Source organism: Oncorhynchus keta, chromosome 35 (genome assembly GCF_023373465.1).
Source record: "Oncorhynchus keta strain PuntledgeMale-10-30-2019 chromosome 35, Oket_V2, whole genome shotgun sequence".
In the NCBI taxonomy this organism is placed as follows: Eukaryota; Metazoa; Chordata; class Actinopteri; order Salmoniformes; family Salmonidae; genus Oncorhynchus; species Oncorhynchus keta.
In genome coordinates, this window is record NC_068455.1 from 70,400,960 (window position 1) to 70,645,871 (window position 244,912).

Genomic DNA, 244,912 nt, shown 5'->3' on the forward strand with positions numbered 1-244,912 from the left:
TACCTTGACAGCTCAGGGGTTCGATCTAGCAACCTTTCGGTTACTGGCCCAATGCTCTGACCACTAGGCTACCTTCTGCCTGTTTACCAGAAATTGTCATCTGAAGAACAACATAACCGGCACCAAAATCAGATTAGGATATAGTCCAAGGAACAGATAAAGTGTATTTTTGCTACTACTTTCACCATGTTTAGTCTTGAAATCTTTGGTAGTTTACTACACTGTGAATCCTTAAAGAGATAGAGATATGTGGGGCTAAGGCTTAAGAGTGTGTGAACAATACTGAATGGGAGTAGACAAAGAAGAGCTCTCCAGTAGGTGTACTGTACCAAAATATTCACAGACCATTTTCTCAAAGGTGGGGTTACAAGTTCATCAACTTTCAAAGCATAATTAATTTCCCATTGCTCATCAGCTGTGCAGTGCAGGATATAACATATTATAGCTCTGAGTCTCTACTAATGTAAAAAAATAATGTAATTTCAAATTTGCTGCATAGGACCAGATACTAACCTGAAAAAATGATGATGAGAAACACTCCAAGTTCCATAGTTGTATTGGTATTCCCTCTATCTAATACATGGGAGAAAAAAACATGAATCAAATTCTAAATACATTTTAAACTATTATTAATTTAAATTATACATTTAAATACTATCAAAAATACAAATTGAAATACTGAAGGTAGCCTAAACAGTAAGCAGTTAAAAATCTCATTATGTTTTTTTAAGTGAGATTTTTCTATCAATACAGTAGGCCTACCTGTAAGTGACAATGTTCACTGTTCCGCACATTTACATTCTGATAAGTGCAGGTACTTTTAATGTATAATATTTTATAGAATAATAGAAAATGTCTTACCAAAATGGTTGCTGGTGTCTTCCTCAGTGTTCAGGCTTCTGTGAGCTCCTCAACTGATCTGCATAAGCTTCTGTTCTGTAATTTGTTCTCTGTCAGCTGGCATCCCAAATGGCACCCTATTCGCTATAAAGTGCACTCCTTTGACTAGGAAATAGGGTGCCATTTGTAATGTACACTCAGGCTCTGGCAGTTACAGTAACTACACAGTTCAACATGAAGAATAAACTACATTACAACACTATCAGGCCAATAAGCAACATCTGAATATATTTTTAAAAGTACAGACTCATAGATTCAAAATGGTATATCATACACTGTAGTTGGAGGAAACAGGAAAGATACCGCTTTTAAAGTTGATAAACATGTTATCCCACTTACGAAATAATAGGTGAAAATACCCTTGAAAGTGTTCACACTTGCTCAGGAGCTCTTCTATGAGTATGCCCATTCAGCATTGATCACACCATCTTATGCCTTAGCTCCACCCATCTATTTAAGGACTCACATGTGAGGACATGTACTAAAAACAGAGTGAGTAAGGTGGTGTAGTAAACCAGTATTGAAAGTAGTAGTCTACAATAAGGAAAAACTCCAGGTAAAAATACACTTCATCTCGTCTATGGCTTCTATCAAATCAAACCAACATTTATTTGTCATGTACACAGGATACAGAAGGTGTAAACGGTACAGTGAAATGTTTCCTTGCCAGTTCCTCCTCAACAGCACAGTATCAATATCAATAAATAGAAAACTTGTGAACAGAAAAGTATCAATATCAATAAATAGAAGGGGAAAAGTCGCAATGCCAGTAGAGAAAGAACAAAAGAATATACACTAAGTAGAAAAACAATATCAACAACGGCGGCGGTGATAGAAGAAGTTATATGTATACAATCGGGGTAAAGAGGCTGAGCAGCTGGATTCATGTAAAACGTAGCAGCAGCGTATGGTGGTTGAGTGTGTGAGTGTGTGTGTTGTGTGCGTGAGTGTTAAGAGAGAGGCATGTGAATGTGCATAGAGGCCGTGCAGATCGTCCAAGGGGGCAGGCAGACAGCTAGAAGAACATTGGTGGAGGGCTTGTGATGTCCATGGCCTCTCCCTGATCTAAAAGATAGGTTTTGTTGTGTCCAATCCAGGTGGTGATTGTACAGGCAGACCATCTCTGGGAAGAAGGACGTCAGCGTCCTAAAACCTGGTCCCAGCTGAGTCCAAACACTCCTTTATCACCAGGATCCAGAGCATCAGAGCTGTTAACGGTCATAAACAGTCAAAATGGTTTTAATGAAATGGGATGATATTTGGATGAAACCAAAACACCACTACCATCTATCTACAACACAATTTTCCTTACTCCCTTTTTGTGGCACCTGACCAAACTAAACAGTAGTCCGGGTGTGACAAAACTAGAGCCTGTAGAACCTGCCTTGTTAATAGCGCGGTTAAGAAGGTAGAGCAGCGCTTTATTATGGACAGACTTCTTCCCATCTTAGCTACTGTTGTATCAATATGTTTGGACCATGACAGTTTACAATCCAGGGTTACTACAAGCAGTTTAGTCACCTCAACCTGCTTCATTTCCACATTATTTATTACAAGATGTAGTTGAGGTTTAGGGTTAAGTGAATGATTTGTCCCAGATACAATGCTTTTAGTTTTAGAAAACATATTCCTTGCCACCTATTCTGAAACTACCTGCAGCTCTTTGTTAAGTGTTGCAGTCATTTCAGTTTCTGTAGTAGCTGACGTGTATAGTGTTGAGTCATCTTCATATACATAGGCACACTGGCTTTAATCAAAGCGGCATGTCGCTTTGAGTAAAGATTGAACAAATCAAAGGGTCTAGACAGCTGCCATGGGGAATTATGTCAGAGAGGCTTCAATTAAAGACCCTCCAGAGCGTTCAGGACCTCCGACTGGGGCAAAGGTTTACCTTCCAACAGGACAACGACCCTAAGCACACAGCCATGACAATGCAGGAGTCTATGAATGTCCATGAGTGGCCCATCCAGATCCCGGATTGAACCCGATCGAACATCTCTGGAAAGACCTGAAAATAGCTGTGCAGCGACTCTCCCCATCCAACTTGACAGAGCTTGAGAGGATCTGCAGAGAAGAATGGGAGAAACTCCCCAAATATAGGTGTGCCAAGCTTGTAGCGTCCTGTAATCGCTGCCAAAGGTGCTTCAACAAAGTACTGATTAAAGGGTCTGAATACTTTCGTAAATGTGATTTTCCTTTTTAATTGTTTTATTTTATACATTTGCAAACATTTTTGGGTGTATTGTGTGTGGATTGATGAGGATTTAAAAAAAATACATTTTAGAATAAGGCTAATGTAACAAAATGTGGAAAAAGTAATGGGGTCTGAATACTTTCCAAATGCACTGTATATTTTTTTATACCTAAAGGGGTCCTAAAATTTCAAAACAAATAGATAAAAGTTTCTTGATGGTATGATGGTTTCTTGATGGTATGATGACTAGAACATTGACAGTAGAAAGCAATGGGTTAGAAGATGTACATAACCAACCCATCAAATAAAATGCAACATCTATTTATGGCCAGCTATGTAAACTCTAACATTGATTTATCCTGCAATAGATGTCATTCAATTGGTAGTATTAATTTTTGTATTATTCTAATGCCTGTTAAGCATGTTGACATTTATTGGGATGAGTCTTGTCCTGAATGCAGAACTGATCTATTATCACTACATTGGTTGCAAATGTCAAAATGGGCTGTATTGTAAAAAAAAATGTATTTCACAAAAATGTGCATTTTGGTCTTAATGTAAGTTTCTGGTTAGGCATTAGGGATAGCAGTGTGGTTAAGATTATGGTTAAAGTCAGGTTTAATGACTGTGTGGCTGTGCCAGACTTTATGACTTTGTGGCGATGGCAGTTACTAACTTGCACCTCTTAAGGGGAAAGTAATCAAATCAAATGAAATTGTTTTGATCACATACACATGTTTAGCCAATGTTATTGCGGGTGTTGCGAAATGCTTGTGTAAGGGGTGCGTAACTGGTGGCAGGGACGTCAGTCGCAGGAGAGCAGAACTAGGTAATAGCCGGAGCAGTTTAATAGTAAAACCAACGGCATAAGAAATACAAAACCTGACGCGCACCAGTCAAACAAATATGCACAAGCACTTATACAACAAACAATACCACACAAAGACATGGCGGGAACAGAGGGTTAAATACACAACACATAATGATGGAAATGAAAACCAGGTGTGCTGAAAAACAAGACAAAACAAATGGAAAATGAAAAATAGATTGACGATGGCTAGAAGACCGGCGACATCGACCGCCGAACACCGCCCGAACAAGGAGAGGCACCGACTTTGGCAGAAGTCGTGACAGCTTGTGCTAATCAGATTACATTATTGAGTTTGGGTAATTCAAAAGTTACGTTACTGATTTAAAAAAGTGGACAGGTAACTACAGTAGTAACTGAAAGTAACCTACCCGACCGTGGTGGCATAGCAGGAAGATCAAAATGCCGTCAAATCCCAGATGAGGACATATTGAATAAAAATGACTCTATAAATAAACATACACAATGTAATCATTTATGTTAGTGTGTCAAGTTGAAAACACTGCAGCTATTTCGTGACTTTCCGGGGACAGCGCCTCATTTTTGTTTGCAGGGCATCATGTGAACATTTTAATCCACATGTGAAAGGTTATGTGACCACGTGAAAATCTGGTAACACTGTAATTGACACATAGCATTTTATAATTTAACATAAACTCTCTTTACGGGAAAAACACATGATTTCACGTGAAATGATGTGAAACAGTGCGGTTTTGGAACACTTTACATGTGATGATATTTCACATGAAGTTTCACATGTGGATTTCCGGTAACACTTCACTTGACACCCAGAATTACAACATGTCATGACAGGGTCATAATATATCAAAACAGTAACATGGTCATTACACTTTCATGATGCACATACATATTTCGACCTGTTATTATTTAATGGCTGGTTATGACATAAGAGTGTCAAAACTCACAAAACATACCACTCAAGGCAAAACATTCCATTACACCATAGCCTGCTTGTCAACATTATGTTTATATTATATTTATCTGTATATATTAAGGAACACCTAACTTTCCCAGACATACATTACTCCTTTCGACAACAGCAGCAATGACTAATTCCAAGGGTATTTCATGAGGTTGTACTTCAAAAAATAATGTATTATTATTATTTAATTGCTATTATTATTAGTTGTCATATTATTATTGTTACTAGGTATTGGTTTTTTTCGTTTTTTATTTCATTTGGACAATCTTGAAAACGAGATACTACATCTCAAGAGATTTCATACTGCAAAATATTTTCTGAAATTGAACATGTTAAATTTTCACTGTTCACACGTTGAAGTCAGACATACACCTACCTCAAGGCTCTGTTTCTGATGACTGGGATGAATGCAGGAGTGTCAAGGCAAACGACAGGTCAAGGGCAGGCAGAGGTCAATTAACCAGAGCACAGTCCGAAAGGTACAGAACGGCAGGCAGGCTCAGGGTCAGGGCAAGCAGAGGTCAGTAATCCAGGGTGGTGTGACAAGGTACAGAATGGATGGCAGGCTCCTTGTCAGGGCAGGCAGAATTGGTCAAAACCCGGGAAAACTAGAAATCAGGAACTAGAGAAACAGACGATCCAAGATGGAGTAGCAGTCAGACGTCTTTGTCCATCGTCTTGTCGTGTCCCATTTATATATATATTTTTATATACTTTTCTTCGCATATCTTTTATATATTTTTCTAAACCTCAACTTCAAAATATTCTCCTGCAACCCGCCTCACCCAATGTGATCTGTTTTTTCTAAAGTATTTTTATTTACCTCGGAACCGGAATCCCCCAACAGAAGCTAGCCAACAGAAGCTAACAGAAGCTATCCAGCTCACTAGCTAGCGGTCATCAACTAACCTTTAGCTCGGAAAGCTCTCGCCAGTTTGTACAACGCGACTCAAACCAGAGCATACCGGACCTATTTTCTCTCCATATCCCCGGATTCCTACCGCAAGCCCGATCCTTTTCACCTGGATCATCGCAGCTAGCTAGATGCTATCCGAGTGACTACTGGCTAGTGGCTAATGTCTGTCCCAAAGCAAGCACCAATTAGCTTGGAGCTAGCCCATGCTAGGCTCATTCTCCCGGCTAGCTGAAGAGGCCCATCAGCCACTCCTGGGCTACAATAACTGGACCCCTTCTACTGCAGGTACGGGGCACGGAACCCCGCCAATCCTTCACAACTGGACTACGATGTAATCTGCTCGAGGGGGTACTCAACTGGCATCGTGACGACACCCTGAATGCCCATCTGCTAGCCTGCTAGCTGCGGCCCGCTAGCTGTTTAGAGCATATAGTACTGTTAGCCAATTTCATGGGCCACTATACCTATTTTGCCAATTGGACCCCTCTGCTACTCGGAACCCTAGTAAACCATCACGTCTGGTCTATCGACGTCAGGCTAAAACAGACTTTCCTCCATTGAGACGTCCCTCTAAGGCCCTTCTGCTAGCTTGCTAGCCCCGGCTTGCTAGCTGTCTGAATCGCCATGTCTCCAGCCAGCCCAACCATTAACTGGACCCCTATGATCACCCGGCTACGCATGCCTTTCCCCAATATCAATATGCCTTGTCCATTACTGTCCTGGTTAGGGATCATTGTCTTATTTCACTGTAGAGCCTCTAGCCCTGCTCAATATGCCTTAATGCTTAACCAATCATTTATGCAGTGACATCCATCACCTTGTTTTAATAAACATCTCTAGAGACAATATCTCTCTCATCATTACTCAATGCCTAGGTTTACCTTCAATGTACTCACATCCTACCATACCTTTGACTGTACATTATGCCTTGAATCTATTCTTAACCTGTTCCTTTTACTTTCTGTTCCGAACGTACTAGACGACCAGTTCTGATATCCTTTAGCCGTACCCTTATCCTACCCCTACCTCTGGAGACATAGAGGTTAATCCAGGCCTAGCTCCACTCCTACTCCCCAGGTGCTCTCATTTGTTGACTTCTGTAACCGTAAAAACCTTGGTTTCTTGCATGTTAACATCAGAAGCCTCCTCCTAAGTTTGTTTTATTCACTGCTTTAGCACAGTCTGCCAACCCTAATGTCCTAGCTGTGTCTGAATCCTGGCATAGGAAGACCACTAAAAGTCCTGACATTTCCATTCCTTACTGTAACATTTTCCGAAAAGATAGAACTGCCAAAGGGGGAAGTTTTGCAATCTACTGCAGAGATAGCCTGCAGAGTCCTGTCTTACTATCCAGGTCTGTACCCAAATAATTTGAGCTTCTACTTAGAAAAATCCACCTTTCCAGAAACAAGTCTCTCACTGTTGCCGCTTGCTATAGACCACCCTCTTCCCCCAGCTGTGCCCTGGACACCATTTGTGAAGTGATTGCCCCCATCTATCTTCAAAGCTCGTGCTGCTAGGTGACCTAAACTGGGACATGCTTAACACCCCGGCCATCCTACAATCTAAGCTTGATGCCCTCAATCTCACAAATTATCAATGAAACCACCAGGTACAACCCCAAATCCGTAAACACGGGCACCCTCATAGATATCATCCTAACCAACTTGCCCTCCAAATACACCTCTGCTGTTTCCAACCAAGATCTCAGCGATCACTGCCTCATTGCCTGCGTCCCTATGTCACAGCCGTCGAAAGAAGCGGACCAAGGTGCAGCGTGGTCAACGTACATTTTCCTCTTTATTTTGGAATGACGCTAACAAAACAAGAAACAAAACGAACAAACAACCGTGACGCTTACAGGGCTTTAGTGCTACAAACAAAGTTAACTACCCACAATCACAGGTGGGAAAAAGGGCTGCCTAAGTATGGTTCTCAATCAGAGACAACGATAGACAGCTGTCCCTGATTGAGAACCATACCCGGCCAAAACAAAGAAATACAAAAACATAGGAAATAAAACATAGAATGCCCACCCAAATCACACACTGACAAACCAAAATAGAGACATAAAAAGCTCTCTAAGGTTAGGGCGTGACACTGTAATGGGTCTATGGTCAAACAACCACCCCTCATCACTGTCAAACGCTCCCTAAAACACTTCAGCGAGCAGGCCTTTCTAATCGACCTGGCACAGGTATCCTGGAAGGAAATTGACCTCATCCCGTCAGTAGAGGATGCCTGGTTATTCTTTAAAAGTGCCTTCCTCACCATCTTAAATAAGCATGCCCCATTAAAAAAAATGAACCCGGAACAGATATAGCCCTTGGTTCTCTCCAGACCTGACTGCCCCTGACCAGCACAAAACATCCTGTGGTGTTCTGCATTAGCATCGAATAGCCCCCGTAATATGCACCTTTTCAGAGAAGTTAGGAACCAATGTATACAGGCAGTTAGGAAAGCAAAGGCTAGCTTTTTCAAGCATTTACAGGAAATTTGCATCCTGTATCACAAACTCAAAAAAATGGGACACTGTAAAGTCCATGGAGAATAAGACCACCTCCTCCCAGCTGCCCATTGCACTGAGACTAGGAAACACTGTCACCACTGATAAATCCACTATAATTGAAAATTGCGATAAGCATTTTTCTACGGCTGGCCATGCTTTCCACATGGCTACCCCTACCCCAATCAACAGCCCTCCACCCCCCACAGCAACTCACCCAAGTCTACCCATTTCACCTTGCACCTTGTAATCAAGGCTGATGAGTCTGCCGATAAGGATGTGGTGATTGACAGAGCCGAAAGCCTTGGCCAGGTCGATGAATATGGCTGCACAGTAATGTCTCTTATTGATGATGGTTATGATATTGTCTAGGACCTTGAGCGTGGCTGAGGTGCACCCATGACCAGCTCTGAAACCAGATTGCATAGTGGAGAAGGTACGGTGGGATTTGAAATGGTCGGTAATCTGTTTGTTAACTTGACTTTCATTATATATATGCCATTTAGCAGACGCTTTTATCCAAAGCGACTTACAGTCATGTGTGCATACATTCTACGTATGGGTGGTCCCGGGGATCAAACCCACTACCCTGGCGTTACAAGCGCCATGCTCTACCAACTGAGCTACAGAAGGACCACATGCTTGCTCTTCAACCGATCCCTGCCCGCACCTGCCTGTCCGTCCAGTATCACTACTCTGGACGGTTCTGACTTAGAATATGTGGACAACTACAAATACCTAGGTGTGTGGTTAGACTGTAAACTCTCCTTCAGACTCACATTAAGCATCTCCAATCCAAAATGTAATCTCGAATCGGCTTCCTATTTCGCAACAAAGCATCCTTCACTCATGCTGTCAAACATACCCTCGTAAAACTGACCATCCTACCAATCCTCGACTTCGGCAATGTAATTTATAAATTAGCCTCCAATACTCTACTCAACAAATTGGATGCAGTCTATCACAGTGCCATCCGTTTTGTCACCAAAGCCCCATATACTACCGACCACTGCGACCTGTACATTCTCGTTGGCTGGCCCTCGCTTCAAACTCATTGCCAAACCCACTGGCTCCAGGTCATCTACAAGTCTCTGCTAGGTAAAGCCCCACCTTATCTCAGCTCACTGGTCACCATAGCAGCACACACCCGAAAGCACACGCTCCAGCACGTATATTTCACTGGTCACCCCCAAAGCCAATTCCTCCTTTGGCCACCTTTCCTTCCAGTTCTCTGCTGCCAATGACTGGAACGAACTGCAGAAATCACTGAAGCTGGAGACTCTTATCTCCCTTACTAACTTTAAGCACCAGCTGTCAGAGCAGCTCACAGATCACTGCACCTGTACGTAGCCCATCCAACTACCTCATCCCCATACTGTTATTTATTTTTGCTCCTTTGCACCCCAGTATCTCTACTTGCACACTCATCTTATGCACATCTATCACTCCAGTGTTTATTTGCTATATTGTAACATTTGAATAAATGTGGGTTTTGACACTCTTATGGAGTAACTCAATTTATGTCTCAACATGTGTAAATATTTGGTACAGACAGTGTTATGACCATATTATGACAGGTTATGACAAGTTGTGTCAGCTGTTATGACATATAATGACATACTTATGGTCGTGTCATAATGTGTTACGATGCTGGGTTTCAAGTAAAGTTTTACCTGAAATCCTCATGTGATACTTCATGTGAAATATCATCACATGTAAGTGTTCCAAAACTACCCAGTTTCACATGATCTCACGTGAAATCATGTGATTTTCCACATGTGAAATCATCTGTTATTTCCTTAAGGGGAGCTTATGTTAACCCCCTAGAGTCGATTGAGGCACCGGTGCATCAATCCAAGATACTTGGCAAAACATTTAAAGTTGAGATACTGTATTGAAGGAACTTCAATCCACCGCATTCGCCAGTGTCACACTTCCGCATCTGCGGTGAAAGCTGGCAGAGCTAAAGCGTTGTTTATTTGACCATGAGACGTCCCAGAAATCTGTCTTCTCACGAAAACGTCTGTAGCATCCAAACGGATTGACCTACATGTTATGTATGGGAAAATGTGCCATACGTTGTACTTTACCATGTTATGTTTTACGACAGTCTGCTGCGTTACGCATGAATTTGTCGTCAGAATGAGTAGCACATGTCATTAAACGTCAGAGTGATGTACAGGGTGAAAACGTGCAAATGAGTGATGGATGAATTCAGCTTACCACCGCCAGCACCATTCATCACCGTGGAATAACTGGCTTGAAAGTTTTAACACTTATCTCAAAGCTATGGACTTTTCTACAATCTCCGACAAGCGTAGGACAGCACTGCTCGTCACTACCTCGGTACAGAGGGACATAGGATTTTCAGAGCGCTTGGATCGGCTCCTACATTCAACGCTGCAGTCAGCCTCCTACAGAACCACTTCGCCGGGAAAGAGTGAGTTTGATGGGCTGCCTCACAGCCTTTACTCACAGGCCCCTAGTGAACCCGGGAAGTGACCCCAGTCATGCAGCCCTTGGGTTGCATCCCCTATGCACTGCGCGATGACGTCACAAACGATCTCCAGTCACAGTTGGAAGCAGACATCATTGAGCCAGTCAACGCTGGCCCCTGGATTTCAAACTTGGTCATTAAAACCTTAAAGTTAGGTGGAATCCAGACCTGTGTGAATCTCCACACTGTGAACAAGGTTGTTATCTCGGATAAGTACCCCTTCCCTACAGCTGAGGAGCTGACCGCACAATTCACGGCTCCAGGGTCTTCACGAAGCTCGACCTGCGTCAGGATTATCTTCAGGTGCCCCTCCTCCCAACCAGCTGAAACGCTACGGCCTTCGTCACACACGCTGACATGTTCAGATACACATGCATTGTCACACGCTAATCTGTTTCACCTGTCTTTGTGCTTGTCTCCACCCCCCACCAGGTGAATCCCATCTCCCCATTATGCCCTGTGTATTTATACCTGTGTTTTCTGTTTGCCTGTTGCCAGCTCGGCTTGTCCAGTCAAGTCCTACCAGCGTTTTCCTATGCTCTACTTTTTGTCTTTCTTAGTCTTCCCAGTTCTGACCTTTCTGCCTGTCCTGGCCCTGATCCTGCCTGCTGTCCTGTACCTGCCTGATTCTGATTTGGATTAATACTCTTTGCCTGCATTGACTTAACTTTTGCCTGACCCATCGTACTATCCTCCTCCTGTGTCTGCATCTGGGTCTTAGCCAGAGTCGTGATAGTACGATCTGGCCATGACTGACCCAGCAGACTCGGACCAGCTCCGTAACACTGTCTCTTCCCAAGGAGCCACCATTGGAAGACGCGAGGAGTTACGGCAAAGCCTTATGGAGGGACTCCAGACCCTGGCAGAACGCCATGACCAGGCATGAAATACATTGCTGGAGCAATTCCACAGATTCCCAACTAGGCAGCAAGCCACAACAGTAATCCCCCAGACTCTCAGTTACCCCACCACCAGTGGGCTCACTTCCCAGCCTTCCTCGGTGTCTCAAGAACCTTGCTTAACTCCTCCAGAGCGCTACGCTGGAGATTCTGTAACCTGCCGGGCTTTTCTCTCCCAATACCCCCTCATCTTCGAGCTGCAGCCTTCTTCGTTCCCCTCGGACTGCTCGACAGTAGCATTCCTCATAACGCGGATGTCTGGGGGGGCACTCGGGAGGGGCCTTCGCCTTGGCTACGACGATGTGGAAGCAACAGTTCACCGTTTGCCTCCGTCTGGAGGAGTTTGTGGCGGAGGTACAAAGAGTGTTTGAACCACGTGAAAAGAGTCTTCCATTTGCTATTTAAGAGCAGAGATGACATGTATGTTTTCCCACTGCCCCTGTTTCGAGACAGGTGCATGATAATGGTCCATTCTAAATAAAAACACATTTCAAAATATATGATTTAGTATATGCAAAGTCAAGATTAAATATGTGTGAAGTCAAGAATAGTGTGATGGGTGGCAATATTAGCCGATCTCTTGTGAATGACCTTATGACCTTATGACCTTATGGCAAACAGCACCTTATTTTTTGGAAACATTTTTGAATCATAGTTGCACACCTCATGTAGCCTAGTCCATAGGCCTTTATGTTTCGATTAGGTTTGTATTTCAACTAGTGGCCAAATAACATCTTAAAATAAAGTACATTAATCCGCTTTACAATGGGTGTGTAGAGCCTAAATGGAATACATTTTTTTTTTTTATATTTGACCTTTATTTAACCAGGCAAGTCAGTTAAGAACAAATTCTTATTTTCAATGACTGCTAGGAACAGTGGGTTAACTGCCTATTCAGGGGCAGAACGACAGCTCAGGGGTTTGAACTTGCAACCTTCCGGTTCCTAGTCCAATGCTCTAACCACTAGACTACCCTGCCGCCCCATATGCAACGACTGATTTTGTTTTGTTTGGGGAAGATCATTTTCACCATAAAAATGCACATTTATATTAAAAGCAATATATGCATAATTGTATTTGTGGTCACTTTTGAGAATGGTGTTTTCCTGCTAAAGGAACATTCAAGCTTATAGCCTACTGCCGTACTTATAATGTGAAGAAGTACCCTAATAGTTTATCAACATTTCAAACTAAACATTCTCATCTGTTGCGTCAGGCTCATTTCTTAAAGGACAGTGGTGTATAGTTCTTAGATAAAAAATACTTTAATGTACTACTTAAGTTGTTTTCTGGGGTATCTGCACTTTACTATTTGTGTTTTGACACCTTTTACTTTTATTTCACTACATTCATTAAGAAAATAATTTACTTTTTACTCCATACTGGCGGACTCACTAAACACACATGCTTCGTTTGTAAATAATGTGTTGGAGTGAATGTCACTTTTAATTTAGTCATTTTTTCTTTATTTTTACTCAAGTATGACAATTGGGTACATTTGCCATCACTGTTAAAGGGGAATGGAAACACTTTAGGAAGTAAATCTAAGAAAAGAGATGTATTCAATCCACTAATACTAAACATGTGCATTTAACATAAAAACATCTTCATATTTAGTATTTAGATCGTCAGCACCATAAATTGCCATAGTAACGACTGACGCTAGTGCGTCACTGGCATTAATCAGCTTGTCTGTGGTATTGAGTTTTTGCGCGGAAAGTGAATTGATGAGAGTGATGTTAGGTGCGGACAACAAAGATGGCAACAGCAAGTAGTAATTCAAACATGAACTGTATAGTGCCAGGCTGTATGAATTGGCTCCCAGTAAGCTCCCTCAGTAAGCTACCATCTGCTGCCCAACAACCCACAACTTTTGAAGCTCCATATCCTGAAGAAGGACGTGCCAGGTCGAGCTAGTAAATTCTGTGCCAGGTCGAGCTAGTAAAATCTGTGCCAGGTCGAGCTAGTAAATTCTGTGCCAGGTCGAGCTAGTAAATTCTGTGCCAGGTCGAGCTAGTAAAATCTGTGCCAGGTCGAGCTAGTAAATTCTGTGCCAGGTCGAGCTAGTAAAATCTGTGCCAGGTCGAGCTGGTAGGATCTGCAGCAGGCACTTGGCGGAGGAAAACTTCATGATGAAGGGCACTTTCAATGCTGCAACCAAGAGTTTCCGAATGGAAAGGAGTCATACGACTACGTTGAAGTGCTCTGCTTGCCGATCCATGTTCAAGGGTTATGGTGTAGCAGTTACCGACCGACCATCAACATCACTGACTTCTGAGTCTCGCAAAAGCCAATGGAGCCTGTGGTAAGGTTAACCAGTCATGAGTCAAGACTGTTGTTGGACTAGGCTAGCGTTAGACACTGGACAACTTTGTTGCAACTGTAGTTGAAGGTAACTAGCTAATTGCGTCTGAAGAGTTTTGTGCAACACTCCCCCAGCAACTAATGTTAGCAAGCAACTCTACTGCAACTAAAATTGCAACACAGTTTCTCTGTGTAGACCTGCTATTAGGTAGTTACTGTAACAGCTTCCACCTCAGATAGTCAAGTGTTGTAATACATTTTGTTGACAGATTTGTTTTTGGAATGTGTTGTTGCTCCACCTCATTTAGCTTGACTGAAGTTGACACAGCTAATGTTTGCTGAAAAATAAGTGTTTGTGTGTGTGTGTTGAAATAGCATACAAGACAGGTATCTTATTAACGCCAACTGATATATTTGGGTTCAGTTTTCTCAACAAAACGTTTGTTTGTTTTCAGGATGACATCTTCCTCCCTGAAAAGGTTTTCATCCTGGAGGAGACAGAGGAGGCAGATGAAAATCCATGTTATTTCTAAGGCTACTGTTATTTCAAGTCACAATCTGTCATCCGTGAGGCCATTTTGCATATAAAATGGACAATATACATGATATGCAATGATTCTTGACTATAACTATAGGTTAATAGATGCCTTAATTGTTTTCTACCAACAGGAAAGAAAGGTTAGTACAGCATGCCAAACTGACCACTGGGTGTTCCTGTGCTGCGGTGGAGAAGAGGTTCACCGGGACCAGCACTAAAGAGCTCCAGGCCCAGCTAGATTGCACTCACAACCATCAGTATAGAACCGAGTCCTGCCCCTATACACCACAGATGGAGCTAAGAGTGAGATCAGTGAAGAACAGGACTCGCTGTATGAACCTGAGAGTTCAGAATCACAATCATCACAGTGTGAGCCAAGAGATACTATCGAAGAGTGTGTGCAAAATCCAAAATACATGGTCTTTGATAGCATCACAAAGGAGTTGTTCAATGTCTGCCATGAGCCAGGATGTCGAGCAGGTGCCATCAGTTCATCCCTGAAAATGAATTGTTTTGTTTGCCATCACCATGGAGACAGTGTGCTGTGGGTCCCAGGAGGAAGTGGGAGTCCTAGACCAGAGTGGGAAAGTTGTTTGCAGGGCATGTGACCGAAGTGAAGAACAAATACTGGTTGAAGAGGGAGGGATTAGAGAGATGCCTGCAACACATTGAGGTAAGCTGTAGCCTAACCTATATTTTGTATCTAGTCTAAGGGTTGTATGTGGATGTAGATACCTTATAGAATAATACAACAAAAAAACGTTATTACTAACAGGCCCATGGATGCTGTATTGAAACCCTGGCCACTGACAGGCATCCAAGTGTGAGGGTGCACTTGAGGGACTCATATGCTGATATCTGGCATGAGTATGACCTTTGACACATTGCCAAAGGTGTGAGGAAACAGCTGGTGGCCATCGAAAGTCAGAGGTACTGTAATATATTTTATAGTAAAATCAGAACTATGATTTGTGTAACATATATGGCACGTGGACCATCCCAGTGGACTCTGCTGTGTGCCTAAAGAGAGATTGGCAGACACTTTGGGGAGTGGGCTGGTGTTCAGAAAATTGAGAATGAGCAGGACATTCAACAGCGAACTCAAAAAGACATACATCCATAAAGAGAATCGGAGTGGAATTGTTTTTCCACATATTTTTTTTAAAACCGGTTTCACCGGACCTGCTACCTTGTCCCAGGCCTGCTGTTTCGACTCACTCTCTCTCTCCCGGACCTGCTGTCTTGCCCTATGAATTCACAGTTATGAAAAGACAACTGACATTTGCTTTTGAGGTGCTGAACTGTTTCCGCCTCCGTAACCACTGTGGTTATTATTTTATGTTAAAAGGGCTTTTGTAAAATACATTTGATTGATTGATTGCTGTGCTACACGCAGTGTATTCATCAACTGTTTGGGTATTTTTATAGTATCTGTAACATATTCTGTGTGTATTTAATCTGCAACTTAACTTCTTAAAGTGGCAATCAGCAGTAGAAACAATATCAAAGGGTCCTCCCTGCTCCTCTTTTGGTAAAAAGCTAAGGGATGGGTCTGGAGAAATGTAACCACTCTCAAATTCATGAAGCTATAGATGCAAGGACTGACCATCTATGATATCAAAATTATAGTTTTAACCATGTTTTCAGGCTGCATTGTGTTTGTTGACATTTTCTTTTGTTTACAAACGTTGGAGTAAAACAAGCTTATATTTGGGGTATGACAGTTGAACTTAGCTCATGAGGCATTGACAAGTTCGATTAATCAAGAATCAATGGTTAGATATCATCAATTCCTAAGTGCAAAAAAGGATGTAGCAACCTCTGATTGCCCTTTTAAGGTATGCTACTGTTTGTCTTTTGATCTTGAGCATGAGGCAAAGACTTGCAATCACAAGCCTTTCATGAGAATCCTCCTTAACCCTGTAATTGACTATATCTTTTTGTAATCCTGTTTCTATGATCTGTTTCCACTACCATGTAGCCAGGTCGCTGTGGATAAAGGCGTTTGCTTAATGGTATTCAAGTCTCCTTTGGCTCCTTTGACAAGCTGCCCAGTGTAGTTACCATTCCTTTCCAACAGATGGCAGCCAAAGCTTGTTGAAGTCACTACTCCAGCAACAGGGACACAGGGTTAGTGTGCATTGAAAGTAGTTTTTATCTTCAATGCTGGTTCATCTAGTTGCGCTTGAACCTCTTGTTTAAGTGGACAAGCTAACTAATACAATATTTACATAAGGTGCAGCATTAGGCCTATTTCTTGAAAAAAATTACAGCAGGCTAGATTTACTAAATTAACTGGTTTAATTCAAACTCAAACCCTACGTAAATGCTGCTTGCTTCTGGGTATGCACACCTTATGGAAGAGACGAGATAAGCAGGGATGACACGCCGTACACCTCGTCCAATTCTCCCTTGTGCGCATCGGGTGAACTGGGGATAAGCTGCCTGCCTGTATGCTCTGCAAACAAAATCACAAGAAAAGTTAGTCTCATACCAAAACTAAATCACAGTGTATTTATAATGAGGACAGCCCATTATTGGTTAGAATGAGATGTCACAAATCATGATGCTGTCTGCGATTCCATCTAATTAAAAGGGGGATACGTTACCATCACGCCAAACAGCATTTGTGATACACATCGTATAAGGGTACTTTTATATATCTTGTGCACCTACCCACTACTGATGTTAACTTTAAACCATTTACAATGAAGCCACATTTCAGCAATTATTTACCATACTGGCTGCTGAGGTGTTTCAGGCAGCATATCTGTGTTGTTACTGTTCCGAAAACAAACTCTTTTATCTGGGGCAACGGTCGGCTCAAACATGAATGGCTTCAGTACGTTTCTTGGCTCCCCAACTAACATTATTTCATCCTCTGCCGTAAACTCAGACTCTGAGCTACTCAGGTAAATTCAGCCATTTTGAGGGGTTCCAAAATGTTCTCTCCTGCCAGTGACACAACAATGCTAATATGCCGATTTACAGTTACAGTTAGCAGGAGGTCTAAATCCTAGTGTTCCCATTGAACTTTTCTTTGTAACATGTACTTTGATCAAGTGAAGAAGACTCAGCAGGTGGTGAGAGTGAGGCCCTGTCTCTGTATCAGTTAGTGCAGGTGAAGAAGACTCAGCAGGTGGTGAGAGTGAGGCCCTGTCTCTGTATCAGTTAGTGCAGGTGAAGAAGACTCAGCAGGTGGTGAGAGTGAGGCCCTGTCTCTGTATCAGTTAGTCCAGGTGAAGAAGACTCAGCAGGTGGTGAGAGTGAGGCCCTGTCTCTGTATCAGTTAGTGCAGGTGAAGAAGACTCAGCAGGTGGTGAGAGTGAGGCCCTGTCTCTGTATCAGTTAGTCCAGGTGAAGAAGACTCAGCAGGTGGTTAGAGTGAGGCCTGGTCTCTGTATTAGTTAGTCCAGGTGAAGAAGACTCAGCAGGTGGTGAGAGTGAGGCCCTGTCTCTGTATCAGTTAGTCCAGGTGAAGAAGACTTAGCAGGTGGTGAGAGTGAGGCCCTGTCTCTGTATCAGTTAGTCCAGGTGAAGAAGACTTAGCAGGTGGTGAGAGTGAGGCCCTGTCTCTGTATCAGTTAGTCCAGGTGAAAAAGACTCAGCAGGTAGTGAGAGTGAGGCCCTGTCTCTGTATCAGTTAGTCCAGGTGAAGAAGACTCAGCAGGTGGTTAGAGTGAGGCCTGGTCTCTGTATTAGTTAGTCCAGGTGAAGAAGACTCAGCAGGTGGTGAGAGTGAGGCCCTGTCTCTGTATCAGTTAGTCCAGGTGAAGAAGACTCAGCAGGTAGTGAGAGTGAGGCCCTGTCTCTGTATCAGTTAGTCCAGGTGAAGAAGACTCAGCAGGTGGTTAGAGTGAGGCCTGGTCTCTGTATTAGTTAGTCCAGGTGAAGAAGACTCAGCAGGTGGTGAGAGTGAGGCCCTGTCTCTGTATCAGTTAGTCCAGGTGAAGAAGACTTAGCAGGTGGTGAGAGTGAGGCCCTGTCTCTGTATCAGTTAGTCCAGGTGAAGAAGACTTAGCAGGTGGTGAGAGTGAGGCCCTGTCTCTGTATCAGTTAGTCCAGGTGAAGAAGACTCAGCAGGTGGTGAGAGTGAGGCCCTGTCTCTGTATCAGTTAGTGCAGGTGAAGAAGACTCAGCAGGTGGTGAGAGTGAGGCCCTGTCTCTGTATCAGTTAGTCCAGGTGAAGAAGACTCAGCAGGTGGTTAGAGTGAGGCCTGGTCTCTGTATTAGTTAGTCCAGGTGAAGAAGACTCAGCAGGTGGTGAGAGTGAGGCCCTGTCTCTGTATCAGTTAGTCCAGGTGAAGAAGACTTAGCAGGTGGTGAGAGTGAGGCCCTGTCTCTGTATCAGTTATTCCAGGTGAAGAAGACTTAGCAGGTGGTGAGAGTGAGGCCCTGTCTCTGTATCAGTTAGTCCAGGTGAAGAAGACTCAGCAGGTGGTGAGAGTGAGGCCCTGTCTCTGTATCAGTTAGTCCAGGTGAAGAAGACTTAGCAGGTGGTGAGAGTGAGGCCCTGTCTCTGTATCAGATAGTCCAGGTGAAGAAGACTCAGCAGGTGGTGAGAGTGAGGCCCTGTCTCTGTATCAGTTAGTCCAGGTGAAGAAGACTCAGCAGGTGGTGAGAGTGAGGCCCTGTCTCTGTATCAGTTAGTCCAGGTGAAGAAGACTTAGCAGGTGGTGAGAGTGAGGCCCTGTCTCTGTATCAGTTAGTCCAGGTGAAGAAGACTCATAGGTGGTGAGAGTGAGGCCCTGTCTCTATGTCAGTTAGTCCATGTGAAGAAGACTTAGCAGGTGGTGAGAGTGAGGCCCTGTCTCTGTATCAGTTAGTCCAGGTGAAGAAGACTTAGCAGGTGGTGAGAGTGAGGCCCTGTCTCTGTATCAGTTAGTCCAGGTGAAGAAGACTCAGCAGGTAGTGAGAGTGAGGCCCTGTCTCTGTGTCAGTTAGTCCAGGTGAAGAAGACTTAGCAGGTGGTGAGAGTGAGGCCCTGTCTCTGTATCAGTTAGTCCAGGTGAAGAAGACTTAGCAGGTGGTGAGAGTGAGGCCCTGTCTCTGTATCAGTTAGTCCAGGTGAAGAAGACTCAGCAGGTAGTGAGAGTGAGGCCCTGTCTCTGTATCAGTTAGTCCCGGTGAAGAAGACTCATAGGTGGTGAGAGTGAGGCCCTGTCTCTATGTCAGTTAGTCCAGGTGAAGAAGACTTAGCAGGTGGTGAGAGTGAGGCCCTGTCTCTGTATCAGTTAGTCCAGGTGAAGAAGACTCAGCAGGTGGTGAGAGTGAGGCCCTGTCTCTGTATCAGTTAGTCCAGGTGAAGAAGACTCAGCAGGTGGTGAGAGTGTGGCCCTGTCTCTGTATCAGTTAGTCCAGGTGAAGAAGACTTAGCAGGTGGTGAGAGTGAGGCTCTGTCTCTGTATCAGTTAGTCCAGGTGAAGAAGACTTAGCAGGTGGTGAGAGTGAGGCCCTGTCTCTGTGTCAGTTAGTCCAGGTGAAGAAAACTTAGCAGGTGGTGAGAGTGAGGCCCTGTCTCTGTATCAGTTAGTCCAGGTGAAGAAGACTCAGCAGGTGGTGAGAGTGAGGCCCTGTCTCTGTATCAGTTAGTCCAGGTGAAGAAGACTCAGCGGGTAGTGAGAGTGAGGCCCTGTCTCTGTATCAGTTAGTCCAGGTGAAGAAGACTTAGCAGGTGGTGAGAGTGAGGCCCTGTCTCTGTATCAGTTAGTCCAGGTGAAGAAGACTCAGCAGGTGGGGAGAGTGAGGCCCTGTCTCTGTATCAGTTATTCCAGGTGAAGAAGACTCAGCAGGTGGTGAGAGTGAGGCCCTGTCTCTGTGTCAGTTAGCCCAGGTGAAGAAGACTTAGCAGGTGGTGAGAGTGAGGCCCTGTCTCTGTATCAGTTAGTCCAGGTGAAGAAGACTCAGCAGGTAGTGAGAGTGAGGCCCTGTCTCTGTATCAGTTAGTCCCGGTGAAGAAGACTCATAGGTGGTGAGAGTGAGGCCCTGTCTCTATGTCAGTTAGTCCAGGTGAAGAAGACTTAGCAGGTGGTGAGAGTGAGGCCCTGTCTCTGTATCCGTTAGTCCAGGTGAAGAAGACTCAACAGGTGGTGAGAGTGAGGCCCTGTCTCTGTGTCAGTTAGTCCAGGTGAAGAAGACTTAGCAGGTGGTGAGAGTGAGGCCCTGTCTCTATATCAGTTAGTCCAGGTGAAGAAGACTTAGCAGGTGGTGAGAGTGAGGCCCTTTCTCTGTATCAGTTAGTCCAGGTGAAGAAGACTCAGCAGGTGGTGAGAGTGAGGCCCTGTCTCTGTATCAGTTAGTCCAGGTGAAGAAGACTCAGCAGGTAGTGAGAGTGAGGCCCTGTCTCTGTGTCAGTTAGTCCAGGTGAAGAAGACTCAGCAGGTGGTGAGAGTGAGGCCCTGTCTCTGTGTCAGTTCGTCCAGGTGAAGAAGACTCAGCAGGTGGTGAGAGTGAGGCCCTGTCTCTGTATCAGTTCGTCCAGGTGAAGAAGACTTCACACTCAACGTCTACAAAACTAAGGAGATGATTGTGGACTTCAGGAAACAGCAGAGGGAACACCCCCCTATCCACATTGATGGAACAGTAGTACAACCGTAAGGCTCTCCAGAGGGTAGTGTGGTCTGCACAACGCATCACCGGGGGCAAACTACCTGCCCTCCAGGACACCTACACCACCCGATGTCACAGGAAGGCCATAAAGATCATCAAGGACAACAACCACCCGAGCCATTGCCTGTTCACCCCGCTATCATCCAGAAGGCGAGGTCATTACAGGCGCATCAAAGCTGGGACCGAGAGACTGAAAAACAGCTTCTATCTCAAGGCCATCAGACTGTTAAACAGCCACCACTAACATTGAGTGGCTGCTGCCAACACACTGACTCAACTCCAGCCACTTTAATAATGGGAATTGATGGGAAATTATGTAAAATATATCACTAGCCACTTTAAACAATGCTACCTAATATAATGTTTACATACCCTACATTATTCATCTCATATGTATACGTATATACTGTACTCTATATCATCTACTGCATCCTTATGTAATACATGTATCACTAGCCACTTTAACTATGCCACTTTGTTTACATACTCATCTCATATGTATATACTGTCCTCTATACCATCTACTGTATCTTGCCTATGCTGCTCTGTACCATCACTCATTCATATATCTTTATGTACATATTCTTTATCCCCTTACACTGTGTATAAGACAGTAGTTTTGGAATTGTTAGTTAGATTACTTGTTGGATATCACTGCATTGTCGGAACTAGAAGCACAAGCATTTCGCTACACTCGCATTAACATCTGCTAACCATGTGTATGTGACAAATAACATTTGATTTGATTTGATTTGCTAACCATGTGTATGTGACAAATAACATTGGATTTGATTTGATTTGATTTGCCCGACATCATATTGAAAATGTATGGCAAGACTTAAAATGGCTTGAAGATTTATTTTAAGAATAATGTGCAAATATTTTAGAAAGACTCAAGAGCAGTGATATTACAGTTTTTCTCAGTCGCTTGGCATATATCAATTTCAACAGTACTATTTACTGTATGTGGGTTATTGATTGAAAGAGACTGGACAACCCAAGGGGGACAAAGGAAAAAAAACTAAATTAGAAATAAACACAGGAAACCACCCCTAAGGCACAACTTTGCCCGCAGCACTGTTGTGCTGTCTCCACACATCCAGACGTTCCTGTCTGTCGGCCCACATATTCTCATCCACATCACACCGGATATTTTCCCTTCCAATGCAACGTGGAAAGAATCTTTTGGAATGCCTTATCCATCCTCTGCAGGCGTCTACTGTGATGTCCTCACATGCTGCATCCATTGCAGCCAGCAGGGTCATCTGTGTGTGTGGCTGACGATCGTACACCTTCCACCTCCATGCTGAAAATAACTACTGAATTGGATTAAGGAATGGTGAATAAGGTGGGAGGAATTCTATGAGCATCCTCGGGTGGGTCACAAACCATTGCCTTATGATGTTTAATCGATGGAAACTCACATTATCACAAATGACCACATACTTTGGCAAATCCTCTCTAAGCAGACCCCTCTCATCATCAGGGATGAGAGCCCTGTAGAGAGTCTCTAAAAAGTTGAGTAGATGCTGGGTGTTGTATCGCCCTGTAAGGTGGATATGGGTTAGGACACCATGCTCCGAAATAGCAGCACACATGGTGATATTTCCTCCCCGTTGGCCTGGCAAATCCACAGTAGCTCTGATTTGGTCAGGTTGAAGCCAGCCTCATCCACGTATACAAAGTTGTGAGAGGGTTCACTTGATTTCAACTCCATTATACGCTACAGTATATCCCAGAACACACAGTTGAATTTGTTTTGGTAAGGAAGAGTGACATAAAATGTACATATATTGCGTGTTCCTTCCACAGCAATGGACATGTGTGCAGTTTATGCTTACTGTACTATGTATCACTATAAAATGTTGCTGTAAAGTAGTTACATAGATATATGTTTTACCTGTACATACTGGTACCGTAGCTCCTTAACTCTGTCCTCATTCCTTTGGAATGGTACACGGTACAGCTGTTTCATACTCACCTGGTTTCTATGCAGCATCCTGTCGATGGTTGAGATGCTAACCGTATGGATGTTTTCAAAGACATCGTTGTCTTCTATAATGGTCCTTTGTATTTCCCTGAGTCTCATGGCATTGTTTAATCGGACCATGGTGCAAATAGCCTCCTCCTGTTGAGGTGTGAAAAAGCGTCCTCTGGCACCGGTTTGAGGTAATCTTGCAGTCAGTCCTATGTGGGGAAATGCAGTGATGCATCGCATACTTTCACATAGACAAAAACTATGCGAACACACATTTTACTGTAAAACATACAGGTGGGTGCATGTAAGGTGCAGTATGTATCTGTATAGAGTATACTTCTGTATGCTGTGAAATTCAAGTGGACTACTGTAATATGAAGCATTGTAGGAAGTATACAGTATACTGCTTATATACAGTAACAGTGCACTGTACATTGGTGGACATACCTGTTCTCTCTTCGAAACGTTTGAACTATTGAGGACACGGTTGATCTCCCAATATTCGGCTGCACCCTTCGACTCGTCTCAGCCATTGTAAGGCCATGATTGACAACATGGTCTACAATAGTGGCCCCTATGTCCTCTTCTGCCTCTTCCTCTGTTTTGCCTTCCACCACGCATCCTACTCCTCTTCTTCCTCCTCTTGGCTGTTGACCCTGTTCGTTTCCTGGTCCATCCATTATTGGAAAATTGCAACTCTGTGTTGTGGTCTGTCTATATATGCTTGCCAATTGATTCTTCATGAGATGCAACTTTGAGCAATTTAGACAACTGGTTGATCGTTGGTTGAACTAACACTTTACATTCCTTCATGAGTGAGGGTCAATTTCACCTGCACGATTCATCAATTCACGTTTTTGTACAAAAGGTCTAATAGAAATGTGTAAAACTATGCTTGACAGTTTGTGACAAATAGTTCAACAATTTTGCATGTAATGGCTTATGCAAGGAACTAATGCCTAGATGTTTTGAGGGGTAAGACTATTCAACAGAGAACCATCTACTATATTTTGATCAACATGACATGAGCAATTGATAATGTGGAAAAAAGCTGACACTTGTACATTATCAATTGAAATTTGTTCAAAAGGAATAAGAAAATGCTTTAATGATGTGAAGTGACTAGATGATTTGGAATTTGTACAAGTCGTATCAAGAATTGCACTTTTGATCTAAGAAATGCAGCAAAGCGACTGAGAAAAACTGTAACTCATGTTAACTCAGGAGGATGAAAACTTATCTAATCAAGATATATTAGTGTTTCATTGATCATGTATATATTTTCTACAAATGTTAGATTTTTTCTTCTCACTTTGTAACACAACAAAATGAGGGAAAAGTCAAGGGAACTTTCTGAAGGTACGGTAGGTATTTAGTTACTAGTACATTAGGTCCAGTTACCGTAGGTCATGGTGTAAGAGTGTAATCTGTAAAATAATCCATTGTAATTTATGTGTGTAAAATATCTCAGTGATCAGTTTTATATTCTGTTCTGTCTGTGTTTTCTCTCCGGTGTCCTCCTCTTCACCCCGTCAACCTGCTCTGAATGAATGTCAATCGCAGTGTAGAGTCCAATGGCAGCCCTTGTCTGATCAGATACTCACGAAGCTGGAATAAACACAGGGTTTACATCATTTAGGACATTTGATAATGCCACATTCCTATCCTCTTCACGCTCCTTCCCCCTCATTCACTTTCCATCTGTATTCAATATACTTATTTGTTAAAGCAACCTTACATCCCTTTGATGAATGAGATTTTTCCTCATTCTATTATCACCTTTGGAGATGAATTAATAATAATTCATCATAAAATGATATGTTTCATAGGGACTCTTACCTGATTCAAGATCTCAGATTCGGTTTGGACTGTCGTCATGGAAAATGTCACCCTCAGTACAAACCTATAACCTGTAGAGACACAATGATTCAATAATAAGAACAGACAGACAGACAGACAGACAGACAGACAGACAGACAGACAGACAGACAGACAGACAGACAGACAGACAGACAGACAGACAGACAGACAGACACGTACCGTACTATAAGAAAAAAAGAAGACTTGACAGGGTTGACCACTATTGCCAATTTCATTAGCTATTAAGTAAAGAAAATCACACTTACTAAGCCCACTATTCGTGGTTGACTGTCCGGCAGATGTAGTTGTAGTGCTCATTTGTGTAGTTTTTGGTAGCTTAGTAGTGGTTGTGAAATTAGCTAAAGTTATTGTTGTTGTATTAGGAGCTGTAGTTGTTTTATTAGGAGCTGTAGTTGTTGTATTAGGAGCTGTAGTTGTTGTATTAGGAGCTGTACTAGTTGTACTAGGAGCTACAGTTGTTGTCGTAGTAGGAGCTGAGGTTGTTGTCGTAGTAGGAGCTGCAGTGGTTGTTGTACTAGGAGCTGCAGTTGTTGTTATACTAGGAGCTGCAGTTATTGTTGTACTAGGAGCTGCAGTTGTTGTACTAGGAGCTGCAGTTGTTGTCGTAGTAGGAGCTGCAGTTGTTGTCGTAGTAGGAGCTGCAGTGGTTGTTGTACTAGGAGCTGCAGTGGTTGTTGTACTAGGAGCTGCAGTTGTTGTCGTACTAGGAGATGTAGTAGTTGTACTAGGAGCTACAGTTGTTGTCGTAGTAGGAGCTGCGGTTGTTGTCGTAGTAGGAGCTGCAGTTATTGTTGTACTAGGAGCTGCAGTTGTTGTCGTACTAGGAGATGTAGTAGTTGTACTAGGAGCTACAGTTGTTGTCGTAGTAGGAGCTGCGGTTGTTGTCGTAGTAGGAGCTGCAGTTATTGTTGTACTAGGAGCTGCAGTTGTTGTCGTAGTAGGAGCTGCAGTTGTTGTCGTAGTAGGAGCTGCAGTGGTTGTTGTACTAGGAGCTGCAGTGGTTGTTGTACTAGGAGCTGTAGTAGTTGTACTAGGAGCTACAGTTGTTGTCGTAGTAGGAGCTGCGGTTGTTGTCGTAGTAGGAGCTGCAGTTGTTGTCGTAGTAGGAGCTGCAGTGGTTGTTGTACTAGGAGCTGCAGTGGTTGTTGTACTAGGAGCTGTAGTAGTTGTACTAGGAGCTACAGTTGTTGTCGTAGTAGGAGCTGCGGTTGTTGTCGTAGTAGGAGCTGCAGTGGTTGTTGTACTAGGAGCTGCAGTTGTTGTTATACTAGGAGCTGCAGTTATTGTTGTACTAGGAGCTGTAGTAGTTGTACTAGGAGCTACAGTTGTTGTCGTAGTAGGAGCTGCGGTTGTTGTCGTAGTAGGAGCTGCAGTTATTGTTGTACTAGGAGCTGCAGTTGTTGTCGTACTAGGAGCTGTAGTAGTTGTACTAGGAGCTACAGTTGTTGTCGTAGTAGGAGCTGCGGTTGTTGTCGTAGTAGGAGCTGCAGTTATTGTTGTACTAGGAGCTGCAGTTGTTGTCGTAGTAGGAGCTGCAGTTGTTGTCGTAGTAGAAGCTGCAGTGGTTGTTGTACTAGGAGCTGCAGTGGTTGTTGTACTAGGAGCTGTAGTAGTTGTACTAGGAGCTACAGTCATTGTCGTAGTAGGAGCTACAGTTGTTGTTGTACTAGGAGCTGCAGTTGTTGTACTAGGAGCTGCAGTTGTTGTCGTAGTAGGAGCTGCGGTTGTTGTCGTAGTAGGAGCTGCAGTGGTTGTTGTACTAGGAGCTGCAGTGGTTGTTGTACTAGGAGCTGCAGTTGTTGTTATACTAGGAGCTGCAGTTATTGTTGTACTAGGAGCTGCAGTTGTTGTACTAGGAGCTGCAGTTGTTGTCGTAGTAGGAGCTGCAGTTGTTGTAGTAGGAGCTGCAGTGGTTGTTGTACTAGGAGCTGCAGTGGTTGTTGTACTAGGAGCTGTAGTAGTTGTACTAGGAGCTACAGTTGTTGTTGTAGTAGGAGCTGCGGTTGTTGTCGTAGTAGGAGCTGCAGTTATTGTTGTACTAGGAGCTGCAGTTGTTGTTATACTAGGAGCTGCAGTTATTGTCGTAGTAGGAGCTACAGTTGTTGTTGTACTAGGAGCTGCAGTTGTTGTACTAGGAGCTGCAGTTGTTGTCGTAGTAGGAGCTGCGGTTGTTGTCGTAGTAGGAGCTGCAGTTATTGTTGTACTAGGAGCTGCAGTTGTTGTCGTAGTAGGAGCTGCAGTTGTTGTCATAGTAGGAGCTGCAGTGGTTGTTGTACTAGGAGCTGCAGTGGTTGTTGTACTAGGAGCTGTAGTAGTTGTACTAGGAGCTACAGTTGTTGTCGTAGTAGGAGCTGCGGTTGTTGTCGTAGTAGGAGCTGCAGTGGTTGTTGTACTAGGAGCTGCAGTTGTTGTTGTACTAGGAGCTGCAGTTGTTGTTGTACTAGGAACTGCGGTTGTTGTCGTAGTAGGAGCTGCGGTTGTTGTCGTAGTAGGAGCTGCAGTTGTTGTTGTACTAGGAGCTGCAGTGGTTGTTGTACTAGGAGCTGCAGTTGTTGTTGTACTAGGAGCTGCAGTTGTTGTTGTACTAGGAACTGCGGTTGTTGTCGTAATAGGAGCTGCGGTTGTTGTCGTAGTAGGAGCTACAGTTGTTGTTGTACTAGGAGCTGCAGTGGTTGTTGTACTAGGGGCTGCAGTTGTTGTTGTACTAGGAACTGCGGTTGTTGTCGTAATAGGAGCTGCGGTTGTTGTCGTAGTAGGAGCTACAGTTGTTGTTGTACTAGGAGCTGCAGCGGTTGTTGTACTAGGAGCTGCAGTGGTTGTTGTACTAGGAGCTGCAGTTGTTGTTGTACTAGGAGCTGTAGTTGTTGTCGTAGTAGGAGCTGCGGTTGTTGTCGTAGTAGGAGCTGCAGTGGTTGTTGTACTAGGAGCTGCAGTTGTTGTTGTACTAGGAGCTGTAGTTGTTGTCGTAGTAGGAGCTGCGGTTGTTGTCGTAGTAGGAGCTGCAGTGGTTGTTGTACTAGGAGCTGCAGTTGTTGTTGTACTAGGAGCTGTAGTTGTTGTCGTAGTAGGAGCTGCGGTTGTTGTCGTAGTAGGAGCTGCAGTGGTTGTTGTACTAGGAGCTGCAGTTGTTGTTATACTAGGAGCTGCAGTTATTGTCGTAGTAGGAGCTACAGTTGTTGTTGTACTAGGAGCTGCAGTTGTTGTGCTAGGAGCTGCAGTTGTTGTCGTAGTAGGAGCTGCAGTTGTTGTCGTAGTAGGAGCTGCAGTGGTTGTTGTACTAGGAGCTGCAGTGGTTGTTGTACTAGGGGCTGCAGTTGTTGTTGTACTAGGAACTGCGGTTGTTGTCGTAATAGGAGCTGCGGTTGTTGTCGTAGTAGGAGCTACAGTTGTTGTTGTACTAGGAGCTGCAGCGGTTGTTGTACTAGGAGCTGCAGTGGTTGTTGTACTAGGAGCTGCAGTGGTTGTTGTACTAGGGGCTGCAGTTGTTGTTGTACTAGGAACTGCGGTTGTTGTCGTAATAGGAGCTGCGGTTGTTGTCGTAGTAGGAGCTACAGTTGTTGTTGTACTAGGAGCTGCAGCGGTTGTTGTACTAGGAGCTGCAGTGGTTGTTGTACTAGGAGCTGCAGTTGTTGATGTACTAGGAGCTGTAGTTGTTGTCGTAGTAGGAGCTGCAGTTGTTGTCGTAGTAGGAGCTGCAGTTGTTGTTGTACTAGGAGCTGCAGTTGTTGTCGTACTAGGAGCTGCAGTTGTTGTTGTACTAGGATCTGCAGTTGTTGTCGTAGTAGGAGCTGCAGTTGTTGTACTAGGAGTTGCAGTTGTTGTTGTACTAGGAGCTGCAGTTGTTGTCGTAGTAGGAGCTGCAGTTGTTGTCGTACTAGGAGCTGCAGTGGTTGTTGTACTAGGAGCTGCAGTGGTTGTTGTACTAGGAGCTGCAGTTGTTGTCGTAGAAGGAGCTGCAGTTGTTGTTGTACTAGGAGCTGCAGTGGTTGTTGTACTAGGAGCTGTGGTGGTTGTTGTACTAGGAGCTGCAGTTGTTGTACTAGGAGCTGCAGTTGTTGTCGTAGTAGGAGCTGCAGTTGTTGTTGTACTAGGAGCTGCAGTTGTTGTTGTACTAGGAGCTGAAGTTGTTGTACTAGGAGCTGCAGTTGTTGTTGTTGTAGGAGCTGCAGTTGTTGTCGTAGTAGGAGCTGCAGTTGTTGTCGTAGTAGGAGCTGCAGTGGTTATCGTACTAGGAGCTGCAGTTGTTGTTGTACTAGGTGCTGCAGTTGTTGTCGTAGTAGGAGCTGCAGTTGTTGTCGTAGTAGGAGCTGCAGTGGTTGTCGTACTAGGAGCTGCAGTTGTTGTTGTACTAGGAGCTGCAGTTGTTGTCGTACTAGGAGCTGCAGTTGTTGTTGTACTAGGAAATGCAGTTGTTATAGTAGGAGATGAGGTTGTGGTTGTTATAGCAGGAAGTGTGGTTGTTGGAGTAGGAGCTGCAGTTGTGGTTATTGTAGCAGGAGCTGTTGTTGTAGTTGTAGAAGGAACTGTGGTTGTTGTAGTAGGAGCTGCAGTTGTCGTTGTAGAAGGAACTGTGGTTGTTGTAGAAGGAACTGTCGTTGTTGTAGTAGGAGCTGCAGTCGTTGCTGTAGTAGGAGCTGCAGGTGTGGTTGTCGTGATCAGAGCTGCAGTTGTTGTACTAGGAGCTGCAGTTGTGGTACTAGGAGGTGCAGTTGTTGTACTAGGAGGTGCAGTTGTTGTCGTAGTAGGAGCTGCAGTTGTTGTTGTACTAGGAGCTGCAGTTGTTGTACTAGGAGGTGCAGTTGTTGTTGTAGTAGGAGCTGCAGTTGTTGTCGTAGTAGGAGCTGCAGTGCTTGTCGTAGTAGGAGCTGCAGTGGTTGTTGTACTAGGAGCTGCAGTGGTTGTTGTACTAGGAGCTGCAGTTGTTGTTGTACTAGGAGCTGCATTTGTTGTCGTAGTAGGAGCTGCAGTTGTTGTACTAGGAGCTGCAGTTGTTGTTGTACTAGGAGCTGCAGTTGTTGTCGTAGTAGGAGCTGCAGTGGTTGTCGTAGTAGGAACAGCAGTGGTTGTTGTACTAGGAGCTGCATTGGTTGTTGTACTAGGATCTGCAGTTGTTGTCGTAGTAGGAACTGCAGATGTTGTTGTACTAGGAGCTGCAGTGGTTGTTGTACTAGGAGCTGCAGTGCTTGTCGTAGTAGGAGCTGCAGTGGTTGTTGTACTAGGAGCTGCAGTGGTTGTTGTACTAGAATCTGCAGTTGTTGTCGTAGTAGGAGCTGCAGTTGTTGTTGTACTAGGAGCTGCAGTTGTTGTACTAGGAGCTGCAGTTGTTGTCGTAGTAGGAGCTGCAGTTGTTGTCGTAGTAGGAGCTGCAGTGGTTGTCGTAGTAGGAGTTGCAATGGTTGTTGTACTAGGAGCTTCAGTTGTTGTTGTACTAGGAGTTGCAGTGGTTGTTGTACTAGGAGCTTCAGTTGTTGTTGTACTAGGAGCTACAGTTGTTGTTGTACTAGGATCTGCAGTTGTTGTCGTAGTAGGATCTGCAGTTGTTGTACTAGGAGCTGCAGTTGTCGTAGTAGGAGCTGCATTTGTTGTCGTAGTAGGAGCTGCAGTGGTTGTTGTACTAGGAGCTGCAAATGTTGTCGTAGTAGGAGCTGCAGTTGTTGTCGTAGTAGGAGCTGCAGTTGTTGTCGTAGTAGGAGCTGCAGTTGTTGAAGTACTAGGAGCTGCACTGGTTGTTGTACTAGGAGCTGCAGTTGTTGTTGTACTAGGAGCTGCAGTTGTTGTCGTAGTAGGAGCTGCAGTTGTTGTTGTACTCGGAGCTGCAGTCGTACTTGGAGCTGCAGTTGTTGTCGTAGTAGGAGCTGCAGTGGTTGTCGTAGTAGGAGCAGTAGTGGTTGTTGTACTAGGAGTTGCATTGGTTGTTGTACTAGGAGCTGCAGTTGTTGTCGTACTAGGATCTGCAGTTGTTGTCGTAGTAGGAACTGCAGATGTTGTTGTACTAGGAGCTGCAGTGGTTGTTGTACTAGGAACTGTGGTGGTTGTTGTACTAGGAGCTGTGGAGGTTGTTGTACTAGGAGCTGCATATGTTGTTGTACTAGGAGCTGCAGTTGTTGTCGTAGTAGGAGCTGCAGTTGTTGTTGTACTAGGAGCTGCAGTTGTTGTTGTACTAGGATCTGCAGTTGTTGTCGTAGTAGGATCTGCAGTTGTTGTACTAGGAGCTGCAGTTGTTGTCGTACTAGGAGCTGCAGTGGTTGTTGTACTAGGAGCTACAGTTGTTGTTGTACTAGGATCTGCAGTTGTTGTCGTAGTAGGATCTGCAGTTGTTGTACTAGGAGCTGCAGTTGTTGTCGTACTAGGAGCTGCAGTGGTTGTTGTACTAGGAGCTGCAGTGGTTGTTGTACTAGGAGCTGCAGTTGTTGTCGTAATAGGATCTGCAGTTGTTGTACTAGGAGCTGCAGTTGTCGTAGTAGGAGCTGCATTTGTTGTCGTAGTAGGAGCTGCAGTGGTTGTTGTACTAGGAGCTGCAAATGTTGTCGTAGTAGGAGCTGCAGTTGTTGTCGTAGTAGGAGCTGCATTTGTTGATGTACTAGGAGCTGCACTGGTTGTTGTACTAGGAGCTGCAGTTGTTGTCGTAGTAGGAACTGCAGATGTTGTTGTACTAGGAGCTGCAGTTGTTGTCGTAGTAGGAGCTGCAGTTGTTGTTGTACTAGGAGCTGCAGTTGTTGTTGTACTAGGATCTGCAGTTGTTGTCGTAGTAGGATCTGCAGTTGTTGTCGTAGTAGGATCTGCAGTGGTTGTTGTACTAGGAGCTGCAAATGTTGTCATAGTAGGAGCTGCAGTTGTTGATGTACTAGGAGCTGCACTGGTTGTTGTACTAGGAGCTGCAGTTGTTGTTGTACTAGGAGCTGCAGTTGTTGTCGTAGTAGGAGCTGCAGTTGTTGTTGTACTCGGAGCTGCAGTCGTAGTAGGAGCTGCAGTTGTTGTTGTACTCGGAGCTGCAGTCGTACTTGGAGCTGCAGTTGTTGTCGTAGTAGGAGCTGCAGTTGTTGTCGTAGTAGGTGCTGCAGTGGTTGTTGTACTCAGAGCTGCAGTTGTTGTTGTACTAGGAGCTGCAGTTGTTGTTGTACTAGGAGCTGCAGTTGTTGTCGTAGTAAGAGCCGCAGTGGTTGGTGTACTAGGAGCTGCAGTTGTTGTACTAGGAGCTGCAGTTGTTGTCGTAGTAGGAGCTGCAGTTGTTGTCGTAGTAGGAGCTGCAGTGGTTGTCGTAGTAGGAGTTGCAGTGGTTGTTGTACTAGGAGCTTCAGTTGTTGTTGTACTAGGAGTTGCAGTGGTTGTTGTACTAGGAGCTTCAGTTGTTGTTGTACTAGGAGCTGCAGTTGTTGTTGTACTAGGATCTGCAGTTGTTGTTGTACTGGGAGCTGTAGTTGTTGTAGTAGGAGCTGTGGTTGTAGTTGTCATAGCAGGAAGTGTGGTTGTTGGAGTAGGAGCTACAGTTGTGGTTGTAGAAGGATCTGTGGTTGTTGTAGTAGGACCTGCAGTTGTAGTTGGAGAAGGATCTGTAGTTGTTGTAGTAGGAGCGGCATTTGTTGCTGTAGTAGGAGTTGTGGTTGTCATATTAGGATCTGTGGTTGTGCTTGTTACAGAGCACAGGCTGCCTATTACTGGGACAAATATTACAATTATTAGGTAGCTTAACAATACCTTAAGACCAGAGACCAGAAATTGGCCCTGGCTTTTCCAAAACATCTGCCCTTTTTTTCCCTCAACGTCACCACACAAAAAAAATGACAGGCCCATTGGTCTTAAGATAGACCAGCACATCTGGCATTTGCTGGAAATTCCATATAACTAGTCTATTTGTGACCTGTTTCAAGAAGCTAGGCCTAATATCGCATGTCACTACTTCACAGGAGAGGCATTTCAACGTTTTTTTTATTGTTATCAAAATGCGTTTTTTGGCATAAAAGCCTTCTGGAATCTATGAACGTTAATGTGCCTTAATTTCAAACTTTTATGCCATCTGTATATACGAATACAATTATTACAATACGAGCCTAGTTGGTTTAGCCACAGAAAATACAGGAACCTTCCTTTCAGCCATGATTGGTTGAGATAATGGATGGACTGGACATGCCGAGAGATGAGTTTGGGTTTGTATTCCATGAAGCACGATTCTATTTATAACATGACCTGCTCAGTGTGTGTGGATCATTCTTTCTACAGCAGCTTTTTTTCCAAAGATACCATAAAGAACTGAAAATGCTTTGCTGGACTACTTTCTGGAGGATGACCATGCCATGCTGAATCTCTCTGATTCTGAAAATGAATCAGACAATGAGGAAATTCCTGACTTTCTTCAAAACATTTTAATTGAACCAGACATTGTAGAGTCCTCTAATGACAGTGGTGGGGAAGAAACAGTGTCGTTGTCACGGAAGAATATGACCGAGTTTTGAAATCAGTGGAAGCAGGGAGTTGATTGCCAAATAAGGAGAGAGTCCAAAAGAGAACACAAAAGGCTGTTGTATAAAACTTGTTTCTGGATGACATCTTCTAACTAAGGGCTCCCATAGAGGGAGAAGCATTCATCCATGCATACAAGTAATAGACTAGCTACATTTACAGATATTATACGTTTCTAATTTTGTAAGAAAGTTTTTTTTCATTGCAAGTTAAAGTGTACTGTTAGCTAGCTGTCTAGCTAACGTTAGCTGGCTGGCTCTCTAGCTAACGTTACTTATATGATTTGTGTAGTAATGTTATTCGTATCTCTGAAAATGTGTCAATTTGCATTGACAGTTATAGCCTAATGTTAGCTAGCTAAAATTTAACCTATTTGGTTGGCTTTAGCTAGTTGCAGATTCATGCATGGTTGTATTGCCACGTTCAAAACAACTGGGAACTCATGACATCAGTGATCTTCAGATCGGAAAGTCGGCGCTCTAGAAAGAGGCCCAAGTTCCCGAGTTGGAATTCCCAATTGACTGTTTAAATCGATTTATCACAGCTGGAGGTATTTTTTTCCCGAGTTTCCATTTGTTTTGAACTGTTACAGTTTTGTTCCTGGGAAGGAGAGGCGGACCAAAATGCAGCGTGGTTATGGTTGAACATCTTTAATAAAGATGATACCGTGAACAATATACATATACAAAACAAGAAACCGTGGAAAAACCAAAACAGTCCTAACTGGTGCAAAACACAGAAACAGGAAACAATCACCCACGAAATACTAAAAGAAATATGGCTGCCTAAATATGGTTCCCAAACAGAGACAACGATAAACACCTGCCTCTGATTGAGAACCACTCTAGGCAACCATAGCCTTACCTAGAATACTACACTGAACACAACCCCGTCAATCTACAAAACCCCTAGACAAGACAAACACATAATCACCCATGTCACACCCTGGCCTAACCACAATAATAAAGAAAACACAAAATACTAAGGCCAGGGCGTGACATGAACGCTCGAATGTCAGAGATTTTGGCCTATTTATTGGCATATCTCCTCATGCCATTTGCACACACTGTATATATATATTTTTTTCTATTGTGTTGACTGTACGCTTGTTTATTCCATGTAACTCTGTGTTGTTGTTTCATGTCGCACTGCTTTGCTTTATCTTGGCTATGTCGCAGTTGTAAATGAGAACTTCTTCTCAACTAGCTTACCTGGTTAAATAAAGGTGAAATCAAATTTTAAAAAATAATTTACAAAAATTTGAGTTCCCAATTGATTTGAATGTGGCATTAGTTGGGATTATGGTTCATTGTTTAGCTAGCTAGCTACATGTCTAAACAAAAGACTCTACTATGCAAGTGACCATTTCACGGGACCGTTTAGACCTTCTGTGTCCTGTGCATGTGACAAATAACCTTTGATTTTATTTTATATAGTGTATGTTAACCAGAGATGGTAATCTGAAGAACAACTTGACCTGCACCAAAGTCAAATGAGGATATTGGTCAAGTCAAACATTATTTATCACTTACGCCGAATACAGCAAGTGTAGACCTTATCGTGAAATGCTTACTTACAAGCCCTTAACCAACAGTGCAGTTCAAGAAAAGTTTTTTTTAAAGTTACAAAATAAAATAAAAAATATATAAAAAGTAACACAAAAACATAACAATAACTAAGCTATATACAGGGGGTACCTGTATAGTCAGTGTGCGGGGGTACAGATTAGTTGAGGTAATTTGTACATGTAGGTAGGGGTGAAGTGACTATGCATAGATAATAAACAGCGAGTAGCAGCAGTGTACAAAACAAATGGAGGGGGGTGTCAATGTAAATAGTCCGGTGGCAATTTTATTAATTGTTCAGCAGTCTTATGGCTTGGGGGGTAGAAGTTGTTAAGGAGCCTTTTGGACCTAGACTTGGTGCTCCGGTACCGCTGGCCATGAGGAAGCAGAGAAAACAGTCTATGACTTAGGTGACTGGAGTCTCTGAAAATTTTATGGGCATTCCTCTGACACCGCCTATTATAAATGTCCTGGATGGCAGTAAGCTTGGCCCCAGTGATGTACTGGGGCGTACACATTACCCTCTGTAGCGCCTTACGGTCAGATGCCGAGCAGTTTCCATACCAGGCGTAGCTGTAGAACTTTTTGAGGATCTGGGCACCCATGCCAAATCTTTTCAGTCTCTTGAGGGGGAAAAGGTTTTGTCGTGCTCTCTTCATGACTGTCTTGGTTTGTTTGGACCATGATAGTTTGTTGGTGATGTGGACACCAAGGAACTTAGAACTCTCAACCTGCTCCACTACAGCCCCGTTGATGTTAATGGGGGCCTATTCAGCCCGCCTTTTTCTGTAGTCCACGATCAGCTCCTTTGTCTTGCTCACATTGAGGGAGAGGTTGTTGTCCTGGCAGTTCTCTGACCCCTTCCCGATAGGCTGTCTCATCGTTGTCTGTGATCAGGCCTACCACTGTTGTGTCGTCAGGAGTCTTAATGATGGTGTTGGAGTCGTGTTTGGCCACACAGTCGTGGGTGAACAGGGAGTACAGGAGGGGACTAAGTACACATCCCTGAGGGGCCCCAGAGAATCAGCGTGGCAAACGTGTTGTTGACTTCCTTTACCACCTGGGAGCGACCCATCAGGAAGTCCAGGATCCAATTGCAGAGGGAGGTGTTTAGTCCCAGGGTCCTTAGCTTAGTGATGAGCTTTGTGGGCACTATGGTGTTGAACGCTGAGCTGTAGTCAATGAACAGCATTCTCACGTAGGTGTTCCTTTTGTCCAGGTGGGAAAGGGCAGTGTGGAGTGCGATTGAGATTGCATCATCTGTGGATCTGTTGGGGTGGTAATGCGAATTGGAGTGGGTCTAGGATATCCAGGACGATGCTGTTGATGTGAGCCATGACCAGCCTTTCAAAGCACATCATGGCTACCGACATGAGTGCTACGGGGCGGTAGTCATTTAGGCAGGTTAGCTTCGCTTCCTTGGGCACAAGGACTATGATGGTCTGCTTGAAACATGTAGGTATTAAAGACTTGGTCAGGGAGAGGTTGAAAATGTCAGTGAATACACTTGCCAGTTGGTCCGCGCATGCTTTGAGTACACGTCCTGGTAATCCATCTGGCCCCGCGGCTTTGTGAATGCTGACCTGTTTAAAGGATTTGCTCACATCGGCTACCGAGAGCATTTTCACACAGTCATCTAGAAAAGCTGGTGCTCTGGTGCATGCTTCAGTTTTGCTTTCCTCGAAGCGAGCATAAAAGACATTTAGCTTGTCTGGGAGGCTCACGTCACTGGGCAGCTCGCATCTGGGTTTCCCTTTGTAGTCCGTAATAGTTTTCAAGTCCTGCCACATCTGACGAGCATCAAATCCGGTGTAGTAGGATTCAATCTTAATCCTGTATTGACGCTTTGCTTGTTCAATGGTTCGTCTGAGGTCATTGCGGGATTTCTTATAAGAGTCCGGATTAGTGTTCTGCTCTTTGAAAGCAGCAGCTCTAGCCTTTAGCACAATGCAGATGTTGCCTGTAATCCATGGCTTCTGGTTGGGATATGGTCACTGTGGGGATGATGTCACTATTACACTTATTGATGAAGATGATCACCGAGTTGGTATTCTCTTCAATGCCATTGGATGAATCCTGGGACATATTCCAGTCCTGTAGAGTAGCATCTGCGTCATCTGACCACTTCCTGCTTTAGTTTTTGCTTGTAAGCAGGAATCAGATGAGAACTCTCTTGGTAGATAGTGTGGTCTATAGGTACTCTACCTCAGACGAGCAATATCTTGAGACTTCTTTAATATTAGACATCGCGCACAAGCTGTTATTGACAAATAGACACACACACCCCCCACCCCCACCCCTCGTCTTGCCAGACCTAGCAACTTTGTTATGCCGGTGCATGCAAAATCCCACCAGCTCTATATTATCCGTGTCGTTGTTAAGCCACGACTCTGTGAAACATAATATATTACAGTTCTTAATGTCCCGTTAGTGATAATCGTATAATCGTAGATCATTAATTTTATTTTCCAATGATTGCATGTTAGCAAGTAGAACGAAGGCAGTGTGAGTTTATCCGCTCGCCTACGGATTCTCAGAAGGAAGCCCGATCTGCGTCTTCTTTTCCTCCATCTTTTCTTCACGGATTTGGGCCTGTTCCCGGGAGAGCAGTATATTCTTCTTGTCGGACTCCTTAAAGGAAAAAGCTTTTTCCAGTTTGTGGTGAGTAATTGCTGTTCTGATGTCCAGACGTTATTTAAGAGACTGTAGCAACAATATTATGTACAAAATAAGTCAACAAAAAGTTAAAAACAATGCAACAAAACAAACAAAATAGCACAATTGGTCAGGAGCATGTAAAACGTCAGCCATCGGCGCCATCTTAACAATCACGAGATAAAGTGTAATTTTCACTTTTAGTTTTGAAATCTTTGGTTGTTTACTACACTGTGAATCCTTAAAGAGATGGGTGGGTCTAAGGCGTAAGAGTGTGTGAACGATGCTGAATGGGTGTAGAGTTCTCCAGTTGGTGTACCAAAACATTCTCGGACCATTTTCTCAAAAGTGGGATTACAAGTTTATCACATTTCAAAGGAGAATTACTCTCCTATTGTTCCTCCACTGCACTGTATGATATAACATTTTCTAGCTCTGAGTCTCTACTTCTTTCCAATGTAAAAAACACCATTTCAGATTTGCTACATACGACCTGAATCCAGGTGGTGGGTCACATTTCTGATTATTTCTTCACAAAATGTAGACAGGCCCATTGGGCTAAAGATGGACTATCTGATCTGGCATTTGTCTGGACATCCCTATAACCAGTCCGTTTCTACTTAAGCTTAAGCTTGAATAGCTTTTTAAAACAATAACAATAACTTAACAGGAGATAGATACTAACCTGAGAAAATTATGATGAGAAACACCCCAAGTTCCATTGCTGTTTTGGTATTCCCTCTAATGCATGGATGAACAAAAATATTAATCAAATTCAAAATAACTTAGAAACAATTATTATTTTCAATTATACATTTAAATACTAATCAATAATACAAATTGAAATATGTTGTCTCAACACAAAAGGTATACTAAACAGTAAGCAGTTAAAAATCTGAGTTTTTCTAAGTGAGATTTTTCTGTCAATATGGTAAGCCTACCTGTAAGTAAGAGTGTTCACTATTCCATACATTTACATTTTGATAATAGTGCATGTACTTTCAATGTATAATAATTGATAGATTAATAGAAAGCGTCTCACAAAAATGGTTGCTGCTTGTCTTCCTCGGTATTCAGGCTTCTGTGAGCTCCTCATCAACTGAGTTTCTCTTTAATAATGTTTTCTCTGTCAGCTGGCATCCCAAATGGCATCCTATTCCCTATATAGTGCACTGCTTTGAATAGGGCCCATAGGGAATAGGGTGCCATTCGGGGTGTACACTCAGCCTCTGGTAGTTACAGTAACTATGCAGTTAAACAAGGAAGAAAAAACTATCAGTAAGCAACTTCTGGTAATACTTGAAAATCAAGCAAGAATTTATCAGCATTTGTGACTGCATTTCTTTATGTGAACTTATGTCAAATGTTGAAGATTGTCTTTTTTGTACACATAAAAGTACAGACTCATAGCTTAAATATGGTATATCATACACTGTAGTTGGAGGAAACATAACAAAGTTATGTTGCTTTTGAAGTTGATAAACGTGTTATCCCACTTACGAGACAATAGGAAGTGTTCACACTTGCTCATGAGCTCTTCTATGAAGGTGCTTATTCAGCATTGATCACACCATCTTACGCCTTAGCCCCAACCATCTATTTAAGGAATCACATGTGAAGACATGCTAAAAACTGATTGCGTAAGATAGCATAGTAAACAAGTGTTGAAAGTAATAGCCTACAGTCAGGAAAAACTCCAGGTAAAAATACACTTCATCGAGTCCATGGCCTATATCTTAACATGCTGTTCTTCAAATTATGGTCTCTTGTAAGCACACTCTATATCAAATCAAACCAACGTTTATTTGTCATGTACACAGGATACAGAAGTTGTAAACAGTACAGTGAAATGCTTCCTTGCCAGTTCTTCCTAATTCCACGACTGGTCTATCGACGTCACCGCACGAAGAGGCAAAAACAGACTTACCCCCATCGCGACGTCCTCCCCCCACAAAGGCTAACTTTCTAGCCCCTGCTATCTGCTTGCTTGCTAACCCAGTCTGCTAACTGCTAAACTCCCGGGACCTGGTCTGCTAACTGCTAGCTTGCCTGACCGGTCTGCTAACTGCTAAACTCCCGGGACCTGGTCTGCTAACTGCTAGCTTGCCTGCCCGGTCTGCTAACTGCTAAACTCCCGGGACCTGGTCTGCTAACTGCTAGCTTGCCTGCCCGGTCTGCTAACTGCTAGCCCTTGCTAACTGCTTGCTTGCTAACCCGGTCTGCTAACTGCTAGCTTGCACTGGTCTACTAACTGCTAGCCCATGCTAAATGCTAGCTTGCCCTGGTCTACTAGCTGCTAGCTTATTTAGCTCCAGCCTACTAACTGTTAGCTTTGCCTGAATCGGCGTGTGTCCCCAGTCAGCCCAACCACTCACTGGTCCCATATGTTCACTTGGCTACGCATGCCTCTCTCTAATATCAATATGCCTTGTCCATCCTTGTCTTATTTCACTGTAGAGCCTCTAGCCCTGCTCAATATGCCTTAACCAACCATGTTGTTCCACCATATGCGATGACATCACCTGGTTTAAACATCTCTAGAGACTATATCTCTCTCTTCATTACTCAATGCCTAGGTTTACCTCCAATATACTCACATCCTACCTTACCTTTGTCTGTACACTATGCCTTGAATCTATGCTATCGTGCCCAGAAACCTGCTCCTTTTACTCTCTGTTCTGAACGTGTTAGACGGCCAGTTCGTATAGCCTTTAGCCATACCCTTATCCTACTTCTCCTCTGTTCCTCTGGTGATGTAGAGGTTAATCCAGGTCCTGCAGTGCCTAGCTCCACTCCCACCCCACAGGTGTTCTCATTTGTTGACTTCTGTAAACGTAAAAGCCTTGGTTTCATGCATGTTAACATTAGAAGCCTACTCCCTAAGTTTGTTTTACTCACTGCTTTAGCACACTCTGCCAACCCAGATGTCTTAGCCGTGTCTGAATCCTGGCTTAGGAAAACCACCAAAAACCCTGAAATCTCCATTGTTAACTATAACGTTTTCCGCCAAGATAGAACTGCCAAAGGGGGCGGTGTTGCAATCTACTGCAAAGATAGCCTGCAGAGTTCTGTATTACTTTCTAAGTCTGTACCCAAATAATTTGGGCTTCTACTTCTAAAGATTCACCTTTCCAGAAACAAGTCTCTCACTGTTGCCGCTTGCTATAGACCTCCCTCTGCCCCCAGCTGTGCCCTCGATACTATATGTGAACTGATTGCCCCCCATCTATCTTCTGAGCTCTTGATACTAGGTGACCTAAACTGGGACATGCTTAACTTGATTATTTATTGTCTTGTCATGGCTAAGATGCAATCAGAAACATGTCAAACAAGTGTGTGTGTGTGTGTGTGTGTGTGTGTGTGTGTGTGGGTGGGTGGGTGCTCGCGTGTGTGTAGACGATTATGTGGGACTGCCAAGCTTTGATTCAAATCGGAGGAATATCACATCCTCTATCGGAAAGTGAAATCAAGCCGGTAAGCCATGGTTAGTTATTTTGTGATTTACTTTCACTACTCAATATTTCACATGCCTATGTTTTTAAAACTTACAAATTGTTGTCCTCAACACCTACAGCCCCTAATACAACAACAACAGCTCCTAATACAACAACTACAGCTCCTAATACAACACCTACAGCTCCTAATACAACAACTACAGCTCCTAATACAACAACTACAGCTCCTAATACAACACCTACAGCTCCTAATACAACTATTGCTCCTAATACAACACCTACATCTCCTAATACAACAACTACAGCTCCTAATACAACACCTACAGCTCCTAATACAACTATTGCTCCTAATACAACACCTACATCTCCTACTACAACAACTACAGCTCCTAATACAACAACTACAGCTCCTAATACAATAACTACAGCTTCTAATACAACAACTACAGCTCCTAATACAACACCTACAGCTCCTAATACAACAACTACAGCTCCTAATACAACAACTACAGCTCCTAATACAACACCTACAGCTCCTAATACAACACCTACAGCTCCTAATACAACTACTGCTCCTAATACAACACCTACATCTCCTAATACAACAACTACAGCTCCTAATACAACAACTACAGCTCCTAATACAACTATTGCTCCTAATACAACACCTACATCTCCTACTACAACAACTACAGCTCCTAATACAACAACTACAGCTCCTAATACAACAACTACAGCTCCTAATACAACACCTACATATCCTAATACAACAACTACAGCTCCTAATACAACAAGTACAGCTCCTAATACAACAACTACAGCTCCTAATACAACACCTACAGCTCCTAATACAACACCTACAGCTCCTAATACAACTATTGCTCCTAATACAACACCTACATCTCCTAATACAACAACTACAGCTCCTAATACAACACCTACAGCTCCTAATACAACTACAGCTCCTAATACAACACCTACAGCTCCTAATACAACTACAGCTCCTAATACAATAACTACAGCTCCTAATACAACAACTACAGCTCCTAATACAACACCTACAGCTCCTAATACAACAACTACAGCCCCTAATACAACACCTACAGCTCCTAATACAACAACTACAGCTCCTATTGCAACAACTACAGCTCCTAATACAACAACTACAGCTCCTAATACAACTACAGCTCCTAATACAACAACTACAGCTCCTAATACAACACCTACAGCTCCTAATACAACACCTACAGCTCCTAATATAACACCTACAGCTCCTAATACAACTATTGCTCCTAATACAACACCTACATCTCCTAATACAACAACTACAGCTCCTAATACAACACCTACAGCTCCTAATACAACACCTACAGCTCCTAATATAACACCTACAGCTCCTAATACAACTATTGCTCCTAATACAACACCTACATCTCCTAATACAACAACTACAGCTCCTAATACAACAACTACAGCTCCTAATACAACAACTACAGCTCCTAATACAACACCTACAGCTCCTAATACAACACCTACAGCTCCTAATACAACTATTGCTCCTAATACAACACCTACATCTCCTACTACAACAACTACAGCTCCTAATACAACAACTACAGCTCCTAATACAATAACTACAGCTCCTAATACAACAACTACAGCTCCTAATACAACACCTACAGCTCCTAATACAACAACTACAGCTCCTAATACAACAACTACAGCTCCTAATACAACACCTACAGCTCCTAATACAACACCTACATCTCCTAATACAACTATTGCTCCTAATACAACACCTACATCTCCTAATACAACAACTACAGCTCCTAATACAACAACTACAGCTCCTAATACAACTATTGCTCCTAATACAACACCTACATCTCCTACTACAACAACTACAGCTCCTAATACAACAACTACAGCTCCTAATACAACAACTACAGCTCCTAATACAACACCTACATATCCTAATACAACAACTACAGCTCCTAATACAACAAGTACAGCTCCTAATACAACAACTACAGCTCCTAATACAACAACTACAGCTCCTAATACAACAACTACAGCTCCTAATACAACACCTACAGCTCCTAATACAACACCTACAGCTCCTAATACAACTATTGCTCCTAATACAACACCTACATCTCCTAATACAACAACTACAGCTCCTAATACAACACATACAGCTCCTAATACAACTACAGCTCCTAATACAACACCTACAGCTCCTAATACAACTACAGCTCATAATACAATAACTACAGCTCCTAATACAACAACTACAGCTCCTAATACAACACCTACAGCTCCTAATACAACAACTACAGCCCCTAATACAACACCTACAGCTCCTAATACAACAACTACAGCTCCTAATACAACAACTACAGCTCCTAATACAACACCTACAGCTCCTAATACAACAACTACAGCCCCTAATACAACACCTACAGCTCCTAATACAACAACTACAGCTCCTATTGCAACAACTACAGCTCCTAATACAACAACTACAGCTCCTAATACAACTACAGCTCCTAATACAACAACTACAGCTCCTAATACAACACCTACAGCTCCTAATACAACACCTACAGCTCCTAATATAACACCTACAGCTCCTAATACAACTATTGCTCCTAATACAACACCTACATCTCCTAATACAACAACTACAGCTCCTAATACAACACCTACAGCTCCTAATACAACACCTACAGCTCCTAATATAACACCTACAGCTCCTAATACAACTATTGCTCCTAATACAACACCTACATCTCCTAATACAATAACTACAGCTCCTAATACAACAACTACAGCTCCTAATACAACTATTGCTCCTAATACAACAACTACAGCTCCTAATACAACAACTACAGCTCCTAATACAACTACAGCTCCTAATATAACACCTACAGCTCCCAATACAACTACAGCTCCTAATACAACACCTACAGCTCCTAATACAACTATTGCTCCTAATACAAAACCTACATATCCTAATACAACAACTACAGCTCCTAATACAAAAAAAAGTTAATGTCACACATACAGTACCCAGTCATGAGTATGGACACACCTACTCATTTAAGGGTTTTTCTTTATTTTGTCATATTTTCTACATTGTAGAATAATAGTGAAGACATAAACTATGAAATAACACATATGGAATCATGTGGTAACCAAACAAGTGTTAAACAAATCCAAATACATATTATATTTGTGATTCTTCAAAGTAGCCACCCATTGCTTTGATGACAGCTTTGTACAGTCTTGGCAAAGGTATGTCCAGGATGAGGGAAAATCTCACTCATCAAAGGTATTTAAATGTATTGGTTGCTTTAACAAATGTATAAAGATGGAAAGTGAAGTGAATGAGTAGGAAGGAGCGTGAGGAAAGTAGCATTAACAAATGTGTTAAATGATGTATTAAATGATGTATTAAATGATAACCCCTGTGTTAATTCCAGCTACGTGAGGAACCGGTCAGACGAGGGCTGCCAGGGGACTTTACACTGTGATTGAGAATCGTTCAGAGCTGGTTGACAGGGGGAAGAGGAGGAGGAGAGAAAACACAGACAGAACACAATGCAAACCTGATCACAAAAACAGCTTACACAAATAAGATAAATTGATTATCTTGCAGATTACATTCTTACCACATGACCTACAGTGCTGTAAACTATAAGGAATTAAATATCTATCTACGTTTAGTTGTTTGAATTGGCATTAAACATTATAAATATCCTGTACTACCTTTGAAATGAAATTATTTAGGTTAATGACCTAAAAGTGTTTATTATAGATCGGAATAAGATTTTGACAAATCAAACTTATGTTTCATCTTCTGAATATCTGTGTGTCAGACCTTTCTGGAGTGGAGAGGGTTAAAAGATGGGGAGGCAGACACAATATCATACATACAGCACTGTGGAAAGGGGAGGGGCTAAACTTTACCTCAGCATTTGATTGACACACAGCGGAACCTGATTAACTCTACACTGCCACCTGAGAGGTCAACCTCCTGTCAGCCAAGGTATGTGACATAACACAGGGATGCAGGAGATATAATTTCTGCTATTCAGTTATGTGTTATCAGCTTTAATCTAAAACATTGAGTTGTCTGTCACTGGATTCTGGTTTCCCATAGTTCACAGTATGATTCATGATGTCACTGGACCGCTGGGTGTCTGTGATTCGCTCACAGGCAGCTGATAAGGCACTAGGGTCTGTATTCACTCGGAAACAAATGGAAGCTGTCATGGAAAAATTGCAAGATTATGTTATGATGCTTTTATTGCATCAAATGGTTGTTTCATTCGACAGAATAGAGTATTCTGTTAACTATTGTGCATGTGTTCTACTGAGGATGGGCCTCTATGAGATACCACTGACAGATTAGATTGACAATGTCTTTGGGTGATAAAACCTAAAGAGCATTCCAGAGTACATGAGTTAATTGTTTCTGCTCTATACCGTACCAGGAAGAGATGGTTCCAGTTTGGAGTCTTAACCTTGTGACACATTCTATGTATCTGTTGTTCGTCATGTAGGTTGAAAGGGGTGTATCTTGGCTATAAAAGACCTTTGTACTTTTGTCATGCCACTTTCAACGGATCATTAGAAATGGTGAATCGTTGACAAGTCATTGCTATTGCAAAGCTCTTATTATTAAAGGTTTAGTTTAAGTATAACTCTGACTTGATAGTAAAGAAATGAACCACCACAAAGCAAACGGGGAGGGACTAACGTCCCAACTAATGTCCCAACTAATGTCCCAACTAACGTCCCAACTAATGTCCCAACTAATGTCCCAACTAATGTCCCAACTAATGTCCCAACTAACGTCCCAACTAATGTCCCAACTAATGTCCCAACTAATGTCCCAACTAATGTCCCAACTAATGTCCCAACTAACGTCCCAACTAATGTCCCAACTAATGTCCCAACTAATGTCCCAACTAACGTCCCAACTAACGTCCCAACTAATGTCCCAACTAACGTCCCAACTAACGTCCCAACTAATGTCCCAACTAATGTCCCAACTAACGTCCCAACTAATGTCCCAACTAATGTCCCAACTAATGTCCCAACTAACGTCCCAACTAACGTCCCAACTAATGTCCCAACTAACGTCCCAACTAATGTCCCAACTAATGTCCCAACTAATGTCCCAACTAATGTCCCAACTAATGTCTCAACTAATGTCCCAACTAACGTCCCAACTAATGTCCCAACTAATGTCCCAACTAATGTCCCAACTAATGTCTCAACTAATGTCCCAACTAACGTCCCAACTAATGTCCCAACTAATGTCTCAACTAATGTCCCAACTAACATCCCAACTAATGTCCCAACTAATGTCCCAACTAATGTCCCAACTAATGTCCCAACTAACGTCCCAACTAATGTCCCAACTAATGTCCCAACTAATGTCCCAACTAACGTCCCAACTAATGTCCCAACTAACGTCCCAACTAACGTCCCAACTAATGTCCCAACTAATGTCCCAACTAATGTCCCAACTAATGTCCCAACTAATGTCCCAACTAACGTCCCAACTAACCTCCCAACTAACGTCCCAACTAATGTCCCAACTAATGTCCCAACTAATGTCCCAACTAATGTCCCAACTAACGTCCCAACTAACGTCCCAACTAATGTCCCAACTAATGTCCCAACTAATGTCTCAACTAATGTCCCAACTAATGTCCCAACTAATGTCCCAACTAACGTCCCAACTAATGTCCCAACTAATGTCCCAACTAACGTCCCAACTAATGTCCCAACTAATGTCCCAACTAACGTCCCAACTAACGTCCCAACTAATGTCCCAACTAATGTCCCAACTAATGTCTCAACTAATGTCCCAACTAATGTCCCAACTAATGTCCCAACTAATGTCTCAACTAATGTCCCAACTAATGTCCCAACTAATGTCCCAACTAATGTCCCAACTAATGTCCCAACTAATGTCTCAACTAACGTCCCAACTAATGTCTCAACTAATGTCCCAACTAATGTCCCAACTAATGTCTGAACTAATGTCCCAACTAATGTCCCAACTAATGTCCCAACTAACGTCCCAACTAATGTCCCAACTAATGTCCCAACTAATGTCCCAACTAATGTCCCAACTAACGTCCCAACTAACGTCCCAACTAATGTCCCAACTAACGTCCCAACTAATGTCCCAACTAATGTCCCAACTAATGTCCCAACTAACGTCCCAACTAACGTCCCAACTAATGTCCCAACTAACGTCCCAACTAATGTCCCAACTAATGTCCCAACTAACGTCCCAACTAATGTCCCAACTAATGTCCCAACTAATGTCCCAACTAACGTCCCAACTAATGTCCCAACTAACGTCCCAACTAATGTCCCAACTAATGTCCCAACTAACGTCCCAACTAATGTCCCAACTAATGTCCCAACTAATGTCCCAACTAATGTCCCAACTAACGTCCCAACTAATGTCCCAACTAATGTCCCAACTAATGTCCCAACTAATGTCCCAACTAACGTCCCAACTAATGTCCCAACTAATGTCCCAACTAACGTCCCAACTAATGTCCCAACTAATGTCCCAACTAATGTCCCAACTAACGTCCCAACTAATGTCCCAACTAATGTCCCAACTAATGTCCCAACTAACGTCCCAACTAATGTCCCAACTAATGTCCCAACTAATGTCCCAACTAATGTCCCAACTAACTAACGTGACCAATAAGAAACATTAGTTTCAAAAAACGTCTTCCGTGTGCACTAATGAATAGAGTTTTCAAACCTTGTGTTGTCTTTAGGGGCAAAAATGACCCGTCACTTTGTTTAACAGCAGAGAAAACCCCCAAAACAATATTTTTCTACTTGAAATTTGATGTATTTTCCTAGAGTGACCCTAATATTAGAAAAAGTGAAACATTGCCTTTATTCATAATTCCAAGGAAGCTGTACACCACCAGTGTACAAAGATTGTCTTGGGGTCATGTTTTGACCCGGCAGTTATAAAATAATTTACACACCACAAAAAACACAAAGAAACACACACAATGAGAAATTGAAATTATGTGTGCTACTGATTGAACTCACCCAGCAGCTCCTGAAGAGGTAGATCACCATGGTTGGCACAGTTAGAAAGAACAAGCCTGAGCCCCATGCACTCCTCACAACAAGGGGGAGAGAGAGACCTTCTCATGGAATTTTGCCTACACCCCCACCACCACTTTAGTTTCTTACCTCCCAAAGAGGAACAAGAATTTGGTCCTCCTGAGCACACTGCACAAAACGTCTGAGATCAGTGATCATGAGGACAGGAAGCCAGCCATCATCCTGGACTACAACCACAACAAAGGAGGTGTGGACAACCTGGACAAGGTGATTGGAACTTACAGCTGCAGGAGGATGACTGCTCGCTGGCTCCTGGTCATTTTCCATAACATCATTGATGTGTCCTCATAAAATGCTTTCGTGATATGCAACAACATCAACCCTACCTGGATGCCTGATAAGCGGAACAAGAGGAGGGTGTTCCTGGAGCAGCTGGAAAGGCACTTGTAACCCCACACATTCAAAGGAGGGAGCACCTTCCCCGCACAGCAGCCTCTGCAGAGCTTGTGAAAGCTGTTCAAGGGGCTGAATTGTTTCCTGACCCACCTGAGGCTGCAGCTGGGGCAGGCAAGAGGAGGAGATGCCAATTCGGCCCCCAATGAAGGATCCACCTTTCATTTTCCATTTGTTTTGTCTTTGTTTTCTGCACACCTGGTTTCATGCCCCAATTACATGTTCATGTATTTAACCCTCTGTTTCCCCCATGTTGTTGTGCGTGATTGTTTCCATGTTCATTCGGTACGTTATGGCTGTTTTCGACGGGTGCTGTTTTCATCCGTGCGTAATTGATTATCGTTTATTGTTGGTCAAGTGTATTGTTACCATGTGCCTTTATTTTGAGTAAAGTATGTTGCTCACTCATTCTGCTCTCCTGCACCTGACTTCATGCACCAGCTACACCCACCTTCTGACAGCAATAAATTCAGCAATAATAATAATAATAATAAACCTCTACTTTAGTAAAGAAGACAATTATGACAGGTGTGTTGAAATAAAGATGAGTGGTGTCCACTGATTAAATGTAGTCTTTCTGCATTGTGAAGAAGGGAAAACCCAGATATTCACAAAGTTTGTGATGAATGACAGGTTGTTTCTTCATGACTTGGGGTTTAAAATTCAATTAATCTGCTGCAATATAGGGGTTTAGTGAAGGCGGGGCGTTTTTGACCCTTAGGACAAGAGGAGTATTCAATTAGAAAACGTTTTAGATATTTGTCAATAGGGTTTTATATTAGATTAGATGACCTTTAAGATATTTGTCCATAGTATTTTATATTAGATTAGAAAATATTTGTCCAGTGTTCAAATTAGGACGTTTTTCATTTAATTTACAGTGGAAATGCCTTTCAAAGACTCTGCTTTAGCAGTCACTCTGAAACAGTGTTTCATTCTTTACATTTTTCAACTTGAAGACATGGCTTCTCCCAGTGGCCTATATTGTGAGCTCTGTGGTTCTTATTACAAGAATATTGTATCTTGTTGATCTATGGTTACTGGTTCAGTTCCATTGGCACAACGGAATGTGACTATTCTTCTACAGTATTTCCTTGATGGCATCAGACAAGTTCCAAGAAAGAGATAAAGGATAGTGTGCAAGTCTACAATGTGATTTTTCTAGGTTTGGTTACACAAGGTGCATTTTTTTTTTATGTATTTAATTTCATCAGATTAGATAGAAAGAGAGGATGGAGGATGAAGTGGGGGGTCATCGCTGCTCTGGTGTGCTCCATCGAGAGACGTCAGGCTGAGCTCATTAAGGTGATTGAGGAGAAGCAGAAAGCAGCAGAGAGGCAACCTGAAGAGTTCATCAAGGAACCGGAGCAGGAAATCACTGAGCTACAGATGAGAAGCACTGAGCTGGAGCGGCTGCCACACACAGAGGAACACCTCCACCTCCTACAGGTCAGTGTCAAACAAACAAACCCTGGTCACACCTTATATAGGCCCCCCCAGATCAGACCTTCTGCCACCTTTGCTGCGTTTAGACAGGCAGCCCAAATGTGTTTTTCACTAATTGGTCTTTTGACCAATCAGATAAACTCTGAAAAAGATCAGTTGCAAACAGATCAGAAATGGAACTACCACTCTTGTCGAAGGACTCGACAGGGGAGAAATCGACACAGACATATTCCTTACAAATATTCCACTAGCAATCAGCCTACCCACCAAATTCACTCTTTTCGTGATCACAACCACAGCTTTCTTCATTTTAGATGAAAAGAAAACAGCAAGAAAATGTTCAAGAATACGGCCTCTCAACTACACATGGCCTATCAACTACACATGCACGGCCTCTCAACTACACATGGCCTCTCAACTACACATGGCCTCTCAACTACACATGGCCTCTCAACTACACATGGCCTATCAACTACCAAACACTCCCAGCCTACACTCAGAGAGAGAAAAGGTGAAAGAGTAGGAGAGAGAGAGAGACAGAGAGAGAGAGAGCAAAAGAGTGTGAGAGAGAGAGAGAGAGAGAGAGAGAGAGAGAGAGAGAGAGAGAGAGAGAGAGAGAGAGAGAAAGAGAGTGAAAGAGCTAGAGAAAGTGAAAGACAGAGAGCGAGAGAGAGAGGAGAGGGAGAGAGAGAGAGAGAGGGAGGAAGAAGGAAAGGGAGAGACAGAGAGAAAGAGCGAGAGAGAGAGAGAGAGAGAGAGAAAGTGAAGGAACAAGAGAGGGCAAGATAGACAGACAGAGAGACGGATAGAAAGAAAGAGAGAGCTGAGCCCAAACAAACCCTGGCCACACCCTATATAGGCCCCCCAGATCAGACCTTGTGCCACCTTGGCTGCATTTAGACAAGCAGCCCAATTCTGTGTTTTTTTTCTCACTAATTGGTCTTTCGACCAATCAGATAAGCTCTGAAAAAAGATCAGCAGCAAAAAGATGAGAAATTGTCTGCCTGTCTAAACTCAGACCATGTGACTTCATCTATGGCCCACTTGGCACACACTGGTTGAATCAACCATCCCTGCCTGTCCTTGACCTGTCGTTTGCCCGCACCCCCTGTTTTTGTAATAAACTGTTGTTACTTCAAAACTGTCTACATCTGGGTCTTCTCCTGAGCCTTGCCAGTACAATATTACTAGTAGTCCCGCAAAAAAAGGCAAGTCTTTGTGTGAAGCTGGTGTAGACATTCGGCTGGGGACAACTTCGCTCTGCTTAGTTGCATCGGCTCAGGAAGAGGTAAATCAGCAGACTTCGGAGACACTCGGGGGACACTCGGGGGAACTCAGGTAGCCTCGAGTCCTCTCGGCCACGGAGACGTTGGGGACTTCCGGGATGACTCAGAGGCGAGGTGGAATTGGACCTTCTCTACTTTATACGTTCCCGTAGCCACCCATCGATCTGGATGGTCAAGGCAATGAGCGAGTTGAGATCCATCAGTTGTTCCTGGGCTCCTAGCTCGTCCTTCACTTTGATCATTTGTGCAGGTATGTGTCGAACAGCGCTTCCGGGTTCCAGGTACTCAGCTGTCAACGTGTGGAAATCCACCATATAGGCTGCCACACTGTGGGAGTCTTGCCAAATAATTTTCCACCATAATTTGCAAATAAATTCATAAAAAATCCTACAATGTGATTTTCTGGATTTCTTTTTCTCATTTTGTCTGTCATAGTTGAAGTGTACCTATGATGAAAATTACAGGCCTCTCTCATCTTTTTAATTGTGAGAACTTGCACAATTGGTGGCTGACTAAATACTTTTTTGCCCCACTGTAAGTGCGTAGATGACATGTGCTTTTCCACAACCCCTGTTTTTAGACAGGTGCATGATAATGGTCCATTCTAAATCAAAACTAATTTCATCATATATTATTTAGTATATGTTAAGTCAAGATTAAATATGTGTAAAGTCAAGAATAGTGTGATGGGTGGCAAAATTAGCCTATCTCTTGTGAATGACGCCCTTCTCAAGGCAAACAGCATTATTATTAATTTTTTACTTTTTCAAATCATAGTCGCACACCTCATGTAGCCTAGCCCATAGGCCTATATGTTTTGATAAGGTTTGTATTCCAACTAAAGTGGCCAAAAAACATCTTAAAATAAAGCACATTATTCCGCTTTAATTGGGTGTGTGCAATGAATACGATGGGAGACAGAGTGATGGTTTCAAACGCAAGGCGCAGAAGGTGTTTATTAGCAAAGGACCACAAGAGGAGGCAGGTAGCTGGGTCCAGGGGCAGGCAGAAGGTCATACAGAGGGACTCCAAAAATGTAACCGTACAGGAAGGGAAAGGCTAATAACGTAGTCCAGGAGATCAGGCAAGAGGTTGATGACAGGAAGGGAACAGGCAAAAAGGTGTCATTAGTGAGGATGGCCAAAAACTACAATACACGGGAGGACTAATACGGAAATAAACAGAGCTCCAAATAGAACATGTAACAAAACAATACCTCACAGTGATGGGGTGCAAAGAGCTGAACAAAATAATGTGTGTAAACGACATCCAGGTGATTGGGATCTGGAGAGAAAGCTGCGTTCGGTCCCCCACCTAATCTCAGCAAAAAAAGAAACGTCCTCTCACTGTCAACTGCGTTTATTTTCAGCAAACTTAACATGTGTAAAAATTTGTATGAACATAACAAGATTCAAAAACTGAGACATAAACTGAACATGTTTACTCTTCCACCAAGGCACCTGCAAGTTCCCTGACATTTCTGGGGGGAATGGCCCTAGCCCTCACCCTCCGATCCAACAGGTCCCTGACATTTCTGTGGGGAATGGCCCTAGCCCTCACCCTCCGATCCAACAGGTCCCTGACATTTCTGTGGGGAATGGCCCTAGCCCTCACCCTCCGATCCAACAGGTCCCAGACATTTCTGTGGGGAATGGCCCTAGCCCTCACCCTCCGATCCAACAGGTCCCAGACATTTCTGTGGGGAATGGCCCTAGCCCTCACCCTCCGATCCAACAGGTCCCAGACATTTCTGGGGGGAATGGCCCTAGCCCTCACCCTCCGATCCAACAGGTCCCAGACATTTCTGGGGGGAATGGCCCTAGCCCTCACCCTCTGATCCAACAGGTCCCTGACATTTCTGGGGGGGAATGGCCCTAGCCCTCACCCTCTGATCCGACAGGTCCCAGACATTTCTGGAGGGAATGGTCCTAGCCCTCACCCTCTGATCCAACAGGTCCCAGACATTTCTGGAGGGAATGGCCCTAGCCCTCACCCTCCGATCCAACAGGTCCCAGACATTTCTGGAGGGAATGGCCCTAGCCCTCACCCTCTGATCCAACAGGTCCCTGACATTTCTGGGGGGGAATGGCCCTAGCCCTCACCCTCTGATCCGACAGGTCCCAGACATTTCTGGAGGGAATGGTCCTAGCCCTCACCCTCTGATCCAACAGGTCCCAGACATTTCTGGAGGGAATGGCCCTAGCCCTCACCCTCCGATCCAACAGGTCCCAGACATTTCTGGAGGGAATGGCCCTAGCCCTCACCCTCCGATCCAACAGGTCCCAGACATTTCTGTGGGGAATGGCCCTAGCCCTCACCCTCCGATCCAACAGGTCCCAGACATTTCTGTGGGGAATGGCCCTAGCCCTCACCCTCTGATCCAACAGGTCCCTGACATTTCTGGGGGGGAATGGCCCTAGCCCTCACCCTCTGATCCGACAGGTCCCAGACATTTCTGGAGGGAATGGTCCTAGCCCTCACCCTCTGATCCAACAGGTCCCAGACATTTCTGGAGGGAATGGCCCTAGCCCTCACCCTCTGATCCAACAGGTCCCAGACATTTCTGGAGGGAATGGCCCTAGCCCTCACCCTCCGATCCAACAGGTCCCAGACATTTCTGGGGGGAATTGCCCTAGCCCTCACCCTCTGATCCAACAGGTCCCAGACGTGCTCAATGGGATTGAGATCCGGGCTCTTCGCTGGCCAGAATACTGACATTCCTGTCTTGCAGAAAATCCCACACAGAACTAGCAGTATGCCTGGTGGCATTGTCATGCTGGAGGGTCATGTCAGGATGAGCCTGCAGGAAGGGTACCACATGAGGGAGGAGTCTTCCCTGTAACACACAGCATTGAGATTGTCTCCAATGACAACAAGTTCAGTCAGATGATGCTGTGACACTCCACCCCAGACCATGATGGACCCTCCGCCTCCAAATTGATCCCACTCCAGAGTACAGGCCTCAGTCTAACGCTCATTCCTTTGACGATAAACGCGATTCCGACCATCACCCCTGGTGAGACAAATCCGTGACTCATCAGTGGAGAGCAATATTTCCCAGTCCTGTCTGGTCCAGCGACAGTGGGTTTGTGCCCGCAGGCGACGTTGTTGCCGGTGATGTATGGTGAGGACCTGCCTTACAACAGGCTGTTTTCAACTCTCTAGAGACAGCAGGAGTGGTAGAGATACTCTTAATGATCAGCTATGAACAGCCAACTGACATTTACTCCTGAGGTGCTGACTTGCTGCACCCTCGACAACTACTGTGATTATTATTATTTGACCATGCTCGTCATTTATGAACATTTGAACATCTTGGCCATGTTCTGTTATAATCTCCACCCGGCACAGCCAGAAGAGGACTGGACACCCCTCATAGCCTGGTTCCTCTCTAGGTTTCTTCCTAGGTTTTGGCCTTTCTAGGGAGGTTTTTCCTAGCCACCGTGCTTCTACACCTGCATAACAAAGTTATGCTGCTTTTAAAGTTGATAAACGTGTTATCCCACTTACGAGACAATAGGAGAAAATGCCCTTGAAAGTGTTCACACTTGCTCAGGAGCTCTTCTATGAGTATGCCCATTCAGCATTGATCACATCATCTTATGCCTTAGCTCCACCCATCTATTTAAGGACTCACATGTGAGGACATGTACTAAAAACAGAGTGAGTATGGTGGTGTAGTAAACCAGTGTTGAAAGTAGTAGTCTACAATAAGGAAAAACTCCAGGTAAAAATACACTTCATCTCGTCTTTGGCTTCTATCAAATCAAACCAACGTTTATTTGTCATGTACACAGGATACAGAAGGTGTAAACGGTACAGTGAAATGCTTCCTTGCCAGTTCCTCCTCAACAGAAAAGTATCAATATCAATAAACAGAAGGGGAAAAGTCTCAATGCCAGTAGAGAAAGAACAAAATAATATACACTAAGTAAAAAAACAATATCAATAAAGACAGCAGCAATACGGGAGACAGACAAGGTAGTTAGTTACATGTGAACAATCAGGGGTAAAGTGGCTGAGCAGCAGGATTAATATAAAAAGTAGCAGCAACATATGGTGGTTGAGTATATGATTGTGTGATTGTGTGTGCAGATAGTCCAAGGGCGCAGGTAGACAGCCATTGACAGTAGCAAGAAAAACAGTCTATGACTGAGGTGGTTGGATACCTTGATGATGTTGCGGGCCTTCCTCATACACAGCCTTGTATAAATGTTCTAGATACCTATGAACTCGCCCCCAGTGATGGACTGGGCCGTCTGTACCACACATGAACAAGGGGTTCTATATTCGGAGATTCTGTTTCTGTCCTACTCTTGGCTTTGTTGGAGGGCTTGTGATGTCCATGGCTTCGCCCTGATCTAAAATATAGGTTTGTCATGTTGTGTCCAGTCCAGGTGGTGCTGGTACAGGCAGACCATCTCTGGGAAGAAGGACTTCAGCGTTGAGCAGCAGCTCACACCTGGTCTCAACTGAATCGAAACACTGCTTTATGACATCACCAGACCCCAGAGCATCAAAGCTGTTAACGGTCACGAACAGTTCAAGTGTTTTTAATGATGAGATGATATTTGGATGAAACCAGATTAAAGTATGAAGAATGACTGTTTCTCCTACTTTTATCAAGTTTGATCATAAAGTTACTGGTCCCCTCTCCCATGTCAAACACTTTGATTATTAAGGGATATGGTGACATCACCCTAGCTCTCTCATTTTAATACACCAACGGTGACATGATATTCTCTTACCTAATTTAGATAAGTACTGTCTTGTAACCAACATTGGATAAGGTGTGTTTGCAGAGGGGTGTGATTTATATAGCTAAATAGTTACTCTAAATTTGACTCAGTGTCAGAAAATATCATGAAAAGTTTACACTATTCATCTACGGCAAAGATTATTTTTTGTTTCCCCTTTTATCTGTGTCTGTTGTTAGCTAGTTACTGGCTAGCTGTGTCTTCAGCAAGCATGGAACAAAAGGGGGGGAAGGGTCGTTAAAAACTCTCACATATTTGTCATGCCAACACATCCTTTAGTGCTTCTGAGAACCGCACCAAAAGAATCATACCAAAAAGGGAGAAGTATATATTTTTTTTACATCATTGATACAATTTCAATGTTGCTTGATATAATTTTACTGCAACACTGCTTACTGAATCCAAGTTTGACAAAGGCGTTTCAAAGAGCTGTCAGTCAAGGCGAGCTCATGAATATAAGCTCCCTGCCCATTCAGCCTGTCTTTTCAAACTTCCTGGTAGTTAGCAATGAGAGAGAGTACTTTTTTATAGAATGTCTTTGATGTGGATATTGGTATTACCTTTGCTATGAGACTCGAATTTGAGATCAGGTGCATCATGTTTTAATTGATCATCCTTGAGATGTTTCTCCAACTTCATCGGAGTCCACCTGTGGTAAATTCAATTGATTGGACATGATTTGGAAAGGCACACACCTGTCTATATAAAGTCCCACAGTTGACAGTGCATGTCAGAGGAAAAACCAAGCCATAAGGTCAAAGGAACTGTCCGTAGAGCTCAGAGACAGGATTGTGTTGAGGCACAGATCTGGGGAAGGGTACTAAAACATTTCTACTGCATTGAAGGTCCCCAAGTACACTGTGGCTTCCATCATTCATACATGGAAGAAGTTTGAAAGCACCAAGATTGTCCTTAGAGCTAGGAGCCCGGCCAAACTGAGCAATCGGGGGAGAAGGGCCTTGGTCAGGGAGGTGACCAAGAACCAGATGGTCACACTGACAGAGCCCCAGAGGTCCTCTGTGGAGATGGGAGAACTTTCCAGGAAGATAACCATCTCTGCAGCACTCTACCAATCAGGCCTTTACAAAGATTGAATTATTTGGCCTGAATTCCAAGTGTCACGTCTGGAGGAAACCAGGCACAGCTCATCACCTGGCCAAAACATCCCTACAGTGAAGCATGGTGGTGGCAGCATCGTGCTGTGGGGATGTTTTTCAGTGGCAGGGAATGGGAGACTAGTCAGGAACGAGGGAAAGATGAATGGCGCAAAGTACAGAGAGATCCTGATGAAATCCTGCTCCAGAGCACTCAGGACCTCAGACTGGGGCGAAGGTTCACCTTCCAACAGGATAACAACCCTAAGCACACAGCCAATACAACGCAGGTGTGGCTTTGGGACAAGTCTCTGAATGTCCTTGAATGGCCCAGCCAGAGCCCGGATTGAGCCCAATCAGACATCTCTGGAGAGACCATAAAATAGCTGTGCAGTGACGCTCCCCATCACACCTGACAGAGCTTGAGAGGATCTGCAGAGAATAATGGGAGAAACTCCCCAAATACAGGTGTGCCAAGGTTGTAAGATCATACCCAAGAAGACTCGAGGCTGTAATAGCTGCCAAAGGTGTTTCAACAAAGTACTCATTAAAGGTTCTTAATACTTTTGTAAATGTGATATTTCACTTTTTAATTTTTATTAATTTGCTAAAGTTGCTAAAAACCTGTTTTTGCTTTGTCATCATGAGGTATTGTGTGTAGATTGATGAGGTATTTAAAAATCAATTTTAGAATAAGACTAACATTACAAAATATGTAGAAAGTCAAGCGGTCTGAATACTTTCCAAATGCATTGTATATATATTTAGTCGTTTATAATAGATGTATTAGTAGTTATAGCAGTAGTTTTTATTAATTTTATTAGTAGTTGTAGCAGTAGTTTATATCAGATGTATTTGTAATTGTAGTTTATATTAGCTGTATTAATAAATGTAGCAGTTGTTTTGATTAGATTTAGACCTATTAGTAGTTGTAGTAGTAGTTTATATTAGATGTAGACTTATTAGTAGTTGTAGCAGTAGTTTATATTTGATGTATTAGTACTTGTAGCAGTAGTTTATATTAGATGTATCAGTACTTGTAGCAGTAGTTTATATTAGATGTATTAGTAGTTGTAGCAGTAATTTATATTAGATGTATTAGTAGTTGTAGCAGTAGTTTATATTAGATATATTAGTAGTTGTAGCAGTAGTTTATATTAGATGTATCAGTAGTTGTAGCAGTAGTTTATATTTGATGTATTAGTACTTGTAGCAGTAGTTTATATTAGATGTATCAGTACTTGTAGCAGTAGTTTATATTAGATGTATTAGTAGTTGTAGCAGTAGTTTATATTAGATGTATTAGTAGTTGTAGCAGTAATTTATATTAGATGTATTAGTAGTTGTAGCAGTAGTTTATATTATATGTATCAGTACTTGTAGCAGTAGTTTATATTAGATGTATTAGTAGTTGTAGCAGTAGTTTATATTAGATCTATTAGTAGTTGTAGCAGTAGTTTATATTAGATGTATTAGTAGTTGTAGCAGTAGTTTATATTAGATATATTAGTAGTTGTAGCAGTAGTTTATATTAGATGTATTAGTAGTTGTAGCAGTAGTTTATATTATATGTATCAGTAGTTGTAGCAGTAGTTTATATTAGATGTATTAGTAGTTGTAGCAGTAGTTTATATTAGATATATTAGTAGTTGTAGCAGTAGTTTATATTAGATGTATTAGTAGTTGTAGCAGTAGTTTATATTAGATCTATTAGTAGTTGTAGCAGTAGTTTATATTAGATGTATTAGTAGTTGTAGCAGTAGTTTATATTATATGTATCAGTAGTTGTAGCAATAGTTGATATTAGATCTATTAGTAGTTGTAGCAGTAGTTTATATTATATGTATCAGTAGTTGTAGCAGTAGTTTATATTAGATGTATTAGTAGTTGTAGCAGTAGTTTATATTAGATCTATTAGTAGTTGTAGCAGTAGTTTATATTAGATGTATTAGTAGTTGTAGCAGTAGTTTATATTATATGTATCAGTAGTTGTAGCAGTAGTTTATATTAGATGTATCAGTAGTTGTAGCAGTAGTTTATATTAGATGTATCAGTAGTTGTAGCAATAGTTGATATTAGATCTATTAGTAGTTGTAGCAGTAGTTTATATTATATGTATCAGTAGTTGTAGCAGTAGTTTATATTAGATGTATTAGTAGTTGTAGCAGTAGTTTATATTAGATCTATTAGTAGTTGTAGTAGTAGTTTATATTAGATGTATTAGTAGTTGTAGCAGTAGTTTATATTATATGTATCAGTAGTTGTAGCAGTAGTTTATATTAGATGTATCAGTAGTTGTAGCAGTAGTTTATATTAGATGTATCAGTAGTTGTAGCAGTAGTTTATATTAGATCTATTAGTAGTTGTAGCAGTAGTTTATATTAGATCTATTAGTAGTTGTAGCAGTAGTTTATATTTGATGTATTAGTTGTTGTACCACAACTATTCTATGCCGTTAATGTACGTTTTTATTTGTATTTATTATTATTTCATTGTTATTATTAGACAGTAGTATTATTCTTGTCATTATTCCCGTGCCAGAACGAATCAGTTGGACGGGCCTTTGATTTTCTATAGGCGGGCATGTTTTTACACAGGACCTCCTATGTGTGCGCACGTGCTTGCGTGTAATAAGGTATTGTAGTAAAGACCATAGGCAACTGGTGAGTTTCAAGTTTGGGGATGCTTATAATTTATCTTACCATTTCTACCGATCTGTGCGCAAGTTATGATTATTTTTATATTCGTATTTTCATGGAACAGTTTCAATTTGATAATTAAAATGTTGTTTCTCAAAATTATTGTCACTTAGTTTATCATAAAATGATACAAATCTAAAAGTTAAAATTCAACTATGGCGAGAGCACCAGCCTCTGAACTCAGAGATAGCCTATAGGCCAATGCAGTAGTAGGCCTATAACTTCCATCATCAACTAAGTAAAATACATAGGCCTAATGCCGACAAATAAAAACAGTAGAAAATATCATGATGAAAATGCAGTTTCTTTCAATCATATTAATCTATCTACTTCGCTTGTCTACCTCCGTTTCTATCTGTCTTTAGTTGAGATAGTGAAGTGCAACATTGCATCAAATCATCACTGGGTCCAGCAGAAGCTGTTGCTTGAAAACTTGCAACGTTGTATCAACTAGTCAATTCCTCAGTGTTTCCTGCCAGTAAACTTGTGACAGAAAGCTGGTTTTATAAGACGTTTCCACTGGATATATGGGATCATCAGATCATGATATTTGCTCTTTCACACCGAGGCTTTTTGATTATTGAGGCCGAGAGAGTTGGAAAGATTTTTAAAATCTTTCGCCCCTCAAATGCTGAGGGGCGGCAGGGTAGCCTAGTGGTTAGAGCGTTGGACTAGTAACCGGAAGGTTGCAAGTTCAAATCCATGAGCTGACAAGGTACAAATCTGTCGTTCTGCCACTGAACAGGCAGTTAACCCACTGTTATTTTTTCATTGAAAATAAGAATTTGTTCTTAACTGACTTGCCTAGTTAAATAAAGGTAAAATAAATTAGCAATGGATGTTAAAAAAATGGACTTCATTGACTTGTGTGAAGTGAAGAAAAAAATGACTGAGAAGCTCATCTTATTATTGGTGTACTTGACAATCAGAAATCAGACATTGCCAAATGGGCACTTTCCTACATATGACTATATTCTGGAGAGAGACACACCATATACTGTATTTGCCACACACCCCTCCTCTTCTTCTTGATGCAACATTTTAAATGATCAAATTCACACATATTTTAGATGTTTTTCACTGACAGCTGCAACTCAGTCAGCTAGACCCATTGCTTCACCCACTATCCAAAATGCAGTCTTCCCAAATAGGCATAAGCCTATACACTTGTGATGTGTCAAACAATCCACAACTACTTCTTTTAAAAGAAGCTAATGATCCTCTGTGACTAAGTCATGCTCCCTGATGAAGTATTTTGAATGACTTTATTTAAAATTCAATAAGCACTCTTTCGAGCTTTTTCTGTGAAGAAGGCCGTGAGGCCAATACGTATAGCTTATTAAAGAGCAATGATTTTATTTAGACAGGAGTAATTATATGCTGAACAAAAATATAAACACAACATGCAACAATTTCAAAGATTTACTGATTTACAGTTCATATAATGAAATCAGTCAATTGAAATAAATTAATTAGGCCTAATCTATGGATTTCACATGACTTGGAATACAGATATGCATATGTTGGTCACAGAGACCTTAAAAAAGGTAATAAGGGGCGTGGATCAGAAAACCAATCAGTATCTGGTGTGACCACCATTTGCTTCATGCAGCGCGACACATCTCATTCACATAGAGTTGATCAGGCTGTTGATTGTGGCCTGTGGAATGTTGTCCCACTCCTCTTCAATGGATGTGCAAAGTTACTGGATATTGGCGGGAACTGGAACACGCTGTCGTATACGTCAATACAGAGCATCCCAAACATGCTCAATTGGTGATATGTCTCGTGAGTATGCAGGACATGGAAGTACTGGCACATTTTCAGCTTCCGGGAATTGTGTACAGATCCTTGCGACATGGGGTCTTGCATTATCATGCTGAAACATGAGGTGATGGCAAAAGATTTCATCTGCCAGGTACAATTGGAACCAGGATTCATCCATGAAGAGCACATTTCTCCAGCGTGCCAAAGGCCATAAAAGGTGAGCATTTGCCCACTGAAGTTGGTTACCACTCCAAACTGTATTCATGTTAAGACCCTGGTGAGGAAGACAAGCACGCAAATGAGCGTCCCTGAGACGGTTTCTGACAGATAATGCAGAAAGTCAGAAAGTATTCGGTTGTGCAAGCCCACAGGTGGATGGATTATTTTGGCAAAACTGGGATGTAAAAAATTTGTGAACAAAATTTGAAAGAAATAAACTTTATGTATGGAAAATGTCTGCTATCTTTTATTTCAGCTCATGAAACATGGGACCAGCACTTTACACGTTGGGTGTATATGTTTTGTTATTAGCTAAGTATTGTTTGTTTGTAGTTTGTTGTTTTTGTCATGACTTCCGCCGAGGTCGGGTCCTCTCCCTGTTCGGGTTGCGGTTGGCGTCGCCGGTCTTCTAGCCATCATCAATTCACTTTTCATTTTCCATTTGTTTTGTCTTGTTTTCCTCACACCTGGTTTCAATCCCCTCAATCACTTGTTGTGTATTTAACCCACTGTTCCCCCCCATGTCTTTGTGTGGGATTGTTTATTGTTTCATGTATGCACACGTTAGACTGGTTGCGCTGGGTTATGTCAACCCGTATTGTATTTCCTGTTCGCTGTGCCGTGTGTTTTTGGTTCGCCAAAATAAAAGGCTCCGTTTGCTACCCAATATCTGCTCTCCTGCGCCTGACTCTCTTACAGCCATTTAAGAGGGCTTGGGGTTCAAAACCCCAAGCCAACTAGGTGAAAAATCTGTCAATGTGCACTTGAGCAAGGCACCTAACCCTAATTAGGCCTGTAATTACGCCTGTAAGTCACTCTGGACTAAAATGTAAATGCCAGTTTTACTTCTACCCCACTAATGGTTGAGGTTAGGAATGTAAAACCACCCAGACTTGATTCAGAGTCAGACTGGAATTCTTCCTGCGTAAGGCATGTCCAATGTAAACAAATAGCTACATAGCCAAAGAGATGTGGGAAAAATGTAGCTTTTAATGCTTCAAAATTCATGACTTATGCTCCATGTACAATACTTTACTTTAGCCCCCCGATATTACCTATAAGTCTTAAAACAACTGAATTAAACTTATGTTAGACAAACAACATCCTAATGCAACAGTTTAAAATTGAAGTTTCTGAAGTCAATCTACTGTAACAGTTTAACTTGATTATTTATTGTCTTGTCATGGCTAAGATGCAATCAGCAACATGTCAAACAAGTGTGTGTGTGTGTGTGTGTGTGTGTGTGTGTGTGTGTGTGTGTGTGTGTGTGTGTGTGTGTGTGTGTGTGTGTGTGTGTGTGTGTGTGTGTGTGTGTGTGTGTGTGTGTGTGTGTGTGTGTTTTTTTGAGGTCGATCGATTATGATTTTTCAACGCCGATACCGATTATTTATGGACCAAAAAAGGCCGGTACCGATTAATCGGCCAATTTTTTGTTTGTTTGTAATAATGACAATTACAACAATACTGAATAAACAGTTATTTTAACTTAATATACTACATCAATAAAAATCTATTTAGCCTCAAATAAATAATGAAACATGTTCAATTTGGTTTAAATAATGCAAAAACAAAGTGTTGGAGAAGAAAGTAAAAGTGCTGTAAAAAAGCTAACGTTTAAGTTCCTTGCTCAGAACATGAGAACATATGAATGCTGGTGGTTCCTTTTAACATGAGACTTTAATATTCCAAGGTAAGAGGTTTTAGGTTGTAGTTAATATAGTATTTATAGGACTATTTCTCTCTATACCATTTGTATTTCATATACCTTTGACTATTGGATGTTCTTATAGGCACTTTAGTATTGCCAGTGTAACAATATCGCTTCCGTCCCTCTCCTTGCCCCTACCTGGGCTCGAACCAGGAACACATCAACAACAGCCACACTCAAAGCAGTGTTACCCATGCAGAGCAAGGGGAATAACTACTCCAAGTCTCAGAACGGGTGACGTTTGAAACGCTATTAGTGCGCACCCCGCTAACTAGCTAGCCATTTCACATCGGTTACACCAGCCATTAGGCTGATAGGCTTGAAGTCATAAACAGCACTGTGCTTGCGAAGAGCTACTGCCAAAACACACTAAAGTGCTGTTTGAATGAATGAATGCTTACGAGCCTGCTTCTGCCTACCATCGCTCAGTCGGACTGCTCTATCAAATATCAAATCATAGACTTAATTCTAACATAATAACACACAGAAATACGAGCCTTTGGTCATTAATATGGTCGAATCCGGAAACTATCATGTTTATTATTTCAGTGAAATACGGAACCGTTCGGTATTTTATTTAACGGGTGGCATCCCTAAGTCTAAATATTCCTGTTACATTGTACAACCTTCAATGTTATGTCATAATTACGTAACATTCTGGCAAATTAGTTCGCAATGAGCCAGGCGACCCAAACTGTTGCATATACCCTGACTCTACGTGCCATGAACGCAAGAGAAGTGACACAATTTCACCTGGTTAATATTGCCTGCTAACCTGGATTTATTTTAGCTAAATATGCAGGTTTAAAAATATATACTTCTGTGTATTGATTTTAAGAAAGGCATTGGTGTTTATGGTTAGGTACAGTCGTGTAAACGATTGTGCTTTTTTTGCAAATGCGCTTTTGTTAAATCATCCCCCAGCACTGCATCGATTATATGCAACGCAGGACACGCTAGATAAACTAGTAATATCATCAACCATGTGTCGTTCACTAGTGATTGTGATTGATTGATTGTTTTTTATAAGATAAGTTCAATGCTAGCTAGCAACTTACCTTGGCTTACTGCATTCACATAACAGGCAGGCTCCTCGTGGAGTGCAATGAGAGGCAGGTGGTTAGAGCGTTGGACTAGTTAACCGTAAGGTTGCAAGATTAAATCCCAGAGCTGACAAGGTAAAAATGTGTCATTCTGCTCCTGAACAAGGCAGTTAACCCACTGTTCCTAGGCCGTCATTGAAAATAATGTGTTCTTAACTGACTTGCCTAGTTAAATAAAGATTAAATAAAGGTGTAAAAAACTATATTTTTAAATCGGCAAAATCGGCGTCCAAAAATACCAATTTCCGATTGTTATGAAAACTTGAAATCAGCCCTAATTAATCGGCCATTCCCGATTAATTCTGTCGACCTCTAGTGTGTGTGTGTGTGTGTGTGTGTGTGTGTGTGTGTGTGTGTGTGTGTGTGTGTGTGTGTGTGTAGGCGATGATGTGGGACTGCCAAGCTTTGAAAAGTGAAATCAACCCGGTAAGCCATGGTTAGTTATTTTATGATTTACTTTCACTCGATATTTCACATGCCTATGTTTTTAAAACTTACAAATCGTTGTCCTCAGTAAGGTCTGAACTAAGGTTTAAGATGTCATGTTGGAGATGGGTTACCCCCAACCTTTATATGTGTCACTCTCCTTCACACACAATATAGACCTGCTATACAGAGAGATGGTGGGTTTTCTCTGTGTTCTTCTATCTCCAGGAGACAGGAGACACCATCATAGGTGAGTCACCAAGATGGTTGAAACACACTATTGGATTACCCGATCAGTACTGTATTGGCTGAGATGCAGGGATGGACTGGGGCCAGTAATCTGCCTGTGCATTTCTAATACACAACCCATTTTATTCCTATTCCTAATGTTCATTTTGCGAGAAAACTAAATAAAAAATATGACAGAGCTAAAGATGGACCATTTACCAGAATTGCCCTTTGGCACTCCTTTCCTTACCTGGCAGAGCATGAAAAGATACAGCAATATATTGTTAAAAGTTTTATTTGGCCTTGATTCAAATCCTTTCAATGAATCGTTTTTATCTCCTTAATTTTCCAGCTATTGCTTCTATGATGGTGACTACCTAGAAAAATGGCCATACAGAACAAATATAACAGAATCAGTATACAGTTTCTCAATGCACCTGGTGATACTGTTGGTATAGGTAAGTCTATAGGCACCTTATCTATAGGTATTGGAAATGCAACTATTAGACTATAGGTGTGTGAATTATACTTTTCAATTGGTCCAGGTCGGAGATGGGACGGCTTGGGAGCTGGGCATGGCCAGGGAGTCCATCAACAGGAAGAGCCTTGCCACACCGAGCCCAGTGGAGGGCTATTGGACAATATGTTTGAGGAGAGGAAGTGAGTGTGAGGGGTGTTTGTGGATTACGATGAGGAGATTTTTTATGTAACGGGCAGGTCACCTATTTATTTGTTTATGTGAAACCAGTTCACTGAGAGTGTTACCTTGTTCAACCCCAATTTGATTGACAGCGGAAACAACAAATTGCCACTCATAATTGTTGCTGTTGGTTTTGTCAGTGGAGGCAGGACTTTGGATGATGACATCACAATATGAAACGTACTTTGCCATGGACAATCCATTTGCTTTTGAAAGTGCCCTAAAAAGGACAATGGAAAACAAAATAGGTTTTCCTTAAATGTAGAAAAGCAGAGCCTCTTTATTGATACATAGTTAATCATAGTTACCTAATCTGGTTTATAGAAATGAATTATATGTAAGAATCACATGTCCTTTTGTTGAATTAAATTAAATGATGGATGCTCTTCCGGTGAAACTGGAGAGCGTGCAATTCAAAAAAGAATCATAAAAATTATGGATATTATACATTTAGGTACATACTTCTTATATCTTATATTGGTCTTATATCGTTGAAAGCTTAAATTAGTGTTAATCCAACTGTCTGATTTACAGTAGCCATTACAGCGAAAGCATGCCATGCGATTGTGTGAGGACGGCGCCCCACATCAAAATATTTTTCCACCTGCACAGGTTTCATAAATTCACAAATAGCGATAAAATATTCACTTTTTAAAAATCTTCCTCTTATTTGTCATCCAAAGGGTCCCAGCTATAACATGTAATGTCGTTTTGTTAGATAAAATCCTTCTTTATATCCCAAAAAGTCTGTTTAGTTTGCTCCATCGATTTGAGTAATCTATTCGTTCAACATGCAGAGACATACACGTTTCTATTGACTCCTCAGATACCCTAAAATGTAATCAAACTATAATATTGTCTTGTCTTCATCTTGTGCCCAAACACGAATTTCCAAGAGTGTGTCCTCTACTGAAACTCGATGTCTTACTTGTTTTGGAATCTACAAGCCTGAAACCTTGAACATAGACTGCTGAAACCCTGTGGAAGTCATAAGAATTGCATCCTGGGAGCTAAAATTCAAAACGCCCCTATACTTTCCATTGTAAGAGCATAGGCTCTCAAAACAAATTTAATCAGTTTGGTTTTTCTTTGGATTTTCTCCTACCATATGTATTGTGTTACAGTCTCCTACATTATTTTAACATTTCTACAACCATCAAAGTGTTTGCTTTCCAATGGTACCAATTATATGTATATCCTGGCTTCAGGGCCTGAGCAACAGGCAGTTTACTTTGGGCACGTCGTTCAGGCGGAAAGTGAGAAAAAAGGACCCTATCCCTAAGAAGTTTTAAATGTAGCTATGTTGTGTTTTATTTTTGCCTCAGAAACCACTCTGTCTATCCATGTTTTTGGAGCAGAAGAGAAAGGATAATGCAGGGTTTCCCAAGGGGTCTGCCTGGGTGCACGTTTTGGTTTCTGCACTAGCACTACACAGCTGATTTAACTGATCAACTAGTCTTGGCAAAAACCAAAATGTGCACCCCTTGGAGTCCGGAGGACAGAGTTTGGGAAACAGTGGGGTAATGCGACTATACAAACCAATCATATCATTATCTCACGTCCTGTATCCCTCAGTGACGTGTGGTGAGGTCTGAGGCTGGCTAGGGTTAGTACAGGAATAGGTGGGACACTGAGACCAGGCCCAAATGGCTCCCTATATAGGGGCCTGGTCAAAAGGAGTGCACTAAGTAGGGAATAGGGTGCCATTTGGGACAAAACTTAGACAAGCTGGAGGCTGTACACCAAGGAGGAGAAGGAGAGAGAGGGAGAAAGATAAAGAGCGAGAGAAAGTGAAAGAGTTAGAGAGAGAGCTGAGACCGACCCAAACAAACCCTGGCCACACCTTATATAGGCCCCCCCAGATCAGACCTATGCCCCCATGCTCCCCGTCCCTGCAGCAAAGATCTCAACATGACAGCTGCACATACACCCAGGCCGTGAGCAGGGCAACAGACCCAACCCCCCTCTAATACACCGGCCCAAGCCCCATCCTGAGACCTAAGAGGTATGTATCAGATACTCAACATGCTCTGCTCACATCTACTGTAATAGTCCCGAGCCTAAACCACACAAAAGCAAGACGCTATAGTCGGCTCAGGGAATAGAACCAGCAACTTTTCAGTTACCGTCCCAACACTCTTAACCACTAAGCTACCTGTTGCCCTAGCTGAGCCTGTGTCAGGTATTGAGTCTATATTACAGTATGTTAAATGTTCTCATTTTTGCATCAATACATAATAAATATATATACCCATGAAAGATAGTCAAACATACATTTATTGTAAATAACAGTTTTTATTTTAAAAATGGTCTGATAAAATATTTCCATGATTGAATATACTTTAAAAAGGTAATCAGGAAGGTTCACCATCCAGTGGCTTCATCATTATGCACGCCTTCACACACACACACACAGTATATACACACAGTATTAACCCACAAATTCCCATTTCTGCCACCTTTGCTGCATTTAGACAGGCAGCACAATTCTGTGGTTATTTTCCACTCATTTGTCTTTTGCCCAATCAGATAAACTCTGAAAAAAGATCAGATAAAAAGAGATCAGAAATAGTCTGCCTGTCTAAACGTAGCCCTTGTGACTTCATCTATGGCCCACTGGGCACACACTGGTTGAATCAACGTTCCCACGTCATTTCAATGAAATGAAATGATGTTGAACCAAAGTGGAATTGACGTCTGTGCCCAGTGGGGGGTAAGTGTGCGAACACAAACATTTATACACATACACTCACACTCACAAACATCCACCAAGAAACACAGACAAACATAAATCTTCCTTCATAACGTGAGATAAAATAGCATAAACATTTGCACAAATACCTGTGTTACATAAAGGGGATGACATGGTGGTATACGAATATGGAGGATGTGTTGTTTTCAGATAGAAGGTAAGTGGTGATGTTGGACTGATGCTGGAGATGATGAATATGAGGTTGAATGTTTTTATATTTTTAAGCCATTGTCTATCAACACAATATGTTAGTGCTTGGCCTTGTATCACCATTGTCTATCAACACAATATGTTAGTACTTGGCCTTGTATCACCATTGTCTATCAACACAATATGTTAGTACTTGGCTTTGTATCACCATTGTCTATCAACACAATATGTTAGTACTTGGCCTTGTATCACCATTGTCTATCAACACAATATGTTAGTACTTGGCCTTGTATCACCATTGTCTATCAACACAATATGTTAGTACTTGGCCTTGTATCACCATTGTCTATCAACACAATATGTTAGTACTTGGCTTTGTATCACCATTGTCTATCAACACAATATGTTAGTACTTGGCCTTGTATCACCATTGTCTATCAACACAATATTTTAGTACTTGGCCTTGTATCACCATTGTCTATCAACACAATATGTTAGTACTTGGCCTTGTATCACTATTGTCTATCAACACAATATGTTAGTACTTGGCCTTGTATCACCATTGTCTATCAACACAATATGTTAGTACTTGGCCTTGTATCACCATTGTCTATCAACACAATATTTTAGTACTTGGCCTTGTATCACTATTGTCTATCAACACAATATGTTAGTACTTGGCCTTGTATCACCATTGTCTATCAACACAATATGTTAGTACTTGGCCTTGTATCACCATTGTATCAATGGGTCCATTCTGTTGGTTAATGTCTTACTACCCTCAACTAGAAGGGGTTTCATTAAGTATGTGGAAAAACATGATTGGATCTATATGCATATAACTTCAGATCTGACATAGTCCTTTGTGCAGGTACCAGAGTGACTCCAAAATGGCACCCTATTCCCTACATAGTGAAAATAGACCTCTATTTAAGGAGAGGGTGTCATTTAGGGACGCAGCCTGGCCAAGTTGAGTAAAGAGAAGGAGACAGGATTCCTGACTGCATGGTGCTTCTCCTTCAGACCTGCATTACAGCATCATCATACCTAGTACACCTATCAGGATCAGAAGAGCTATGGAGGAAAAACAAAGAGAGTAGAGACAGAGAGAAGTAGTAGAGAGAGAGAAGTAGAGAGAGAGAAGTAGTAGTAGAGAGAGGGAGAAGTAGTAGAGAGAGAGAAGTAGTAGAGAGAAAGAGAAGTAGTAGAGAGAGAAGAAGTAGAGAGAGAGAAGTAGTAGTTGAGAGAGAGAAGTAGTAGAGAGAGAGAAGTAGTAGAGCGAGAGAGAGAGAAGTAGTGGTAGAGAGAAGTAGTAGAGAGAGAGTAGTAGAGAGAGAGAAGTAGTGGTAGAGAGAAGTAGTAGAGAGAGAGTAGTAGAGAGAGAGAAGTAGTAGAGAGAGAGAAGTAGTAGAGAGAGAGAAGAAGTAGAGAGAAGTAGTAGAAGAGAGAGAAGTAGTAGTAGAGAGAGAAGAAGTAGAGAGAGAGAGAGAAGTAGTAGTTGAGAGAGAGGAGTAGTAGAGAGAGAGAGAAGTAGTAGAGAGAGATAAGTAGTAGAGAGAGAGAGAAGTAGTAGAGAGAGAGAAGTAGTAGAGAGAGAGAAGTAGTAGAGAGAGAGAGTAGTAGAGAGAGAGAAGTAGTAGAGAGGGAGAAGTAGTAGAGAGAGAGAAGTAGTAGAAGAGAGAGAAGTAGTAGTAGAGAGAGAAGTAGTAGTAGAGAGAGAGAAGTAGTAGAGAGAGAGAGAAGTAGTAGAGGGAAGTAGTAGTAGAGAGAGAGAGGAGAAGTAGTAGAGAGGGAAGTAGTAGTAGAGAGAGAGAAGTAGTAGAGAGAGAAGTAGTAGAGAGAGAGTAGTAGAGAGAGAGAGAGAGCGAGAGAGAAGTAGTAGAGAGGGAAGTAGTAGTAGAGAGAGAGAGAAGTAGTAGAGAGAGAAGTAGTAGAAAGAGAGTAGTAGAGAGAGAGAGAGCGAGAGAGAAGTAGTAGAGAGGGGGGATTATATTAGATTAGGTACTACGGCAACACTTTATAATAGCTTCCATGAATTACAACGTTATAAATGGTCATACATGTTTATAAATGATTTGTAAATTATTTATTTCTAAATGTTAACAATTTATAAATGATAAAAGTGCTCATGCCTTGAAGTGCTTTTAATGCTAATGGTTTAATAATGAAATTGTTTGTTATAGTTTAATGTTTAATCATGTTATCAGTTATTATTATGAAGTGTTTGTGGTGCTTCTTATGTGGTTATTACCTTGAGACAGGCAGAAGGCGGAGGGAGCAGAGTTTAAAGAGTTTAACACAGTAGTGTTGGGGTCGGCCAGGTCCACAGCTTTATCACTGTTCAGAATAGCCTGAGGAGAACCTAGGGTATCTGTTACTGAGGGAGAAGAAAATGACAAGAGGGAGAGAGAAAGAGAGAGAGAGTAGAGACAAACCAGAAAGAAGAGATGCAGGGTCCACAGGGTGTTTGGAGGTGTAGGGTGAAGTTGAAGCTGATCCTAGATCTGTACCTAGGAGAAACATCACCAGGAGCGTGTTTGGATGAGTGACTCACCACTATTAAAAGTTCCGTTGGAGATGGAGAGGTAGTAGCTGGTGTCGATGCTCCGGGTGGCCGTAGCGTTGGGGACAGTAGCAGAGAAGGTGCACTGGATGATCTGATCGTTGACTGAGCCCTTCACAGACTCCACAGGCAACTACCCAACACAAAGGTTTTACCACAATTAACATTAGTCAAATGTCAGTAGGCCTACACTGTAGTATTAGTCAGGTACCCTGTTGCTCTCCCAGGCACTGTCCCAAATGGCACCCAGGTGTATATGCAGGGAATAAGAGTCAGAATTGGGATCAAATTCAACTTCAATGACCACAAAAGTATGTAACTCTAAATCATGAATCGTCTATCAGTATATTGCTCAATTCATAAAACTCATTGATTACATATCAGTTCACTTCCGGAATTTGCCTGAAATCAATCCGTCAAACTAAAATCTGTTCCAGGAAGTCCAAAATGAAACACTGTGTTCTGATTGGTCCAACTCACCTTGTTGTTGACGGTCAGAACTCCTTTGTCGAGGAGAGCTGTGAAGAACTTTACTTTTCTGTTGCTGTTTGCGCACACATAAGTAGTGTCATTCTGACCCTGTAGAGGAGAGAGATGATGAATTTGAATCAATAAAAATAAATCGTAATTTTAACCGTATTAATTTAGGCTATTTTTTCCCAATTCATTAATCAAATGTAAATACTGAATTTCCTCAAGTTAAAATGACTTCTCCCACCAACCCCAACTCTCTTGTCCTGGGTATTGTAACATCTATGCTAATTCTAAAGGCAGGTTTCCATACCTGTGTGGAAGTTTTGGACAAGCCTACTGCGATGTAGCCACTGGACACTCCTCGTAGCTGGAAGGAGAAAATCTGTCCCAAGGACTTCTTGATGGAGACGAAGAAACAGGAACCAGCCACGGCCGGATCACAGTCTGGCGGCTTAGCAGCACAGAGCTGGGACTTTTTACATTCCGCCATTGAGATATTTACCTGTTGAAGAGTTCATCATTAGTTGCTGTCTTTTTTACATTAAAGGTGCAATCTGCGATTTGTACATACAGTACAGTTTTGAACTTAAAAGGGGAAATCTGCAATTGCTATATATGTTTTTTAACTTTTAAATTATTAATATATACCCATTGATTCTTGAAGAACATAACTTACCTCACAAGCTTAGTTTAACTACATCAGAACACAACATAACTTCTTTAAATGATGATTTCTACATTGTTTACTGCGTGTGTAATAAAGCACTTTTGGGGACTTTAAAAAAGCCCAATATAAATCCTATGTGAGAACTCCAAAACATGCCTTGGGTGCATCAAGAAGTTAATCTACTTTCTGTTTCTCTATATCTATCTCTAGTTTGTTAATTAACCTAGTTATGTGTGTTTTATGAAATACTAGATTTTCCACACTGTCATGGATTATATTTATGGGTGAACTGCAGGGTAATGTAACAGACACACTTTTTCAATGGCAGTGTGTGCAGTTTTTTGTCCTACAAGTGCCCTTAAAATAATATTTAATTTTGAAGAGAGAGAGAGGAGGGGGGTCAGAAAAGGAGGGAGGGAGAGAGAGAGATCGTGTGTTTCCTTTTTCTAGTCAGAGACTCTGGGAGACGTGGAGCCTAGGTACTCACCGTGAGAGCTGTGACAGGTGCCATTGTTACGTTGGGTGCCATTGTTACGTTGGGTGCCATTGTTACGTTGGGTGCCATTGTTACGTTGGGTGCCATTGTTACGTTGGGTGCCATTGTTACGTTGGGTGCCATTGTTACGTTGGGTGCCATTGTTATGTTGGATGTCATTGTTACGTTGGGTGCCATTGTTACGTTGGGTGCCATTGTTACGTTGGGTGCCATTGTTACGTTGGGTGCCATTGTTACGTTGGGTGCCATTGTTATGTTGGGTGCCATTGTTATGTTGGATGTCATTGTTACGTTGGGTGCCATTGTTACGTTGGGTGCCATTGTTACGTTGGGTGCCATTGTTATGTTGGCCATAGTAGCATTGGAGTTCGGAGCCATTGTGGTGTTCTGTGCCTCGGCTCCCATCGCCATGTACGCCATTGCCATGACAACTGCGAACATCAGTCTGCTGATATTGTCCATTCCTGATAGAGTAACAGAGATCCACGTAGTAAGCAGGGGTGGAAAAACTACCCAAACGTCATACTTGTGTCAAAGTAAAGATACATTAATTAATAGAGAATTACTCTAGTAAAAGTGAAAGTCGCAGGGTAAAATACTACTTGAGTAAAAGTCTAAAAGTATGTGGCTTTAAATATACTTAGGTATCAAAAGTAAATGTAATTGCTAAAATATACTTATTAAAAGTAGAAGTACAATTATAAATCATTTCACATTCCTTATATTATGCAATCCAGACGGGAACGCGATTTTCTTGTTTTGTAAATTTACAGATAGCCAGGGACACACTGCAACACTTAGACATAATTTACAGATAGCCAGGGACACACTGCAACACTTAGACATAATTTACAGATAGCCAGGGACACACTGCAACACTTAGACATCATTTACAGATAGCCAGGGACACACTGCAACACTTAGACATCATTTACAGATAGCCAGGGACACACTGCAACACTTAGACATCATTTACAGATAGCCAGGGACACACTGCAACACTTAGACATCATTTACAGATAGCCAGGGACACACTGCAACACTTAGACATCATTTACAGATAGCCAGGGACACACTGCAACACTTAGACATCATTTACAGATAGCCAGGGACACACTGCAACACTTAGACATCATTTACAGATAGCCAGGGACACACTGCAACACTTAGACATCATTTACAGATAGCCAGGGACACACTGCAACACTTAGACATAATTTACAGATAGCCAGGGACACACTGCAACACTTAGACATCATTTACAGATAGCCAGGGACACACTGCAACACTTAGACATCATTTACAGATAGCCAGGGACACACTGCAACACTTAGACATCATTTACAAACGAAGCATTTGTGTTTAGTGAGTCCGCCAGATCAGAGGCAATAGAGATTACTAGGAATGTTCTCCTGATAAGTGTATGAATTGGACTGTTTTCCTGTCCTGCTGAGCATTTAAAATGTAATAAGTACTTTTTTAGATATCGTAATTAAATGAAATCATGTGACAAAAGCAATGAAAAAAGTCTGTATTCCAAGGAGAAAAAGTTCATAATGTCTGATGTGATAGTGGAGGCTAACCAGCTGCAAAATACAAAAAACAACCCTATCACAGGCTTGAAAATGCCCTTCACCAGAGAAACGTACAACATAAATAAATAAATCGTTCAAATAGATGGAAATGTTACCTGTACTTTTGTGACTTGGAAGATTTCTGTGGTTCTCTTTGAACAAGCTGTTCCAGAAGCTAATGCTGCGCTGAGAAGTAGATGTTCTCAACAGGTGTCCTTGAAGCGATGTCGCCACCTGAGCTCACTCTCCCGCTATTTAAAACAGCACTCGCAATGGGAGGAAGGACAAAGGATTGAGAAACCTACCTCTCTCCTCCGTCTTTTTGGGGATGGTTTCACAATGGCATGCTGGTTGGCGTGACATAGGCTTCCTGGAGGAAGGGTGAACCGGAGACAACACTCAATGGACACAATTATGTTGTTAAACCTAACCCTCCGACAATAGCTTGGTCAAGTCACCCTTTTTTTAAAGACCCATCTTCCTGAACCCAATTTATTCTACTCACTTCCTTGTGTATAAAATATGCTTGGAAACTATATACAAGACTATTTGTAAAGAAATAAGAATAATATAATTAAATATATAATATAATTAAATTAATTACCAATAGATACAATTTAGGTCTAAATATAATCCACATCCAACGCCAAATGACATTTAATCATTTTTTAAACCTATTCTATGATTCATTCCAGGCCAATAACACGTGTCATTCACACCTGTCTAACTCAAATAACACATTATTCTTGCTTTGTTTTTTTGGACTGAGCTGAGTTGAGCCTCACACAGTGGATGGAGAGCAGGCAGTCTTTTGAATTCAATCTGGATTGTGTCAAGTTACCCAAAGGGTTAGATACAGTTTTGGTGAATCAAGACATTTTGTTTCAAGAGATGAAATTGAAAACATTACATTTGTCTGGAGATGACAAAAGTTTAAGATATGGATGTCCTATTTTCATTAACAAGCCAGATAAATAAAGTGCAATATTTTGAACCTAGTTATGTGTGTATTATGAAATACTATATATATTTTTTAAATGTTCACATACACTGTCATGGATTTTACTGTCCCACCCTAGTGTTGCCAGGGAATCATGAGGAACATGCCTGTCTGATATCACTTTTTGACAACGCTATCAGAGACATCGATTCACAAACCCAGTATCATACTGTAACAGGTTCAGCTGGCAAGATTGTATCATGGTGACTTTTAATCTGCTATTGTTATGTACACACACCCACATACTGAACAGTAGCCTAGTCGTTTACACACACACATAAACACAAACACAAACACACATGCACATGTGCACGTACACACAGAAACTCCTTGGTTTTGATCCACAGGGACGACAGTGCTGGTGGTTCATCATGCCACACTAGGCCTCTTGAACCGATAAGGAAACATTTAATTCGTTCTTTTTTGTTGTGTGCTTTTAAAATGTGTTGCATGACACATGCAGACATGCGTTGCCATGTCAAATTGCATCATACTGTGGCACTTTATGAATTTTGAAAATTCTATAACTTGAAAACTTGATTGCTGACATGCTAATCATTTTGTGGACTGTATCAACAGTGGACTAATGAAACAAACACCAAAAGTATAGTTTTTGAGTGGAATATTCCTTTATGGAGAGGAATTGGGGCTAAGGTCATGTGATAGACTGGCATCCTGTAAAGGAGGGTATATTGTACATCAAGCTGCCTCACACCACAGAAACAGGAGACAGGCTCCTGTCCTATGGAACCCAACACTGGCTTACAGTCATCACTAGCAAATACAAACAGATCACTAGCAAATACAAGAGAAATAATGAAGGAATACTTTATAAATTACAATTTTGGACAAATCATGTTTTATTTGTTAGCTGGTTATTTCGCAACGTCAAAAATCTCCTGGTTAGCATTTTTGGAGAATGTAGCAATGCTAGTGGCAATTGATAGTGCCATTTAGCGGTGCATTCAAAATAAACCACAATCCAATGACATTAGAAATAGGGAGATACACATACAGGCGAAAAATAAAAATAAGGTAATTATTTTGAGTTATTACAGTACAAAGTATCACTCACCTGTCACTCAATAGTAGGATATCTCAGTCACTCTTGTTTGAGTGAAATGTCTTCCTCTCTCCAAGGTCTGTCTTGCGTGTGTCTCTTCAGTCTCTTCATCACTATACTTTATGGATGTAGTCTGTTAATCTATCACGCCAGCTTAAGTTGCCTTAGCAACACGTAAATCATAGCTTCTCGACTTGTAGTTTGTTTAGTCAATGTCAATATAGGATTTTCCATAAAGGCATGGAACAGCACAGATTAATTTCAATGTTCAAAGTACAGTTGTCCTGTAGCTCAGTTGGTAGAGCATGGCGCTTGTAACGCCAGGGTAGTGGGTTCGATTCCCGGGACCACCCATACGTAAGTCGCGTAGTATGTATGCACACATGACTGTAAGTCGCTTTGGATAAAAGCGTCCACTAAATGGCATATATATTATTATTATTATATTACAAGATAATAATGTTGTCGTCCATGAAACTCTCTGACACCATATTCTAATCTTTAAGTAATTATATTGAATCTTATTTTTATTTGGTCATTCCTGCTACAAATTGTTTATAAACTAACTATCAAGAAATTGTTCAACTGACTATTCACTAACTGTAACCATAACCTTGGCCCTAACCTTACCATAACATGTCCCTGTACCCCCAACCATAACTAACATTAACCTTGACCTTAAACCTCCAGACCAGGACCTAACCCTAACAAGTTGTTGCATATCAACAGCGTTGCAGTTGTTAGTTTATTGATATATAATATTACATCATAAATAACTAGCTTGAGATGAAATATTTGTATATACTAAGGATTATTACATATGTATATAACAAAAAGTCAATAATTCAAATTGAAGTAATTTTCAGTAAATGTGCACATTTTCAGGCAAAATGTGTGTTTGAGTCCTTTTTTAAATTATTTTTTATTTCACCTTTATTTAACCAGGTAAGCTAGTTGAGAACAAGTTCTCATTTACAACTGCAACCTGGCCAAGATAAAGCAAAGCAGTGCGACTGTGACGAGAATTATGTTCTCAAGGTTCAAAACCCAATTTAATTAAACTACTCAGTCTGCAACCCAGTATTTGTAAGATACTGGTTGAAATGAAATAGACGGAGGTCCAGCTAAAATAGTCAAAAAGGTTTATTCACGAGAGCACTCGTTAGTTGTACAAAACCATTCATTTTATACTGGCTTCTTACGCACATACTTTCACACACAAACATTAGGTATCCTACGCACATACATACACACACAACAGTAGGTATCCTACGCACACACTGTCCTGCTACCCAGCCGACAAAGATTAGGGGAGGCCGTGAGAATCACTCACCGTCCTCCCTCAAGATAGGGAGACCCTGGGAAGTACCCGTCCTTTCTCCAATCTCTCCCACTTGCCAGGTTGGCACCGAATTCTGCTAAGACAGTCTGTGTTTAAGATACTATAAAGACATATTGTACAGATGTATTGTTTTACCCAAATTCTGACTAAAACAACACATTTATTATAATTTCATTCACTAAAAATACACACATCATTAATAATAATTTTAGGATTCTAATCAATTTCAACAATTATATGATTTCAGGGTGGAATATTCTAATCATTCCTTTAACTTGTTCAGTGTAGGGGGCAGTATTTTGATGTTTGGATGAAAAACGTACCCACATTAAACTGCATATTTCTCAGGCCCAGAATCTAGAATATGCATAAAACTGTCAGATTAGGATAGAAAAAAACTCAAAAGTTTCCAAAACTGTCAAAATATTGTCTGTGAGTATAACAGAACTGATATTGCAGGCAAAAACCTGAGGAAAATCCAACCAGGAAGTGGCTTCTATTTTGAAAGCTCCCTTTTCCATTGCATGCCTTCCCTCCATTTAAAGGGTTATCAACCAGATTCATTTTCCTATGGCTTCCACATGGTGAACAGTCTTTAGACATAGTTTCAGGCTTTTATTCTAAAAAATGAGCGAGAAAGGTCAGATTGCGTCAGTGTATGTATGACTGGGTGCCAGCAGCGTTTTGCATGCGCCAACAGAGTGGAGCAGATATTTTCTCTATTGAAGAAGCTACTGTCCGGTTGAAATATATATATATCTTTTTCACCTTTATTTAACCAGGTAGGATAGTTGAGAACAAGTTCTCATTTACAACTGCGACATGGCCAAGATAAAGCATAGCAGTGTGAACAGACAACACAGAGTTACACATGGAGTAAACAATTAACAGGTCAATAACACAGTAGAAAAAAAGAGAGTCTGCATACATTGTGTGCAAAAGGCATGAGGAGGTAGGCGAATAATTACAATTTTGCAGATTAACACTGGAGTGATAAATGATCAGATGGTCATGTACAGGTAGAGATACTGGTGTGCAAAAGAGCAGAAAAGTAAATAAATATAAACAGTATGGGGATGAGGTAGGTAAAATTGGGTGTGCTATTTACCGATAGACTATGTATAGCTGCAGCGATCGGTTAGCTGCTCAGATAGCAGATGTTTGAAGTTGGTGAAGGAGATAAAAGTCTCCAACTTCAGCGATTTTTGCAATTCGTTCCAGTCACAGGCAGCAGAGAACTGGAACGAAAGGCGGCCAAATTAGGTGTTGGCTTTAGGGATAATCAGTGAGATACACCAGCTGGAGCGCGTGCTACGGGTGGGTGTTGCCATCGTGACCAGTGAACTGAGATAAGGCGGAGCTTTACCTAGCATGGACTTGTAGATTACCTGGAGCCAGTGGGTCTGGCGACGAATATGTAGCGAGGGCCAGCCGACTAGAGCATACAGGTCGCAGTGGTGGGTGGTATAAGGTCCTTTGGTAACAAAACGGATGGCTCGGTGGAAACTGCATCCAGTTTGCTTAGTAGAGTATTGGAAGCGAAATAAAAGCTGAAATAAGCCATTCTCTCTACTATTATTCTGACATTTCACATCCTTAAAATAAAGTGGTGATCCAAACTGACCTAAGACAGGGAATTTTTACTCTGATTAAATGTCAGGAGTTGTGAAAAACTGAGTTTAAAACATCTCTGGGATATTCGGGACGCAAGCGTCCCACCTCAACAAGAGCCGGTGAAATTGCGGGTGCCAAATTCAAAACAACAGAAATCCCATAATTAAAATTCCTCAAACATACAAGTATTTTACACCATTTTAAACATAAACTTGTTGTAAATCCAGCCACCATGTCCGATTTCAAAAAGGCTTTACGACGAAAGCACACCAAACGATTATGTTAGGTCAGTACCTAGTCACAGAAAAACACAGCCATTTTTCCAGCCAAAGAGAGGAGTCACAAAAAGCAGAAATAGAGATAAAATGAATCACTAACCTTTGATGATCTTCATCAGATGACACTCATAGGACTTCATGTTACACAATACATGTATGTTTTGTTCGATAAAGTTCATATTTATATCCAAAAATCTCAGTTTACATTGGCACGTTTAACATAAATGTTCAATAATGTTTCAACCGGAGAATTCCTTTGTCTGTAGAAATATGCAGCTAACTCTCACGTGATCAGCTCATGGCACTCTGCCAGACCCCTGACTCAATTATTGAAACAGCTCTCATTCCCCCCTCCTTCACAGTAGAAGCATCAAACAAGGTTCTAAAGACTGTTGGCATGTAGTGGAAGCATTAGGAAGCAATATGACCCCAAAGACACTGTATATTCGATAGGCAATGACTTGAAAAACTACAAAACTCAGATTTCCCACTTGCTGGTGGATTTTTTTCTCAGGTTTTTGCCTGCCATATGAGTTCTGTTATACTCACAGACATCATTCAAACAGTTTTAGAAACTTCAAAGTGTTTTCTATCCAAATCTACTAATTATATGCATATTCTATTGCCCCCCAGTCCCAAAGAAGTTAAATGTATTTGGCTAAGGTGTACAGTGCCTTGTGAAAGAATTCGGCCCCCTTGAACTTTGCGACCTTTTGCCACATTTCAGGCTTCAAACATAAAGATATAAAACGGTATTTTTTTGTGAAGAATCAACAACAAGTGGGACACAATCATGAAGTGGAACAACATTTATTGGATATTTTAAAAAAATTTAACAAATCAAAAACTGAAAAATTGGGCGTGCAAAATTATTCAGCCCCCTTAAGTTAATACTTTGTAGCGCCACCTTTTGCTGCGTTTACAGTCACTTGGGGTATGTCTCTATCAGTTTTGCACATCGAGAGACTGAACATTTTTCCCATTCCTCCTTGCAAAACAGCTCAAGCTCAGTGAGGTTGGATGGAGAGCATTTGTGAACAGCAGTTTTCAGTTCTTTCCACAGATTCTCGATTGGATTCAGGTCTGGACTTTGACTTGGCCATTCTAACACCTGGATATGTTTATTTTTTAACCATTCCATTGTAGATTTTGCTTTATGTTTTGGATCATTGTCTTGTTGGAAGATAAATCTCCGTCCCAGTCTCAGGTCTTTTGCAGACTCCATCAGGTTTTATTCCAGAATGGTCCTGTATTTGGCTCCATCCATCTTCCCATCAATTTTAACCATCTTCCCTGTCCCTGCTGAAGAAAAGCAGGCCCAAACCATGATGCTGCCACCACCATGTTTGACAGTGGAGATGGTGTGTTCAGGGTGATACGCTGTGTTGCTTTTACGCCAAACATAACATTTTGCATTGTTGCCAAAAAGTTCAATTTTGGTTTCATCTGACCAGAGCACCTTCTTCCACATGTTTGGTGTGTCTCCCATGTGGCTTGTGGCAAACTTTAAACAACACTTTTTATGGATATCTTTAAGAAATGGCTTTCTTCTTGCCACTCTTCCATAAAGGCCAGATTTGTGCAATATACGACTGATTGTTGTCCTATGGACAGAGTCTCCCACCTCAGCTGTAGATCTCTGCAGTTCATCCAGAGTGATCATGGGCCTCTTGGCTGCATCTCTGATCAGTCTTCTCCTTGTATGAGCTGAAAGTTTAGAGGGACGGCCAGGTCTTGGTAGATTTGCAGTGGTCTGATACTCCTTCCATTTCAATATTATCGCCTGCACAGTGCTCCTTGGGATGTTTAAAGCTTGGGAAATATTTTTGAATCCAAATCCGGCTTTAAACTTCTTCACAATAGTATCTCGGACCTGCCTGGTGTGTTCCTTGTTCTTCATGATGCTCTCTGCGCTTTTAACGGACCTCTGAGACTATCACAGTGCAGGTGCATTTATACGGAGACTTGATTACACACAGGTGGATTGTATTTATCATCATTAGTCATTTAGGTCAACATTGGATCATTCAGAGATCCTCACTGAACTTCTGGAGAGAGTTTGCTGCACTGAAAGTAAAGGGGCTGAATAATTTTGCACGCCCAATTTTTCAGTTTTTGATTTGTTAAAAAAGTTTGAAATATCCAATAAATGTTGTTCCACTTCATGATTGTGTCCCACTTGTTGTTGATTCTTCACAAAAGAATACAGTTTTATATCTTTATGTTTGAAGCCTGAAATGTGGCAAAAGGTCGCAAAGTTCAAGGGGGCCGAATACTTTCGCAAGGCACTGTATGTAAAGTTCGGACTTCAACTGTATATGTGGAAACAATGTAGCTTTTAATGCTTCATAGTTCATGACCTACTTAAAAAATTCACAATGCGGAAATCGCTACGCCATTTCCTGGTTGCTAAAATTTGAATATTTCACCTCATTTCAGTTTATGTGGCAAAACAAGCAAGTATAGTGTATAGCTTTCAAACTCAACTCTGTACCTCGAAGCCAGTTCCACTAAATGTTTTAATTGTTACGCTCTAATCAGGGACTGATTTATATCTGGGACACCAGGTTTGTGCAATTAATTAATACAGATATGCATCTGCTGGTCACAGATACTGTACCTTAAAAAAAAGGAGGGGTGTGGATCAGATAACCAATCTGGTATGACCACCATTTGCCACATGCAGCGCAACACGTCTCCTTTGCTTGGAGTTGATCAGGGTGTTGATTGTGGCCTGTGGAATGTTGTCCTACTCCTCTTCAATGACTATGCAAAGTTGCTGGATTTTGCCGGGAACTGGAACACGGTGTCGTACAAGTCGATCCAGAGCATCCCAAACATGGATGACATGTCTGATGATATGCAGACCATGGAAGAAATAGGACGTTTTCAGCGTCCAGGAATTGTGTACAGATCCTTGCGACACATTTGCTGAAACATGAGGTGATGGCTGCGAATGAATGGCACAACAATGGTCCTTCACTTCTCAATCATGCCAGTGGCCATCGAAGGTGAGCATTTGCCGAACGGCAGTCAGATCAATGATGATGAGCACACAACTCAGCTTCCCTGAGACGGTTTCTAACAGTTTGTGCAGAAAGTCTTCAGTTGTCCCAGAGATGGATGGATTATCTTGGCAAAGAAGAAATGCTCAAAACAGGGATGTAAACAAATGTGTGCACAAAATTTAAGAGAAAAAGCTAAATATCATCAACAAGCCTTGTTCGCTGGCAAGCTAACATCAAGCTATTTTAGCTAGCTAATGTTGTTCTACTAGCTAAATATTGTTTGTTTTGTTGTTTTTTTGGAAAATTATAGAATTATTGTGAAAATAGGATTTCATCCTGCAAATTTTCAAATAAATAAGTGAACTATAAGAAATTAAATATCGATTTGCTTTTACTTGATTGAAATTGCATTAACCACAAGAAAAGTTCTATAATACTTTTGAAATGAAACTAACTATCAAGAAATTGTTAAACTGACTATCCACTAACCTTAACCCTAACCCTCACCCCTAACCTAACCCTGGCCCCTAACCATAACTCTAACCTATCCCTGGCCCCTAACCATAACTCTAACCCTAACCGCAAACCTTTGCCCTAACCCAAACAAGTTGTTGTATATAAGCATAGTTAGTTAGTTTATTGATATTGAATATTACACCCTAACTAGTATTATTATTATATTTTTTTTTACATAATAATGATTATTACATATTTATTTATTGAACAAAAACATATTCATTTAAATTGAAGTCATTTTCAATAAATATGTTTGAGTCCTTAAAACACAGCAATGTTTAATGTTTCAGCCTATTCTACACCCTCCAACATAATCTGTCAATGGGGAGCAGGATGAAGTTGCACCTAGCCACTGATCTTGGGTCAGTTCTGCCTCTACCCCACTAATGGTTAAGGTTAGGAATGTAAAACCAACCAGACTTGATTCAGAGTCAGACTGGACTCTGCTTTTTCATGTACCATCTCCCCTTTGATGTTCAGTCCAATACTGTTTAGTTTGTTTTTACTACTACAGCCTAGTTCCTTAAATGATTTCCAAAGCTTTTTAGGGTCATTTTTGTTCTCAATGATGTTCTCAGCAAAGTAAGCCCTCTTAGCTTCATCCATCCTCCTCTGTGCTTCATTTCTGTGACGTTTATATAGGACAAAATCAAGCTGCTCTTGAGAGTTCTTACATTTTTTAAAGGCCTTCTTCCTTACTTGGATAGATTCAAGAATCTCATGATTAAACCAATGGCTAGATCTCTGCTTTACCCTGACCAGTCTAATGGGAGCCATCACATTCACCACATCAAGGAATCTACATTTAAAGGCTTCCCAGGCACTGTCTACCCCGACACTATCTAGCACAGGTGACCAGTCAATTTTACCCACTTCCTCCCTAAACCTTTCTACACAGTATTTTTTGAGTTCTCTGATCCTAAAGGTTTAGGATCCCTCCTGTTCTCCACTCATTACCTGTATTAACTGCACCTGTATAAAAGACACCTGTCCACACACTCAATCAAACAGACTCCAACCTCTCCACAATGGCCAAGACCAGAGACCTGTGTAAGGATAGGGATATCAGGGATAAAATTGTAGACCTGCACAAGGCTGGGATGGGCTACAGGACAATAGGCAAGCAGCTTGGTGAGAAGGCAAAAACTGTTGGCGCAATTATTAGAAAATGGAAGAAGTTCAAGATGACGGTCAATCACCCTCGGTCTGGGGCTCCATGCAAGATCTCACCTCGTGGGGCATCAATGATCATGAGGAAGGTGAGGGATCAGCCCAGAACTACACGGCAGGACCTGGTCAATGACCTGAAGAGAGCTGGGACCACAGTCTCAAAGAAAACCATTAGTAACACATTACGCCGTCATGGATTAAAATCCTGCAGTGCATGCAAGGTTCCCCTGCTCAAGCCAGCGCATGTCCAGGCCCGTCTGAAGTTTGACCATCTGGATGATCCAGAGGAGGAATGGGAGAAGGTCATGTGGTCTGAGACAAAAATAGAGCTTTTTGGTCTGAACTCCACTCGCCGTGTTTGGAGGAAGAAGAAGAATGAGTACAACCCCAAGAACACCATCCCAACTGTGAAGCATGGAGGTGGAAACATCATTCTTTGGGGATGCTTTTCTGCAAAGGGGACAGGACGACTGCTCCGTATTGAGGGGAGGATGGATGGGGCCATGTATCGCGAGATCTTGGCCAACAACCTCCTTCCCTCAGTAAGAGCATTGAAGATGGGTCGTGGCTGGGTCTTCCAGCATGACAACGACCCGAAACACACAGCCAGGGCAACTAAGGAGTGGCTCCGTACGAAGCATCTCAAGGTCTTGGAGTGGCCTAGCCAGTCTCCAGACCTGAACCCAATATAAAATCCTTGGAGGGAGCTGAAAGTCCGTATTGCCCAGCGACAACCCCGAAACCTGAAGGATCTGGAGAAGGTCTGTATGGAGGAGTGGGCCAAAATCCCTGCTGCAGTGTGTGCAAACCTGGTTAAGAACTACAAGAAACGTATGATCTCTGTAATTGCAAACAAAGGTTTCTGTACCAAATATTAAGTTCTGCTTTTCTGATGTATCAAATACCTATGTCATGCAATAAAATGCAAATTAATTACTTAAAAATCATACACAATATAAATTCTCCCCACTGTATAAAGGGTTTCTCCTGGAGGCCCATGAGGAAGGACAGAACAAGGCTGTGGGAACATTCTCTCTGGGCAGTGGGACTGGGGTCGTTCTTGTGCCGTGCAACGGGATCGCAGTGAGTTACGGTTAGGGTTGTAAAATTCCTGAAACTTTCCCAGTTGGAGGATTCAATCCCTGCTCATAATGTACCTTCCTGATTCTGGAGATCCTCCAACCGTGATTTCTGGAAAAACTGGGTATTTTGGGCAAATTACTGTAATTTTCCAGTCCTAGACAAGAGTTTGTTACCCTTACGTACTATAGCTAGAACCACCAATAAGAAATGATCAGTGCCTTACCTTACATGATTGTGTAGCAATGTCATTGTTCTCTATTGATTGACTTTACCTGTTGTTTTACTTTTAGGTCTCTGGGGTGAGTCAAAGTAACAATCATCCTAAATAATCAGTAACAGTCACCTGGACAGCACCATCCTCAGCCTCCTTGGGCAAAATCATAGTCAAGTGAGTCTGCTAGAGTTGAAAAATAATGGTAACTTTCCCAAATTACCAGGTTTTCCAGAAATCCTGTTTGGAAGATTCTAGATTTCCTGCTTCTTTCCTCCTGAATTCATAAACCCGGAAACCTTACAAACAGGTTTCCTGGAAAATGTGGGAATTTGGGGAAAATTACATTACACAGAACACAATTCTTTTTTACGAAATTTTTCTGTTGGAATTTTTTACAAAATGTTTGCCAAAGTGTCATGGGATATTGAAACAATTACAGTACTGTATATCCATTTGCAGGATGTTTTTTACAGACGAGATTTACATCAATTAGTTGCATGATGCCTCTAAATATTTTCTCTGGGTAACACATTTCCAGGAGAGTTTTTCCAGAAATCCCAGTTGGAGAATCTCCAGAATCAGGAGGGAATGAGCACAATCCTACAACCATGGGAACGTTTCAGGAATTTTGCAACCATATTTTGTAGGATAGTTGTGCAGTCTAATATTGGTACGATTATCTGTCTTCCTCTTCAAGGACAACATTTATGCAGACCTCTAGCGTATTTTGGATTGCAGTGCCTACCATGACAGTAAACCGACTGTCCTCAGTGTCAACACTACAAGTGCTCCAACCACAGCTCCTACTCCAACAACCACAACCACAGCTCCTACTCCAACAACCACAACTACAGCTCCTACTACGACAACCACAACTACAGCTCCTATTCCAACAACCACAACTGCAGCTCCTACTCCAACAACCACAACTACAGCTCCTACTACAAACACCACAACTACAGCTCCTACTCCAACAACCACAGCTTCTACTCCAACAACCACAGCTTCTAATGCGACAACCACAACTACAACTTCTACTCCAACAACCACAGCTTCTAATGCGACAACCACAACTACAACTTCTACTATGACAACCACAGCTTCTCATGCGACAACCACAACTACAGCTTCTACTATGACAACCACAGCTTCTCATGCGACAACCACAACTACAACTTCTACTCCAACAACCACAGCTTCTAATGCGACAACCACAACTACAACTTCTACTATGACAACCACAGCTTCTAATGCGACAACCACAACTACAGCTTCTACTCCAACAACCACAGCTTCTCATGCGACAACCACAACTACAACTTCTACTACGACAACCACAGCTTCTCATGCGACAACCACAACTACAGCTTCTACTACGACAACCACAGCTTCTCATGCGACAACCACAACTACAGCTTCTACTACGACAACCACAGCTTCTCATGCGACAACCACAACTACAGCTTCTACTACGACAACCACAGCTTCTCATGCGACAACCACAACTACAACTTCTACTATGACAACCACAGCTTCTCATGCGACAACCACAACTACAGCTTCTACTATGACAACCACAGCTTCTCATGCGACAACCACAACTACAGCTTCTACTACGACAACCACAGCTTCTCATGCGACAACCACAACTACAACTTCTACTATGACAACCACAGCTTCTAATGCGACAACCACAACTACAGCTTCTACTCCAACAACCACAGCTTCTAATGCGACAACCACAACTACAACTTCTACTATGACAACCACAGCTTCTCATGCAACAACCACAACTACAACTTCTACTATGACAACCACAGCTTCTACTACGACAACCACAGCTTCTAATGCGACAACCACAACTACAGCTTCTACTACGACAACCACAGCTTCTCATGCGACAACCACAACTACAACTTCTACTATGACAACCACAGCTTCTCATGCGACAACCACAACTACAACTTCTACTATGACAACCACAGCTTCTCATGCGACAACCACAACTACAGCTTCTACTACGACAACCACAGCTTCTCATGCGACAACCACAACTACAGCTTCTACTATGACAACCACAGCTTCTAATGCGACAACCACAACTACAGCTTCTACTACAACAACCACAGCTTCTAATGCGACAACCACAACCACAGCTTCTACTCCAACAACCACAGCTTCTAATGCGACAACCACAACTACAGCTTCTACTACGACAACCACAGCTTCTCATGCGACAACCACAACTACAGCTTCTACTACGACAACCACAGCTTCTAATGCGACAACCACAACCACAGCTTCTACTCCAACAACCACAGCTTCTCATGCGACAACCACAACTACAGCTTCTACTACGACAACCACAGCTTCTAATGCGACAACCACAACCACAGCTTCTACTCCAACAACCACAGCTTCTCATGCGACAACCACAACTACAGCTTCTACTACGACAACCACAGCTTCTCATGCGACAACCACAACTACAACTTCTACTCCAACAACCACAGCTTCTCATGCGACAACCACAACTACAACTTCTACTATGACAACCACAGCTTCTCATGCGACAACCACAACTACAGCTTCTACTACGACAACCACAGCTTCTCATGCGACAACCACAACTACAGCTTCTACTACGACAACCACAGCTTCTCATGCGACAACCACAACTACAGCTTCTACTATGACAACCACAGCTTCTCATGCGACAACCACAACTACAGCTTCTACTACGACAACCACAGCTTCTCATGCGACAACCACAACTACAGCTTCTACTACGACAACCAAAGCCTCTAATTTGACATCAACGACACAACTAATAACTCAACAGATGAGCACTACACCTCAAACCGCTGTACAGTCAACAACTAATAACTCAACAGATGAGCACTACACCTCAAACCGCTGTACAGTCAACAACTAATAGTGGACCTGGTAAGTGTGATTTATTGTGCTTAATATCTAATCAAACTGGTAATAGAGGTCAACCCACGTCCTTCCGTCCGTCCGTCTGTTTCATGCTTAATATTATTGACTCATTGGGTCTCTACAGGACATAAGTTTGTACTCAGGATGAAATTCACCTCGACGACAAAGCTAACCAAATCGGAGATCTTCAAGCAGGTGAGAGTCACAGTAAAACATATAATTTTATAATAAATTATGAATAATTAATGTCCCAAAATGATTATAGGATGAGGAAAACCCTCACTCAACGGGATTTAAGTGTAAGATTGTTAAACAAATAAGGATATTGAATAAAGATGGAAAGTAAAGTGAAGGAGCGTGAAGAGGAGAGAGAAAGTAGCAATAACAAATTAACTAAATGATGTAACCCCTGTGTTAATTCCGTGAAGAACCGATCAGACGAGGGCTGCCAGGGGACATTACTCTGTGATTGAGAATCATTCAGAGCTAGTTGACAGGGGGAAGAGGAGGAGGACACCTGAGAGAAAACAAAGACAGAACAGAATGCAAACCTGATCACAAAGATATCTTACACAAATACTTTACAATAGATTATCTTCCAGATTACGGTCTTTAGTTGTTGGAAAATGCATTAACCATAATTAATGTTCTGTAATAACTTTGAAATGAAACCATATAGGTTGATGACTACATTTTACCTAGAATTGTGTGTTTGTTATAGATAGAAATTAGATTTTGACAAATCATGGAAAACGATGTTGCATCTTTTGAAAATAAAAGGTTTTGTTCTTCTGAATGTCTGTGTGTCAGACCTTTCTGGCGTGGAGAGGGTTAAAAGATGGGGAGGCAGACACAATATCATACATACAGCACTGTAGAAAGGGGAGGGGGCTAAACTACCTCAGCATTTGATTGACACACAGCGGAACCTGATTAACTCTACTCTGCCACCTGAGAGGTCAACCTCCTGTCAGCCAAGGTATGTGACATAACACAGGGATGCAGGAGATATAATTTCTGCTATTCAGTTATGTGTTATCAGCTTTAATCTAAAACATTGGGTTGTCTCTCACTGGACTCTGGTTTCCCATAGTTCAGAGTATGATCCATGATGTCACTGGACGCTGGTTTCCCATAGTTCAGAGTATGATCCATGATGTCACTGGACGCTGGTTTCCCATAGTTCAGAGTATGATTCATGATGTCACTGGACGCTGGTTTCCCATAGTTCAGAGTATGATCCATGATGTCACTGGACGCTGGTTTCCCATAGTTCAGAGTATGATTCATGATGACACTGGACGCTGGTTTCCCATAGTTCAGAGTATGATCCATGATGTCACTGGACGCTGGTTTCCCATAGTTCAGAGTATGATTCATGATGTCACTGGACGCTGGTTTCCCATAGTTCAGAGTATGATCCATGATGTCACTGGACGCTGGTTTCCCATAGTTCAGAGTATGATTCATGATGTCACTGGACGCTGGTTTCCCATAGTTCAGAGTATGATCCATGATGTCACTGGACGCTGGTTTCCCATAGTTCAGAGTATGATTCATGATGACACTGGACGCTGGTTTCCCATAGTTCAGAGTATGATTCATGATGACACTGGACGCTGGTTTCCCATAGTTCAGAGTATGATTCATGATGTCACTGGACGCTGGTTTCCCATAGTTCAGAGTATGATTCATGATGTCACTGGACGCTGGTTTCCCATAGTTCAGAGTATGATCCATGATGACACTGGACGCTGGTTTCCCATAGTTCAGAGTATGATTCATGATGTCACTGGACGCTGGTTTCCCATAGTTCAGAGTATGATCCATGATGACACTGGACGCTGGTTTCCCATAGTTCAGAGTATGATTCATGATGACTCTTTGGACTTTGACCGATGCTTTCACAGGCAGCTGATAAGACACTATGGCTGTATTCACTAGGAAGCAAACAGAAGAAAACAGGGATGGACTAAGGTCAACTTGTCGAATAAGAAACGTTAGTTTTCTTGCAAAAGGTTTTGCTATTGTGTGCACTAATTAACAGAATTTTAAGGTCATGGCTTGTTGTAAAAGTAGCCACATGCATGTGAGCTATGACTGAGTTTGAGTTAACTCTTTGATTTACTTTCTCTGCTTTATTTAGGATTAGAAGTTTTAGATATTTTGTCCATAGTGTTTAATGTAGGAGTAGAAGACATTTTTTATATTTGTCTATATTGTTTCATATAGAATTCTAAGACACTTTACTTATTTGTCCATAGTGTTTTATTAATTAAGCAATCAGGTCTGAGGGGGTGTGGGAAATGGCCAATATTCCATAGCTAAGGGCTGTTCTTAGTCACCCTGCAACACGAAGTGTCTGGATACAGCCCTTAGCCGTGGTATATTGGATATATTACACAAACCCTGAGGTGCTTTATAGCTATTATAAACTGGTTACCAACGTAATTAGAGCAGTAAAAATACATGTCTTGTCATACCCGTGGTGTACGGTTGCATTCAGGGCTCGACCCACACAGTTTATAAATAGGATTAGAAGACGTTTCAGATATTTATCCATAGTGTTTTATATAGAATTAGAAGACATTTTAGATATTTGTCCAGTGTTAAAATTCAATTCAATTTCATTTACAGTGGAAATTCATTTCAAAAACATTGCCTTGTTTTAGCAGTCACTCTGAAACGGTGTTCCATTCGTTACATGTTTCAACCTGAAGACATGGCTTCTCCCAGTGGTCTATTATCTGAAGAGCAGTTCCAGTGCTCTGTCTGTCTGGATGTCTTCACGGAGCCCGTCTCCATCCCATCTGGCCACAGTTTCTGTCTGGCCTGTATTAAGAGACATTAGGGAAAGCAGTGAGAGGGTGATTGAAGATGCCCTGATATCCTAGAGAACTAATTCACTAAAGAAATGAAAAGACTGAACATGTTTGATCTAGTGCCAAATCTGGAGGTGTGCCCTAGGATGTCTGCATGGGGAAGAAGCTCAAGGCCCTGATGTCCTGCCTGGTGTGTCTGACCTTTTCCTGTGAGATTCCCCTGCAGCCTCATCAGAGAGTTGCTATGCTGAAGGTCCACAAGCTGATCGACCATGTGGAGGACAGGATGTGTAAGAAGCACGAGAGACTCCTGGAGCTGTTCTGTTGGAGCGACCAGGCGCGTGTGTGCGCTGTGGATGGACACGGACCACAGAACTGACAACATTGTTCTAGTAGAGAGAGAGAGTAAAGCCATGTCAGTAATGTTCTCAAGATCAAACACATCGTAAAACTTAACAGAGTGAGTTCTTATGATAAGCATCTTGTAACTTGTTGATCTATTGTTACCGGTTCAGTTCCATTGGCACAACAGAATGTGACTATTCTTCTACAGTATTTCCTTGGTGTCATCAGACCAGTTCCAAGAAAGAGATAAAGGAAAGCGTGCACGTCTTCAATGTGATTTTCTAGGTGGGGTTACACAAGGTTCAAATTTTCAGATTCAGATTTCAGATTTGTGTTTTATTTTTGCCTCAGAAACCACTCTGTCAATCCATGTTTTTGGAGCAGAAGAGAAAGGATAATGCAGGGTTTCCCAAGGGGTCTGCCTGGGTGCACGTTTTGGTTTCTGCACTAGCACTACACAGCTCACTACACTGATCAACTAGTCTTGGCAAAAACCAAAACGTGCACCCCTTGGGGTCCTGAGGACTGAGTTTGGGAAACAGTGGGGTAATGCGACTATACAAACCAATCATATCATTATCTCACGTCCTGTATCCCTCAGTGATGTGTGGTGAGGTCTGAGGCTGGCCAGGGTTAGTACAGGTGGGAGAGGGGGAAGGATAGGGGAAAGTAGAAGAGGAAGGAGAGGAGGAGGGGAGGAGGAAGGCGAGGAGTGAGGAGAGGGGGAAGGAGAGGAAGAAGGAGAGGGCGATGGAAAGGGGGAAGGAGAGGAGAAGGGAGAGGAGGAGGAGAGGGGGAAGGAGAGGGGAAAGAAGATGGGGAGGAGAGGAGGAAGGAGAGGGGGAAGGAGAGGGGAAAGAAGATGGGGAGGAGAGGAGGAAGGAGAGGGGAAAGAAGATGGGGAGGAGAGGAGGAAGGAGAGGGGGAATGAGAGGGAGGAGAGGAGGAAGGACAGGGGGGGGGCAGGAGAGGAGGAGGAGAGGGGGAACGAGAGGGGGAGGAGAAGAGGTCACCCAGGAGAAGTTCAATGTGCTGCAAGAGGTGGGGGACTCTACCTCGTTCACCTTTCTTTCACATCATCATGATAAACTCACCTACTCTACCATGTCCCTATTTCCCTCCCACTCTCTTGTTTCCCTATCTCTCTCTTGCTCTTTCTCCCATCTCTCTCTCTTTCTATTTTTCCCTCCCCCATCTCTTTCATCATCTCTAGGCTTATGATGCTCAATTGGAAGCAACATCTCAAGGCATCAGTCAGGGAGTTAAAGCTTGGTCGCAAATAGGTCTTCCAAATGGACAATGACCCCAAGCATATTTCCAAAGTTGTGGCAAAATAGCTTAAGGACAACAAAGTCAAGGTATTGGAGTGGCCATCACAAAGCCCTGACCTCAATCCTATAGAACATCTGTGGAAGAATTGAAAAAGAGTGTTCGAGCAAGGAGGCCTACAAACCTGACTCAGTTACACCAGCTCTGTCAGCTCTGTCAGGAGCAACTTATTGTGGGAAGCTTGTGAAAGGCTACCCAAAACGTTTGACCAAAGTTAAACAATTTAAAGGCAATGCTACAAAATACTAATTGAGTGTATGTAAACTTCTGACCCACTGGGAATATGATGAAAGATATCAAATCTGAAATAAATCATTCTCTCTCCTATTATTCTGACATTTCACAATCTTAAAATAAAGTGGTGATCCTAACTGAACTAAGAATTTTTACTAGGATCAAATGTCAGGAATTTAAATGTATTTGGCTAAGGTGTATGTAAACTTCCGACTTCAACTGTATATACTGTACATAAATACATTTATTTTGTCATTTTTTATTTTTACTTCAGTTATTTAGTTTTTTTCTTAAAACTGCATTGTTGGTTAAGGGCTTGTAAGTAAGCTTTTCACAACCTGTTATATTCAGCGCATGTGATAAATAACATTTGATTTGCGAAGATGGACTGAGCAAGGGAGCTGGAAAAAGAGAGGGAGAGATGGATGGATATTCAACAACTTGAGGAGATGCTACGAGTGCAGAGTGGGGAGAGAAGGAGGCTGGAGGAGAGAGGGAGACTGGAGAAGGAGAGAGGGAGGCTGGAGGAGGAGAGAGGGTTAGAGGAGGAGAGAGGGAGGCTGTAGGAGAAGAGAGGGAGGCTGGAGGAGGAGAGAGGGAGGCTGGAGGAGGAGAGAGGGAGGCTGGAGGAGGAGAGAGGGAGGCTGGAGGAGGAGAGAGGGAGGCTGGAGGAGAAGAGAGGGAGGCTGGAGGAGGAGAGAGGAAGGCTGGAGGAGGAGAGAGGGAGGCTGGATGAGAAGAGAGGGAGGCTGGAGGAGGAGAGAGGGAGGCTGGAGGAGAATAGAGGGAGGCTGGAGGAGAATAGAGGGAGGCTGGAGGAGGAGAGAGGGAGGCTGGAGGAGAGGAGAGGGAGGCTGGAGGAGGAGAGAGGGAGGCTGGAGGAGAAGAGAGGGAGGCTGGAGGAGGAGAGAGGGAGGCTGGAGGAGAAGAGAGGGAGGCTGGAGGAGGAGAGAGGAAGGCTGGAGGAGAATAGAGGGAGGCTGGAGGAGAATAGAGGGAGGCTGGAGGAGGAGAGAGGGAGGCTGGAGGAGAGGAGAGGGAGGCTGGAGGAGGAGAGAGGGAGGCTGGAGGAGAAGAGAGGGAGGCTGGAGGAGGAGAGAGGGAGGCTGGAGGAGAAGAGAGGGAGGCTGGAGGAGAAGACAGGGAGGCTGGAGGAGAATAGAGGGAGGCTGGAGGAGGAGAGAGGGAGGCTGGAGGAGAAGAGAGGGAGGCTGGAGGAGGAGAGAGGGAGGCTGGAGGAGAAGAGAGGGAGGCTGGAGGAGAAGACAGGGAGTCTGGATGAGGAGAGAGGAAACCTGGAGGAGGAGAGAGGGAGGCTGGAGGAGAAGACAGGGAGGCTGGAGGAGGAGAGAGGAAGGCTAGAGGAGGAGAGAGGGCGGCTGGAGGAGAAGAGAGGGAGGCTGGAGGAGAAGACAGGGAGGCTGGAGGAGGAGAGAGGGAGGCTGGAGGAGAAGAGAGGGAGGCTGGAGGAGGAGAGAGGAAGGCTGGAGGAGGAGAGAGGAAGGCTGGAGGAGGAGAGAGGAAGGCTAAGGCCGGCTCTCACTGGGGTGTGGATGTGGATGTGGATGGGCAGATCACTGCAGCCTCTCATGATGAGTTCAGATTTTTTGTGGCTCCCACCCCCATTAAAGTTCCCCATCGCTGGGATTGAGGAACAACAGGAGAGAGAGAGGGGTAAGAATCTAACCTCTTGAGTAGCTAAATATGTTGCATCATATTCATGATCAAATTTCCCCATTACAAATGCAATAAAAACTTCTTATTGTCAGTCTGTTGTATTCTATTCACTTTGACAGAATCTGTTGAGTCGATAAGAGGTAAGCATGATTGCATGGAGCAGGAAGAGTTACAGCACAGACAGGAAGTGACAGCACTGCAAGAGGGACTGTCACAAAGATCAGAGGTCATAACTGTCACAAATATTAATATGAACAATAAATACAAATGATAATAAATAATAATAATAATAAAATGAATTAGGATCACAATGTTCTCAGTTTCTGATGTCTTTCTGTCCTTTCTCAGGAGTTTGACATGAGTGTTGAGGACCTCTGTGAAGCCATCACACAGACAAAGGTTGCTCCCTTCTCAGATCATTTAAATAACGACATTACAACAACAGAACAGTTCCTGTTAATATGATTAACTTTCTCTTTTGTTATGCATCTCGTAATCCCTCTCGTAGGCCTTCAGGCTACAGCAGGAGGGCCGTGAGGGCCTGCATTTCCCAGGGTTGATAGGAAGCTGGAGAAGTCTTCCAGAGAGCTGAGGGACCCCAAGGCATCCCAGGTAGAGACTGTGTTAGAGCTACAGAAGACTAGAGACCTACTGTTACTGCAGCACCGCATAAATAATTACCTGCAGGTAGGCCTAAACACACACACACACACACACACACACACACACACACACACACACACACACACACACACACACACACACACACACACACACACACACACACACACACAGAGAGACACAGGCGTGCACGCACGCATCACAGGAGGTTGGGGAGGACAGGCTCCTGGTAATGACTGGAGCGAGAAGAGTGGAATGGTATCAAATACATCACACACATGGGTTCCATGGGACCAAAGTTTGGACACACCTACTCTTCTATATTTTTTACTATTTTCTAAATTGTAGAATAATAGTGAAGACATCAAATGATTAAATAACACATATGGAATCATGTCGTAACCAGTGTTAAACAAATCTAAATATATTTAATATTTGAGATTATTAAAAGTAGCCACCCTTTGCCTTGATGGCAGCTTTGAACACGCTTGGCATTCCTGCAACCAGCTTCACCTAGAATGCTTTTCCAACAGTCTTGAAGGAGTTCACACATATGCTGAGCACTTGTTAGCTGCTTTTCCTTCACTCTGCGGTCCAACTCATCACAAATAGACCCACTCTCGGCCAAATTCACAATCACATAGCAAATAGCAAATCCCAATCACCTGTCTAGCTGCATATATTAATGTTGACCTGGCTGATAGCTCTGGTCCAGTGCATTAGTGCACGTTCTTTCACTATTGGAGCAGAATGAGATGTCTATCAAACAGTTATCACAATATTTGGTAGCTAACTACATAGTCTGAAAAAGGTGCAATGTGCTGCAAGATAGCCTTTTGAGCTAGTAATGTTGTGTTAACTTAGTGGGGATTTGCAACAATTGGAGCTGATTGGAGACCATTAGCCTACTTCCAGAAATGAACATGATCCTAATCATTATAATAACTCGATTTAATCAAACTGTGACTTCAATCAATGTTTACACAGTTGAAATGAGTCTCTGTAGGCCAGCGTTTCCAAAACGTTTTGCCCTAACGCTACACAGATGATTGAAATAACCAACTCATCATCAAGCTTTGATTATTTGAATCAGCTACGTGGTGCTAGGGGAAAAAACAAACACGCACCCATTGGGGTCCCCAGGACCAAGTTTGGGAAACACTGCTCTAGGGCAGGCTGACACTCCTACCTATTGGGGGGCTAATCAGTAACCAATAATCAATTGGCTGTACTTGTCTGTGATGACCAGTGGGAGACCATGCAGGCTGTGAACCAGCAGCAGTCAAGTTTGTTGTTGTCCTGGGGTGTCCAAATCAACACTATGTAAGTCAGTGGTTCAATCGTTCATATCTCTAGACCAGGCATGGCCAACTCCAAGAAGCACTACGCACCATACAGACACCAGAGACTCCACAAGTACCACAGATACTGACTTTAGTTCTGGAAAACTCTTCTACTGTAGTTCTGGATGGCCCTTCTACTGTAGTTCTGGATAGCTCTTCTACTGTAGTTCTGGATAGCTCTTCTACTGTAGTTCTGGATGGCCCTTCTACTGTAGTTCTGGATGGCTCTTCTACTGTAGTTCTGGATAGCCCTTCTACTGTAGTTCTGGATGGCTCTTCTACTGTAGTTCTGGATGGCTCTTCTACTGTAGTTCTGGGTAGCCCTTCTACTGTAGTTCTGGAAAGCCCTTCTATTGTAGTTCTGAGTGGCCCTTCTACTGTAGTTCTGGATGGCCCTTCTACTGTAGTTCTGAGTGGCCCTTCTACTGTAGTTCTGGATGGCCCTTCTACTGTAGTTCTGGATAGCTCTTCTACTGTAGTTCTGGATAGCTCTTCTACTGTAGTTCTGGATGGCCCTTCTACTGTAGTTCTGGAGGGCTCTTCTACTGTAGTTATGGATAGCTCTTCTACTGTAGTTCTGGATGGCCCTTATACTGTAGTTCTGGATGGCCCTTCTACCGTAGTTCTGGAAAGCTCTTTGCTGTGGACGGTACAAACTGTTCAAAACTAGGGCCCAGTTTTTCTCCTGGTCAGGTCACGATGGGGTCAAGGGGCATTGGGAAAACTCTTGGCCCCAAGAAGAGTGGAGGCAGTGGCACATTGGGTCAGGTTTTACTGGACCATGTGATGTGAGCAGGAACAACTCTGGGCCCTGTATATAGTGTTCAAACGAATGCTACTTGCTGTACCGATCTCTTATCTCAGAACTTGACTGGGTATGCGGCAGCAGGATTTAAAAAAATCTAATTTCATGAGTTGTCTTTAATATTCTGTCATTCACTCTTGAAAATATGTTTTTAGAAGAAACAAAAACATTTACTGCTTTTTAAGTTGAAGGGCTGTTCTGTGTTTTCAAAGATACATCTGAAAATGTCAGTCTGTCTTTAGTATTTTCTCACCACTGTGAGGGGTTGGTTGTATATGGTTAGGATTCACTGGAGCATTTTTACATGTACACAATAAAAATCACACCGATTGTTGAGATTAGTGTTCTTATTCAGACTTCTCATCCTGGATAGGGATACTGTATGTAAAGCACTTTGGTTTGTGATTGAGTAGCCAACTTGACTTAATCCTCTTGGGATCATGGGAGTCCACCATGGCTCTCCACGTCACTCTTCTGTGAGGGCTTTTTCCTCTGGCTAGGAGACTTCACTCAGTTGTAGGCCTTCCCTGCTTTATCTTTCCTTTCTAAGTGGGGGTTTTGTCTTTGCTGAAAGTCTCATCCATTTCCTTCTCCTGATCAGACTGTGATGAGTGGAGCTATACAAATCAAATGCATTCTTTTTACAATTCTAAGGACCAGTTTCCTGGGCACACATCAAGCCTCATCCTGGACTAAAAAGCCTGCTCAGTGGAGAATCTCTATTGAAAGTACATCTTAGTCCAGGACCAGGCTTAACCGGTCTGGGAAACAGACCCTTTGTGCGTATGATCAGTGGTACTATGCAAATCAAATGCTTAACGTTTAATTTCGGTCAAATAAATACAAATAAAAAGCATTAACTTCTATATTCATACATGAATGGGCCATATTGTGAATATCATTTCATCTGACAAAATGGATGACTTTGAAAGATCTTTAATCGTTCTGTTTTGGACACATTAGTCGTTAGGTACAGTATAGTCGTTTGCGTCCACTGTGCGGTCTGAACTACTACAACATTTGCATTGGTAAATGTTCTGCAATCTGCACTGAACACCCGGTCTGACAGAAACCTGTAGTTAAAGTATCACGGCTTTAGAGACCGTCTGCATAGAACCTTAACCACGAGCCAAAAACCTTTAAATGAGATCTTTACTTCCACCCAGATATACTTGCATGCATTCTTCATCAGTTACCATGAATAGTGACTAATGTGAAAGGTCTTGACAGAGGTACATATGATGGATAGACCATCATAGTGTAATGACTAACTGAAAATGAGAGACAACACAGTGAACCAATTCAAATACTCTGAGTAACAAGTTCACTTACTGCTCTCTCTCTTAAATCTATAAAGGTCCTAGTAGCAGACTGACACTAAAAAACAACATTTAAATTAGCTTCCTATCTTAATGACATGCAAATAGATATTAACTCCAAATGAACATAAGTTAACAGTGAGAAAAGTTAAGTGTGTGAACTGGCTATGGGACTTCATTCCACCCTCTTCTTATTGACGATATAGGGAATAGGGAGTAATTTCAGACACACCCTAGGTTTGAAATAGACTGTCATGACTGAATAACAATAGTCAATTGAACAAAATCCCCAAACAGGGTACCCACACATTAAGGGGCTGCTGGTATACGCAGGTAGGCAAATAATAAATCACCACAGCAGAACAAAAGGAGATGGAAAATATCATTTAGGACTTGAAGTGCAATAGAAAATATGTTGTACAATATTATTAGGTACTCAATGAGAACACGTGTGTCTCTTTGGCATAGAAATAAATGATAGAAATAGACATCCTAGAAGGGGCATAAAACCTCTGATGGCAATTAAAATTATATTTCTAGGGGGTGTAGTGTGACAAAGCGTATCCTGAGAGATTCTGTGGAACAACAGGAAATGGACTGGATCTTTAGGTGAGAGACTGAAGAAAAAAACAAAACTATTGTGTCTGCTGGTCTCCGATTGGTGAAGCCTGCTGTCACTTGTGGACGCAGGCCAATGGGGTGTCGTCTTAGGCTATGAGGAGGCGGTGCACTTGCTGCAGGTGTTGCTGTGATAGGACAAGACGGTGCACCTGCTCCTGGCCCTTGGCACACGGGATGGCCACGCGGCCTACAAACACCGTGCCTCCCTGCTTTTCCTCCTTCGCCTGAGAAGACAGGAGGATGAGAAAAGAAGATGTCAAAGGACAACAAATACAGGTTGATGCTTCCACCAGATATCTGTTGCATTGAGATGTATTCCTTGTATTTGTTTGAGTGCCAACTAAGAAAGTCTGATGTCCGTGTCCATGTACGTGTTACCTTGACGAAAGAGGAAATGGGAAAGGTGGCAAAGTCAGAGGAGACCTTTGCCCCAGGCTGCTGAGAAACCACATGCTCTGCCACTTCACCCTGAGAGAGAGACTTGATGTTATGGCCATTTCCATGAAAAACAGAGATTAGTGGACAAAATCTGAGGTGAAGATAAATACTATGACTATTACTAGGTGTTGATAATATAAATTCACGTCACCTTCAGCTTGTCCAGGGCGTCACTCAGGCTCTGCAGCCGAGCAGTCTGGTCCAAGAGCTGAGCACTAGCACTCACTGTAGAAGAGAAAGACACATTAGTTCTTTATCTATGTACCAACTCAAATAGACACATACCGTGCCTTTAAGAATGTATTCATACCCATCGGCTCGTTCAACATTTTGTTTTTACAGCCTGAATTTAAAATGAGTAACATTTGAGTTGTTGTGTCACTGGCCTATGCACAATACCCAATTAATGTCAAAGTGGAATTCATTCATTATTAATTACACGTTGGAATGTGTATCAATACACCCAGTCACTGCAAAGATACAGGCATCCTTCCTAACTCAGTTGCCAGAGAGGAAGGAAACAGCTCAATGGTGACTTTAAAACAGTTACAGAATTTAATGGCTGTGATAGGAGAAAACTGAGGATGGCTCAACATTGTAGTTAATCCACAATACTAACCTAATTGGGGTTAAACTAATCTGATTAAGAGAGAGTGTTTAATTTTTCAAAAATGTTTTACAAATCTTAGAATTTTTCTTCCAGTTTGACCAAGTATTTTGTGTAGATCGTTGAGAAAAAAAATGACAATTAAATGCATTTTAATCCCGCTTTGTAACAACTAAATGTGGAAAAAGTTGGGGGATGTGAATACTTTACCTATACTGAAACACAAATAATATAAACTATGCCACACACGCACACACACACACACACACGCACGGTTTCCCGATAGCGATGGAATTTAGGCATACGAGTGTTTTAACGATGCATCTCTCCTACAATGACCGAAGATGTAACATGTTCCCCAGAACACCACGGCAGAGAGAACGTTCGCTAAGTGCATCATTGAGGCATAGTGTCAATACTAATAGGATCGAAAGAAATGCAGCACTGCTGTCAGATCAGCCATCTCCATTCAAATCTTACCTTAACATTAGAATTATTTCACAATACTGACGACGGATCAGCTCCGAGAAAGAAACGATCAACTATTACATTGATATTTTAATGCTTTCATTTTGATTTTCATTTGAAGCATCTTTTAATTTCACTTGTTTGTAACAATTGCAAAGACATTGTCAACTTTGTACTTGTAGTCAACTCGGTTCTGAAGTTATCAGCGGTCACAGAGAGATGGATAATCCTCATGATTCTGTGTTCAGCGGAGATCTTCTGCCTCAGAAGGGCAAAAAAAGAAGCATCGAACGACGTACTGAGCTGTTCTGAGAGTGACCTGAGGCAGTCGTTAAATAACAAGCGTTCTCAAGTGCAACTTTAGTAACAATGGTTTTGAGAAACAGCTCTGAGATTTAACGATGCTCCTACGGAGGTTCTAACCATGAACACATCCCTCCCAGTCACCTGGTGTCTTCCTGTCACACACAAACACACATCCCTCCCAGTCACCTGGTGTCTTCCTGTCACACAAACACACATCCCTCCCAGTCACCTGGTGTCTTCCTGTCACTCCCTCCCAGTCACACAAACACACATCCCTCCCAGTCACCTGGTGTCTTCCTGTCACACACAAACACACATCCCTCCCAGTCACCTGGTGTCTTCCTGTCACACAAACACACATCCCTCCCAGTCACCTGGTGTCTTCCTATTACACATAGACACACATCCCTCGCAGTCACCTGGTGTCTTCCTATTACACATAGACACACATCCCTCGCAGTCACCTGGTGTCTTCCCGGTGATGTCGACCACTTTAACTGTGGCGGTCATCTTGAGCAGGGTCCCTAGGAGCTGCTCCGTCTTCCTGTAGAGAGCCCCGTGGAGAGGCCCCTCAGCAGGGGGAGAGGAAGAAGAGGTGGCCTCTCTCAGGTGTAACTTGGGGACGTGGAGGGGAGGGAGAGAGGCTAACTGGGCTCTCATCTTCTCTGCCTGGAGGAGAGACAAGATACAGAGAGTTATCAATAGAGACAGGTACACAGTCGGTTAACTATCAGCCCGAAACATACAAATATCAACAACTACTGACAATGTATCCATGACTACACTATTCAATGAACCACATACAACACAGACGTCATCTGGAAACAAGAAAGAAAGCATTGATCCATATTTGGATTAGGCCTGAATAGAGAGACGATGAGACTTAGTGACACACACACACAAAGAGATGAGTCAGTTCCCTGCGGTGTTCTGACCTTGAGTCTGTTGTTCTCGTTCTTCAGGTGTTTGATACCCAGTCTCTGAGCCTCCACTTGCTGGCGGAGGAGAGGGGAGTCCACCACCTGCATGGGCCCAGACAGACCCCCTGCTCCCGGGGCAAGAGCGGCTGGAGAAAGGGGTTTTATAGGGGGGGAAAGAAAGAATTGAGAAATAAAACGAAACCTTGTGAGATATAAAAAGGAAAAAATAACAACAAAACACTATAAAAATATTAGGAATATGTATAGTATGAATGACGTGCGAGGTATAAGAGGTGGCGTGTACTAAGGTGTGTGAGGTGAGGGATCAGACGACTCAGGAGCCTCACCTCCGGCGGATCCCGTGACAATGGAGGCGATGCCCGAGGCAGGCGGGGCCCTGAGGCCCTCGATGGTGCTCTTTGATTGGCTGGAGAGACGCTGCTTCAGCTCCGCCTTCTCTGCCTCCAGCTGGTCGATGTCTGCCTGCAGGGCGTCCATGGTCTCCTCAAACTCCCTGTGTGTGTGTGTGTGTGTGTGTGTGTGTGTGTGTGTGTGTGTGTGTGTGAGGGGGGGGTGTTAAACAAAAACAACCCTTAGTCTCACGGGAGATCTGACAGGTTTAACAATATGGTGAACGCACCACCTAGCCCTCTGATAGGCTAGAGGAAATATTACACCTGTCCAGCCCTCTTCCAATTCACAATAGTCCAGAACGCTATAGTCTCTGTAGTGAATACCTAGGAGACAGTGTTGGACATATGCACATCTTTACTGCACATTCTATAACAATAACGTCCTACTTCCAAACAGTTCAACCACCCCCCTGTCTTACTTCTCTTTCTTCTTGAGCAGGGCCAGAGTCTCATCCAGTTTGGTCTGGATCTTCTCCACACGTTCGTCTGCGTCTTTAGTCGACGTGTCCAGCTTCTTCTCCAGGAGACTGAGACGGACATGGGCTTCACTCAACTCCTCTCCCTGGGTAGGGAGACAGGAGGGAGGGAGGTGAGGTGAGAGATGGGTGCATGTGGAGGAAAATGTGTGAATGTGTATAAGAAGAAGGATGAGAATGACTGGAGTGGTGTGGTGCATGTGTGTGTAAGAACAGAGAAATATAGACATGTCCCTACCTTGATCTTAAGTGACTTCTTGAGCTCCTTGATGACAGTGTCTCTGTCTTCCAGTTTGACTCCCAGGCCCTCTGCATCAGTGATTTCTGCCCTGAGTGCTGCTGCACGAGCCTCTACTGGGGGAGCCTGGAGGAGGGAGGGAGGGTGGAGGAGAGAGGAAGGGAGGGAGGAGAGCGGTGGAGGGAGGGAGGAGAGCGGTGGAGGGAGGGAGGAGAGAGGGAGGGAGGAGAGCGGTGGAGGGAGGGAGGAGAGAGGGAGGGAGGAGAGCGGTGGAGGGAGGGAGGAGAGAGGGAGGGAGGGAGGAGAGAGGGAGGGAGGAGAGAGGGGAGGGAGGGAGGAGAGGGGAGGGAGGAGAGAGGGAGGGAGGGAGGAGAGAGGGGAGGGAGGAGAGAGGGAGGAGAGAGGGAGGGAGGAGAGAGGGAGGAGAGAGGGAGGAGGAGAGGGAGGGAGGAGAGAGGGAGGAGGAGAGAGGAGGAGGGAGGGGGAGAGGGAGAGGGGGGAGGGAGGGAGGGAGGGAGGGAGGGAGGGAGGGAGGGAGGGAGGGAGGGAGGGAGGGAGGGAGGGAGGGAGGGAGGGAGGGAGGGAGGGAGGGAGGGAGGGAGGGAGGGAGGGAGGGAGGGAGGGAGGGAGGGTGATGGGAGAAACAGGTCAGAAGAGGGGAGAGAGAATGTCAATGTCATGAAATATACTAGAGTTTATTTCATGACATGTTCCAGATGTAATATATAGTATTGTTAGTTTTGAACGGCTGGTAAAGGAGGAAGTCAGTCTCCAGCCATAGCCGCCCCAGTCTCATACCCCCCAGGGAGAAGGTCCTTTTGTAGCATCTAACTCCAAACTGATAAGATGCCTTTTCTAATAGAGCTGCTATATGGAGATCTATCTGTACCTTTCCCTGTGGTCTCTCAGCATCATACTCTCCCTCCTATATGGAGATACATCTGTCCCTTTCCCTGTGGTCCCTCAGCATCCTGTGGCCTCTCAGCATCATACTCTCCCTCCTACACAGAGATCTATCTGTACCCTTCCCTGTGGTCCCTCAGCATCCTGTGGCCTCTCAGCATCATACTCTCCCTCCTACATGGAGATACATCTGTCCCTTTCCCTGTGGTCCCTCAGCATCCTGTGGCCTCTCAGCATCATACTCTCCCTCCTACATGGAGATACATCTGTCCCTTTTCCTGTGGTCCCCCAGCATCCTGTGGCCTCTCAGCATCATACTCTCCCTCATACATGGAGATACATCTGTCCCTTTCCCTGTGGTCCCTCAGCATCCTGTGGCCTCTCAGCATCATACTCTCCCTCCTACATGGAGATACATCTGTCCCTTTCCCTGTGGTCCCTCAGCATCCTGTGGTCTCTCAGCATCATACTCTCCCTCCTACATGGAGATACATCTGTCCCTTTCCCTGTGGTCCCTCAGCATCCTGTGGCCTCTCAGCATCATACTCTCCCTCCTATATGGAGATACATCTGTCCCTTTCCCTGTGGTCCCTCAGCATCCTGTGGCCTCTCAGCATCATACTCTCCCTCCTACATGGAGATACATCTGTCCCTTTCCCTGTGGTCCCTCAGCATCCTGTGGTCTCTCAGCATCATACTCTCCCTCCTACATGGAGATACATCTGTCCCTTTCCCTGTGGTCCCTCAGCATCCTGTGGTCTCTCAGCATCATACTCTCCCTCCTACATGGAGATACATCTGTCCCTTTCCCTGTGGTCCCTCAGCATCCTGTGGTCTCTCAGCATCATACTCTCCCTCCTACATGGAGATACATCTGTCCCTTTCCCTGTGGTCCCTCAGCATCCTGTGGCCTCTCAGCATCATACTCTCCCTCCTACATGGAGATACATCTGTCCCTTTCCCTGTGGTCCCTCAGCATCCTGTGGCCTCTCAGCATCATACTCTCCCTCCTACATGGAGATACATCTGTCCCTTTCCCTGTGGTCCCTCAGCATCCTGTGGCCTCTCAGCAGCATACTCTCCCTCCTGCACGGAGATCTATCTGTACCTTTCTCTGTGGTCTCTCAGCATCATACTCTCCCTCCTGCATGGCAGTGGCCATCTTGTTCATGGTGGAGATGACAGCGCTGCAGGACTGACGCAGACACTCATGGGGGTTTAGACCTTGGGACCCATACACCTGGAGGGGGGAGATAGAGAGAGAATTAACCAAGAGGACCAACTCTTCATCAATATACCTAACATATGTAAGGACATTTGTCATTACTACACTATAGATACAAAAGTATGTGGACACACCTTATAATTAGTGGATTTGGCTATTTCAGCCACACCCCTTGGCGACAGGTGTATAAAATCGAGAGCACAGACATGCAATCTCCATAGACAAACATTGACAGTAAAATGGCCTTACTGAAGAGCTCAGTGACTTTCAGCGTGGTACTATCATAGGATGCCACATTTCAAACAAGTCAGTTCATCAAATATCTTTCCTGCTAGAGTTGACCTTGTCAACTCTAGGTGCTGTTATTGTGAAGTGGGAACACCTAGGAGCAACAACGACTCAGTTATGAAGTGGTAGGCCACACAAGCTCACAGAACAGGACCACAGTGTGCTTAAGCAATTAGCGCATAAAAATCATCGGTCTTTGGTTGCAACACTCAATACAGAGTTCCAATCTGCCTCAAAGCAACTTCAGCACAATAACGATTTGTCGGGAGCTTCATGAAATGGGTTTCCATAGCCGAGCAGCCGCACACAAGCCTGAGATCGCTTGGCATTGCACATGGTGTTGGCTGGAGTGGTGTACAGCTCACTGCCATTGGACTCTGGAGCAGTGGAAACGCGTTCTCTGGAGTGATGAATCTCGCTTCACCATCCGTCAGTCCAACGGACAAATCTAAGTTTGACAGATGCCAGGAGGACGCTACCTGCCCCAATGCATAATGCAGTTTAAGGTGCAATTTTGGCCACTAGATGGCAGCAGTGTATGTGCAAAGTTTTAGACTGATCTAATTAAACCATTGCATTACTTAATTGGTTTATTGATACATCTTCGAGTTAACTGTGCACTCTCCTCAAACAATAGCATGGTATTCTTTCACTGTGATAAAAACTGTAAATTGGACAGTGCAGTTAGATTAAAAAGAATGTAAGCTTTCTGCCCATAAGACATTTCTGTGTTCTGGGAAATGTTCTTGTTCCTGACAATGTCACGCTAATCACATTAGTGCACGTTAGCTCAATCGTCCCATGGGGGTGGGGGGACACCGATCCTGTAGAGGTTTAACAGGTCCATTTCACACCATGCTGTTCATGTAAATCATTTATTATAATTTACCGGTTTCGCCCAGTTATTCATCCCAGGAAAAGGGAGTAGTTTTGGGCGGGAAATCTCAGTAACCGGGTTCCCGACATTCAAACCTAATGGGCAATAATACATTCTGGCCTTTCTCTTGAATTTCTTGTATTATCTTTTACCAGATCTAATGTGTTATATTCTCCTACATTACATTCACATTTCCACAAACTTCAAAGTGTTTCCTTTGGTACCGAGAATATGCATATCCTTGCTTCAGGGCCTGAGCTACAGACAGTTAGATTTGGGTATGTCATTTTAGTCGAAAAGAAAAGAGTCCGATCCTTACCTACAACCTCTGCATGATGAATCAACGCTCAGGGTGGGGACAGACCTACTCAGTACGGAGCGCAGTACACAATGCATGTAGACCTAGAGTATCATCTCATCATGGTAACCTTTCTTGTGACAGGTAGGCCTACATTTGCTGCAGCATAGCCTGTGATACAGTAACATAAAGGCCGAATGGCATCTATCTCCATCTGGCTGACGGGGGTCACCTTGTTTTTTTTGTTCATTTTAAAGAGTACACTTCTTTTCTTCTTCTTTAAAATGAGTGCAAACGCGAGCAAACTCCATTTCAATTACATCCAAAATAGAGAATCTTGTTCTAGATGGCCATATAGCCCAATATATAGGATGTCCTAGTCTACCTCTTTCAGGTAATAAATTCAATACAGTATTAGTCTTCTATTTAGCTAATTAATGGTGGGTTATGCATAATAAAGCTTCAAACTTATCGCCTCAGTTTCTTGGGCAATAAACACGCACCTGTGCTCCGCTGGCCCCTCTCAAATGTTTATTTTTTATTTAACTCTTCTTAGCTTTTGGAGTCCCATTTGGGAAAAGCTAGACGAGAATAGCTTGGTGGATATAATTTATTTTCCATTTCTTATACCAATAGACTATTTCGCTAGTAGACCTCAAGTCTATTGAATATGGTGGAATTACACTGCTTTTATTGATAAAATATTTGTTAAGTTGGAAATTATTTATTTTTTGTAGCTCTTTTTTGCTAAATATGAATTACAACAGCCAATAGAAAAATCAGTGTGTGTGTTTAGTTTGAAAGAATAAGGAATGTGTGATGGCAGTAGGCTAGAGCAGTTATTTACTCAGACCCATAACCATTCAAATCTTTGTGGAGAGAAGTGAAAGTAGTCCTATATTATTCAAGGACGTCATGAGAATGATGAAGGACAACAAAACGTATTTCATTTAACTGTTGAAAGCAACGAAGGAATGAAGCAACAAGAGAGAGAAAGAGGAGGTAGGCTTAGAAACATTAAGGGGAAATATTATGATATATACATATACACGTCAGGCTATGAATTATACGAATAGGCCCTGTTATATTTCAAAATTAATATCAAATTCACTAACCTATACTAATTTGTAGGCCGCATGCGTGGGACAAGAATCGCATGATGTCTTCTGATTTATCATAGTTTGAATGAAGTCCATAATTACAGTCCATATAATTCAATCCACAGTCAAAAAGATTACCCTACTGGAGCTAGTTTAATTTATTTACCCAAGAGAGCAAACATCTATGGGCTTTTGTTTTTCTGTCGCGTGTAATGTGGCCTTTTATAGCCTCGTTACTGTGTGCAGCCTTGCTACTGTTATTTTCCACTGTCTTTTTCCTGGTGTTTTTATTTCTTTACTTACCTATTGTTCACCTAATACCTTTTTTGCACTATTGGTTAGAGCCTGTAAGTAAGCATTTCCCTGTAAGGTCTACTACACCTGTTGTATTCGGCGCATGTGACTAATACAATTTGATTTGATTTACAGTATGAAATGGATAACGGCACAAACATTTGGGATTTTTTTGGGCTCATTAAATGTCGTTAATGTAGGGATCATAACGTCTATTATTATATATGGCTCATCAGGCCAAGTTAGTGTCAGGTTTTACTGGGAAATACCGGATTACCCGGGAGAAAAGTGATTTATTCTCAGGATGGAACATTAGTAAAATACAGAGAAAATATTCAACCCTAGTGCAAAGTGTAAAGTTTGGTGGAGGAGGAATAATGGTCTGCGGCTGTATTTTATGGTTTGGGCCAGGCCCCTTTATTCCAGTGAAGAGAAATCTTAACGCTACAGCATACAATGACATTCTAGACAATTCTGTGCTCCTAACTTTGTGGCAACAGTTTGAGGAATGACAATGTCCTCGTGCATAAAGTAAGGTCCATACAGATAGTTTGTCGAGATCCCACTAAACACCTTTGGGATGAATTGGAACGCCAAATGCGAGCTAGGCCTAATCGCCCAACATCAGTGCCCGACCTCACAAATGGTCTTGTGGCTGAATGGAAGCAAGTCCATGCAACAACGTTCCAATGTCTAATGGAAAGCCTTCCCAGAAGAGTGGAGGCTTTTACAGCAGCAACTCCATATTACCGCCCATGATTTTGGAATGAGATGTTCGACGAGCAGGTGTCCACATACTTTTGGTCATGTAGTGTACATGTAGCCTATGTTACTGTATTGTGTGACAGACAGGTCGTCCACATTGATCAAGAAGAATTAGCTCCGGGAGCTAACAAGTGTGTGCCGTATATAGTACCTGTTCAACAGCCTTGAAGGCCACATCATCCAGTTTTAGAGCGCTGAGCCCCTCCTGCTCCCCGAGAGGAGCGACCATCTGTGCCCCCGCCGCAGCCACCTCCTGTAGCACGGCAACCACCCGCCTCAGCTGACGCCTGCAGTCCGTCAGCGTCTCCGACACCTGCCATTGGTCCACAGAGCTTTCAGTCACACATTCCCAGAGTATTTCCACCTCCACAAAGTTGACAGTTGCATTACTGTAGTTGATGAGATAAGTGTAAACACTAGGCTCTGTGCTCCAAACGCCAGGCAATAGTGAGAGGAAAATATAGTTTAGATGATCAATTATGTATACATTAATGATTAGAACCCTTCTATGCTAATACTATATTATGTTATGATTTGAAAAGTATGGGTTCTTAATTGTACTGTTACTGAAAATGTAAGCAGAAATGAATTGTGTCTGTGTCTCCTGGGAAAGTTTAAGGAGGAGTGATGCTGTGGCTTTTCAGACAGATAAGAAATGCCTGGGAAACGTTCCATTCCTAAAACAATGGGTTCTTGTGAGAATCGGAGAGAGGGCGGGAAACTGATGATGTCATGTTCAGTTTATAACCTGTGGTAATGTGTGTAAGCATTTAGTACTCATCAAGAATAAATGCTGAACTTGTTTTTAAGACTGGTCTCTTGCTAATTCATGCAAATGATAAACTTACAACTTATCATGAATTAGAAATGAGTGCGAATTTAATTGGTTTTGGCAATAAAACATAAGGGAATTTAGAATTCCTCTATCAAATAGTCAAGGCCAGCTGGTGTTGTTAGCATAGGGCTAAGTGTGCCAGGTTACTTGGTCACAGCTAACATGTAGCGTTCTATCACATGCAACTACGTCAATGACTTGAAATTGGCTAATATTCGCATGTATGGACCCACTGGGGTTGGGTTACGCACAAGACCTACAAAATGTTGTTCATACTGGGGCTCCAAAGATACTGTGAAACACTTAACAAGGCCAAGACTCTCCAACCTAAACGTAAAGGCCTAAGCATAGCGCTAGTACATACCGGAGCTCCAAAAGACAGAGAGGCTGGCACCCCTGGTACATCGGTCCCTGGCATCCTGCGTCTGATCTTCTTACAGAACTGTTTGATGTCGCTGCAGAAGGTAAATAACAGAGATATATATATACACATACACATACACACACACACACACACACACACACACACACACACACACACAACCAGTCAACAGTTTGGACACACCTACTCATTCAAGGATTTTTCTTTATTTGTACTATTTTTTACATTGTAGAATGATAGTGAAGACATCGAAATGATGAAACACGTGGAATCATTTAGCAACCCCCCAAAAAAGTGTTACAAAAATGAAATATATTTTATATTCGAGATTCTTCAAAGTAGTCACCCTTTACGCTGATGACAGCTTTGCACTCTTGCCATTCTCTCAACCAGCTTCATGAGGTAGTCACCTGGAATACATTTAAATTAACAGGTGTTAAGAAGGAATTTATTTCCTTAATTCCTTAATCCGTTTCAGCCAATCAGTTGTGTAGGGATGGTATACAGAAGATGGCCCTATTTGGTAAAAGACAAAGTCCATATTATGGCAAGAACAGCTCAAATAAGCAAAGAGGAATGACAGTCCATCATTACTTTAAGACATGAAGGTCAGTCAATCCAGACATTTAAGAACTTTGAACATTTCTTCAAGTGCAGTCGAAAAACCATCAAAACACTATGATGAAACTGGCTCTCTTGAGGCCCGCCACAGGAAAGGAAGACCCAGACTTACCTTTGCTGCAGAGAACAAGTTCATTAGAATTAACTGCACCTCTGATTGCAGCCCAAATAAATGCGTCAGAGTTCAAGTAACAGACACATCTCAACATCAACTGTTCAGAGAAGACTGTGAATCAGGCCTTCATGGTCGAATTGCTGCAAAGAAACCACTACTAAAAGGTCACCAACAATAAGAAGAAACTTGCTTGGGTCAAGAAACACGAGCAATGGACATCAGACTGGTGGAAATCTGTCCTTAGTTCGATGAGTCCAAATTTGAGATTTTGGTTCCAACCGCCGTGTCTTCGTCAGACGCAGAGTAGGTGAATGGATGATCTCTGCATGCGTGATTCCCACCGTGAAGCATGGAGGAGGTGGTGTGATGGTGCTTTCCTGGTGATACTGTCTGATTTATTTAGAATTCAAGGCACACTTAACCACAGTGTGGTTAAGCATTCTGCAGTTACAGTTGAAGTTGGAAGTTTACATACACTTAGTTTGGAGTCATTAAAGCTCATTTTTCAAACACTCCACACATTTCTAATTAACAAACTAGTTCCAGCAAGTCGGTTAGAAACATCTACTTTGTGCATGACAAGTAATTTTTCCAACAATTGGTTACAGACAGATTATTATTTCACTTATAATTCACTGCATCACAATACCAGTGGGTCTGAAATGTACATACACTAAGTTGACTGTGCCTTTAAACAGCTTGGAAAATTCCCAAAATGATGTCATGGTTTTAGAAGCTTCTGATAGGCAAATTGACATAATTTGAGTGAATTAGAGTTGTACCTGTGGATGCATTTCAAGGCCTACCTTCAAACTCAGTGCCTCTTTGCTTGACATCATTGGAAAATAAAAAGAAATCAGCCAAGACCTCAGAAAAGAAATTGTAGACCACAAGTTTGGTTCATCCTTGGGAGCAATTTCCAAATGCCTGAAGGTACCACGTTCATCTGTATAAACAAAATGGGACCACACAGCCATCATACAGCTCAGGAAGGATACGCGTTCTGTCTCCTAGAGATGAACGTACTTTGGTGCGAAAAGTGCAGATCAATCCCAGAACAGCAGCAAAGGACCTTGTAAAGATGCTGGAGGAAACAGGTACAAAAGTGCCTATATCCACAGTAAAACGAGTCCTATATCGACATAACCTGAAAGGCCGCTCAGCAAGGAAGAAGCCACTGCTCCAAAACCGCCAAAAAAAAGCCAGACTTCGGTTTGCAACTGCACATGGGGACAAAGATGGTACTTTCTGGAGAAATGTCCTCTGGTCTGATGAAACAGAAACAGAACAGTTTGGCCATAATGACCATTGTTATGTTTGGAGGAAAAAGGGGGAGGCTTGCAAGCCAAAAAACACCATCCCAACCATGAAGCATGGGGGTGGCAGCATCATCTTGTGGGGGTGCTTTGCTGCAGGAGGAACTGGTGCACTTCACAAAATAGATGGCAGGAAAATTACGTGGATATATTGAATTAACATCAAGACATCAGTCAGGAAGTTAAAGCTTGGTCACAAATGGCTCTTCCAAATGAACAATGACCCCAAGCATACTTCCAAAGTTGTGGCAAAATGGCTTAAGTACAACAAAGTCAAGGTATTGGTGGGGCCATCACAAAGCCCTGACCTCAATCCTATAGAAAATGTGTGGGCAGAACTGAAAAAGTGTGTGCGAGCAAGGAGGCCTACAAACCTGGGCCAACATTCACCCAACTTATTGTGGGAAGATGAAGAAGGCTACCCAAAATGTTTGACCCAAGTTAAACAATTTAAAGGCAATGCTACCAAATACTAATTGAGTGTATGTAGACTTCTGACCCACTAGGAATGTGATGAAAGAAATAAAAGCTTAAATAAATAATTCTGTCTACTATTATTCTGACATTTCAATTTCTTAAAATAAAGTGGTGATCCTAATTGACCTAAAACAGGGATTTTTTACTCAGATTAAATGTCAGGAAATGTGAAAAACTGAGTTAATGTATTTGGCTAAGGTGTATGTAAACTTCCGACTTCAACTGTATATGCCACCCCATCTAGTTTTTGCTTAGTGGGGCTATCCTTTGTTTTTCAACAGGACAATGACCCAACACACCTCCAGTCTGTGTAAGGGAAATTTGACCAAGAAAGAGAGTGATGGAGTGCTGCATCAGATGACCTGGCCTTTACAATCACCCGACCTCAACCAAATTGAGATGGTTTGGGATGAGTTGGACCGCAGAGTGAAGGAAAAGCAGCCAACAAGTGCTCAGCATATGTGGGAAGCTGGTTGAGAGAATGGCAAGAGTGTGCAAAGCTGTCATCAAGGCATAAAGTGTCTACGTTGAAGAATCTCAAATCTACAAATCAAAATATATTTTAACAACTTTTTTGGTTACTACATGATTCCATATGTGTTCTTTCATAGTTTGTCTTCACTATTATTCTAAAATATAGAAAATAGTACAAATAAAGAAAAACCCTGGAATGAGTGTGTGTCTAAACTGGTGACTGGTACTATATATATTTTTAGCATTTATTTCCTTTGAAAATATTTACATAGCCTTGATTGTTAAATAAACAGTGAAAATATTTACATAGCCTGTAATTTACACACTAATTTATTCGACATACAGTAATGATTTTCAAATACAAAACAATTAACATTTGTCATGCCGTTGGCCTGGGGGGAAGGTTTATGACAGTCATAAATACCTCTTTCCCCCCTTGATTAACAGAGATTCTGGGAACATCAGAAGGTGGGGGGAAATTCAACTATATTCTGTTAATCCGCCCAATTGAACAAATGCGGTGGTACTTAATGAATATGATGTCAGTTCGCTTGTCATCTGAGACATTCTCATCAATGATCAGATGACAAATTCTACAGTGGAAAGTCTACACATCAGAGTTATCGGATTCACATGGAATTGTTGTTCAATTTAAATGTTTGAATATGAAATTATTCGTGATGGGATGAAATGTGATTTTAGCTTCTAAAATGTGAGATTTGGGTTTTCATAAGATAGGGCTCTGCTCAATTAGTGGCCCGCCCCTGTGAAGGGACATGGGCTATAAAACTTTTCAAACACGCCATCCTCTCCCTTCCTATATAAGCCCATGACGACAATATAACTTCCTGTTCCGAGGATGTAGGACGACGGTCCGATGTCAGAATGGTTCAGATAATAACTATAGAACGAAGAAAACATCAGCGTGAGCTTTGGTTGTGAATGGTATGAACTTTGAACTCTTATTCACTACAGAAGTGATGCCTCCTAGCCGTTGAGTTAGCAACAGCAGCTGCAAATGAGGGTTAGGAAGGAACAGAGTATCCAGTCTATCACACAACGACGCTACTACAACGTATCTAATTGACAACCAGACATTCTTCAAAGGACTCGGTTTGGCAACACGGCCTTCCATCTACCACCAACCTACCGAAGCGCAGTTCAGAGTAAATATTTATTGCATTTTCCTTTTCCAAATGGGCGGTCATTTACTGTGCTATTTACGATAGCACAGCTTCGGCCTTTGTTACTCAGTCTTCCCGCTCTTTCACTCAAACCCAGACCCTTTTCTTTTGTGTAACAAGCTGTCATATCTGTTCCGCCCGCTAGTGACGTTTTCCTTTATGACGTAATTTGTAATCAAGTTATGATTTAATTATGTGTAATTCTGTGTGATTAGTTAGGTATTTAGTAAATACATAATTAAACCCAATTTTGTATTGCTGATTCAACTTGTTAGCCAGGGTTTGTGCAGATAACTAAGAATTTACAACTTTCAGATGAGACTGCATTAAGGTGATGATTAATATTGACTGCTATTGGCTATTGATGTAAAAATATTACTAGGTCTTTAAGAGTTTATTCAGAAGATAACAGCTCTATAAATATGAATTTGTGGTGCCCGACTCTAGTTAATCACATTTACATGATTAGCTCAATCAGGTAACATTAATTACGGATAAATTATTTTATAGAATAGCATGTCATATCACTTAATCCGGCAAAGCCAAAGACACGACACATTGTATGTTACTTTTTACAAACACATACGTCTCAAGGGTCTTAAAAGTCTGATTTATAGAACAGAAAAATACACATATAGCCATGTCACCTGTGGAGCGGCTGCCTCCTAAACATAAGCAGTAACACAAGCATGGCAAACTTCCTAGGTTGGAAGAAACCGCAATATCAGGGGTATTCAACCAGGGGTCTGCGAAAATATATATACAGTACCAGTCAAAGGTTTAGACACACATACTCAAGGGTTTTTCTTTCTTTTCACTATTTTCTAAACTTGTGACTGGTACAGTACATGGAAATAATATTATTAAATATAGTTATATCAGACCTGCACGTGGTGTCCAGGTCCTTCAGAAGGATGTTCAGAGCCAGCCCCTCCTGTCCCGGCTGCAGGAAAGCCCTGAGACGCACCACCTCAGCACCGATACAGTCCAACGCACTCTGGATGAACTACACACAGACAAACACAGACAGAGGGCGACACACACACACACAGACAGAGGGCGACACACACACACACAGACAGAGGGCGACACACACACACAGACAGAGGGCGACACATACACACAGACAGAGGGCGACACACACACACACACACACACACACACACACACACAGAGGGCGCACACACACACACACACACACACAGAGGGCGACACACACACACACACAGAGGGCGACACACACACACAGAGGGCGACACACACACACACACACACACACAGGGCGACACACACACACACACACAGGGGCACACACACACACACACACACACAGAGGGCGACACACACACACACACACACACACACACACACACACACAGAGGGCGACACACACACACACACACACACACAGGGCGACACAAACACACACACACAGAGGGCGACACACACACACAGAGGGCGACACACACACACACACACACACACAGAGGGCGACACACACACACACACACACAGGGCGACACACACACACACAGAGGGCGACACACACACACACACACACACACACACAGAGGGCGACACACACACACACAGAGGGCGACACACACACACAGAGGGCGACACACACACACACACACACAGAGGGCGACACACACACACACACAGAGAGCGACACACACACACACACACACACACACACAGAGGGCGACACACACACACACACACAGAGGGCGACACACACACACACAGAGGGCGACACACACACACACACACACACAGAGGGCGACACACACACACACACACACACAGAGGGCGACACACACACACACACACACACACACAGAGGGCGACACACACACAGAGGGACACACACACACACAGAGGGCGACACACACACACACACACAGAGGGACACACACACACACAGAGGGCACACACACACACACAGAGGGACACACACACACACAGAGGGCACACACACACACACACACACACACACACAGGGACACACACACACACAGAGGGACACGCACACACACAGAGGGACACGCACACACACAGAGGGACACGCACACACACAGAGGGACACGCACACACACAGAGGGACACGCACACACACAGAGGGACACGCACACACACAGAGGGACACGCACACACACAGAGGGACACGCACACACACAGAGGGACACGCACACACACAGAGGGACACGCACACACACAGAGGGACACGCACACACACAGAGGGACACGCACACACACAGAGGGACACGCACACACACAGAGGGACACACACACACACACACACACACAGAGGGCGACACACACACACACACACACACACACACAGAGGGCGACACACACACACACACACACAGAGGGCGACACACACACACACACACACAGAGAGGCGCACACACACACACACACACACAGGGGCGACACACACACACACACACACAGAGGGCGACACACACACACACAGAGGGCGACACACACACACAGAGGGCGACACACACACACAGAGGGCGACACACACACACAGAGGGCGGGACACACACACACACACACAGAGGGCGACACACACACACACACACACACACACACACACAGAGGGCGACACACACACACACACACACACACACACAGAGGGCGACACACACACACACACACACACACACACACACACAGAGGGCGACACACACACACACACAGAGGGCGACACACACACACACACACACACACACACAGAGGGCGACACACACACACACACACACACACAGAGGGCGACACACACACACACACACACACACACACACACAGGGCGACACACACACACACACACACACACACACACACACACACACAGAGGGCGACACACACACACACACACACACAGAGGGCGACACACACACACACACACACACAGAGGGCGACACACACACACAGAGAGGCGACACACACACACACACGACACACACACACAGAGGGCGACACACACACACAGAGGGCGACACACACACACACACACACAGAGGGCGACACACACACACACACACAGAGGGAGACACACACACACACACAGAGAGCGACACACACACACACACACACACACACACACACAGAGGGCGACACACACACACACAGAGGGCGACACACACACACACAGAGGGCGACACACACACACACACACAGAGGGCGACACACACAGGGCGACACACACAGAGGGCGACACACACAGGGCGACACACACACACAGTCAGTTGTGTAGGAAGGCCCTCAGCCCCCATACAATCCAACACACTCTGAATGACCTGGAGGTCAGACATCAAAAAGTCAAATTGAGTTTAGTTAGACAATGTTTGTTACTGAACCTAGAAAAGACTGGGGGCCTGTTAGAAATCTTGATTACCCCAAGCAAGGGAGGAAAGACCTTAACATGGCCTAGAGAGGTTTACTTTCTTCAGTACACGGCAGTTTTACCTTGATGTGATCAGCCAGCTGCACGGTGCAGTCTTCAGTCTGCTCAGCTAGGTGGATGCTGTACAGTTGCTGTAACAGAAAACAGATTGGTACATCAATCAAGGCCTCACATAATCTGGAGTTTTATTTATTCTTAAAATTGATGAGGCTTGATAATGTGTTTCATCGGCGTTGAGTTGACAGTGTATAGCGTGTGGTCGAGTGTTTTCGTCTCTCCGTCAGGTGTGCCATCGAGTGCATATGAAGAGAGTGTGTGTGTGTGAATCCGTGCGTGGTACTAACCTGGTAGTATTTGATGGCCTTGGTGAGAGGCTCCACGTGTACAGTCTCATCCAGCTGGTCTTTGTGCAGCAGGTCAATGAAGAAGTCGAGGGAACGCTCATGGACACTCATCTCTGAGTAGAGAGTCCCCATTTGCGTATACACCTGCACACTGCAGCAGTTCAGAGCTCTAGGGGGAGAGAATATTTGATGGATGAAGTAAATGACACTACTCTGACAACAGCCACAGACGAGAGAAAGCAGACTGTCGAATGAGCTGGTAGTATCTGTTGAGAGTAACATAGGGTATGTCAGATTCACAGTACACTTACTCTTCCTAATTAAGACAGAAAGTTATTCAGAATCTAAAAGATAACCATGAAGGAGTTTTCCTTACTATTTAGTAGTGGCAGAGAGAGACAGACACACTTGGCCTTACTGTTGGTATTTGTGCAGCGTGGCCTGCAGCAGGGTGAGAGAGTAGACCAGTCCTGAGGCGAAGCTGAGCTGCTCTCCAGGTGGTCCTCTCATCTTCACCCCAGTCCTCTCCACGGGGTTACCGTTCAGATCAAACTTCTCCTGGGCCTGCTTACTGATCAACTCAGCCTAGAGGGAGGGGGAACATACATTTAGCATCTTGAAAACAAACAAACAAACAAGCAGACACACTCCTAGTCAAATGTTGAACCGGTTACTGTTCCCCTCTCTCAATGTACCTTGCAGATGAGTCTTGGTATGAGCAGCAGCACCAGGATACAGTCGTGGTCTCCTCCGTGACGCAGGAAGGAGTCGGGCATGAAGGATGTCAGGAGAGACACCTGTCTGTTGGCCTGGCCCACCTCCATCTTCCTCAGCTCCATCTCTATGGCCTGGAGAGAGAGACACAAACACACTATTTATCTGCAATAACAGCACACACATGTACATTTAACACTAAAATGCAATGCAAGTTTCTCTGGGAACAAAAAGCACATCGGCAGACTGGTATGATGCTCCCAAAGTGTTGAATGAGACAGTTGGACCCCAAGCTGGGTCTTCACCGGAACCCGCTGCTCTGTGTTCCTTACCTTGGCGTAGGCCTTGGTCTCAGCGAACTTGATCTTGAAGTCAAACAGCTCAGCTGGTGGAGGAGGCTGGACCTGCTCTGCATTGGCATTCTGAGCACTGGTCAGTTCCTTGTTGGCATCCTACACACACACACACACACACACACACACACACACACACACTTTAGATACAAACAACCAAAAGAAACCACTGTCACCTAACACCTTCCCCATTTTCCTTAAAAGGAAAGTGTTCAGGAAGTTATTAAAACCCCAAAGTGTGACAAACAAGTTCACCTTTCCATTGTTTTAACTACTAAACATGCTTGTTAGTGTTTTTCAGTGTCATTCTTTTGATTGCATGTTCTTTGACACTCCTCTGAAGTTGTGATTTCCAATTATACCTGCAGACTGGCAGTGAGCTGGTGATACAAACCTGCAGACTGGTGGTACATACCTGCAGACTGGCAGTGAGCTGGTGGTACATACCTGCAGACTGGCAGTGAGCTGGTGGTACATACCTGCAGACTGGCAGTGAGCTGGTGGTACATACCTGCAGACTGGTGGTACATACCTGCAGACTGGCAGTGCGATGGTGGTACATACCTGCAGACTGGTGGTACATACCTGCAGACTGGCAGTGAGCTGGTGGTACATACCTGCAGACTGGCAGTGAGCTGGTGGTACATACCTGCAGACTGGTGGTCCATACCTGCAGACTGGCAGTGAGCTGGTGATACAAACCTGCAGACTGGCAGTGAGCTGGAGGTACATACCTGCAGACTGGTGGTACATACCTGCAGACTGGCAGTGAGCTGGTGATACAAACCTGCAGACTGGCAGTAAGCTGGTGGTACATACCTGCAGACTGGTGGTACATACCTGCAGACTGGCAGTGAGCTGGAGGTACATACCTGCAGACTGGTGGTACATACCTGCAGACTGGCAGTGAGCTGGTGATACAAACCTGCAGACTGGCAGTGAGCTGGTGGTACATACCTGCAGACTGGCAGTGAGCTGGAGGTACATACCTGCAGACTGGTGGTACATACCTGCAGACTGGTGGTACATACCTGCAGACTGGCAGTGAGCTGGAGGTACATACCTGCAGACTGGTGGTACATACCTGCAGACTGGCAGTGAGCTGGTGATACAAACCTGCAGACTGGCAGTGAGCTGGTGGTACATACCTGCAGACTGGCAGTGAGCTGGTGGTACATACCTGCAGACTGGTGGTACATACCTGCAGACTGGCAGTGAGCTGGTGGTACATACCTGCAGACTGGCAGTGAGCTGGTGGTACATACCTGCAGACTGGCAGTGAGCTGGTGGTACATACCTGCAGACTGGTGGTACATACCTGCAGACTGGCAGTGCGATGGTGGTACATACCTGCAGACTGGCAGTGAGCTGGTGGTACATACCTGCAGACTGGCAGTGAGCTGGTGGTACATACCTGCAGACTGGCAGTGAGCTGGTGGTACATACCTGCAGACTGGTGGTACATACCTGCAGACTGGCAGTGAGCTGGTGATACAAACCTGCAGACTGGCAGTGAGCTGGTGGTACATACCTGCAGACTGGTGGTACATACCTGCAGACTGGCAGTGAGCTGGTGATACAAACCTGCAGACTGGCAGTGAGCTGGTGGTACATACCTGCAGACTGGTGGTACATACCTGCAGACTGGCAGTGAGCTGGAGGTACATACAGACTGGCAGTGAGCTGGTGGTACATACCTGCAGACTGGCAGTGAGCTGGTGATACAAACCTGCAGACTGGCAGTGAGCTGGTGGTACATACCTGCAGACTGGCAGTGAGCTGGAGGTACATACCTGCAGACTGGTGGTACATACCTGCAGACTGGTGGTACATACCTGCAGACTGGCAGTGAGCTGGAGGTACATACCTGCAGACTGGTGGTACATACCTGCAGACTGGCAGTGAGCTGGTGATACAAACCTGCAGACTGGCAGTGAGCTGGTGGTACATACCTGCAGACTGGCAGTGAGCTGGTGGTACATACCTGCAGACTGGCAGTGAGCTGGTGGTACATACCTGCAGACTGGCAGTGCAGACTGGCAGTGGCTGGTGATACAAACCTGCAGACTGGCAGTGAGCTGGTGGTACATACCTGCAGACTGGCAGTGAGCTGGTGGTACATACCTGCAGACTGGCAGTGAGCTGGTGGTACATACCTGCAGACTGGCAGTGAGCTGGAGGTACATACCTGCAGACTGGTGGTACATACCTGCAGACTGGCAGTGAGCTGGTGATACAAACCTGCAGACTGGCAGTGAGCTGGTGGTACATACCTGCAGACTGGTGGTACATACCTGCAGACTGGTGGTACATACCTGCAGACTGGCAGTGAGCTGGTGGTACATATCTGCAGACTGGCAGTGAGCTGGTGGTGGCAGTGAGCTGGTGATACATACCTGCAGACTGGCAGTGACATACCTGCAGACTGGCAGTGAGCTGGCAGTGAGCTGGTGGTACATACCTGCAGACTGGCAGTGAGCTGGTGGTACATACATACCTGCAGACTGGCAGTGAGCTGGTGGTACATACCTGCAGACTGGCAGTGAGCTGGTGGTACATACCTGCAGACTGGTGGCTGGTGGTACATACCTGCAGACTGGCAGTGAGCTGGTGGTACATACCTGCAGACTGGCAGTGAGCTGGTGGTACATACCTGCAGACTGGCAGTGAGCTGGACATACCTGCAGACTGGTGGTACATACCTGCAGACTGGCAGTGAGCTGGTGGTACAAACCTGCAGACTGGCAGTGAGCTGGTGGTACATACCTGCAGACTGGTGGTACATACCTGCAGACTGGCAGTGAGCTGGTACAAACCTGCAGACTGGCAGTGAGCATACCTGCAGAGACTGGCAGTGAGCTGGTGGTACATACCTGCATGGTGGTACATACTGGCAGTGGCAGCTGCAGGCTGGCAGTGAGCTGGTGATACATACCTGCAGACTGGCAGTGGTGGTAGCAGACTGGTGAGACTGGTGGTACATACCTGCAGACTGGCAGTGAGCTGGTGACATACCTGCAGACTGGCAGTGAGCTGGTGGTACATACCTGCAGACTGGCAGTGAGCTGGTGATACATACCTGCAGACTGGCAGTGAGCTGGTGGTACATACCAGGCTGGCAGTGAGCTGGTGGTACATACCTGCAGACTGGCAGTGAGCTGGTGATACATACCTGCAGACTGGCAGTGAGCTGGTGGTACATACCTGCAGACTGGCAGTGAGCTGAGCTGGTGAGCTGGTGATACATACCTGCAGACTGGCAGTGAGCTGGTGATACATACCTGCAGACTGGCAGTGAGCTGGTGGTACATACCTGCAGACTGGCAGTGAGCTGGAGCTGGTACATACCTGATACATACCTGCAGACTGGCAGTGAGCTGGTGGTACATACCTGCAGACTGGCAGTGAGACTGGCAGTGAGCTGGTGATACATACCTGCAGACTGGCAGTGAGCTGGTGGTACATACCTGCAGACTGCTGGCAGTGAGCTGGTGATACATACCTGCAGACTGGCAGTGAGCTGGTGGTACATACCTGCAGACTGGCAGTGAGCTGGTGGTACATACCTGCAGACTGGTGGTACATACCTGCAGACTGGCAGTGAGCTGGTGATACATACCTGCAGACTGGCAGTGAGCTGGTGGTACATACCTGCAGACTGGCAGTGAGCTGGTGGTACATACCTGCAGACTGGCAGTGAGCTGGTGGTACATACCTGCAGACTGGCAGTGAGCTGGTGATACATACCTGCAGACTGGCAGTGAGCTGGTGGTACATACCTGCAGACTGGCAGTGAGCTGGTGATACATACCTGCAGACTGGCAGTGAGCTGGTGGTACATACCTGCAGACTGGCAGTGAGCTGGTGGTACATACCTGCAGACTGGCAGTGAGCTGGTGGTACATACCTGCAGACTGGCAGTGAGCTGGTGGTACATACCTGCAGACTGGCAGTGAGCTGGTGGTACATACCTGCAGACTGGTGGTACATACCTGCAGACTGGCAGTGAGCTGGTGGTACATACCTGCAGACTGGTGGTACATACCTGCAGACTGGCAGTGAGCTGGAGGATACATACCTGCAGACTGGCAGTGAGCTGGTGGTACATACCTGCAGGCTGGCAGTGAGCTGGCGGTACTTGTTGATGGTCTGCTGGTAGTCTGCTACAGTCTCCTGAGCAGCCTCCACTCTCTTCTGGGCCTCTCTCACCCTGGCCCCGTTCAGGTCCAACTGCTCCCTCAGCTCCATCTCTGTCTCTCGGCTGTTCTCCTGAAGCTCGTCATTCATCTCGTTGATCGCTTCCTGGAGGGGTGAGGTCAGGGTTGACGGGTTAAGGGTCAGAGCAGCTATAGTTGTGTAGTGATGAGTGGACAGGGGTTTAGGTATAAAGTCATGCACAGACAGGGTTCAAACACAAACGGTGTCTCTCCGTCTCTAAAACAGTCTCCTTGCCAGTGTCGTGGACCCACATGAAGGGCAAACAGTTGACACAGAGTTGGTTATTCAAAACATACTAACAGAGTTGACTGAACAAATCACTGACTACTCAAAGCATACAAAGTAACGGAGTTGACATGGATATCAAAGTTGACATTATGGTAACAGTGTTGACAGGGGTATTGTTGATTGAACTCACCAGGTCAGTGACTGTCTCTCTCAGCTCTCTGACTTTCTCCTCCAGGTCCAGATTCCTCTCAGTTAGAGTCTCTACCATCTCCTCTGCCCCGAGAGCAGCATCCACCTAGGACACACAGTACCAGTCAAAATTTTGGACACACCTACTCATTCAAGGGTTTTTCTTTATTTTCCACATTGTAGAATAATAGTGAAGACATCAAAACTATGAAATAACACTTATGGAATCATGTAGGAAAAAAAAAAAAAATATGTAAATCAAAATATATTTTAGATTCTTCAAAGTAGCCACCCTTTGCTTTGATGACAGCTTTGAACACCCTTGGCATTCTCTCAACCAGCTTCATGAGGAATGCTTTTGCAACAGTCTTGAAGGAGTTCCCACATATGCTAAGCACTTGTTGGCTGCCTTTCCTGGCCTCTGCGGTCCAAACCATCTCAACTGGGTTGAGGTCAGGTGATTGTGGAGGCCAGGTCATCTGATGCAGCACTCCATCACTCTCCTTCTTGGTCAGCTAAACAGTTGCTCTTAGCAAAAATGTGTTTGGAGCTACCTTTCTAGCTAATAGGCTATGTTAAGAGTTTACACTTCCTTGTCCAATTAGATCCCGTGTGGCTCAGTTGGTAGAGCATGGCGCTTGCAACGCCAGGCATGTGGGTTCGATTCCCACGGGGAAACAATATAAAAATGTATGCACTCCCTACTGTAAGTCCCTCTGGATATGAGCGTCCACTAAATGACTCAAATGTAAAAAATAACGTGGGCAGGTCAAAATCATGAAAAACAATCTACCAAAACTATTCATTTCAAAATGTTGGTTACTTCTCCTTGCTGTTATCATTCACCTGATGAGACATTACATTTCTTTTTTGTTGCTAAAGTATGATGATCCCCGGGTCGCCAGTTTGCCAGGGAGGGGGTTCCTGGGTCACCGGGATGCCAGGGAGGGGGTTCCTGGGCAAATAAAGTTGAAGATCCCTGCTCTATATGAGCAACTGGCTAACCTGTTCACTGAGCTCACCCATGGTAGACTGACTGGCTAACCTATTCACTGAGCTCATCCATGGTGGACTGACTGGCTAACCTATTCACTGAGCTCATCCATGGTGGACTGACTGGCTAACCTGTTCACTGAGCTCATCCATGGTGGACTGACTGGCTAACCTGTTCACTGAGCTCATCCATGGTGGACTGACTGGCTAACCTGTTCACTGAGCTCATCCATGGTGGACTGACTGGCTAACCTATTCACTGAGCTCATCCATGGTGGACTGACTGGCTAACCTGTTCACTGAGCTCATCCATGGTGGACTGACTGGCAGAACAACCAACTGACATGTTCTTTGAGGTCACTGATTGACTGACTAACCGACTGTCTGGTTGGCTGACCTGTTCTTTGAGCTCATTGATGGTGGCCTGGCTGACTGGTTGGCTAACTGACGGACGGACTGGCTGACTGACACTATGGTTGACTGACCTATTCACTGACTGGCTGACTTGTTCTTTGAGCTCGTTGATAGTGGCCTGGCTGACTGACTGGCTAACTGACTGGTAGACTGACCTGTACTTTGAGCTCATTGATGGTGGCCTGTCGGAGTGGCTGGCTGGCATGTTCTTTGAGCTTGTTGATGGTAACCTAGTTGACTGGCTGAATCACTGACCCGACCGACATGTTATTTTAGCTTGTTGATAATGTCCTGGCTGGCTATCTGGTTAACTGACTGGCTCACGGACAGCCTGGCTGACCTGCTATTTGAGCTCATTGATGGTGGCCTGACTGGCTGTCTAACCTTCTTGTTGAATTACCTTTTCTTTGAGCTTGTTGACGGTAATCTAGCCCCCCAGCTGACTGACTGACAGACTGGTTGACTGACCACCTTCAGCTCATCGATGATGGCCTGGCTGACTGACCTGCTCCTTCAACTCATCAATGGTGGCCTCAGCCTGCTTCATCTCCTCCTGTAGTTTCTGCTTCTGGGTCCTCAGAGTCTCCAGCTCTCCATTCTTCTTGTCCATCTGCTTCTGCAGCTTCACGTGCTCCTGCTTCTCAGACGAGGACAGGTCACGCATCCTGAGGGAGGGGAACAAATAGTTCTGTTAGAGATCAAACTAAAGGGAAATGTTTAAGGCTGGTTTCCCAGACCCAGATTAAGTACAGTCTGGCACTAGAAACCTCTTTCTAATGGACATACTCCACTGAGCAGGCTCTTTAGTCCAGCACTAGGCTTAATTTGTGTCCAGGAAACTGCCCCAAAAAGTGACAGGCAAATCATTTTGAGCAAATCCTGAATGGAAGAGACACCCCAGTGTACCCATAAGGGGCACTAGATCTCAATGAAACATCAGGTAACGGATGAGACAGTTTGGTCAAAACTGAAAGCTCTCAAGAAAAAAAAAAAAAAAAAAAAAGGTGTTACGGGTTTTAAGTACACACACCTGACCAGAGCATCTTTCAGCCTGCTGTTCTGCTCCTCCAGCTGCTTTACGTGGTAACTAGAGGCAGCTCCGTCAGAACCTGGAGAAGCAAGAGTTAGGTTAGGTTTCGTTTCAACTTTGCCAAGCAAAACTGAAGTCCTTGTCAAATATATGATAGCTATTTTTTCTTAAATACAAAGACAATGGGATCCGAAATGATTGACACCCTTGATAAAAATGAACAATTATGACTGTATAAAATAAATCATTTAAATACTGACCTATAGTGTATGCAAAACGATTTTGTTTAACAATATATATTTTTCTCAATTAAAAAAGGTAGGAGCCAAGATTATTGACATCCCTAAAGATTATAAATAATGGAGTCAAAAGTTAAGTATTTGGTCCCATATTCATAGCACAGAATGACTACATCAAGCTTGTGACTCTACAAACTTGTTGGATGCATTTACATGTCGTTATGGTTACATTTCAATTTATTTTGAGTCCAATAGATATAAAATGGTCAATATTGTGTCATTGGAGTCAGTCAGAATGTTTCTGAACACTGCTACATTAATCTGGATGCTACAATCACAGATAATCGTGAATGAATCGTGAATAATGATGAGTGAGAAAGTTAGAGTCAAAGATCATACCCCCAAGACAGGCTAACCTCTCACCATTACAATAACAGGGGAGGTTAGCATTTTTTGGGGGTATGATCTTTGACCCTCTGTATGGGATGAGATACCATAAATAGAGCAGCCTTTCATAGCAACTCACTACTAGTGACCTCTAACCTTTCTCCTCAACCTCGTGTTTAATGATCTCCAGGTCCACGGTGAGTTCCTCCACCTTCTCCTTCAGCGACTCCACCTCCACCTGCAGGCTTTCGGACCGCTCCTCGGCCATCTCCTTGTCCAGGGTGGCCATCTCGATGGCGTCCGCCGTGTCTGACATCTCCTCCATATAGCGGTCCTTGGCCTCCAATGCCTCCCGGGCATCCTGGGAGAGGAACATTAGTGTAAATCTCACATTGGTTGAATGAACAGAGTCAGACGAAATACGCAAAAAATCCAGAATGACAGAAGTGGACGTCATTAGCAATGTCAATCTAACCAAAGCTAAAACTAGGTACCTGACAACAGACTTCCATACCTGGTACAACATTACATAAGGGATGACCTTTTAATTATCCTAGGTTAATGACTACCGGTTTGTTACTTGAAGTCTTCCCAAGTACTCTGATTTAATAAGAGAAGTGGACAGAAACCCGAAAAGAAGCGTGAAGGTTCTGTGCTCATTTCAAAAAGGTGACTACCATAGAGGTTATGGTAGGGTTAGGGTTTCATGTAGGGTTTCTGGTGTGTACTGTACCTTCTTGGCCTCTTTGAGTTGTTTCTGCAGGTCCGTCTGCTGCTCCTGCATCTTGGTCTTCCACTCCTGGAGCTGCTCCAGCTGAATCTTGTGTTTCTCCAGCTCCTTCAGCTTGACCTGAATAATCATTGTAAATATGAATAAATAATACAAGTTATTACATATTTATCAAAATAAAACAAATCTACTTTAGATGTCTTTATATTTGTATATTCATACAGAGACAGCCAGTCAACATGCTGTACATAATATAATAACAAGATAAATAGATTATTAAAAAGACAAAGACCTTGTCCTCCGCCCGCTTCATCTTCAGGGTCTCCAGCTTCTCCTCTAGGTCCTTCACCTGGCCACGCAGAGACTCTTCCTCCTGGAAACACAGAGAGGTTCAGGTATGAAGGTGAACACATCAGGGAAGACAGAGAGAGAAGGGGGGGGGGAATAGGAAGGGATGGAGGGGGGGAGGGGGCATTGAGAGAGGGGATAGTGGACATCTCAAAGCAACCAGAGACGTTAGAACCCACATTCCAAAAAACACCTCAAAAGCTCCAAGACATGCTCCCACCACCAAGAACCGTGTCTGGAGTAAACTCCTTTACTCAGTAATATTACACCAAAGAAACTCTGCCCTCTGTTGGCATGCAGGTGAAGGGCAGTGGTAGTGAGGCTGAGGAGTAGCACCCTATGATCCCTGGATACGTCCCAAATGGGTATGTCCCAAATGGCACCGTATTCCCTATGAAGCAGTACACTATATAGGGAATAGGGTGCCATTTGGGGCAACCCCGGTTTGTTAATCAAACAACATGCCCAGACCAGATAAGCATGCGTTCAGATACTGTTACCCTACCTGCTTTGATGCAGGAGACTCAGCCTGTTTACAACGACAACATGGACGGAACACAACAGTCAACAGACAACGAATGAGGAAACACAATGGATGGAGGTGATATCATGGTGAAGCTGGGCCATGCGGACAAAGAGATACAAATCACCTTAAACTGACTGAATCAATACAACAAATAGAATGATATGTTTACAATAATGTGCACCAGCTTTTGTTGTCACCCTTCAAACTACCGCTGATGGTTTGAATGTTGTAGCCATCAACGGCCGACGGGGCCATAAAGATGGAGGAATTCAGATATGACATCTTGTTTTTAGCACTACACACAGAGTTCTTAAACTACGGCGAGCGACATGGGTCAATGTGCCAGTAAACATTGTTTTATTGTCTGCGTCTTAAAGCTTTGGGATCATGTACACGGTGCCAATGACCATACAAATAGTAACGGAGAGCGATGAACAACACTGCAAACTTAGCAAAACAAGGAATGTGTGGTAAGTACATGGGGGTCGCCATCTTCATGCACAGTCGCCATTATCCCAATAATCACCCCATATTAGCAAACTTAATTTCAAACTTCACTTTTCTGTAGAATAGGCTAATTATCGTAATGAATGTCATCAAAATGTCCTCATTAAGTGGTATGTGTCGATCATTTTTTGGGTTTATCGTCTCAGCTCTATATAAATTACATATCAGGCTGCAGGCTTTTGTTCCAGCCCAGTAGTAAACATATCCAACAACGTATCAATGTTATGATAAATGGGGTGTTTTCTTTCTGTGCTTGACCAAAAAGCTCCCCAGAACCTAAGGTGATGATCTGATTGGCCACAGGGGGTTGTGGACTGACCTTGCTAGGGGTGGTGGGGGGTGGAGCTCCGGACGTGGCGGGGATGCCGCTGGGCTGGGGGACGACAGGAGCCCCCAGCGCACCCTTGGAAGACAGGCTGCCCTCGCTGACATCCTCCCTGGACCGAGAGCTGGACAAGCCGATGGCCCGGGGAGCCTGGAGAGGTGGGAGGTAGAGAGAGGTGGGAGAGAGAGGGGGCAGGTAGAGAGAGGTGGGAGAGGGGGCAGGTAGAGAGAGGTGGGAGAGGGGGCAGGTAGAGAGAGGGAGGTAGAGAGAGGTGGGAGAGGGAGGAGGTAGAGAGAGGTGGGAGAGGAGGCAGGTAGAGAGAGGTGGGAGAGGGGCAGGTAGAGAGAGGTGGGAGAGGGGGCAGGTAGAGAGAGGGAGGTAGAGGGGGCAGGTAGAGAGAGGTGGGAGAGGGGGCAGGTAGAGAGAGGGAGGTAGAGAGAGGTGTGGGAGGGAGAAGGCAGAGAGAGGTGTGGGAGGGGGTAGGTAGAGAGAGGTGTGGGAGGGGGTAGGGAGAGGGAGGTGTGGGAGGGGGTAGGTAGAGAGAGGTGTGGGAGGGGGTAGGTAGAGAGAGGTGTGGGAGGGGGTAGGTAGAGAGAGGTGTGGGAGGGGGTAGGTAGAGGGAGGTGTGGGAGGGGGTAGGGAGAGGGAGGTGTGGGAGGGGGGTAGAGAGAGGGAGGTGTGGGAGGGGGTAGGGAGAGGGAGGTGTGGGAGGGGGTAGAGAGAGGGAGGTGTGGGAGGGGGTAGAGAGAGAGAGGTGTGGGAGGGGGTAGAGAGAGAGAGGTGGGGGGTGGAAGAGAGAGAGAGTGGGGGTGGAAGAGAGGTGGGGGGTGGAAGAGAGAGGTGGGGGGTGGAAGAGGGGGAAGAAGGTGGAGGTAGAGAGAGGTGGGGTAGGTAGAGGGAGAGAGAGGTAAAGAAAAGATAGAAAGAGAAAGGGGAGCGAGAGAGAACAGGAAGAGGGAGAAATACAAGTAAAATACATGTAAAAGAGAACTACATCTGTGAGACCGTACCATTACCTGTTAATCCCAGTGACCATAAAAACAGACTGCTCCCAGAAGTGAACACAGAAACATTCCACCCAGAGCCCAGGTGAACTCCGGTAAACCCGTATCTAAGTGAAACCTGCCGTGGTGAGCAAATACCACACCCAGTGCCATACAAGTCACCCTTTACTGTGCTGATCTGGCCTCCACCAAAAAGTACCAACAGTTCTCAAGGAACTGGCCAGGTGAACTGAACTGTCTGTAAAAGGGTGAACTCTGGTTTTAGAGGCACTACTACAGTAGTAAGTTACTGCTTCACATTTTGTGGGAACTTTGGTTTAAAATACTAAAACTAACTATGCTGTCGTTTTTCCAGTTATTGCAGTGAATTTGACCTTTGTTCACCCCTCCAGGAATGACCCGAGTTCACCCCTCCAGGACCAGAGTTGATCTCTCCCAGGGGAGTCAGGTGCTTTGAGGCCTGGAACGTACCATGAGGAGGGAGGGGAGGGAGCTGGAGGAGGAGAGACGACCTGGAGTGTTCCACTGTTGTATGAGAGTAGACTGTTAGGGGTTGAAGAGCTGTCTACTGCTGTTCTCTCTTCCTGAGGGAATCTTCTAGAACAACTTTATACACTCTGCTGTGTTAGGGTTGAAGAGCCGTCTACTGCTGTTCTCTCTTCCTGAGGGAATCTTCCAGAACAACTTTATACACTCTACTACTCTCACATTCTATAGTTAGGCCTAAACAGATACACACACCATGTACTGACGTGCGACATACTCTCAAGTCAAATACTGACTGTTGATTATCTCAGTCTATGACGTTAAACTGTAGTAGGAGATCTCCCACTCTAAAACATCATTCCTTCGCAGACTGTGGTGAGCTACTTTCCTACTCTGTCACATACCTACATCTTCCATATTCATGAGCTTATTAACATTCCGTTGCTCTAATCTACCTCAGAGCGTACTGCTGTGACATCACAAGGTCGACACGATCTACAGTAGGAATGGACAGGTGGGCTCGTCTTTAACAGAACCCTTTTCCCACAGCGTCTGCTGTTCATAACAAGCTCACCTTGGTGCTACGACGGGTGACGGACTGGAGGAGGAGGAGGAGGAAGAGGAGGAGGAGGAGGGTATAGTAGCGGCGGAGGAGAGGATAGAGAACACACACACACACAGGCCCAGCAGAGACGACGAAGGGCAGTAGTTTGCAGGGCAGAGAGGCAGAAACACACAGGGTTAATATTAGTCAAAACACACTGATATATCACTCTCCAGCAGGCTGGACTGCTGTGTGTTACTGCATTCCCCTTAGTCACTTCAAGGAAAACTCCACCCAAAAACTCTCAGTATTTGCTTCATTGTTGACATACAGAAATACAGCCGGTTTGACGCACTGTGCATCATATGATGCAACATACCGACTGTATCTCTGTATTTGAAAGCTGCATATCTTGAAAACTTCATTGCTGACCTGCAAAACATTTTAGAACTATATCAACTATTGACTAATCAAACAAATACCAGAAGAGAGTTTTTGGGTGGAATTTTTCTTTAAGTCTTTGTGCAAGTATGAAGTTTGAGCTGATAACTTTTAAAAACTGAGGAGACGTACTGTAGTTAATATATAAGTGGGTGAAGTCAATGTTAAAAAGTATATAACATGACTTAAAATAAATTACAAAATAAAATAATCCCAAGTGAAGTCGAGGCAAAAACAAGGCGCATCACAATGCAAGAATACAAAAAAAATGTATTATATATAAAAAATTAACCTAACAGCCAGAACATGGAACATCATGCTCCTAAATGTGTCATGGAACCAAAGTGAAAATGTACGGTGACATGAAACACCCATGTGATCCGTTAGCAGAATACAGAACAGAAGACGAACAACAGAAAAGCTATGACAGGCCAAAAATATTACCCTGAACAGCCTCATTCAAAAGAAAAGCTACGACAGGCCAAAAATATTACCCTGAACAGCCTCATTCAAAAGAAAAGCTACGACAGGCCAAAAATATTACCCTGAACAGCCTCATTCAAAAGAAAAGCTACGACAGGCCAAAAATATTACCCTGAACAGCCTCATTCAAAAGAAAAGCTATGACAGGCCAAAAATATTACCCTGAACAGCCTCATTCAAAAGAAAAGCTATGACAGGCCAAAAATATTACCCTGAACAGCCTCATTCAAAAGAAAAGCTACGACAGGCCAAAAATATTACCCTGAACAGCCTCATTCAAAAGAAAACGTGACAAGCAAGCAACAACCGTGGCAAAGTAGGTGAGCATAGTTTTAAAATATCTATACCTTCTTAGAAACGGGCGTCTGTAATGGTATTTGGGGGAGAGGAGAGAGGGATAGAGAGAAGTAGAAAAGAGGGAAGAGGTCAGGTAGGTCACATGGAGGGAGAGAAAAGGAGAGGGATAGAGAGAAGTAGAAAAGAGGGAAGAGGTCAGGTAGGTCACATGGAGGGAGAGAAAAGGAGAGGGATAGAGAGAAGTAGAAAAGAGGGAAGAGGTCAGGTAGGTCACATGGAGGGAGAGAAAAGGAGAGGGATAGAGAGAAGTAGAAAAGAGGGAAGAGGTCAGGTAGGTCACATGGAGGGAGAGAAAAGGAGAGGGATAGAAAGAAGTAGAAAAGAGGGAAGAGGTCAGGTAGGTCACATGGAGGGAGAGAAAAGGAGAGGGATAGAGAGAAGTAGAAAAGAGGTCAGGTAGGTCACATGGAGGGAGAGAAAAGGCGAGGGATAGAGAGAAGTAGAAAAGAGGGAAGAGGTCAGGTAGGTCACATGGAGGGAGAGAAAAGGCGAGGGATAGAGAGAAGTAGAAAAGAGGGAAGAGGTCAGGTAGGTCACATGGAGGGAGAGAAAAGGAGAGGGATAGAGAGAAATAGAAAAGAGGGAAGAGGTCAGGTAGGTCACATGGAGGGAGAGAAAAGGAGAGGGATAGAGAGAAGTAGAAAAGAGGGAAGAGGTCAGGTAGGTCACATGGAGGGAGAGAAAAGGAGAGGGATAGAGAGAAGTAGAAAAGAGGGAAGAGGTCAGGTAGGTCACATGGAGGGAGAGAAGGAGAGGGATAGAGAGAAGTAGAAAAGAGGGAAGAGGTCAGGTAGGTCACATGGAGGGAGAGAAAAGGAGAGGGATAGAGAGAAGTAGAAAAGAGGGAAGAGGTCAGGTAGGTCACATGGAGGGAGAGAAGGAGAGGGATAGAGAGAAGTAGAAAAGAGGGAAGAGGTCAGGTAGGTCACATGGAGGGAGAGAAAAGGAGAGGGATAGAGAGAAGTAGAAAAGAGGGAAGAGGTCAGGTAGGTCACATAGAGGGAGAGAAAAGGAGAGGGATAGAGAGAAATAGAAAAGAGGGAAGAGGTCAGGGAGGTCACATGGAGGGAGAGAAAAGGAGAGGGGGATAGAGAGAAATAGAAAAGAGGGAAGAGGTCAGGGAGGTCACATGGAGGGAGAGAAAAGGAGAGAAAAGGAGAGAAGTAGAAAAGATAGGGAAGAGGGAAGAGGTCAGGGAGGTCACATGGAGGGAGAGAAAAGGAGAGGGATAGAGAGAAATAGAAAAGAGGGAAGAGGTCAGGGAGGTCACATGGAGGGAGAGAAAAGGAGAGGGGTAGAAATCGCTCCCAAACAAAAGGTCTGTATGTTTCCTTTACCTGTTTGACTGATTTTGGAATCTCAGGGATGTCTGAAGATAAAAACAGAACGAACAGATCACATGTTATTGTAAACACACACAACCATTTATAAACTACTTCTAAACCCTTTACGAATACTTGAAGTGGACCGTAATATAACGTGTTACAGTAGCTCGGTTTCCATCCAATCGGCAAAAGATTCTCATGCAAATATTCTTTATCTGCTTAACAACAATACGCGCATTTCCCCACCAAAGATGAGTTTCCATCGAATGGACTTGTTGGGGATTAAAAGGCTGTGCGTGATCCCGTAGTGCACATAACATTTACTTCTGCGGTTTCATTCCCATGTAGTGAATAGAAAAGTTCAATGCTTTTCCATGGCATTTTCAACTCTACTGATGGATTTCTCATTCAAAAAAATAAATAATGGCATTATATAGTTATTATAATTATTATATATAGTTATAAATTCATCCCTCATTTCATCTGTAGTCTAATGAACTGCATGGTTTCATGTCATCGCGTGACTCCAAGTTTACTTCCATATGATGGGTATTATATCAATATTTGTGCATAAAGAGTTTCTGCAGACAATTCTCACATAATGAATTTAACCGACACAAAAAGATCCCACCATGTCTAGAGTATTTAGTTTTGTCGACATGTGGAAAGTTAACGGACACATTTTCTGTTTCCATCAGGCCTGTCATGACATTTTTTATCCAACATGTACTTTACTCGCTTAAAAACGTTGGATGGAAACCTGGACAGTGTTGTCTTTATGATTGTAGCCTAAAGATCAGTGCCATGCTATCCAGGGCTGGGGAGAACTCAGGAAGTAAAGTAGCATTGAGGACAATTAGAATTGGAATTTCAGTTTACTTACTGAATTGACTGAATTGAATTGAAATGAAATGAACCCCAATCCTGATGCTATCTGAGGCCATGTAAATGAAGGCTACAGCTTTGTTATTCTGCTCACCTTTCTGCTTGGACAGGAACTTGGCAGTGGAAGATTCTGGGATGTCTGGAGAGGTGGCACCATCTTCCACTAGCTGGATCTGATAAGGAGAGAGAGGGAGACAGGTTCAATACACCAGTCTATTACTCTTCCACAATGTGTGTGTCACAGTTAGAGAGAGAGGTCGTCTGTCAGTTAGAGAGAGAGAGGTCGTCTGTCAGTTAGAGAGAGAGAGGTCGTCTGTCAGTTAGAGAGAGAGAGAGGTCGTCTGTCAGTTAGAGAGAGAGAGGTCGTCTGTCAGTTAGAGAGAGAGAGGTCGTCTGTCAGTTAGAGAGAGAGAGGTCGTCTGTCAGTTAGAGAGAGAGAGGTCGTCTGTCAGTTAGAGAGAGAGAGGTCGTCTGTCAGTTAGAGAGAGAGAGGTCGTCTGTCAGTTAGAGAGAGAGAGGTCGTCTGTCAGTTAGAGAGAGGTTGTCTGTGTGTGTCAGTTAGAGAGAGGAGAGGTTGTCTGTCAGTTAGAGAGGTTGTCTGTGTGTGTCAGTTAGAGAGAGGAGAGGTTGTCTGTCAGTTAGAGAGAGGTTGTCTGTGTGTGTGGTATGGAGGGTTAGCCTAGTTACCTGGGACTGGCGCACAAAGATGCCGCAGTTCTCATCACACTGGAAGTATCTCTTCCCCTGGACCGTGCCATCATTCTTGCCCTTAGGCTCATCCAGGATCACACCCACCCACTTACCTGTGGCAAAGAGCGTGGCGCCCACATACGCCACAGTGCCACGCTGGCCCTTACCGATCACCTCCACCACCGAGCCCACCTTGGCAGGCTTGCCTCCCCCGTCCGCACTCATCTTGCTCAGGAGGGGGCTGCCAGAAATCTGGGGGTAGAGAGAGAGAACATAGTTTAGGACAGAGGACCTTGTGACTGCTGGTGTTAGTCTACAGCCTCACCTCGGTTTGATTTTTTTGTGATCTTTGCATTTCTCTGTGTGCCTGGAAATCTGTCATTTATCCACAAACAAGAAACAATGACAACTGAGTTCTTGGTGAGATCTAAGATAAAACATTTGAACATTGGATTTTCCACCCCAACAAAGTGAAGCATGCAAACATGTTTCTATTGGTGGGTGACAACATTCCATGCCATCAACTCCTTACAGGACACATCACTGTACTCTATACTCCTCTGTAAACCCGTCACAAGACCACTGGTTGATGCTTATTTATAAAACCCTCTTAGGCCTCACTCCCCCTTATCTGAGATACCTACTGCAGCCCTCATCCTCCACATACAACACCCGTTCTGCTAGTCACATTCTGTTAAAGGTCCCCAAAGCACACACATCCCTGGGTTGCTCCTCTTTTCAGTTCTCTGCAGCTAGTGACTGGAACGAGCTGCAACAAACACTCAAACTGGACAGTTTTATCTCAATCTCTTCATTCAAAAACTCAATCATGGACAATCTTATTGACAGTTGTGGCTGCTTAACATGATGCATTTTGTCTCTACTTCTTGCCCTTGGTGCTGTTGTCTGTGCCCAATAATGTTTTATCATGTTTTGTGCTGCTACCATGTTGTTGTCATGTTGTGTTGCTACCATGTTGCTGCATGGCTGTGTTGTCATGTGTTCTCAACTAGCTTACCTTTATTTAACCAGGTAGGCTAGTTGAGAACAAGTTCTCATTTACAACTGCGAGCTGGCCTAGATAAAGCAAAGCAGTTGTGCGTTTTGTCCTATATTTGTATTTTCAATCCCAGCGGGAAACATTTTGCCTTTTGGTAGGCCGACATTGTAAATAAGAATTTGTTCTAAACCGACTTGCCTAGTTAAATAAAAGGTTAAATAACTAGACCTAATTGCCCATTAAGGCCAGGAAGAGGCTGAGAGGGAAAATGGCTGATTTAGGCCTATTCCACAACAAGTACTAGAAACAAACATATTGATGATAGACCCACTAGGTCTAGTTCCCTCTTCTGAATGTCAACTAGCTGACTCTTAGCTAGCTAGGCCATATAGACAGACACACAGCCAGCTGACTCATGCTAGCTAGGCCACAGACAGCCTGAGGACAGAGCAGTCACACACCCAGTCATATGGTTCAGCAGACTGTAACCATTACTGCCGGTAGACACACAGACAGTACCGCTCACAGTCTACCCACACTGAGGACATTTTTGAGAAATGGTCAAAATGTGCCATGGAGGAACATGGCAAACATCATATGTGGGTCTTCAGGGAGGCAATGTCATGTGAGAGGAGACCAGATTAGCTGTAGCTAGCCTGATAGATATAGTCCGAAAGGCAGACAACTGGGAGGAGTAGCCAGGATCATGGCAGGAATGGTGTTAGTCAGAAACTAGAAACAAAAGAACTAGAAACTGAGCTCTTATGTCATAACACCGGAACATCCAGGAAATGCCATTAACATTGGAATAGTCGACCCTTCCTTCCTAACCGTGACTTCTTCAGCTGAAGCGGTGAACAGATCATGGAGCCACAACATGTTATTTCATCATCATCATCAAAATCATCATCTTCAGCACCATGCTGCATAGCCTGCATTGTGAGTAAAACTAGTATTTTAACTTCATTTCTTTGCCAGCAGAATGAACAAGAAAACTGCTCTTGATACAGTTCTGTTCTCGAATGTGGCACCACTAAAAATGGTTGACCGAAGTATCAAATCAAAAGTAGCCTATAGACAATCACTAGCCTTAGGTAAAATAACTGACTGTTGCTGTTTGTCCGTACAATCAAATCAACTCATACGTAGGAACTAGTCTAGTCTTAGACAGAATATCAGATAGGACTCACCAAGCTACCCCGGCCCATTGCCAGGACGGCCACGGAATGCCGCCTGTGCATTCCAGCCATATTGACTTGTTGCCTTATTTATCCGCAAAATAACAACAGTATCAAACAGTGTAAGCGTTTCCATCTCTCCTCCTAGCTTCTCTCACTATTTTTCCGAGAGGAAGTGTTTGTGACAGAGACAGGAGAGGGGTGAAAAAGAGATGGGTCTCTGGCAGGGGAAGCTATTAGTGATGCTTCGCCTTCAGCATCCAGAAATCATCACAACTTTTAAGTGAGCTTGTGTACTTCTCCCGAATCCCAACAAGTACACAATAACATTGTTGTCTCCAGCGGTAGCAGCTAGATCATTATGGGAAAACTGAAAATAATCTTACCATAACAATACCTGACAAGACACTAGTAGGGCCTGATATGGACCTGTACTGAAAGAAGAACATCAGTCAGTCAGTGAGAAAGGATGTGTTTCTGATTATGCTCGTGTCAGCACTTGACAGTCACCAATAGAAATGATCATTCTCCTTTTCAGGAGTATGTATCTACTTCAGAGGTTGTCAGTGTCATCTTGCCCTGTAAGATCAGGTGAAAGTGTCATCCAGCACAAACATTATGACAGTTGGCAAGCTAAACTAGCTAGCTGGCCAGCCAGGTTCAGTGGTTAACGTTCGTCATCTAACTTAGTTAGCTAACGCTAGTTGGTTACTAAGCCAGCTAACTGTGGTGTTTCGTGTCAGTCAAAAATCTGATTGTAATGTTAGCTAACGTTAGGTAGCTCGAGCAAACAAATTAGCTAGCTAACTACTCTGAAAAATGTATATTCATAGTTTTCCCAAGGAAAGAAGCAGTGACTCTGGCGAACTAAAATAATTTGCAAGCTAACGTTAAATCAACAATATATTTCATTGTAGCTAGTAACGCTAGCTAGCGAACGTCAGATTCATAGCTAACGTCAGCTAACGTTATACTAGATGCGAAGTGTTAGCCTAACAGTCAATAATCTTGAGAAGCTAGATAACGTTAGCAAACTTCTACCACCTACCTGCAAATTGGCAAAGTTAGGTTTGGTATGATGCTCCAAAATAACTTGTTGGTTAAACGGAAGTTAAAAATATACATGTAAGGGTCAGTTAGCAAAATACCATGTCCACCCTATATTATAATAACTGTCCACCCTATATTATAAGAACGGTCCACCCTATATTATAAGAACGGTCCACCCCACACCAACTTCCGGTGATTTTTTTCTTATTATAAATGGTCTACTTCCGGTCCTTCTGACAAAAGTGAAATTAATTTAACTAGCAATGCGCAAAACTTTATATAGAAACAAAACTGATTAAAATATGTGTACTGTTTTTCCACTCATGAGCTCAGTATAAAAAAAGTTTCCAAAAGGGTTATTCAACTGTTCCCATTGGAGAAACATTTTTAGTTCCCGGCAGAACCCTTTTGAGTTCCATGTCCAACCATCTGCAGAAAGGCCTCTACGTGGAACCCAAACGGGTTCTACCTGGAACCAAAAGGGTTCATCAAATGGTTCTCCCATGGGGACATTATTTGAGATTTTGATTTACAGGTATCAAAAATCGAATACACATTCTTTGGCACATTCTTGTAAACAACAGGTGTAGACAAACAGTGAAATGCTTACGGCCCTTCCCAGCAATGCAGAGAGAAATAATAGAAAAATAATAACACAAGGAGTAAATACACAACGAGTAACTATAATTTGGCTATATCCACATGGTAGGTACCGAGTCGACATGCAGAGGTAGGAGGTAATTCAGCAACAGGATAGATATTAAACATTAGCAGGAGCGTATGTGATGAGTCAAAAGAGTTAGTGCAAAAAGGGCCAATGCAGATAGTTAAATAGCTAACTGGACTAACTATTAAATAGTTACCCAAATAGCAGTCTTATGGCTTGGGGGTAAAAGATGTTCAGGGTCCTGTTGGTTCTAGACTTGGTGCATCAGTACTGATTGCCGTGCAGTAACTGAGAGAACAGTATGACTTGGGTGGTATAGAGGTCCTGGATGGCAGGGAGCTCGGCACCAATGATGTACTGGGCAGTGCGCACTACCCTCTGTAGCGCCTGGTTAGAAGCCGAGCAGTTGCCAGTTGCCAAGATGCTCTCAATGGTGCAGCTGTAGAACCTTTTGAGGAGCTGATGGCCCATGACAAATCTTTTCAGCCTCCTGAGGGGGAAGAGGCGTTTCTCGTGCCTTCTTCCCCACTGTGTGTGGACCATGATAATTCCTTAGTGATGTGGACACCAAGGAACTTGAAGCTCTCGACCCACTCCACTACAGCCCCGTCAATGTGGATGGGGGTGTGCCCGGGTCTCAATCCTATTATCAGATTCAATGTCTTGCTGACGTTGAGAAAGAGGTTGTTGTCCTGGCACCACACTGCCAGGTCTCTGACCTCCCTGTAGGCTGTCTCATCATCATCGGTGATCAGGCCAACCATGTTGTGTCGTCAGCAAACTTTATGATGGTGTTGGAGTCGTGCGCGGCCACACAGTCGTGGGTGAAGAGGGAGTACAGTAGGGGAATATGCACGCATCTCTGAGGGCCCCTGTGTTGAGGGTCAGCGTGGTGAATGTGTCGTTTCAGGTGGTGGCGGCCTGTCAGGAAGTCCAAGACCCAGTAGCAGAGGGACGTGTTCAATCCCAGGGTCCTGAACTTAGTGATGAGCTTGGAGGGCACTATGATGTTGAATGCTGAGCTATCGTCAATGAACAGCATTCTCACATAGGTGTTCATTTTGTTCAGGTGGGAAAGGGCAGTGTGGAGTGTAATAGAGATTGCATCATCTGTGGATCTGTTTGGGGCAGTATGTGAATTGAAGTGGGTCTAGGGTTTCTGGGATAATGGTGTTGATGTGAGCCATGACCAGCCTTTCAAAGCATTTTATGGCTACATATGTGAGTGCTATGGGGCGATAGTCATTTAGACAGGTTACCTTGGTGTCCTGTTCAGGGGTTTTACTTATACGTCAAGCTGCCTCACGCTACATAAACAGGATATGCTCCTGCTCCTATGAGCCGTTCCGGCTCGTACACGTTAAGGCTTGTGAAATGCTGCTTACTTACCTTGGCATCCTTGGGCACAGGGACTATGGTGGTCTGCTTGAAATATGTAGGTATTGCAGACGGGGTCAGGGAGAGGTTGAAAATGTCAGCGAAGACACTTGCCAGCTGGTCAGCGCATGCTCTGAGTACACGTGCTGGTAATCTGTCTGGCTCTGTGGCCTTGTGAATGTTAACTTGTTTAAAGGTCTGACTCATATTGGGTACGGAGAGCGAGATCACACAGTCGTCCAGAACAGCTTGTACTCTCATGCATGGTTCAGTGTTGCTTGCCTTGAAGCATAGTTGTGGTAGTCAACATATATTACTCAGATGGAAAAGATATTCAGAGCCTTTTATTCAATGGCTTGGTAAGCTATCTTAGATTGTTGGCTGTTAAAGGCTCTCTATGATGAAAAGAGAACTATGAATGTTAGAGATAGCCTGCACAGATAAAATACACCTTATGGAACAGCAGGGACTGTGAAGAGAAACAGACACACGCACACACGCTAGCAAACACACTCTACACACACACGCGTACATTGTAACATTGTTGTATGGTGGTATTATACATTTTGATATGTAGTGGTGTATTAATGTTATATGATGTACTGTTTTTATCTTTTGTTGTATGTGTGATGTAAGCGCCTTAATGTGTTTGGACCCCAGGAATAGTAGCTGCTGCCTTGACCTAACCCTAATACTTGGCAGCTAATGGGGATCCCTGATAAATACATCAAATTAAAATACAAAAATAAATACTTTGTAAAGGGCTGACAAAATACTTTTTGTAGGTAGCTTATGTTTAGAGCTTCAACCTCAGGATAACACTAAAATCATCAAATAAAAGGTGTACTTATCCCATCCTAAAACTCACACAGCATGATGGTTTTAACATGCCTTTCAGTCCAACAATTATATAACCATCTGGTTGGGGAGACTGTAGTCAAGAAGGAGGAAAGGCAGAAGCCCAGATCTATGTGAGAAATGTGAGGGAGAGAAAAGGAGACTGACTGGGTGTCTGTAGCTCAGCTGTAGTACAACTTCACTTTATGCAACAGTGTAACCAACCTTCCATCTGAAGTACCATCTGAACCATTCCACCGCATATACAAAACCTTGAGCTCTCAGCTCTCTATAAGAACGAGAGACAGAGACTGAGATAAGCAGCTTACTTTGTGGCACGCAGTGAATAATGTTTTGCCTACTGTTTTTTCTCACTCAAAGGCGATAGCATACCCGATGAAGAAAACTAAATAGACCTGTACACAGAATAAGTGTCACTTATAATAAATCATTGTAGTTTGGACAACAGTTACCTGTGTGCGCCTGCGCTATGATGGCATTAGCGTGGGGCTGTGCGGAGATGCCCAATCACATCACAGACGAGGTAGGCTACCGTAACCCACCAACCGGGCCTGCTGGGAGGCGCTTGGCTAGAGCGTAGGTTTGGGTGAGCTGGGACAGCTCAAGACCGCAAGGGCGAAAGACCGACAATCAGGGAGTGTGACGAGCAGCAAGTCATCCGTGTCACTCTCGTATCTGTTCCTTCCCAGCAAGGTAAGAGCTATATTGACTGGCATTACTTGAATGAATTATCATATTACTGAGATTAAATAGTTGATGTGATAGTACGTTTTCGTTTTGATACTATTTGGTGAAAGCTTAATTAAAAGCCCTCCGAGAGTCCCATGAAGTGGCAAGAGTCCGGAGCTCGATAGAGCGACTTAACGTCGCTTGACATGACACTTGTATGGGATCAATATCAAATGTATTGTGAACACACAGCATGCATTTTGTACTCGTGTATCATGATCTGTACAAATAAGTACCAATCCATAAATGTAAATCACTATCCACAAATTTAAATCACTTTCCACAAATGTAAATCACATTCCACAAACAAACACCTTTTGATTTGTATTTGTAAATCGATATATTGCAATAGAATTTCTTTATAACTGCAGATATGCAGGTCATTTCCAAGGGCCTTATTAAGTAAAATGACTGCCATAAAGATTTGCACATAGGAGAGATATGCGCAAACATGACAGATATGCCAAACCTAAAACTCCATGTTTGGATGCGCTTCGGTGACCTGTTCATAGAAAAAAAGTTCTCACACGTAGAAAGCGATTTGAATTCGTAGAAAAAAAGTTTTGTACCGGTAAAAAGCGATTTCTATAAATCGCTGACAGCTTCTCGTTCGGCGGTGTTGATGCGGCAATATTGATGCCTGCAGAAATTATATAGTATGGTAGCCATAATGTGTAACCATAGTATGTCCAACATACATAATCGAAACCCTAGCCCACTCTATATTTGCAACACTTTTACGGCGTACACCCGTGCATCGCCCAAATAGTTAATTTAGCTGCCAAGTGGGATAGCACAACTAAATGTGAAGGATATGTCATACATTGTAAGTGATAATATTGTAACGACCCTGGGTTTATAAGCGCGGAAATCGACACTGCCGCACGAGCATGCTTTTGCGGCACAGTCGATAACGCGCCGGACCTCGGGCTCGAAGGTCGAGGGTTCGAGACCTGCTCCCTGCTGTTTCATTACAACATTATAATCCATCCGCTGTCTCATGTTGCACAGACGATGAGCATTAAGGAGAAATAAGTATTCCTGAGGCCTCTAGCCGTTTCCCCAGGAGAGGCATGCAAAAGGTAGGTTATGGGATTAGACAATCAACACAGCTGCCATTATATGAGTAATAGCATACATACAAGAGGTATACAAACAATCAATGATAACATATACTCGGGGTACAACAAATGACAGATTATACAAATACCTTAAAATACACACGTATTGATTGTTTTAACAGCTTTCTTATTAGAAGAATGTAGAATGGTCTTAAATGTACTGCTCAAATTCCTCATAGAAAACATGGAAGAGTAGTTTTTTGTTAGTGAATTTACATTCATGAATATTACATTGTGCCATTAGCACAATTAGATTTGAGGTAAAAATTGCTTTTCTTTATCATTATTATAGTTAAGTAAGGAAACCGAGCAGCATATTCTCCCATAGAAAAACTAAAATCATCAATAATAATAACATTTGTAAAGAAATGATGGCAAGATATTCATCATTTTATAAGTAGACAATGCCAAAATAAATGCAAAACTTTTTCTGGATGCTCAACACAACTACAGTTAATGTTAATATATGTTTTCATTTTATCCAGGTAATGATTCACAGGGTAATACTTATGGATCATTCTGAAAGAGACCTCTTTGATCTTGTTAACAAGCAGGTATCTGTGTGGTAATAACCTGACTTTTTATTCCAATAGATATTGAAAAATGTATTCCAGTAAGTTGTGACATAAGGAATGGATACAATATCCCTGTATAGATCTGTTGTTCTGAGGGAGCAAGGATAAACACAGTTTTCCTATTGGAGAGTCAACTGGATTAAGGAGGGCAGGTCAAGAAAGTGATGTCTGGTTACACCTCTAAACAACATGAGAGTTCCAGATGGAATAGCATCAAAGACTATGGTGAACTCTCTAGTTGTAACAGGGATATTGTAATGAGGTAAAAAAAAAAAAAATCCTCCAGTAGGATATGATTATTAAACCAGTTCTTCAAAAATAAAGACTTGTTTCTATACAAAATATCCGTATAGTTCCAAATGAAATGCCAATGCGGGGACAATTATGTTGATATTTTAATGACCACGCTAAGAATACTTGTCTATGAAAAGCAGATCATTTTGTAGGAATCTTATCAATATTATAGTTACAAAGTAACATAAAATTTAAGCCACTAAAACGGGAGAAGATATAAGGAGGGATGCAATTCCAAATTGAAGAAGGATTCTGAAATGTTTAGCCCAATTTATCTTAAGTATTATTCAAAGTAGGAAAATCCCCCCAAAAATTGAGACCACATATTCATATGTGTTCATAACGACAGATTTCCTAGTATAATGTGTACGGTTCTTCCAGATGAAGTTGGAAAGCATCTGGTCAACTGCTTTACCTATTTTGTTGAAAAGATGCAGGGACTGGGCTGCATAACTAAGTCTGAAGATACCTTCAGCTTTAGAGAGCAATACTCAACCTTTCAAGGATAAATCCCCCTGCAACCAATGGTTCAACTTCTTTTCGTTTTTTTCGATAATAGTTATGAAATTTAATAAGCATCTTATCTTTCCTGTTGACCCTTACATATGGTAATCCCAAAGTATGTTACATTTTCCTTGACTGGAATATTGCATATAGAGGGTATACAATTTACACGTATTAAGGTGTAGGCAAAGACCAGATGCGTTGGGAAAAATATTTATCACATCGACTACTCTAGGAATCTGATCAGCATCTTTCAAAAAGAGGGTGGTGTCATCTGCAAGCTGACTGATGATGATAATATCTCTGTCAGCAATAGAGATACCTTTTATATTGCCGGATTTAACAGAACATTTAAGAAGTTGGGTTGCAAGCAGGAAGAGGTAAGGTGAAATTGGGCAACCTTGCCTAATTCCTCTTTTCAAATCAAATCTAGGAGAAGTGCTTTAATTTAATGGAACTGTTCCCATTCATTATAAAGAGTTTCAATAGTACAACAAAATAATTCCCCAAAACCACATTTCTCAAGGGAGCGAAATAGAAACTTATGTTCCACTGTATTGAAGGATTCATAAAAGTCTAAGAAGACAATCAAACTATCTTGGAAGATTAGATCAGAATAGTCAATAAGGTTTAACAGCAGTTGGTAATTATGAGATACATGTCTATTCCTCATGAAGCCAGATTGAGTCCCTTCTACTATTGAGTCCAATACTGCATTCATTCTTTTTGCAAATATAGATGCTAATATTTTGTTGTCGTTATTGAGAGGATAGATTGGACGCCAATTATCGAGGAGAAGCAAGTCATTCTTGGACTTAGGTATTAATGTAATCAAACCTTAAGTCAAACTGGGAGGGAGAGCATTATTTGCAATGCTTTCAGAAAATACCTCCAATAGAAATGTGGCTAACTGTTGAGAAAAAGTTTTGTAAAACTCAGCAGATATACCATCAGTCACAGGAGACTTATTGTTGTTAAGGTGTTCAGTAGAATAAATGATCTCTTCAACTATAATAGGGTCATCACAGTGTTCCCTCTCAGCCTCCCAAATTGATTTCACATCCCCCAGAGTGTCCAAAAAAACTGAGTTGAGGACCTCACAATACTTCTAACTATATAAAATCCTGCAGAAGTTGCAACTAAAGATAGAGATTAATTTGGGATCATCTGTGATGAGAGCATTAATATGTATTTGTTGAATTGTATTATTTTTAGTGGTATTCTTCTAACCTGAGAAAATAAGATTCATTTTGTTCACCCTCCTCTCGCCACTTCTTCCTGGATTTTATTTATTTATCTGTTATTTTACCAGGTAAGTTGACTGAGAACACATTCTCATTTGCAGCAACAACCTGGGGAATAGTTACAGGGGATGAATGAGCCAATTGTAAACTGGGGATTACTAGGTGACCGTGACAGTTTGAGGGCCAGATTGGGAATTTAGCCAGGACACCGGGGTTAACACCCCTACTCTTACGATAAGTGCCATGGGATCTTTAGTGACCTCAGAGAGTCAGGACACAACCGTTTAACGTCCCATCCGAAAGACTGCACCCTACACAGGAGAGTGTCCCCAATCACTGCCCTGGGGAATTGGGATATTTTTTTAGACCAGAGGAAAGAGTGCCTCCTTCTGGCCCTCCAACACCACTTCCAGCAGCATCTGGTGAGGTGATCTTTGTAATTACACTTTCTTCTTCAACTCTCCTCGTCTTGGCAAGAATACTAACATATTTTCCAACCTCACAATTAAAAAGCTCCCAGTTGTTATTGTATGAATTGTCATTTATAGCTTTCTTCCAGAAGTGTGTAATTAAATAGTTTATCTCCATCTTTACAAACTCATGTTTTAGTATAGAGCTCCTAAGCTTCCTGGAGGATGATCTGCCAAGGCCATTATCAGAAAACATGTTTTAATGTCAATTTAAATAGCTCTGCCAATGCTTCGTTGACATATTACATCACCACTTGTTCTCTATTGTCTATGGAGAGGAATTCCTGTGGAGAGAGTTCATAGACCTAATATAAACTATTTATCATGTTGACATATTACATCACCACTTGTTCTCTATTGTCTATGGAGAGGAATTCCTGTGGAGAGAGAGTTCACAGACCTAATATAAACTATTTATCATGTTGACATATTACATCACCACTTGTTCTCTATTGTCTATGGAGAGGAATTCCTGTGGAGAGAGAGTTCACAGACCTAATATAAACTATTTATCATGTTGACATATTACATCACCACTTGTTCTCTATTGTCTATGGAGAGGAATTCCTGTGGAGAGAGAGTTCATAGACCTAATATAAACTATTTATCATGTTGACATATTACATCACCACTTGTTCTCTATTGTCTATGGAGAGGAATTCCTGTGGAGAGAGAGTTCATAGACCTAATATAAACTATTTATCATGTTGACATATTACATCACCACTTGTTCTCTATTGTCTATGGAGAGGAATTCCTGTGGAGAGAGAGTTCACAGACCTAATATAAACTATTTATCATGTTGACATATTACATCACCACTTGTTCTCTATTGTCTATGGAGAGGAATTCCTGTGGAGAGAGAGTTCACAGACCTAATATAAACTATTTATCATGTTGACATATTACATCACCACTTGTTCTCTATTGTCTATGGAGAGGAATTCCTGTGGAGAGAGAGTTCATAGACCTAATATAAACTATTTATCATGTTGACATATTACATCACCACTTGTTCTCTATTGTCTATGGAGAGGAATTCCTGTGGAGAGAGAGTTCACAGACCTAATATAAACTATTTATCATGTTGACATATTACATCACCACTTGTTCTCTATTGTCTATGGAGAGGAATTCCTGTGGAGAGAGAGTTCATAGACCTAATATAAACTATTTATCATGTTGACATATTACATCACCACTTGTTCTCTATTGTCTATGGAGAGGAATTCCTGTGGAGAGAGAGTTCATAGACCTAATATAAACTATTTATCATGTTGACATATTACATCACCACTTGTTCTCTATTGTCTATGGAGAGGAATTCCTGTGGAGAGAGAGTTCATAGACCTAATATAAACTATTTATCATGTTGACATATTACATCACCACTTGTTCTCTATTGTCTATGGAGAGGAATTCCTGTGGAGAGAGAGTTCATAGACCTAATATAAACTATTTATCATGTTGACATATTACATCACTACTTGTTCTCTATTGTCTATGGAGAGGAATTCCTGTGAAGAGAGAGTTCACAGACCTAATATAAACTATTTATCATGTTGACATATTACATCACCACTTGTTCTCTATTGTCTATGGAGAGGAATTCCTGTGGAGAGAGTTCACAGACCTAATATAAACTATTTATCATGTTGACATATTTGGTTGTCATCTTACTTTTATTTAGTTTTTAGACTACTTCTTTTTTACTTTGTCCTGTTTATTTAGTAGTTTTTTATAAGAAGTTGAGAAGTGTTAGGCCTATGTGTAAAAAATAAAAAGTTACCGGAGACAGTAGAGGGCATGCCTTTGGGGCAAATTCGAGAACTGTCTGTAGTTGATATGAAATAGAATAAATTAAATGAACGCAGAAAAAATCCTGCATGCAAATTCCAAATCAGGGCGTTGTGCTGAAGTTATAATTTGCCTAGTTTTTATTTATTTTACCCTTGTTTAACTATTAAGAACAAATTCTTATTTTCAATGGCGGCCTAGGAACAGTGGGTTAACTGCCTTGTTCAGGGGCAGAACGACAGATGTTTATCTTGTCAACTCGGGGATTAGATCTTTCAACCTTGCGGTTAAAAGTCTAATATTCTAACCACTAGGCTACCTGACATGCCTAGTTAAATAAAGGTTCAATTTAAAATGAAAATAAAAATAAAATACAAAAATAACTCTATTAGAGTGACATGTCATTTGCTCATCATGAGACACAGTAAACATGTTGAGAGCAGTAAGTATTCTGAAAGCCCTCCAATTAAAACTGCCTTCCATATTTACAATCTTTGAAATCCAGTGATTTTTGTTTTATGATTGTAACGATAATTTTTTATATAGTTGTGACATCAACACCATTTTACCATTTTGTCAGTGTCATTGATTAAATCTTTCTGGTGAGATTAATATTGAGATAGATCTTCACTGAACTAAACTGGAGGTCCCTAGTCTGGGTGCCAGTCTGTTTCTAAAACAGTGCCAGTCTGTTTCTAAAACCTTCTAAAACCTTGCCAAATCCATGTCAGATACCAGAAATAGAATGGCAGGCTAGGAGGGCCCTTTACACCAGATCCTGCCCCTGACAATCTGTTCTTAGATCAGTGATAGGAAGCCTGTCTGACAAGGCACCCCTGTTCAAAGTATATCTGATAATGTCCTCAAGGGGCTGTGCCTTGTACCAATGACCTTTTTAACACAACAAACCTGTATTGTGCCCAAAGACAGGGGAATTAGTATCCATTAATTACAGAACAATCAGAGTAACATACTTTTTTTCATTGGTCTTTAACTTGCTACCATGTTATTACCATGTTGGTCCCACTTCCGGAACTATAATGTAAAGTGCTACGACAGTGCCAGTTCTCTGCCCTCCTGGCCAGGTGTCCCGGATTTACGGTTACTATGTTACGTCTAGTCTATGAGACCAGGCATTTTGGCCAGGGTTCCCTTGAAAAATAGGTATTTTGACCTCACCTTTATCAGGACAACGTGGTCAAATAAAATAATAATAGTTATGTAAGTCACCCTTTTATTTGAATAGGTAAAAAGATCAAACTATGATAGAAAACAGACATAAAACAGAATTTCTACTTCCTGGTTTTATGTCCATATAGATGACGGACGTGGAGCTGATGAAGAGGATGTTACGGGCGGTGCTGGCGGCCAATAAGAGCGGGCCCGGGGTGTCTTTGTCTCGCCTCCAGTCTGAATACAAAGCTCTGACTGGTGAACAGATCCCTCATAAACAGATGGGTCATGCCAGTCTGGACACCCTGCTGCACAGCATTCCCAGCGTGGTTCACATGGAGCGCAACCGCACTGGGGAGGTGAGGAGAGAGTGTACACACATACACATACAAACTCATGGATGGATGGGTGGACGAATAGATGGACGAGTGGGTGGGTGGGTGGATGGATGGGTGGGTGGATGGACGGATGGGTGGGTGGACGGGTGGGTGGATGGATGGATGGGTGGGTGGACGGGTGGGTGGATGGGTGGACGGATGGGTGGGTGGGTGGACGGATAGATGGGTGGACTGGGAGACAAACAGCATGAGGAGAAAACACACAAACACATAGACGGATGGACAGATGGACACACACACACAACACAACACTTGCATAGCAACACGCACATATACAGTGGGGAGAACAAGTATTTGATACACTGCCAACTTTGCAGGTTTTCCTACTTACGAAGCATGTAGAGGTCTGTATTTTTATCATAGGTACACTTCAACTGTGAGAGACGGAATCTAAAACAAAAATCCAGAAAATCATATTGTATGATGTTTAAGTAATTAATTTGCATTTTATTGCATGACATAAGTATTTGATACATCAGAAAAGCAGAACTTAATATTTGGTACAGAAACCTTTGTTTGCAATTACAGAGATCATACGTTTCCTGTAGTTCTTGACCAGGTTTGCACACACTGCAGCAGGGATTTTGGCTCACTCCTCCATACAGACCTTCTCCAGATCCTTCAACTTTCGGGGCTGTCGCTGGGCATTATGGACTTTCAGCTCCTTCCAAAGATTTTCTATTGGGTCATCAGGTCTGGGCAGACTGAGCTACAGAAGGACCACTAGCTAGGTTTTCCAGGTCTGGAGACCAGGACCTCGAGATGCTTCTTACGGAGCCACTCCTTATTCGCCCTGGCTGTGTGTTTCGGGTCGTTGTCATGCTGGAAGACCCAGCCACGACCCATCTTCAATGCTCTTACTGAGGGAAGGAGGTTGTTGGCCAAGATCTCGCGAAACATGGCCCCATCCATCCTCCCCTCAATACGGTGCAGTCGTCCTGTCCCCTTTGCAGAAAAGCATCCCCAAAGAATGATGTTTCCACCTCCATGCTTCATGGTTGGGTTGGTGTTCTTGGGGTTGTACTCATCCTTCTTCTTCCTCCAAACACAGCGAGTGGAGTTTAGACCAAAAAGCTCTATTTTTGTCTCATCAGACCACATGACCGTCTCCCATTCCTCCTCTGGATCATCCAGATGGTCATTGGCAAACTTCAGAAGGGCCTGGACATGCGCTGGCTTGAGCAGGGGGACCTTGCGTGCGCTGCAGGATTTTAATCCATGACGGCGTAGTGTGTTACTAATGGTTTTCTTTGAGACTGTGGTCCCAGCTATGGTTGGTAGGTGATCAAATACTTATGTCATGCAATAAAATGCTAATTAATTACTTAAAAATCATACAATGTGATTTTCTGGATTTTTGTTTTAGATTCTCACAGTTGAAGTGTACCTATGATACAAATTACAGATCTCTACATGCTTTGTAAGTAGGAAAACCTGCAAAATCGGCAGTGTATCAAATAGTTGTTCTCCCCACTGTATACACACATACACACACACCAACACTCAGACACACAAACACGTACACACACAGTCTTGTACAGCTAACCTTGTGGGGACTCAGAATTCAGTCCCATTCAAAATCTTATTTTCCCTCAACTTAACCCTAAACCTAACCCCTACTATTACCCTACCCTAACCCTGCAACTAACCCTAGCATCTAACCATAAAACTAACCCTAGCTTCTGACCCTAACTCAAAATGTAATTCCAACACTAATTCTAACCTTAACCATGAACCCCCAGGAAATATAGCATTTGACCTCGTCAGGACTTGCAAAATGTCCCCAGTTGGTCAAATTTTTGTTTGTTTAATATTAGTCCTCACAATTCACTTACTGCACACATACACTCCAGTGGCTGGCTAAAAATAATGAAAGTATCAAAAGATGTCTCTATGAGACGCCAAAGTAATTAAAGCAATGATGCTGAACGATGATTATCCTGCTGGTGTGAGATAATGAGTGTGCCCTGTGGTGTGTGTGTGCACGTCTGCGTGTGTGTGTGCACGTCTACGTGGGTGTGTGCCCTCTGGTGTGTGTGTGCACGTCTACGTGGGTGTGTGCCCTGTGGTGTGTGTCTCCTCTCGATCCTATCCAGATGGTGTGTTTCGCCTCAGTCTCCAGCGAGACGGCCCACGTTGCCAAACTGGTGGCTCGACAGCGTACCTCCAAGAAGACTGGACGACCCCAAATGGTCAACTGTCAGATGAGGGTCAAACCGGCCGCCCCTCTCATCCTCAATGGTAGGGTGTGTGTGTCTGTGTGGGGGGAGGTCTTTGTCTGACTGCCTAATCCATATTATTTTTCAATATGGAGTTGCTTCCGAGCCGACATCAACAACAAGTGGGACACAATCATGAAGTGGAACGACATTTATTGGATATTTCAAACTTTTTTAACAAATCAAAAACTGAAAAATTGGGCGTGCAAAATTATTCAGCCCCCTTAAGTTAATACTTTGTAGCGCCACCTTTTGCTGCGATTACAGCTGTAAGTCGCTTGGGGTATGTCTCTATCAGTTTTGCATAAATGTCTTTCTGCTTCATGATTGTGTCCCACTTGTTGTTGATTCTTCACAAAAAAATACAGTTTTATATCTTTATGTTTGAAGCCTGAAATGTGGCAAAAGGTCGCAAAGTTCAAGGGGGCCGAATACTTTCGCAAGGCACTGTATCTGACCTCCAATCAAGGCTTCGGAAAAAAAAGAGTATGATAATTTGACGATCGAGCATATTAAAAAGCTATGTTGTCATCCATCTGATCCCACTGGCGATGATGACTTTTTTTTCGGGATGATCGATGTCATTACTGGAATGGACTGGAAGGTATGATGTCATCTCAAAACTGAGCAGCAACGGAAAGCATGATGATGACGTAATCTACACTGGTAGCTATAGTGACTGTTTTTTTCTAATTGACTAAAGCACAGGACATCAGTGCCTTGTCTAACTGTGCTATTTTCTCTCCTTGCCAACGGACCTTTTGCAGGGCGTGAGTTTCTGAGTGTGACATGGCACGACGTGGAATGCTTTGCCTATTTGTGTGTGTTAGTTCTGTACATGTTTCTATGTGTGTATACAGCTGTGTATTTCTTATCATCCTGCCACTACCCTCTTTGTCTCCTCCCCAGCCAAGCCCAGAACCTCTCTGAGACAGCCAGACCACAGGGGTCGTGGTCTGGGGCGAGGAGGAGGTGGGGGCGGCCGAGGATTGGGAGTCCAGCATGGAGACTTTAGACAGGGGAGGGACATGAGGGACACCCAATCAGAGGGAAAGAGCAATCAGAGCTCCAACCAGAACAAACCAATCAATCAGGACACCCCTGCTACCAGGAAGTCCTATGTGCCCTCTGAGAGGTGAGTGGTGATTAGTGGAAACCATAAACTAGACTGGCTAGACTGCACTAATCATTCCCTAATGACTGAAAGGAGTTACATGGAAAAGAAATGGAGGAAGAACTTGTCAAAAAGCAGGACAGACTGACGTTCTCTCACCCTGCTGACCTAATACTGTGAATAGCAATCATCTGTTGGGGCTGTTTGAAAACCTGTCCTTGTAGAAAACGACTCTCTAGAAATGAAATAGTTAAGAGTTTCTTACTCTGTTAAAAGGTAGAATCTCCTGTAGGGGGAAATATTGCCACTGGCCGTTCCACCACGGTTGTTATTGTTTCTGTTGCGGAGATGACGAGCGTTGTGCAGATTAGTGAAAAACATTTGAGTACGTATTGTGCTCGTCTACCGTGCGTGCGATGATGTCAGAGGGGAAAAAATTGTTTGTTTTCATTATCTTCTTTGTTGTTGTAATAACGCAAATGGATGTGGCTGTTTCACCATGAAGGATTTCAGCTTTATGGAAATATCACTTTGAGTTGCAAGCATTGCCTTTGCTGGGAGGGGAGGATTCTGTTCCATGCACTCTAAAACAAACTAGGAATCAGAAACTACTAGGAATCAGAATCAGGAACTACTAGGAATCAGAATCAGGAACTACTAGGAATCAGAATCAGGAACTACTAGGAATCAGAATCAGGAACTACTAGGAATCAGAATCAGGAAATGAAAGGATGAAAATAATGAAGACAAGGATTTTTTCTCAGTCAGTCAGTCACTCTCCATTCTGTGTTTCTTTCTCTCTTTCTTTACTCTGTCCTCTCCGGTCCTCTGTCCTCTTCGGTCTGTCCTCTTTGGTCTGTCCTCTTCGGTCTGTCCTCTTCGGTCTCTTCCTTAGTTAATGACTTGAATGAGAATAGCACCGTGAATCAATGGCGCTGGAACCCACTGGTTGGATTGGTGGTGCCAGCAATCCCTCTCCTCTCTCCCTCCCGCTCGCTCCCTTTCCTCCCTCTGTGCTTATTCAGGAGTAGCACCAGAGCTGCAGCAGCCTCTCTTTCTCTCTCTCTTACCCCTTCTGTCTCCCTCCCCCTATCCTGTTTTTTCCATCACAATCTGGGCCCTGGCAGCTAGCTAAGGAAAACAACTGACCTCAACCGACTTAATCTTCTGTTTTGTGTATCAGTGACACTCTCTCACCAGACAATGGACCACAGCAGAGACCTGGGTGTCATGACTGAAACCATACGGACAAGGCAGACTAATCTCTCTCCTATTCTGCTACAGATTAGCAGCCCATTGAATCAGGATGTCTGTAGTAGGACAGTCACTTTCATCTGACGCCTCAAATCAAATGCAAAGAGACACGCAAGCAGCACGCACACACACACACACACACACACACACACACACACACACACACACACACACACACACACACACACACACACACACACACACACACAGCATTATGTCCAGCTAGCAGCAGGAAGCTTGGTCAAGAAAATTGATTTGAAATACCAATTGTTATTAGCTTCAGTAATCGTGCACGACCTTGGCTGTTTGCATTTCGAAATGCCCCTAATTAACCATATCGGGTCAAAATTAGAGGTCGACCGATTAATCGGAATGGCCGATTGATTCGGGCCGATTTCAAGTTTTCATAACAATCGATATTTCTGGGCGCCGATTTTGCCAATTAAATTGTTTTTTTTTTTACCCCTTTTATTTCGTCTCTATTTAACTAGGTAAGTCAGTTAAGAACACATTCTTAATTTCAATGACGGCCAAGGAACGAGGCAGAACGACAGACTTTTACCTTGTCAGCTCCCAGGACACCTTCTAGCAAAATCTGAAAAGCAGTTCCTTCATTAATTTATTCCATAGTATATTTTTAGATTCACTTAAAATAAGGTCTGTGTTTCGTGTATGCTTACACCACCATGCCAATTGTATAACTGTGTAGATATCCATAGGACAAGGTAACTCTGATCAATATTGGCTAAATATAAGGGAAGATTAAAAAAATTGTAGAGTGGATTTATGAAAATATTTTGACAAACGTTACCTTATCCTAGTGAGATTTACACGAGTATCAAAACGCAGAGGCGGTTTAAGCACGAAACACAGACCTTATTTGAAGTAGATCAAGACATTCTCTATGGAAGACATGGTAACGGTAAAATAACGAAGGAACCCCTTTCAAGTTCAGCTGCAAGTTATAACAGGAATTATAACGCGTCGACTATTTCTCTCTAAACCATATACCTTTGACTATTACGAGCCTGCTGCTGCCTACCACCCCTCAATCAGACTGCTCTATCAAATCATAGACTTAACTATAATAAAACACACAGAAATACGAGCCTTTGGCCAAATCCGGAAACTATCACCTCGAAAACTAAACGTTTATTCCGTTCCGTATTTTATCTAACGGGTGGCATCCATGAGTCTAAATATTCATGTTACATTGCACAACCTTCAATGTTGTGTCATAATTACGTAAAATTCTGGCAAATTAGTTTGCAAAGAGCCATGCGGCCCAAACTGTTGCATATACCATGACTCTGCGTGCAATGAACACAAGAGAAGTGACACAATTTCACCTGGTTAATATTGCCTGCCAACCTGGATTTATTTTAGCTAAATATGCAGGTTTAAAAATATATACTTGTGTATTGATTTTAAGAAAGGCATTGATGTTTATGGTTAAGTACACATTGGAGCAACGACAGTCGTTGATTGATTGTTTTTTTATAAGATAAGTTTAATGCTAGCTAGCAACTTACCTTGGCTTACTGCATTCGCGTAACAGGCAGGCTCCTCGTGAGGCAGGTGGTTAGAGCGCTGGACTAGTTAACTGTAAGGTTGCAAGATTGGTTCCCCCGAGCTGACAAGTTAAAAATCTGTCGTTCTGCCTCGTTCCTAGGCCGTCATTGAAAATAAGAATGTGTTCTTAACTGACTTACCTAGTTAAATAAAGATTAAATAAAAGGTGTAAAAAATATATATTTTAAATCTGCAAAATCGGTGCCCAAAAATACTGATTTCTGATTGTTATGAAAACTTGAAATCGGCCCTAATCAATCGGCCATTCCGATTAATCGGTCGACCTCTAATTTTGACCCGATAAGGTTAATTAGGGGCATTTCGAAATGCAAACAGCCAAGGTCGTGCACGATCACTGAAGCTAATAAAAATTGGTATTTCAAATCAAATCAAATGTATTTGTCACATACACATGGTTAACAGATGTTAATGCGAGTGTAGCGAAATGCTTGTGCTTCTAGTTCCGACAATGCAGTAATAACCAACGAGTAATCTAACCTAACAATTCCAAAACTACTACCTTATACACACAAGTGTAAAGGGATAAAGAATGTGTACATAAAGATATATGAATGATTGATGGTACAGAACGGCATAGGCGAGATGCAGTAGATGGTATCTAGTACAGTATATACATATGAGATGAGTAATGTAAGGTATGTAAACAAAGTGGCATAGTTTAAAGTGGCTAGTGATACATGTATTACATAAAGGTGCAGTAGATGATATAGGGTACAGTATATACATATTCATATGAGATGAGTAATGTAGGCTATGTAAACATTATATTAAGTAGCATTGTTTAAAGTGGCTAGTGATATATTTTACATCAATTTCCATCAATTCCAATTATTAAAGTGGCTAGAATTGAATCAGTGTGTTGGCAGCAGCCACTCAATGTTAGTGGTGGCTGTTTAACAGTCTGATGGCCTTGAGATAGAAGCTGTTTTTCAGTCTCTCGGTCCCTGCTTTGATGCACCTGTACTGACCTCGCCTTCTGGATGATAACGGGGTGAACAGGCAGTGGCTCGGGTGGCTGTTGTCCTTTATGATCTTTATGGCCTTCCTGTGACATCGGGTGGTGTAGGTGTCCTGGAGGGCAGGTAGTTTGCCCCCGTTGATGCGTTGTGCAGACCTCACTACCCTCTGGAGAGCCTTACGGTTGTGGGCGGAGCAGTTGCCGTACCAGGCGGTGATACAGCCCGACAGGATGCTCTCGATTGTGCATCTGTAGAAGTTTGTGAGTGCTTTTGGTGACAAGCTGAATTTCTTCAGCCTCCTGAGGTTGAAGAGGCGCTGCTGCGCCTTCTTCACAACGCTGTCTGTGTGGGTGGACCAATTCAGTTTTTCCGTGATGTGTACGCCGAGGAACTTAAAGCTCACTACCCTCTCCACTACTGTCCCGTCGATGTGGATAGGGAGGTGCTCCCTCTGCTGTTTCCTGAAGTCCACAATCATCTCCATTGTTTTGTTGACGTTGAGTGGGAGGTTATTTTCCTGACACCACACTCCGAAGGCCCTCACCTCCTTCCTAGTAGGCCGTCTCGTCGTTGTTGGTAATCAACCCTACTACTGTAGTGTCGTCCGCAAACTTGATGATTGAGTTGGAGGCGTGCATGGCCACGCAGTCATGGGTGAACAGGGAGTACAGGAGAGGGCTCAGAACGCACCCTTGTGGGGCCCCAGTGTTGAGGATCAGCGGGGTGGAGATGTTGTTACCTACTGTCACCACCTGGGGGCGGCCCGTCAGGAAGTCCAGTACCCAGTTGCACAGGGCGGGGTTGAGACCCAGGGTCTCGAGCTTGATGACAAGTTTGGAGGGTACTATGGTGTTAAATGCTGAGCTGTAGTCGATGAAAAGCATTCTCACATAGGTATTCCTCTTGTCCAGATGGGTTAGGGCAGTGTGCAGTGTGGTTGAGATTGCATCGTCTGTGGACCTATTTGGGCGGTAAGCAAATTGGAGTGGGTCTAGGGTGTCAGGTAGGGTGGAGGTGATATGGTCCTTGACTGGTCTCTCAAAGCATTTCTCAATGACGGAAGTGAGTGCTACGGGGCGGTAGTTGTTTAGCTCAGTTACCTTATTTTTCTTGGGAACAGGGACAATGGTGGCCCTCTTGAAGCATGTGGGAACAGCAGACTGGGATAAAGATTGATTGAATATGTCCGTAAACACACCAGCCAGCTGGTCTGCGCATGCTCTGAGGATGCGGCTGGGGATGCCGTCTGGGCCTGCAGCCTTGCGAGAGTTAACACGTTTAAATGTTTTCCTCAAGTCGGCTGCAGGGAAAGAGAGTCCGCAGGTTTTGGTTGCGGGCCGTGTCAGTGGCACTGTATTGTCCTCAAAGTGGGCAAAAAAAGTTATTTAGTCTTTCTGGGAGCAAGACCGTCTGGTCCGTGACGGGGCTGGTTTTCTTTTTGTAATCCGTGATTGACTGTAGACCCTGCCACATACCTCTTGTGTCTGAGCCGTTGAATTGTGACTCAACTTTGTCTCTATACTGACGCTTAGCTTGTTTGATTGCCTTGCGGAGGGAATAGTTACACTGTTTGTATTCGGTCATGTTTCCGGTCACCTTTCCCTGGTTAAAAGCAGTGGTTCGCGCTATCAGTTTCACACGAATGCTGCCATCAATCCACAGTTTCTGGTTTAGGAATGTTTTAATCGTTGCTATGGGAACGGCATCATCAATGCACTTTCTAATGAACTGGTTATCATTGGTTATCTACTACCGGTGTGAGTTGTTTGATAAATCACACTTTTATTATGCGTACGAACATTCTAAGTTCCGTTCGTAAGTAGTATTTTAGAATAATTTCTATGCAATAATGATAAATGAGGTCCCGGGCCCACAATTATCTATGTCTGGGGATTTAAGCCAATGATTGGCCTTTTTCGGGTGCTGTTCTGCCCAGCGACTCAGTTGTATAAGCGATCTATTCAGAATGTTATGCTCCTATTGTCTAAGGTAATTCTGGGATGGAGAATCTCCCTTCAGAAAGAATTGTGGGTAGGGTGTAATCAGTGTAGTAGAAGGGGAGAAGGCTCACTCACCCATTGAATTGAATGGGGATGACTATTCGAGGAGTTATTCAATTTCTATGAGGATATCTCAGGCCTCTACACTCTAGCACAGGCCTAATGTTTATGGAGTGTGAACAGGGAACAGCGGAGTACAGTAGAGTATAGCAGTCTCGTCTAGCACTGACTGGGTTGACTGATATTGCTGGCTTCTTCCACCTGGGTCTTTTTTTGGTTGAGAAATGGGGACACAAACTGCCATTATGTATCCAACCAGGAAACTAAACAAAAAGGAAATGAATGCAGGTCCTTTTGTTATTCCGCCATTGGTTCAGTGTGTCTGTTTAGACTCTCTGTCATTTGAAGGATACAGTCGAAATGGTTCCAAGTCAACACTCTCTCTCTTCTTGTTGTGTGTTTAGGTCAGACAAAAGGATGACCCTGCCGTCACTGTTCCAGATGGAAGTGCACACTCATTTCTCCAGGAACACCCAGAGCAACCGTACGTGGGACACTGACACACACACACACACACACACACACACACACACACACACACACACACACACACACACACACACACACACACACACACACACACACACACACACACACACACACACACACACACACACACACACACACACACACACACACACACACAAATACCCGGCAGAGCAACAGTATGTAGGACAGTTCAAGGACTACAATAGACTGACTGTATGCCCCAGATCAGGGGTTTTATCGGTCCACAGCTTTGCTGTTTTCATCTGGGGTGTAGTTCCTCACAGAGAAATCAGTCTTTACATCAGAAGTAAAACAGCTGTGTAAATGACTGTTTCAAGAGATGACTGACCCCTTTGGTTCCAGTCCTTCACATTACTGTCCTTTGAATAAAGCACGTCTCAAAGCAAAAGTCACATTACAGGCTAGAGATTAGCATTAGGCTGCTAACTCATGACTTAATTCTCTGTAATAAGAGACAGGTTCTAGGAAAGCAGACTGTTTTTAGTGTTACCCCTCGAGGCACCAAAAGCCTCTTGCAATGCAACACCAAGTTTTTCTCTGGGCCCTAGACTATAGCTGCCTGGTCAGGACAGACTCCTGGACTTTCTATTCCATATGATCCAGAAAACTGTGCAATAACAATTATATACTTATATTATTCCATACAAATCGTGCCTAACCAATTTCACCTAAAATGTCCTCCTCTTTCCTCCTCCAGTTCCCACAAACTTCAAAGAAAATGCTGTCTCGGGGAAGCCCAAGCCACATCACTACCCCAAGGACTACAACCTCTCACCCGGTGGGAACTACAACCCCCAGCAGGTGCAAGGGCGTATCAGAGAGGTTCTGAACAAGTACAGTAATGGTTTCTGGGTGTCCAAGCTGCCTCAGCTCTACAGAGAACTGTACAAACAGGACCTGCCTAGTGAAGCAATCAAAGACTTGGAGCACTGGACACACATCTGCACCGTATGTACCAAACTTGTATTGTATTTATACTGTTGTACAGTATTAAATTACACTGTTGAAATACCACTATCTTGGTAAGACCTGGAGCACTGGACACACATCTGCACAGAATGTACAGATGTAGGAACTTCACTTGACCACCCTATTGCAGGAGAACATTCCTGCAATGTTAGGACATTACAACTTGTAGTCTATTTGAGGTTGAAAAAGGCTTCTGAAGTTTGTAATTTCCACTTTGTAATATATCTTTACGAAAAAATTGACCAACCCTTACAAAAATGTCCATTAATTCTGATCCACATAATAATTCACATTTCCTGCTGCTGCAGGATTATTTTAATGTAGCAAACTAGCTCAAATTATGATCCTGTATATTGAATACTTTATTTCAGTTTATTTTTAAAAGCCGGATGAATAATGAATAGCTTAATAAACAGAACATGGTTTGAGTGTAATACTGATATTGTATATAGAGTTTTATTTTCTAGCCAAACATTTTCTGTTTACATGGAGTTCAGTAATACCGTCATAAGCATCCCTCATCTGGTTCACAAAAGCACAAATATTTGCACCCTATACCCGTTGTAACAGTTGATACTCTCTAAGTCAAATAGCCTGTAAGTCCCCACAACTGCATAGGGCTATGGTGTGAAGTATTTTCATATTATGTGATTTATAATGGCAGTATTATCCTTTTTGTGTGTTTTTAGATCTGGGCATATATGTATCAAACTGTCTCATATGCTGATTTAGGATCTGTTTTGACTATTAGATCACAATGAATAAGGTTACATGAACAGGAACGACCTGATCCTAGATCAACACTCCTATTCTGAGATGCTTGATACATACTGTATGGCCACTGGTTGTTCTAGACTCTGTTTATCAGAAGAATATGTCCTCCTGTTCCAGGTAGAGAAACCATGCAGCAGCAACCCCAATGAGTTACTCCTCTACCCGGCTAAGGAACCAACACAAACACAGACCCCATCCCCTGTCCCTACCAGAGTCCAATACCCCATCTCCACCGCCTTCACCCCATCCATGGACATCAAGCCCCAGTCAAAGCTCCCTACCACTCCCTCTACCACTACCATGAGCCCCCTCCCACTCACCCCCCCCTCGTCCTCCCCTCGTCCTCCAGCCTCCCCCTCCACCCTCTCTCCCCGACCTCAGACAAAAACTGGGAGAGCTTCTCGTCAAATACAGCAATGGTCTATGGGCCCACGCCTTACCCAAACTCTACTTGGACACGTACAAAACCAAACTCCCAGAGCACGTCCTGGAGAATCTCTCGCTGCTCTCCGACTTCTGCACCATCGAATACCCCATGCCGGACAACCCCAAACGGGCCATTCTGTACAAGAGGACCAGGGAGGAGAACCGCAACAGGAGGGAGTCAGTGGAGGAGCACAGGGCCAGAGAGGAGGTGGGGAGGAGGCTCAGTACCCAGACTGTACCTCCTCTTCTCATCCCCAGAGAGGAGTACCCCTCTGTGTTGGTGGGGGAGGCTGCTAATACCAACGGAGTCATACTCCGGTAAGAACCAGTGGGATGGGCATGGGAGTCGTTTGGTTGTGGTGCAGTAAGAATATGCCCTCAGTGCTGTTTAACTAAGCCTTACCTGGATGAATAGAAAGAAATGAACGATTCTCCTCTCGCTCTCTTCTCAAATCAAATTATATTTGTCTTATGTGCCAAATACAACAGGTGTAGACCTTCCCGTGAAATGCTTCCTTACCCTCCCCTCTCTCTCTGTGTATCCTCCATCCAGGTACATAGGAGAGGGTTACTCCCAGGCACAGGAGGCTCTGGAGGACAAGATGAGAGAATTCTACTGTTGCCAGGACAACAACACCCGTACTCGTGACAAGAAAAGTGGTACACCCCTGGCCTCCCTAACCTCGGGACAGCTGGCTGCCGTCAGGACTGAGGAGGACGAGGAGATACTACGAGCACAAGTCACAGAGGTCATGGCCGACAAGGTCAAGGTGAGTTCAAAGGTCAATTGGTTGAAACTTCGAAATGAATAAAGATACAATGATTTCTATATCGTAGGGTATTTGTTATGGGTCTATGGTGCCATGTTAATGGTTGAAGGATAGGAGGAGGGTTTAGGGTTTGACATTTTAGAAAATGAATCACTTCTCCACTTTTTTTTCACTATTTTCTGCGAATCTGTAGGTTTACTATGTGGATCACGGGTTTTCAGAAGTCATCGGCAAGGCCAAAGTGTTTGAGCTGCATGAGAAGTTTTTCAACCTGCCTTTCCAGGCCACCAAGTGTCAATTGGCTGGTGAGTTTTGATCACAATCTTAGACAGTTAATTATATATTTTTTTCATCACAAAGTTGCAGAAGGCTTGTTGATATTTATACAATAGTGTTACAGTCAGATGTCTGGATTCAGTTTCTTCTTCTTAATGAAGTGTCTGTCTGTCCGTCTGTTTTCCTACCTAGGACTGGAGCCTTTCTGCCAGGAGCCTGCTGTCCTGAAGAAGTTTGAGTCCATGACCAGCGGCAAGATCCTATTGGCTGAGATCCTAGAGAAAGGGCAGACCCCATTGGTGGTCCTGTACGACACGTCGCAGGATGATGATGTCAACATCAACGCTGCATGTATCAAATCCCTGCAGGACAAGACTCTGGCCAGCCCCCTACAGGTGGGTAACTGTCATAGGAGGGAAGAGTGCCTGTACCACTGTCAGTGGGTCGGAGACGTTCTGGAGCGTCTTTCATCACCACTGTATTAATCCCTGTTTTTCAGTCCATATTATTTGAATCTGAGTGGAATGGGATCATGTCTAACCCATCCATGGTTCTCTCTCTCTCCCTGTAGGTGAACAGTGCCTATATGAACGTGGCTGTGAGAAGTGTGTGTTCAGACGGGACCTTCTACTGCCAGCTCCCGTCTCGAGGTCTGGCCAAACTCACTGAGATCCTGGAGAAGGCTGAGGCATACTTCCACTCACAGGTACTCGTGTGACTGTGTGTGTGTGTGTGTGTGTGTGTGTGTGTGTGTGTGTGTGTGTGTGTGTGTGTGTGTGTGTGTGTGTGTGTGTGTGTGTGTGTGTGTGTGTGTGTGTGTGTGTGTGTGTGTGTGTGTGTGTGTGTGTGTGTGTGTGCGCAAGCGCTTGTGTGTGCCTGTGTGTGTGAGAGCTTCTGTCTGTCGTCCTCTGAAGAGGTTGCTGAGAGCCAGACACAGTTGAGATTAAGGAACATAATCTGGGGTTAAGACACAGGCTATTTATTTCATCTCATCACATGACACTGGAACTGACTGTCATTGACCCAGTGGCAACATAGTACCTACCGTAGTCCCCCACCGTAGTCCCCAGTTACCATTCACTGTCCCCAGTCCCCAGTTACCATTCACTGTCCCCAGTCCCCAGTTACCATTCACTGTCCCCAGTCCCCAGTTATCATTCACTAAGACAGTGTTCAGGTTTGTTCTGATGCACAAAATACAGACTCTCTCTCTCTAATATATATATATACCAGGCTACATAATATTGTATTTTAAGTGTATTCAGACCCCTTGACTTTTTCCACGTGCTGTTACTTTACAGCCTTATTCTAAAATTGGTTCAATTGTTGTTGTTTTCCCCCTCATTAATCTACATATGATATATTAACTTTAACCTGAGGTGTTCTGCTTCAACAGTCTGAGTCAACGTAGATCTCATGTTTGTTTTTTCACCAGTGTCTGTCTCACGTTGATGACATTATCCTGTCCTATACTGATAACATGATCTCTTCTGTCTGGCAGGGGACGTCAGAGTTCCTGGTGTCCAGACCGTTCTGTGGGAAAGGCTGTCTGACGCGCTACAAAGGCAAATGGTCTCGCGTGGAGGTGAGATGGATTCTGTTGCCTATACAGTCAATAGTTTGGGGCAGGGATAGATACTGCATGTCCCAGCTACAGTTCTGCCTAAAGGTCATGCCATCTAGCTTCAGTTTGACCCACAATGAAGAGGTGGAGCAGAAGGTGACTTACCTGGACAGAAGTTAGCTAGCTCAATTTTACACCAAATATTGTAAAAAATGTATACAGATGGAGGATCTTAATTTGACCAGTATTGTCACGGCAAAATAATCCTGCAGCAACAGGATTTGAATGTCCATAATGTTGCTTGGTCTGTGGTTAGCTGGCCAAAATTAAGCAACATGAAAACTGTAATACTTTTAATATAACTGTGTGTTAGTGTGGGTTTTCAGTGAATATATATAAATCATCCAGCTCCTGCAGTGCAGAAGAATTCTCAGCAACATAAGAGTGATCAAATTAAGATCCCACATCTGTAGCACACAATGCTAGCACATCCTAGACAACCAGGTCATATGTTATGTTCTCACACTTTCCCTGTATTCTTTCACCCTCCCTCATTCCCCTGTTTCTCCTATAGATCACTAACCTCCATGGTAGTCGTGTGTTGGACATCCTCTTCATAGACCTGGGGGTGCAGGCCTCAGTGGAGGTGATTGAGCTGAGAGAAGTCCCACCTCCTTTCCTATGGGACCTGATTGCCATCCCACCACAGGTCAGAACATGGATGGAGAGATGGTGTGTGTGTGTGTGTGTGGGAGGGGGAGGGGGGGGGGTTCTGTGTATAGGTAATGTTGTCTGACCTGCTAGGCGGTGAAGTGTTGTCTGGGTAATGAAGTCTGACGTGCCGTAGTCTCTCTAGGCGGTGAAGTGTTGTCTGGGTAATGTAGTCTGACGTGCCGTAGTCTCTCTAGGCGGTGAAGTGTTGTCTGGCTGACCTGACTGTGAGTGGTGTGGGCTCCTGGACTCCAGACGCTGTTCAGTTTTTCCGAGACGCCGTGCTCAACTCCACAGACTGCAGTGTGAAGGTAATGTATTACAACTCTTTTTTTTCAGTGTGATTGAGTTCTATGCCAAGTCTAGTCATCTGTTTTGTGAGTGTGTGATACATTCTCAGAATGGATATTGGAAGTTATCAACGCATACTATAGACTCACACTGAGACACAAATGCATACACATACTCCTGTATATGTGACCATCGTAAACTTAAAGCGGAATTCTTCTTAACAGTGATAGATTTTATATTACTGTTTTATATCTTTACTGTTTTACAGAGCATTTGCACAGTTTTCAGACCCTTTGACTTATTCCACATTTTGTTACATTGCAGCCTTATTCTAAAGTTGATGAAATAGTTGTTTTTCCTCATCAATCTACTCACAATACCCCATAATGACATCACAATACCCCATAATGACATCACAATACCCCATGATGACATCACAATACCCCATAATGACAAAGCAAAAACAAGTTTTTAGACATTTTTGCACATTTATGAAACATTTAAAAAAAAATCATATTTACATAACTATTCAGACCCTTTACTTAGTACATTGTTGAAGCACCTTTGGCAGTGTCTTAGCCTCGAGTCTTCTTGGTTATGACTCTACAAGATTGACACACCTTTATTTGGGGAGTTTCTTCCATTCGTCTTTGCAGATCCTCTCAAGCTCTATCAGGTTGGATGGGGAGCGTCGCTGCACAGCTATTTTCAGGTCTCTCCAGAGATGTTCGATCGGGTTTGAGTCCGGGCTCTGGCTGAGTCACTCAAGGACATTCGGAGACTTGTCCCGAAACCACTCCCGTGTTGTCTTTGCTGTGTGCTTAGGGTCGTTGTCCTGTTGGAAGGTGAACCTTTGCCCCAGTCTGAGGTCCTGAGCACTCTGAAGCAGGTTTTGATCAAGGATCTCTCTCTGCCAAGTTTCCTCCAGAAGTGACTCTTGGCATTCAGGCTACATAATTCAATCTTGGTTTCATCAGACCAGAGAATCTTGTTTCTCATGGTCTGAGAGTACTTTAGGTGCCTTTTGGCAAACTCCAAGCGGGCTGTCATGTGCCTTTTACTGAGGAATGGCTTCCGCCTGGCAGCTCTATCATAAAGGCCTGATTAGTGGAGTGCTGCAGAGATGGTTGTCCTTCTGGAAGGTTCTCCCATCACCACAGAGGAACTCTGTAGCTCTGTCAGAGTGACCATCGGGTTCTCAGTTTGGCCAGGCGGCCAGCTCTCGGAAGAGTCTTGGGGGTTCCAAACTTCTTCTATTTTAAAGATGAGGAGGCCACAGTGTTTTTGGGGACCTTCAAAGCTGCAGTAATGTTTTAGCACCCTTCCCCAGATCTGTGCCTCGACACAATCCTGTCTCGGAGCTCTACGGACAATTCCTTTAACCTCATGGCTTGGTTTTTGCTCTGACGTGAACTGTGGGACCTTATATAGACAGGCGTGTGCCTTTCCAAATCATGTCCAATCAATTGAATTTACCCCAGGTGGACTCCAATCAAGTTGTTGAAACATCTCATAGCAAAGGGTCTGATACTTATTTAAATATGGGATTTCTGTTTTTGTCATTGTGCGGTATTGTGTGTAGATTGCTGAATAACGAAATAAGTATTTCATCCATTTTAGAATAGGGCTGTAACGTTTTGTAAAAAATCAAGGGGTCTGAATACTTTCCGAATGCCCCATATATTACTGTTTTATATCTTTGTTTTTGTCATTATATCCTCTTTGTATGAATATACAATTTTTTATATTTTTCGAGATTGAAAGTAGTGTTAGGTTTAAGCTCTTTGTGTATGGGAAGTGTAATTATTTAGTGGTAGACTGTAGGAATGTGTTTTCCCAATAACTCCAGGTGATATCTAATAAGAAGAACAGGAGAGCATGGATAAATCCTGGATGAAGGAAAAGTACTGAAGTACATCTTAGAGGAAGGGAGGGGGTGAGGGCTCAGGGTAGAAATGGACACTCCACTGTATTGAATGTGTGTATTCAGCTGTTACATCTTTGCCGAGTAAACATTGGAAACGTCACTCTGAGATTGGGCTGTTTTGTATGATAAATATTTGTTTGTGTATTGAAATATTGGGCTTCTTATCCACTCCCCGACCTCTCTCCACAGATCGCCAAGCTGGATGAGACAAAGCGCAGTGTAGCCCATGTCTACCTGTTCCCCGACAAGAACTTCCAGGACCCCGCGAGGAGTCTCAACCGCCAAATGGCTGCCTCGGATCTCTTCAAACACAGAGGGGACCACTGGTAGGGCTGGGAGTCCATTTCAACAAGTCAGTTCCTGAATCCTACACAGTGTGGAATCTCCTGCCGTTGTGGGAACTCCCCTTTCTAGTGGGGTTGGGGTTAGGAAGAATACACTTTTGAGTGGCTCTTTGACAATTGACAATAGTATATATTTCATCTTCTCTTATCACAGTCCTTCCAAGACCTCCACTTGTACCTCCACTGGCACCCTCACCTCTACCCCCAAGACCTCCACAACCACCACTACACCCATCTCCAACGGGACCATGCCCCAGCTGAGACGTGCCCGCTTGGAACCAAGGCCGACAGGGGGTACAAGCACCCCTCAGGGGACTCCCCCACCTCCCTCATCCACCACACCTATCAAGCTACCTCTGCTGCTGGAACTACCACCTGCAGGCCAGTACCATACAGTGCACTCAGAAAGTATTCAAACCCCTTGACTTTTTCCACAATTTGTTTACGTTACAACCTTATTTTAAAATAGATTAAAAACGATTTATCAATTTACACACAATACCCCATAATGACAAAGCGAAAACTGTTTTTTGGAATATTTCAAAAAATAAAAAACAGAAATTCCTTGTTTACATAAGTATTCAGACCCTTTGCTATTTGTATTGAAACTCAGCGTCCATCATTCTTAAATAGAACAAGTTTGGAACCACCAAGACTTTCTAGAGCTGGCCTCATGGCCAAAATGAGCAGTTGGGGGAGAAGGGCCTTGGTCAGGAACCCGATGATCACCCTGATAGAGCTCCAGAGTTCCTCTGTGGATATGGTAGAATCTTCCAGAAGGACAACCATCTCTGCAGCACTCCACCAATCAGGCCTTTATAGTAGAGTGGCCAGACGATTCCACTCTTTAGCAAAAGGCAGCCCGCTTGGAGTTTGCCAAAAGGCACCTAAAGACTCAGACCATAAGAAACAAGATTCTCTGGTCTGATGAAACCAAGATTGAAGTCTTTTTGGCCTGAATGCCAAGCCTCACGTCTGGAGGAAACCTGCACCATCTCTACGTTGAAGCATGGTGGTTTGCAGCATCATGCTGTGGGGATGTTTTTCAGTGGCAGGGACTGGGAGACTAGTCAGGATCGAGGAAAAGATGAATGGAGCAAAGTACAGAGAGATCCTTGATGAAAATGTGCTCTAGAGCGCTCACCTTCCAACAGGGTTCACCTTTCAACAGGACAACGACCCTAAGCACACAGCCAAGACAACACAGAAGTAGCTTCGAGACAAGTCTCTGAATGTCCTTGAGTGGCCCAGCCAGAGCTCGGACTTGAACCCGATCGAATATCTCTAGAGACCTTAAAATAGCTGTGCAACGACGTTCCCCATCTAACCTGACAGAGCTTGAGAGGATCTGCAGAGAAGAATGGGAGGGAAAAAACAAATACAGATGTGCCAAGCTTGTAGCGTCATACCCAAGACTCGAGGCTGTAATCGTTTCCAAAGGTGCTTCAACAAAGTACTGATTAAATCGAATCAAATTAAATTTGTCACTTGGCCGAATACAAAAAAACGTGAAATGCTTACTTACAAGCCCTTAACCAACAATGCAGTTCAAGAAATAGAGTTAAGACAATATTTACTCAATTAACTAAAATAACACAATAAAATGACATAACAATGACAAGGTTATATACAGGTGGTACCGGTACAGAGTAAATGTGCGGAGGTACAGGTTCGTCGAGGTAATTAGTCGAGGTGACTTTGCATAGATAACAGCGAGTAGCAGCAGTGTAGAAACAAAGGCAGGGAAGGTCAATGTAAATCGTCTGGGTGGCCATTGTATTAATTGTTCAGCAGTCTTATGGCTTGGGGGTAGTAGCTGTTAAGGAGCCTTTTGGATCAAGACTTGGTGCTCCGGTACCACTTGCCGTGCGTTTGCAGAGAGAACAGTCTATGACTTGGGTGACTGGAGTCTTTGACAATTTTTTGGGCTTTCCTCTGACACAGCCTATTATGTTGGTCCTGGATGGCAGGAAGCTTGGCCCCAGTGATGTACTGGGCCATACGCATTACCCTCTGTAGCGCCTTACGGTCGGATGCTGAGCAGTTGCTATACCAGGAGGTGATGCAACTGGTCAGGATGCTCTTGATTGTGCAGCTGTCGAACTTCTGAGGACCCATGCCAAGTCTTTTCAGTCTCCTAAGGGGGAATAGGCTTTGTCGTGCCCTCTTCACAACTTTCTTGGTGTGTTTGGACCATGATAGTTTGTTGCTGATGTGGACACCAAGGAACTTGAAGCTCTCAACCTGCTCCACTACAACCCAGTCGATGAGAATGGGGTTCTGTTTGGCTCGCTTTTTCCCATAGTCCACGATCAGCTCTTTGTCTTGCTCACATTGAGGGAGAGGTTGTTGACCTGGCACCACACTGCCATGTCTCTGACCTCCTCCCTATAGGCTGTCTCATCGTTGTCGGTGATCAGGCCTAACACTGTTGTGTCGTCAGCAAACTTAATAATTGTGTTGGAGTCGTACTTGACCATGCAGTCATGAGTGAACAGGGAGTACAGGAGAGGACTGAGCATGCACCCCTGATGGGCCCCGGTGTTAAGGATCAGTGTGGCAGATGTGTTGTTGCCTATCCTTAACACCTGGGCGTGGCCCGTCAGAGGGAGGTGTTTAGTCCCAGGGTCCCAGAGTGATGTGCTTTGTGGGCACTATTGTGTTGAACGCTGAGCTGTAGTCAATTAACAGCATTCTCACATAGGTGTTCCTTTTGTCCAGGTGGGAAAGGGCAATGTGAGATTGAGATTACGTCACCTGTGGATCTGTTGGGGCAGTATGCGAATTGGAGGGGTCTAGGGTTTCCGGGATGATGGTGTTGATGTGAGCCATGACCAGCCTTTCAAAACACTTCATAGCTACTGACGTGAGGTAGTCATTTAGACAGGTTACCTTCGGATTCACCACAGGGACTATGGTGGTCTGCTTAAAATATGTGGGTATTACAGACTTGGTCAGGGAGAGGTTGAAAATGTCAGTGAAGACACTTGCCAGATGGTCCACGCGTGCTCTGAGTACATGCCCTGGTAATCTGTCTAGCTTTGCCTGTTTGATGGTTCGTCTGAGGGAATAGCGGGACTTCTTATAGAGCATCCGGATTAGTGTCACGCTCCTTGAAAGTGGCAGGATCTAGCCTTTATTTCGGTGCAGATGTTGCCTGTAATCCATTGCTTCTGGTTGAGATATGTACGTACGGTCACTGTAGGGATGAAGTCGCCAATGCACTTATTGATGAAGCCGGTGACTGAGGTGGTGTACTCCTCCTGTAGAGTAGCATCCGCGTCATCTTACCATTTCCGTATTGAGTGTGTCACTGGTACTTCCTGCTTTTAGTTTTTGCTTGTAAGCAGGAATCAGGAGGATATAGTTATGGTCAGATTTGACAAATGAATGGTGAGGGAGAGCTTTGTAAGTGTCTCTGTGTGTGGAGTAAAGGTGGTCTTGAATTTATTTCCCTCTGGTTGCACATGTGACATGCTGGTAGAAATGAGGTAAAACAGATTTGTTTGTCTCTATTAAAGTCCCCGGCCACTAGGAGCGCTGCTTCTGGGTGAGCATTTTCTTGTTTGCTTATGGCCTGATAGAGTTGGTTGAGCGTGATCTTAGTGCCAGCATCGGTCTGTGGTGGTAAATGGACGGCTACAAATAATATAGATATTGTGTTTTACAGCCGAGAAATACCTCGATACTTCTTTAATATTATACATTGTGCACCAGCAGTTATTGACAAATAGACACACACCCCGCCCCTCGTCTTACCAGACGTACAGTAGCTGCTAAGTCCTGCCGATACACGGATACCCCAGCCAGCTCTATATTATCCGCTTCGTCGTTCAGCCACGACTCGGTGACACACAAAATATTTGTTTTTAATGTCCCGTTGGTAGGATAGTCTCGACCGTAGATCTTTGAGTTTGTTTTCCAGTGATTGCACGTTAGCCAATAGAACCGATGGTAGTGGTGATTTACTCACTCGCCTACAGATCCTAACAAGGCGTCCCGACCTTCTCCCTGTGTATCTCCGCCTTTTCTTCACGCGGAAAGTAGTATATCCTTCCTGTCCCACTCATTAAAGAAAAAATCTTTGTCCAGTTCGAGGTGAGTAATCGCTGTTCTGATGTCCAGAAGCTCTTTTCGGTCTTAAGAGACAGTAGCAGCAACTTAATGTATAAAATACGTTACAAACAATGTGAGGGGTAACAAAGAAATTAGCACAGTTGGTTAGGAGCCCATAAAACGCCAGCCACCCCTCCGGCGCCATTATTATTATTATTATTATTACATAGTTCACTGTGTAGGGAATATTTTAGAACAGACACCATGTCAGCACCTTTGAGAATTCCCTACTGTTCACATATACAGCGAGTTCCCAAATTATTGGCACCCTTGATAAAGATGAGCAAAAAAAAAAAAGGTTACCAATCATTTGGGATCTGACTGTATCTACAAATGCATTGTTTTATACAATATTTTAACATTTGATCAGTTACCTGACCAAGTTTTCCTGACCAAGATGCCCAATATTTAATCATGTTGCTAGGATGCCAAAGTCATTTCTAGTGTTCTATATGTAATTATATGGTCCAAACTCTCTCTAAATCTGTCTCTGCTGCAGGTCATAACATGGATATATATGTGTCGGTGGCGTGTCATCCGGGCCACTTCGTAGTGCAACCTTGGAGAGATATGTACAAGCTGGTGGTTCTGATGGAAGAGATGATCCTGTACTATAATAAAACAGAGGAGAAGCCTCTCAAAGGGGAGAAGAACCAGATATATGCTGCCAAAGTAGAGAACAGGTAAGTATGTTGGTAGTGGATGGTAGGCCACTGTAGCCCAGGAGTGTGTATGAGGGATTCTGGTAGGTCTTCTAGTAAGATAGTCTGACTGCATTCATTAACAGTGTACTAAATTGGGCACCCAGGCTAAGGATGAACTTGAATTAACAAACCTCTTGATTGAATTAACTTGCTTAATTGACCTCTCTGTGCCCTCCCAGTTGGCACCGTGTGCTGGTGAAGGGGGTGTTGACCAACGGTCTGGTGTCGGTCTATGAACTGGACTATGGTAAACATGAGCTGGTCAGCGGCACACAGCTCCGCCCCCTCATACAGGAGTTCCGACTGCTACCATTCCAGGGCATCACCGCACAACTCGCAGGTAACTAAGGAGAGTTGCCCCAGGCAACCATATAGCGTAGACTTCAAAATGCACCCAGACTGCAAAAGAATCAGAAACAAGTGGTTCTTCTGATCGGCACATTTTGGAAAAAGAGTTATGTCCCTTATATGTGTTGTTGTGAACAAATACCTCTGGAATGTGTCACATGGTCCTTGAGCTTGTTAATGTCTAGATAAGTCCATTAATTATGAACATACAGATTGTTTGAGAGTAGGGAGTCCTCTGGTGGCCAGGATAGCAAATGAACTGAGAAATGACTTCAGTGTTAGTCATGAGTTAAGAGCAGGGGTGACACATACGGGCCAGATCCGGAAGGGGGAACTGTTTTTGGTGGACGGAGGAACTAATTTAAATGGATTAAAACCACATTTAACCTGTGTAGAAAGGATCATGGACTTACATTTAAACCATTTTTATACCTCTCTAATTATCACTGAAATTACACCTAGACTGTCAGGGAGCATAGAAAATCCCCAAAATGATTAATAGAGGACTATCTTTTTTGCTAATTATGACCACGAGGAAATTTTCAGCGTGGCCCTCCGGACCTTGTTGAAGATCGAATTCTGCCCCTGGGACAACATTTGTTTGACACCTCTGGTTTAAAAGATATATGTGATATAAATGTTTTCCTTTGCTTTTTTTTTACCATTTCATGAAATGAACATTTTTACTTGCCTATTTCTCATACATAATTCAGAGGATAGCTTTTTTCATATGAAGCTTGTTGATTGGCTAACATTTCTTCTCCACCAATAGGAGTGAAGCTGGGGCAGTGGTCAGAGGAGGCCTCCATCTTGTTCCGGAACCATGTGGAGAAGAAGCCGCTGGTGGCCCAGCTGGAGGCCGTACAGGATGCGCATCACCCCTGGGATAGGAAGTTGACCGTCTTCCTGGTTGACACCTCGCAGGAGGAGAGGGACATCTGGGTTCACGACATCATGGCCGAGTTCGCTGACAAACTCATCAAAGAAGTGTAGTTAGATCAACCCTGTGCACAACAGTGCATCTAGAGTGCTGGTTATGGCAGGAACAACTAGGTAGATCTATTCAAAACAAATGTAAAATAAAATGTATTTTTTAATTAGAATAAAGTATAAACATTTGTTTTGGATATCTAAGTGTAGTTGGATGCTGGACTTTTCTACAGATGTTGCTATGAGAAACCAGAACTGTTGCCGTTACAATGGGAGACAGTTGGAAGGAGAGGAGACTTGGACTTGTTGTGCTTGAGAGTGCGGGGACACAGTGAAACACCCTCGCTCACAGTATGGGATGGCATTCTGATCAAAAGCTCAATAATATCACCATCGTGCCGACTTCCCTAAAAGCTTTCCCACACAGAGGAGTTGTCATAATCTGTTGAATGTCTAGCCGTGATATGGGATGGGTTTCCTGACACCTTCGCTCATATTGTACTTTTGTTTTCTTGACTCAATAAATATGTATGTGATACATAAGCTGCATTAACAATCAACGCACACAAAGTGCATTGAAACTATTAAGACCCCTTGACTTTTTCCACATTTTGTTACATTACAACCTTATTCTAAAATGTATTAAATATATATATTTTTCTCATCAATTTTCACACAATACCTGATAATGACAAAGCGAAAACAGCTTTTTATAAATGTTTGCTAATTTTTAATGTTTTTTTAATGAAATGCCTTATTTCCATCTCTGCAGCACTCAACCAATCAGGTCTTTATGGTAGAGTGGCCAGACGGAAGGCACTCCTCAGTAAAAGGCACATGACAGCCCACTTGGAGTTTGCCAAAAGGCACCTAAAGGACTCTCACACTATGAGAAACAAGATTCTCTGGTCTGATGAAACCAAGATTGAACTCTTTTTGGCCTGACTGGCAAGCATCACGTCAAGGAGAAAAACCGGCACCATCCCTACGGTGAAGCGTGGCAGCATCATGCTGTGGGGATGTTTTTCAGCAGCAGGCACTGAGAATCTAGTCAGGGTTGAGGGAAAGATGAACGGAGCAAAGTACAGAGAGATCCTTGATGACAACGACCCTAAGCACACAACCAAGACAAAGCCGGAGTGGCTTTGGGACAAGTCTCTGAATGTCCTTGAGTGGCCCAGCCAGACTTAAACCCGATCAAACATCTCTGGAGAGATCTGAAAATAGCTGTGCAGCGATGCTCCCCATCCAACCTGACCGAGCTTGAGAGGAATGGGAAAACTCCCCATACAGGTGTGTCAAGCTTGTAGTGTCGTACCCAAGAAGACTTGAGGCTGTAATCACTGCTGACGGTGCTTCAACAAAGTACTGAGTAAAGGGTCTGAATACTTATGTAAATGTGATATTTCAGTTTTGTATTTTTTATAAATGTGCAAACATTTCTAAACCTGTTTTTGCTTTACACACTATAATATATAATGACAGACTGATAAGGGGGAAAAAACTAAGGCTATAGCGTAACAAAATGTGTAAAAAGTCAAGGTGTCTGATTACTTTACGAATGCACTGTAACTCAACTTATCAAAGACTGTTGTTAATTAAGACAGTTACAGTATGAAGGCCTTTACCAAGACCTGTACACTTCAGTCTGACGTCAGGAAGGTTTACAAAACATACTTAAAGGGACAGTTCAGCCAATCTTTTGGTCCATAGACTGCTTTGAAGGTAAAATCGCTGAACTGTCTCTCTAAAAATATATTGCCTCTCGTCAGTTGATGATGCAAAGAAGCCATTGTTATTTATATTTCCCGCTCATGTGACTTAGATCGGTTGGGGGGAAAAAAAAGTGGGTTTTCATTGATTTATTTTTCAAGTGTTGAATTTGTGCCAGACAAGACTTTCTGCAGATATCCTTAGGGACCAAGGGTTTTTTCTGTCCATATGAACTGAGAAAAACTCTAGTTTGTTACAATATTAGGCTAGTCCTGCACGATATGTTGGAAATATTGCTGAATTGTTGAATTACCGTTGGGAGTGATGGTTTGGTTGGAGTTTAGCTGAGAACAGAATATCTACTTGGCGTTAAGGGGTAATTCAGCCATCTTTACATATTTAGATATTTTTTTCCTAACTTTGAAATCAGTCTACAGACAAGGAATGACTAATCCACACTTTGATTTTGTTAATAAAATACACAGCTTTTCATGGGGAGGAAACAAAAATATGTAAAATCGCTGAACTATTCCTTTAAGGGTATTGGTTTTATTTTCGTTGACATTTAGACTTGAGGTTGACTGCATACAATATGTAAAACGTTTTAGAAATAATGTTAAATGGTCAACTTTGCCAAGTTGTTTGCAGAAGTAAGTTCATACCGAGACAGAAAGAAAACATAACTTTGTTGTTGTCTGTAGTTGTCACTCATAATGAAATTCAAAGTCTTTATTAAAATGGCAATATGGTAACTTATCTACATGTCATATCACATCAGTGTCAATAAATAGATAAATAACCCAAATACATTACAGTTCATACTCTTTCCCAACGTGCACACCTTCATGTCTTTTCTCAGTGACTGGGTATAGAGGAGACGTTGGGAGGAACAGAGGATGGATGGATGGAATAGCCTTCATTTCTCAGAACAAGAATAGACTGAAGAGTTTCAGATGAAAGTTATTGTTTCTGGCCATTCTGTGCCTGTAATTGAACCCACAAATGCTGATGCTCCAGATACTCAACTAGTCTAAAGAAGGCCAATTGTATTGCTTCTTTAATCAAAACAAAAGTTTTCAGCTGTGCTAACATAATTACAAAAGGTTTTTCTAATGATCAATTAGCCTTTTAAAATGACAAACTTGGATTAGCTAACACAATGTGCCATTGGAACACAGGAGTGATGGTTGCTGATAGTGGGCCTTTGTACGCCTATGTAGATATTCCATTAAAAATCAGCTGTTTCCAACTACAATAGTCATTTACAACATCAACAATGTCTACACTGTATTTCTGATCAATTTCATGTTATTTTAATGGACAAAAAAATTGCTTTTCTTTCAAAAACAAGTACATTTCTAAGTGACCCCAAACTTTTAAATGGTAGTACATGTGTAGTAGTACACACAGATGCACACATACAATGTTATCTCGTCTTAGTCTAACAAGATTCATTAAAGCGATAGCGTCCTCTCAGGTCTTCCAGCGCTTATCGAATGGACAGAATCATGACGAACTCTGGGAGGCAAGAGAGGGGAAATTAGAAAGGCCACAACATGTTTGGCCACCACTGCGTTAGAGAATGTTGTGTGTGTATACCAGTCAAAGGTTTGGACACACCTACTCATTCCAGGGATTTTCTTTATTTTTACTATTTTATACATTCTGGAATAATAGTGAATACATCAAAACTAGAAAATAACACACATCGAATCATGTAGTAACCAAAAAAAAGTATTAAACAAATCAACATATATTTGAGATTAGTAGCCACATCTTGATGACAGCTTGGCACACACTTGGCATTCTCTCAACCAGCTTCATGGGGTTGTCACCTGGAATGCACTTCAATTAACCGGTGTGCCTTCTTAAAAGTTAATTTGTGGAATTTCTTTACTTCTTAATGCGTTTGAGCCAATCAGCTGTGTTGTGACAAGGTAGGGGGTGGTATACAGAAGTTAGCCCTGTTTGTTAAAAGTCCATATTATGGCAAGAACGGCTCAAATAAGCAAAGAGAAATGACTGACCTTCATGTCTCCATCATTACTTTAAGACATGAAGGTCAGTCAATCCAGACAATTTCTTCAAGTGCAGACGCAAAAACCATCAAGCTCTATGATGAAACTGGCTCTCATGAGGAACACCACAGGAAAGGAAGACCCAGACTTACAGTGCCTTGTGAAAGTATTCGGCCCCCTTGAACTTTGCGACCTTTTGCCACATTTCAGGCTTCAAACATAAAGATATAAAACTGTATTTTTTTGTGAAGAATCAACAAAAAGTGGGACACAATCATGAAGTGGAACGACATTCATTGGATATTTCAAACTTTTTTAACAAATCAAAAACTGAAAAATTGGCCGTGCAAAATTATTCAGCCCCCTTAAGTTAATACTTTGTAGCGCCACCTTTTGCTGCGATTACAGCTGTAAGTCGCTTGGGGTATGTCTCTATCAGTTTTGCACATCGAGAGACTGACATTTTTTTCCATTCGTCCTTGCAAAACAGCTCGAGCTCAGATGGAGAGCATTTGTGAACAGCAGTTTTCAGTTCTTTCCACAGATTCTCGATTGGATTCAGGTCTGGACTTTGACTTGGCCATTCTAACACCTGGATATGTTTATTTTTGAACCATTCCATTGTAGATTTTGCTTTATGTTTTGGATCATTGTCTTGTTGGAAGACAAATCTCTGTCCCAGTCTCAGGTCTTTTGCAGACTCCATCAGGTTTTCTTCCAGAATGGTCATGTATTTGGCTCTATCCATCTTCCCATCAATTTTAACCATCTTCCCTGTCCCTGCTGAAGAAAAGCAGGCCCAAACCATGATGCTGCCACCACCATGTTTGACAGTGGGGATGGTGTGTTCAGGGTGATGAGCTGTGTTGCTTTTACGCCAAACATAACGTTTTGCATTGTTGCCAAAAAGTTACATTTTGGTTTCATCTGACCAGAGCACCTTCTTCCACATGTTTGGTGTGTCTCCCAGGTGGCTTGTGGCAAACTTTAAACACTTTTTATGGATATCTTTAAGAAATGGCTTTCTTCTTGCCACTCTTCCATAATGGCCAGATTTGTGCAATATACGACTGATTGTTGTCCTATGGACAGAGTCTTCCACCTCAGCGGTAGATCTCTGTAGTTTATCCAGAGTGATCATGGGCCTCTTGGCTGCATCTCTGATCAGTATTCTCCTTGTATGAGCTGAAAGTTTAGAGGGACGGCCAGGTCTTGGTAGATTTGCAGTGGTCTGATACTCCTTCCATTTCAATATTATCGCTTGCACAGTGCTCCTTGGGATGTTTAAAGCTTGGGAAATCTTTTCGTATCCAAATCCGGCTTTAAACTTCTTCACAACAGTATCTCGGACCTGCCTGGTGTGTTCCTTGTTCTTCATGATGCTCTCTGCGCTTTTAACGGACCTCTGAGACTATCACAGTGCAGGTGCATTTATACGGAGACTTGAAAAGGTCGCAAAGTTCAAGGGGACCGAATATTTTCGCAAGGCACTGTACCTCTGCTGCAAAGGATAAGTTCATTAGAGTTACCAGCCTCAGAAATTGCAGCCCAAATAAATGCTTCACAGAGTCCAAGTAACAGACACATTTCAACAACAACTGTTCAGATGAGACTGTGTGAATCAGATCTTCATAGTTGAATTGCTGCAAAGAAACCACTACCAAAGGACACAAATAAGAAGAAGACTTGCTTGGGCCAAGAAACACGAGCAATGGACATTAGATAGGTGGAAATCTGTCCTTTGGTCTGATGAGTCCAAATTTTAGATTTTTGGTTACAACCGCCGTGTCTTTGTGAGACGCAGAGAAGGTGAATGGATGATCTCTGCATGTGTGTCGTTCCCACCATGAAGCAAGGAGGAGGAGGTCTGATGGTGTGGGGGTGCTTTGCTGGTGACCCTGTCTGTGATGTATTTACATTTCAAGGCACACTTAACCAACATGGCTACCGCAGCATTCTGCAGCTATATCCCATCCGGTTTGCGCTTTGTGGGACTATCATTTGTTTTTCAACAGGACAATGACGCAACACACCTCCATGCTGTGTAAGGGCTATTTGACCAAGAAGGAGAGTGATGGAGTGCTGCATCAGATGACCTGGCTTCCACAATCACTCGGCCTCAACCCAAATTAGATGGTTTGGGATGAGTTGGACCGCAGAGTGAAGGAAAAGCAGCCAACAAGTGCTCAGCAGACTGTTGGAAAAGCATCCCAGGTGAAGCTGGTTGAGAGAATGCCAGAGAGAGTGACATTCAAGGCAAAGGGTGGCTACTTTGAAGAATCTAAAATCTAAAATATATTTGGATTTATTTAACACTTTTTTGGTTACTACATGATTCCATATTTTTGATGTCTTCACTATTATTCTACAATGTAGAAAATAGTAAAAATAAAGAAAAACCCTTGAATGAGTAGGTGTATCCAAACTTTTGACTGGAACTGTAAGTGATTATACTTTTGTGTGTGTATCCTGAAATTTTTTGAGTATTTCCTCCACGTCTGTGTGTGTGCACAATTATCTCCTCACCGTCAAAGTCGACGCTTCCATCTCCATTGATGTCAATCTCCTTAAGGATATCTTCCAGCTCTCCTTTCTTCAGTTTCTCCCCCAGAAAACACTTCACCGCTTCCTTCATCTCATCCTGACTGATTTTCCCATCACAGTCTTGGTCAAACTGAGAGGAGAGGTGAGGAGGGGAGAGGGGTGAGGCGAGGAGGGGTGAGAGGAGAGGCAAGGAGGGGTGAGAGGATGAGTGAGGAGGAATGAGGAGGGGTCAGAGGAGAGGCAAGGAGGGGTGAGAGGAGGAGTGAGGAGGAATGAGGAGAAGTGAGGGGAGAGGTGAGGAGAGGATGTTGAGGACGAGAGGATGGGGGTGAGTAAGTAAACAGGTGAGTTAATATTGGTTGAGGGATGAATCTGAATTTGAGGAAGAGTAGGTCAACTCAATCATGCAACGATGTAAATGCTGGAGGATGAACGTTTGAGTTATAATGCCTGTGTTTTTATTTGTAGTTTCCTTTGGTTCCAATCTCAATCTCTTACCTGAGAGAAGGCTGATCTGAGCTCCTTCAGCCCCAGCATGTCAACAGTCTCCCCCATTATCCTGGGACCCATTAGCTCACAGAAGTCATCAAAGTCCATCAGACCACCCACTGCAGAGAAACATACCAATCAACAATCAGGACACAGATAGGGACTGGACCAACACACCAATCAACAGTCATGTCAGTCATGTCACTACATTGACATGAGTCTGTATCTGTTCTCCTCTCTGTCTTTATCTCTGTCTTTCTACATCTCTCTTTCTCCCTCTTCAGCAGTCATATCACACAATCCTCATCTTGATCTCCAGCAGAACTATAACAGGTCTATAACAGGTTATAAAAGGTCTATAACAGGCTATAACAGGTCTGTAACAGGTCTATAACAGGTTATAACATGTCTGTTACAGGTTATAACAGGTCTGTAACAGGTCTATAACAGGTTGACAGGTCTGTAACATGTTATAACAGTACTGTAACAGGTTATAACAGGTCTGTAACAGATTTATAACAGGTCTATAACAGGTTTTGACAGGTCTGTAACATGTTATAACAGTACTGTAACAGGTTATAGCAGGTCTGTAACAGGTCTATAACAGGTTTTGACCGGTCTGTAACATGTTATAATAGTACTGTAACGGGTTATAGCAGGTCTGTAACAGGCCTATAACAGGTCTATAACTGGTCTGTATGTAACAGGTTAAAACAGGTCTGTAACAGGTTAAAACAGGTCTGTAACAGGCCTATAACAGGTCTATAACAGGTCTGTAACGGGTCTATAACAGGTCTGTAACAGGTCTGTAATGGGTCTGTAATGGGTCTATAACAGGTCTGTAACAGGTTACAACAGATCTGTAACAGGTCTGTAACAGGTTATAACAGGTTTATAACAGGTTACAGTAGGTCTGTAACAGGTTTGTAACAGGTTATAACAGGTCTGTAACAGGTTATAGTAGGTCTGTAACAGGTCTGTAACAGGTTATAACAGGTCTATAACAGGTTATAGTAGGTCTGTAACAGGTCTGTAACAGGTTATAACAGGTCTATAACAGGTTATAGTAGGTCTATAACAGGTCTGTAACAGGTTACAACAGATCTGTAACAGGTCTGTAACAGGTTATAACAGGTCTATAACAGGTTATAGCAGGTCTGTAACAGGTTTGTAACAGGTTATAACAGGTCTGTAACAGGTCCATAACAGCTATATAACAGTTATAAGACACTCACTCCTCATCTTAATCTGTTGTACTATTTCCAGAAGCTCCATCTCAGTGGGCATGTAGCCCATGGTCCTCATACACTCTGCCACGTCCTTGTAGTTCAGGTAGCCGTCGCAGTCGTAGTCAAACTCCTTGAAGGCAAAGTCCAGCTCTGCTCCAAACGTCAAATGTTAGAGGTCAGAAGGTGATGATGACACCATGGAAGTCGAATTACTAGAAAGAACATTCCCATTTAAGTCAACATTCTGTGATGGCTGGGCTGACGGCCATATTGATTCTACCCCTGACAGTACTGTCAAAGTTCTGTGGTCTGAGGGGCGTTTTGTCCATTCTAGTCATGCTATTTCTATGGATGACTCAAAGCTTCCCCCCTTTTACAAATATAATGTCTGGCTGAATCCTAACTTGAGTAATACGAGCTCAATGTATTGAGTGGTGCTACTGGTCAACGTACTTGAAATAAAGCATTCTACTGTATATGCAACATCACTGTGCTAAGAAGACTCACCATCCAACTCAGCTTGAGCCAACTCTCTCTCCTAAAGGAAGACAGCAGGGGAGAGGTGTTTTAGAGAGGGAGAAACAACACTGTCTGACAATACTTCAACCAGGCTTACATTTTGTGTAATATTATAGGGCATGACTTGCAGAAGATCCCCATGTACTACAATGTGGATAAGGGCAACCTTGAAGACGGGACAAAAACAGATGCTTATGGCTGGAAGTTTAGGACAGGAAATGTTAGATTTAGACTGTTGTGTAAGAGGAGATCATTCTGGTATTGTAGTGAGGTAAATTAGTGAGGGATTGGGGACAGGTACAGTTAAGGACGTTTCCTTCTCATGGTGGATTAAGTCATTAAGAGTTCCATCCTGTTTCTCTGGGAAAACATTCAACCTCGTTCACACGTGTGTGACGTGTTGTGTTGATACGCACAGCCGACATGCTCACACTGCCTGCTCACACTGCCTGCTCACACTGCCTGCTCACAGCCGACATGCTCACACTGCCTGCTCACACTGCTCACACTGCCTGCTCACACTGCCTGCTCACACTGCATGCTCACACTGCATGCTCACACTGCATGCTCACACTGCCTGCTCACACTGCATGCTGCATGCTCACACTGCATGCTCACACTGCATGCTCACACCGCCTGCTCACACTCGCCTGCTCACTGCATGCTCACACCGCCTGCTCACACCGCATGCTCACACTGCCTGCTCACACTGCATGCTCACACTGCATGCTCACACTGCATGCTCACACTGCATGCTCACACTGCCTGCTCACACTGCATGCTCACACTGCCTGCTCACACTGCATGCTCACACTGCATGCTCACACTGCCTGCTCACACTGCATGCCACACTGCCTCACACTGCCTGCTCACACTGCATGCTCACACTGCATGCTGCACACTGCCTGCTCACACTCACACTGCATGCATCACACTGCCTGCTCACACTGCCAGCTCACACTGCCTGCTCACACTGCATGCTCACACTGCATGCATGCTCACACTGCCTGCTCACACTGCCTGCTCACACTCCCTGCTCACACTGCACACTGCTCACACTGCCTGCTCACACTGCCTGCTCACACTGCATGCTCACACTGCATGCTCACACTGCCTGCTCACACTGCTCACACTGCCTGCTGCATGCTCACACTGCCTGCTCACACTGCATCACACTGCCTGCTCACACTGCCTGCTCATGCTCACACTGCCTGCATCACACTGCATGCTCACACTGCATGCTCACACTGCCAGCTCACACTGCCTGCTCACACTGCATGCTCACACTGCCTGCTCATGCATGCTCACACTGCCTGCTCACACTGCCTGCTCACACTGCATGCTCACACTGCCTGCTCACATGCCAGCTCACCTGCACACTGCCTCACACTGCCTGCTCACACTGCCTGCTCACACTGCCTGCTCACACTGCCTGCCACACTGCCTGCTCACACTGCCAGCTCACACTGCCTGCTCACACTGCCTGCTCACACTGCCTGCTCACACTGCCTGCTCACACTGCATGCTCACACTGCATGCTCACACTGCATGCCTCTCACACTGCCTGCTCACTGCATGCTCACTGCATGCTCACACTGCCTGCTCACACTGCCTGCTCACACTGCATGCTCACACTGCATGCTCACACTGCCTGCTCACACTGCATGCTCACACTGCCTGCTCACACTGCCTGCTCACACTGCCTGCTCACACTGCCTGCTCACACTGCATGCTCACACTGCCTGCTCACACTGCATGCTCACACTGCCTGCTCACACTGCCTGCTCACACTGCATGCTCACACTGCATGCTCACACTGCCTGCTCACACTGCATGCTCACACTGCATGCTCACACTGCATGCTCACACTGCATGCTCACACTGCCTGCTCAATACGATCTAGTTTTAAGTTCTGATTTGAATTGTTCTTTCCTTAATCGATGTCCCCGGGGGGTTAAGTTTCACAATGTCAAGAAACATTTCAAAGGAAGAGAACAGCAATTGTTCAGAAAACATAAAACGTAAAACATATCAATTGGTCTAAACATTATTAAAATAACCGTATAACTTTCCCAGTTTGTTCGATGCTCTTCCAGCATCTTCTAGCCTTAATCCTAATGAGTGGTGAGAGGATAACTACTCTGTGTGTGTAACTTAAAGGATCATTACTACCCCCACAAACACACACACACACACAGTCATACACACAGGATGGCACGGATGACGGATGCAGCATGCTGACAGATAAGCAGGCACGCACTCACATACATCGGCATGCAAAGATCAGAAGCTCAGCTAAAATAGCAGCTTCCCTGACTTTTCACTCCCCACCAAACACCAGCCTGCTGTTAGCCTAGCATGTCGCTCACTAAGTGGTGTGGGGTTATAGGTCAGGATTATGGGGTAGGGGTTAAAGGGTAAAGTAGCTGTGTGTATACTGCTCCAAACACGCTGCAGAGTAGGGTGGTGTGTATCTTCTCCATGTCCTGTCTCTTCTGCTCTTTCTTAGACACCTTCTTGGGAGTCGACTCCGAACCCGAGGCTGAGGACTTCTGGGAGGATTTACCACCTTTGCTAGGAGCCAAGAGAACACGGGTTCATATTAGAGACATTGACAAGCGCTATCTTACCGGCTCAGTGGCCTTGTGGTTAGAGTGTCCAACCCTGAGATTGGAAGGTTGGGAGTAACACTAAAAGACTGTAAAAATGGGAGACAATGCGTCCCTGCTTGGCACTCAGCATTAAGCGGATAGATTGGGGGTAATGCTCTGCGATAGACTAGCGTCATGTCCACTCCAGGTGGTGTACTTGTTCATCAAGCTGCCTCACGTTACAGAAACAGGAGATGGCCGTTCTATGAGCCATTCTTGCTCACACATGCCAATGCTGGTGCAAGCATACTTACTTACCATCTTGCTACCTTGACTTAACATAATCACCATTGGGTGAATGCATAGAAATAAGGTCATCACTCAATGGCCCCGCGTACACATTCAAAGTTTTACAGCTGAAGTAAAACGCATTTGGTACAACAGTTGTGATAAAAACAGAGATATTTTCTGCAACAACAAAACAAAACAAAAAAACGATCCAGGTATCGTGGTGAAGACACCACTTGAAATGATTTTGGGCCAAAAACATCAGGTGTATCACAACCGCTTTGTCAGCTTCAGGTAACATATCAGTGTGGTTCCAATGTCTCTCAATAACTTTATTGTTGCCCAACATTCCCACTGTCGTTCCCTGCTGTGAATTCTCCTGTCTCAGATGATCTTACCTGTCTGTAGAGGCTGCAGACGTTGCCGAGGTTACAGAGGCTGCAGACGTTGCCGAGGTTACAGAGGCTGCAGACGTGGTGGATGGGGTCTTAGACATACTGGAGAAAAATGTGGAAAGTTACTCAGTTTGTTACACACTCACAAAAAAAACATGATTTATATTCAAGTCTAGCCAATCACACTGAGGGAAAAGAGGTGTCACCTACTTTAAGGATACACAGTCAAGGAGTAGGTCATCAACCAATCTCACCTTCTATTTTGTGCAAAGAGTTCAAACTGATAATTGATCTGCGTTGTCCTTACCTTCAGCTGTCCAGTACAAAACCAAAAACTAAAGAAAGAAATAGGAGATGCAGTCTTTCTCCTTCAGTAATGTGAATGACACGATTGCGTCCTCTTGCTCTCCTCTCCTTCATCCCTCCCTCCTTCCCTCCCTCCCTCCGTCCATCCGTCAAAGAGTATTATAATGTGATTACCTGGCTAAATGTGTCTAGGTCAGATAACCAAACAACACGCGTGACAGAGTGTTCTGCCATACACACACTCACGCACACATTGTCACAAGGTGTGTGTGTGTGTGTGTGTGTGTGTGTGTGTGTGTGTGTGTGTGTGTGTGTGTGTGTGTGTGTGTGTGTGTGTGTGTGTGTGTGTGTGTGTGTGTGTGTGTGTGTGTGTGTGTGTGTGTGTGTGTGTGTGTGTGCGTGCGTGTGAGTGTGAGTGTGCGCGTGTGATGGATACAACTCATTTATTTAGTGAAGCAGTGCACATTTTCAAAGGCACAAAGATGAATGATGTTTAATTGAAATTGTATTTCAATTAATCAAATTCAGAGCAAATGAATTGATGAATAAAAAGGGAAGATAGGATTCACATGAATAGGCTGTGTGGTAACCTTTAATCAGACAGTCCTCTTTCAGTTGGTGTTTACCTAGTGTAGATGCAGGGTTGGGGTCAATTCCTTTTCAATTCAGTCAATACAGGAAATAAACTGAAATTCCGACATCAATTCTAATTTACCTCATTGGCTTCTATGAGAAAAAAATTGGAAACAGAATTGGCATTTCAGTTTGTTCCTGAATTGACTGACTTGAAATGGAATTGACCCCAACCCTGTATAGACAATATTTATGCTCAAGTATATACCAAGTCAAAAGAGAACTGCAAAACACACCAGAACCAAAAAAGGGCAGCTGACACAGGGCACACTGGTAGCCCTCAGAGCCCTGGTACCCCTCAGAGCCCTGGTAGCCCTCAGAGCCCTGGTAGCCCTCAGAGCCCTGGTAGCCCTCAGAGCCCTGGTAGCCCTCAGAGCCCTCAGAGCCCTGGTAGCCCTCAGAGCCCTGGTACCCCTCAGAGCCCTGGTACCCCTCAGAGCCCTGGTAGCCCTCAGAGCCCTGGTAGCCCTCAGAGCCCTGGTACCCCTCAGAGCCCTGGTACCCTCAGAGCCCTGGTACCCTCAGAGCCCTCAGAGTGCTGGTAGCCCTGAGCCCTCAAAGCCCTCAGAGCCCTGGTAGCCCTGAGCCCTCAGAGCCCTGGTAGCCCTCAGAGCCCTGGTACCCCTCAGAGCCCTGGTAGCCCTCAGAGCCCTGGTAGCCCTCACAGCCCTGGTAGCCCTGAGCCCTCAGAGCCCTGGTAGCCCTGAGAGACCTGGTACCCCTCAGAGCCCTGGTAGCCCTGAGAGACCTGGTACCCCTCAGAGCCCTGGTAGCCCTGAGCCCTCAGAGCCCTGGTAGCCCTCAAAGCCCTGGTAGCCCTGAGCCCTCAGAGCCCTGGTAGCCCTCAGAGCCCTGAGCCCTCAGAGCCCTGGTAGCCCTCAGAGCCCTGGCAGCCCTGAGCCCTCAGAGCCCTGGTAGCTCTCAGAGCCCTGGTACCCCTCAGAGCCCTGGTAGCCCTCAGAGCCCTGGTGCCCCTCAGAGCCCTGGTAGCCCTCAGAGCCCTGGCAGCTCTCAGAGCCCTGGTAGCCCTCAGAGCCCTGGCAGCTCTCAGAGCCCTGGTAGCCCTCAGAGCCCTGGTACCCCTCAGAGCCCTGGTAGCCCTCAGAGCCCTGGTAGCCCTCAGAGCCCTGGCAGCTCTCAGAGCCCTGGTAGCCCTCAGAGCCCTGGTAGCCCTCAGAGCCCTGGTAGCCCTCAGAGCCCTGGCAGCTCTCAGAGCCCTGGTAGCCCTCAGAGCCCTGGCAGCTCTCAGAGCCCTGGTAGCCCTCAGAGCCCTGGCAGCTCTCAGAGCCCTCAGAGCCCTGGCAGCTCTCAGAGCCCTGGCAGCCCTCAGAGTCCTGGTAGCCCTCAGAGCCCTGGCAGCTCTCAGAGCCCTGGCAGCCCTCAGAGCCCTGGTAGCCCTCAGAGCCCTGGTAGCCCTCAGAGTCCTGGTAGCCCCGAGAGCCCTGGTAGCTCTCATAGACCTGATAGCCCTCAGAGCCCTGGCAGCCCTCAGAGCCCTGGTAGCCCTCAGAGACCTTGTAGCCCTCAGAGACCTGGTAGCCCTCAGAGCCCTGGTAGCCCTCAGAGACCTTGTAGCCCCGAGAGCCCTGGTAGCCCTCATAGACCTGGTAGCCCTCAGAGCCCTGGTAGCTCTCAGAGCCTTGGTAGCCCTCAGAGACCTGGTAGCCCTCAGAGACCTGGTAGCCCTCAGAGACCTGGTAGCCCTCAGAGCCCTGGTAGCCCTCAGAGACCTGGTAGCCCTCAGAGCCCTGGTAGCTCTCAGAGCCCTTGGTAGCCCTCAGAGACCTGGTAGCCCTCAGAGCCCTGGCAGCCCTCAGAGCCCTGGCAGCCCTCAGAGACCTGGTAGCCCTCAGAGACCTGGTAGCCCTCAGAGACCTGGTAGCCCTCAGAGACCTGGTAGCCCTCAGAGACCTGTTAACCCTCAGAGACATGGTAGCCCTGGTAGCCCTCAGAGACCTGGTAGCCCTCAGAGACCTGGTAGCCCTGGTAGCCCTCAGAGACCTGGTAGCCCTCAGAGACCTGGTAGCCCTCAGAGACCTGGTAGCCCTCAGAGCCCTCATTGGAGACCTTCAATACAATACAACTTTATTGTCCATATGTTACAGTAAAAAACAGAGATTTGTCATGTGCTTATATTCACAAAACACACAGACCTGGCAGACGAAGTGGGCCGGGAGATGGTCAGTGTACCCGCCTCGGCTCGATCCCAGTTTGGCCTCAAGGTCGTAGTGGACAGGGTTGAGACAACAGGCCCTATCAGCCTCCTGGTCCCACTGGTCATTGTGGACTGGGCTGGGTGAGGATGGCGATGGCTCCTCAGATACCAATGGAGGAGGAGGAGACGGATTCAGTCTGATCATGTCACTGTAGAGGCGGTTACAGCCTGTGCTGTACGTCCAGCTGACCAGGAGGTGGGCCTGGTGGGCAGCAAGGCTGGGGAGGGGCAGCCAACACAAGCCACACTGGTAAGCCTGGGAGCCCTGGTCATCTGGTGCCTCGGTGAGGTCCTGCAGGATGGACACGCGGTGAAGGAAGAGCATGGAGGTGGTCGGGACACTGGAGGTGCCGCCCAGGTTCACCTCAGGGTCGTTGGGTACGGAGTAGAGGCATTGGGCCCCGTCGGACTCCGGTTCATGCTCCTGGAAACTAAATAACTGTGGAGGGAAGACAGGCAGAAGTAAAGTCTTAGTCCCAAATAGCACCCTATTCTCTACATAGTGCACTACTTTTGATTAGAGAAATGGCACCCTATTCCCTACATAGTGCACTACTTTTGATTAGAGAAATGGCACCCTATTCCCTACATAGTGCACTACTTTTGATTAGAGAAATGGCACCCTATTCCCTACATAGTGCACTACTTTTGATTAGAGAAATGGCACCCTATTCCCTATGTAGTGCACTACTTTTGATCAGGGTCCATAAGGAATTTGGACCTATGCAAAATTAGGCTTGTAAATTAGATGGAAACGTTTGGATATCATTGTAACTCAGACACATCTTCTTATTAAAATAAATGTTTCAGTTCTGAAATGATTTCATTGTCTTTGGGTGATAAATGCATTCCAGTGTAATATTTGGTTCTGTTTCCCGGGAAATAACGTGAAATTCAGACACTTAATAGAATGCCATTATCAAGGAACCCTAACATCATAATTGATATCTATCATGTATTCGATTTTGACAGAAGCTTATTTCCCGGGAAAACAGAACCTAAGGTTAGACATTTTCACCAAAGAAACGTGCTTACGAATGTCATTTTAAAAACGTATGTTTAAGTGCTTTTTTTTAAGTGTGTGACGTTGAATAAATATTATTCAATAGCTTTATTGTTTGCTTATTGTCTAATCTAGGTTCAAACACCTTTTAGGTGTTTCATAGTGCAAAACGGGCTTGGAACCAGATGTATTTATTCTAACAGATTCGAATGGAATTAGTGAGTCATTCTTTCCATTCAGTTGGACATGATAGACAGGGCTCTGGTCTCCGAGACTAAGTGTTAACTCCAGGCCAGGCTGATAGAGAGGAGGAAAGGGAAGCGCTGACTCTCTTCCTAGGATGTGACAGAGGTTAGCTTGGGCAAAGGACACTTATTTTAGAGTACGCAGCAGCTGACTGTGGAAATGGTTAAATGACTACACATAGGACTACATTAATCTACAGGCCTAAGCAGTTGTGTTTTTATGTACGTACACGTAGGCTACGTGCGTGCATGCGCGTAGCATTTTCAATTTCTCAATAGGAAATAGCAAGGAATTATGAATGCCACGACGAGGTCAAAGTGAAAAAGTTGTATATACGACACTTAGCACTCAAACTTCTGGAAACATGTATATGAGGATTGAGAAAACAGGTCAACTTTCCCAGTCAATGGCCTATATTTACAACAGCGAACTCCTTCTGTTGACAGAACAGCGCGGTGGATTTAAGAAAAGAAAGAAACTTTATTTGTTCAGTCAGCGATTATTAACCTGTTCCCTGCAGTCAGCTGCACTTTCTTCGCACCGATGGCACACTGGAGCAGCTCGTGTGCCAAACGTCACAGGACAGAACAATTCTGATGGAGTTGGGAAATCCTCTGTAAGCAAAACAACGGATGACAATCACCGATTTTTCACCAAAGATCTGACTTTGGAATAAGTAACGCTTGTATGGACCATTAAGTGACAACACAATATTGATATTCTTCTACAAGGCATCTCTAAGTCAGCGGTTTTAACGTCTCACGCCCTTTCGACAGTGATAGTAAACATTTGTGACGTACCCATGGATAGTTTGCGCACGGCGCGAGGAGGGTGCAGATGCTCATGATATCCAGCTTCGCTCGGGGAGTTTAAAGTAGGGCTACAACATGAACAAGTTAATTATGTCAACTGCGGAACAAGAGGTGGAACCCGTGGCGGTGGTTAACCGTATGGATACTAGCACTCGCCATTATCGGAGAGAGCTCTCAGCAGAAGACCACAACCATGTTCCGGTAAAAAAGGGGACCAGAAGTAGAAAAATGGGTGAGTTATTGATCCATAAAGTGACATTAAAATGACACACAGATCCACAATCTGCCTCTGCAGTAGTAGCATACCGTGATATTGTTTTTAGGACTACCAGTCAAGTCTCAGAACACCTCATTCAAAGGTTTTTCTTTGTTTTTACTATTTTCTACATTGTAGAATAAGAGTGAAGACATCACAACTGTGAAATAACACATATGGAATCATGTAGAAAACCAAAAAGTGTTAAACAAATCCAAATATATTTTATATTTGAGATTCTTCAAATAGCCACCCTTTGCTTTGATGACAGCTTTGCACACTCTTGGCATTCTCTCAACCAGCTTCATGAGGTAGTCACCTGGATTGCATTTCAATTAACAGGTGTGCTGCCGCCTTAAGTTAATTTGTGGAATTTCTTTCCTTCTTAATGCGTTTGACCCAATCAGTTATGATGTGACAAGGTAGGGGGGTGTACAGAAGATGGTCTTTTACCATAAGGGTTAAGTCCATATTATGTCAAGAACAGCTCAAATCAGCAAAGAGAAACGACAGTCGATCATTACTTTAAGACATGAAGGTCAGTCAATCCGGACAATTTCTAGAACTTTGAAAGTTTCTTCAAGTGCAGTCGCAAAAACCATCAAGCACTATGATGAAACTGGCTCTCATGAGGACCGCCACAGGAAAGGAAGACCCAGACGTACCTCTGCTGCAGAGGATAAGTTCATTAGAGTTACCAGCCCCAGATGTTGCAGCCCAAATAAATGCTTCACAGAGTCCAAGTAACAGACACATTTCAACAACAACTGTTCAGATGAGACTGTGTGAATCAGATCTTCATGGTTGAATTGCTGCAAAGAAACCACTACTAAAGGACACAAATAAGAAGAAGACTTGCTTGGGCCAAGAAACACGAGCAATGGACATTAGACCGGTGGAAATCTGTCCTCTGGTCTGGAGTCCAAATGTGAGATTTTTGGTTCCAACCGCCGTGTCTTTGTGAGACGCAGAGACGCAGAGAAGGTGAACGGATGATCTCTGCATGTGTATGTCCCCCCCCCTAAAAAGATTTAGATGCACTATTGTAAAGTGGCTGTTCCACTGGATGTCATAAGGTGAATGCACCAATTTGTAAGTCGCTCTGGATAAGAGCGTCTGCTAAATGACTTAAATGTAATGTAAATGTATGTCCCACGGTAAAGCATGGAGGAGGAGGTGTTATTGTGTGGGAGTGCTTTGCTAGTGACACTGTCTGTGCTAGTCATACAAGCTCAGTTTAAAAGAGGGTTATTTGACAACGTGATCCTTGTTTCAGTTCTATCTATGGTGGTCTGTTTTGTGACCCTGCCCCCTTTCTCTCAATTCTTCCTTCTTGTTTAGTTGGGGACACTGTTATGAAATCAGAGATTTCCTCCTGTCTCTGTGTGTGTGTGTGTGTGTGTGTGTGTGTGTGTGTGTGTGTGTGTGTGTGTGTGTGTGTGTGTGTGTGTGTGTGTGTGTGTGTGTGTGTGTGTGTGTGTGTGTGTGTGTGTGTGTGTGTGTGTGTGTGTGTGTGTGTAAGCGATAGCACACACAGGAAACATGGGTAGAGGACTAGGGATCATATATTTTCCTGCTCTTGTCATAATAAACACATAAAGGACATTTCAGCCACTAGCCAAAAGGCCCATAAAGAACTTTTGGGCATGTCACCTTTTAATTTTTAGGTTATTTTGTTTACCTACTTCTTACACTCGATCAAAGTAGCATACATACTGTGTTCAGTATTAAATGAACATGTCTGTATATTGCAGAGCGCTCCAGCTCCAGAGGAGCAGGCACATCCGACGACGGCTTCCCAACAGGTGACTAACTAATAACTGTATCTACTTTACAGGGCTGATCTAGAATCAGTTCCCACTGGTCCATGTAATTTTATTCATTATGATCTACAAGGCTAAACTGATCCTAGATCATACCCGGAGACACTGTATTAATACAGACCCAGAAATATGACACCTTTCAGTGAAAGGGGATTTCCATTTTCAATCGTCCAATGTATGTATATCAGACACTTCATTCTCATTGTGGAAACTCAGAATTTAACAGAATGGAATTTCATGAAGGTTCCAACCACAGTATTTCCAAAAGAAGGGGGGAGAGTTTGGGTTTTGGCTGTGGTAGTTAGAGTCAAGTTATGGTTTATGGGTTTAAGTCTCTCTCTTGCCATTATGAGGTCTAAGATTCAAATGTGGGTTTTGAATGACTCATTCTGCTATGAACCATCAGGCTATTTCATACAGCCTCATGCTTCCAGTATCAACATAGGGGTAGAGAGTAGCCTGAGTGCCAGCCTATTTATGCTATCATGCCAACTCCCTGTCACTCAATAATGACAGCAATAGAGACAGATCTGGGACCAGGCTAGGTTGAGCGCAACACACTGAGCACTGCTGTAGTGGTTTGACCCACGCTATGACTGCAGACTCAAAGTCAACCATTAAAAAGGTGAGGTGACATTGGGTCATATTACAATCATATAAGTTATGAGTTAAGAGTTTAATGTTCGTTCAGTAGGAAGCAGTTTTTATATTTTGTATATTCCTACTGTGGTTTTTAGTGTACCAATAAACAACTTATTGCAGTTATTGTGTGTTCTGCACTCTTTCTTCTCTTGTCTCACGAAAGCAGTACCCTGTATGCTATTAAACTAGAATTCACTAGCCTGGTCCCAGATCAGTTTGTGCTGTCTTGCTAATTCCTATGGTTATTGTTACATTTGGTGTGACAGTGACCATAGGAGATGGCAAGACAGCACAAACAGATCTGGGACCAGGCTGGAAATGCACTTCTCATTATGGAAAAAGCATGTATTTGACAGTGAATTTGAACTATGATTCTTGTACCTTGGACCTGAGAGAGCCTGAGAAAGCCACTTTGAAGTCATTGATTAATCTCTGTGGGTCATTCACTGTCAATCACAGGGTCACCAGACCAGTCCCTTACTGAAAAACAACATGAATGTCATGTGGACACATTAAGTGTTCCAAAAACACATGTTTTCATGTGATCACGTGATCGTATGTGAAGCTAATATGATAACACGAGACATGTAAAGCAACATGTGATAACATGATCAAGTGTTCCAAAAACACATGATTTCACATTCAATTTCGCATGTGAAATCATGTGGTTTTTCTGTAAGTGGTGTCCAAAATGGCCGTTGGTTAATAAAGAAAGAGGAAGTAAAGTTGAGGATACAGTATTAGTACTGTACCTGTCAGGATATTGACATTGTTGTTCTGAGTCGTATTTAGTCTTTTAACTATGGCAAACCTCAAACAACACTTTTGAACTGCTGACTGAAGTGAATTACTTCTACGTGGTGTTTTGAGAAATAGCATTATTGTTTATTACAAAGTCACCAGAGTATCTCTGTCACCTCTTCTCTCCTACAAAACATTAACTAGAGAAGGATTGCCCATACTCAGCTTGTCATAGACTGTAATGGTGATTTTTAACGTGTCCTTGTGTGTTTCCAGCGCTGCCCATGCTGTTGGCCATGGTGGAGGGGCCGGACAAGCTTCCTGCAGACGAGGGGTCACAGGAAGTGCTGAGGGGGAAACTCCGCCTCCTGGAGGCCGACAGCATAGAGGTCAACGCTCTCTTCATGGTATAACACTCTATTAACCTTTTATGTATCCAGGTTAGTCTTGTCACAGGTTGGCATTTATTGTCAGAACTCTTGACCTGGAGGCATCGCTGCAGAGTGGTCAGTAGCTAGCACAGCCACAAAGTCATAAAACCTGATATTAACCTTAAATGTAGACACAAAATATCATTTTTGTTTTCATGAACTACGATTTAGACAATTTTGACTTTGCAGTTGGCCCATTTAGTGGACATCGCTCAGTTCTGCCTCCAGGGAAAGATTCAGGACAATAAATGTTAACCTATGTAATTTTCATGTACAGCTGTAATCTATATGCTGCTAAAAATGCATTTGCTATGATACTGTACTCAGCACAGTCACACCCCATTTTGTCAATGCTTTGTCTCAGCTTTTGTGGAATTATCGCAAGCGTGAAAAGTTATAGTGAATATAATGAATGCATTGTGTATGGTCATATCACCAGTTTTGCATTTGAAGTGTTTGTGTTATCAGGTTGTATTTGTTCTTATTGTGTACTTTATTAACATATTACATTGCTTTATACAGTAGTTTGTGAGAAATCATGTACATTTAGAACTCTTCTCTGTTTTCCTCTCCTGTACTTTTAGGAACTATCAGCTCGGCTTGTTTCCATCAACTGTGAAGAAAATGCCATATTTGTCACATTCAAAACATTTGAAGAGATATGGAGGTTCACCACGTATTACACAATGGGTAATGTCGTCTAGTATAAGAAGTACTAGATATAGTATGGGGTTTTTTAATTTACATGAATTATACACAAGTTCTGAATCCTAACTTAACATACAGGGTTATAGAATACAGTGGGGCAAAAAAGTATTTAGTCAGCCACCAATTGTGCAAGTTCTCCCACTTAAAAAGATGAGAGGCCTGTAATTTTATTCATAGGTACACTTCAACTATGACAGACAAAATGAGAAGAAAAAAATCCAGAAAATCACATTGTAGGATTTTTTATGAATTTATTTGCAAATGATGGTGGAAAATAAGTATTTGGTCAATAACTAAAGTTTATCTCAATACTTTGTTATATACCCTTTGTTGGCAATGACAGAGGTCAAACATTTTCTGTAAGTCTTCACAAGGTTTTCACACACTGTTGCTGGTATTTTGGCCCATTCCTCCATGCAAATCTCCTCTAGAGCAGTGATGTTTTGGGGCTGTTGCTGGGCAACACGGACTTTCAACTCCCTCCAAAGATTTTCTATGGGGTTGAGATCTGGAGACTGGCTAGGCCACTCCAGGACCTTGAAATGCTTCTTACGAAGCCACTCCTTCGTTGCTCGGGCGGTGTGTTTGGGATCATTGTCATGCTGAAAGACCCAGCCACGTTTCATCTTCAATGCCCTTGCTGATGGAAGGAGGTTTTCACTCAAAATCTCACGATACATGGCCCCATTCATACTTTCCTTTACACGGATTAGTCGTCCTGGTCCCTTTGCAGAAAAACAGCCCCAAAGCATGATGTTTCCACCCCATGCTTCACAGTAGGTATGGTGTTATTTGGATGCAACACAGCATTCTTTGTCCTCCAAACACGACAAGTTGAGTTTTTACCAAAAAGTTATATTTTGGTTTCATCTGACCATATGACATTCTCCCAATCTTCTTCTGGATCATCCAAATGCTCTCTAGCAAACTTATGAATTGAAAAACTGTATGGCAGAGAGGGATGAGGCAAAGGTAATAGCAAATAAATCTGACAACACAGCAGACTGGCAAACATACAATAAATTGACAAGTCACGTAACTAAACAAAAAGGAGAGTGAAACTATACTATGGAAGAAAGATGAATGAAAGTTAAAAGTGCTGGAGTACTTTAAATACAATTATAGGCAAGAACGCAAACTCAGCTCCATCTTTCATTGAGGCAGATGGCTTGTTCATAACAAAACCAACCCTTTGATATTGCCAACAACTTGAATGACTGTTTTGTTGACAAGATTAGCAGACTTAGGTATGACATGCAAACAATAAATGCTGAGTCTTCATATTCATGCATAATGGACCAAATAATGAAAGACAAGCACTGTAGTTTCAAGTTCCTCAAAGTGGGTGTGGAAGAGGTGAAAAAAAATTGTTGCTATCGGGACAAACCACCTGGTGCCAACAACCTGGATGGTCAATTGTTGAGGTTGGTAGCAGAATACATTGTGACTCCTGTTTGTCACATCTTCAATTTAAGCCTAGAAGATGCCGTTTGCCCTCAGACATGGAGGGGTCTGAGGTCATTTCTACCCAAATATAGCAGAGTACCCTTTAATGGCCTCCCGAGTGGCGCAGCGGTCTAAGGCACTGCATCTCAGTGCAAGAGGCTTCACTACAGTCACTGGTTCGAATCCAGCCATGATTGGGAGTCCCATAGGGTGGCGCACAGCGTCGGCCTACCCCGGCTAAAGCCGGATGTCATTGTAAATAAGAATTTGTTCTTAACTGACTAGTTAAAAAAATATATATATATGTGTTTAAATGGTTCAAATTGGCAACCAATCAGCAAGTGCTCAGCAAACTTCTGGGAAAAAGTAGTTTTTTCAAGTTATTTTACAGGAAATAAAGGGCACTTAACATGCTTGGCACTGACACAAATGACTGATGATTGGCTGAAAGTAATTGATAGTAAAAAGATTGAGTTGTTTTGTTAGACTTCAGTGGATTTGAATCCTCTGCCTTTATTATGGATAGAGTTACAATTATAATAGAACACAGAGGGTTTTCATTAATGGAATCCTCTCTCTCTCTTCGTTAATGGAAGCCTCTACAAATTCAGTGTGGTGTACCGCAGGGCAGCCGGCTAGGGCTATTTTTGTTTTCTGTTTTTACAAATGACCTTCCACTGACCTTGAATAAAGCCTGTGTGTCTATGTACGCTGATGACTCAACAGTATACATGTCGCCTGTAGCATAAAAATAAATAACTGAGACAATTAACATAGAGTTCCAGTCAGTTATAGAATGGGTAACTAGCAATAGGCTGGTGCTAAATATCTCTAACTAAAAGCATAGTTTTTGGGACAAATCACTCGCTTAACACTAAACCTCATCTGGATCTATTATTGAATAATGTGGCTATTGAGCAAGTTGAGGAGACTAAACTGCTGGGTCTAACCCTAGATAGCAAGCTATCATGGTCAAAAGATATGGACTTAATGGTTGCTAAAATGGGAAGAGGTCTGTCCATGATAGGGCGTTGCTCTTCCTTCTTGACATCTCAGTCGACCATACAGGTCCTACAGGCCCTAGTTTTGTCGCACCTGGACTACTGCCCAGCTTTGTGGTCATGTGTGGCAAAGAACGAGTGCCAGTAACATGCATGTCAGTCTCTCCTGGCTCAAAGTTGACTGCATCACTATTGGTCTTTGTGTGAGGTGTTGAAGGTACCAAACTGTCTGTTCAAGCAGTTGGCACACACAACAGAAAACATGCAACCAGAGGTAATGTAATGTATCTTCACAGTCCCCAGGTCCAGAACAGAGGCTGGGAAACGCACAGTATTAAATAGAGGCATGACTACAGGGAACTCTCTGCCACCCAAAGTAACTCAAGCTAGCAATTAAACCAGTTTTTAAAAAACAGATAAAATAACACTTTACAGCACAAAGGGGACTGTGACGAGACACAGACATTTTTATAGTATATTGTAATTTGCACTGTACTGTGTATTAGACCTAGATGTCGTGTGCATGTACTGATATGTAGGTGTCGTGACTTGACTTTTAACATTAATCTGAACACTGTTATATATCTAATCAACTGTGTTGTTACCCGATCAAATGAATCATGTAACAATTAACTCATTAGGATCTGGGGCACCACGAGAGCAGTTATTTAAAGAGTTACCATCTCCAAATTAAACTCTAAAGGTCTTTACCTATCGCATCTATAAACAGTCAACTTATTAATCATAACCTTGTATCATATCATCATTCTGAACAGTGATAACCTCTTTGCATCTGCAAAAACCCGAGCCTTACTCGGTAAGATTCAGTACTACGCAAATTGGTTTAATTATTTATTTACTAGCTGATTAAATGGTAACACAAGATAAACATACACACTTAATACATTAAAAACAGGTCCCTGGTGGACTGACAACAATAGGGCTACTTGTTACAAAAGACATGGAGAGGGCGAGAGAGGGAGTGGGACCGAGACACTTAACGTTGGTACATTTGGAAACTACTCTCACCTGATTTCTTACTCCAAGCGGGTGGCGGCACAGGAATCGCCACCCGTGTGGAGTAAGCAATCATGTATGTATTTACATGAAAATTCTTAACCCATCATTTTATACAGTTTGTTCAAAAGGGGACGGTTCTGTCAGGCTGACACACTCTCTGACCTCAATCAAGGGGGCGGTGACTACTTACTGTGCACAGTTATAGAAACAATTTCCTCTTAGTTTCTAAAATCACATCCCTCTCTTAACAAAAACACTAATACTTTTTCATATAGCATGCACAACGCAGAGGATGGAAACTTTGTACATGTCGTATGTATACTTTCCAAGTTACAGTATTTCCTTTATAATATTTTTAATGACATCACAAAATAACAACCAAACCGACATTAGTGTTATTTTAGGTCACCTCTGACAAATCCCCACATTCTATATAAGAAATATTGTTCTAGTAGTTGCTTTTGAACGTGTTAGACTTTTGGCGCGAAAACTCTTCTTAAAACAAAGTACATTCCTTGAGGGAATTTAGAGAGGGATGTCTGAATGTTTTGTCCTTGATTTACAACAGAGTGTGAGGTGTTAATCCCCACCAGTTCCCTCCTCCTCCCTCTGCGGGTGAGAGGGGGTCTGGTTGAAGTTATTTATTGCAAACCTGATCTGACCTATTTGGATCCTCACAGGACAGTCATGAAATAGGCTCTATGTCACGTTTTAAATGTATGTATTTCAGTCCTTGACTAATAATGTTCTGTACTATGTACTATATCATGTTTCATGTGGACCCCAGGAAGAGTAGTTAATGCTTTTGTAGCGGCTAATGGGGATCCTAATAAATACCAAACAAAGTAGAGGTCTTCACGGGTTCGGGTGGACCCGATATACCCGACCCGGGCCTGAACAGGTTTGGGTCTGAAATTTTATATTTTATATCTCTGACATATTGACATCTGACCTTTGACCTCTGTTCCCCAGGCTTTCTGGGTCAGTGCATGGAGAACCTGCTGTTGGACCAGGACTTCTGGTTGAGTTCTCTGGACCAGGAGTACTTTTCCATAGAGATATCTATCCAAGAGGAGACTCTCAACCTCATGTACAAATGCATCCTCATGCAAGAGGGTAACTCGCCCAGTGACTCACAGAATTAAAATATCTGACTTCGACAGCTTTTGGTACCCACATTCACTGTGGTGTATTCAGAATAGTGTATTCAGAATATACAGAAGCACTTCATTTGAAAAGTCAGCACATACTGATCACATGAACATTGAGTATCCGTGTTAATGCTGTTATGAGATGTTATACATGTTATACTCTTAATTACAATGCTACAAATGATTAGTTATTTAGTTATACCCACAAATAAAGTATGACAAATCTCCCCCTCTGTCAGGTTCCTTGTTCGCCAGCTGCAGCTCCACCCAGATGTTCGACAGCTCCACCTCTGGTAGAGACCTCTACCTGGAGCAGGGGGACATCGCCCTGTTTGAGCCCCCGTTCCTGGGCTCGGGGTGGACCGTACTCTCCCTGGGGGATGGAGCCCGGGGGACCAAACCCAAACCAGCCCTGGAGCCCGTCATCCCCTTCCACCAGTCAGTACTTTGCCTAGAAGAAGAAGCATACTGCTAATTTTCCAAGTTTCACCTTTTTATTCACATATTTCGTTCCTGTTTCCGCCCTATAGATGGTTCCTCAAATCATGTGCGGAGAACATCTTAGTTGGCAGTGGCAAGCCAGCATGTGATTTCCCCTGCCAGTTTGGTAAGAAGAACCTTGTTTGAATTCCACTTGACAATCCTAATTCTAAGGGCTTCACTTTTCCTTTTTCTCATAGAATTAGAGTTATATGGAGGAATTCTAGAGTCTAAACTTACTTTAAAATTCTAATGAATCTCTCCTGTCCACCTCTCTCTCCCCATGCTAGCCACTGGCTCTTGCGTGGCCACTGTTGAGTATGACGCCGGTGGGCCAGACGAGCTAAGCCTGGAGCAGGGCGACCGCATCATCATTGTGGGCCTGTTGGTGTCGTGCTTCGAGTGGTTCACTGGCAGACTGGAGAGGACAGGAGAAGTGGGATTGGTGATGACAACACTGGTCAGACCGGCCGATAGCCTTTGTGAGTAAGTGTGTCCTTCTGCTGAGTTATATATTGATTAACTGGTTAACTGCATCAGATTAGCTGCGTCATCGTGTATACAGTAGTGATATATTCATTTAATTAAATAGAACACTTACATGGTGATTGGTATGCCAGCAACTATGCAGCTCGATGGTATCAGCTACTCAAGTGTAGTTTTCCACACACAACAGTTTCCTATGTGTATCAAGAATGGTCCACCACCCAAAGGACATCCAGCCAACTTGACACAACTGTGGGAAGCATTGGAGTCAACATGGGCCAGCATCACTGTGGAATGCTTTCGACACCTTGTAGAGTCTGTTCCCCGATGAATTGAGGCTGTTCTGAGAGGAAGGGGGGGACTCAATAATAGCACACTTGGTTTATCTCTATGGGTGTATTACAGTAAATGTACAAAGGCACACTGTGGACAATGCTTTCAGAGCCATGTTGAATTATATGTTCAAACCCACATCGTAGCTCCTCACGTTCCTTTTAGAAAGTGTTATCATTCTACCTTGTCTGAATTTAGTAGACATTTAGTTTTATTAACTCCATTCTAGGGCGTCTGACATTTTCCTAGAGAAAGAAGAGAGGTTGTTTTTCAACCTGAAAGAAGATCAGATTAAAGAGGAGACAATCGCCTTGCTGAAAAAAATCAACCAGAATGATGTTGGACATGTCTACAAACTTGGTGAGACAGAAATTGGGAATTGCTCAGGGGCTTTTCTTGGTGATGAACAGCTGCCAGCAAGTACAGCTTGTTTTTATTTTTTGCTCTCTTTGACTTGCTTACTGTGTAAAGATGGTCTGTTTTGATATTGATTCATTAATTATTGCTTTCATTCCAGATCTGATTGCTCAACCGGATTCTCTAAATGAACCAACTCAAAGTAGGGCTATTTATTGTTTGCTTTGTACTTATGGACTATTGGGTTTTCTCAACTTGGAAAACTTTCAAATAATTCCCTTTTTCTGATTCTTCCCACATGTCAACAAAATCATAAATAATGACCTTCATCTAATGTCTTGCAGATGGTTCCCAAGGCAACATGGACGCTCACCAACAAGCAGAACTGAGGAGGAAGATTGAAGAGATTCTGCTAAAAGGGAAGATGAAATCGAAGGTGCCTCATGCAACTGTGACGACAAATGGAACTCTGGAGGACCAGAGTGAGACCTCTAAGACTACATTACCCAGCGGGCCTCACTTCACCATCCAACCAGTTGAGGAAGGCACCACCACCAACCAGGAGAAATTCCTTCCTCTTCTATCCTTCCTGGGTGGCAGCAACTACAAGCCAGAGTTTGGCGCCCTCTATGGCCAAACTCCGGAACGGCTCCTCGCCACTTTCACTGGCCACTCGGACGACGTTGACAAATTAGTGGCGTATCTAGGTGTTGCCAGGGAAACTGCCAGGAAGAAACGTCTCCATTGGTCCCAGAGCCGCCTCTGTTTCCTTTTGGGGAAACTCTGCGCAGGACGATCAAAATTTTCCCAGGCTCGCGTCTACTTCGAGGAGGCCCTTAGCGTCCCTCGAGACATCTTCACGGACATGCTAATGCTAGCTAGCATCTACGCTAACCTAGCGGTGATCTATCTCATGCAGAAAAATACAGAGAAATACTTGGCTCTGTCGGAGCGGATCGCTGCGCTGCTAATGGGCATCCCTTACTGCGTCTCGACAGTGGAGAAAGACTCAGAAGTTCTGAAATTTATCCTGAAGAAGGCAGTGCTTAGTCACAATAAGATGGCAGAAGCCAGAGCATGCTTCCTTTTGGCCAAGCTCCACTGGAGGCGAGGAGAGGCGGCGGACACCATTCCCTTCCTGGAGAGGCTTCTGGTTCTCTTGGCGGAGCCCCCTGATGTCCGGAGCGTCGTGCCCAGCCATGGCTACCTCAGCCTGGCGGGGCTGTACAGCCAGCTCTCCCTCCCTCACCTCTGTGTCAGCTCGGCCAGGAGAGCCACGATGCATCCGTCTGCTAGGCTAGCCGATTGTCTGAATGGAATGGGGCTGGTTCTGGAGAACACAGACAGACTCTATGGGATCCGGAAGCAGGACGTCGCCATTCCGGCTCAAGTGGCTCCATATCTCAGCCAGTCGCTCTCCTTCACTGGGCGATTAGATGGAGTCGGTGGCACTGGTGACCACACTCTAAGCCAGGCTCTAACACTCTGCCTATCCCAGCTGTTTCAGGAACATGGGATGCTAGGTCACGCCGTACGCTCCATGCACACTCTCATAGACCATCATTGTGCACCGTCATCATCATCGGGCACCTCTAGCATTCCTGAACGAAACATCGCCCTTGTGTGGTTAGCATGGCTCCACATCTGTAACAGCCAACCAGAGGTTTCTCTAGACATCCTCGACTCAGTGCTGGCCTCCATGCCAGAACATTGCACTACCCCACAGGAAGGTACACTTAAGTTGTTATTTTGCACATACTATACTGTTGAACTTACCTCTACATATGTATTTTTTTTGTAGATACCTTGTAATGCTTGTTTGTGTTATTGTAAAAATATGTGAGTATTTGTGTCGTTTATTTACTACTGCTGTAAGTATGACAAACTAATTTGCCCTTAGAGATTAATGAAGTACAATCTCATCTCAAGGACTGGTCCACAACATGAGGGGTGTAGCCTTGCGAAGCATGGGGGACCTGAGGAGGGCAGCAGAGAGCTACCAGACGGCCATTGATGTGTGTGAGGAGTGTGAGGACCGGGCTAACTGGGCAGTAGCAGAAGCTAACCTGGGGTTATTGTGTCTGAAGGCTGGGGCTAAGGTATATGATCAGAAATATATTATTTTATTGTGTTACTATTTCCTTTTTTTAGTTAGACAATTTTTAAAACTTTTTAACTCTGCATTGTTTGGAATGGGCTCGTAAGTAAGCATTTCATGGTTTTGTCTACACCTGTTGTATTTGGCGCATGTGACAAATAACATTTGATTTGATATATGAATTATGATTACAAAATTCCCAGGTTTTCCAGAAATCCTGTTTGGAAAGAATCCGTGAATATTCCAACAGGGATTTCCCGGAAAATCAGTTAATTTTGGGGAAAGTTGGTGAAATGTTGCTACTTTAATTAGGATTCCAGATAGATTAGCAGTTCTGTCTCTTCATCCTCAGAGGTTAGCAGAGCAGCATCTAACAGAAGCTGTTGAGATGTTGTCAGCGCTGGAGGGACAAGAACATGAGGTTCATTTTATTCATTTTTTATTTTTACACATCCCTATCAGGAGGACAACTTTATTTTATTTATTTTTTCATGTCAAAAAATGTACTATTTTATTTATTTATTTTGTTCTATGTAATATTTGTTATCGTTAAAATTTACTGCAGGTGTCATTATGAATGCTTTCATAAAGCCTTTATAACAGCCATATAACATACATTATAACGTTTGTCATTAGTCGTTACCTTTTGTTATTCAAGGTGAACTTTATCACCGTGCTGTTGGAGCTGGGACAGTACTATGTGAACCAGAGACACCTGGACAGAGGACAGATCTACTATGAATGGGCTCTACTCATGGCTATCAAGTCAAACCACTCAGACAGTATGTTCATTTGTTTTTTTTGTTGAAACCATCATTTCCTAGTGTCACCACAATGCTAGAGAATACATGGCTCACATACAGGTTCAAACACTATTCTCGCCACTAGCCGTCAGCTGAATCAACATTAGGAGGCGTGGGGACCCTCTGAGAACCTTGGTATTGGATCCAAGGAAAGGAAATACTCTCAAGCCTGTGGTTAGTTTTTGTTGGCGAAACCGAGATGCAGAATCTTTCATACGTGTATATTTCCCTGCTAAAATGACATGGGTTATGCATTCTACAGTTCTATAATGTATTTATTTAAGATTTGAATGTTTAAATATTAAGTTACTATATACTGAACACATGGAATGAATTTCATTTGCAGTATACCCGATTCATCACTTCTGCCCCAAATATGGGTTACTCCTCTGGCGAATGTTGAGGCTTTAGCTCAGTAGGCTAACAGAAAGATGCTGTTAATCCGACTCTCCGTGCTCTATTCCCCTCTCCCAGGTCAGTTGAGCGTGACGCGACGCTTGTGCCACCTTTACAGAACAGTGTGTCCGGATGAGGCCAAGTGCATCATCTACAACGAACATCAGCTGGCCCTGCTGGTGACCCGGGGAGACAGGAGACAGGAGGGAGAGGTGTTGGAGACCATCAGCCAGCTATACCTTAGTCTGGGGACAGAGAGGTCCGTCCGTCCGTCCGTCCCTCTCTATCTATCTATTTGGCAGCAAATGATAACATTCCCCATGCTTTCCATCTCTGTGTCCAGGGCTAGGCGGTCTGCTCTGGACTACACTAAGCGTAGCCTGGGGATCTTCATAGACCTGGGCCGGAGGGAGAAGGAGGCTTACGCCTGGTTACAGGCTGGGAAGATATACCACCTGCTGGGCCAGACTGAACTGGTGGACCTTTATTTACAGGTCAGAACCTATTCTATAGCACAGTGCAGACAGCAGTCACTCAGAGTTACATTGACATGTTACCTCTTGTATTTCCTCCCAGGTGGCCCAAGATGTGGGGGTGAGTACGGGAGACACACACTTCATCCTACAGCTGCTGGAGGCTGCAGGGGACGTCTTCTTCAACAGCTCAACGGAGAGAGAGAAGGCTGTCTGCTTCTATGGGGTACGACACAGACGCACACACTGCTTCTATGGGGTAGGACAGAGGTAGTGTATGTATGTGTGTGACCCACCTTGTGTGTGTGTGTGTGTGTGTGTGTTAGGACCGTGCCCTGCCCATCGCGGTGAAAACCAGCAGTACAGAGGTCAGACTGAGACTGTCTAACAAGCTGGTGGAGCTGCTGCTGCAGATGAAGCTGTATGGAGAGGCTGTTGAGTACGCCCAGAACGCCCTGGACATCAGTGTTAAACTGGGTAGGACACACAACAGAGCCAGTCCTTGCTTTTATTTTCCAATAGAAATATGTATTTACATATCGCAGATGCTCTTATCCAGAGTGAATTACAGTCAGTGCATTCCAGTAAGGTTTGGCAGGAAAAAACAACCACATCACAGTTATTATTACAACAACAAAAAGCCGCCACCAGCAGAATCCGTGCCAGGAAGTAAAAACAAGTGCACCCTGGCTATAGCTCTTTCTGTGAAGAAATACTAACTAATGAAACCACGGTTGTACTTCATATAGGAAACCGTCTGAACGAGCGTGTGGCGTTCCACCGCCTGGCTACTCTGTACCACTGTCTGGGTCAGTTTGAGCTGGCTGAACACTACTACCTGAAGGCCCTCTCCCTCTGCCCCACGCCCCTGGAGTTTGATGAGGAAACCCTGTACTATGTCAGGGTGTATCGGACGCTGGGGGACATTATATTCTATGACCTGAAGGTAATCAAATCAATCAATCAATCAATGGAATTCATGACTGGGCAGTTTGTTGTATTTTCAGGTTTTAAATACATATCTATAAGAAATTTAAATTTGATCCCAAAAGTTCAACTTTGAATTGCACTCCTTTGGAGAAATTCCGTGTCAAGATGGAGTTGATGCCAACCCTCGAAAACATGTTGAAAACATATGCATGAATTTCCATTTCATTGTGGCTATATAACGCTTGATTTACATGGACCAAACCAAAACGGCTTCAACGATTCCTCCACTGACCCGAACCAACCTTACCTCTAACCCCTAACTTTTCACCTTTGACACTTAGGACCCGTATGACGCCGCAGGGTACTACCACCTAGCACTTGCTGCAGCCATGGACATCGGCAACAAGAAGTCCCAGCTCCAGCTCTGCACCCGATTGGCTACCATCTACCACAACTTCCTGGTTGATCGGGAACTGTCCCTCTTCTTCTACCAGAAAGCACGAGCGTTCGCCTCCGACCTCAATGTACGACGCATCAACCTCTCGCCAGACCAGATCTTCAGCAGTATGTCACAGTACAAGACGAACAGGGTGAACATCCAGGAACCAAGAAATAAGTCACCGCCAAACGGCCATCTTGGTTTGAAGTTAGTGAGAAGAGGGGAGAAGTTATAGCCTGGACCCAGATCTGTTTCTGCTCTTACCAACTCCAATGCTCATTGTCAAGCAAAACATGACAATGAGTTACAAGGAGTTGCTATGATAGCACCAGCAGACTGGCACTCAGGCTAGAGAGTTTATGGGTGTTGGAGGATATTGTGCCAAGTGGGCGTTGTAGGCCTTCGGTTTAAATATGTAATTTTTGAACTGCTGAGATGTGTTAATGTGATTTTGCCAATCAGTGTTCTGTGCCTTACTGAACAATATCACTTAGAATAGAATCATACAGCAATGACTGAATATCTATAATTGTCTTCAGTTGATGACCTGAAATGAGTTAAGTCATGGTGAAAGTAATGAATCATGAAAGATATCTCATATAAAAAGTCAGAGAAGATAATGGAGAAGGTCCAGCTGTTGCAGGTTACAGTGGAGTGAATTGCTCTGTGAGAGTGAAGACCACTTGGACTGCGCGGCTGGGCCCATACCCACAGTGTCTCATAGTAGGAGTGCTGATCTAGGATCTGTCCATGCAGTCGTATTTATTCTGATCCAAAAGGCAAAACTGATCCTAAGTCAGCACTCTGATAAGCCGTCAATGCCTTTTTTTGTATGATTAGCTAGTTTTCCATCCAATCGGCTCAAAGATTTTCATGCGAATATTGAACAATCTGCATAATGAAAATATGCACATTTTCACACCCAACGGACTTGTTGTAGATAAAAAATCAATGCGTGATGATGTAGTACACACAAAATGTACTTTTTCGCTTAGGTTTTCATGTAATGAATAAAAATTGAAAGAGTATGTGTTTCCATGGCATTTTTCTTTTTTTTACTCTACTGATAGTTTTGTCACAGAAACTGTTGAGTTGAATAGAAAATGTGCCTCCTCTGGTCTGGGCACGTGCACTCTAGCCAACAGTTGGCAGATCCAGTACAGGTATGCTGTGCTGGTAGTCTACATCATGAGATTATTATGGATAAGAGAGAGAATATTTTTATTTGTCAAACGTCGATCATCAAGTCACCAGAATAAGACCCTTGATATTTATTGGAAAGGAGCATCAAGCTCATCACCGTCCATTTTCCCCACCCTGTTAAGTTCATAACTTATTTCATATGTAGCCTAATACACTGCATGGTTTCCTGAGTCATAGTGGGAGGACCACACACCATATAATCTTGTGACTCCAAGTTTACTTTGATATGATGGTTATAATATAAATGATTATATTGTATGTTGTAGTAAGCTGTTAGTAGCCCATGTGCTTCACTCTAATAAATTAGTCTATTTCTCCCTCTTAATTTCACATACTGTTCTGACTAGGTGGTGCACATGTAGCCTATAACCTGTTTTAGAGAAATGTAATCATTGAATATTGTAATTGTTTTCATTGTTTGCTTATATGCCCCCTTTATCCTAAAATTCTGACTTGGTGTACAGGGAGAATACTGTAAGAACGGCCCATGTTCTGAATTCTGTCACTCTACATTTCAAAAGTGCTGAACAAATAGTTATATTGACTACGTCCGTCATCGCTCGCTCAGTTAAGGTCTTAATCGAAATGATGGATTGCCTCTTATTCGCTTGTCATCCCCTTATGGTTTAGTTTGTACATATCAATTGTCAGTAGGAATCACGTTTGTCTAAGGAAGTCAGTCATATCAGCTATGTTTTTTTAAAGGCAATAAATGAGGCTGAATTAACTGTTTCGCTGCTCGACAAGGCTCCGCTGATAGCCAGGTGTAACAGTGGTAAGGTGTTGGGACTGCTGTTGGGACTCTGTTGTTGGTCACCGTTATAGTGCAATTCATGTATTGTGCTGTGGCTTTGCTGGCATGCATCACCAAAGAATTTGGGGGATTTGCCCCACCAAGATTTACATGCTAAAATTGCCACTGACTGGGGCCACCATGTGCCCCCTTGACAAGGGAAAAGCTCTGGGCCCTGGTTATAACATCTAGTTATCCTACCAACATTTACATTTTAGAAGAAGTTATTATCCACAGCGAGTTGCAGTTACTGCATTAATCTTAAGGTAGCTGCAGTGCCTTCAGAATGTATTCATACCCCTTGACTTTACTCACCCTCACACAATACCCTATAATGACAGCAAAAACATGTTTTTAGAAATGTTTGCAAATGTATTGAAAATTAGATCTAATTTACATAAGTATTCACACCCCTGAGTCAATACTTTGTAGAAGCACCTTTGGCTGTGTTTACAGCTTTGAGTCGTGTTGGGTATGGCTGTATCAATTTTGCTAATCTGAATTAGGGGATGTTCTCCCATTCTTCCCTTCAGATTTCCTCAAACTCTGTTAAGTTAGATGTGGAGCAGTGGTGAACAGCAATCTTCAAGTCTTTCCACAGATGTTCAATAGGATTCAAGCCTGGGCTTTGGCTGGGCCACTCAAGGACTTTCACATTCTTGTTCTGAAGCCATTCCTGCATTGCTTTGGCTGTATGCTTGGGGTCATTGTCCTGTTGGAACGTACATCTTGGCCCCAGTCTAAGGTTGTTTGCACTCTGAAGCAGGTTCTCATCATGTATTTGCCATTCATTGTCCTCTCTGTCCTTACCATTCTCCCAGTCCCTGCCGCTGAAAAGTATCCCCATAGTATGATGCTGCCACCTCCATGTTTCACTGTAGGGATGGTGTTAGATGGGTAATGAGCTGTGCCTGCTTCTCCAGACATAGCACTTTGCATTCAGTTACAATGTTGACTCATCAGACCACAGTTCTGATCATTATTCACAGTTCATTCATGACAATCCGTAATCATCGTAGCATCCGCATTAATGTAGGAGTGTTTAGAAACATATTCTATTCTTATTTACAATAAAAGTGACTCCAGAATGGCACAATACATTATTTACCATTCCGTTTATAATCTAAAACACAACCAGAACAAACAAAAATGCATCCAACAAGTTTGTAGAGTCACAAGCTTGATGTAATCCAATGTGCTACAGAGCCAAAACAACAACAAACAGTGTCGCTGTCCCAATACTTTTGCAGCTCACTGTATGTTTTCCTGAATAAGAGCAGCTCACTGTATGTGTTCCTGAATAAGAGCAGCTCACTGTATGTTTTCCTGAATAAGAGCAGCTCACTGTATGTTTTCCTGAATTAGAGCAGCTCACTGTATGTTTTCCTGAATTAGAGCAACTCACTGTATGTTTTCCTGAATTAGAGCAGCTGACTGTATGTTTTCCTGAATTAGAGCAGCTCACTATGTTTTCCTGAATTAGAGCAGCTCACTGTATGTTTTCCTGAATTAGAGCAGCTCACTGTGTTTTCCTGAATTAGAGCAGCTCACTGTATGTTTTCCTGAATTAGAGCAGCTCACTGTATGTTTTCCTGAATTAGAGCAACTCACTGTATGTTTTCCTGAATTAGAGCAGCTCACTGTATGTTTTCCTGAATTAGAGCAGCTCACTGTATGTTTTCCTGAATTAGAGCAGCTCACTGTATGTTTTCCTGAATTAGAGCAGCTCACTGTATGTTTTCCTGAATTAGAGCAGCTCACTGTATGTTTTCCTGAATTAGAGCAGCTCACTGTATGTTTTCCTGAATTAGAGCAGCTCACTGTATGTTTTCCTGAATTAGAGCAGCTCACTGTATGTTTTCCTGAATTAGAGCAGCTCACTGTATGTTTTCCTGAATTAGAGCAGCTCACTGTATGTTTTCCTGAATTAGAGCAGCTCACTGTATGTTTTCCTGAATTAGAGCAGCTCACTGTATGTTTTCCTGAATTAGAGCAGCTCACTGTATGTTTTCCTGAATTAGAGCAGCTCACTGTATGTTTTCCTGAATTAGAGCAGCTCACTGTATGTTTTCCTGAATTAGAGCAGCTCACTGTATGTTTTCCTGAATTAGAGCAGCTGACTGTATGTTTTCCTGAATTAGAGCAGCTCACTGTATGTTTTCCTGAATTAGAGCAGCTCACTGTATGCTTTCATGAATTAGAGCAGCTCACTGTATGCGTTCATGAATTAGAGCAGCTCACTGTATGCACCAAACACTTTCCAAATGAACCACATGCTGTGCTGGAGTTCTGTACATAAAGCATGCCTGGAAAGCTCTGACTATTGAAAGAGTTACGGACAAAGAGAAAGAGTAATTCTGAGTCTTACTTTTCTGTAATAAGTGGTAATATCACAACTTCAGCAACAATTCATTTTTTTATCCCAATAATAACACATATAAAGTATGCTTAGGAATCGTGAAAATATCACCAAGTGCTGCTTCCCCCATTAACGGTCAGCTCAGTTGGTGACTGGAACAAGGGGTCCAGTGTTTCCGAAAAGTGCCAGGAGTGATTGACGTTAAGCTTTCAAATAAACATACCCGCGGTTGGTGAAACACATATGTGTCTGTCCCAAATGGAACGCTATTCCTTACAGGCACTGGTCAAACCTAGTGCACTATATAGGGGATAGTGTGCCATTTCCTCTCTTCTCTACCTAAATAAACATTTATTAGGCTCTAGCCTGATGCCCATTCCTATTGGAGAGAGAGTATGTGCGAAAAACAACCACCATTATGTTTCTACCGGCTGGTCATCTTAAATTGTCCTTAAAAGGGGTGCTTATAAAAACATGTGTTTCCGTCCCAAATGCCAACCTATTAGTGCATCCGATTCCATTTATAGTGCACTCGTGCATTGTGTAGGGAATAGGGTGCCATTTAGGATGTATAGTGCACTTGCTCACATCCAGACGAATGGATGACTTCATATTTTGAAAAGGAAAAATCAAATTGCCACGCGACGGCTCAGTTACTGAGTGCATCCACGCCCATGTTTACAGACAGAGACCCAATTATTTACGTCAATATTTTGACACATATTTTGACACGTTTATTGTCATGAATCTTGCACTGGAGTCAGACTGAGCGGTATCCGCTACATGGGCCAGCTGCAAAGTAAAAATTGGCTATAGTGTAAAAAGAAATGTATGAAAACAAAAATATGCTTTTTGGTTTTATCCAATTTTATGGCTGTGCCAGCGAGTGACCACTCTGCAGAGCAGCCTCCAGAACAAGATTTCATGACGAAAAACGGTAACCTGCATAATATTGCTCAGTGAGTATTGTGATTAATTATGCTTTGGCCTACCGTGGCAAGGTATAGACAAAGTTCATTTTCAAGTTATTCATCACAAGGTATGATGACAACGTACATGCTCGATGTGATGAAAACTCAATGGTTATGAGGTGTGTGTGTCAATGAAGTCAGTTTTCTCTCCGCCTCCTGGGGGCGCGTTTTTAATATCAAAGGCCTCTTGCTCAGCTATGCGCTTTGGAGGGGCAGAGCCAGACCAGATGCGAACGAATGATATGAGATCTTCCAAAAAACCTGAGAAAAGAAAAGCCACTGCACTGCTGCACTGACACCCATTTCAATGTAGACTCGGCGTCACCGGGATCATTACAAATAACGTACAGCTAGTTGGAAACACTGCATCGATCTTTGTGATGAATTTCCACTCCTTTGGGATAAAGTTACCCGTTTAATCTGAATCAGGATATGCATATGAGGGAAGAACTTTTCAGTCGTAAGGAGACACCAATGTCTATCCTGCAAGCGTAAATTTGTCTCAACAGTCCCGTGAAAGTGATGCAAAAAGACGTTGCGCGTCGTTCAATCTTCCCAAATTACCAGTAACCGTTTTGTGACGAACATGACCTTCATGTAAATACTTTACATTATTTTTATTTTATAGGTTTAACTTTGACCAAATCGCCAACAATGCAGGTCCTTCTGTTTGCCACCGTTCTCTTCTGCGTGGAGGACTTCGTCCGTGCTGAGCCCAAACAGAAGTGCACGGAGCGCTGCGACGTGAGCACTTGCCCCAGCCCCAGCTGCCCGATGGGGTACGTTCCAGACCGATGCAACTGCTGCCTGGTATGCGCCCAGGGCGAAGGCGAACCATGCGGGCGCAAAGACGACCTTCCCTGCGGTGATGGACTCGACTGCAAGCACCCGGCGGGCAAGCGTCTCGCCAAGGGGTTCTGCCAGTGTAAATTAGTGCATAAAGTGTGCGGCAGTGATGGCAATACATATGGGAACGTGTGTCAGCTTAAGGCGCAGAGTAGGAAGGCACTGCAACAGGGTCTGCCAGCCATCAACTCGGTCCAGAAGGGACCATGCAAAATCAACCAAAACAAAGGTAAGTCATTTGTGTCTAAAAATAAACTAAATCAACAACAACAAACAGTTGCAACATACAATTCAATATTAGCAGAAACTCGCTGTTTATTATGTATGCATGGTCACTTTACCCCTAACTACATGTACAAATTACTTCGACTAACCTGCACCCGCGCACATTGACTCGGTACCGGTATGCACCCGCGCACATTGACTCGGTACCGGTATGCACCCGCGCACATTGACTCGGTACCGGTATGCACCCGCGCACATTGACTCGGTACCAGTATGCACCCGCGCACATTGACTCGGTACCGGTACCCCCTGTATATAGCCTCGGTATTGTTATTTTGTGTTATTTTTTATTTTATTTAGTAAATATTATCTTAACTCTATTTCTTGAACTGCATTGTTGGTTAAGGGCTTGTAAGTAAGCATTTCACGGAAAAGTCTACAACTTTTGTATTCCCGCGCATGTGACAAATCAGATTTGATTTGCACACACACTTACTTTGATGCACTTTATGCAATGTGGATGATGAATTGATATGGGTGATGTTTGCATAGTGCAGTTACAGGGTTCATCCAAAATGACATCCTCTTCCATATAGTGCACTTCTTTTTTTACATACTCAAGGCTGAGATTTGGTTAGGGCCCATCGGGCTCTGCTCAAAAGTAGCGCGCTATATAGGAGCAGCTTACTGTAAGTAGGCTAGTGGAAGAGCATGAACAACCCTTCAGCCCCTCCTTTGTCAGAAAGGGTAGCCAGCAGACTGTCTGGGTGACTGGATCGTTAAAGTTAACCCCTAAAGTCAACCCCTACAAGTACTTTATGTCCCTCATTGCAAAAGGACAAATGTTTCGCATAGACACTGATCTGAGGCCAGTTTTGTGGTTTTCCCTCCTAATGGTTTTATGTTAGGATTGGGGGAGAGAAAGCTGATCTGTGCCTTGGGGAATCTCCATCATTACACCCAGACAGACTTCCTATAGATTAGTCTCACATGATTAAAACTAATCACCATCCACTGAATGAATGACTTCACTTGTCAGAGTTCAATGTTTATTTTCCTGTCTAGCTTTTATTTGCATTTCCTGTGTCCATTTATAGGCATTTTCCTGCCCAGGGGTGGCAGTTACCTTGGTTCCCATTCCATTACGAATGTATTTATTTTTTATAAAAAATAATGTAGCACATTACAAATAGTTCCTGGGGGACATTCTAGAATCAAAACATGACTTCATACCATCTCCGGCCTAAAGAGTTCCTTTTTGGATGGATGGTGGGTAACACGCTTTACTGCAGGCGACATCAACAAAGTTGTACTGTGTAATATAGACAACAGAGCCCATGCAAACTGAGGGGGCTCCATTGTAATATGGAAGAGATATCATGCCAGTCTTTTACACAGAATTAATCCAACCGTATTGAATTTGTCCATCAATTCCCTTTTCAAAACAACTAAGTGTATAACGTCTCAGGTTGACCTGACCCGAATAATACAGTACTTTCTCACTAATGAGGGAAACAGTTGGCTTGTGTCCCTTCAGAGACTTTACACGAAGCAGGAAGTCCCATGCAGACACAGAAAGTTATGGCATATCCGATTTGTATTGACTTTGATCAGAGGTAATTATTCTGTGTCAGGGGATTAAAAGCATGTGACTGACTGCCATTGAATTGTTCTAATCTCCATACATGGGTTCAACTACTATTTGAAATAATTTCAACTATGTAATCTGGGCTTGATTGAGCTTGCCTGGTGCAATAGAACCAATAGAATAGTCCCAAAGCTGCTAACCTTGGCAATCAGGCACTCCAGGGAGAGCAGGGCAAATGTTTAAGATATTGGAAAGATTTCAAATAGTATTTGAACCCATAACTATATGGAGTTTAATAAGAGGGATACGGATGACTGATGATGAGATTTGTATTCTAATCTGTTCATTGGTCCAAATCATCCATGAGCCAATTAGAATTGAGGCTTTGTAGAGACCTCACACAGGCAGATTATTATGGATGGTGGCGTTTTATCTTAATCTCCTGACAAATTGGCCAATTACTCAAAGCTTCCCTAACTAAACTGATCATTCCCCGTTGAGTTAGGAATAGAAGATTATCACCCTTTACATTTTAGTTTCTCTTCTCACATCTCCATTGCCTCTCATTTCTCAGTCTACAGCATATCCCACTCAGTCTAATATTATATCAGCATGTGAACCCATTCAATTTACGTGTTTGCCCTCAAGTCATCCTTGAGTTATTTCAGATGGACCAGCTACCACATCGGCCTAAAGCTAAAATGATCTCCCCATTATCATTAGGATGGGCTGGCCTTCAGTCTAAGTACATGATTAGTATCTTCAAACTGTTCTTCATTCCAAACCCACATTTTCCAGACTTCTCTCAAACCCTTACCTTAGCATTGCATCTACAGTATGTACACATGCATGTGTGCACATAAACACTGGAATTACAATATATTCTTCTATCCCACAGAAAAGCATGAGGTACAGTATCATTATTGGCCACCACACAGGATAATAGCAGCCTGGTTTCCAGATTTGTTTGTGCCGTCTTGCCAATAACCATATGAGTTGGCAAGACAGTAAAACAAATCTGGGGAACCAGGCTAAACTAATAGCAGAGTTGGTTTTTCCACAGTTACTGCCAAGATTGTGCCATCCACTGGTTTGGTTTTTCTAATGCTTGGTTAGCCAACCGTAGAGGACCAATTTGTAGCCTAGTGCTGAAATATGTTCTTCTGAAATTCCACTTCGCTTGGATGTTTAATTCTAGACTCCCTTAGCCAACGGTTTGTCAATGATTACGAGGATGACCATAGCCAAAAATTGGATTTGCAAATGGTTAGAATGAGAATAGTTCTAAAATCTAGAGTCAGATGTTTTTCCCTGACCATGTGATCTGACTAGGAACTCTGGACCCTGGTTAGTGATAGTATTTTTCATGATGACGATCCCCCAGTCAGGAAAAACTCCTGTCTCTAGTATAACTGCATGTGATGAAAAAGAGTAACTGGAAAATCTGGGAGTTGATATTGAGGTCACTGGTACGCCACAGGCTAGTTTCAGGACAGAGTGTATGTTTGTTGACTATTTGTACTCTAAACTCAGCTCTGTAGCCTGATTTTTGTATACATGCACAAGCCAAGGCGGTCACACAGACCGACACACACACACCGACACACACACTGGAAACCGCAGTCAGCTGAGGAGAACAAAACGATAGCCGGTGATGCGGCTGCCATGTAGCGGAAATAACTCGCTGTAATTAACGTTTGTTAACGGCTGCACGCCACACACGCCACCAAGGCTCTTTCATGGCCCTGAAAGACTGCAGCCCGGCACAACCTCCCAGCTGCTTTTAGACCAAAGTGCTGAGGTTTCATTTAGGAAGGAGGTGGAGGGAAGAATAAAGTAGTGTAGGGCTTCACAGAGGAACCTGCACTTGTTGACCTCCGATATGTGGTGCTGCTGTTCCGATACTGTTGATGTTGTTGTCCTGATCACATGACCTAACTAGGGACCACTCTGGGCCCTTACTGTTACCACTTTGAAGCCTACTGATTTCTGCACATTAGGCTGCAGCTAACAGATAACAGCTAGAAAATGACATTTGAGTGGTGATGGTGTGGAGGAGTGACTGGATTCTATTGTTAACATGAGTAATTCTTCCCGCTAGTATAGGTACTTCACACCCCACCAGTCCCAGGTATAAGTTTAACTTCATAGCTGACGTGGTGGAGAAGATCGCTCCGGCTGTGGTCCACATCGAACTCTTCCTCAGGTACGCTGAGTGTGTTTGTGTAGGCAGACACGTGTGTTTGTACTGCATTATACAACGGGTATGTCTAATCCTGCATGCTGATTGGTTTAAAGCTCATCCCTGGTGTCTATTCCACCAATTACCACCGGCTAAATCTGACGTTAAAATGCCTATTTACTGTGTTCCATTTGACTGCGCAATCCACTGTCTTATCAGCCCAGCCAAGTAATTTATAAACTTGATCTCCACTATCAAAAGCATCTAGACATTATTTCACATTTCTTTTTAGAATAACATTTTGTTTTCAACAGAGGAGATTTGTAAAAACCTTGCTGTCTGTCTCTCTGACATTTACATTGTTTCTATATTCAAATTGGATTCCCAACTGGGTGTTGTGTCAGTATGTGTCTTACTCATGTTGAAGAAAGGGCACATGATGGTTGAACCAAAATGAACACATATAACGTAGTAACTTAGTAGTAACTTCATCACAACAGTGTAGATCGTATGTCATCTCTCATCATAGGCAATAGCACTTCACATGACACAAACTCTCGTCTTGTCATTGGACATTTTATATTTCTAGCTCTATGTGTACCTCTTTTGACCTCTTGACCCCCAGACACCCTCTGTTCGGCCGGAACGTCCCTCTGTCCAGCGGGTCAGGCTTTGTGATGTCAGAGACTGGCCTGATAGTGACCAATGCCCACGTCGTGTCCAGCACCACGCCTATGTCAGGTCATCAGCAGCTCAAGGTTCAGATGCACAGTGGTGACATCTACGAGGCGACCATCAAGGACATCGACAAGAAGTCCGACATCGCCACCATAAAAGTCAACTCACTGGTGAGACAAGTGGATTATATATGAGATATACCACTGTATTGTTGACTGGTTGATTTATATAAAAATATTTTAATCTTTCCTCATGGAGGTCCGGACTACTGCTGGTTGTCTGTTCTACCTGATAATTCTTTGTGAACAATATGTCTGTGGTAAGACTTCAATATTTGTGGTGAGAGGAAGACTAACACTGTATCCTAAAGACTTTTGGACATTTTACAATGGAACGGTCCAAATACTATGGTGGTTACATATTCAGGTTCATATTTTTCAGGATAAAAAAATAAACAGAATGGAGCTAAGCACAGGCAATATCCTAGAGGAAAACCTGGTTCAGTCTGCTTTCCACCAGACACCGGGAGATGAATTCACCTTTCAGCAGGTCAATAACCTAAAACACAAGGCCAAATATACACTGGAGTTGCTTAATCTAAATGATAGTGGTGGCTGCATGACGAAGCCACCGCTATGCTTGAACATATGCAGAGTGGTGCTCAGTAATGTTGCATTGGATTTGCCCCAAACATAAGGCTTTATATTCAGGAGAAAACCGTTCATTTCTGTGCCACATGTTTTGCAGCACTTTAATGTTGTTGAATATTTTTTATTCTGTTCAGGCTTCCTGCTTTTCACTCAGTTAGGTTAGAATTGTGGAGTAACTACAATGTTGTTGATTCATCCTCAGTTTTCTCCAGTCACCATTGGCCTCATAGTGAAATCCCTGAGCGGTTTCCTTCCTCTCCGGCAAGAGATCGGTTGTATTGATACACCATCCAAAGTGTAATTAATAACTTCACCAGGCTCAAAGGGATATTCAATGTCTGATTATTTTTTTACCATCTACCAATAGGTGCCATTCTTTGTGAGACATTGTAGAACATCCCTGGTCTTTGTGGTTGAATCTGTGTTTGAAAATTCACTGCTCGACTGAGGGGCCTTACAGAGATGTGTGAGGTACAGAGATGAGGTAGTCATTCAACAATTGTGTAAGTCCATGAAACTTGTGTGATTTGTTAAGCAAATTCTTACTCCTGAACTTATTTCGGCTTGCCATAATAAAGGGGTTGAATACTTATTGACTTAAAGACTTTTCAGCTTTTCATGTTTAATTAATTTGTACAAATGTCTAACAATATAATTCCACTTTGACATCATGGGGTGTGGTGTGTAGGCGGATGACACAATCTCAATTTAATCCATTTTAAATTCAGTCTAACACAACATGGACATGATGAATATGAAGTTAAAAAATGAAGTTTCCTTTTAAAGATTTCCTACAAGTCCCTCTCTCCTTCGCTATCCTACACCATCCGTCTGTGAGCATATGTTTTTACTTAACTCCTCTCTCTCTCTCTCCTTTCCTTTTCCATCTTCCCCCTTTCTCTCCCCTCCCTCCCTCTCTCTACCTCCCTCTCCCCCACCCTTTCTCTCCCCCTCCCTCTCCCACCCCCTCTACCTACCTCCCTCTCCCGACCCTCTCCCCCACCCTCTCTCCCACCCTCCTCTCTCTCCCCACCACCCTCTCTCCCCCCCACCACTCCCCCTACCCTCTCCCTCTCCCCACCCTCTCTCCCCCTCCCTCTCCCACCCTCTCTCTACCTCCCTATCCCCGACCCTCTCTCTCCCCGACCCTCTTTCCCCCACCCTCCTCCCCCACCCTCTCTCTCTACCTCCCTATCCCCCCACACCCTCTCTCCCCCACCCTCTCTCTCCCCCCTTTCCCACCCTCTCTCTCTCTCCCCACCACCCTCTCTCTATTCCCCACCACCCCCCCCCTACCCTCTCTCTCCCCCTACTCTCTCTCCCCCACCCTCTCTCTCCCACCCTTTCCCCCTACCCTCTCTCTCACCCCCCCCCCTCTCTCTCTCTCCACCCCCACCCTCTCTCTCTCACCCCCCACCCTCTCTCTCTCACCCCCCCCACCCTCTCTCTCACCCCCACCACCCTCTCTCTCTCATCCCCACCACCCTCTCTCTTCCCCACCACCACCACCCTCTCTCTTCCCCCACCACCCTCTCTCTTCCCCACCACCCTCTCTCTTCCCCACCACCCTCTCTCTATTCCCCACCACCCTCTCTCTATTCCCCACCACCCTCTCTATCCCCACCACTCCCCCCACCCTCTCCCCCACCCTCATTCTCCCACCCTTTCCCACCCTCTCTCCCCACCCTCCCTCTCCCACCCTTTCCCACCCACCCTCCCCCACCCTCTCTCTCCCACCCTCCCCACCACCCTCTCTCTCCCACCCTCCCCACCACCCTCTCTCTTCCCCACCACCCACTCTCTTCCCTATCACCCTCTCTCTCCCCCACCCTCTCTCTCCCTCTCTCTCCCCCCACCCTTTCTCACCCTCTCTCCCCCACCCTTTCTCACCCTCTCTCCCCCACCCTTTCTCACCCTCTCTCCCCCACCCTTTCTCACCCACCCTCTCCCATCCTCTCTCACCCACCCTCTCCCCTCTCACCCACCCTCTCTCTCTCCTCTCCCCACCACCCTCTCTCTCTCCCCCCCCTCTCTCTCCCCACCCTTTCTGCCCCCCCACCCCCTCCCATCATCGCCCACTTCCTCTCTCTTTTCTCCCTTTAGAAAAAGCTCTCTGTGCTGTTGCTAGGCCACTCGGCCGACCTTCGACCCGGTGAGTTTGTGGTTGCGATCGGCAGCCCCTTTGCGCTCCAGAACACGGTTACCACGGGGATCGTGAGCACGGCCCAGAGGGACGGCAAAGAGCTGGGCATCAGGGACTCTGACATGGGCTATGTACAGACGGACGCCATCATTAACGTGAGACATTCTATTAAAGTTTATCTAAACTTTATTTAAAGGGTAATTACAGCACACTCCACTTATAACCAATTCATCGGCTGTCTAGCTGTCTATGACATTTAGAGGACTTCCATGATCATACACACAGAGACCCATCCCATTAGTTGTTTTAATAATCATTGTTTCCATCTTTTCTCAGTATGGAAATTCAGGTGGACCTCTCGTTAACTTGGTAAGAGTTACATCCGCACCCATAACATTAGTCATAACCTTCAATGTGATAATCTTGAGAAGAAGCCGTTGCCATAGAAATATACGCTAGTAATAAAACGTTCACTGATCTTGTGAGTCATGTTGCCAGGATTCCCATTCTAATATTCTATGTAATTAAATGAATCCAGCCCAGTGCTGACATCTTAAAGACCCCTGTATAGGATCCCACCAGGATGGTGAGGTGATCGGTAACCGTAGCAATACAGTTTCTATTCATAACACAATGTTACATTATCTGTCTGACTGCCACCAGGATGGTGAGGTGATCGGTAACCGTAGCAATACAGTTTCTATTCATAACACAATGTTACATTATCTGTCTGACTGCCATGGTGAGGTGATCAACCGTTATTTCTATTCATAACACAATGTTACATTATCTGTCTGACTGCCACCAGGATGGTGAGGTGATCGGTAACCGTAGCAATACAGTTTCTATTCATAACACAATGTTACATTATCTGTCTGACTGCCACCAGGATGGTGAGGTGATCGGTAACCGTAGCAATACAGTTTCTATTCATAACACAATGTTACATTATCTGTCTGACTGCCACCAGGATGGTGAGGTGATCGGTAACCGTAGCAATACAGTTTCTATTCATAACACAATGTTACATTATCTGTCTGACTGCCACCAGGATGGTGAGGTGATCGGCATCAACACTCTCAAGGTGGCTGCTGGGATTTCCTTCGCCATCCCCTCTGATAGGATCACACGCTTCCTCAACGAATCAATGGACAAGCAGAGCAAAGGTAGGCCCACCCCTCCCCTTCCTTAACAAATCATTGGACAAGTCGAGCAAAGGTAGGCCCACCTCTCCCCTAACAAATCATTGGACAAGCAGAGCAAAGGTAGGCCCACCCCTCCCCTCCCCTAACAAATCATTGGACAAGCAGAGCAAGGCCCGTCACCATACAGTAAAGACACACAGGCAGAAGCATGTGTCACGTGGTGAGGTTGGACGCAGGTGCAGAGAAGAGACCAGACGAGGAATCAGTGGTTAAGGATCAACATAATACTTCACTGAGAACCGGTAGCTTCAGGATCACAGTACACTTGAATAAAACAACAAACACTAAGTCTCAAATACTCACTCAGGAAACAACCTCACTCAGGAAACAATTCCGTTTTCTGCAAAGGACAACAGAAAACACACCTCTTTTAACCGTGACATCATAATTAATAAATTGGACGCACCTGAGTGTCGTTAATGTCTCTAGGACAGGAACCATGACAGCATGATCACATCTTAACAGAAAAAGGAAGTAGAATAGAACAGATGAGTAAATAACTTTTTTTTTACAGAAGTGAGATCACTGAAGAAGCGGTTTATTGGAATAAGGATGCTCACCATCACCTCAGCGTAAGTCTTGGTAAAACGTGTGTTAAACTATATATTACATATTATATCTCTATAGCCTACAATAAATACAGAAAACGTCATTATAATACTAAAACTTGTGTTAAACTATATATTACATATTATATATTACATCTCTATAGCCTACAATAAATACAGAAAACTTAATTATAATACTAAAACGTGTGTTAAACTATATATTACATATTATATATTACATCTCTATGGCCTACAATAAATACAGAAAAAGGTACTATTTCCAAAAGTAACTTTACTGTCTGTCCTGTGTAGCCTGGTTGAGGAGCTGAAGCAGCAGAACCCAGACTTCCCAGAGGTCACTAGTGGGATCTACGTTCATGAAGTGGTTCCTCACTCTCCTGCACAGAAGTAGGTGGTCTATACTGCTATACCATGACCATTGATTGGCTTAAAAGATTTTGTTACATTTCATAATAACGTTCATGAATAAGCGGCGATAAATGAACATTATTATTTGTATTTAAAAACTAAATTTACATTTACATTTAAGTCATTTAGCAGACGCTCTTATCCAGAGCGACTTACAAATTGGTGCATTCACCTTATGGCATCCAGTAGAATAGTCACTTTACAATAGTATTGAGTAGCTTGGATGAATAAGGTGTAAATGCTTTGCAATACCCACAGACCATGTGAAAATATATATATTTTGAAATCCCTTTTCTCCACACAGAGGTGGAATCAGAGACGGCGACATCATCGTGAAGCTGAACGGCCGTCCGCTGCTGACCACTGCTGACCTACAGGGGGCGCTCACAGAGGAGACGACTCTGCTGTTGGAGGTCAGGAGGGGCAACGACGACCTACTCTTCAACATCCAGCCTGATGTCATTATGCAGTAATCATGACACAAATGCCCACCAGTGTATTCAAGATTTTAAAAAATAATCATCATCTGAACGTTCTGTAACGTTGCAATGTCACTCATGAACAGGCCCCTTGCTGTTCAACACCGAGCCCGACGACGTCATCGGGCAGTAACCATGGCAACTGTGGTGTGGAATCCGGGAGACTGATAAAAGTATATGTACCACCAAACAAACATGCTTGTTGAGAGACCTAGACACTGATAGTTGCCCCTAATCACTGATCTAGGGTCAGTTGTTTGTTTCTCCCCCTAATGGTTGATGATAGGATTTGGAGGGTAAAATAGGATCCTAGATCTATGCCTAAAGGGTGACTTTTTAACCATTCAGATCCAAGGTGAAGACGATCAACAAACAGAAAAACTGTGTTTGTTTGTTGGAACCTTGATGGGGAAACGATAGACCGACTGAACCTTGTTTGGCAAATCTCCACAGAACTCTGGAGTCCAGATGCATTTAGGACTGAAAGTCCCAGTGAAACCAAACACTTGATTTGTATTGTTATATATGTGTTTTGTATCATCTAAATGTCTTTGTCAAAGCATACGAGCTGTTACTTGAGAATCACTTACTCCAAATGCAAGCGATCATTGGTAAGACAAGTTTTAGCATAATAGATGTTTCAATTGTTACATTGCTTTTATGGCCTTTTAAATCTGTTAGAATAGAAATCATTTCTGTATATACGAGTAGCTGTGTCCAATGTTGTCGGTTCGGAACCATTCCCCTAACCAACTGTGAATGTTATTTGGTCAGTTATAGGTTGAAAGAAAGATCACATTTTGGTCAGAAATGGTCAGTTGAAAGAAATACATTATTTTTCAGCTGGTAAAATGTAAGCAAATGTCTGATTTGAATCTGTTGCTGTATTCCTGCGGTCTTCTACTATAACCGACACGCTGGTAACACTTTACATTAATGTCCCCTTTATAAAGCTGTTATGAGTTGTTCATAAGTAGTTTACGATACCAACTTGTGCTTAAAGTATGAATAAATAAACTCACTTTACAGGCAGTGAGTTATATATTAATCATCATTTCTTCAGATTGAATGTTTTCATATGAGAATGAACATCTTTAATGGAACCGAGGTCATAGGGCGTTCTTACATTGACCCAGTGAGGAGTGTGTGTCCGTTCGTGTGTGATTCCCTTGACACCGTTCTGCTGCACTTGGAGATGGCTGATGAGGAAGTCAGGAATGTTTACTGCTGCAGGCCTTGTTTAGTACAATCGGAGAATTGTGGCTGCCTGCTACACACACACTCAAACACACACACTCTCACACGTGCACAAACACACACTGAAATGTCTTGAGTCAATAAGTATTCAAGCCCTTTTGTTATGACAACCTAGCAATGATCACCAACCAATTTGACAGAGCTTGACATTTTTTAAAAAGAATAATGGGCAAATGTTGCACTATCCAGGTGTGGAAAACTCAGACTCACTGTTGTAATCGATGCCAAAGATGCTTCTACAAAGTATTTAAGAAGCACCTTTTGAATACTTATGTAATTTATATATATCTGTATCTCATTTTCAATCAATTTGAAAATTTGAAAAAATATATGTTTTCACTCTGTCATTATGGGGTATTGTGTATAGGTGGCTCAGATTTTTTTTTAAATGTAATCCATTTTTGAATTCAGGCCGTAACACATTTTTATTTTTAATTAGTCAAGGGGTATGAATACTTTCTGAAGGCACTGTATGTATGTTATGTTAGGGGTCACTAAAAAAAATCTGCGTTTTACTTGTCTTGCCACAGTGTCATACATGTATTTCTAATGTCCTAAAGGAGGACGTCTGGAAAGGAAACTGTATGGGAGAGAGATGATACGGAGAGTCTGGAAGAGTTTTAGATGTGATTTACTGCCATGGAAGAGTTGACCCATATTCTTGTATGCCAGAGAATCTGTGAATTGTTGGCTAATATTCTTGATGCAGCTACTACTGCTAAGTGAGCTTAGTATAGAAACTTGGCATATGGCTATGAGAGAAAGAACATTTAAACAAGTTTCAATTGCAACTTATATCCAAGTTGGGTGCTCGTGATGGATATATTCTATTAGGTGCTCGTGATGGCCCTTCTCAGTGTGAAATCGCTCTTGAATCTCATAAAACAATGTCATGATTTTGACCAGGGTTCATCTGTCAATATTGACTATAAGATACTTAGGTAATGGTTTACCCATCTTGCTCAGGCACAACTCTGTTTAAACCATTTATAAATATTGGCTTAATAACAATAGGATGTTGCATCCTAACACATGAAAACCGAGCACACCTAGAAGCAGATCCTCCCCACCAAGGAGACAGTCATCTTACAGCCAAGGAACACGTTTGGTTTTCAGCTTTGTGATTCCAGAAAGGGATTTCTAGGTAAAAGGTCAAATAAACTCAATCTATTCTCCATCCTGCTTTAGTTTGAAAGACTCAATCAAAGAAATAAACTCAATCTATTCTCCATCCTGCTTTAGTTTGAAAGACTCAATCAAAGAAATAAACTCAATCTATTCTCCACCCTGCTTTAGTTTGAAAGACTCAATCAAAGAGGAGGAACCTGGGATTTCTTCAGAAGGTTGGAACCATAGAAATAGAATCGCTATAGAAATCATTCTAGTTCTGACGTTGGAACACTACAAAAACATTCAGATAGAAATACATAATGTAGAACAGATAATATTCATTATCTAACATGTCTGTCACTATAAATGATGTCTCTTTCCAACACTCTAATGTTTCAGCCTTATGAACACACCCTTTAAGTTTTGCTGAGTTAGTTCACTGGAAGATTTACTCTGTGGTTATGACAACAACAAGATACAGGCCATAGTAATAATAGCCTTTCAGGCCAGTTCTTGTAACTCTCGGCACAGAGCGAGGCCGCCGGGCTCCAGTTTCCCAGCCCAAACCTCAGTCTGTGTGGGTAACTGATCAATCCAACATGGCTGTTGGAGCCATGTGATTTAGTGTATCAGCCGGTCATGGGTATATAATAAAGCATTACAGAAGCAGTGTGTGTGTGTGTGTGTGTGTGTGTGTGTGTGTGTGTGTGTGTGTGTGTGTGTGTGTGTGTGTGTGTGTGTGTGTGTGTGTGTGTGTGTGTGTGTGTGTGTGTGTGTGTGTGTGTGTGTTTAGGTCTATGTAGCCTATATCCAGCCATAACAGAGCAAATGTGAGATTTTGGAAATGCGATATGAAGTTTTATGTCATTTAATGCATATTAATGTTTCATCTAAGTTCAATAAGAACTCTTATGGCATACATATGGATCATTTGGACATCAGAAATAATGCATGTTATTTGGGTGTTGTCTGGTTCTCTGAAATAGGTCCACAGTTGAATGTGGATCCCAAGCACTGAGTAACTGCAACTGAAGAGGTGACTATATCCTTTCTCTTTTCCAGTCTCACTCTCACTCTCTCTCTCTCTCTCTAGATACAGCTGGTGCCTCCATTCCTTCTCTGTTTCAGACCACATGTGTTTTAAAGGAGTATCCTAAACACAACCCACCGGTGCAATCTCAAACCAATATAGAAATTCACCTTTGCTCCCATTCTGACTGCAATACGCCTTTATCCTCAGCAGCTGTGAGCTTTAAACCCTGTAATAAAGACCATCCATTTAGCTATAAACCTCCATTTAGCAATAAACCATCCATTTACCTATAAACCATCCATTTAGTTATAAACCATCCATTTAGCAATAAACCATCCATTTAGCTATAAACCTCCATTTAGCAATAAACCATCCATTTAGCTATAAACCATCCAATTAGCTATAAACCATCCATTTAGCAATAAACCATCCATTTAGCTATAAACCTCCATTTAGCTATAAACCATCCATTTCGTTATAAACCATCCATTTAGCAATAAACCATCCATTTATCTATAAACAATCCATTTATCTATAAACCATCCATTTAGTTATAAACCTCCATTTAGTTATAAACCATCCATTTAGCTATAAACCATCAATTTAGCTATAAACCTCCATTTAGTTAAAATCCCATTTAGTTATAAACATCCATTTAGTTATAAACCTCCATTTAGCTATAAACCTCCATTTAGTTATAAACCCATTTAGTTATACCATTTAGCTATAAACCTCCATTTAATAAACATCCATTTAGTTATAAACTATTTAGTTATAAACATCCATTTAGTTATAAACCATCCATTTAGTTATAAACCTCCATTTAGTTATAAACCTCCATTTAGTTATAACCTCCACTATAAACCATCCATTTAGCTATAAACCATCCATTTAGCTATAAACCTCCATTTAGTTATAAACCTCCATTTAGCTATAAACCATCCATTTAGTTATAAACCATCCATTTAGCTATAAACCATCCATTTAGCTATAAACCTCCATTTAGTTATAAATCTATTTAGTTATAAACATCCATTTAGTTATAAACCTCCATTTAGCCATTTAGTTATAAACCTCCATTTAGTTATACACCTCCATTTAGCTATAAACCTTTAGTTATAAACATCCATTTAGTTATAAACCTCCATTTAGTTATAAACATCCATTTAGTTATAAACCATCCATTTAGTTATAAACCTCCATTTAGTTATAAATTGAGCTATAAACCATCCATTTAGCTATAAACCATCCATTTAGCTATAAACCTCCATTTAGTTATAAACCTCCATTTAGTTATAAACCTCCATTTAGTTATAAACCTCCATTTAGCTATAAACCATCCATTTAGCTATAAACCATCCATTTAGCTATAAACCTCCATTTAGTTATAAACCTCCATTTAGTTATAAACCTCCATTTAGTTATAAACCTCCATTTAGCTATAAACCATCCATTTAGCTATAAACCATCCATTTAGCTATAAACCTCCATTTAGTTATAAACCTCCATTTAGTTATAAACCATCCATTTAGTTATAAACCATCCATTTAGCTTTATAAAAAGACCATCCATTTAGTTATAAACCATCCATTTAGCTTTAAACCCTAATAAAGACATCCATTTAGTTATAAACCATCCATTTAGCTATAAACCCTCCATTTAGCTATAAACCATCCATTTAGCTTTAAACCCTAATAAAGATCATCCATTTAGCTATAAACCATCCATTTAGCAATAAACTATCCATTTAGCTATAAACCTCCATTTAGTTATAAACCTCCATTTAGTTATAAACCTCCATTGAGCTATAAACCATCCATTTAGCTATAAACCATACATTTAGCTATAAACTATCCATTTAGCTATAAACCTCCATTTAGTTATAAACCTCCATTTAGTTATAAACCTCCATTTAGCTATAAACCATCCATTTAGCTATAAACCATCCATTTAGCTATAAACCTCCATTTAGCTATAAACCTCCATTTAGTTATAAACCTCCATTTAGCTATAAACCATCCATTTAGTTATAAACCATCCATTTAGCTATAAACCTCCATTTAGTTATAAACCTCCATTTAGTTATAAACCTCCATTTAGTTATAAACCTCCATTTAGCTATAAACCATCCATTTAGCTATAAACCATCATTTTAGCTATAAACCATCCATTTAGCTATAAACCTCCATTTAGTTATAAACCTCCATTTAGTTATAAACCATCCATTTAGTTATAAACCATCCATTTAGCTTTATAAAAAGACCATCCATTTAGTTATAAACCATCCATTTAGCTTTAAAGCCTAAAAAGACCATCCACTTAGCTATAAACCATCCATTTAGCTTTAAACCCTGTAATAAACCATCCATTTAGTTATTTAAATAAGCCATCCATTTAGTTATAAACCCATTTAGCATTTATAAAACCATCCATTTAGCTATAAACCTCCATTTAGTTATAAACCTCCATCCATTTAGTTATAAACCTCCATTTAGTTATAAACCTCCATTTAGTTATAAACATCCATTTAGTTATAAACCATCCATTTAGTTATAAACCATCCATTTAGTTATAAACCATCCATTTAGTTATAAACCTCCATTTAGTTATAAACCATCCATTTAGTTATAAACCTCCATTTAGTTATAAATGTCCATTTAGTTATAAACCTCCATTTAGCTATAAACCCTCCATTTAGTTATAAACCTCCATTTAGCTATAAACCATTTTAGTTATAAACCCATTTAGTTATAAACCATTTAGCTATAAACCATCCATTTAGTTATAAACCATCCATTTAGTTATACACCTCCATTTAGTTATAAACCATCCATTTAGTTATAAACCTCCATTTAGTTATAAACCATCCATTTAGTTATAAACCTCCATTTAGTTATAAATGTCCATTTAGTTATAAACCTCCATTTAGCTATAAACCTCCATTTAGTTATAAACCTCCATTTAGCTATAAACCATCCATTTAGTTATAAACCTCCATTTAGCTATAAACCATCCATTTAGTTATAAACCATCCATGTAGTTATAAACCATCCATTTAGCTATAAACCTCCATTTAGTTATAAACCTCCATTTAGTTATAAACCTCCATTTAGCTATAAACCATCCATTTAGTTATAAACCTCCATTTAGCTATAAACCATCCATTTAGTTATAAACCTCCATTTAGTTATAAAAATCCATTTAGCTATAAACCATCCATTTAGTTATAAACCTCCATTTAGTTATAAACCATCCATTTAGTTATAAATCTCCATTTAGTTATAAACCTTCCATTTAGTTATAAACCTCCATTTAGCTCTAAACCATCCATTTAGTTATAAACCTCCATTTAGTTATAAACCTCCATTTAGGTATAAACCCATTTAGTTATAAACCATCCATTTAGTTATAAAAATCCATATAAAACCATCCATTTAGTTATAAACCATCCATTTAGTTATAAACAATCCATTTAGTTATAAACCTCCATTTAGATATAAACATCCATTTAGTTATAAACCATCCATTTAGTTATAAACCTCCATTTAGTTATAAGCCTCCATTTAGTCATAAACCTCCATTTAGTTATAAACCTCCATTTAGTTATAAACCATCCATTTAGCTATAAAGCCACTTAGCTATATACCCATTTAGTTATAAACCATCCGTTTAGCTATACACCTATTTAGCTATAAACCATCCATTTAGTTATAAACCCATTTAGATATAAACCCATTTAGTTATAAACCATCCATTTAGTTATAAACATCCATTTAGTTATAAACCTCCATTTAGTTATAAACCTCCATTTAGTTATAAACATCCATTTATTATAAACTTTATAAAACCATCCATTTATCTATAAACCTTCCATTTAGTTATAAACCATCCATTTAGTTATAAACCTCCATTTAGTTATAAACCTCCATTTAGTTATAAACCATCAATTTAGCTATAAACCATCCATTTATCTATAAACTATCCATTTATCTATAAACCATCCATTTAGTTATAAACCATCCATTTAGTTATAAACCTCCATTTAGTTATAAACCTCCATTTAGTTATAAACCATCCATTTATCTATAAACCATCCATTTATCTATAAACCCATTTATCTATAAACCATTTAGTTATAAACCGTCATTTAGTTATAAACCTCCATTTAGTTATAAACTCCATTTAGTTATAAACCATCCACTTAGCTATAAACCATCCATTTAGTTATAAACCTCCATTTAGTTAAAAACCTCCATTTAGTTATAAACCATCCATTTAGCTATATACCATCCATTTATCTATAAACCATCCATTTAGTTATACACCTTTTAGTATAAACCATCCATTTAGTTATAAACCTCCATTTAGTTATAAACCATCCATTTAGTTATAAACCTCCATTTAGTTATAAATGTCCATTTAGTTATAAACCTCCATTTAGCTATAAACCCTCCATTTAGTTATAAACCTCCATTTAGCTATAAACCATCCATTTAGTTATAAACCTCCATTTAGCTATAAACCATCCATTTAGTTATAAACCATCCATGTAGTTATAAACCATCCATTTAGCTATAAACCTCCATTTAGTTATAAACCTCCATTTAGTTATAAACCTCCATTTAGCTATAAACCATCCATTTAGTTATAAACCTCCATTTAGCTATAAACCATCCATTTAGTTATAAACCTCCATTTAGTTATAAAAATCCATTTAGCTATAAACCATCTATTTAGTTATAAACCTCCATTTAGTTATAAACCATCCATTTAGTTATAAATCTCCATTTAGTTATAAACCTTCCATTTAGTTATAAACCTCCATTTAGCTCTAAACCATCCATTTAGTTATAAACCTCCATTTAGTTATAAACCTCCATTTAGGTATAAACATCCATTTAGTTATAAACCATCCATTTAGTTATAAAAATCCATTTAGTTATAAACCATCCATTTAGTTATAAACCATCCATTTAGTTATAAACAATCCATTTAGTTATAAACCTCCATTTAGATATAAACATCCATTTAGTTATAAACCATCCATTTAGTTATAAACCTCCATTTAGTTATAAGCCTCCATTTAGTCATAAACCTCCATTTAGTTATAAACCTCCATTTAGTTATAAACCATCCATTTAGCTATAAACCAGCCACTTAGCTATATACATCCATTTAGTTATAAACCATCCGTTTAGCTATACACCTCCATTTAGCTATAAACCATCCATTTAGTTATAAACCTCCATTTAGATATAAACATCCATTTAGTTATAAACCATCCATTTAGTTATAAACATCCATTTAGTTATAAACCTCCATTTAGTTATAAACCTCCATTTAGTTATAAACATCCATTTAGTTATAAACCTCCATTTAGTTATAAACCATCCATTTATCTATAAACCTTCCATTTAGTTATAAACCATCCATTTAGTTATAAACCTCCATTTAGTTATAAACCTCCATTTAGTTATAAACCATCAATTTAGCTATAAACCATCCATTTATCTATAAACCATCCATTTATCTATAAACCATCCATTTAGTTATAAACCATCCATTTAGTTATAAACCTCCATTTAGTTATAAACCTCCATTTAGTTATAAACCATCCATTTATCTATAAACCATCCATTTATCTATAAACAATCCATTTATCTATAAACCATCCATTTAGTTATAAACCGTCATTTAGTTATAAACCTCCATTTAGTTATAAACTCCATTTAGTTATAAACCATCCACTTAGCTATAAACCATCCATTTAGTTATAAACCTCCATTTAGTTAAAAACCTCCATTTAGTTATAAACCATCCATTTAGCTATAAACCATCCATTTATCTATAAACCATCCATTTAGTTATAAACCTCCATTTAGTTATAAACCATCCATTTAGTTATAAACCTCCATTTAGTTATAAACCTCCATTTAGCCATTTAGTTATAAACCATCCATTTAGTTATAAACATCCATTTAGTTATAAACCTCCATTTACCTATAAACCATCCATGTAGTTATAAACCTCCATTTAGTTATAAACCATCCATTTAGTTATAAACCTCCATTTAGCTATAAACCTCCATTTAGTTATAAACCTCCATTTAGTTATAAACCTCCATTTAGTTATAAACACCATTTAGCTATAAAAATCCATTTAGCTATAAACCATCCATTTAGTTATAAACCATCCATTTAGCTATAAACCTCCATTTAGTTATAAACCTCCATTTAGTTATAAACCTCCATTTAGCTATAAACCATCCATTTAGTTATAAACCTCCATTTAGCTATAAACCATCCATTTAGTTATAAACCTCCATTTAGTTATAAAAATCCATTTAGCTATAAACCATCCATTTAGTTATAAACCTCCATTTAGTTATAAACCATGCATTTAGTTATAAACTCCATTTAGTTATAAAGCTTCCATTTAGTTATAAACCTCCATTTAGTTATAAACCATCCATTTAGTTATAAACCTCCATTTAGTTATAAACCTCCATTTAGGTATAAACATCCATTTAGTTATAAACCATCCATTTAGTTATAAACCTCCATAAAACCATCCATTTAGTTATAAACCATCCATTTAGTTATAAACCTCCATTTAGATATAAACATATTTAGTTATAAACCATCCATTTAGTTATAAACCTCCATTTAGTAAACCTCCATTTAAAAACCTCCATTTAGTTATAAACCTCCATTTAGTTATAAACCATCCATTTAGCTATAAACCAGCCACTTAGCTATATACATCCATTTAGTTATAAACCTCCATTTAGTTATAAACCTCCATTTAGTTATAAACCTCCATTTAGTTATAAACCTCCATTTAGTTATAAACCATCCATTTAGCTATAAACCATCCATTTATCTATAAACCATCCATTTATCTATAAACAATCCATTTATCTATAAACCATCCATTTAGTTATAAACCTCCATTTAGTTATAAACCTCCATTTAGTTATAAACCTCCATTTAGTTATAAACCATCCATTTAGCTATAAACCATAAATAAACCTCCATTTAGTTATAAACCTCCATTTAGTTATAAACCATCCATTTAAATACCATCCATTATCTATAAACCATCCATTTAGTTATAAACCTCTATTTAGTTATAAATTTAGTTATAAACCTCCATTTAGTTATAAACCTCCATTTAGTTATAAACCTCCATTTAGTTATAAACCATCCATTTAGCTATAAACCATCCATTTAGCAATAAACCATCCATTTATCTATAAACAATCCATTTATCTATAAACCATCCATTTAGTTATAAACCTCCATTTAGTTATAAACCTCCATTTAGTTATAAACTCAATTTAGTTATAAACCATCCACTTAGCTATAAACCATCCATTTAGTTATAAACCTCCATTTAGTTAAAAACCTCCATTTAGTTATAAACCATCCATTTATCTATAAACCATCCATTTAGTTATACACCTCTATTTAGTTATAAACCATCCATTTAGTTATAAACCATCCATTTAGTTATAAACCTCCATTTAGTTATAAACCATCCATTTAGTTATAAACCTCCATTTAGTTATAAACCTCCATTTAGCTATAAACCTCCATTTAGTTATAAACCATCCATTTAGTTATAAACCTCCATTTAGTTATAAACCTCCATTTAGCTATAAACCATCCATTTAGTTATAAACCTCCATTTAGTTATAAACCATCCATTTAGTTATAAACCTCCATTTAGCTATAAACCTCCATTTAGTTGTAAACCTCCATTTAGTTATAAACATCCATTTAGCTATAAACCTCCATTTAGTTATAAACCTCCATTTAGTTATAAACCTCCATTTAGCTATAAACCTCCATTTAGTTATAAACCTCCATTTAGTTATAAACCTCCATTTAGTTATAAACCTCCATTTAGCTATAAACCTCCATTTAGTTATAAACCTCCATTTAGCTATAAACCTCCATTTAGTTATAAACCATCCATTTCCCATTTATCTATAAACAATATTTAATAAACCATCCATTTAGTTATAAACTCCATTTAGTTATAAACCATCCACTTAGCTATAAACCATCCATTTAGTTATAAACCTCCATTTAGTTATAAACCTCCATTTAGTTATAAACCTCCATTTAGTTATAAATCATCCATTTAGCTATAAACCATCCATTTAGCTATAAAACACCCATTTAGCTTTAAATTCTCCATTTAGTTATAAATCGTCCATTTAGTTATAAACCTCCATTTAGTTATACACCTCCATTTAGCTATAAACCATCCATTTAGCTATAAACCATCCATTTAGTTATAAACCTCCATTTAGTTATAAACCATCCATTTAGTTATAAACCTCCATTTAGTTATAAATCTCCATTTAGCTATAAACCATCAATTTAGTTATAAACCATTTAGCTATAAACCTCCATTTAGTTATAAACCTCCATTTAGTTATAAAGCTTCCATTTAGTTATAAACCTCCATTTAGCTATAAACCATCCATTTAGTTATAAACCTCCATTTAGTTATAAACCTCCATTTAGGTATAAACATCCATTTAGTTATAAACCATCCATTTAGTTATAAACCTCCATTTAGCTCTAAACCATCCATTTAGTTATAAACCTCCATTTAGTTATAAACCTCCATTTAGATATAAACATCCATTTAGTTATAAACCATCCATTTAGTTATAAACCTTCATTTAGTTATAAACCTCCATTTAGTCATAAACCTCCATTTAGTTATAAACCTCCATTTAGTTATAAACCATCCATTTAGCTATAAACCACTCCATCCATTTAGTTATAAACCTCCATTTAGCTATAAACCATCCATTTCGTTATAAACCATCCATTTAGCAATAAACCATCCATTTATCTATAAACAATCCATTTATCTATAAACCATCCATTTAGTTATAAACCTCCATTTAGTTATAAACCTCCATTTAGTTATAAACTCAATTTAGTTATAAACCATCCACTTAGCTATAAACCATCCATTTAGTTATAAACCTCCATTTAGTTAAAAACCTCCATTTAGTTATAAACCATCCATTTATCTATAAACCATCCATTTAGTTATACACCTCTATTTAGTTATAAACCATCCATTTAGTTATAAACCATCCATTTAGTTATAAACCTCCATTTAGTTATAAACCATCCATTTAGTTATAAACCTCCATTTAGTTATAAACCTCCATTTAGCTATAAACCTCCATTTAGTTATAAACCATCCATTTAGTTATAAACCTCCAAGTTATACACCTCCATTTAGCTATAAACCATCCATTTAGTTATAAACCTCCATTTAGTTATAAACCATCCATTTAGTTATAAACCTCCATTTAGCTATAAACCTCCATTTAGTTATAAACCTCCATTTAGTTATAAACATCCATTTAGCTATAAACCTCCATTTCGTTATAAACCTCCATTTAGTTATACAGCTCCATTTAGCTATAAACCTCCATTTAGTTATAAACCTCCATTTAGTTATAAACCTCCATTTAGCTATAAACCTCCATTTAGTTATAAATTTAGCTATAAACCTCCATTTAGTTATAAACCTCAATTTAGTTATAAACCTCCATTTAGTTATAAACCATCCATTTAGCTATAAACCTCCATTTAGTTATAAACCTCCATTTAGTTATAAATCATCCATTTAGCTATAAACCATCCATTTAGTTATAAACCATCCATTTAGTTATAAACCTCCATTTAGTTATAAACCTCCATTTAGTTATAAACCATCCATTTCATCCATTTATCTATAAACAATCCATTTATCTATAAACCATCCATTGATTATAAACTCCATTTAGTTATAAACCATCCACTTAGCTATAAACCATCCATTTAGTTATAAACCTCCATTTAGTTATAAACCTCCATTTAGTTATAAACCTCCATTTAGTTATAAACCATCCATTTAGCTATAAACCATCCATTTAGCTATAAACCACCCATTTAGCTTTAAATAAATAAATCTCCATTTAGTTATAAACCTCCATTTAGTTATAAACCTCCATTTAGCTATAAACCATCCATTTAGCTATAAACCATCCATTTAGTTATAAACCTCCATTTAGTTATAAACCATCCATTTAGTTATAAACCTCCATTTAGTTATAAACCTCCATTTAGTTATAAACCTCCATTTAGTTATAAATCATCCATTTAGCTTATCCATTTAACCACCCATTTAGCTTTAAACCTCCATTTAGTTATAAACCTCCATTTAGTTATAAACCTCCATTTAGTTATAAACCTCCATTTAGCTATAAACCTCCATTTAGTTATAAACCATCCATTTAGTTATAAACCTCCATTTAGTTATAAACCCATTTAGCTATAAACCTCCATTTAGTTATAAACCTCCATTTAGTTATAAACCTCAATTTAGTTATAAACCTCCAATTAGTTATAAACCATCCATTTAGCTATAAACCTCCATTTAGTTATAAACCTCCATTTAGTTATAAATCATCCATTTAGCTATAAACCATCCATTTAGTTATAAACCATCCATTTAGTTATAAACCTCCATCTAGTTATAAACCTCCATTTAGTTATAAACCATCCATTTCATCCATTTATCTATAAACAATCCATTTATCTATAAACCATCCATTTAGTTATAAACTCCATTTAGTTATAAACCATCCACTTAGCTATAAACCATCCATTTAGTTATAAACCTCCATTTAGTTATAAACCTCCATTTAGTTATAAACCTCCATTTAGTTATAAATCATCCATTTAGCTATAAACCATCCATTTAGCTATAAACCACCCATTTAGCTTTAAATTCTACATTTAGTTATAAATCGTCCATTTAGTTATAAACCTCCATTTAGTTATAAACCTCCATTTAGCTATAAACCTCCATTTAGTTATAAACCTCCATTTAGTTATAAACCTCCATTTAGTTATAAACCTCCATTTAGCTATAAACCTCCATTTAGCTATAAACCATCCATTTAGTTATAAACCATCCATTTAGTTATAAACCTCCATTTAGTTATAAACCTCCATTTAGTTATAAACCATCCATTTCATCCATTTATCTATAAACAATCCATTTATCTATAAACCATCCATTTAGTTATAAACTCCATTTAGTTATAAACCATCCATTTAGTTATAAACCTCCATTTAGCTATAAACCTCCATTTAGTTATAAACATTCATTTAGTTATAAACCTCCATTTAGTTATAAACCATCCATTTAGCTATAAACCAGCCACTCATCCATTTAGTTATAAACATCCATTTAGTTATAAACCTCCATTTAGTTATAAACCATCAATTTAGCTATAAACCATCCATTTATCTATAAACCATCCATTTATCTATAAACCATCCATTTAGTTATAAACCATCCATTTAGTTATAAACCTCCATTTAGTTATAAACCTCCATTTAGTTATAAACCATCCATTTAGCTATAAACCATCCATTTAGCTCTATAAACCATCCATTTAGTTATAAACCTCCATTTAGTTATAAACCTCCATTTAGTTATAAACTCCATTTAGTTATAAACCATCCACTTAGCTATAAACCATCCATTTAGTTATAAACCCCATTTAGTTAAAAACCTCCATTTAGTTATAAACCATCCATTTAGCTATATACCATCCATGTATCTATAAACCATCCATTTAGTTATAAACCTCTATTTAGTTATAAACCATCCATTTAGTTATAAACCATCCATTTAGTTATAAACCTCCATTTAGTTATAAACCATCCATTTAGTTATAAACCTCCATTTAGTTATAAACCTCCATTTAGCTATAAACCTCCATTTAGTTATAAACCATCCATTTAGTTATAAACCTCCATTTAGTTATAAACCTCCATTTAGCTATAAACCATCCATTTAGTTATAAACCTCCATTTAGTTATAAACCATCCATTTAGTTATAAACCTCCATTTAGCTATAAACCTCCATTCAGTTATAAACCTCCATTTAGTTATAAACATCCATTTAGCTATAAACCTCCATTTCGTTATAAACCTCCATTTAGTTATAAACCTCCATTTAGCTATAAACCTCCATTTAGTTATAAACCTCCATTTAGTTATAAACCTCCATTTAGTTATAAACCTCAATTTAGCTATAAACCTCCATTTAGTTATAAACCTCCATTTAGCTATAAACCTCCATTTAGTTATAAACCTCAATTTAGTTATAAACCTCCATTTAGTTATAAACCATCCATTTAGCTATAAACCTCCATTTAGTTATAAATCATCCATTTAGCTATAAACCATCCATTTAGTTATAAACCATCCATTTAGTTATAAACCTCCATCTAGTTATAAACCTCCATTTAGTTATAAACCATCCATTTCATCCATTTATCTATAAACAATCAATTTATCTATAAACCATCCATTTAGTTATAAACTCCATTTAGTTATAAACCATCCACTTAGCTATAAACCATCCATTTAGTTATAAACCTCCATTTAGTTATAAACCTCCATTTAGTTATAAACCTCCATTTAGTTATAAATCATCCATTTAGCTATAAACCATCCATTTAGCTATAAACCACCCATTTAGCTTTAAATTCTCCATTTAGTTATAAATCGTCCATTTAGTTATAAACCTCCATTTAGTTATACACCTCCATTTAGCTATAAACCATCCATTTAGCTATAAACCATCCATTTAGTTATAAACCTCCATTTAGTTATAAACCATCCATTTAGTTATAAACCTCCATTTAGTTATAAATCTCCATTTAGCTATAAACCTCCATTTAGTTATAAACCATCCATTTAGTTATAAACCTCCATTTAGTTATAAATCTCCATTTAGTTATAAACCATCCATTTAGTTATAAACCTCCATTTAGTTATAAACCTCCATTTAGCTATAAACCTCCATTTAGTTATAAACCATCCATTTAGTTATAAACCTCCATTTAGTTATAAACCTCCATTTAGCTATAAACCATCCATTTAATAAACCTCCATTTAGTTATAAACCATCCATTTAGTTATAAACCACCAATTAGCTATAAACCTCCATTTAGTTATAAACCTCCATTTAGTTATAAACATCCATTTAGCTATAAACCTCCATTTCGTTATAAACCTCCATTTAGTTATAAACCTCCATTTAGCTATAAACCTCCATTTAGTTATAAACCTCCATTTAGTTATAAACCTCCATTTAGCTATAAACCTCCATTTAGTTATAAACCTCCATTTAGCTATAAACCTCCATTTAGTTATAAACCTCAATTTAGTTATAAACCTCCAATTAGTTATAAACCATCCATTTAGCTATAAACCTCCATTTAGTTATAAACCTCCATTTAGTTATAAATCATCCATTTAGCTATAAACCATCCATTTAGTTATAAACCATCCATTTAGTTATAAACCTCCATCTAGTTATAAACCTCCATTTAGTTATAAACCATCCATTTCATCCATTTATCTATAAACAATCAATTTATCTATAAACCATCCATTTAGTTATAAACTCCATTTAGTTATAAACCATCCACTTAGCTATAAACCATCCATTTAGTTATAAACCTCCATTTAGTTATAAACCTCCATTTAGTTATAAACCTCCATTTAGTTATAAATCATCCATTTAGCTATAAACCATCCATTTAGCTATAAACCACCCATTTAGCTTTAAATTCTCCATTTAGTTATAAACCTCCATTTAGCTATAAACCATCCATTTAGCTATAAACCTCCATTTAGTTATAAACCTCCATTTAGTTATAAACCTCCATTTAGTTATAAATCATCCATTTAGCTATAAACCATCCATTTAGCTATAAACCACCCATTTAGTTATAAACCATCCATTTAGTTATAAACCTCCATCTAGTTATAAACCTCCATTTAGTTATAAACCATCCATTTCATCCATTTATCTATAAACAATCCATTTATCTATAAACCATCCATTTAGATAAACTCCATTTAGTTATAAACCTCCATTTAGCTATAAACCATCCATTTAGCTATAAACCTCCATTTAGTTATAAACCTCCATTTAGTTATAAACCTCCATTTAGTTATAAATCATCCATTTAGCTATAAACCATCCATTTAGCTATAAACCACCCATTTAGCTTTAAATTCTACATTTAGTTATAAATCGTCCATTTAGTTATAAACCTCCATTTAGTTATAAACCTCCATTTAGCTATAAACCTCCATTTAGTTATAAACCTCCATTTAGTTATAAACCTCCATTTAGCTATAAACCATCCATTTAGTTATAAACCTCCATTTAGTTATAAACCTCCATTTAGCTATAAACCATCCATTTAGTTATAAACCTCCATTTAGTTATAAACCATCCATTTAGTTATAAACCTCCATTTAGCTATAAACCTCCATTTAGTTATAAACCTCCATTTAGTTATAAACATCCATTTAGTTATAAACATCCATTTAGCTATAAACCTCCATTTCGTTATAAACCTCCATTTAGTTATAAACCTCCATTTAGCTATAAACCTCCATTTAGTTATAAACCTCCATTTAGTTATAAACCTCCATTTAGTTATAAACCTCCATTTAGTTATAAACCTCCATTTAGTTATAAACCTCCATTTAGTTATAAACCTCCATTTAGTTATAAACCATCCATTTAGCTATAAACCTCCATTTAGTTATAAACCTCCATTTAGTTATAAATCATCCATTTAGCTATAAACCATCCATTTAGTTATAAACCATCCATTTAGTTATAAACCTCCATCTAGTTATAAACCTCCATTTAGTTATAAACCATCCATTTCATCCATTTATCTATAAACAATCCATTTATCTATAAACCATCCATTTATTTATAAACTCCATTTAGTTATAAACCAACTAGCTATAAACCATCCATTTAGTTATAAACCTCCATTTAGTTATAAACCTCCATTTAGTTATAAACCTCCATTTAGCTATAAACCATCCATTTAGTTATAAACCTCCATTTAGTTATAAACCATCCATTTAGTTATAAACCTCCATTTAGTTATAAACCTCCATTTAGCTATAAACCTCCATTTAGTTATAAACCATCCATTTAGTTATAAACCTCCATTTAGTTATAAACCTCCATTTAGCTATAAACCATCCATTTAGTTATAAACCTCCATTTAGTTATAAACCATCCATTTAGTTATAAACCTCCATTTAGCTATAAACCTCCATTCAGTTATAAACCTCCATTTAGTTATAAACATCCATTTAGCTATAAACCTCCATTTCGTTATAAACCTCCATTTAGTTATAAACCTCCATTTAGCTATAAACCTCCATTTAGTTATAAACCTCCATTTAGTTATAAACCTCCATTTAGTTATAAACCTCCATTTAGCTATAAACCTCCATTTAGCTATAAACCTCCATTTAGTTATAAACCTCCATTTAGCTATAAACCTCCAATTAGTTATAAACCATCCATTTAGCTATAAACCTCCATTTAGTTATAAACCTCCATTTAGTTATAAATCATCCATTTAGCTATAAACCATCCATTTAGTTATAAACCATCCATTTAGTTATAAACCTCCATCTAGTTATAAACCTCCATTTAGTTATAAACCATCCATTTCATCCATTTATCTATAAACAATCCATTTATCTATAAACCATCCATTTATTTATAAACTCCATTTAGTTATAAACCATCCATTAGCTATAAACCATCCATTTAGTTATAAACCTCCATTTAGTTATAAACCTCCATTTAGTTATAAACCTCCATTTAGTTATAAATCATCCATTTAGCTATAAACCATCCATTTAGCTATAAACCACCCATTTAGCTTTAAATTCTCCATTTAGTTATAAATCGTCCATTTAGTTATAAACCTCCATTTAGTTATAAACCTCCATTTAGATAAACCATCCATTTAGTTATAAACCATCCATTTAGTTATAAACCTCCATTTAGTTATAAATCTCCATTTAGCTATAAACCTCCATTTAGTTATAAACCATCCATTTAGTTATAAACCTCCATTTAGTTATAAACCATCCATTTAGTTATAAACCTCCATTTAGTTATAAACCTCCATTTAGCTATAAACCTCCATTTAGTTATAAACCATCCATTTAGTTATAAACCTCCATTTAGTTATAAACCTCCATTTAGTTATAAACCTCAATTTAGTTATAAACCATCCATTTAGTTATAAACCTCCATTTAGTTATACATCTCCATTTAGCTATAAACCTCCATTTAGTTATAAACCATCCATTTAGTTATAAACCTCCATTTAGCTATAAGCCATCCATTTAGCTATAAGACATTGGTGTCTTGGCTGATGTATGCTCAGCATGCTTTAAGTTAACACCATTATTGCCTTATAGTTAAGCATCTGTAAATATTGCTGACAGTACAGTAATAGACACAGGGACACTTTAAATGACCTGGCAGTTTGGGTTGAGTTATGATGTTCGGTTCATAATTCATTGGGATGAACTTGTGTCTCCTGAAAACAAAGATCTAGAATTTGGCCTCCTAGAATCTCCTGGGGTTCAAGAACGAATGCCTGGAATGTAACGCATGGAGACGCAGCAAGTGAACCTAGAGAAAGGGTGAGACATCGAGGGAAAGGGCGAAAGAGAGATGGTACAGATATAGAGGGAGGAAAAGAAGGAGATGAAGAAGAAAGGAGAGAAAGAGTGACAGAAAGAAGAGAGGGAGACAGAAAGAGTGAAAGAGAGAACGAAATAGTAATGCTTCTAAAAACAGACGAGAGCGAGGGAAGGAGAAGAGATGGACGGCACAGACATACAAGAGAGGGAGAACGGCCAGAGGGAGGGAAGGAGAGAATGAGTGATGGTACAGACATACAAGAGAGGGAGAACGGCCGGAGGGAGGGAAGGAGAGAATGAGTGATGGTACAGACATACAAGAGAGGGAGAACGGCCAGAGGGAGGGAAGGAGAGAATGAGTGATGGTACAGACATACAAGAGAGGGAGAACGGCCGGAGGGAGGGAAGGAGAGAATGAGTGATGGTACAGACATACAAGAGAGGGAGAACGGCCGGAGGGAGGGAAGGAGAGAATGAGTGACAGCAAGAAGAGAGGGAGAACGGCCAGAGGGAGGGAAGGAGAGAATGAGTGACAGCAAGAAGAGAGGGAGAACGGCCGGAGGGAGGGAAGGAGAGAATGAGTGATGGTACAGACATACAAGAGAGGGAGAACGGCCAGAGGGAGGGAAGGAGAGAATGAGTGACAGCAAGAAGAGAGGGAGAACGGCCAGAGGGAGGGAAGGAGAGAATGAGTGACAGCAAGAAGAGAGGGAGAACGGCCGGAGGGAGGGAAGGAGAGAATGAGTGACAGCAAGAAGAGAGGGAGAACGGCCGGAGGGAGGGAAGGAGAGAATGAGTGATGGGTACAGACATACAAGAGAGGGAGAACGGCCGGAGGGAGGGAAGGAGAGAATGAGTGATGGTACAGACATACAAGAGAGGGAGAACGGCCGGAGGGAGGGAAGGAGAGAATGAGT

The 244,912-nt window shown here is 42.4% G+C and overlaps 7 protein-coding genes, 3 long non-coding RNA genes and 1 other non-coding gene across 72 annotated transcripts; 6 read left to right on the forward strand and 5 right to left on the reverse strand.

Annotated features, from left to right (window-relative positions):
- Positions 1-24,224: 24,224 nt before the first annotated feature.
- Positions 24,225-31,852, reverse strand: LOC127916157 (mucin-2-like). Its single transcript, XM_052497508.1, has 3 exons — positions 25,279-31,852; positions 24,992-25,062; positions 24,225-24,760 (listed from the first exon to the last, which is right to left on the reverse strand). The coding sequence occupies exons 1-3, from the start codon at positions 31,850-31,852 to the stop codon at positions 24,677-24,679; spliced, it is 6,729 nt and encodes a 2,242-aa protein (XP_052353468.1). The 3' UTR covers positions 24,225-24,676.
- A 688-nt stretch (positions 31,853-32,540) lies between these two features.
- Positions 32,541-38,861, reverse strand: LOC118368966 (uncharacterized). The gene is made up of 3 exons (XR_004822475.2): positions 38,753-38,861; positions 38,396-38,451; positions 32,541-32,688 (listed from the first exon to the last, which is right to left on the reverse strand). It is a non-coding gene; the product is annotated as an uncharacterized LOC118368966 (long non-coding RNA).
- A 29,590-nt stretch (positions 38,862-68,451) lies between these two features.
- LOC118367993 (putative ferric-chelate reductase 1) lies at positions 68,452-75,147 on the reverse strand. Of its 3 annotated transcripts, none has more exons than XM_052497510.1 (7): positions 74,975-75,147; positions 73,270-73,742; positions 72,426-72,617; positions 72,122-72,220; positions 71,633-71,774; positions 71,330-71,455; positions 68,452-70,152 (listed from the first exon to the last, which is right to left on the reverse strand). In XM_052497510.1, the coding sequence occupies exons 2-7, from the start codon at positions 73,738-73,740 to the stop codon at positions 70,109-70,111; spliced, it is 1,074 nt and encodes a 357-aa protein (XP_052353470.1). In that variant the 5' UTR covers positions 73,741-73,742; positions 74,975-75,147; the 3' UTR covers positions 68,452-70,108. The 3 variants fall into 3 exon arrangements, with proteins under 3 accessions (XP_052353470.1, XP_052353471.1, XP_052353469.1); XM_052497511.1 differs by having other exon boundaries at positions 71,330-71,449; positions 74,969-75,146; XM_052497509.1 differs by having other exon boundaries at positions 74,969-75,145.
- A 24,029-nt stretch (positions 75,148-99,176) lies between these two features.
- On the reverse strand, positions 99,177-139,814 carry LOC118368969 (dynactin subunit 1-like). 38 transcript variants are annotated; one of them, XM_052497551.1, is made up of 33 exons: positions 139,621-139,814; positions 138,959-139,001; positions 136,392-136,646; positions 135,799-135,877; positions 134,832-134,863; positions 133,485-133,502; positions 132,244-132,267; positions 131,655-131,708; positions 130,174-130,329; positions 128,766-128,846; positions 128,477-128,593; positions 127,900-128,104; positions 127,118-127,196; positions 126,593-126,752; positions 124,682-124,786; positions 124,156-124,347; positions 120,025-120,144; positions 119,674-119,826; positions 119,397-119,563; positions 118,979-119,147; positions 118,697-118,765; positions 116,101-116,222; positions 111,012-111,102; positions 109,964-110,125; positions 106,074-106,205; positions 104,063-104,188; positions 103,768-103,910; positions 103,283-103,449; positions 102,951-103,081; positions 102,480-102,684; positions 100,786-100,859; positions 100,575-100,664; positions 99,177-100,420 (listed from the first exon to the last, which is right to left on the reverse strand). In XM_052497551.1, the coding sequence occupies exons 1-33, from the start codon at positions 139,695-139,697 to the stop codon at positions 100,283-100,285; spliced, it is 3,936 nt and encodes a 1,311-aa protein (XP_052353511.1). In that variant the 5' UTR covers positions 139,698-139,814; the 3' UTR covers positions 99,177-100,282. The 38 variants fall into 38 exon arrangements, with proteins under 38 accessions (XP_052353511.1, XP_052353506.1, XP_052353500.1 ...); XM_052497546.1 differs by lacking the exons at positions 99,177-100,420; positions 100,575-100,664; positions 100,786-100,859; ... (11 more) ...; positions 119,397-119,563; positions 119,674-119,826 and adding exons at positions 120,716-120,779; positions 121,492-121,682; positions 121,743-121,774; ... (3 more) ...; positions 123,580-124,037; positions 129,327-129,350 and having other exon boundaries at positions 120,030-120,577; XM_052497540.1 differs by lacking the exons at positions 99,177-100,420; positions 100,575-100,664; positions 100,786-100,859; ... (11 more) ...; positions 119,397-119,563; positions 119,674-119,826 and adding exons at positions 121,162-121,246; positions 121,428-121,682; positions 121,743-121,774; ... (3 more) ...; positions 123,580-124,037; positions 129,327-129,350 and having other exon boundaries at positions 120,030-120,577.
- trnaa-ugc (transfer RNA alanine (anticodon UGC)) lies at positions 125,287-125,357 on the forward strand. The gene has a single exon. It is a non-coding gene; the product is annotated as a tRNA-Ala (tRNA).
- On the forward strand, positions 133,509-134,775 carry LOC127916162 (uncharacterized). 7 transcript variants are annotated; one of them, XR_008093654.1, is made up of 4 exons: positions 133,509-134,017; positions 134,084-134,215; positions 134,280-134,541; positions 134,685-134,775. It is a non-coding gene; the product is annotated as an uncharacterized LOC127916162 (long non-coding RNA). The 7 variants fall into 7 exon arrangements; XR_008093655.1 differs by having other exon boundaries at positions 133,509-133,760; positions 133,827-134,017; positions 134,084-134,541; XR_008093649.1 differs by having other exon boundaries at positions 134,084-134,541.
- LOC127916160 (uncharacterized) lies at positions 135,889-136,384 on the forward strand. Of its 2 annotated transcripts, none has more exons than XR_008093647.1 (3): positions 135,889-135,986; positions 136,041-136,244; positions 136,278-136,384. It is a non-coding gene; the product is annotated as an uncharacterized LOC127916160 (long non-coding RNA). The 2 variants fall into 2 exon arrangements; XR_008093648.1 differs by having other exon boundaries at positions 136,331-136,361.
- On the forward strand, positions 137,849-176,961 carry LOC118368968 (tudor domain-containing protein 7B-like). Its single transcript, XM_035753475.2, is given in 20 exon segments — positions 137,849-138,333; positions 150,578-150,790; positions 152,926-153,070; positions 153,958-154,183; positions 160,433-160,512; positions 161,236-161,486; positions 162,399-162,650; positions 162,652-163,025; positions 163,261-163,477; positions 163,671-163,782; positions 163,946-164,148; positions 164,325-164,459; positions 165,255-165,338; positions 165,892-166,026; positions 166,226-166,339; positions 168,436-168,572; positions 168,745-168,971; positions 173,206-173,389; positions 173,590-173,750; positions 174,531-176,961. Coding segments are annotated over 20 exon segments (3,546 nt in total). The 5' UTR covers positions 137,849-138,258; the 3' UTR covers positions 174,752-176,961.
- A 141-nt stretch (positions 176,962-177,102) lies between these two features.
- On the reverse strand, positions 177,103-191,790 carry LOC118368971 (calcium-binding protein 2-like). 14 transcript variants are annotated; one of them, XM_035753481.2, is made up of 9 exons: positions 189,567-189,834; positions 189,388-189,480; positions 186,478-186,576; positions 185,639-185,774; positions 183,189-183,219; positions 182,688-182,831; positions 181,462-181,571; positions 180,946-181,093; positions 177,103-177,919 (listed from the first exon to the last, which is right to left on the reverse strand). In XM_035753481.2, exons 1-9 carry the CDS (start codon positions 189,692-189,694, stop codon positions 177,891-177,893), a joined length of 918 nt encoding a protein of 305 aa, XP_035609374.1. In that variant the 5' UTR covers positions 189,695-189,834; the 3' UTR covers positions 177,103-177,890. The 14 variants fall into 14 exon arrangements, 12 of the variants coding, with proteins under 12 accessions (XP_035609374.1, XP_052353520.1, XP_035609375.1 ...); XM_052497560.1 differs by having other exon boundaries at positions 189,370-189,480; XM_035753482.2 differs by lacking the exon at positions 189,388-189,480.
- Positions 190,962-208,730, forward strand: LOC118368970 (SH3 domain and tetratricopeptide repeat-containing protein 1-like). 2 transcript variants are annotated; one of them, XM_035753479.2, is made up of 20 exons: positions 190,962-191,921; positions 193,700-193,750; positions 195,428-195,558; positions 196,167-196,272; positions 200,730-200,873; positions 201,148-201,346; positions 201,439-201,515; positions 201,679-201,874; positions 202,437-202,567; positions 202,725-202,766; positions 202,909-204,294; positions 204,494-204,663; positions 205,015-205,083; positions 205,321-205,444; positions 205,940-206,120; positions 206,205-206,355; positions 206,438-206,560; positions 206,661-206,811; positions 207,084-207,280; positions 207,606-208,730. In XM_035753479.2, exons 1-20 carry the CDS (start codon positions 191,765-191,767, stop codon positions 207,936-207,938), a joined length of 4,119 nt encoding a protein of 1,372 aa, XP_035609372.1. In that variant the 5' UTR covers positions 190,962-191,764; the 3' UTR covers positions 207,939-208,730. The 2 variants fall into 2 exon arrangements, with proteins under 2 accessions (XP_035609372.1, XP_035609373.1); XM_035753480.2 differs by lacking the exon at positions 193,700-193,750.
- A 4,526-nt stretch (positions 208,731-213,256) lies between these two features.
- Positions 213,257-225,053, forward strand: LOC118368972 (serine protease HTRA3-like). Of its 2 annotated transcripts, none has more exons than XM_035753485.2 (9): positions 213,257-214,104; positions 217,795-217,894; positions 218,496-218,718; positions 221,302-221,496; positions 221,678-221,710; positions 222,393-222,507; positions 223,061-223,118; positions 223,407-223,502; positions 223,828-225,053. In XM_035753485.2, the coding sequence occupies exons 1-9, from the start codon at positions 213,684-213,686 to the stop codon at positions 223,994-223,996; spliced, it is 1,410 nt and encodes a 469-aa protein (XP_035609378.1). In that variant the 5' UTR covers positions 213,257-213,683; the 3' UTR covers positions 223,997-225,053. The 2 variants fall into 2 exon arrangements, with proteins under 2 accessions (XP_035609378.1, XP_035609379.1); XM_035753486.2 differs by having other exon boundaries at positions 213,935-214,104; positions 217,790-217,894.
- The last annotated feature ends 19,859 nt before the right edge of the window (positions 225,054-244,912 follow it).

Coding starts and splice junctions, on each gene's coding strand:
- LOC118368970 (XM_035753479.2), top strand. CDS start 191,765: ATGAACAAGTTAATTATGTCAACTGCGGAACAAGAGGTGGAACCCGTG. Junction 201,347..201,438: donor CCCGTCATCCCCTTCCACCA/GTCAGTACTTTG, acceptor TCCGCCCTATAG/ATGGTTCCTCAAATCATGTG. Junction 205,445..205,939: donor CAAGTCAAACCACTCAGACA/GTATGTTCATTT, acceptor CCCCTCTCCCAG/GTCAGTTGAGCGTGACGCGA.
- LOC127916157 (XM_052497508.1), bottom strand. CDS start 31,852: ATGACAACATTTGCAGCTCCTAGTACAACAACCACTGCAGATCCTACT. Junction 25,063..25,278: donor AACCACGAATAGTGGGCTTA/GTAAGTGTGATT, acceptor GTGTCTCTACAG/GTTATAGGTTTGTACTGAGG. Junction 24,761..24,991: donor AATCTGAGATCTTGAATCAG/GTAAGAGTCCCT, acceptor TGTTTATTCCAG/CTTCGTGAGTATCTGATCAG.
- LOC118367993 (XM_052497510.1), bottom strand. CDS start 73,740: ATGGACAATATCAGCAGACTGATGTTCGCAGTTGTCATGGCAATGGCG. Junction 72,618..73,269: donor CACCTGTCACAGCTCTCACG/GTGAGTACCTAG, acceptor ACTCTTCAACAG/GTAAATATCTCAATGGCGGA. Junction 70,153..71,329: donor CGCCTTCTGCCTGTCTCAAG/GTAATAACCACA, acceptor TTTCCTCCATAG/CTCTTCTGATCCTGATAGGT.
- LOC118368972 (XM_035753485.2), top strand. CDS start 213,684: ATGCAGGTCCTTCTGTTTGCCACCGTTCTCTTCTGCGTGGAGGACTTC. Junction 218,719..221,301: donor CCATAAAAGTCAACTCACTG/GTGAGACAAGTG, acceptor TTCTCCCTTTAG/AAAAAGCTCTCTGTGCTGTT. Junction 221,711..222,392: donor GTGGACCTCTCGTTAACTTG/GTAAGAGTTACA, acceptor GACTGCCACCAG/GATGGTGAGGTGATCGGCAT.
- LOC118368971 (XM_052497552.1), bottom strand. CDS start 189,694: ATGACCAGTGGGACCAGGAGGCTGATAGGGCCTGTTGTCTCAACCCTG. Junction 189,481..189,566: donor CGGCCCACTTCGTCTGCCAG/GTCTGTGTGTTT, acceptor ATTGTATTGAAG/GTCTCCAATGAGGGCTCTGA. Junction 189,108..189,198: donor AGGGCTCTGAGGGCTACCAG/GTCTCTGAGGGC, acceptor GAGGGCTACCAG/GTCTCTGAGGGCTACCAGGT.
- LOC118368969 (XM_052497551.1), bottom strand. CDS start 139,697: ATGTATATTTTTAACTTCCGTTTAACCAACAAGTTATTTTGGAGCATC. Junction 128,847..130,173: donor CCCCCACCACCCCTAGCAAG/GTCAGTCCACAA, acceptor CTGTGTTTCCAG/GAGGAAGAGTCTCTGCGTGG. Junction 128,594..128,765: donor TGAAGCGGGCGGAGGACAAG/GTCTTTGTCTTT, acceptor ATGATTATTCAG/GTCAAGCTGAAGGAGCTGGA.